A 288,358-nucleotide genomic window follows, 5' to 3' on the forward strand; every position below is an offset into this window, starting at 1 on the left:
CGAACGAGCCGTCCGGCGCGAACGAGCCGGGAATCACGTGACGCCGGCGTCACTCGACGTGCCGCCGACGTCACATGCTTCTCGCCAAGGATTGCAGAAATGACGTCCTCACTCCTCGCTCGATCACCAGGGAGTTGTGGTAAGTCTGGGGGGGGGATTAAGGAGGGTGAGGGGGTTTAAATTTTTTTTTGCACATATGTACATATACCCAACTCATTGGATTTTTTTTATGTCCATATTGGCCGCAAGTGGGACCCCCTTTCGGACATAAGAAATATGAACATAAAATTTTGCTCTGCACATCCCTGCAAACTTTTCCTAATATCTTCATTTCTGACCTTATCCCTTTAGAACATAAGAATTGCCAGACTGGGTCAGACCAATGGTTCATCAAGCCCAGTATCCTGTTTCCAACAGTATCCTGTTTCCAACTCACAAGTATCTGGCAAGATCCAAATATTCAGTGTACAACTCTCATCTCTGTCGCACCCATAGCTTTTGCCAAATAGTGAAATCTACATTAAAATTATCACAGTATGAATGCTTAATTAATAGAATGGTGTTAGTTGTGCATTAATTGTATGATACAATACAGGTTAAGGATGGGAGTATTGTGATAGATATGAAAATTGAAAAATTGTCAGAAGATGAGAACTGCCCATCAATATGCAAATTATATTCTCAAATGTTACACAGAATGAGAAACAGATTAATATCTGTGTGATATGCTTTGATATGCTGTATTCATATAGAGCCTGGAGTATTCCAGAAATGTACACAATGTGCTTCATTCCATTTAAATCTCCATTTTAATAAATGCAAATAGCCTAATTTAACCTCACTTGAGAAACATAGAAGCTTTGAGACCCCCAGAGGACCAATAGATGATCAGTTAATGATGAAAATTTACCAGCCACTGAGATTAGTAATAATTAAAATTACTGCAAATAGTTTATTAGAATTCAAGTATGTGACACAAAGATAGTTGAGATAAGTATTTCAAACCTTCATTTTGTGTGTAAAAGTAAGAGCTGCAATAGTTAGATCCTGGGAAATGAAGATTCAAACATCAGTTAAACATATTATTTGCCCACCTTTCAGTCATTGGTCTAATTTTTTAGTCTGTACATTTTCTCAGTTAGATTTAATTAGTTATGATATTGCTAGCTTCTTTTTTTAGATAAAAGGATTGCCAACATAAGAAAGATTTGTTTTCCATCAAAAAGCACTAGCAGGACAAAAGTTCAAATGTATTAAGTTTTCCTAGGAGGATTAAAAAGGGGGATCTACATTCACAGTTTAAATACACAAAATTATTTAAACCACATTTTGTGCACACTTTCCTGGAGGATTATATGGGAAAACGTATCACTTCCTCAAAATTAGGTCATAATCAGTGTTCAGCTATATAAATATATCCCATAAGTTCAGTAATATAAAAATAAATAATCAGGGAACACATTATGCTATAAGGGAAGAAAGCTACCTATTGCCTAAGCTCTGTCACCTCAAGAAATACATTGACTTACATCCATGGCAAAACTTCTAGCCCAGAATACATTTACACCTAAAAGAATAAAATACTCATCCACATAGGTATCATAAACTAAGCAAAACAATAAATTATATTAAGAAAAACACATTCAAAAAGACACACTGAAAGCAGTCAATATGGCTGATGCTGTGGAGTAAGAAATACAGACAAAACAGAAAATAAACATACAAACACAGAGACAGACTCATAACAAGAAAAATTGGAGACCTACATTGTTAAGTTTGCAATCCAAATCCATGTCCTGGAGGACAAATTGAGCTAGTCCTGGCTTTATACCATTGTATGCATGGAGATGTAGTTTTGTTTGTCTTAGGCAACACAATAGGGATATCAGAACATCCTCTCTATGCATGCATGCATGCAAAGGGGTAAAATTAGGACAGTTCAAAGATATATTAAGCATAATATAGTGAAAACAATGTCAACACATATAAAAATTATTAAAAATGAAATCAATCTGGCATTGAATTTCTAGAAATGTCTGCTTAGAGCTCTGGGTTGCTTGCTAGGATTTTGGTCTTCCCTTATCTATTTTTTGCACAATGATTAAAAGAATAGTCAAAACGAGAGTTTATCCTTCAGAATCCTTACTTATGTCACAGCTCTTGATGGAGAAATCCAGAAATACAACAAAGGAGCTGGGGCTGCACTCAGCAATTGAAGTAAATGCAACAAAAGTGCAGAATAAATGTAGTAGTCCAATAATTTTTCAAGCAAAATGTTTTAATATTCCAAAACAGCAACTCCACTGTGTTATAGCAATGGTTTAACAGGTCCTCCGGCATGGACCCCGTGTTTCACCGACAGGCTGCATCGGGAGGGACAATCATCTTTATAACAGCATTCTGTAAATACAAGTATATAAATCAGGACCAAATACAACAGGGCAAGCTGACATAGAAGCAAGAACTTATATATATATATATAAAGACATTCCGTATTTGTTGATAGGTAAGATTTACAGGGAGTGCACAGGCTTACAGCGCTACAGTGATTTAAAGAGCTACTACATGTTTTGGTGCGAAAATTCAAACCAATCAGTGAAACAGACAGAATAGCCAATCAAGTTACAGCAAATTTTTAAACCAATCAGTGAAGCAGGAAGGAAAGCCAATCAGATCACGGCAGTAACACATCAAGTAAAGAAACTTGGTTCATTCTACATATTTTTTCTGACAGTACACAATCACAGATTGCAGGTAGACACAAGCTTTGTGGCCACTGTTCCGTGTGCACTTTGACGTCTCCAATGACATTGTTTACAAATCCGACATCAAATAAGACTTTTGTGTTATATTGCTCCTTGGACTGCACAACTCCGGGGGTTGTTTATGTTATTAGCTGCCCAAGTCAGAAACTTTATATCGGCAAAACTTCCCATATGATAAAGACCCGGATTATCGAACACCGTTCTAATATTAAAAATCATCGGGAAAATACCCCTCTGGTTGATCACTGGACCCAGGCATCTCACTCCTTGCAGGATTTTCACTTCTTTGTTCTTGATGTTGTTTGTCCCCCAGTGCAGGAGGGCCTTTTCTGAATTTTTGATCAGGAAGGAACAAAAATGGATTTACACGTTGGATACTGTTGCTCCTAAAGGCTTGAATGCTGAACTGGAATAGAGTTTCTTTACTTGACGTGTCACTGCCGTGATCTGATTGGCTATCCTTCCTGTTTCACTGATTGGTTTAAATGTTTGCTGTAACATGATTGACTATTCTGTCTGTTTCACTGATTGGTTTGAATTTTCGCACCAAAACATGTAGTAGCTCTTTAAATTGCTGTAGTGCTGTAAGCCTGTGCACTCCCTGTAAATCTTACCGATCAACAAATACAGTATGTCTTTATATTTATATATATATATATATATATATATATATATATATAAGTTCTTGCTTCTATGTCGGCTTGCCCTGTTGTATTTGGTCCTGATTTATATACTTGTATTTACAGAATGCTGTTATAAAGATGATTGTCCCTCCCGATGCAGCCTGTCAGCGAAACACGGGGTCCATGTCAGGGGATCCATTAAACCATTGCTATAACACAGTGGAGTTGCCGTTTTGGAATATTAAAACATTTTGCTTGAAAAATTATTGGACTATTAAATTTATTCTGCACTTTTGTTGCATTGACATCTCTTGATGGAGCCATTTGTTACTTATGGTGGTGCTGTAGAGTCGATGGTAAGATCCACTTTCAGGATTGGTTTGTGTGCACTGTCATAGCTGGATGGTGAATTATCTTTAAGCCCTATTAATAATGGGATGTACCAGCTCAGGGTCTTTTGATGACTTCTTCAGGGATGTCAGCATTAGCTAACCTTTTCAGAGGAACACTCTCCACTCTTGCTTAGCATCAGGGAGGCCTTCCTTAATGGATGCTGGATTCATCAGAGGCTTCAGGGAATCTGTGGTTTTGGCAGTTGTGGTGAAACATAACAACATAAGAAATTGCTGTACTGGGTCAGACCAAAGGTCCATCAAGCCCAGCATCCTGTTTCCAAAGGTGGCCAATCCAAACTACAAGTACCTAGCAAGTACCCAAAAACTAAGTATATCCCATGCTATTGATGATAGTAATAGCAGTGGCTATTTTCTAAGTCAACTTAATAGCAGGTAATGGACTTCTCCTCCAAGAACTTATCCAAACCTTTTTTAAATCCAGTTGCTGTTACACTGTGGTTAGCTACACTAACACTGTGGTTAGCTACACTAACTGCACTAACCACATCCCCTGGAAACAAATTCCAGAGTTTAATTGTGCGTTGAGTGAAAAATAATTTTCTCTGATTAGTTTTAAATGTGCTACATGCTAACTTCATGGAGTGCCTCCTAGTCCTTCTATTATCCGAAAGAGTAAATAACTGATTCACATTACCCATTCTAGACCTCTCATGATTTTAAACACATCTATCATATCCCTCCTCAGCCGTCTCTTCTTCAAGATGAACAGCCCTAACCTCTTTAGTCTTTCCTCATAGGGGAACTGTTCCATCCCATTTTATCATTTTGGTCGCTCTTCTCTGTACCTTTACCACTGCAACTATATCTTTTTTGAGATGTGGCAACCAGAAATGACACAATATTCAAGGTGCGGTCTCACCATGGAGCGATACAGAGGCATTATAACATTTTCCATTTTATTCACCATTCCCTTCCTAATAATTCCTAACATTCTGTTTGCTATAAGAACATAAGAACTTGCCATACTGGGTCAGGCCAAGGGTCCATCAAACCCAGCATCCGGCCCATCAAGCCCAGCTAAGTTTAGGACTATATGTGAGGAAAGGAAGAGCCATTGGAACTGCAGATCCCTCTTGGTTTAAGGCTGTTCCTCTCTCAATCCTCTGCTTCACAACCAACCTTAAAATGGAGCAGCTGTTTGAGGAACCCTAAGTCATAAATCTAAAAGCAATTTGGCATGCCATGATTTCTCTAAAGCAATTATTGGCAAAAGCAGAACAGGGGACCCTACAACCAATCAAGTTTTCAGTATATCCACAATGAATATGTATGAGATAAATTTGCATACACTGGTCTCCAATGTAAGCAACTTTATTTTATGCATAATCCTGAAAATCTGATTGGCTGTGGAGTTACCAGAACAGTTTAGGAAAGTCCAGGCCAAAAGGGTAGATGATTCAGTTGTTTTTTCTCCAGCTTTACAAAACTTGGTCTGAGAGCTGTCTGAGCCATCTAGGAGAGTGCTTTTCCTTCTGCCTCATCTGCTGAAGGAAGATGCTTTGGCAAGGTTTGAATGCTTTTACCCATTTTGTAACTGCTGAGATACCATTCTCTCCTTTTGAAGTCATTATGTGCCACATCTAAAGATGGTCCATTGCAGGAAGGGGAAAGGAGAAAGCATTCTTGTGACCAAGAGCTGCCTGAGCTAACTGGAGAGTGCTTTGCTTTTCCATCTACCTCCCACTTGGATAGTAGGTTCTTTGACCAGATTTGGATGCTGCTCCCATTTGAGATCATCACAGGCTGCCTCTAAAAAAATTATCCATCACAGATAACAGGTCATCATTACCTGGCTGTCACTGTTTAAGGGGCAAATTGAAGTGGGTCATCCCATGGGGAGCTCCTTAGCTAGGAATTGGGTCAAATCATATTGAAAAGCAATATGGGTATTATATTGCATTTTTTTGATGGGAGGGAAGTATAATTAGTTTAAAAATTATTGTCCTATTTTAATCACATTTTTTAATAATTAATCTACATGGCTCTGTCATGTTTCTAATAAGAGTAGGGGATGCAGGTGCATCATTCATTATGCTATTGTTCTTTTTATGCATTTATATCGTTTATTTCGTTTAACCATTTTATTTATTTATATCGTTTATATATTTATATTAACCATTTTATATATTTATATCGTTTAACCATTTTATATATTTATATCGTTTAACCATTTTATTCTTTCCTATTTCTTCCTCTTCACCAAGTTTTGCTACCCTTGTTAATTGTAACTACCTTCGGTCACCTCAGTTCTAGTTTGATGTATTTAATGCACTCCCGTTTCATGTAAACCAGCAAGATATGTTCTCATGATTGCCGGTATATAAAAACCTTAAATAAAATAAATAAAATAAATAAATAAAATAAAAATTTTGATGTTGATGTATTACTTTATTTAATATTGTAAACCATTTTGGGATGTTTGTTCATTGAAAAAGGTCTATAAATATAAAAATGAAATGAAATTGGTTGAATAAGGGGGATCACTTTTTTAGATCAGCATGTTTCAAATATCCAAGCAGAAAATGTAGCTTTGGTTAAAAACAGAGTAGCAATCCATCATAAACTAGAATAGTTTGAGAGTGATGCAATTAAATTACTTTGTTCTTAATTTCTCCCAATCACCCGGTTAATTTCTCCCACCTTGCACTAGAAATGTTTAATAAATATTTGATATACATCTTAACATTTCTGGTGCAAGTTGTTCTCCAAACCAACAAGATATTTTAGCTGCCCTATAAAAAATGTAGGAATGCCAAGGAGTAAGCTATAGCAGAAAGGTAGACATCTGCTGACTGCTAAGATCTCACTTGCCTCAATTGTCTTTAAATATAACAGGAACTCTGTTATGATGTTTTTCTTTTGTTTTGGGAATGTTTAATATCTTTGTCAGAAAGTAAGAATATCTTTGAGTGTAAGTGGAAGCAATTGCTGCAGATGCATTGAGAAATTATTGTTTTTGGATGCAAACGTTCCCTATGATTTCTATGCAAAACTTTAAAAAATATATACAATTTTTTCTTGATTCACATTGTCTTCCATTCTGGAAATTGAGGTCCAGTTTGCCTAGTGAGATTTTGATTAAAGTGAAGTAATAGCTTCTGATCAGTCTCCCCTGTGGTAGCGATCCTCCCACTGTTGATATAGTTAAGTTAACATCTGATAGGGTTTCAGATGCTATATTCATGTAGGGCTAATAGATATAATTTCAATGAATGTGCAATCCACAATGCATAAGTCTCTGTTCATTTGATTCGTGGATTTGTGAAACGCATGGCGATCCCCCACAAATAAAACATATCATATTAGTTTCATTCTTTTGGTTCACAGTGATTTTTTAGTGGCCGTTTGAAATAGGAGAAGGCCATGTGGGAGTATCCATAAGAAAAACCAGCCCTTTCCTGTGAGTCATAAGTGACCTCACAGCCCTATCATAGAGTGGGTCAGACAGGTTGGCAATGAGATGAGAATGCAACCTATCAGAGCTAAGCATTTTTCTAATGCAGCCAATCGCCGCTCTCACTCAGTGCTCTGTGACACTGTTCCTGATGATGTTGTATTATTTATACCTTAAGCATGTGGCATGCCACGCTCTTTCTTTGCGGGTATTGTCCGGGGAGATGGCTTTACTCAGACTTAGTCTGAGTGTCTCAAATCTTTATTAAATTGCTAGCTACTTTGATAGAATTTTCCATGAAAAGATATTTGTTCGTTTTTGCTACAGTGCCAGCCAGGCTTTTTTTGACTGCACTTTTTTTATTGAACTCAGACGGTCTCTCTGTCTCTCCCACTGAGACAAGCTGCTAGCAGTAGCATTTTGCTGCTTATCTTACCCCCTGAGGTAGGTAGTTGCAGGCACAGGCAGGGTGTGGGTGGGAGATAGTGTGAGTTGGTATTTTCAAACAAGAAGCAGCATCACTAGGAATTGTGCTTGCTCAGGCTTCCAGTCAAGTCTTTTCTCTGCTGTTTCATTTTTTGTGCACACAGAGCAGTCTCAGTTGTAGTGTACATCAAGACTCTGCATCGTGCGTCTGTGGGCAGTTTTTTCAGACTCACATATATTGGCGACAGCAGTACTCTTTGGAAGCCAAATCCCCAGTAGGCCTCTTTTGTAGTTACAAGTTGGTGTGTGCACATATAGCGGTCTCAGTTGTAGTGTACATCAAGGCACTGCATCATGCACCTGTGGGCAGTTTTGCAGACTCACATATATTGGAACAGCAGTGCTCTTTGAAGCCAAATCCCCAGTAAGCCTCTTTTGGAAATAATTATTTTAATTGAAATCCCTAGTAGGCAATGACATTAAATCCATGATGTCAGGGGAAAGCTAGACATGGTCAAGTGATTGGGACTGGCAGAGGAGGCAACTGGCAGAGGAGGCACTGGCAGTGCCAGTTCCCCCATTAAAGTTAAAAATGGAGCTGTTTCAATCTAAAATCTCTGGAGGGGCAGGCAGTTCCATCTGGAAAAAACTGAAATTTAAAGATGATGCACCGCCACCACCTGTTTTCTGACCCTGTAGTTTTGGAGGTGAGGGAAGGGGAGGCTGAGTCATGCAAGACAAAAGGGCGAGACCCAAAAGCAGCTGTGTGACAGCAGACTAGAACTTAGCATTGAAAATGTAGTGCAGACACTGTTTGCTTCTGATTCTGATGAAGAATCATCTTGTGTGGGATTCTCATCATCAGAAATGGAAGAAGTAATAGCTGAAGAAGTGTGACTGATGCCCCTGGCATTGCTTCTCAGGGTGCACCCACTACTTCAGCTCCAGTGCCAGCATCCTCCCCAAAGGCTATAGAGAAGGGATCACGAAAGAAATCTGCGATCTGGAGCCACTTTAAAGTGAAGGAGGACCACGTTTTGCTCAATGTAATTACTGTGCAGGGCTATTAGCAGAGGCAAGCAAATGGGGCATCTAACTAATTTTGGCATGATGCATCATAGAAACATAGAAACATAGAAATGACCGGCAGAAGAAGACCAAATGGCCCATCGAGTCTGCCCAGGCAAGCTATGCACTTTATCCATTTTTTTTCCCTTTTTCTCTCTCCCACCTGTTACTATTGGCTTCCAGTACCCTCCAGCCCTAATTCCCCTCCACCCAATTTAGAGAGCAGCTTTGAATCTGCATCCAAGTGACATCCAGCTCAATTGGGGGTAGCAACCACTGCAACAAGCAGGCCACCCCCTTGCCCCATACTCTTACCCACCCCTGTTTTTATTTTTTGTTTTTTGTTTTTTTTTTTGGAAATAGCAGCCCTCCATCCTTCCGCTCCGTGAAGGTGGAACACCAACTACTGGCCACTGGCATCCACTCTGTGAACGCCTCTGTGGCTACTGCCGCTCCGTGCAGTGTTTGAATGCCGCTGTGGCTACTGCCCGGCTCCGTGCAGTGTTTGAATGTCTCCACTTTATTCACGCCCTCTAGACCTTGATGGATCCACAGTGTTTATATCCCATGCCCCTTTGAAGTCGTTCACAGTTTTAGACTTCACCACTTCCTCCGGAAGGGCATTCCAGGCATCCACCACCCTTTCCGTGAAGAAATACTTCCTGACATTGGTTCTTAGTCTTCCTCCCTGGAGCCTCAGCTCGTGACCTCTGGTTCTGCTGATTTTTTTCTGATGGAAAAGGTTTGTCGATGTCTTTGGATCATTAAAGTTTTTCAAGTATCTGAAAGTCTGAATCATATCACCCCTGCTCCTCCTTTCCTCCAGGGAGTACATATTTAGATTCTTCAATCTCTCCTCGTATGTCATCCTGTGAAGACCCTCCACCTTCCTGGTCGCCCTTCTCTGAACCACTTCCATCTTGTCCTTGTCTCTTTGTAGATACGGTCTCCAGAACTGAACACAGTACTCCAGGTGTGGCCTCACCAAGGATCTGTACAGGGGGATAATCACTTCCCTTTTCTTACTCGATATTCCTCTCTCTATGCATCCCAGCATTCTTCTGGCTTTTGCTATCGCCTTGTCGCATTCTTTCGCAGACTTCATATCATTAGACACTATCACCCCAAGGTCCCTCTCCTGCTCCGTGCACATCAGCCTTTTCCCCCCCATCGAATACAGTTCATTCGGATTTCCACTCCCCATATGCATGACTTTGCACTTCTTGGCATTGAATCTCAGCTGCCATATCTTCGACCACTCTTCCAGTTCCTTAAATCCTGTCTCATTCTCTCCACTCCTTCCGGCGTGTCCACTCTGTTGCAGATCTTAGTGTCGTCCGCAAAAAGACGAACCTTACCTTCTATCCCGTCCGCAATGTCGCTCACAAAAGCAACACCCAACAGTACTGCCATCTGGGGATGGTGGCAGTACCAGTCAGGGGACCCCTTTTTCCAGGCAGCGTAAAGTGGTTGAAAAGGAGCAGAGTCACCCCACACCCCTCAGCCCCTTCTAGCAGTCAGGTGGCAGGCCATCAGCCCCCTGCCATATGTTAGAAGCGACAACCCACCATGGAGGAAATGGCATGGTGTTCGGTAATGCTATCCCGGGGAAGGAGGCAGGCAGCCTCAAAAGCTGTAACCAGGAGCATCGTGGAAATGATTGTCCTTGATGACCAGCCCTTGCAGGTAGTGGAGAATGTTAGTTTCAAGCATTTGCTGAAGGTCTTAGTTCCAAATTATAAAGTACCCTCCAGAACCACATTTAGCAGAAAAAGTCATCCCCAGCCCTGTACAACCAGTGTCACAGTCACATCCAACGCGTGCTAATAAGGCTCAGGGAAGTGTGCATTTCACCTGTGATATCTGGACCGCCATAAATGCTGCACACACTCTTACCTCTCCCTGACAGCACACTGGTGGGACCTGGCTGAGGCAGGGGCAGGCAGCCGACTCTATTAGTGAACAAGTATCAGGGTGGAGGATTAGTGAACAAGTATCAGGGTGGAGGTGGGCTTTACTGCATGCATCAGGCAGATGCTGGCAGGCTGGCAGTTATACCAGCGAGACAGGAATCTTCAGGCAGGATTCTTTTTCACAGACAATGGTGCAAAACATGGTAAAGGCAATATGCGACGGGTGCTTTCAGAACATTGTTTATTTATTTATTTAACATTTTTCTATCCTGACCTTCATGAAAGGATTCATATAAAACCGGTTTACATGGAACTTAGGGACTAATTAAATAACCATATAACAAGAAGGCCAACACAAAGTTACATATAACAAGGAGATTGAACTTGAGGGCTAGAGTAGCCTGGAAGTAGAAAGACAGCAATAAACTAGAAGTTAAATACATATGAAAAAAAATACATCATGATGTTTTGCACACACACTGCACCTGGTAGGTAGTAAGTGAGCTCTGGGGTTGGAGTCCAATCACCACAGAATGAATACCTGCATACGTTAATACACAAGTGCAGGAACATAGCAGCCACACTTCCATAGGTTCTCCGACAAAAGCAAACTGATTTGGAGATGCCTCACAAGCATCTCATTCAAGACATTGGCATCTGCCTATATGATGCTGCAGAGGTTAGTGGAGCAGCAGACAGCCCTTTATGACCTTTCTCTGGAAATGGAGATAGGTGTGCATAGTAGGGATGTGAATCGTATTTCTGACGATTGAAAATATTGTACGATATTTTCAAAATCGTCAGAAATCTGGGGCTCCCTGAAACCGATAGGAAAACCTCATGAAATTGTTCGTGGGGTTCTCTTATCATTTTGGGGGAGGGTGGGAAAAACAGCACACAAAAATAACCCCTAAACCCACCCCAAACCTTTAAAACTAATCCCTTAGCTTCCCCCCCCCCCAAAAAAAAAAAAAAAAAACCTTTTACAGGTACCTGGTGGTCCAGTGGGGGTCCCGGGAGTGATCTCCCGCTCTCAGGCTGTCAGCTGCCACTAATCAAAATGGCGCCGATGGCCCTTTGCCCTTACCATGTGACAGGGTATCTGTGCCATTGGCCGGCTCCTGTCACATGGAGGGAGCACTGGATGGCCGGCACCATCTTTAAAAATGGCGCGGGTCATCCAGTGCTGCCATCCAGTGCTGCCTTCATCCCTATAGTTAATTTATTAATCCCTTAGCTTTAAACAGGAAGAGGGAATGACAGCAGAGGTGCTGCATTGTCTGGACTTTTTGCAGAAGCATGTGCAAGAGAGATTAAGACCTTTAACAAAAAAACACACATACATGCTCGCCACAGTCTGTGATCCCCGTGTGAAAGGGAAACTTGCCCTACAGTCCGATGCTTTGGAAATAGGAGAGAGGCAGCAGTCCAACTTCCTGGGCAAAGCTAAGAATACTTTTAATTTAAAGGTATCCTTTTTAGAAGGCTTTTATATTTTCTGTTTCTGTATAGTGCTAATCTTATCTGACTGTTTTCTCTAGATATGCTATTGTTGCTTTCATTTGTGTGTGTATTAGTCTATGCCAAAAATCATAAAATATACCAGACAAAAAAATAGGGTTTGGTTTAACAGCTACTTGGCAGCTGACTTATTGCATCGTAGAATGTGATCAACTCATAGTCAGTCTGCTTTGGAAATAGGAGACAGGCAACAGTCCAACTTCCTGGGCAAAGCTAAGAATACTTTTAATTTAAGTTATCATTTTTAGAAGGCTTTTATATTTTTCTGTTTCTGTATAGTGCTAATCTTATCTGTCTATTTCTCTAGATATGCTATTGTTCCTTTCATTTATTGTGTGTTAGTCTATGCAAAAAAAAAAATCATAAAATATACCAGACAAAAAAATAGGGTTTGGTTTAACAGCTACTTGGCAGCTGACTTATTGCATCATAGAAAGTGATCAACTTGTAGTCAGTCTGCTTTGGAAATAGAAGGAGACAGGCAGCAGTCCAACTTCCTAGGGAGAGCCAGGGAAAAGCTTAAATTTGTTAGCCAAATCTGGAGGAGGGACTATTCAAAATCAATAGCAGATACAGTGTCCAATGAACAGCCCTGGCCAAAGTGTTAGCTGTTTAACTCCCTCCCACCCTACCCCTCTACCCACCCACTCCTAGGTTTGTTTTTCTGATATAGTCTGCCTAAATACATAATTGGCAACAAGATAAATTAGTAATTTGGTTGTTCCTTAGGTGTTATCCATCAAATAAATTTAACAAATGAGGACTATCCAATGTAACCATTGTGGAGCCTTTATTCTCAGGGAAATCATCTGGAAACTTAGGGCTTGCCCTATTTGCTCAGAACTGTCTTCCTTGAAAAAAAGAGGTGGCTGAAGTTACAGTGGAATTAGCTGCAATAATGTAAGTTTTCACCCACTTTATATTATTCAGGAGTTAATTCCACATTATCACATAAAAACCAAAAGTCAAGGAAAAGGGGTTTACAGTGGGCTCAGGCAGGATAAGACCTGTGACCCACAGACACCAGTTCTTGACAGCTATGCAGCCAACAAGGTTAACCCCTCACTCACACAGGACATTAAGGAACCCAAAAAAAGCAGAATTACAGTGGGCTCTGGTAGAATCAGACCTGTGATGCCGAGACATACACTGTTTCAAGTGACACAAGTGCAAAAAGCCTTCTCTGTATTAGTTATTGAAGAAGTTCTTGCTAAAGAAATTGAAGTGATATCCGAAAAGAGAGAAGAAAATCCATGCATACAGAAATGTCACCCCTCAAATACAAATACAAATACAAATGCAAAGGAAAAGGGTGAGGTGGATAACAAAATTCAACTAAATAAGATACAAAATGAGTCCAAGAAAAGCTGTAACCTGAATGAGAAAAGCTGGAATGCTATGAGCACAAATGCTCATAGTTTAGTCAATAAAATCCCAGAGCTGCAAGCCCTAATGGTAGAGGCAGACTTGGACATTGTTGCTGTCAATGACGTTTTTCAAAGAATCTCATATTGGGATACAGCAAAACCGGGCTATAACTTGTTAAGGAAGGACAGGAAAGGGGGAGGAGTGGCTCTTTATGTCAGAAACAATATCCAAGCATCTGAACTGGAAGGAAGATGGAGCAAAGAAGAAGCACTATGGGCCGACCTAAAAAAGATGATGGGGCATCCATTTTTATTGGAGTAGTTTACAGGCCTCCAAATCATATGGAAGAACTTGACAGAGATCTGGTTGAAGACATCCAAAAGAGAGGAAAGAAGGGAGAAGTGGTGATTGTTGTAAATTTTAATCTGCCGGATTTAGACTAGAGAATCCCTTCAGCGGAATCTAACAATAGTAGAGACATAGTGGATGCCCTGTAAGGGACTCTGTTCAAACAAATGGTAATGGAACCCATGAGGGAGGGAGCTATACTTGATTTAGTGCTCACCAATGGAGATAATGTCTCTGATGTCCAGGTGGGTGCCCACCTCAGCACCAGTGATCATCAAACAGTATGGTTTCATATCACAAATAGGATACGGAGAAGTAACATGAAGACCCGATTTTTGCAGTTCAAAAACACAAACTTTGATGAAATGGGGAAGTATCTGGAAGAAGAACTAGAAGGTTGGCAGAACAACAGAGATGTGGAACAACAATGGTCCAAAATAAAAGGAGCAATTACCAAGGCAACTAATCTATATGTTAGAAATGAAAAGAAAAGCAAAAGAAAAATGAAACCTATCTGGTTATCGATGGAGGTGGCTAACAAAATAAAAGCTAAAAAACAGCATTCAAGAAATATAAAGGATCCCAAAGGGAGGAGCACAAGGAAGAATATCTGATGGAACTGAGGGAGACAAAGAAAGTAATCAAGATAGCAAAAAGTCAAGCGGAAGAAAGGATTGCCAAAGAGGTAAAGCGAGGTGACAAAACATTTTTCAGATACATCAGAGAAAGGAGAAAAGCTCCAAGTGGTATAGTGAAATTGAAAGGTGAAAAGGATCAATGTGTGGAGAAGATGAAGAAATGGCATAAATATTAAATAAATACTTCAGTTTGGTGTTCACTAAAGAGGACCCTGAAGAAGGACCGTCGCTAGTTAACAAGAAACTGGAGAGGAGTGGAGTAGATGTAACTCAGTTTACAGAAGAGAATGTATGGGAAGAGCTAGGAAAAATAAAAGTGGAAAAAGCCATGGGACCTGATGAGGTCCATCCCAGGATACTGAGGGAGCTCAGAGATGTGCTGGTGAGTCCACTGAGTGACCTGTTCAACAGATCCCTAGAAATGGGAGTGGTAACGAGTGAATAGAGAAGAGCGGTGGTGGTCCCACTTCACAAGAGTGGGAGCAGAGAGGAGGCTAGAAACTACAGGCCGGTTAGCCTCACCTCGGTAGTGGGAAAGGTAATGTAGTCTCTGCTGAAAGAAAGTATAGTGAACTATCTACAGTCGGAAGAACTCCTGGACCAGAGGCAGCATGGATTCACCAGGGGAAGGTCTTGTCAGACAAATCTGATTGCCTTTTTCGATTGGGTGACTAGGGAATTGGATAGAAGAAGAGCGCTCAATGTCATCTACTTGGATTTCAGCAAAGATTTTGATATGGTCCCGCAAAGGAGGCTTGTGAATAAAATGAGAAGCTAGGGAATGGGTGTCAAGATGGTGGCCTGGATTGCATACTGGTTGATGGACAGAAGACAATGTGTGATGGTAAATGGAACTTACTCTGAAGAGAGAGCGGTGTTATGTGGAGTGCCGCAAGGATCGGTGTTGGGGACCGGTTCTGTTCAATATCTTTGTGAGCGACATTGCAGATGGGATAGAAGGTAAGGTTTGTCTTTTTGCGGATGATGCTAAGATCTGCAACAGAGTGGACACACCAGAAGGAGTAGAGAGAATGAGACTTAACTTAATGAAGCTGGAAGAGTGGTCAAAGATATGGCAGCTGAGATTCTATGCCAAGAAGTGCAGAAGCATGCATATGGGGCATGGAAATCTGAAAGAATTGTATTTGATGGGAGGTGAAGGACCGATGTGCATGGAGGAGGAGAGAGACCTTGGGGTGATAGTGTCTAATGATCTGAAGTCGGCGAAACAATGTGATAAGGTGATAGCTAAAGCCAGAAGAATGCTGGGCTGCATAGAGAGAGGAATATCTAGTAAGAGAAAGGAAGTGATGATCCCCTTGTACAGGACCTTGGTGAGGCCCCACCTGGAGTACTGTGTTCAGTTCTGGAGACCGTATCTCCAAAGGGACAGAGACAGGATGGAGGCGGTCCAGACAAGGGCAACTAAAAAGGTAAATGGTCTTCATAAAATGACTTATGAGGAGAGATTAAAGAACCTAAATATGTACACCCTGGAGGAGAGGAGGAGCAGAGGAGATATGATACAGACTTTCAGATATCTGAAAGGTTTTAATGATTCATGGTCAACATCAAACCTTTTACAATGGAAAAAAAATCAATAGAACTAGGGGTCACGATTTGAAGTTCCAGGGAGGAAGATTCAGAACCAATGTCAGAAAATATTTCTTCATGGAGAGGTTGGTGGATGCCTGGAATGCCCTTCCAGAGGAAGTGGTGAAGACTAAAACTGTGAAAGATTTCAAAGCGGTGTGGGATAAACACTGTGGATCCATAAAGGCTAGAGGATAGGAATGAAAAGTAGAGCCATGGGGGTGGCTTGCTGGAATGTTTACTACCTGATGATTACCACCCTTACTCAAAAAAAAATCCCTTGCATGGTTATTGCAACCCCAACATTGCTCTCTGCTTCAACGGCAAAGGAAAATGTGGAAAAGAGGATTTACATTCAGATAACAACCAAAAAAGGTCTGAACTACACAATCTGGGTAAATAACTAAATGTGGGGGTAGCTTGCTTTTTACGGCGGTTACCACCCTAAACCAATTAAGCCTGATACATCACTCGAATGCATACACAGCATTGCTCTCTGCTTCTATGGCAGGGGGTAATGTGGAAAAGAGGATTAGCATTCAGACAACTACCAACAAAGACTAAACTTCATAATCTGGGTAAACAAATAAACATGGGGGTAGCTTGCTTATTACGGTGGTTACTACCCTAAACCAATTAAGCCTGATACATCACTTTGAATACATATACAGTGCTGTTCTTTGCTTCTACGGCAGGGGGAAAAAAGTAGAAACAGGATTTACATTCAGGCAACAATCAACAAGGACTGAACTTCACAATCTGGGTAAACAATCATGGGGGTAGCTGCTTATTATGGTGGTTATACCCTAAACCAATTAAGCCTGATACATCACTTTGAAAGCATATACAGCATTGCTATCTGCTTCAATGGTAGGGGGAAGTGAGGAAAACAGGATTTGCATTCAGACATCATCCAACAAGGCATCGATCTGTGCAGTCTGGGTGAACAAGCATTGGGGTAGCTTGCTTGATACGGTGGTTACAACCCTTAAACATAAGCCTTATGCTCACCTTTGATGCAGCTCCAACATTACTCTCTGCATCAATGACAGGAGATGGCAGGATATTTGAATCAACAGTTACCAACAAGAGCCCTGAAGTTGGTGGTTGGTGAAACAGATAAGTATGGGAAAATAAGAGTCGAAGCTTGCTGGGCAGACTGGATGGGCCGATTGGTCTTTTTCTGCCATCATTTCTATGTTTCTTTGTTTCTATGATTTGTGAAGGACCTGCTGTTAGTAAAGGTCCGAGAACAGGAGCACCATAGGCAGAGACAGATTAGGCATGAAGCAGAGGAGGAAACAGCGGGCACTTCAGAGAGTAGTGCTAGCCCAAGCATGAGCAGCACTCTGTCAGCGACAGCTAGTACCTCCTCCTCCTCCACTTCAGTACACCAAAGGCATGTTGCCTATAAAGAATCATCTGTTCTGCTATGAGCTAGAGAGAAAGCAGCTCGCATGAGTGACTCTCAGCCCACCCAAGCAAAGGAGACACCAGCACAAATGTCAGTGACTCGGTATCTCACAGAGCCCATAGAGGACAGGCAGACAGATCCGCTGGCATATTGGGCACAAAAGTCCACTGTCTGGCCACACCTTGCCAAAGTGGCTCAGCGATATCAGTCATGTCCACTAACCAGTGTGCCCAGTGAAGGTGTCTTTTCAATGACAGGGGATATCATGAGCCCTCACCGCTCAAGGCTGGCACCAGAGTTGATGGAAATACTAGTGTTTTTGAAAATAAACATGCCTTTCCTTGGGTTCCCTGTGAATGGCAAGATGAATAAAAGCAATGTAAAGCCTTGCAGCAGATCCAACTGCCTCATATACTCCAGATAATATCAGTACATGTACCTGACCTCAAACGCCATGCCTGCCCATCCAGTCCTTACGACACTATAAGGGCCTGACCTCAAATGCTGTTCCTGTCTGTCTAGCCCTTACATCACTACAAGGGCCTGACCTCAAATGCTGTGCCTGTCTGCAGTGTCCACTGTCCAGCCCTTACGATACTACAACAGCCTGACCTCAAACGCTGTGCCTGTCCATCCAGCCCTTATGTCACTACAAAGACCTGACCTCAAATGCTGTGCCTGTCTGAGTTTAGTTCTAGTATTTCTAATTTCAGTTTCATTTATTTGTACATCACTTCTTTACAGAATATTCTTTTTCCTGTTTTGCAACATTTGAAATGTAAGAACATAAAAAGCTGACTTAAGATGTTTGTTTACAACTTGCATATTTCATATGCTCAATAGTTTTCATGACCTTCATAATATGGCAATTTTCCCTAATTCTTTCTTAGGTGCCAACATTAATGTTTCTAGTACTATAGAAAACTGGTGGTAGTTGCACTCTAGTTCATCCTCTGTGTTCCCATAGTTTACAGAGGCACTGTGTAGGTTACAAAGTCAACATAGATTGATATTGTAGATTTGGGTGGGAGATGATGTCAGTGCTTCTTTTGGTCCTAACAGCTGAACCCTCATTGCAAAGGGAACCCTCAGTCTCTGCCAATTCAAACTACTAATCCTTCAGAGCATGGATCCTTAATTAAAACAAACAATTTTCTTTTAGTTTCAGGGCAGAGCTGAGAATTTCCTTCGTCTTGCTCAGGAAGTCATGATCTGTTTGCACATGCTTAAATCCTAACAATTTGTACCATTATACAGGCACAGTAAAAGTGAAACTTCATTACAAGGCTCCTATATAATCATAGCTAACTATACAATACAATTCACATAAATGTACACATTAAATGGATTTTCTTTATTTACCTTAATTAAAACAAATTTTGATCTCCTCCACGTCGACTTGCCACACTTTGAAGGCTCGTGCTCCATTCTAGGTGCCAACCCATTTCAGTGAGCCCTTTCCTGCGCAAAGGATAGGGAACTCTCCCCGGGTGTAGTCAGCCTATCTCTTAGTACCCGTTGACCCATGTTGAACCAGAACTGCTGTTCACATGGGAATCTCCTCCACATTGACTTGCCATGCTTTCTAGGCTCATGCTCCACTCTAGGGGCCAACTCATTCTAGGAAGCCCTTTCCTGCGCAAAGGAAAGGGAACTCTCCCTGGGTGTAGCCAGCCTATCCCTTAACGCCCGCTGACCCATGTTGAACCAGAACCTCTGTTCAGATGGAAACCTCATCCACATCGACTCACAATGCTTTGAAGGCTCAAGTGCCACTCTAGAGGCCAACCCATTCAAGGGAGCCCTTTCCTGCACAAAGGAAAGGGAACTCTCTGCTGGTGTAGCTAGCCTATCTCTTAGTACCCATTGACCCATGTTGAATCAAAACCGCTGTTCACATGGAAACCTCCTCCACGTCGACTCACAATGCTTTGAAGGCTCGTGCTCCACTCTAGGGGCCAACCCATTCTAGGGAGCCCTTTCCTGCACAAAGGAAAGGGAACTCTCCCCAGGTGTAGCCAGCCTATCTCAACACCCGCTGACCCATGTTGAACCACTGTTCACATGAAAACCTCCTCTGTCTCTGCCTTCAAAATTCTCATTTGTATATCTGCTAAGTCCACCAGATTTTAAAATACCAGTGAGAGCTCACTAGACGCCAATGGAACCACCCCACTCTAGGGGCAAACCATTCTAGGGAGCCCATTCCTGCACAAAGGAAAGGGAACTCTCCCTGGGGCCAGCCTGTCTTGCCCCTATCAAAACCACAGGGACCAGACTACCTCCGCTTTGCCATCCTGTCTTGCCCCTATCAACTTTCTGCCACTGTGCCTTGTGCCATACAGCATACGACTCACTCTATGCCTTGTGGTGTTCTTGCCACTATCATGGCTCCTCAGTGTGTTGATGCTAGTCTTTCTGCTGCTTTGTCCATTTATTGGCACCTTGTGGTTTTTTCTGTCACTCTTTCTGCTTGCTATGCTCCCCCTTCATTGTTCTGTAGGATGTTGATGCCACTTGTTTTGCCACTTTGCCTGTCGTTCTGCCTTCCAGGATTCATGCAACTGTTATCAGTGCTCTCTTTTGAAGCTGAAGTGTATTTTTGACACTCTCGCTGCTGTTTTGCACCTCTGTTAAAGCACTCTTGCCACTCCTGGTACCCCTTTTCCCGTTTACAGTTCCTTAGGCTATTCATGCCACTTTGGTGCCACTTTGCCACAGTCTAAGTACCTTGGAGCTCTTGTCTCGTTCTGATGATTGCTTCCCAGAAGTTTCATCAGAATTGATAACAAAACCCAATTCTGCAGCCAAACATAGGCTGCAAATACTTCCCCCATTGACTTTAATGGGAAAATGAAAAACAAATAAAACTAATCAACAAATTGTTTTTTTCCCCCTATGAAACTAATGCAATGAATTTGGGTCCCAGCGAAATGAAAACCGAATCAAAAACGAATTTTTTCCTTCTGCACATCCCTAGTAATTCTCACAGGAGGAGCTAATTGTTTCCCTCCTTCTTACTGAGTTTAAAATAAAGATAGGATCCAGAATCTATTCAGTTTGTCTCCCAGGGGCTGAGAGGGAAGGCAGGGTTAAAAAACAAGTAAGATGGAATCATTTTTAAAGATTTTCTGATTTAAAATGTATTATAACTAAGGGCCTCATTTTGTAAAGTATCGCAGGCCTGCGATACTTTAGGGAATGAGGGGCAGGGGCCGAAACAGGAGGCAGGCCTGTGCTAGCTGGCAGCGATCTTACCATCGCGGTGTGATTGCTGCCGGTTTCGCACCCAATAGCGCCACCATAGAAGGTGTAGCTACTGGACGCGAACTCGGACGCGAAAAGGGCCTTACCTTTTCGTCGTCCGCGGCGTCTTCGCGGAGTCAGCCCCGGTGATGCCCGACTCCTCCTCTTTCCGGGGCCGACTCCACCCCCATTTTGGTATCGCACGTGATAAGGGACTTTTCGCGTGTGAAACGTCCCTTATCGTATGCGATCCGGATGGAAAATGAGGCCCTAAGTGATTATTAACTGGTAACAAGTAGGGATGTGAATAGTGTGCGGTTCGGCTGGGGGGAGGGGGAGGGAAATCTGATCATTAGAGATGTGAATTGGGATCAGTTCCGATTCCAATTCACATCACTAATTTGTTTTTAGTGAGGCCTGCGCCGATAAAAAAAAAAAAAAAAAAACCCCACCGACCCTTTAAAATTACCCCCCTTAACCTCCCCCACTCTTCCGACCCCACCAAAAAAATTTTACACATACCTGGTGGTTCAGGGGTCCGCGGGCAGCGATCTCCCGTTCCCAGGCCATCAGCTGCGCTAAAAAAAATGGCGCCGATGGCCCTTTGCCCTTACCATGTGACAGGGCAAATGTAGCGCAGGCGCCATTTTGAATACTGGCAATATGGCTTGAGTGCAGGAGATCGCTCCCGGACCCCCGCTGGACCCCCAGGGACTTTTGGCCAGCTTGGGGGGGGCCTCCTGACCCCCACAAGACTTGCCAAAGTCCAGCTGGGGTCCGGGAGCGACCTCCTGCACTCGGGCCGTATTGCCAGTATTCAAAATGGCGCCGGCGCTACCTTTGCCCTCACTATGTCATAGAGGCCGGCGCCATTTTGAATACTGGCAATACGGCCCGAGTGCAGGAGGTCGCTCCTGGACCCCTGCTGGACTTTTGGCAAGTCTTGTGGGGATCAGGAGGCCCCACCAAGCTGGCCAAAAGTCCCTGGGGGTCCAGCAGGGGTCCGGGAGGGATCTCCTGCACTCAGGTTGTATTGCCAATATTCAAAATGGCGCTGGCGCTACCTTTGCCCTGTCATATGGTAAGGGCAAAGGGCCATCGGCACCATTTTTTTAGCGCAGCTGATAGCCTGGGAATGGGAGATCGCTGCCCGCGCGGCCCTCCGGGACCACCAGGTATGTGTAAAACGTTTTTTTGGGGGGGGTCGGGAGAGTGGGGGAGGGTAAGGGGGTAATTTTAAAGGATCGGGTGGGGTTTTTTTTATCGGGCCATCGGCGCCATTTATATTAGTGGCAGCCAAAATGGCGCCGATGGCCCGAGAGCGGGAGATCGCGCCGGGACCCCCCCCACTGGACCACCAGGTAATTTAAAACATTGGGGGGGGGTTTCAGGAGGGTGGGGGATTTGTTTTTAAAGGGTCGGGGTGGGTTTAGGGGTTGTTTTGGTGTGCCGGTTTTCCCACCCTCTCCCCTCCCCCGATAAATCGGGGGGGAATTTCTATTGTATCGCAACTCAAATGATTTTTGACGATTTAAAAAAATCTGATGATTTTTTTAAATCATCAAAAAACGATTCACATCCCTAGTAACAAGTCCAAAAGAAATTAGCATTAAAGATAGTAAACTACAGCAAATTTAAGCAAGATTCTGTTTCTCTTTCCTTATAGAACCAGTTCATTTAAAAGACTGAAAAGTGTACTATGAGATATGTATATTTTTTTTCTTATCTCTTATATATGTGTTGTTAAGCGAATCAGGTTATATTTGTAGAAATTGTGTTTTCTTCTATACAAATATTTTAATTTTTCCAGATGATGATTTGGAGTAAGTATTGCGAGAAATGTTTTTTATTCATTTACTTACAAATATTTAGATACCATCTTTCCAAAATATGATCAGGGCAGTTTACATCAATAAAAACATAAACAATAAAAAGCATCATTACAAACTAGATAATGGTTTTGACTGCTCTTATTAAATATTGTTACACTCATTTGATCTCATAGGCAGCTCTAAATAACCAGGTTTTTAACTCCCTTTTATAGACCTTGCTATCAGAAGACATATGCAGTACTTCTGGCATAATGTTCCACAAGCTGGCCCCACTACTAATATAGCATGATCTTGAACCTTGCTCAAATGTACACTTTGTAATGTAGGAATATTTAATAACCCTTTATTGACTGATCTAGGTGTTCTTTGTGGTGTGTGAAAGTGTAAAGCTGCACCAACCCAGTCTAAGTCCTTATTATAGATGATTTTGTGAATAAGGGCTAATATCTTAAATTGGTTACGGAAATTTATTGGTAGCCAATGTAATGAAATCAGTGTAGGAGTTAACATGGTTGGATCAGGATGCAGGATGGTTTATACAATAAATTTCACTATTTTTTCTTCTCTGAGGTTTTCTTTCAGAAATCACTTTATTTTCCTAATCTATGTTTATATTTTTTCCCTATATCTATCACTGGTATCAAATCAAAGAAAAATGCAGAATCCCAAAAGCATTGCCTTCTCTTCAACTGCTTTTCTTGCTTAAGGTTGAGCTAATATTTGTAATTGTTTAACTCACTTTTTTCTCATTCACTAGACGTAGTTTTACTTGAAGTACCTCAGGTCTACCAGAATTGGTTTTATTAGTATGGTCACTTTAAAAGAATATGCTGAGTCATGAATTCAGAATCTTAGGCATAACCATAGCCTATTTAATTTTAATTTTTTTTTAAATATTTGGCAATCATTTCTAGCTTTTTATTATATAAAGCTGAACAAAATACCATGTAAACAAAATTAAGAGAAATAAGAATCCAATCTGGTTCACAAAAGAGGTGGCTGATGTAATGAAAGCAAAAAAAGCAGCTTTTAAGAAATATAAAGAATCCCAAAAAGTGGAATACAGGGAGGATTATCTGGTGAAACTGAGGGAGATGAAAAAAGTAATCAAGAAAGCAAAAAGTCAGGCAGAGGAAAGGATTGCCAAGGAGATAAAGCGTGGTGACAAAACATTTTTCAGATATATCAGAGAAAGGAGACAGGTACATAGTGGTATAGTAAAACTGAAAGGGGATAAGGATCAGTGGGTAGAGAGAAATGATGAATTAGCAGAAATATTAAACAAATACTTCAGTTCAGTGTTCACTAAAGAAGACCCTGGAGAAGAAACGTCACTTCTTATCAAGACTGTAGAAGGGGGTGGAGTAGACAAAACTCCATTTACGGAAGAAAATGTATGGGAAGAGCTAAGAAAACTGAAAGTGGACAAAGCCATGGGGCCTGATGAGGTTCACCCCAAAATACTGAGGGAACTAGAGATGTGCTGGCGGGTCCACTGTGTGACCTGTTCAATAGATCTTTGGAAAAGGGTATAGTGCCTAGTGACTGGAGAAGAGTCTGGTGGTCTCGCTTCACAAGAGTGGGAGTAGAGAAGTGGCTGGAAACTACAGGCCAGTTAGCATCACCTCAGTGGTGGGAAAATTAATGGAGACTCTGCTGCAAAAAGGATAGTGAACTACCTACAATCTGGTGGGTTGTTCAATCAGAAGCAGCATGGATTCACTAGAGGAAGGTCTTGTCAGACGAATCTAATTGATTTATTTGATAGGGTGACTAGAAAACTGGATCAGAGAAGAGCGCTCAATCTAATTTACTTGGATTTTAGTAAAGCTTTTGATACGGTCCCACACAGAAGACTAATCTACAAAATGAGAAGCTTGGGAGTCAGCTCCAAGGTGTTGACGTGGATTACAAACTGGTTGACAGATAGAAGACAATGGGTGATGGTAAATGGAATCTACTCTGAAGAGAGAATGGTGTTAAGTGAAGTGCCACAGGGATCGGTGTTGGGACCTGTTCTGTTCATATCTTCGTGAGCAACATTGTGGAAGGGTTAGAAGGTAAAGTTTGTCTATTTGCAAGATGATACTAAGATCTACAACAGAGTGGACACGCCGTGGAAGGAGTACAGAGAAGATGAATGGGATTTAAGGAAGCTGGAAGAGTGGTTCAAACATATGGCAGCTGGGATTCAATGCCAATAAATGTAGAGTAATGCATCTGGGGCGTGGTAATCCAAAAGAACTATATGTATTGGGGGATGAAGGGCTGATGGGCATGGAGCAGGAGAGAGAAATTGGGGTGATAGTGTCTATCGACCTGAAGTCGATGAAGCAGTGTGACACCGTGATAGCCAAAGCCAGAAGAATGCTGAGTTGCATAGAGAGAGGAATATCTAGTAAGAAAAGGGAAGTGATAATCCTCTTGTACAGGTCCTTGGTGAGGCCTCACCTGGAGTACTGTGTTCAGTTCTGGAGACCGTATCTCAAAGGAGATAGACAGGATGGAGGCAGTTCAGAGAAGGGCTACTAGAATGGTGGGTGGTCTCCATCGAATAACTTATGAGGAGAGGGTGAAGAACCTGAATATGTATACCCTGGAGGAGAGGAGGAGCAGGGGTGATATGATACAGGCCTTCAGATACTTGAAAGGTTTTAATGATCCATGGTCATCAACAAACCTTTTCCATTGGAAACAATTTAGTAGAACTAGGGGTCATGATTTGAAACTCCAGGGAGGAAGACTTAGATCTAATGTCAGGAAATATTTCATCACTGAGAGGGTGGTGGATGCCTGGAATGCCCTTCTAGAGGAAGTGGTGAAGACTAAAACTGTGAAGGTTTCAAAGGGGCATGGGATAAACACTGTGGATCCCTAAAAGGCTATAGGATGGGAATAAATAAAAAAGATAATCTAGCATGGAGCGGCAGTTACTACCCTTAAGAGAAACATGGGGGTAACCTGCATGGAGCAGCAGTTACTACCTTGGGAAGCTTGCTGGGCAGACTAGATGGACCATTTTGGTCTTTTTCTGCCATCATTACTATGTAACTATGTCTCAGCTTTCAGTTACTTTTAACTTTTATTTTACTTGGGAGAGAGTGAGCACACTTTTGCAGCTGTCAGCATCTTGCTTCTTGCAGCATGATGCTGCCTTGATACTGCCTCCTCCTCCCAAGCATGGGCACCCTCTCAAAGCCTGGGACAACCATCCCATGCCCAAAAAAATAAAAATAAAAAAATAAAAAAATTTCCAAGCTACTTTCGCAGCTATTCTTGTGGCAGCTCTTCTATTTCAGCTATGCCAGCATCATCCCATCCAAGGGGCACCCTTATTTTACTCCCTATTACAATCTGATCACAATTTATTTGTTATGGTTTTGAGGTGTTGGAGTGGATTCTTGGGTACTGCGGTGCTGGCCATTCCTACAAGGAGGAGCCCCATGAGGAACCGCAGTACTAGGCTAGACTCTATACATGCAGACACAGAGAATTTGTATTTATTATACAGCTTGGAGCTACTGGCCAAGGGGGTGGCAGTAGTGAGATAATCCAGTGGAAGCAGTTCAGGGGTCCTCAGCAGAGGAGACCAGTCCCACACTTGAATAGATGGTAGGCAGCGCGAGGTAGTAGAGGAAGTCCCGGATGCAGACTCCCAGTGCTGAACTGTAGGTGAGACAGACTGACAAGGTTAGATTACTCACAGAAGTAGATAGCTGTATTGATGGAGATCCTGGCAGGCAGAAGTAGTTGAATTGCAGGCACCAAGGCAGGGAGAGCAGGCCCTTGAGGAGCGAGTACTCGGTATCCCAGATAGGCACCTGAAAGAAAGCATAAGGGCCCCTGAGGTGTGGGTACCCAGGTTAGAGATGAAAGACCCTGAAGGGCAGAGAGAGGTTCCAGCGGCAGCAAGGAAGTGGCAGAACAGCTTAGACCAGAGGCGTTCCAATCCATTCACGATCCTTGCTAACTCACCCCCTCATTTATCAAAATGCGCTAAGGCATTTTCGCATGCGATAGCACCATATTGTATGGTGCGATGCAAATCCAAAAAAGAGGAGGAGTTAGGGGTGGGAGTGGGCTGGGTTTACAATTTTGCGAAGTCCTATCACACGGCTTTAATGCCAATTTTAGCTACAACGCTACCTGTTATCCAGGTAGAGAGTCCATCAAGCTAGGTTGAGAGAACATTGCACAAATCTCATCTTTGAGTGAGTTTCTCCTCACTCTGAAGGGCATCAAATCTTCACAAGAGACCACTGTTCTGTTTGTACGTCTCACTTTGAATGTCAAAGTGTCCCCTAACCCCCTACACTACTACCTAAACCTCACATCGAGTTACTAGGTGGGCATCCTATAGGGATATAAATACCTATCTAGGCAGAGGATATTACAGTTAGTCTCTCTCTCTCTCTCTCTCTGATTTTTACTTCTCTTTTGGAATTCTATATTATAGGAACTTGTCAATTTGGAATATGTTTCTTAATGGGAGTTTTAAAATCTTGTTGGCAGATATTTTATTTTTGTATGCTCAATTCATTTTCTGTTGTGTGTTCTTGATAAATAATTGTAAATACCTAGAAATATATAAAATAAAATCACAAATATAAACAACCCAAATAAAAGAGCTCACATCAAGTGAAGACTGGTTGGAGAACATGTGTTTCACTCTTCTAATGTAGGAAACAAAGAGTTAAAGCTAAGTACTATTGAGACAGATAGCTTTAGATAATCAAATCTTGTACAACTCAGGTGGTCGGTGCACAATCATTTAGAAAAGTTTTTCTCTGTTTTTGGTAAATTTATTCATGGCAATATGATTTTGTTTAGGGGATATTTCATTTCATTTATTAAAATTTATTAATCGCTTAACACAACAATATTGTGGCCTAGGCGATTTACAATAGAACATTCATAAAATAGTATCAAGAAACAAACACCAAAAATATCACATACAACTGCACTGAATTCTAAAACAACACAGAAACTACCAACATTTAGAAATTCAGACCTTGCATCAAGAGCACTGAAGGAGGAAGTATTTTAGGAAAAGTCTAAATTTCTTCAGATTTTCCTGCATTCAAACCTCGAAAGATAAAGAGTAGAGGGAGCAGCTATAGAGAAAGCAGTTCCCGTGTAAAAGCAAGATGGGCATGACAGACTGAAGGCACATCTAGTAAACCACGCTGTGATGATCTTAATTGCCGAGTAGGTTGGTAAATCCTGAGAAGGGCATTTGCCCATGGAGGAGATTCCGGACTGAGTAGTTTATATACGGTCATTGCAATTTTATAATTTAACTTTATTCATTTGATCTTTATATTTCAGAACATGTAAAAACACAGAAACAAAAAATTACAGCAGATAAGTCACAAGCTACATCTAGTCTGCACACCTTTAACACAATACTGCAGAACCTACTCTGTCACAGATTATGCCCACACTGCCTCGCATCCAAGGATCTTCTGTGCTTATCCTATTCTTTCTTGAATTCTGTTATTGTTTTCACATCTACCATCTCCATCAGGAGACCATTTAGTATATCTACTAAGCTTCAGGAGACCATTTAGTATATCTACTAAGCTTTCTAAGAAGAAATATTCCATTATGCCACTCATGGTATCTGTAGTAGACTAGCTTTAGAATATGATTGCTGCATGTTTTCACTGTCTTTCACATTTGATGCTTTCTGATCTATTCATTTCTTTTATGAGGTTTTCCATTTTCACATTTAAAATCCAGCCTGCTGTAGATGGTCTTTCCCTGTGTTCTTTTACATAGTCAAGCATTATAAAATGCAATAATGCAATAATTTAAGCATTTCTAGAATGATCAAAGCATCAGAGAATGACAGGTAGATCAGTTCATTCAAAAATGTTAAACTGAAATTATATTATTACTGTAGAAAATTAAATAGGCTGCAAGTAACACTGCACTCATTCTCAGGAGTAAGCAGACAATCACAAACATTCAGAATATGTTTATTGAGTGGAGGTGGGCCTACAGATTGACATAAACAGTTCACACATACATAAACATCTCTCAGGCCACCTTCTTGCAGCACCATTATTCTGGCATTTTTAGCTATTTCTTTTTTTTTTTTTGTGATTTTAATTTTTATTAGCTAGCAAAAACTTATCTACTACAGCCACATTATTGAATATAGCTGGCTATCTTAGGCCTAGATTCATCATTTTGCTATAAATTTTGTATTAATAGTGCCTGTGATTAAAAAAGGGGTGTGGTTATTGCCCAGACAGCAAATCCATAGGTTGGGATGGCAAAAGAGAGAGACTCTTTATAAAGAGCTTATATTAGTCAACTATTTATACCACTATAGGATGATGAACTAGTAACTCGAGGTGAGGTTTTGGTGGTGGTCTAGTGTTTGGAGGGCAGTTTAACATGCATAGTCAGAGGTATGAACAGCACAGTACACATCAGTGAAGATTTGATGTGATTTGGAATGAGGATGGTATACAAAGATGAGATTTGTACATTGTACTCTCGCCCTAACTTGATGCACTCTCTACTTAGTTGCTAAATAGTTGACTAATATAGGTGCTTTATAAAGAGACTCTCTCTCTCCAGCTTGTGAAGTGAAAATATCATGCACAATGAATCTGTGCCTTAGCTGGCTAAGTCATTCGGCTAACTCTGAATATCAGCGTTAGCTGGTTAACATATCAGCTAACTCCTCCTCCCAGTTACACACCTGAATCACCTCTAATTTATCCAGTTAACTTCTAGCCACCTATCTTACTGTCCTGCTAGAAGTTAACTGGATAAAGGCTAAATATAGCCAGATAAGACATTTAGGCAGGTTTCATCATTCCTCGCGGAATGATGAATCCCGCAAAAAAAGGGGTGGGGGGCGAAGGGGGGTCGGGTCTGCAAAAGGCCTCAGCCATTCGCACCACGGTGGTACGATTTCACCGGCCGCAGTAGGGCTGGGCAGCCTTTTACAGCGAATAGCGACACCGTAAAAGGTGTAGCTATTTGCCACACTACTGCCGGCAATAATGTTCCTCACATTATCGCTGGTAGTGGTGCCGCGGCTGACTCCTCCCCCTCACCTCTCCTCCCCTAATTTGCATTATATTGCGTGCAAAAAGGCCCTTTTCATATACGATACGGCCTTATCGTGTGTGATAAGGCCCTAACGCATGCGATAAAGCTTTAGTAAATAACCCCCTTAGATGGATAACTATTATGTTATCTGTCTAAATGGCTTTTGAATATGGACCTCATACATTGTTGGCTATGTACAAACAAGAGAAGACTTCTTATGAAAAAAAACCATCAACTAATATGCAAAACAATTCATAATTGCAGCAACAAGCAAGCTATCCTTTCCCTTGTTTTATTCCCCCTTTTCTTTTCCTCTCACTCTTAAAAACACCAAAAGTTTCCAAGTTGGTATTACATGGAGGTTGATCTACACATTGATATCCTGTACCTAGTGATATAACAAATCTCATGGCAGACAGAAATTCAGTAAGTCTAGACTCCAGAACTTTCCACAGATTTTTTAGATAGCATGAAAGAATATAGCAATAGCAAAACGTGGGGCAAACAAATAGAAAAAAAAGCAGATTGCCTCCTTTTAAGGACATAGAGGAATTATTAATAAAAATACAGCATACTGTAATTCTAACAATGTAGTGAGTGAATTAAACTCTCAACAAATCATGAAATGCTGAAAGAAATAGCAGAAGAGATGCCAGAACAATAAAGCCACAAACAGAAAATGAAAATGAGAGAATAATACCATTCTTTCAAGAGATCCATAATACTATGGGGAAAAAGCTTTATAACAAGAGAAATATAATGCCAAAACAATGCCCTACAAAGAAGATAACTACATAGTTGAGACCTGATCTAAATTACAATAAGACTGCGAAGGAAACTTCTGGAAATGAAAATAAAAATCAAAGCTGTAGACAACCACAGAAATGAAATAACCACACACATAGGACAGAAAGGAATGCAAATGCACTGCTAATCAGATATTTATGAGTGAAATAAAGGCAGTAATTGCCTAGATGATGAAAATAAAAATGGTTACAGATGGACAGTGTTGCACAAAACATGCAAGTTTAATTTAAGTTTTTCTAGGTAGCCCAGGGCTGTGGGTCATCAATTGCAGACAGTATAATTCATTGCCAGAGGGTGTGGATAAGGCAGTTAGGATAGCTGGGTGTAAAAGTGATTTTAGAAGCAAGTTTTAAAACATGGGCACGTGAGGGAAATGACCAGTTAACCAGTTCTTTCTAAAATGCGCTCAGGGGTAGATTTTAAAAATTTGTGCGATTGCGTACTTTTGTTCGCGCACCAGGCGCGAATAAAAGTACGCTGGATTTTATAAGATACGCGCATAGCTGCGCGTATCTTATAAAATCTGGCGATGCGGCGTTCCACGAAACGCCGCATCGTTTCGGGAACGCCCCCTCCCCGCCCCTTTTACAAAGCCCCGGGACTTACGCGCATCCCAGGGCTCTGCGCGCGCCGACGGCCTATGCAAAATAGGCGCGCCAGCATGCGAGGGCCCTGCGCGTGTAAATCCGGCCGGATTTACGCGCGCAGGGCATTTAAAATCCGCCCCTCAGTGCGCACACGGCCTGGCCACATACATAACCCCCAGATTTTATGTGCACGGGCCTCTTAAAATTTGGGCGTCAATGCAAGATATTCACACATTGGTGGGATGATGTCTCAGTCCATAAAAGAGCAGGAGTCACTTATGAATAAGAAATATAGTTATATGCACGCCATTAAAGCCAAAGACAGGCGTCTCATCTCAGCTCTTACCCACCCAGGCAAAGTAAGAGCAATTACTTGGAATCCCCTGCTCAACTAGCTTTTATACATGGACAACCCTGCCTCACTAGGCCATGACTGGGTACAGCAACTTTCCACTCCAATGCCATGCCCATGCCACCCACAGGGTCTCCACAAATGGGTAGGATGGGAGGAAAATCGGCCAGAAGGAGAGGCTGGTAGATGGACTGGTCTGCACTTATATCTGTGGTTGGCAGTCCACCCCAGGCACCCCCCCCCCCCCCTTCAAACCACAGTCCACAACCAGAGTGTATCAGCTGCTTTGCAATAATACAAGAAAACCATTTAAAGGAAGAAGCTGAAAACTTCAAACAAGACTGGTTTAGCTAGTGTGATTATAGTTATAAGAATTATAGACAATGAAAAAATAGATAGCAAACCTGGTAAATAAGAAAATCACTAAAATAATGAAACAGGAGGAAGGTAGGTTATTGTCACAACATAAAAGCTGGAGACAAATCACTGCTAATTGGAAGCTTATATAACTCTAATATAGATTACATGCATACTTTACCCTCAATTTCCAAAGTGAACTTACATGCATAAATTTGCATTGAAAATCTACAGATAATTGGCCTCATACATGCACAGAATAACTCATCCAAGGTTTCACCTGCTCTTTGGAGGGTTAACTTGTATACTTTTTAAAATAAAAAAAAGTATGTGTACATTAGATCTCTGTTCCTACTCCACCTTCCAGAATATCTTTCCCTAGTTCAAATAAAAATATGCATGAAACCAGGTTATATTTTATCTATCTATTTATTTATTTATTTATTTGTTTATGTAGGCTTTTTATATACCATCATTCCAAAAGAAGATCACAATGGTTTACAATATCCGCATTCATATTCATGGTCAACGATCACATACTGTGTGTCAAAATTCACTTTCTAGTTCAACACCACAGCGCAGACATATTTATATATATACATACTTTTATATGACTGGAGCCCTTGGCTACTTTCTAACAGCCATGGACGTACATAAACCACAGTTTTATATGCAATACTGTATATTTCCATACAATGGAGTTAATGCATGGAAATCAGTCTTATGTATATTAATTGGGGTAAATTTTAAAAAGCTACGCGCGAGCGTCCATGTGTGCGCTACCAAGTCGCTTGCTTATGGTTTGTTCTTTTTCACTCATGATCTTGGCGACCTCTATCATGTCTCTACCCAGTCTTTTCTTTTCCAAACTAAAAAGTTCTATTTATTTATTTATTTATTTAACGTTTCTTTTATACCGATGACCGTTCGCACATCGCATCGGTTTACAGTGAACACAAAACCATTGGGCGGGGCCCTTACATAAAACAGATAATATACTGAACTAGGAAACATATAATTGAAATTAGGGGGGAGCCCTTACATCAAAACTATTTACATTAAAACTATATACAGAAATTAGTGCACAGTACCAAATCGACAAGCATAGAGGTGGTCAAATCAGGAAATCCGAGTAAGGGTAAGGGTCGGAGGGGGAGTTATGTAATAGGGGGTGTGATGGAGTAAGCTTGTTGGAAGAGCCAGGTTTTAAGTTTCTTTTTGAAAGCGGGGGTATAGGTCTCAGTGCGAATATCATGGGGCATAGAGTTCCATAACGTGGGGCCGGCCAGAGAAAAGGCTCTATTAATAGTGGAGGAAAGCTTAAAGGATTTAATAGTTTGGGCTTGGAGTGTTCCTTGGAGTGCTGGGCGTGTAGGTCTCTTGGAGGTACGGGGTATGAGGGGGGGGTTGAGCCAGTTGAGGTTGGAGTTTAACAGACTTTTGTGTATGATTGAGAGAGTTTTATAAAGAATTCGTGACTGTATAGGGAGCCAGTGTAGTTCCATAAGTGCGGGGGGTGATGTGATCTCTTTTCTTTGTGTTTGACAGGATGCGAGCGGCGGCATTTTGTAGAAGTTGGAGTGGTCTAGTGTGAATTGCGGGAATGCCAAGTAAGAGCGCATTACAGTAGTCAATCTTTGAAAAGATAATAGCTTGAAGGACTGTACGGAAATCATTGAAATGTAGCATGGGTCTGAGCTTCTTTATAGTTTGAAGTTTAAAGTAACAGTCCTTTATAATGGATTTGATGAATGGTTTGAAAGAGAGGTGATTATCAATAATAACTCCTAGGTTGCGAGTGTGAGGTGGGAAGTTAGTAGCAGAGTAGGCAGGGGGGGATGACCGGGAGTGGCTGCTTATTCGATATGACTAAAAGCTCAGTTTTGTTGGAGTTAAGCGCTAGGTGCATGTCCTTTAGGAGCTGGATGATAGAGGAAAGACAGGATTCCCAGCTGTGTAGAGCCGTTTGGATGGTGTCCGAGAAGGGGAAAATGATTTGTACATCATCAGCATATATAAAATGCTTGATGTGTAGATTAGTGAGGAGCGTAGTAAGGGGGAGCATGTAAATGTTAAATAAGGTAGATGAGAGTGAGGAACCTTGGGGAACACCTTGGGGGAGACTGATGGGGTCAGATTCATTATTGTTCATAGTGACAGTGAAAGTACGATTTTGGAGATATGATTGAATCCAATCAATGGCCTTGCCAGTGACACCAATCTTTCTGAGTATGCTGAGGAGGACATCATGATTAACTGTGTCAAACGCAGCTGAGATGTCAAGTAATGCAATAAGATAGGATGATCCTGAGTCAGTTCCTTTGATAAGGGTATCGTGTAAGGAGAGGAGCAAAGTTTCTGTACTTAAGTGCTTCCTGAAACCATATTGGGTTGGAGGGAAGATGTTATTTTGTTCCAGGTGATCAGATAGGCGTGTGTTCACGAGCTTTTCAAGCACTTTAGCTAGAAGGGGTAGGTTGGACACTGGTCTGTAATTAGAGAGGGTGGTGGGGTCAAGGTTGGCTTTTTTGAGGAGTGGTTTCACTATGGCTTGTTTCAGAGCATTGGGGACAATGCCATGTTCTAGGGAACAGTTAAGAATATTTGAGAGGGGTTTGGCGATCACATTGTGTATAGAAAGTAGGAGTTTAGAGGGGATAGTTTCAGAGGGGTGAGTGGAAGGTTTCATTTTCTTAAGTATGTTTTCTACTTCCAGGGAAGATGAGGACTCAAAAGAGTAAAGGGAGCTATGGGAGTTGATGGTGGGAAGAGAGATATTGAGGTTGTTGTGTGAAAATTGTGCTGTGATGGACGATACTTTGTTTTTGAAAAATTGCGCTAATTCATTACAGCGGTTTGTGGAGGGTGTAGCTGATTGTTGTGTGTGTATGGGAGAAGTAAGATTAGCGACCATAGAGAAAAGAGCCTTGGGGTTGTATTGCAGCCCATTTATTTTATTGGCGTAGTATTTTCGTTTTGAGTGTTGAATAGCGTTTCTATAATCATGCATACGTTGATAGTAGAGAGTTTTGGTTGCGGGGGATTGGAGTTTGCGCCATGACCTTTCCGTGGCTCTGAGTTGGATTTTGAGATTTCTAAGGAAAGGAGTGTACCAGGGTTTCCTATTCTTTCTGTAAGGGTTGATTGTTTTTGTTATCAGGGGGCAGTGCACATTGGCAATGCTGCGTGTGCAGTTCACCCATGAGGATAATGCGTTATCTGGTGAGGATAGATCAATTTGTTTGTCTAAGTCAGAGCATGCTAATGCAATGGTTTCTACATCGCATGCCTTGCGGAATCTAAGGGAAATAGGCTGTCTGGGCGTGGATAGAGGGCTTTGAGGGAGCGATAGTTTGGTCTCGATCAATGAGTGATCAGACCAGGGTACTGATGTACATAGGGGGGGACTGTTCACACTGATGGGCGAGTTTATAAAAATCAAGTCAAGGGTGTGGCCAGCCTTGTGTGTAGGGGAGTTTACTATCTGTTGGAAGCCCATAGCTTCGAGCGAGGCCAAGAAGGCTTCACAGGCCGGTGACTGTGGTGAGGTATCTACGTGTAAATTGAAATCTCCTAGGAGGACTGTTGGTAGGTCTGGCGAAAGTGAGTTTGTGAGGAATTCAATCAGAGGAGATGAATCTTTCTCTAGAAGACCAGGGGGTGTGTATATAAGACAGAGTTGGAGTAGTTTAGATTTGAAATATCCAATTTCGTATTGATGGGGGATGTCACATCTATGAGACACTAGTTGGAGGTCCTTTTTTATAGCCAGAAGTAGGCCGCCTCCTCTCTTCTTCTTCCTCGGGATTGAGAAAATATCATAAGTATCTGTGGGTAACTGGTTGATAAGGGGAGTGTCATGTTGTTTGAACCAGGTTTCAGTGATTGCGCATATTTCGGGATTAGAATCAGAGAGAATGTCATGTAGAAGATGGGTTTTCTTTTGAAGAGATTGTGCGTTAAAGAGGATGATAGAAATGAGAGATAGGCTGATGGCTTGAGTGCGAGTGATGGTGCATATAGGTATGAGTCTTCTGTTTTTGTGATTGTTGTTATGGTTTGGGGTTTGCTGCATGGATGTAGTTTGCTGCATGGATGTAGTGGGACTGTAAGGGTAGAATACTGTTTGATATGCTACAGCACAATGCTCGATGAAAGGAGGCATTGTGGCCCAAAAGTGTAAGGCTAGTAGAAGGGGTAGAGGAATACAATGATGGAGGCAGAGACAGGGTAAGAAGGGTACAGGAATGGCAGAAATACAGAATAGCATTCAGGGTCCAACAACGATACATATATAGGTATGAGTATCGTTACGTGAGCACCGGCAACAGTAAGGCACCAATAACATACAGAGTACACAATCAATCTTGTTAGAGAGACAACCAGGCTAGCGCAGGGAAATATATGCTGTTATCCTGAATACTGAAGGGGGAGGGAGGAGAGGATCAGCGGGAAATGTGGAGCGGGAATTTAGCCAAGAGGGGAGGTCTGATCTAGACAGGTATATACTTCAATACTTCTTACACTCTGATTGCTTAGAGGCGTCACCAGTATTTGGGCTGGTCATCTGGGAGATAGCTTGTGGGTTCCAGTACAGTAGAGATGCAGACACAAAGTAGTTGTAGACCGGTTGAAGCCGTTTGGGCACACTTATATATCATATGTTCTTCTGGGCTGCCTGAAGGTGCTGCTCGAAGGGGCGCTCAAAGGGGCAGGCCCCTTTGTCGCGCTCCTTAGGCGCGCGACGCACGGCGCGCGACGCCGGAGCTGGAGTGATTTTAAAGTCCCTCTGGGGCCTTCCCTATTGGCTGGAGGTAGGTGCTTGTAGGCGGGCCCTGCTTGCCGGTCTGGGCGGGCTGCTCGGCGTCGGGACGGCGCGGTGGGCCGCGTGGTCGTTCGCGGACCCAGCGGGGGGAAGGGGGAATTTAACTGGCCTTACCCCGATGGGTCTGTGGCGCCGATCGCGCAGGCCCTTCCTCGCTTCCGATGCCGTCTGTGCCGCTGAGTCCCGCCGTCGCTGGAGCTGTTCGCGGGGTCGAAGAGGCAGGATCCGGAGCTGGAGGGATTTTAAAGTCCCTCTGGGGCCTTCCCTATTGGCTGGAGGTAGGTGCTTGTAGGCGGGCCCTGCTTGCCGGTCTGGGCGGGCTGCTCGGCGTCGGGACGGCGCGGTGGGCCGCGTGGTCGTTCGCGGACCCACTTCTAACTTTGTCATCCTTTCTTTTTATGAGAGATTTCATTTCATTTCAAGTATTATTTATATATTAAGAGCAACCTGCCTAGAGCATTGTACAACATCATTAAAAACATCAAATAATGCAATTACCAACAACAAATATGCACAATAATAAATACATTAAAATAAAAAACAATGAAAACCCTCTTTTTACCAAATCTCCACAATTCCACCTTCTCAATATTACCACAATTAGCCATTATAGTCCATCATGCCCCATTAGTACCCAAAGCAAAAAAGTAAAAGGATTCAAACTTCCAAATTAAAACACATCTATCTCAATAAATTCTAGATCAAGTAGTATGGCTGCCACATTAGTTCAGCTGATTGGTTTTGGTGGTGGTCTAGGGTTTGGGGGGCAGTTTTACATGCATAATCAGAGGTACGAACAGCACAGTACACCTCAGTGAAGATTTGAAGTGATTTGGAGTGAGGAAAGGTACAGAAAGATGAGATTTGTTCCCTCTCTCCCTAGCTTGATAGCAGTTAGGTAGAGTGTATCAAACTAGGTCGAGAGTATAATTACAAATCTCATCTTTGTGTACCTTTCCTCACTCCAAATCACATCAAATCTTCACAGAAGTGTACTGTGCTATTCGTATCTCTGTTTGTACATATAAAATTGCTCCCAAAAACCTAGGACACCACCAAAATCTCACGTCGAGTTACTATTTGACCCTCTTACAGTGATATTAATAATTGACTTATATGAGAGTCTTATAAAGAGTTTCTCTTTCTCTCTCAGTGTTCCAAAACAGAGAAATGTCTGTCTGGGCACTTCTCAGCTGGCAATGTGAAAATATCATGGGTGTGATAAAGTTAACATGCATTGCAGTAAAATATCTATGCAAAGGGTAAAATAGCACACATTGTGGTATCTCAAAAATTTCTCTAACCACATTTTTATTGCGTGCACTATTCATGCATAATTTATAGCAAAATGATAAATCTAGGTCTAAGAGAATGAGTTTTTGGCAAATCACAATTCATAAGCAGTGTTCAGATAAACAAGACACAGACCTTAAGTTTAGTCTGTACCATGAGCTTGTGAGATGACAAACTGAATAAAAGAGCTAGTGTTTGCTCCCATTCGTGTTATCATGTTCTTGTAAGAGCCAATCATTTAACAGAAACTGTAAGTCAGTATTCTTATCATTTGCTCCCAACTGGGATATAACAATAATCTTCTTATAAGAATTATGTAATTATTGTTTAACAAATATCATTAATTATAACTAATTTTAAATCTATATACTAATTATATTACTACTCATTATAAAGTAATGTAATGATACAAATCTCATAAATAAAACTCATTTATTTTGTACCCAAGCAGACCCAAGTTTATAGTTACTGGAGCAAAGGAAAAGGTCCTGCAGATAGCCACATATTAAATGGGCACTTATTGGAAAATAGAGCTAACTATATATTACATAAGAACATAAGACATGCCTCACTGGGTCAGATCAAGGGTCCATCAAGTAAAATATTCGTCACTTAACCGTGGCCAATCCAAGTCACAAGTACCTGGCAAATACCCAAACATTAAATAGATGCCATGCTTCTAATGCTGTCAACAAGCAGTGGCTATTCCCTACTGATTAATAGCAGTTTATGGACTTCTCCTCCAGGAACTTATCAAAACCTTTTTTCAACTCAGCTGCACCAGCTGCCTTAACTGCATCCTCTGGCACTGAATTCCAGAGCTTAATTGTGCATTAAGTGAAAAAGATTTTTCTCTGATTTGTTTTAAATGTGCTACTTGCTAACTTCATGGAGTTAGCAAGAATCCATATATCAGGTTATTGGGGCCCCCTGCAAGTAATCCACTCCAATCCAGGATTCCATGACCCCATTCTTTATTTTAATATACATTCAAGCACAAATGTACTGGCTTGCATTTGCTAGATTATGTTTCAGGTTACAAGTCCCTTCTCTTCAATGATAAAAAGGGGATTCAGATTCAATGGCTACTTAAGCAGATTCAAAAGGCAAACTCACAAATTCATTCTGGTCCAGATCAGGTTAAACAGTTAACACAGAAATTCACTGCTTCAACTTAAAGCCCAGATAACCTTACTATAATAATACAGGACTCATGGGACTTCGGGTCCTCATCAATCAACCCTTGAATTGCCCAGGAACAGTAATGGTGATCCCAGCATCTCCTTTTAAATACTCGAGAACCAATCTATTTCCTCAGGGGGTGGGGCTGCAAGTCTGGGCTTGGGAGATCACAAGCCCTTTCTACTAGCTCAGTTTCCCTTCAATATCTCAATCAGGTGACTCAGACACAATACTCTAGCCTTTCACCTCAGCAGTCTTGCAGTTTAAGAACAACTTAAACTCTTTTGCCCAGACCCTGTAGAAGACATGTATAAGGCCTGCTGTTTGGGAATTATGACTCCATAGAAAACAGACACAGGTTCTTCTATATGGAAGAACATTTCCTAATGAGAAAATTAAGCTAAAGATAGCATGCTGACAGAAACAATATGATGTTCATATTGAAAAACACACCTAGCAGGTAGGGTAACAGGATATATTTTTTTGGTTGTCTTTATCTGGATATTCAATGGTACTTAACTGACCTAGACCACTGCTGAATATATTGCAGGTATTTGTGCAGACAGGGTTGTCCATTCATATATAGCCACTCATCACTAAATATCACGCTACCCAGCTAAGCATACAAAGCCTGCTTTGAGCCAGCCCCTTTCATACCTGGCTAAATTTGTGCAGGTAGTGATTTTTATCTGCACAAATTTAGGCCAGGATTCATCATTCTGTGCGCTACAAGGGGGTTGGGGGGGGGAAAGCAGGGGGTGGTCGGGCAATAGGCTGCAGCTGGCCGCACCACGGCCGTGAGGTTTCGCCTGCCATACTGTGGCCGGCAGTGGTGCTGCCGCCGATTACCATAATTCCCTCCCTATCTCCACCCCGACTCCTTCCCTCCCCCTAACTTACCGTATTTTTCGCACTATAAGACGCACCTGACCATAGGACGCACCTAGGATTTAGAGGAGGAAATTAAGAAAAAAAAAATTCTGTCCCCATGATGGGCTCTGTACGGAGCTCCCCCCTGGTGGCCGTCCGTGGGATTTTTTTTTTGTTTTGTTTTTTTATAGTAAGGCAGAGAACATCCACACAGGTACTCACACTCACTGGTTTTCTGTCCCTCACATACATACATAGGCTCTTTCACATTCACTAGCTCTCTTCACTTATACACATACCCACAGACAATCACACACTCAGACTCTCCCTCATACACATCTCTCTCACACCAGTTATTTTAAACTTTCATGACTGCTCCAGAGTTCAATAATAAATAGTCAGGGCTATATTACATTGATTAGGAGAGCAATTGCTCCTAATATTTCAACAGGTAGTCACTTAATCAGCACAGGCAGTAATTCTATTTGCTGGTCTGTGTCATGTGTCCTCCATCCTAGGCAGTATACCACCCCCATGACCCTCCAATACATCCAAACCACAACGAGTGAAGTTCTTACTTTGGACTGCAAGTGAGAGCCTCCGACGGCAGAGCCCGAGCTCCCTGCCGGTTCCGGGTGCATCTCACTGCAAGATCGGCGTGGCGCAGGTCAGTCATCACCTGTTTGAACCGCGTGGGCTACGGAGGCCCCTCCAGTTCAAACAGATCCCTGCCGGTCTGCTGTTCCCGCGGTGCAGCTTGCTGCGAGGGTCGCCGCGGCGCAAGTCAAATGCCAGCCGTCTGAACTGGAAGGGCCTCCGTAGCCCATGCAGGTCAAACAGGTGATGTCTGACCTGCGCCGCGGCGACCCTCGCAGCAAGCTGCACCGCGGGAACAGCAGACCGGCAGGGAGCTCAAGTTCCGCCGGCAGAATACACACGCCTACACCACCATGCTGATTGGGCGGAGTTGGGAGGAGGTGGGGGACGGCGCGCGAGAGGGAGAGCTGCTACATTCGCTCCATAAGACGCACCCACATTTTCTCCCCATTTTTGGGGGAAAAAAAGTGCGTCTTATGGAGCGAAAAATACGGTAAATCTTACCGCTGTGATAAGGGCCTATCGCAGCTTGGAAAATAATCCCCTTAGCCAGGTAAAGAGGAGAAATTTTGGAGAGTAAAGATAAACCCAGCTAAAATCATGCTTTAGCCAGGAAATTCTTTTGAAAATCAACCTCTATGATAATTGTTACTTTATTTTGTTAAGAAGTCAAGAGCTGAGGGTTAGTGACCTAAACTTGATAAAAGGGGGTCATCTTTTAATGGATTTAAGCCATCAGATTTTGAAAATGAGAGTTTGAAAATCAGACATTGATATAATTTCTGTTTTTAGCTTGCACAAGCCATCCTAGCAAGAGAATGTCAGATGAATAAAAATTCCACAGTTTGCAGTTGTTCTAGCCATGTTAATCCACTTGATGCATGAGAATACTGCAAAGTTCAACAAACAAAAATGCATAAGGTGATACCTTTTTATTGACTAACTTAATACTTTTCTTGACTGACATTCAGGCATTAACACTCCCATCCTCAGGTTCAAACTGAATAAATGACATTGCCAGAAAATACAAGTGAATCATAGATTACATTACAATGATAGTGTGAAGGTGAAAGGGGAAAGGGAGTTGATATATTGGAGTTCTAAGATGTTGACAGAGAGGCAGTAGAATTATTTCTAGTAGTGAGTTAAAAAAAAACCCAACACAATTCTCTTGTTATATGTTTTCAAGTTGGTTCTGAAGTATACTGACCACAGGATTATTGATTCAATGCTTTTGTCCCAAAAAAGTTTCCCCCTCAGAGTTGTGACTTTGCTCTTCTCTGTAACTTCTTCATACTGTTAAGAATCTACAAGGAATTATCTCCTCTTTATCCCTTACCTCGGATCTCTGAGTCACAGTGTAAAAACTAATAACTTAGTAAACATTTTCATCAAGAAGATTGTGCACATTTGAGGTCTAACTGGGTTCAGATGAGGTAAACAATGCATCCCCTGAGAACCTTGGTATACTGTTCTACAAACCTACCACTTTCTGTGCACTAAAGGAGAAAAATATTAACAATCTGACCAAAATGCCACAATATGCCTTGAGGACTTCTACCACTAGTGAGTTATCAAGCAGGCCAAGAATAGGTTTCATGATCACTTACTACGAGTTGTAAATGCTTTGTTGATAAAGGGCCACTTACCAAACTGTTTAAAAGTAGCTACCACCCAGTTTTGAATATATTATTCCTGGGTAAGATTAAAAAAAAAGCAGTAATAGTGCAGGTAACTGAGTTCCTATCAACCACAAATGACCTCAACCCATTTCAGTCTGGCTTCAGGCCCTGCTTTAGCAATGAGACCGTACTAGAGAGTGTTGTTGATGAACTGCACCTCTGCATGGATCAGAATAAGGCAGCCCTACTGGTATCCCATGATCTGTTTGAGGGAATGCACAATGTTGACTACAATATTAAAATCATATGACTAATGGCCCTGGATTTTGAGGGCCCAGATCTAACATGGTTCACATCCTTCCTACTTAACTACACTCAGGTTATCTTGCTTGGATTAACATCATCAAACCCTCCCATTTTCTCCTGTGGAGTATTGTTTATTATAATGGTCTGTTATACCGCTAATAAAAAAAAATAATCCGTTCTAAGTGGTGCACCTCTACAATTCCTCCTGAAAGGATTACCTCTACAAAAATAATTAAAATTGTAAAATACATCTCACATACATAAGATAATAATCTCAGTAATGAAACATTATAAACAAGATGCTGAAATCTAACTAAAATTAATAAAAGTTATAACTGACAAAATAATGCATTACCACAGGGTTCCATTTTATCTCCAACTCTGTTCAACTTATACATGTCCCCCTTAAGCAAAATTATCAGAGACACTCAAATCATTTATTACTCACATAGCAATGATATTCAGCTAGTTGTCCTTCTTGGTTCAAATCTAGACAAAGCAGTCGAAAACTTTAATAAATGCCTGGCAACGATTACTTGATGGCTGCCTCAAAACAAACTAAAGCTAAAGCCATAAAAAACAGAAGTACAATGGGCAGTTAAAAAGACTCCAACCTGTTAAAATCCAAGAAGACAATATTCAAAACAACTTAAAATGGCTAACTTATCTGTCTAAGGGGGTCATTTTCGTAGCGTATCGCACATGAAAAGGGACTTTTCGCATGCGAAAAGTCCCTTTTCGCGTGCGATAGCTAGATCGGGACGGAGTCGGTCCTGGAAGAGGAGGAGTCGGGGCGTCGTCGGTGCAGACGCGGCAGAAACTTTGCTGGCCTGCGAAAAGGTAAGAACCCTTTTCGCTGCCAGTAGCGCGCCCAGTAGCACCACCTTTTATGATGGCGCTATTGGGTGCGAAAGCCGGCAGCGATCGCATCGCGGAGGTGCGATTGCTGCCGGCTTTCGCAGGCCTGCCCCCCGCTTCGCCCCCCCTGTCCCCCATTACAGCCGGATTCTCTAAGGTCTGAGACCATAGAAAATCCCGGCCTAAATGTCTTACTGAACATCCCTTAATAAAGTTATGCTAATAACTTTAGCTGGATAACGTTTAACCTAACCAGCTATCTTTGAATATTGCTAATTAGGTTTAGAAATGTCTGGGTACATGTACCCGGAAAGCTTGAGGCTTACCCAGCTATATTCAAAGCAATATAGCCAGTTAAGTGGCTATAATGTAAACAAAAACAAAAAAAGTGCAGCATGAGCCTGGCAGATTTATTCCCTCTAAGCCCCCCACCCCTAATCCCCTTCTACTAAACTTTAGTACTTACAAATCCCGAGATTTGATCATTGGCCTCATCTCCCCTTTCCTCTCCATCCGCGGTTGGTGAAAATTACATTTGAAAGCCTTCTTCTCTCTCTTTCTCCTCCAAAACCTTTAACCCAGTCCTAACCTCCCACCCCCAATACCTCATAGTTCCTGCAGTACCCCCAGTACCTGCTCATTAAGCCTCATGCTATCGGGTCATTCTGCTCTGAGGCAGTCCTAACTTTGCCAGATACAGCTGAAAATGGACTAAGTTAGCCAGATAACTTTCCTTTCCCTGGAACACTCCCAAAATGCCTTTTTTTTTTATTCAGCTAAATTTGAGACACTTACGGCCCTATTTTGAAAGTAACCCGCATATAAAAACGGGAGGTTATGCGCGTGGCCAGGCCTTGTGCACATTTTCGGAAGAACCCAGCCATGCGCGTAAACCCCGTTATGCGCCAAAGTGCCGGGCCTCTCCAAAGAGGTGGGCTGGGTGGCATGGTCTGGGCGGGGGGCAGGCTGAGACAGCACCATTTGACACTGTCCCGAAGATGCGCGTGCCGGAGATTACGTCTGCTCCCAAGGAGCAGTAAGTAATTGATTAAAAAAAAAAGTAAGTAGCCAGGAAAGGGGTTAGGGGTTGAGGAGAAGAGGGGAAAGGGTAGGAAGGTTAGGTAGGGGTATAGGGAATTGGGGAATCCCTACTCCCGTCGCTCCACAAATTTTAAAATGTCCCCCCTGTGCGTGTGAGTCGCGGGCCACACTGGGAATCACAAGCACATGGATGCACAGGTTCTCCTTTTAAAATCAACCCCATAATGAATTATTCAGCTAAATTTAGCCAAACACATACCCAAATATTCAGAAGTTGGCATTTAGACAGATAACTTTGAATAGTAGCCCCAAAGTAACCACTGAATGGGCAACACACCTCTTTAGTGATGAGTTTAGAGTCAAATATGAATCCCAGGTTGTTGATTTATAAATGACACTAACTTACCATTGAAACTAAAGTTTTGGCATCACCTAAGTGACTGATATTTGAAAGACTTAAGAGGTCAATATTCAAAGCCATTTAGTTGGATAACTTGCAAGTTATACATCTAACACCAATTTATTCATTTAAATGTTTAGTTTTGAATATTGACCTCCCAGGTGCTTAACTTTAAAAGTAAAGAACCTATAGGTCCATATTAGAGTATTTGCCTGGCTAGGGTTGGCAAATTACTTTCTATGCAAGAGAATAGAACAAAACTTTTTTTTATCTTACTCTATTTAAAAGATCTTTTATATCACTAATAATCTGATGGATGAACCACCATCCCACAAACACTCATAGCAAAGATACAATCTAAACACCGATTAATCAACATTTTTACAAAATCAGTTTAAAAACAAGACATGAACAAACTGTTGCTTATCTAAAAAAGAATGTGAAATTTAAGATATTTACTTATCTCAAAGGAATATAGATCTCATGAGTTTTAGATTTTCATGTAAAAAAAAAAAGAAAGGGTGAGAATGTCCTTGAACAGGTCCTTGATGAGGCCTCACCTGGAGTACTGTGTTGAGTTCTGGAGACCGATATCTGAAAAAGGATAGAGACAGAAAAGAGGCAGTTCAAAAAAGGGCGACCAAAATGGTGTGGGGTTGGTACTGGAAGACTTATGAGGAAAGGCTGAAGGATCTGAATATGTATACCCTGGAAGAGAGGAAGTGCAGGGGAAATATGATACAGGCTATCAGGTACCTGAAGGGTTTTAATGTTGTATGTTCCTCTAACCTTTTCCAAAGGAAAGCAAACAGTAAAACTAATGGTCATGATATAAAACTTCAGGAGAGACAACTTAGAACCAACATCAGGAAATATTTCTTCACATAGAGGGTGCATGCCTGGGTTGCCCTTTCAGAAGAAGTGGTGAACACAAAAACAGTAAACAAATTCAAAAATGCATGGGATAAACACTGTAGATCCCTGCATGCTAGAGTTGGAAATTAGGAAAAGGGTGCATGGGGTGTAACCAGCATGGAGTGGCAGCTTCTACCCTAACAGAAGGCATGGGAATTATTATCCTTAACCAATTAGCTTACATGATTTTGACACAACTGCAAAAAGGGGAAACCAATAGTGAAAGAATCAAAATCATACAGAACAATAAAGGATCTCACTCAAAATATGTATGTCTTGGATATATGAAAAGCTCACTTATTTAAATATTGCACTTGTCACACACTAGAAATCTTGAATTCTTGACAACCCAAATGTGCAAAGATATAATCATCAGTCAATGTGAAAAATTCCAGTGTTCATATTGTGAGTCAACAATTCTTTTTTAAGTAGATTTTCTTTTCTTTGCAAATAAAAACTTAGTCACAAGCTGAACTTATCTTAAGCTTGTTCAATCCAGAAGCCGAGACAGCTACTCGGAGTGCAGGTGGACATAGATGAAACCAGTCTTCTTTAATGCAAACCTCAACTTCCACCCAACATTGCAGTGTTTCGGAACAAACGTCCTTCTTCAGGAATAAACGCTATCCTTGCTTCTCCTGCATTAAATTGCCCGGTATTCTAAAGAAACATTCAGGAACAAGATTGTAACTTATAAATCATATGACTTCACTGCAAAACCGAGATAAGTAATACTACTCCTGGAAATATAAATCATTTATGTTGAGCATTGAAAATTACCTGTCCGAGTTTTACCATCAGGTGAGTCAGTCGGGGAAACCGCCATCTCACTGTTGGCCATTTTTAAAGGGCCACAAGGCATGAAAATGATCTGTCAACTAACTACGGCAAAATGCAAATGTATAGACCAAAACATGTTTAAAAAATGTTACCAAGAATGCCATGGTATCCTGACATTAAGACCCTCTGGTTAAGTTCAATTTAATTTAAAAATGCAATAACTTTTCTGTCTGTTCAGCAGCACTAAATGGTCGCCTCCCTGTGGTGGAGCAGGGACATATTCCAATATAGTCCAAAAGAACTCTTGAAACATGTGTCCAGTTTGAATACAATGGGAGACAATAGGTGCACATTTGTCTCATATATTAAGTTTGCTACGATGTTCAATGAGGTGCTTCCTGACAGGGTGTTCTGTAAGGCCAACTTATAATTTATTGCAGGGACAAACCAAGACATAAACAACATGGCTCATCAAGCAGTTTATACTGCATCAGCGCTTAATCACAAATTCTGTGTTAGGCACTAAAGAGAATGTTCCTTCGATAGCAGAGTCACAGAAATCCCACTGCCAGCATGGGTCATGTCTGGGGGGATTGACACTGATGTGTGCTGTGTGCGGTAATGTTGTTTAATATTTTGTCCTCGTGAATAGGCCCGCACAGGTAATTGAGAAAATACTTGATGTTTATTCAGTATGTGCTAATGTTGTTGGATGATCTTTTTTATTTTGTTCACCATATTTGTACATCTAAGAGCGCATACTATCCTTTTATTTTCATGCTTTGTATTGTAGCAGCAACTCACAGTCTGAAAATCATGATTGAGTGCGGGCTACCTTGATAGATTTTTTGGGGTACCCTCGAGATCAAAACCTGTGTGCTAGTTCCATTGATTGATGTTGAAACTCTCCAATATCTGAACAAATCCTCCACAGTCAAAAAAATTGCCCAACAGGGAGGCCACACTTGAAAGGTTGTGGATGATAGCTCTTAAATCATAGCAAATTATTTCTGTCCATAGACTTCTGGTACAAAGTGGTATGAATTCCCCCATCACATTTGCTAATCAAAATGTCCAAAAATGGTAGTTGTTGATTATTTTAAGTAATGGAAAATTTCAAGTTTTGATCAATCTCATTGAGGCATGAAATAAAATGCAACAATTCAGGCTCTGAGTTGGTCCAGATGAAGAAAATATAATCTATGTATCTCAACCAAAGTAATACATGTCGAAAGGAAACAGAGGTATAAATAGATGACTCCTCAATTTGGTCAAACACAAAGTAGCAACATCGGGGGCCATGGGCAAACCCATGGCTACCCCATGTTTTTGATGGAAAAATTCCAAGTTGAATTGAAAAAAAAATTATTGTAAAGCACAAATTTAGTTAGATCAATAAGAAAACGTGATGGAATATGTTGCGGGCACTTGCGCTTAAAGGCACCTCTTTTACTGTCTGAAAGGGCACCTGTTGTGGGATATTTGTATACAAAGATTGTACATCTAGAGTCATGAAGAAGTATTTGGAAGGTACATGTCTCACTTTAGAAAGTTTACGCAACATATGCGAAGTATCTTGAACACAGGACTGGGCACATTGCACATACGGCTGTAAAAATAAATCCACATAGTATTCCAATGGTTCCAATAGTGAGCCATTCACAGACACAATGGGCCGGATTTTAAAAGGGTTACGCGCATAAGGTATGTGCGTAACCATTTTAAAACCCCCCTGCGCACGCCGAGCCTATTTTGTATAGGCTCGGCGGCGCGCACAATCCCTGGGACGCGTGTAAGTCTCCGGGCTTGCCTGGGGGGGGGGGGCGTGTCGGGAGTGACGTGGCGTTTTTGGGGTGTGTCTGGGGGCATGTTTCTGGCTCAGGGGCATTTCGGGGGCATGGCTGAGTGCCCCAACACAGCGGCCTGTGTCAGGGCCTGCTGCGCCGGCACGTGTAAGTTACTACTGCCCGGAGGCAGTAGTAACTTTTAAGATAATTTTAAGATAAAGGTAGGGAGGGGGTTTAGATAGGGCCGGGGGGGGTGGGAAAGGGAGGGGAAGGTGTGGGGGGGGGGTGAATGCAAAGTTCCCTCCGGGGCCACTCCGATTTCAGAGAGGCCTCGGAGGGAACGGGCAGTGCGCGCAGGGCTCGGCGCGCGCAAGGTGCACAAATGTGCATCCCCTTGCGCGCGCCGACCCCAGATTTTATAAGATACGCGCGGCTACGCGTGTATCTTATAAAATCCCGCGAACTTTTGTTCGTGCCTGGTGCGCGAAGAAAAGTACGCGCGTGCGTAGATTTGCAAAATCTACCCCAATAGGTCTGCAAGGTGGTTTAATTAGGGTTTATGTATCTTAGGAACCCCATAAATCACTGGGACTCATGGTAATTCTACTTGTAAGAAAGAATACTCTTTGTGAGTCAAAAAACCACTTTGACATGCTTCATCCAACTTGATCTACACCAGGTTAGTGTTGGATCAGAAACTAACCTGGAGTATAATCATGAATCATCCAACTGGGTATGCATTTCTTGCTCATAATCTACCAAATTCATAATGACCACAGCTTCTCCCTTGTCAGCAGGCTTAATTACAATCTCTGTATTAGCAGCCAATGTCTGTAATGCCTTCTGTTTATATGAGGATAAGTTGTAAAATGTATAACAAGGGGATGGTTCTAAACATGCCAAGTCCTGCATAACCAAATTCTGAAATGTTAAAATATGCAGATCAATCGGCCTCAGAAAGTCGGTCTAGGTTTAACTACTGACATATCAGTGTTGTATTCTTGAATGGTGGAAAAAGCCCATCTTATTTATAAATTCCTAAAAAAAACTGTGCAAGAATATCCTATTCTCAAATGGATTTTGTAGTATAGTAGGGACAAATGACAATCCTCTATTCAGCACCTGTTCTTCTGCTGGGGAAAGTGTGAAAGATGAAAGATTGATTTTTTTATTTATTTATTTAAAAACTTTTCTATACCGTCGCTAAGTTATATACCATCGCAACGGTTTATAAATAAGCACATAGACTAAGGTATGTAATGTAGGTTATCGTACATTCTAACAGGTGCCAATAAAGTTCAGTTACAATTTCATAAATAAAATCAATATTTGAGCAAGGTTGGTCTAGTCCAGGTATATTATTGAGTTACTATCTCTTTGAGATATTACTTCTTAAATATAGGATTGAATAAAATCATTCTCATCTGCGTTTTCGTGTACTTTCATTCTCTACCCTCCAGACTCTTTAGTGAAAGCTTTTTTAAAGAGCCATGTTTTTAAATTTTTATTAAGTTTTGAGATTATTCTGAAATCTGAGTTCAGGGGGCATCGTGTTCCATAGTATGGGCCCAGCCAATGATAAAGCCCTTTCTCTCACTTGGGTTAGTTTTGCTGACTTTACTGAAGGGATTGTTTGTAGTGCTTTGTTTGCTGAGCAGAGGTTTTTGTGGGACATGTACTCGTAAGGTTGTGTTTAGCCAGTCTGCTTCTTTATCATATATTAGTTTGTGTATGGTACATAAAGCCTTGTATTTTATCCTGTATTTGATGGGCAACCAATGTAAGTCTGCTAGAGTTTCAGTTATATGGTCTCTCCTCTTTTTTCCCGTCAGTATTCTGGCTGCAGTATTTTGAAGTATCTGGAGTGATCTTATTGATGTGCTTGGGAGTCCTAGTAAGAGTGCATTGCAGTAGTCAGTGCTGGAAAAGATAAGTGTTTGTAATACTGTTCTGAAGTGGGTAGGTGTGAGTAATGGTTTCAATCTTCTGAGGATCATAAGTTTTGCATAGCCTACTCTTACTTTTATAGATATGTGTTGCTTCAGGTTGATTTCTGGGTCCATTTTTACTCCCAGATTCCTTACTTTTTCGGCTAGTTCAGTTGTCTGGTTATTTCTTAGCATTATCGGTGTTTGAATGATTTCTGTATGTTTTCTCTCAAGGTGAAGGAATTCAGTTTTGTCAATGTTGATAACCAGTTCCCTTTGGTTTAGTAGTTGTTTAATTATGTCTAGGTACATGTTAGCTAGACTTAATGTTTATTCAATTGTGTCGCCTATTGGTAGAATTAATTGAATGTCATCTGCATAAATGTAATGTATTATCCCTAGGCCTGCCAGCAGATGACATAAGGGTAGCATATACATGTTAAACAGGGTAGCAGACAGCGCTGTACCCTGGGGTACTCCTGTTTCAAGTTTAAATTTTTTTGATAATGTGTTTTTTATCTGGACTTGAAAGAACCTATTGTTTAGGTAGGATCTGAATCAGTTTATTGTTTTGTCACGTAATCCAATTTCTTCAAGTCTTTTTAGTAGTATTTTGTGGTTTACTGTATCTAAGGCTGCAGATAAGTCGAGCATTATAAGGATGTAATGTTTACTGTTATCAAAAACTCTTAGTATGTTGTCTGTTAGTGAGAGAAGTAATGTCTCGGTGCTGTTGTGTTTTCGGAAGCCGTGTTGTGAGGGGTACAGTATGCTATTATTGTCTAGGTGTTCGACTAGCTGTTTCTGTACTGTTTTCTCAATTAATTTAGCTAATAAAGGGAGGTTTGAGACTGGGCGGTAGTTATTGAGGATTAGTGGGTCACTGTTTTTCTTTTTAATGATTGGTTTTATGATTGCCCCTTTCAGTGTATCTGGCATTAATCCTTCAGTTAGGGATAGGTTTATGATATTAGATAGGGTTGGGGTTACTACATTGGTAATATTTTTTATCTCAGTTGTTGGTATTGTATCAATTTTGAGTGGAGCAGGGTTTATATTTTTTTATCATTGATTCAACTTCTTGTTCTGATATTTCTATAAATGAGGACCATAGGTTAACAACTCTTTTTTATATTACGATTGCTTGTTTGCTGTTTTTTGGGAGTTTGTTTCTTAGGTTTAATATTTTGTCACTAAAAAATTTGTCTAATTCATTGCATTTTGATTCAGGAAGACTTTGAGGTGATTCTTGTTTGTCATTTGTGAGATTTGTTACTATGGAGAATAAGGTTCTTGGGTTATTGGCAAACTTTTCTATTTTATTGGAATAGTATTCTTTTTTAGTATTAAGGATCAGTTGTTTGTAGAAAGCTAGATGTTTCCTGAATTTGGTTAGGTTTTCGGTTGTCTTGTGTTTTCTCCAGTTTTTTTCAAATTTTCTGAGCTTTCTTTTTGCATCTTTTATTTTTGCATTATGCCAGTGGTTATTTTGTTTTGTTTCTTTGATAGTTATTGTTTTGGTGGGGTTTATTTCATCGGCTATCTTTTTAACTGAGTCTAACCAAAGTTACGTAGCTGAGTTACAATCATTGAGTGTTATGTCTTTTAGTTCTTCTTCTAATTTGTCCTTTAGTTCATCGTTGTTATAGGGTGGTCGATATTTAAATTCTATGGGATTATGAGTTTGTATGGTCTGAAGATTGAGAATATTAATATTGGACTGAATGAGGAGGTGGTCAGACCAAGGAATTTGTGTGTAGCTTGTAGCTAAGTGTTCTAAATAGTTGCTATTTATGAATGTTAGATCAAGTGAGTGTCCGGCTCTGTATGTTGGTTTTTTGGTTATTAGTGAAAACCCTAGTGCTGTCATGGTGTCCATTAGTGTCTGGCATGTGTTAGAAAGGGGTTGGATGTCCATGTGTAGATTAAAGTCACCTAACACTATGGTAGGTTTAGAGGTGTTTAGATGTGTTGTCAGAAACTTGATTAGTGGTGACATATTTAGCTCTAGTAAACTAGGTGGGCAGTATATAAGGCATATTTGTATATTGTTGGTGTTGAAGATGGCAATTTCATGGTTAGGTGGAGGTTTTATTGGGATTAGTTTACATTTAAAAGCTTTTTTGATAATTAGTAGTAGGCTGCCTCCACGTTTATTTATTCTTGGGACTGAGAAAACCTCATAATTTTTGTGTGCAATTTGGTTTTTTAAGACTACATCAGATTTTTTTAACCATGGTTCTGTAATCAATTACTGCTGATTCTGATTTGTTTGTAAGCGGGTGAATGGTTTGTGCCATGATACATCGTCTATTTGCCATAAGTTATATGTTCTCCCATAGGGTCGGTTTGATCTTGGAGGACGGTGGCTTTTTGATAAAAAAAAAAACAGCACATACAAATTGCTGTTCTTATCTTGTATCTGAATCATCAGAACCACTCGAGAATCTTCAGAAGAAGTAAATGTAACTTTTTTATGTTTGGAACCCGATTCACTTTTAAGACTAAACCATGGATACTCACACAATGTTTTGTAGTCTTCTTGATCCTGATGAAATTTAACAATTTTATTGTTCTTAATGTCTTATTTGAAATTATTTATGGTCTGTTGTAACTCATCCAATGATGACATAAAGGATTCTAATGAAGTCTTCTGTTTATATTCTTCTTCCACTACTACTATTTCTTCTTTGATCTCTTCCATAGTGATTTTAGTGAACTCATTAATAAGGAGTATTAAATCTAGCGAGCATTTATTCAAAATAGCTGCCCACTTGTACAGAAAATCAGAATTCTCAGTGAAAATTAATGGCTCCTTATTAATGTGAAGACCCTTTGGTGCCAGCTGCTTCTTGATATATTCTACTAATGTCACCCCATGTAATTCAGCCCACACCGCTCTCTTATGAAGTCACATAAGGTCACCAAATAAATCTGTATGGGTGGCCACTATGGATGCAGGATACGAAAATAGTGAAGACTCTTGGACAACTGAAGCTACATGCTCAGTCGAATAAATAAAAATATGCTTCCAGTCTGTAGATGTCATTATGGTATAAATGTGAAAATACTGAAAAAGAGGAACCCAAGAGTGAAAGAAATTGCCAGAGAGTCTTAATGACAGGATACCATGGCATTCTTTGTAATATTTATTAAAACATGTTTTGGTCTACACATTTGCATCCAGCCGTAGTTGATTGACAGATCATTTTCATGCCTTGTGGCCCTTTAAAAATGGCTGTCAGTAAGATGGCAGTTTCCTCGACTATCTCACCTGTTGGTGAAACTCTGACAGGTTGTTTTCAGTGCTCAACATGAATGATTTATATGTCCAGGTGTAGTATTACTTACCTTGGTTTTGCAGTGAATTTTTATGATTTATAATTTACAATCTTGCTCCTGTATATTTCTTTAGAATGCCGGGCAGTTTAATGCAGGAGATGCAAGGATAACATTTATATCTGAAGGACATTTGTTCGAAACACTGCAATGTCGGATGGAAGTTGAGGTTTGCACTAATGAAGACTGGTTTCATCTATGTGCACCTGTGCTCTGAGTAGCTGTTTCGGCTTCTGGATTGAACAAGCTTAAGATAAGTTCAGCTTGTGACTATCTAAGTTTTTATTTGCAAAGAAAAGAAAATCTACTTTAAAAAGAATTCTTGATTCACGATATGAACGCTGGAATTTTTCACATTGACCAATGATTATTTATTTTATTTATTTATTTAGATTTTTTTATATACCGGCATTCATGACCAGGTCACATCATGCTGATTTACATAGAAACAAGGGGTGCATCGAACAGTAGAACTAAACTGGTGCAAGGGGAAAGCAGTTACAAAAAACAGGGGTATAAAAACTGGGAGAGGAAGAAAAGATGAACGGGGAGGAGTAAAAGAACTGTATGGGGATAAAATAAATAACTTAGTGATTATTTACAGTACCAAATGGTAACATTGTTATAGGAATTGGAGGAGGTTATGAGTTGTCCGGGAAGGCTTGTTTGAAAAGCCAGGTCTTCAATCTTTTGCGGAAAGTTGGTAGGCAGGGTTCTAAGCTCAGATTTGTGGGGATGGAGTTCCAAAGTGAGGGTCCGGCTGTCGAGAATGCCCGATCTCTTGCCGTTGTGTGTCGGGTGGATTTTGTGTTCGGTACCTGGAGGGCTCCTCGGTAGACTTCTCTGATTGGTCTTTGCGAGGTATGAAGGCTGATCAGATATTGAAGGTCCAGGGATGTAAGGTGATGGATTGCCTTGTAAATGATGGTGATGGATTTGTAGATGATTCTGGCTTGGATGGGGAGCCAGTGAAGATTTTTTAAGATGGGTGATATGTGGTCTCTTCTTTTGGAATTTATGAGGATTCTAGCCGCGGTGTTTTGTAGGGATGTGAATCGTTTTAGGACGATTAAAATTATCGTCCGATAATTTTAATATCGTCTTAAACCGTTATGGAACACAATACAATAGAGATTCTAACGATTTATCGTTATAAATCGTTAGAATCGTGAGCCGGCACACTAAAACCCCCTAAAACCCACCCCCGACCCTTTAAATTAAATCCCCCACCCTCCCGAACCCCCCCAAATGAGTTAAATAACCTGCGGGTCCAGCGGCGGTCCGGAACGGCAGCGGTCCGGAACGGGCTCCTGCTCCTGAATCTTGTTGTCTTCAGCCGGCGCCATTTTCCAAAATGGCGCCGAAAAATGGCGGCGGCCATAGACGAACACGAATGGACGGCAGGAGGTCCTTCCGACCCCCGCTGGACTTTTGGCAAGTCTCATGGGGGTCAGGAGGCCCCCCACAAGCTGGCCAAAAGTTCCTGGAGGTCCAGCGGGGGTCAGGGAGCGATTTCCCGCCACGAATCGTTTTCGTACGGAAAATGGCGCCGGCAGGAGATCGACTGCAGGAGGTTGTCCTCGCTGAACGACCTCCTGCAGTCGATCTCCTGCCGGCGCCATTTTCCGTACGAAAACGATTCGCGGCGGGAAATCGCTCCCTGACCCCCGCTGGACCTCCAGGAACTTTTGGCCAGCTTGTGGGGGGCCTCCTGACCCCCATGAGACTTGCCAAAAGTCCAGCGGGGGTCGGAAGGACCTCCTGCCGTCCAATCGTGTTCGTCTATGGCCGCCGCCATTTTTCGGCGCCATTTTGGAAAATGGCGCCGGCTGAAGACAACAAGATTCAGGAGCAGGAGCCCGTTCCGGACCGCTGCCGTTCCGGACCGCCGCTGGACCCGCAGGTTATTTAACTCATTTGGGGGGGGTTCGGGAGGGTGGGGGATTTAATTTAAAGGGTCGGGGGTGGGTTTTAGGGGGTTTTAATGTGCCGGTTTTGCGATTTTTAGATTTTTAGATTTTTCACGATTTTTCACGATTTTTCACGATATTTTACCCACCCAAACGGCAACAATACGATTCCCTCCCCCTCCCAGCCGAAATCGATCGTTAAGACGATCGAGGACACGATTCACATCCCTAGTGTTTTGTACCATCTGTAGAGGTTTGGTGTATGAGGATGGAAGGCCCAGAAGTATGGCGTTACAATAATCTAATTTTGCGAAGATTATTGCTTGAAGTATGGTTCTGAAGTCTTGAAAGTGGAAAAGAGGCTTAATTCTTTTCAATACTTGTAGTTTATAAAAGCAGTCCTTGGTGGTGCGGTTTATAAAAGCTTTCAAGTTCAAATTGTTGTCAATAATGGCTCCTAGGTCTCTTACTTGAGAAGAGAGGGAGATGTTTGATGTGTGAGTGTGGTGATTGCTGTTTTCCGGAGTAATGAGAATTAGTTCGGTTTTGGAGGTGTTTAGGATGAGATTTAGGCTGGAGAGGAGGTCATTAATTTTTAATTGGCTAGATTCCCAGTATTCAAGTGTTTTGACTAGTGATTCTTTAAGTGGAATCACTATCTGCACATCGTCTGCATATATAAGTTGTTTGAGATTGAGATCCGTTAGAAGGTGGCATAGAGGGTGTAAGTATATGTTGAACAAGGTAGGTGATAAGGAGGATCCCTGTGGTACTCCTATGGGGGCATTGAAATGGGAGGATTCCTTATTGTGTATTTTTACTTTGTAACCTCTATTGTTAAGGAAAGTTGAGAACCAGGCTAGGGCTGTGCCTGCAATTCCAATGGATGAAAGTTGTTTTATGAGGCTGGCGTGGTTGACCGTGTCGAAGGCTGCAGAGAGGTCCAACAGGATCAGCAGGAATGAATGGCCTTTGTCAAGGCCCAGGATCAGGTGGTCCATTAGGGATACCAGGAGAGATTTTGTGCTGGATGCTTTGCGAAACCCATATTGTGAGGGGTAGAGGAGTTTGTTTTCTTCGAGGTAGTCTGAAATTTGCGAGTTGACTAGTTTTTCCATTATCTTGGCTAAGAATGGTAGATTGGCGATTGGTCTGAAGTTGTTCAAGTCATTGGGATCCGCGTTTGGCTTCTTTAGAAGCGGTTTAATGGCTGCCATCTTGAGGTCATCTGGGTAGATGCCCTGTGATAAAGAGCAATTAATGATGTCTGCTAGCTTTTGTGATATGATTTCTGGGAAGGACAAGAGAGATTTGGTGGGAATATGGTCAGCAGGTTGAGAGGAGGGTCTCATTTTGTTCAGGATAGATTGGATCTCTTTGGCTGATGTGAGTTCGAATTGATCAAGATGCGAGGCTTTATTATTTGCAATTGGTGAGGAGGTCAATTCAGGCGATAAGGTATAGGGTAGTTGTGTTACGAGCTTGCAGACTTTGTCATGGAAATACTGGGCCAGTTCTTCTGCTTTTGATTGCGCTTGAATAAATGGGATGGCTAGAGTAGTGGGTTTTGTGAGGTTTGAAACAAAGGAGAATAGGGCTTTAGCGTCGTAGACTAGATCATGGATCTTATTTGCATAGTAGTCCTTTTTGGACTTAGAAGTAGCGGTTTTGTACTGGTGGAGAGCCTGTTTGTAGGCGCCCAGGGTGCTCGTGGAGGGAGCTTTACGCCAATTACTTTCTTTCTTAAAGTAAGTTTCAGTTTTCTTAGCTCATCAGTGAACCAGGGTTGTTTTTTTTGCGAATTGGAGTTGGATTTTTTTGTTGTAATGGGGCAGAGCTTGTTGGCTATGATTTCTGTAATTTTATTCCATGACCGGAGGTCTGTGTTAGGGTTGGTGAGATCTATGTTGGAGAGTTGAGGGATTAGATGTGCGCTGAGGTCTTCTGTGGAGCAGGTTTTTCTATATTGGAAAGAAGGTTGTGGTTCGTGAGTCAGACTGGTTTTATTTGTGGAGAAATTAGTCGTGATAAGAGAATGATCCGACCAGGGAATCTTCTTGCACTTCGGGGGAGAAGGATGCTTGATGCCTGAGTTGACGAATATTAGATCAAGCGTGTGGCCTGCTTTGTGGGTGGGTTTTTTGACTATCTGGTTAAATCCTAAGGCAGATAAAGCCATAAGGAAGGATTTGCAGCTGTGAGAGGGAGTCGGATCATCAACGTGTAAGTTGAAGTCTCCCAGAATGATTGCTGGAGCGTCCAAGTTGATAGTGGTAGTGATTAATTTGATGATCGGAGAGGTATCTGTTTCCAGGAGCCCAGGGGGGGCGTAAACTAAGAGGATTTGGAGATGTTCTGAGGAGAAGAAGCCGATTTCCAGCTTGGGTTCAGATGTCACCGGGTGTTGTTTAAAGCCAAGGCCTTTTTTTGTAGCTAGTAGGATGCCTCCCTCTCTTTTTTTTTGTCTGGGGAGGGAGAAGATGTTGTAATCCTGTATGGGGAGTTGGTTTATTATTGCAGTGTCTGTGGGTTTTAGCCATGTCTCAGTTATGGCGCATATGTCGGGTTTGGCCTCTTGGAGGTAGTCATTGAGTAAAAGGGATTTTTTTGTGAGGGATTGGGCATTGAAAAGACTGAGGGTAAATAAAGTAAGTCCTAAGAGTTGGGTAATTGGAGCAGTTAAAATAAGAGTCAGGGTTATTAGTGAGCATTGTCTAGCTTGCCTGAAGAGTTTCCCTGTAATATGGGTAGGGTGTTGAAGGATGGGAATATAGGCGGCTGTGTGCATTTTCATATTCATGGAGTGTAGGGCGTATGCTAGCTGCGTAGTTTGGATTGGTGTAGAATTGGGATAAGGGAGTGTCTCTAAGATGTCGGAAGAGGGCTAGGGGAGAACTTAAGGGGCAGATGATCTTAAGGTCTGCCTCGCGGTTAGAAGGGCGGAGGGTGTCACTGTGGTGATGCGTTAAGGTGCGCACCAAATTAAAGTCTCCTTGTTCCCTCTCTATTGGCTGCCCCTTGGCGGTCTGTGATTTGCTGCTAGCCCGGAGGGCTGAAGAATGGTGTCGGGTCTGAGGTGGGTGGAGTCTCGCTGTCGGTGTGGTGAGCGGCCGAGGCAAGTGTGCCTTACCTCGGCTGGTCTCGGCGCCGGCTGCGCAAGCCTCGCACAGTCTCATCTCTGGCCGGGCGGCTGGGAGGAGGGAAGATGGCAGCGGTAGTGGTTCGGAGGTCAAGCTTGCTTGAGATTGCTGGTCGGCGAGGGTCTCCTGTGCTGGGTTCCTGCTTTTATTTCTTCCTTGTGGCTGCTGCGAGGCCGGTGCCGGGATGGATTGTAGAAGTTGAAGCAGCGTGAGGGGGAGCTCTGGCAGCACTTCGGGGCTGCCCCTTTGTGCGCCCCTACGGTGCGTGACGCTCGGTGCGCGGCGCCTAGTGGGGGCCTTAAATTTAAAGTCCAGCCTGGGCCTCGTCTGATTGGCTGTCCCGCCGCTGCCTCTACGGGATTGGCCCGATCGGAGGAGGAAGGCGGGACAGGGAAGAAGGATCGGGTCCAGTCGGGTGGCTAGGGCTGCCTCGCGGTCAGCGGGCAGATCTGCCTGGGTAAGAGGTGAGTGAAAAGGAGGCCTTACCCTGGTGGGTCGCCGGCGCCGATTACGCAGGCCTCTTCCTCTTACGCCCGTCTCTGTCGTCCGGGTTTTCAGGAATTCATGATTTCTCATGCCTGGCAGGTGAAATATGATGGTCACCAATAATATTTAAATAAGTATTTCATGTATTCAAGATTTTTTTGAGTGAGATCCTTTATTGTTCCGTTTGACGCAACTGCAACATCGCTCTCTGCTTTGATGGCAGGATGGGGAGGAGAAAATGTAAATTGGATTCAGATGACAGCCAATGCTGGGCCCTCATGTTTACGGTCTAGGGTACTGATATGAAGACATTAGGGAAACATCTCAGGACTGCTTATATGGCCAAGTCCTAAAGCAAAGCATGTTCAAGCAGCAGCATTGTATGAATTATTAGGAAAGCTACTCACTCTGTAAAAATGTTCCTAGCAGTAATTTTGTTATGGGTTTGACAGTTAATTGTTTTTGATTTTTAATATTACTTACCTTAACATAAGGTTTGGGGGTAACCTGCATGGAGCAGCAGTTACTACCCTTAACAGAAATATGTGGGTAACTTGCACAGAGTGGCAGCTGCTACCATCAGAATCTTGCTGGACAGACTGGATGATTTTGTCTATTCATGTCGTCATTACTATGTTACTGTATTTCCTTCAAAAGATTACTGGTTGTGTGTTCTTTGGATTTTCTGTGATTTTCATCATTCCTTTTAAAACTTTTACAAACCTAAACATTATCCTTATATATTCCAAACAATCTTCAAAAAGGAATATAAATCACACAGCATTCCTAATGTTTATGAGAGCCTGTCTTCAGTCATTCTCTATTTTCATTCTAATGTCAATGACACTGCAGTGTTTTGGCATATTATTATGCCTTTGTCAGGGGCAAACCTTTTTCGTCCTCTAAAAGAGCAAATTGTCTACTAACATATCACATAAACACTGTTAATTAGCTTATCATTACAAACTTTAGAAAGTTACTTAAAGCAGATAGCTTTCCCCTTTTTTTGTTGCAAACAATGGCGGCTCTGGAATGTCATCCTATGTATTTCTAATTTAAATTCTTCCTAACCAATCATGTTATACATTTACTCATGCACACCTAACAGCCACATCCCCTATTTTTTAATAAAAGATAGACCATTTTACCTCTTTATTGAGACTGTTGGACATAACAGTACCCTATTTGTTAATATAAGATTGTTCTTGCTGTACAATTCAGAAATAGTAATGTGTCCCCTCTATAAGATATCAGGTAGATGTTACATCATCTGCCTGGAAAGTGACATCGCTGAGTAACTTTCTCTTCATGATCCTTACATTGGCAAAAAGTGGAACACACTAACCCATCTCTAAGATTCCTTGCTCTAGTCAAGGCAAAAGTTGGTAATTCCTGAAAGACTGAGTGCAACCTTAAGATATCCCAGTCTTCCCAGATACTGAGCTGAACTTTCCAAGCATCAGGAATAAAGGGTAAAACACAAATGAATCTTGTATCTTCCTGACGTCTATGGGTTTGAAGTAACAAAGCATGAATAGCCCAATGGTTCCTCTTATAAGATTGATGTATTACTCACATTGGGTATCCCCGTTCTTTAAATCTCTCTTATCTTTTATGTTTGTAGTTAATTTCGGTCAATGTTGAGCATAATTTTCTTAATCTTAAAAATTGTCCTATCATTAAGTTCTGGGATAATTTAATAGGATATCAGCTTGAATAATAGAGCACTGTTTTGCGATCTGTCTCCTTCCAGAGTATCAAAAATTGAAAACCTATGCTGAATAGCTAATCAAAATGTCAAAAAAACTAACTTGCTGAGGACTTGCATAGTTTGTGAACTGTAAATATCCTTCCTGTGTGTTCAACCATGTAAAAAAAACTGCTGTAAATCTTGTAACTGGCTCTACCATAACATACTGTCATCAATATAGCATTTCCAAAGTTTGTGTTTTTACATGGTTGAACACACAGGATTATTTTTGGGTTTGCATAAGTTTTAAAGGGAATGGGAATGTTGAAAGACACAGAAAATCCAAAGAACACACAACCAGTAGTGTTTTGAAGGAAAGACACAAAAATCTAAAATGCATGAGACCTATATTCCTTGGAGATAAGTTAAAACTTCACATTCTTTTGAGATAAGCAACAGTTTATTCATGTTTTTAAATTGATTCTGTAAAAAAGTTGATAAATGGATATTTAGATATGTTTATCTGGCTAACTTTCCTTGCCAACCAACAGCTGAATATGGGCCTTCAGTTTATAACATTTCTAAGGCTAAGGGTGTAAATTTATGTGCTTTAAATTACAAGGCACCTAAATTTACTTTCCTAAAATGGGGGTATGAAAGGCTGAGAACAGGCGTGTATCAAACTTAGGTGCTCAGTGCTGATTTCCAGTGCTGGGCCCTAAATTAATTGTCCGAAGTTAGATTGTCCTGGCCTTATTTAGGTTTTTCCAAGTTAAGGCACCTAAAGTTAAAGTTAGATGCCTATATTTGAAGAATTATTTAGGCATCTATACTCTGAAAATAGGTGCTTAAGATATCTAACTTATACACATATATTTGAGCACACAGCTCTTTGAATATCCACTTCTAAGACAGCATTATTTCAACTGTGCCAATTACGTCATCTGCATCCATCTTTTGACTATTCCAACAGTTATTCAATCCTGTGTTATTTCCCTACTCAACTATTGCAACTTCCTATATGCCTTGAGGTCAATATTCAAAAGCCATTTAGATGGATAAATTAAAATCTAGCTGGATATAAAAGAAGCATTCTGGGAGTGTTTCAGGAAGGAATCAAGTTATCCAACTAACTTAGCCAAATATCAGTTGTATATGGCTAAGTTAGCCAGATAAATTTAGAACTGCTTCAGGGCAGGGATTTTAACTAGCTACTTAACCTTCAAAAATAGCCAATTAAGTATCACTCCTTTTAAAAAAATTACAATAATGCCTCCATGACCCCCCCAGACAGCACCTTCATACCACCCCCTTCCCCCCAAAAACCCTCCCAACCACCAGATACCTCAATTGCTGGACCCTTTCTCTATCTGAGATCACAACATAATGCAATCCCAGGACCTTCCATTGTTGCTCTAGTAATTTTGCTGGAAGCATAAGCTATTAATCGCAAGCTTACACTTCCAGCATTATTACTGTAGGGATGTGCATCATTTTTTTGACAAATTAAAATATTGTACGATATTTCTTAATTCATCATGTATCGGCACAACCGATAAACGATCACATTTTCCACGAATTTTTGGGAAACATCGTTTTTCTGTTTAGTGTGTGCTAATGGGAGTTAGCTTGCACTAACTCCCGTTAATGCGCGTTAGCTCCCGTTAGTGCGCACTAACAGGTTCATGTTAGCGCACATTAATGGGAGTATGCGCTAAACCCAAAACGATTAGATACGAACAAAAATGCTAATCTGCGGGAATATGAACTTTTCCCGCGGCTACATGAAAACGAAAGTGGAAACGATCGGGCAACCAATGCACATTAGTATGAAACAATGCTGGAAGTGCCAGAATCACCCTGTACTACAATCCAAGATATAGAAAGGATCCAGTGATTGAAGTATCAACTCAAATGGAGGGCTTGGGGTCTGAATTTTCTGGTGGGGGTAGGAATTGGGCTGGGAGGCCTGCAAACCTATTTTTTTTTTTTTTAATGCATGCTACTTAACTGGATATCTTTCACATACTTGGTTAAATAGCTGGTTATCTGGTCACACAAGGCTGGATAACTTTAGGCCTAACTAGCCAGATTTAAACACTGGCTGGTTGGCATTAAAGTTAGCTGGCTACATGTAGCCAAATAACCTTTGATTAGTATATTCAGCAGGACATTTAGCTCTAGGCCCAGAGCCCAGGCCTTGGAGCTCTAATAAAAAGGTCCTCTTCTGGCTTCTTTCTTTGTAAAATAATGCCATCTGTTTGGTTGAATTCACTGGAGTTAACTGTAGGCCATGGCGTCTGGTCTGGATGGATCTAAGTCAAGGCTGCAGTGTTGGGTATGGGCCTGAACCGAGGCCCTGGCATCAGGACCCAGATCATGGCATCAGGTTGGGGCCGGGCTCCAGCATAGGTCGAGGCCCAGACATCAGGACCTGTTCTCCAGGCCAGGCTCCGGCATTGAATCTCGGTTTGGGTCAAGTTCCCAGTGTTGAGAATTGGCCTCCAGTTTGGGCTGTGGAGTCAGGCCTGAGCCAGGGACATAATGGATTAAATGTCATTTTAATATGCAAAGTAAATTATTTAGGGACTGTATATTAATAAATATGTTTGTGCAGGTTTCTTTGAGAAATAACACTATGCTAAATACATTTTTAGCCCCTTTTTATTGATCTCACAGACTCACTCAACTCCTTTTTTAAACAAATATCTCACAGACTCTAATTTTAAAAAGGCTATGGACTAAATAACTTGGACTCACCAGAATTGTTTGAAGAATGGCACAATTTTTTGCCACGTATACTAGATTAATTTTATAATTTTATCATAACTTCAAAGCTGATCTGATTCACTTAATTAAAAAAAAATTGCCTTCTCTTTGTGACCAATTTCTTTTTCTTCTTTACTAAATGCAGGTATTGACACTACTGATAACTCTTCTCTCTTCAGCCATTTGCAGTACTATGCTAGCATCTCAGAAATATTTTCTGTTTTTTTTTTGTTCTGTCTCTCACCTTATTTCTTCTCTCTCTAAAGGTGAATACTCCTCTGTAACAGCATCTCTTCTAGTATTCTCTTTTGTTTCCTCCTACAGGTTTCATTACAAACCACCATTGCTCCATTATGTGATAATGTTCACCTGGATATATTCATGGTTTATTTTTTTCAGTAACATTTTGTGTTTCATGCTCAAACTCACTTTCTGCAACTGAACATATTCAAGTCAATAGTCCTTCTCCTTGGGCAAGTGAGACCTCATTAAATGCAGTGCCATCTGTTCAATCTCTTTCCTCGATTCTATTAGATTTTCCTTCTTTGTCTGTAGCCTTCCTTGACCTTAAAATAACCTCTCTCATTTATATCTCACATACTTGCAAATCTATCCACTACCACCTCAGTAAGACTTTTCTACACAGTCACATCCTCTGACCCTTTTTTTGCCAAAATGCTGAAATATACTGTCCATCTTATCTCTCCTAATCCCCTTTAATGTTATAGAATGTTTATTTCCATTACAAAATAATTCTGATATATTCAGTAGTGATATTTTGGAAGCAAGATTTTTATTACAAAAGTGAAATTTAATTAGGTATAGCCGTTGAGAGAAAGTACTTTGCTGGCAGATCACTTATTTGAGTCAAATTTATTTAAAATTTATTTTTAAAAGCTTTTATATACCGCTATTAGAAAAGAAACCATCATAACGGTTCACAAATATTTAACATAATGTACAGATCGCAAACGACATAAAAAGTCTAAAACCTCATTCTGAATTCTATACAAATTAAAAAAATTACAATTTGAACCAATATATCCTCATTCATCTAGGCATTCATATCATTAGTGGCCTCAATACAAATACTGCATGCTACTTTCATATTGTTCCTGAAAAGAAATGTGTTCTATTTCAGTTTATCAGTGCCCACGGCTTGCTTGTATCACATTGTTACTGACCACATTTATTCAGATTCAATTGTGTTGTACCAAACGCTTGCTTGTAAAGCCAAGATTTTATCTTTTCTTTAAACTGACTCGTGTTAACTTCTAATCTTAATTCTGTTGGTAAGTTATTCCAGATTATTGGCCCTGCCAATAATAGAGCTCTCTCTCTTTCTGATGTTAGCTTTGCAGACACCAAAGTGGAAGTCATTTTTTAAAAGAGTTACACGCTTGACAATGGTAGATACACATATATGTGAGGAATTCACATGAAGCCCTGTTTTCCAAATGGTCACCTATGTGCATATATCGGCCTTTGAGAGTAATTTACTTGCGAGGAGTAAGTGTGTTTGGGGCCAGTCAGGGCATAACCTGAACTTATGGGCATATCTGAAAATCATCAGGAATGTGTAAATAGGAAAGGAAAACACTGATACAGAGAAATGTTCAATGGGGAAGGTACATTTATTTCCAAAATGTGATACTAGTGAAAAGATAAGTTAATTCTTCCTTGGACATCCTCTCTTGTGGGGTGGGGTTGGGGGAGCTCCAGTGCCTTCAACTGTCCTCAGTCTGGTGCTCCTCCTCAGCAATGTCTGCTTACTACTCACTGTGCCTTCAGAGGGCATGTAATCTGGGGGGCAGTGGCAGGGGGGTGGATGGTCTGAAGAAAGGGCATGGAGGGGTTGTACTGCTGCAGAGAGGGGGTGGTAGGCAGGTGATAAGAAGGCCTAGCAGAGGTGGTGGGCCTCTCCTCTTCAGCAGCTGCTGCACTAGGTGTTGCCATCCCGTTGCAGCAAAGGAGGAGGATCTTACCTGTGCCCTTAGAGATGGGTGGGGGAGCCTTTCTCTGCAGTAGTGATGGTGTTTGCTGGGGACTGCATCAGTGCATGTAGCAGTGGCATGCAAGGAAGTGGATCCTACCATGGCCAGTGGTGGAGCAAGAAGGGGTGGTGCTATTAATGAAGCAGATGGAACAAACACATGGGGATGCAGTATGCAGGGTAGTGTCACAGCAAATGCTAATGGGGCTGCATTCAGAGGACCCATTGGATGCCAGGTAGTAATCCATGGTAGCATCTGCTGCAGCATCTCCCTTCAGACAACAGTCTGGGACTGCATTTCTTCAGGCATTCCCTGCAGCTCTTGATGCACATCCTGTATCTCTTCCCAGACCACATTCTTCAAACCCTGGATATCTTATCTTTGGCCTACTATTTGGTCCTCCATTCTTTGATTTATTTGCAGCATGCCCCTTTCGGAGTGGACAGCATCTCTTCTCTACCACAGAATATGTCTTCCTTGGGTTACCTGTTATCCCCCTTTTCAACAGCATACCAGATGTCTAGAGTGGATGACAGGGTATCTACAAGTCAGGTATCCTCCTTCATGAAAGATTAGTGACACTCTGCTGGTGTATGAATATCTGATGGCCCCTCCTCCTCCTCACTTTCCTCTTCAGGGCTTTCTGGCAGTACCCGTGAATGCCACTTTGCCTGTCCAAGGTCAATGGGTCTGGTAGCTTCAGCGTCATAGCTTGTTTCCTCTCCTACAAAAAAGAAGTGTGATAACTTTCACTATCCTATGTGGGCTTTTCTCTTCTCACTCACTGGACCTTCCTGTTTGCAAGAACATATCCATGGGCCCTATTCTACTACCACCTGCTACTCAACAAACTTTTTATCAAGCATTCTCGTTGGTGAGAAAGCTACCATGAAGCATTTTTAATGCACCAACAGCATGGATAGAGAGAGGACTGACATTTTGGTGTGGTTCTTGATTGCTGGCCCTATCAGCTTTGTGCACCATTTAATATCTCCTAAAAGGTACATATTGATATATACGTAAGGTATTAGATATTATTATTGCTATTACATACAAGCACCTTATATGCCTTTCCTTTAAAAACAGCTCACCTTGATGGCCTACAGAATAAGATGTTTCCAGCTCTCCCACACCTCTCATAGCTGCCTCCAAAATGATGTTGATGACCATCCATTCTGCCTGTGAGAAGGAAATCTGCCTTGCAGTCACCTCTGCCCTCATCCTGGCCTTATTCTGCGTTACCTGATATCAGAGGTCTCACCACTAATGACTCGGTTCTTGCATACTACTATTACTGTGAAAGAAAGCATTGAGTGGTGACAGATCTTCTATCAGATCTCTGCTTTTTCTGGTAGGAATGCACTCTCCGTGACTCGTTCCCATACAAAATATGCTGACTATCATCACTTCCTTCTCCAGAAGAACTATCTCCCTTGGCTAGAAGTTTTGCTTCCCTAAGCCGGGCTCCCCTCCTTCCAGACATGGTACAATTAAGAAGATAGGTACTGGGAATCAAGGCAGAGACAGGGTCTTAACTGAGTGGCAGGGCAATAATGTTGCCAGTGATGCACACTGCAAATTGACTGAGCATGTAAACTTCTGTGATGGCTATTTATAGCCCTTACCTCTGGCCTCTTTCAGCCTTGTATGCAGCTGGTCCAGCCACTCCCCATCTTTGTGGTGCCTTCTTCATAAGGTCTTCAATCTATATAAGTAGAAAAAGGGTTGTAGTTGACTGTGGTAAGTCGTGTGACCTTCCAATGGCTAGGAAGTCTATTTTCTCAAAATTCTTCAGCTTGTTGTTAAGGGCTGTATGAAGTAAGGTTCTGGTAGCAACTATTTCTAGCCCCCTACCGACCTCCCCAACATCCCTGCCCCACCCTAACTCCCCACCGCTACTCCCCCACCCAAAACCCTTCCCTCCACATCCCCCCACCCTCCCACCCCACCTTACCTCCTTTCAGTCAAATTTTCCTCCATAGTTCCCACTTTGTACTTCCCTATGGGGCTACGGGCTTGGTGATTAAAAGAGCACTGGAGGTTGTGCCAGGCCAGTGCAGCACAGCATTATTTCACCACAACACCAGGATGGCGAAGATCTCTCCTTCATTCTCCATCACCAAGGACCCCAGCCTAACCATGTGCCTGGTGGTGAAATATGGCTGCTTTTCTGGAGGGAGAGGCTATCTTGGAATGAGCTTATCCTGGAAGAACTGGAAGTTTGACCAGAAGGGCGATCCGGGAAACTACAGACCGGTTAGCCTGACTTCAGTGCCAGGAAAAATAGTGGAAAGTGTTCTAAACATCAAAATCACAGAACATATAGAAAAACATGGTTTAATGGAACAAAATCAGCATGGCTTTACCCAGGGCAAGTCTTGCCTCACAAATCTGCTTCACTTTTTTGAAGGAGTTAATAAACATGTGGATAAAGGTGAACCGGTAGATATAGTATACTTGGATTTTCAGAAGGCGTTTGACAAAGTTCCTCATGAGAGGCTTCTAGGAAAAGTAAAAAGTCATGGGATAGGTGGCGATGTCCTTTCGTGGATTGCAAACTGGCTAAAAGACAGGAAACAGAGAGTAGGATTAAATGGGCAATTTTCTCAGTGGAAGGGAGTGGACAGTGGAGTGCCTCAGGGATCTGTATTGGGACCCTTACTTTTCAATATATTTATAAATGATCTGGAAAGAAATACGAAGAGTGAGATAATCAAATTTGCAGATGACACAAAATTGTTCAGAGTAGTTAAATCACAAGCAGATTGTGATAAATTGCAGGAAGACCTTGTGAGACTGGAAAATTGGGCATCCAAATGGCAGATGAAATTTAATGTGATAAGTGCAAGGTGATGCATATAGGGAAAAATAACCCATGCTATAATTACTAGGGATGTGAATCGTTTTTTGACAATTTAAATGGTGCCGGCCGTATGGCCGTACGGCTGGCGCCATTTTGCAATACGGCAATACGGCCATACGGCCGGCGCCATTTTGCAATACGGCCCGAGTGCAGGGAGGTCGCTCACGGACCCCCGCTGGACTTTTGGCAAGTATTGTGGGGGTCAGGAGGCCCCCCCAAACTGGCCAAAAGTCCTTGGGGGTCCAGCGGGGGTCCGGGAGCGATCTCCTGCGCTCGTGACGTCGGGGGACAGGAACCAAAATGGCGCCGGCGCTACCTTTGCCCTGTCATATGACAGGGCAAAGGTAGTGCCGACGCCATTTCTATTAACGCAGCCGTGGCCCGAGAGTGGAAGATCACACCGGGACCCCCCCACTGGACCCCAGGTAATTTAAAACATTTTGGGGGGGGTTTGGGAGGGTGGGGGATTTATTTTAAAGGGTCGGGATGGGTTTTAGGGTTGTTTTAGTGTGCCGGTTTTCCCTCCCTCCCCCGATTTATGATTTAAACTATTTAAAAAAAAAACAAAACCGCGACGATCAGATTCCCTCCCCCCCAGCCAAAATCGATCATTAAGATGATCGATCACACGATTCACATCTCTAATAATTACACAATGTTGGGTTCCATATTAGGTGCTACAACCCAAGAAAGAGATCTAGGTGTCTTAGTGGATAACACATTGAAATCGTCAGTTCACTGTGCTGCGGCAGTCAAAAAACCAAACAGAATGTTGGGAATTATTAGAAAGGGAATGGTGAATAAAACGGAAAATGTCATAATGCCTCTGTATCGCTCCATGGTGAGACCGCACCTTAATTACTGTGTACAATTCTGGTCGCCGCATCTCAAAAAAGATATAATTGTGATGGAGAAGGTACAGCGAAGGGCTACCAAAATGATAAGGGGAATGGAACAGCTCCCCTATGAGGAAAGACTAAAGAGGTTAGGACTTTTCAGCTTGGAGAAGAGAAGACTGATGGGGGATATGATAGAGATGTTTAAAATCATGAGAGGTCTAGAACGGGTAGATATGAATCGGTTATTTACTCTTTCAGATAGTAGAAAGACTACGGGGCACTCCATGAAGTTAGCATGGGGCACATTTAAAACTAATCGGAGAAAGTTCTTTTTTACTCAACGCACAATTAAACTCTGGAATTTGTTGCCAGAGGATGTGGTTAGTGCAGTTAGTATAGCTGTGTTTAAAAAAGGATTGGATAAGTTCTTGGAGGAGAAGTCCATTACCTGCTATTAAGTTCACTTAGAGAATAGCCACTGCCATTAGCAATGGTAACATGGAATAGACTTAGTTTTGGGTACTTGCCAGGTTCTTATGGCCTGGATTTGCCACTGTTGGAAACAGGATGCTGGGCTTGATGGACCCTTGGTCTGACCCAGTATGGCATTTTCTTATGTTCTTACAAATTGTACGTGCATATGTTAGGGGCATGGATACCTGTGTTTTATAATCTGCTCAGATGAATCCATGCAGATTATACAATACTATAATAGATCTCTGCAGTTCCCTATCCATTGTGTATATGGGGTCACACAGAGATCTTTAAAAGTGGTCCTCCCTATTTTCTTCTCACCTGCCTATCTAGAATAGAAGAGATGGACCGAGGTTATGCAGGCTTAGATTTGTCACCCAAAAAGATTTGGGGTTTTGGTTAAGGTTTTGTAAGATCCAAATGATTTTGGTTTTAGCTTTGCATTTAGTTGAAACTAAAGAAAATATGGAGAAGTTTCCTTGTGATTTTCCATAATACCTTAAACTTACTGATGACCATGTTCAAAAGCATTTATCTGGCTAACTCAGACATTATCCAGATAAATTCTAGCTGGCTAGTAAGTTATGAGGGTAGAATTTAGCTAGATAAGGGGGTCATTTATCAAAGTGCTATATGGCATTTTTGCATGCGTTAAGGCGTTTTTGCATGAAAAAACGCCTTTAATGCATGCAAAAACACCTTTAATGCATGCAAAAATGCCATGCAAATTAGAAAAAGGGGAGGTGTTTGGGATTTGTGGCCTGGCTTCATAATTTGCAAATTCCAAAACACAGAATGGGCTGATGCTGCACTTTGAACAGTTAATGTAAATGACGAGAAGTGCGGACCAAATTTTATCGATCCAAAAGAACATTTAATGTGTAATCATATGGCAACTCCACTGTTCTATTTCATGTATTATTCCAATACAAAGTGGGGGTCCCCCAACACAGGACCCCATGTTTCACACACTGGCTGTGTCGGGAGGGACACCATTGAATCAAGTGTTTTTATCGCTGTGTAGATACAAAGTTACAGGGAGTTGCCATATGATTACACATTAAATGTTCTTTTGGTCTGCACTTTTGTCATTTACATTCATAATTTGCAAAGCCATGTCATATGGCTTTAATTATGCCTTTTTCATTTGTGTAAAGCTGTGCAATAGGGCTTTATTGTGCAAATGCCATTTTTAGTAGTTTGAAGTTCCTGCCTAGCTATGAGAGGAGAGAGAGAGAGAGAGAGAGAGAGAGAGAGAGAGAGAGAGAGAGAGAGAGAGAGAGAGAGAGAACCCAACTGTAATGTGCTCATGCTAGGTAAGTATTTAGGCCTCTATATGAGGCCTACCTAATCACTCAAGGTGAGGTTTAGGTATTAGTGAAGGGGTTAGGGGCCACTTTGACATTCAAAGTGACACGTACAAACAGAACAGTGCTCTCTTGTGAAGATTTGATGACCTTCGGAGTGAGGAAACTCACACAAAGATGGGATTTGCGCAATGTTCTCTCAACCTAGCTTGATGTTAGTTAGGTAGAGAGTCCATCAAGCTAGGTTGAGAGAACAATGCGCAAATCTCATCTTTGTGTGAGTTTCCTCACTCCGAAGGTCATCAAATCTTCACAAGAGAGCACTGTTCTGTTCGTACGTGTCACTTTGAATGTCAAAGTGGCCTCTAACCCCTACACTATAGAGATGTGAATCGTGTGATTGATCGTCTTCACGATCGATTTCGGCTGGGAGGGGGAGAGAATCGGATCATCGCAGTTTGGGTTTTTTAAATATCATGTAAATCGTGTAAATCGTGTAAATCGAAAACCGGCACACTAAAACATCCCTAAAACCCACCCCGACCCTTTAAAATAAATCCCCCACCCTCCCGAACCACCCCAAAATTCCTTAAATTGCCTGGGGTCCAGTGGGGGGGGGGAAGGCGGGAAAACCGGCACACTAAAACAACCCTAAAACCCACCCCGACCCTTTAAAATAAATCCCCCACCCTCCCGAACCCCCCCAAAATGCCTTAAATTACCTGGGGTCCAGAGGAAGGGTCCCGGTGTGATCTTTTACTCTCGGACCTCCGTGCGTTGTAGAAATGGCGCCAGTGCTACCTTTGACCTGTCAGGCAAAGGTAGCGCCGGCGCCATTTTGTTTTTTTTGTCCCCCGACGGCAGGAGCGTAGGAGATCTCTCCCAGACCCCCGCTGGACCCCCAGGGACTTTTGGCCAGCTTGGGGGGGCTCCTGACCCCCACAAGACTTGCCAAAAGTCCAGCGGGTGTCCGGGAATGACTTCCTGCACTCAAATCGTTTTTCCATACGGAAAAACGATTCGCTGCAGGAGCGTAGGAGATCGCTCCCGGACCCCCGCTGGACCCCCAAGGACTTTTGGCCAGCTTGGGATGGCCTCCTGACCCCCACAAGACTTGCCAAAAGTCCAGGGGGTCCGGGAACGACTTCCTGCACGCAAATCGTTTTTCCGTATGGAAAATGGCGCCGGCCATACGGTGTATGGCCGGCGCCATTTTCCGTAGGGAAAAACGATTAACGGTAGGAGATCGCTCCCGGACCCCCGCTGGACCCCCGGGACTTTTGGCCAGCTTGGGGGGCCTCCTGACCCCCACAAGACTTGTCAAAAGTCCAGGGGGTCCGGAATGACCTCCTGCAGTCGAATCGTGTTGCCGTACGGCCGGCACCATTTTGCGCCGGCCGTACGGCAACACGCAAAATGGCTCCGGCCGTACGGCAACACAATTCGACTGCAGGAGGTCGTTCCGGACCCCCGCTGGACTTTTGGCAAGTCTTGTGGGGGTCAGGAGGCCCCCCCAAGCTGGCCAAAAGTCCCTGCGGGTCCAGTGGGGGTCCAGGAGCGATCTCCTACCGCGAATCGTTTTTCCGTACGGAAAAATGATTCGCGTGCAGGAAGTCATTCCCAGACCCCCGCTGGACTTTTGGCAAGTCTTGTGGGGGTCAGGAGGCCCCCCCAAGCTGGCCAAAAGTCCCTGGGAGGTCCAGCGGGGGTCCGGGAGTGATCTCCTACGCTCCTGACGTCAGGGGACAAAAAAACAAAATGGCGCCGGCGCTACCTTTGACCTGTCAGGTCAAAGGTAGTGCCGGTGCCATTTCTACAACGCACGGAGGTCCGAGAGTAAAAGATCACACCGGGACCCTTCCTCTGGACCCCAGGTAATTTAAGGCATTTTGGGGGGGTTTGGGAGGGTGGGGATTTATTTTAAAGGGTTTGGGTGAGTTTTAGGGTTGTTTTAGAGATGTGAATCGTGTCCTCGATCGTCTTAACGATCGATTTCATCTGGGAGGGGGGGAATCGTATTGTTGCCGTTTGGGTGGGTAAAGTATCGTAAAATCGTTAAAATCGTGAGCCGGCACACTAAAACCCACTAAAACCCACCCCGACCCTTTAAATTAAATCCCCCACCCTCCCGAACCCCCCCAAATGCTTTAAATTACCTGGGGATCCAGCGGCGGTCCGGAACGGCGGGGGTCCGAAACGGCCTCCTGCTATTGAATCGTGTTGTCCTCAGCCGGCGCCATTTTGCAAAATGGCCGCTGCAAAATGGCGGCGGCCATAGACCAACACGATTCGACTGCAGGAGGTCGTTCCAGACCCCCGCTGGACTTTTGGCAAGTCTTGTGGGGGTCAGGAGGCCCCCCCAAGCTGGCCAAAAGTTCCTGGGGGTCCAGCGGAGGTCTGGGAGCGATTTCCTGCCGCGAATCGTTTTCCGTACGGAAAATGGCGCCGGCAGGAGATCGACTGCAGGAGGTCGTTCAGCGAGGGTTCCGGACCCCCGCTGAACGACCTCCTGCAGTCGATCTCCTGCCGGCGCCATTTTCCGTACGGAAAACGATTCGCAGCAGGAAATCGCTCCCAGACCTCTGCTGGACCCCCAGGAACTTTTGGCCAGCTTGGGGGGGCCTCCTGACCCCCACAAGACTTGCCAAAAGTCCAGCGGGGGTCTGGAACGACCTCCTGCAGTCGAATCGTGTTGGTCTATGGCCGCCGCCATTTTGCGGCGGCCATTTTGCAAAATGGCGCCGGCTGAAGACAACACGATTCAATAGCAGGAGGCCGTTTCGGACTGCCGCTCTACCCAGGGTAATTTAAGGCATTTGGGGGGGGGGGTTTCGGGGGGGTGGGGGATTAATTTAAAGGGTCGGGGGGGGGTTTTAGGGGGTTTTAGTGTGCCGGTTTTCCTGCCCTCCCCCTTCCCCCGATTTAGCTACGGACCGCCGCTGGACCCCAGGGTAATTTAAGGCATTTGGGGGGGGGGTTCGGGAGGGTGGGGGATTTAATTTAAAGGGTCGGGGTGGGTTTTAGGGGGTTTTAGTGTGCCGGTTTTCCTGCCCTCCCCCTTCCCCCGATTTATGATTTTTTGACGATAAATCGGGGAAATTGGTATTGTATCGTGGCCCTAACGGTTTTTGACGATTTAAAATATATCGGACAATATTTTAAATCGTCAAAAAATGATTCACATCCCTAGTTGTTTTAGTGTGCCGGTTTTCCCGCCGTCCCCCTTCCCCTCCCCCTTCCCCCGATTTACGATTTTTTGACGATAAATCGGGGGAATTGTTATTGTATCGTGGCTCTAACGATTTTTGACGTTTAAAATATATCGGACGATATTTTAAATTGTCAAAAAACGATTCACATCCGTACTACACTAATACCTAAACCTCATTTCAAGTGACTAGGTAGGCCTCATACAGAGGTATAAATACTTACCTAGAATGAGCACATTATGGTTAGTCTCTCTCTCTCTCTCTCTCTCTCTCAACTAGGCAGGAGCTTCAAACTACTAAAAATGGCATGTACACAAATGTTAAAGCCATGTGATATGGCTTTGCAAATTATGAAGCCAGGCCACAAATCCTCCCCTTTTTCTAATTTGCGTGCGTTAAAGGCGTTTTTTCATGCCAAAACGCCTTAACGCATGCGAAAATGCCATATAGCACTTTGATAAATGACCCCCTTATCTAGCTAAATTCTACCCTCATAACTTACTAGCCAGCTAGAATTTTCTGGATAATGTCTGAGTTAGCCAGATAAATGCCTTTGAACATGGTCATCAGTAAATTTAAGGTATTATGGAAAATCAGAAGGAAAGTTCCCTATATTTTCTTTAGTTTTAACTAAATGCAAAGCTAAAACCAAAACCATTTGGATCTTACAAAACCTTAACCAAAACCCCAAATCTTTTTGGGTGACAAATCTAAGCCTGCATAACCTTGGTCTATCTCTACTATTCTAGATAGACAGGTGAGAAGAAAATAGGGAGGAACACTTTAAAATCTCTGTGCGACCCCATATACAAAATGGATAGGGGGCTGCAGAGATCTACTATAGTATTTTATAATCTGCATGGATTCACCTGAGCAGATTATAAAACACAGGTATCCATACCCCTAACATATACACGTACAATTTGGTACCAGTAGCCCCTGTGACAGCAGGTCAAAGGCTATCAGCACCATTTTGAATACCGGCAGCCGAGGGTGTGAGTGCAGGAGATGGCTCCCTGACCCCCCGCTTGACCACCAGGGAGTTTTGGTAAGTTTTGGGGGGGTCAGGAGGGTGGGGTGGTTATAGTTAATTTAATTTTAGCCAGGAAACGAATAAGAATTAACGGATAAACGTATCGGGGGCCCACTTGCCGAATGCAACGTATCTGCCCCCCAACGAATACGAATCCCGAATGCAACGTATGGCGTCCCTCTGCACATCCCTACCCACAGTGGCCTACCAGGACTCGTTTTCAGATGCCTACAGGATGGACTCCACTGGTGGCTGCTGGATTTCGTGGTCTCTTGTAATTTTTGTCAGCTATAGGATGGACTCTGCGGCGGCGGCCTTCGAAATCATAGGTACTTTGTGGCATGGTCTGTAACAGTGTGTTGGTGCAAAGTTAACTCCTGCTGCCATGGGGTTGATCTTGCAATAAGCTGTGAGGTTGGCCCCATAACTGCAGGAAATGATGTTCACTTCACGTATCTCCTGCTGCCGATTGCCGGGGTTAGGAAGTGGCGGGTAAGTGCAGCATTGGCTCGGGCAGGGATTTGGTTTATCCATGCTCGACTTGAAAAAAAAAATGCAAAGAAAAAAATTAAATAAAGGAAATCGTTCAGGGCTGGGGATTCATGAAATCACTTGAAGGCCCTGACTGCATGCCACTCGTTGGCCTACATGTAACACCCCCTTCTTTCGGTGGCTGCAAAGGTGGGTAAAGAACCTTTGTGCAGCCCCAGGACCAGGATTCAGTCTTGTGGGGGACAGCAGTAAAGCTCTGCTCTGGGGGGGGGCGGAGTCAAGATGGCGTCTCGACCGGTCGCATAGTGAGTCTGCTCCGGCATTTCTTTCTGCTAGTAAAGTTTTTCTTAAAGAACAATGCCTCCAAAACGAAAAGAGAAGCAGAGGTCTTAGCCCTCGATGTCCTTGCTACCTGCTGGGCAGAAAACCATCCCACAATGTGCCGTCAAACCAACAGAGGAGGGCTTGAGTGGTCCAGCTATCGGGCTGTCGGAAGGAGATCTCGACCCAAACTCGGAAGTGTTTTCCCTCAGCCCATTGGATCAGAGGCTACCTCCATCTGAATGGGGCTCTTCGACACCATGCCTGACAGGAAGCCCCGATGTGGACTTTCGACTTGGTCGAGCAGATGGGCTGAGCTGGAGAGCATCACCACACAGACGCCTGGAGAGACCGGAGAGAATACCGCCAAAGGCCTTGTGCTAGAAAATGTAGGAGGTCAAGCTAGTGGATGTGGTGAGAACCTAGATTTCATTACCCCTATTAAGCCTGGTGAATCTATAAGTCTGATAAAACCGGAGGTAGTGACTTTAGAATCCCTGTGGTCTTTAACATCTACCCTTGCTAAGTCTTTATCGGACTGTTCTGCAAATATAAGTGTACTTTCCTCGCAGATGTGCCTGCTAAATGAGAATTTTGAAAAATCTACAGGAAAAGCCTACAGGAGTGGGAAAATTTCAACAAATAGAAGAAATATAGAAACATAGAAATGACAGCAGAAGAAGACCAAATGGCCCATCCAGTCTGCCCAGCAAACTTTCACAGTTATTTTTCTAATACTTATCTGTTACTTTGACCGCTGAGGTCAGGGTCCTTATTGGTAACTTTTTTGGTTCTAATTTCCTTCCACCCCTGCCATTGATGGGATGCTGGAGCTGCATAAAAGTGAAGTATCAAGCCTAATTGGTTAGGGGTAGTAACCGCCGCAATAAGCAAGTTACTCCCATGCTTATTTGTTTACCCAGACTATGCAATTCAATCCTTGTTGGTAGTTGTCTGAATGTACATCCTATAAAACAATAAAACAAGATGGTTCAGTCAACTATGGTGCAGAACTGTGGAGCTATAGATAGAAAATTAGAATATCTGGAGAATGCGATGAGACATCTAAATTTGAGGATTTTAAACTTTCCCAGAGTAGTAGGAGAATTACCTCATTTAACAAAGATACTTCGTTGAAGTACTTGAAATTTCTTCCGAAAAAACTCCGCCTCTGAATAAAGTATACTTCCTCCCGATACGAAAAGCTCAGAAAAAGCAGATAACTCCTAATGTTCTTGAGAATTTGACCGAATTCTTAGAATCGTCAGCATATGAATTTGTGGAGAGAACAACGCTACTTGCATGTACTCGTGTACATGGTATTTTATAAACATCTAAAATATACACATATTTTCGATTTTATGTGCACATTTACTTCTGGAAGAAAAGGTTGGTCTAGGGGTGTTCTGGGTCAAGGCCAAGAGATACATGCATAAGTTGCTATTTTACAAGAGATCTATGTGGCTACATTAGGAAACTTATTTGCACAATTTTACACTTGCTAATAATCTAGTGCAAATGATATCAGACTTACTTGTTGTCAGCTATTTCTGGGTGTGAGGTCTGGTTGAACTTTGGGGAGGTTCAGGGTGAAGTACTAGGAGGGTCTAAATAAATTGGAGATAGACTGGGTGAAATGATGGAGGTATCAGCAAATTAGTGATTTCTATTATGCATGCATAATTGGGGGCATATAACTCATTGAGAAGGATAACTTGTGTGTTATCTGTCCAAATGGCTTTTGAATATTGACCTCATTACTTACATATATGTGTGTCATATATGTAAGTAAGCCTGCGATAGCTAGTGAAGGTAGCGCACGCCTGCGCTACCTACATCGGGGCGGAGTCGGCCCTGGAAGAGGAGGAGCCGGGGCGTTGCCGGGGCCGACTCTGTGAGGACGGTGCAGACAGCGAAAAGGTAAGGAGCCTTTTTGCTGCCTATTTTGTGCCAAATAACTACACCGTGGTGGTGTGATCGCTGCCGGCTAGTGCAGGACCGCCCATCCCCCGTTTCGCCCTCCCGCCCCCTGTGACCACCGGATTTTCTAAGTTCTGCGAACTTAGAAAATCCAGCCCAGTGAAAGAGAATCTGGTGACTCCTCCAGCAAACAGTAACTAGGCAATGTATTACACAGTAATATGATTCTTTTTCAATAACTCATTCTTTCTCTGTTTCTATGCAAAAAAAATATATAAATCCTTCAGAGGCATTGAAGACAAATATTCCATTTGGTATAATACATTTTTTTGCATTTGCATCTACACGAGACATTTGTAAACTTTTGTTAGTATATAAGGAAATGGAATGCAGTAAAAGGATTTTGAATGTTTATTAAATTGGCTTATTATCTGAAGAAGCATTAGCCTGCACATTGCTTAGACGTATAGGAGATTGGGACTTTGGGAGAGTAGTTTCACCCAGCCCACATAGTGATAAATTCTACATGCATATTATACAAGTATATTTTACCATGTATTTTCAAAGCAAACAGGCATATAAGTTTACTTTGAAAATATTCAGGTAATTGTCCAAGTATGTGCACACATTCACTTGTATAAAGTTACTCCTTCCCTTGGAATGTCTCTGTACAATTTGCATAAACATATGTGTGTAACCAGCTTACCCGCATACTTTTACATGAACTCAACTCTGGGCTACTTTAGTATACACAAATGGCTTTGAAAATTACCCCCTGCAAACTTCTCTGCATTTCATTTTGTACCTTCTTCTCTAGATGACTTGAAACACTCTGAACATCTGGAGAGGAGAGGGATCCAATTGGGCCTTATATTAGTGACTTTGCCACTTAAAAACAATTGGTGCTAAATTCCCTGTCCTAACATAGGGCCTTATTTTCTAAGGCTATTGCAGGCTTGTGATAACAGCGCAAGCCTGCGATAGCTAGCGAAGATAGTGCATGCCTGCGCTACCTACATCGGGGCGGAGTCGGCCCCGGAAGAGGAGGAGTCGGGGTGTCACCGGGGCCGGCTCTGCGAGGACGGCGCGGACAGCGAATCGGTAAGGAGCCTTTTTGCTGCCTATTTCGGACCCAATAACTACACCTTTTATTGTGTAGTTATTTGGCGCAATGCCGGCAGCGATCGTACTGCGGCGGTGCGATCGCTGCCGGCTAGCGCAGCACCGCCCCCCCCCCCCCACCCCCTGTGACCATCGGATTTTCTAAGTTCTGCGAATGTAGAAAATCCAGCCCATAGGGATGATGTTATAAAGCACACTAATGTTAGCTCAGGTTTTACTCCTGTTTCAGCGTGCATTTTTCTGCAGGAAGTTAGCTTTGGTATTTAACAGGTGTTGTATCCCCTAAAAATATGGCGCTAAAACAGGAGTTAATAGCACTGGTTCATACAAATCCCATGTAAATGAAGGCATTTACTTTTTCCCAGCAATGCAGAGAGGTGTGTTATATGGCAGACAGCTTAAAGTACATTTTCTTATCATTGGAAATTTAACTTCTGCTTCAGAGCAGGAGTAAAACTATTATTATACTATAGCTGTGCCCAGTGTGGTAGTGTCTAGCTGTTTCTTTCAGACTGGACACAGCAATAAAATAACCTTGGTCACCAGAAATGTGAGTTTACTCTACCTCAGACCTAGGAGTTTAATTTCCAGTGTAAGTTCTTAAGGTGAGCACCTATAGCTGAACAGTACACCAGTGTTGTGCTTCCCAGCTTTTTCATTCTGTTTAACTGTAGATGCCCATCCCAGCAAACTTACACTTTGCTCACTCCAGATATCAAATTCTTGCACCCAAGGCTATTTTGGCAAGGAATGAAAAGTAAAATCAAAGCATAAACTCTCTAGTGGGGTGAGGCACCTTCATCTGAACAGGACACCAAAGATAGATGCACAGGGCCTAATCTAATACTGTTTAGCTGAAGGTGCTCAACCTAGAGAGCTTATGCTTTGATGTTTCTTGCCATGCCTTACCAAAATAGCATTGCATGTGAATAATCTCTCTGCGAAGGCACCTACAGCTAATGAACAAAGCATAGGCTGTTTGGGTGTACACAAACAGCCAACAATACACTTTAGCACTGTGTGCATTCTGTCCAGCTGTTCAGGGAAACAAACCACCCTGTGACAGAGAGCTACATTGGAAATTTAACTCCTAGGTCTGAGGTGGACTAAATTCATATTTCTGGTGGGCAATGTTGTCTATGGTTGAGAATAATGTGGTATTCTACTTCAGACCCAGAAAGTACTTAAATTTATGATGTAAGTTTTCCTGAGCTGGAACCTACAACAGAACAGTATGCCAAAGTCAGGATGTACAACACTAAAATGCAAACTATTCAGCTGATAGTGTCTGCCAAATAAATCCTAAATTTTGATCAGCTGTAGGTGCAGGCCACAAAGAGCATACAGTTGAAAATATAATTTCTTCTTTGGTCTGAGGTGAAGTAAACTCACATTCCTGATGGCCAGAGTTATTCTATTGCTATGCTCAGTGTGATAGAAACAACTAGACACTACCTCAAGGGCACAGCAATAGAATATCATGACTATTAGAAATGTGGTCATGATATTCTATAACTATTACTGTAACTCAAGCCAAGGAGTTAACAAAACACAGGCATAAGCAGGTAAGTACTTGAAGTTGGAAGAAGTGTGACCAAACTGACCTTTTATTCAAGACTGGCACTGGATTTCCCAACTTGGTGTTGCAAGCGCAGGAGAGTACGGTCGCTTGCTTGAGAGAGTGCCCTTGGACCACAGCATAATGCCAGGGCGGAGCTCCAATGCAGTGGGAGGCGAACATATCCAGGCACGGGCTAGGCCATAACTTAGAGACTCTTGGACACTTGGAGACATGAAGCACTTAAGCACTTAACCTACATACACATGAGTGAGACCCAGCAATGAAATGCTGATCTCAGGGGTAGCCCTTCAGCCACTTGATAGCCCTTTCAGACTTGGATTGAGGAACAAGGAGATCTGCTGGCTGGTCAAGCTCCATGAGACCAGAACTATGAATATGACTAGGAACTTGGAACTCAGAACTTGAAACATGGAACTTGGAACTTCAAAACAAGGAAGGACTTTAAGGACTTGATCCAGTGAAGATGGACTTGGAAATAGGCCTTGTGCCAGGAGGGCCCTACACAACCCTCCATGGGCTGGTCACAGGCCATGTTGCTGGCATGCCTGAAAGAAGGACAAGAGAGGATCTGGAAGGCAGACTTTGGGATGAAGACAGGAACATCAGGAACTTGATTGAAGATTCAGAAGAAAGAAAATAAGGATCAAGTGAAGATATAGAAGACTTGGACAAGGCCGAGATTCCAAAGACTTGGACAAAGACCCAATGAAAGACCATGAAAATGGAACAGGAGCAAAAAGGACAGAAACATGGAAAAGGAACAAGAAGACCATGAAGACAGAAACATGACCACAGAAGAACTTGAAGGACAAAGAGCCATGGATGTCCATGAGGAACCTTGTGAAGGTGAAACTGGACTGACAGGGAAACCTTTTTATAGGGCTGCAGGAGTGATGAGGTGATGATGTTATCAAAAAGGGTCACGTGGCTTTTCCCACCGTAGGCCCTTTAAATAGACAACAGTGACGCGCATGCGTGCCTAGGGAAGGCACCGCGCAGGAGATGCATTGGCGGTGGCAATCCAGGCAGCAAGGATGATGGCAGAAACAGGAATATCTCAATGGCTCCCAGTCGTGAAGATGGACAGCATCGGGGTTCCTTCCAGACTGCACTGAGGAAGGAGAGGCTGCACAGCAACAGGAATCGGCGGCACCCAGGCCATGGCTTCACAAACGGCATCAGGAGAGGTGAGTGAGCTGCTTGTGGGCTTCCACGGGTGGCAGCACAACATATAGCATCTTGGAATACTGGTCCAATTTCTTAGGTTCCCATGTAGACATTACCAGAAGGAGGCTTAAATTAAATTTACTGTCCACAAACTACTCAAACAGTGATGGAGTTGAATTTTGTTGAGGACTCAATTCTTCACCCTCCTGTGACTCAAGTTACTGTTGGACAAATAGATGGATAAATTGGACTGCAACTGGATTGGCAGACTGAATAACAGATGGCACTAGAAACCTCTCTGAACAGAAGAAATGCTTTCCAGGGAGTACTGAATTCCAAACTATGATTCACATAAATGGATGGCACAAGATAAAATAACTTGGAACATGTGATGAAACAGACAACGGCACAAGGTTCTGTTGATAGAAGGAAAAAAAATTAGCTGCAAGGCATGAACCAGAATTGAAAGGCAACAGGGTCAGCTGGCTGAAGTATGGCTAAGGAAGAGGATTTGTTCCCAGATTTTGATGTCCGTGGTCAAGTAGACACACTGTCAACGGTGGAATCTGGTCTTTAGTTTTGTAGCAATGAAAGGAAGATGGAAGAAGAACTGATGATGGCTTCCTTTTCACTTTCTATTGCCCCCATTGAAGTTGACCAGATCAGGACTAATTGTTCACCAATTGTGGAAGAGGGGTAATTCAACCCCAAATGTATCAACTTAAACATCTCTTCATTAGGTTTCCTCCACTCCCTATGAGATGACATTAAGTCTTGCAGAAACTTTAGTAAGAAGAAACAAGTTTCCTTTCCAGGAATCACTGGAAGGCTATTGATACTTGTTTCTTTAACAGAGGTAACTCTTGAGCTGATCTCATGTACACCTGATGGAATTAAATGGTACTTGCAAGGACAGAGTTTGTAATTAAATGTGAAATAACTCTAGAGACCAGTCACACTCTTGGTTTTCTTTACCAGGAGTGTCTCATTCTCTTGCAATTCAATATTCACGTTTCAAAACTTCAAAATCAATAGTCACCTCCAAGAAGTACGTGGCAGAAGTGGCAATGCCGAAGCTTTAATTAGAAGGCAGCCTCATAACTGGATTTAGGGACTATTTGGTTAGAGATACGATAGATCTGGAGAAAATTGTAGGATTTTAGCAGATATCTATAGATGTCCATGGTAGAACTGGCTGCACTTTAGAAGAGGCTTCGAGGGTCTTGAGTATAAAGGCCACTACCAAGCAGGAGCAGCAAAGCGAAACTCAAGATGAAAATGCCAGGCACATCCCTCGGTTTGATTATGGGTAAAGATGCTGTAATGCAAAAACACTTCTGTAGAAAAAACAGCTGTTGATGATGAGGTCCCAAATTGGTACTGATGGATACAACTTGAGGGATAGGTAGAGAAAAGGACAGTGTTAGCCTTTCAAGACAAGATGGAAATGCTGGTTTTTAAGTCCATTGGCTGTCAATGGAGAGAGCACTAGCTGCTATGATAGAGAAACTGGGAAATAAATCAGAATTCACCAACCAGGTTTCAAAGTCACACTGACTCAGGGAGAGCTCCAGAAGGATGGCGCTGGAGGGAGGTGGCTTGAAAGTAGCAGTAGTGGAAGTTCTTTCAGACCTAGAGATGACTCTCCATATTGGCATCATGGAAAAAGGTGATTAGTACTCTGCTGTATTCTTGAAAGAGATGGAATCACAATTCTAGGACTTTCTGAGGCTGAAGTCCAATAAGTCGAGTAATAGGCAACTAGTAATATCCAAAGGAACCACTGATTTTAATTCCTCCCAAACCAGGAACTGAAGTCTGGGCCAGGGCTGACTGATGGCTGAGATAAGGCTAATGGCTTGTATACTGTGAGAAGAATCACTGGAGCAAGTAAAAAACTTGAAACAAGTTGTAGGCTTAGGCGATGACATAGATAAGGGCTTAAAACACTACCACCAGCTTGAACAAAGACTGTGTTAAGCAGAAGCTGGAACATAATTAAAGAACTTGAACAAGATCTTGGATGCAGGCACCTTCTGTGGGTCTTAGGCAGCAAAGGTGAAGAGAAATCACCAAAGGACCTGGAACAACTGCAGAAGTCGAAAAACCTGAGTGCAGGCACCTCCTGCAGGTCGAAAAAAACCCAGGGACTCAAGCAGGCACTTCCTGTAGGTCATAAAAAAGAATTCAAAACAGATGCAGGTGCCTTCTGTAGATTGTAGAGAAAATATTCCAGGAATAGGTGCAAGTGCCTCCTGCGGGTCATAGGGAAAACAATTCCACAGGTTTTACAACCTGTGGGTTGTAAAAAAAATTCCAGAATAGATGCAGGCACCTCCTGTGGATCATGTTGCATGTGCCATCCAAGGCAGACCATCAGCGTGGCCCCCTCACCTTCTCACGCGGACTCCAGCTACTGGTTCCTTCTCGCTGGCGGCAGTGGGCCACCAGCTCTGACCTCAGGTCGCCCCCGGTGCCTCCCGCTCTTCCTTGGTCCCCAGTACTGCAGGAATCCATTGCTCGGTAGGCCTCTCCGCATGGCCCATGGTGAGATGTCACTACCCATGCCTTGCCCCTCCCTAGGTGCGCATGCACCTTTGATCCTTATGAAGGGCCCGCAGTGGGAACATGGCCGCGGTCCTGGATGATGACGTCAAACTCTTCAGTGTATTTAAGCTCAGGCCTCGCTCCATAACATTGCTTTTGCAACAGGTCTCCTCGCTACTCAAGTACACGTTGCTGCTAAAGAATCCTCTTCATTCCTGAACTCCGTTGTTCTCGGTTCCTGTCTTCATTGTCCCTGTCTTGTCTATATGTTGGCTGACTCTACGGATATCAACTTCACTTTGCTTGACCCAGCACCTCTGCTATACCTGACTACCGCTATTGACTTCTCCGTGATCAAACCATTGCCTTGATTGACTAACGCTATTGACTTTCTTCGAGATCTGAACTTGCCAGCCCTTATCCAAGCCTGTCATTGATGCCTCCTTTAGCCTATTCCCTGGACGTGGACTTACTAGGCTTCGGCATACCTTTGCTCGAGTGCCCCCAGCTAATCTCCGTTCCTTTGGCACCCGAGTTCCAGTACCGAACCCAGTCCAGAATAGGACTACACCATCAATCATCTGCTGTCTCTGGGCTGAACCAACCTTTCTCGTTAATCAACCTCAAGGCCCACCTAAGTCCTGCCGGCACCTGGCACCCAAAGGCTTAACCCCACAGGGAATGAGGGCTGGAATATGTGAAGCTCCAGCTGCCTCTACCTTAAGCCCACTCCACCTGCTGACAGTGGGGACCAAAGGTCCTCACCTATGGGTTGCGTTAACCTCACCTCAGCCCAACGGTCCACCTACAATGCAACAGATCATAGGAAAAAAATTCAAAACTAAATGCAGATGCCTTCTAAAAGTCATAGAGAAAGAGTTCAGAAACATCAAGACTTGGACAAAGTTCAGGACTGATGCAGTGAATCCAGAAAACATGGGTCTGTTGCAGGAACATGCTCATCCAGCTCATAGCCTTCACAACCCATTGTGAGCACAGGAGAGTTTGGGTCACTTGTTGAGACTGTGAGCTCTTGGACCATGGCGCAACCCCAGGGGAACTCCAAGGTATTCACTGTGGGGAGGCAAACTTATCCGCACATGGACTGGGCCAAAACTTAGAGACTCTTGGACACTTAGAGATGTGAAGCACGTGGAGCCGTGAAGCACAAAAGCTTCCACAGAGCCTGCTCACATAGGAGTGAGACCCAGAAACGCAGTGCAGATCTCAGGGGGTAGCCTCTGGCCACTCGATAGCTTTTTGGACTGCTGCTTGGAATGGTGTGTGCATCAGGACAGACGAAGGCTGAGATCAAGGCATGGCATTGTTGTGCCTGTCGGTCGCAGGCGGCTGCGACCTATGCTTCTCACCTCCTTTCTCTATTCAGCTCCAAGTCTGGGCAGAATGGTGGCCTCCGCTTCCACACGCCGACCCTCATGGCATGCCTGGGACGGAATGGGAGCTCCCAGCAGCCATCTTTCATCCGGGGTTACTTAGGAACACGCGCACGTGCCTGCCCATTCCTTTAACTTCGTATGGCGGGAACCTCAGGAGACGTCCCCACCGCATGATGTCACCTGCTCAGAAGATACCTTAAACGCAGCTGACCATCTGAGCTACGAGTTAGCAAGGAATCACGTCCTGCTAGTTCTGCTTCTCTGGGGCTTCCATAATGACTACTGAGTGACCTAGGTACCCGCTCCTCAGGGGCTTTACCACAATCAGGGCTATCCGCTCCTCAGAGAGCCATCTCTCACTCTTCTCATTTCAGTGAGTTCCTGCATCATCTCATCTACTCCGGCTAATCCTTCTCTGGCTAATCCTAATCCGGCTAATCTACTCCGGCTAATCCAGCTTTACCACCTCTGCCTCTACCTTCCGGTGTGAGTACACAACCTTTGTTGCACAGATTCCCGGGTTACCCTGCTTGCGGACCACTACTGGATCCATCGTGACTTGTGCATTCTACCAGCGGCTTCTGGCCTACCCCACGTTGCAAACAACTATCGGGATAGCCAGCACAAGCAAACCTAGATAAGCTGTTCCGCATTTCAGAGTTCTACTGGACTGATCAGCTAATTCCAGACTCGTCTGTTCTGCTCTACATGATTTTGCTGTAGAATAAAGTTGTTCCTCTATTGTATCTCTGCTGAGACCTTGCCTGTCAGGGTAAGGGCTCACAGGGCTCTTTTCTGTGGGCGGAGTCTTTGCTCGCCTCGACCCAAGTGTCTACTATTAAGTTCAAGACACACCGAACATAACAGATTGCTAACTCCATGGACCCAGTCAGCTCTCAGCCTTGCAGGCCATTCCTGGTAGAGATGTGCTTCGTTTTTTTCTACCGGGTCGTTTTTTGACTCGGATACTTCGTGGTAAAATTCGGGTTTTCTCGTTTAGTTTTTTTGAAAAACGAAACGAGGAAACCCGAAACCGGGCCAAAAAACGAAGCGGGAAATGAAGCTTAAAAACCCCCCCACCCCAAGCATTTAAAATCATTTTCGTACATACATACAAACTCCCCCCACCATCCCGATCCCTCCCAAGACTTACGAACATCCCTGGTGGTCCAGCGGGGTCCCGGGTGCCATTTGTTCCTCCGTGCCTATGTACGCCATTGCCAGCCTTGCTCAAAATGGTGCCGAATAGCCTCTGAACTACCATGTCACAGGGGCTACTGGTGCCATTGGTCAGCCCCTGTCACATGGCATTCGGCGCCATCTTGTGCTCCTATCATGTGACAGGAGCTGACCAATGACGCCAAAAGCCCCTGTGACATGGTAGTTCAGAGGCTATTCGGCACCATTTTGAGCAAGGCTGGCAATGGCGCACATGGGCACGGAGGAACAAATGGCACCCGGGACCCCGCTGGACCACCAGGATTATTGGCAAGCTCCAGCGGGGGTCCGGGAGCGATTTCGTTGTCGGCTGCCAGTAATCAAATGGCGCCGATAGCCTTTGCCCATACTATGTCACAGGGGCTTTCGGCGCCATTGGTCGGTTCTCCTACCATGTGACATGGCACCCGGGACCCCGCTGGACCACCAGGTAGGGATGTGAATCGTTTTAGGACGATTAAAATTATCGTCCGATAATTTTATATCGTCTTAAACCGTTATGGAACACAATACAATACAGATTCTAACGATTTATCGTTATAGAAATCGTTAGAATCGTGAGCTGGCACACTAAAACCCCCTAAAACCCACCCCGACCCTTTAAATTAAATCCCCCACCCTCCCGAACCCCCCCCCAAATAACTTAAATAACCTGCGGGTCCAGCGGCGGTCCGGAACGGGCTCCTGCTCTGAATCTTGTCGTCTTCAGCCGGCGCCATTTTCCAAAATGGCGCCGAAAAATGGCGGCGGCCATAGACGAAAAAGATTGAACGGCAGGAGGTCCTTCCGGACCCCCGCTGGACTTTTGGCAAGTCTCGTGGGGGTCAGGAGGCCCCCCACAGCTGGCCAAAAGTTCCTGGAGGTCCAGCGGGGGTCAGGGAGCGATTTCCCGCCGCGAATCGTTTTCGTACGGAAAATGGCGCCGGCAGGAGATCGACTGCAGGAGGTCGTTCAGCGAGGGTTCCGGCGCCTCGCTGAACGACCTCCTGCAGTCGATCTCCTGCCGGCGCCATTTTCCGTACGAAAACGATTCGCGGCGGGAAATCGCTCCCTGACCCCGCTGGACCTCCAGGAACTTTTGGCCAGCTTGTGGGGGGCCTCCTGACCCCCACGAGACTTGCCAAAAGTCCAGCGGGGGTCCGGAAGGACCTCCTGCCGTCCAATCTTTTTCGTCTATGGCCGCCGCCATTTTTCGGCGCCATTTTGGAAAATGGCGCCGGCTGAAGACGACAAGATTCAGAGCAGGAGCCCGTTCCGGACCGCTGCCGTTCCGGACCGCCGCTGGACCCGCAGGTTATTTAAGTTATTTGGGGGGGGTTTCGGGAGGGTGGGGGATTTAATTTAAAGGGTCGGGGGTGGGTTTTAGGGGGTTTTAATGTGCCGGTTTTTCGATTTTTCGATTTTTAACGATTTTTCACGATATTTTACCCCCCCAAACGGCAACAATACGATTCCCTCCCCCTCCCAGCCGAAATCGATCGTAAGACGATCGAGGACACGATTCACATCCCTACCACCAGGGATGTTCGTAAGTCTTGGGGAGGGATCAGGATGGGGGGGGGGTGGTTTGTATTATAGTAAATCTAAATGTTTGGGGCGGTTTTTAATTTAAAAAAAAAATGTGCCCCTCTCCCCATGCAAACCCGAAAAATGAAATTTCCCTGAAGTTTGGGGAAAATCCTTTTCGGGTTTCGGGGCCCCCGAACCACTATGAATTAGGCAATTTCGTTGTAATTGCCTATTTCTTGATAAATGACTGCACATCTCTAATTCCTGGCCTGGCCCAATGGATCACCGAGCAACAGAGGTCTCTCGACACTTTGACTACAGCCTTCAACCAGATGAATTCCAGACTGATGGACACTTCTAATTCCAGCTTGACTGCATCACCCCCAGTGGTCATACTACAGTTCTTCTTCCAGCCCCCACACGTTTCACTGGAGACTCTCTGTTGTGTAGGGACTTCCTCAATCAATGCTGTATGCATTTTTCTTTGCAACCAGCTTATTTTCCTACAGCTGCTACCAAGACTACCTACATTTTATCCCTGTTGGATGGGAAAGCCCTGGCAAGGGCATCACACCACAATGACCCTATATTAAATGACTTTCCTGGGTTTCTGGCTCTCTTTAAGTCAGTTTTTTATGATCCCACTTGCCAGTCTATTGCAGGCAAGTGGGATGTACAACAGGGAACCAGACCACACCCAGACTATGTGATTGTCTTCTGAATTCCTATGGGACTCAGGTTGGCTAAGAGCTATTTTTCTATGAGGACTTAACTCCTGCATTAAGGATGAACTTGCTGCCTGTGAGTTACCAGACACTCTAAGCTCATTGATGGACCTGGCTGGGTGAATTGGTCACCGTGTACGGGAACGATCTACTGAGGTTAAACCTCCGAAGAAACATGTATCCAGTGGTGTCCGTTCCCAGAATTTACTGCCCATTCCAGTCCAGGCTACACCTAGCCCAGAAGAAGATGAAGATGAACCTATGCAATTAGGCCATAGTCATCTTACAGCCAAACAGAGGTGCTTTCGTAAGAAGATGGGCCTGTGCATATATTGTGGGAAGACTGGCCATGCGGTTCAAACCTGCCCTATCTGTCTGGGAAACATGCAGACCTAGGATCCGCTTGAGGACTCTTCCTAGGTCTAACTGCTCCTTCTCCTCCACTGACTCTTCCTGTTTCCATCATCTCTAGGCCTCTCGAATTCGCCACCCAAGCCCTGATCAATTTAGGTGCTGGTGGGAACTTCAATCTCAAGAGGTTAGTTGAATATTTATGACTGCCAACTGAACTGGTTCCCACTCCACTTCTTCTCTCATCCATTCATGGCAAACCTTTGCCCGGAGAAGTCTGCCTTCGCATGGGATCCTTACGAACTAAAAACATCACCTTCCTGGTTCTCAAAAAAGCCATCCACTCAAATTGAGGAGAGTGGCTACAAGAACACTCTCCTCAATTTGATTGGTCTACTATGGAGCTTTCTCAATGGGGCCCTGACTGCCATAACAGATATTTAAAAAAAATAACACAACTGCCTTGTATGGCCACTACATCTGCTCCTCCTGGTCTACCACCACAGTACGCTTCCTTTCAAGATGTATTTTCTAAGCAGGCTGCTGACGTACTTTCACCACACAGATCCTATGACTGTGCAATCAATGTAAAGCCTAATTCTGAGCCACCTAGGGGAAGAGTATATCCACTCTCTCTAGTCGAAATGGAAGCTATGTCAGCTTACATCCAGGAGAACTTTCAGAAGGGATATATTAGACCCTCCAAATCTCTGGCAGGAACCTGATTCTTTTTCGTTGGCAAGAACGATGGATCCCTTCGCCCTTGCATTGACTACAGAGGCCTGAATGAGATCACCATCAAGGACCGGTATCCCTTATCTTTAATTTCAGAATTATTTGATCGGCTTTAGGGGGGCGAAGATTTTCACAAAACTGGATCAAAAGGGTGCCTACAATCTTGTTTGTATCCGCCATGGAGAAGAGTGGAAAACAACCTTTAATACTCGCGATGGCCGAATATTTGGTAATGCCTTTTGGTCTCTGCAATGCCCCAGCCGTATTTCAAAATATGATGAACGACATTCTACGGGACCTTCTGTATCAATGTGTGGTCATTTATCTTGATGCATCCTCATTTTTTCCTGTGACGTGCAAACCCACCAAGCAGATGTTGTTACTGTTTTACAGGAGCTCCGGGATAACCATTTGTATGCCAAGCTTGAGAAGTGTGCCTTTCACCAAGAGTCTGTTCCCTTCCTGGGGTACATTGTGTTGAGCAAAGGATTTCAGATGGATACCCAGAAAATGAGAAGCATACAAGACTGTCCTCAACCTTCTGGTATCAAGGAACTACACTGCTTTTTGGCTTCATTAATTATTATCGTTCTTTTATCATGGACTACTCTACCTTGACAGCTCCTCTGACAGCCATGACAAAGAAAGGAGCTAACCCCTTTGAATGGTCTCCAGAGGCCATTTCTACATTCCAACTACTAAAGAAGGCCTTCCTTCAGAAACCATGCTTATACCACCCTGATCCTCAGAAGCCATTCATCGTTGAGGTAGATGCCTCAGATGTCAGCATAGGGGCTGTACTTAGCCAGCACAGTGATTCATTCGTTTTACACCCCTGCTCCTTTTTCTCAAGATGCTTCACACCAGCGGAGAGGAACTACGGCATCGGTGATAAGGAACTGCTGGCTATCAAACTAGCATTTGAAGAGTGGCATCCCTGGTTAGAAGATGCCCAACACCAGATAACAGTGTTCACTGACCACAAGAATTTGGAGTATCTTAATCATGCTCAAAGGCTCAATCATCGCCAAGCTAGATGGTCTCTGTTTTTCAACAGATTCAACTTCCTGCTCAAATATCATCCTGCTGAAAAAAATGTTCGGGCAGATGCCCTCTTCTGGTCCTTCACTCCGGATGATGTCCCCGATGAATCACATCACATCATTGACCCTGAGAAGTTAATGCTGGCCGATACCCATTTGATTCCAGCAGGGAAGACATTGGTGACCCTGTCTTTAAGGAGGAAGCTTTTAAATTGGGCTCATGACTCTAAGTTAACAGGCCACCCTGGACAAGCCTGTACCCTTGCTACCCTACGGCGATACTATTGGTGGCCGCCTATGAGGAAAGACTTGCAAGCCTACGTAGAGTCCTGCACCTCTTGTGCCAGGCAAAAACCTCCTGCCGGTCATCCTTGGGGCCTGCTCCAACCTTTGCCCATTCCTGATGAGCCATGGACACATATTGCAACCGATTTTGTAGTTGACCTGCCCCTTTCTAATGGTAACAATACAATATGGGTTACCGTGGACCGGTTCTCGAATATGGCACACTTTGTTTCTCTTCTGGGACTGCCATCTGCTCCAGAGTTAGCCAAGCTCTTCATTCGACACATTTTTCATTTACATGGGATGCCGAAACATATAGTATCAGACAGAGGAGACCAATTTACCGCCAAGTTCTGGAGGGCACTGTATCAAAAATTTGATATCTCTCTGGATTTGATGTCCGCATACCACCCTCAATCCAATGGACAAACAGAAAGAATGAACAGGACTCTTAAGCAATTCATCCATGCCTATGTCAACTCAAGGCAAAATGATTGGGCAGTTACTACCCTGGGCTGAATTCGCCTTGAATTTGCATCCGGCATCTGCCACAGAATGCTCACCATTACAAATTGTGTATGGTCGTCAACCACTTCCACCACTCCCATTACTATTGACTGGTACACCTCCAGCTGCACAAGCTATGGCTGATGAAATTCATCAACTCTGGATCCAGACCAAGGAGCTTCTTCATAAAGCTGGACAACTAGCAAAGAAATTATATGATCTCCATCATCAAGCAGCTCCCCAATTTAAGCCAGGAAATAAGGTATGACTCAGTACCATATATATTCGACTCAAGCTACCCTCAGTTCATTTCGCTCTGCGATATATTGGACCCTTCACCATCCTCTGATGTTTGGGACCTTTGACTTACAGCTTGAGGTTACCACTCTCAATGAAAATGCATAATGCCTTTTACATTTCACTTCTGAAACCACTTAACCTATCCAGGTTTCTCAGAAAACTCCTGATCCACAACCCCTCGATGCTGAAGATGACATTGCCTACAAGGTAGATGTTATCCTGGATGTGTGTAAAAAAGAGAAGCACTGGGAGTACCTCATCTCCTGGGAGGGGTACAGACCAGAGGAGAACAGCTGCAACATACTGGACAAAGAGATGCTACACCACTTCCACCTTGCTCAAACCAGGAAGCTGAAACCCCCTGGGAGGGGCCCTAAGAAGGGGCGTACTGTTGCACTCATTGGTTGCAGGCAGCTGCGACCTATGCTGCTCACCTCCTTTCTCTATACAGCTCTATGTCTGGGCAGAATGGCGGCTTCTGCTTCCACATGCCGACCCTCATGGCATGCCCGGGATGGCGTGGATGCTACTGGCAGCCATCTTGAATCTGGGGTTACTTAGGCATGCACGCACGCGCGCGCCTGCCATTCCTTTAACTACATCATGGCGGGAACCTCAGGGGGCGTCCCCACCGCATAACATCACCCGCTTATGATACTTAAACCCAGCTGACCATTTGAGCTATGAGTTAGCAAGGAATCTCCTCCTGCTAGTTCTGCTTCTCTGGGATTTCCTCACTGACTACTGAGTGACCTAGGTACCCCCTCCTTGGGGGCCTTACCACACTCAGGGCTATCCGCTCCTCAGAGAGCCATCTCTCTCTCTTCTCATTTCAGTGAGTTCCTGCATCATCTCATCTACTCCGGCTAATCCTGCTCAAGTCATCTTCGGGGCTTTACCACCTCTGTCTCTACCTTCCATTGTGAGTACACTACCTTTGTGGCATGGATTCCTGGGTTACCCTGCTTGTGGACCACTACTGGATCCATCGTGTCTTGTGCATTCTACCAGCTGCTTCTGGCCTACCCCGTGCTGCGGACCACTACCGGGATAGCCAGCACAAGCAAGCCTAGATAAGGTGTTCACTGAAACTCTCCACGTTTCAGAGTTCTACTGGACTGATCAGCTAATTCCAGACTCATCTGTTCTGCTCTACAGGATTTTGCTGTAGAATAAAGTTGATCCTCTGTTGTATCTCTACTGAGACCTTGCCTGTTGGGGTAAGAGCCCACAGGGCTCTTCCCTGTGGGTGGAGACTTTGCTTGCCTCGACCCAAGGGTCCACTATTAAGTTCAAGATACACTGAGCATAACAAGCATCATGGGAACTTGGATGAAGACTTGGAACTTGAACGAAGACCAGCCCGAGGGCTGGTCATGGAACACAATGTCCCGCTGCATGCCCTTCACCACCCTCCATGGACTGGTCACAGACCATGCCAGAGGCAAGGCAGGCTATGGACTGAGCCTTGGACATGGAAGGAAGCCAGACATCACTTGGAATATGATTTGCATGCAAATCTACCTCATGCATAGTTATGGTAGATATCCTGAAAACCTGACTGGCTTGGTGTGTCCCAAGGAGTAGATTGAGATGCACTATGGAGGACTTCAGCCTTCAGTGCTGTTAATCCAGCACATTTTGGGAATGACAATATATTTTTTCCCTAGTGAATTTATTTCAGGAAAAACTAAATAAAAAGAAGAAAAATTAAGACCATAGTTTATAGAATGCTATGGAATGAGGAGTGAGAAAATCAGGATTGGATTAAACCGTCAAGGCTGGCCTGGGTCAAGCAGTGATGATAACAGCATGCTAATCTATGCTTGACCTGGCTGTCTTCTTTCATCAGTGCTTTGTACCTGCACCTCCCAAGAGACACCTTGGTTTTTACAATCTTCTCTCCTCACTCTGAGCAGGAATTAATCTTCATTTCTACATGTGCTCGCTTTGCATGTCAGACAAGAAAAAAAAATCCTCATCCGTACATCTGTATCATGCTTTAGTACTTTGCTACAGTTGGAAAAAATGCACCATCTTTTTAAATGCTTGTCTTGACTACAGATCCGGAAGACAATTGTTTAAAAATGTTATTTATGAAATTTCAATTAATAGCAATTCAAGAATTCATCGCAAGTCAGAAAATCTGATTTTGACAACAGAAAATCATAAGAAAAAATCCAGGGACAGATTTTCCCAAACCCTTATAAATGAAAAATAAAGAAAATTGACAAAATCAATGTGACCTGACAAAGGGGAGGGGGGCTGGGATGCAAAATTAGCAATATGAGATTTCAGATTTCCTGAACTACACGAGAAGCTAAACTATAGGAAACAACCATTAGAAACATTTTAAATATTAACACAAACTACAGATTGTTAATAGCATAGAAGGCAAAATAAAATCCAAGAGGCCAATTATAAAAAAAATGTAGAATGGATAATTTATCAGGCTAACTGGATAAGTTATTTGGCATATTCAGTAGGATAAACATCTTGTTGCATATCCCTGATTAAAGGTATCCGGCTATCTTTAGCTGGATAACTTTAAGCATAACCAGATATTTTTTGAAAATTGCCAGTTAGCTGTTATTCAGCAATACAGAAAATGAAAGGTCAGCCCGGCAGGGCAGATGTGTGACATATTCTGTGGATTGTGTGCTTCAGATTGCTAGGCCCATGAGATAATTTTTTTTGTTTATTTGTTTAACAGTTTGGACCCTTAACTGGCTATATATATTCTTTGGAACATAGCTAGTTAAGTCTAAAGTTATTTGACCACAGAAGACCAATTGACTTTAGACCTGCTGCAGGGCATGGTTAGTTTGCTGAAAAAAACATATTTAGCTTTCTCCTAATATCGGAGTTAGTTGGATAAGTTATTCAGCTAACTCATCCCCACTTCAGAATGTCCCCCAAATGCTCATTACTTATCCGGCTAAATGTTAGCTAAATGTTAGCTAGATAAGCAGAGGGGATAGCCCTGCCATTGAGTTGGATAATATGTGAGTAATCTAGCTACCTAGCTTTGAATATTGGCCTCCAGTTGTTTATCCTAACCCATTGACATTCCCAGGAATGAACTTAGAATCCAGAATATCTTTTAACTGGCTTGGTTCATGGAATACACTCAGGTTGTATCAAACATTCCAAAGGAAAAAAAATAATGGAGGAAAATTTTAAAAAACATTTGTATAGGTAGAGGGGGATTTATACATGTAAATTGCCTGTCCAAGAGCTGCCCTCCCTAAATGCATGATTCACAAGGAATGTAATTTTTATCCACGGACTTTATATCAGATTTCAAGAGAAGCACATGGGTGCTTTCCCGTTTTGCAACTTGCTGTTGATACCAAGTACTTTGTGGACCACTTGTCTATGCTTTTTCCACCCGTATAATTTGTAGGTACAACAATGTGCATAGCATTGAAATCCCAATTTGCATGCTCTATTTTCTGATTCTGTGCAAGACACGTCCTTCAGAATGTCATGACATCACTTTTAGCCATAAAGAGGGAGAAAAATTTCAGACAGCAATTTACAAATCACTAATTTACATGCATATGTGAACTTATAAATTGGTCTTCTTTAATTGTATTTATTTTGTGATGATAAAGGGTAAGAGTGCAAGCCCCCTAAAATCATCTATATTCAAAATACCCTTTTTTGGAGAATCTACATATCTTTTAATTTCATCTGTTTATAAATGACTTAATCCCTGTGTAAACGAATGTATGCTAAACCCTCCTTAAAAGCTCAGGACCACACATTTAGCCTGATCTAACGTAAGCCATAGACAGGAAAGGATTTCAACACTGAGAGCATTCTCTTTAGAAGGGGATAAGAAAAATAGGCCCAGGGAGAACAGGGAAGCCCACAGAGAAGAGAAGGAAGCCTAGGGAAGTCCAAATACTGCTGAACTGTGAGTATATTGTTGTTCTTTATTTGTGAACTGCGAAGTTAAGCAGAACAGTTTTTTGTTGCCTTAGTGGACAAGATGGGGTTGAGACAGATTGGCTCTACCTGCAGGAGGAGCCCTGCAGGTTCTCACCATAGGCAGGAAGGCTGGGCAGTGCAGAGACCCATCTGGACCTTCACCTATACCAGCCCTTGTTCCCTTTGGGTTGAGCCTTTGGGTGCCGGGGCTGGCAGAAGTTATGTGGGGTCTCTCTTGATGGCAGGAGAGGTCCATAGTAGGCTGTGTCATAAGCAGACAGCAGTCAGATGTGTCCAGGGTACAGGCAATTGTCAGAGGCAGGTAGCGGTCAGTCATATCCGAGATCCAAGTCAAGATCAAACTGGGAGTTTATCCAAGAGAAGGGAGGAGGGATGGATAGGCAGGAAAGGCAGGCAAGGAGAAAAACAAGTGGACCATGTGGATGAAGAAAAGCAGGACTAGAACTCGATCAAAGACAAGAAATTCACTGGGAAGCAAAGTGCATTACGAAGTATAACTGGACCTGTTGTTGAGGCAATTTGCTTCTCAGGATCTGCCTTTAAGTAGGACTGTGTTGGTGATGTCATCACTAGGGGCTGCAGGAATTTTTCCGTCATGGTGTGTGCCTAGGGGGAGGTGTGGTGCTTGCTGGTGGTGGTGTCCTGCTGTGAGCTCAAGCAGCAATGAAGATCAACATCCCGCCACAGGATTGATCGATAGCATTCACCAGGCTGAAGGGAGAGAGCGCCAGTTCAGCCAGGGGAGATGATAGCCCATGGACCACCAATGCAACATTTCTGTTTTGTTTTCTTGTCATTAATAAAGAAGTTTATGAGAGGACAGCCAGAGCTCAGGTAGTTCTCTGGTTAGCCCAGGACCGCACACAGTGCCAATCTTTATTTATTATTATGCCATTCATGTATTACAATAATCCTAAAAGTGGTATATTTCCAGATTTTAACCTTCCAGGTATCAAACACAGCTATGTGGGATGCAGATGAGCTAGGTCTCTGCTGTTGACATCAACATAGCACTGTGCCCAGTGCTTCCTACGCTCTCACAAAAAGGTTTGTGCCGGTACGCGGACTTACACACTTCGAAAATTATGGCTGAAGTCCGCATTATAAAATTGGTCTGTGATTGTTTAATTTGTGATTGATGGAATCATATTTTTTTTTCCTTTTTTTTATTTCTTTCATTCTAATGCTGTTCTTCTTGAATATGAGGGCTTGACTGGGAATTGCATGGGGTATTCAAATTTATATTTCATCATGTATTCTTTTATTACATCTTAGTTTAACAGTATTGAAAATATTCTGTGCTTATTTCTTTTGATTTTTCTATATGGATGTATTTGAATTTATTATTAAAATAAAAATTAATTTAAAAAGTGATATGTTCAATTAACCACATGTTTAGTGGTTAATTGAACATATCAGCTTTCAGCATCAAGCATTAAGCTTGGAGGATTATACTCAATTCAGCTAAAACTTAAGTAATAATTTTAATTTCTGATCCTGATTTAAAATTTCTTGAAACCATTGTATTTGTGTTCAGAAGTTGAAAGGCTTAATAGTAATATGCTAGTCCAGTTTTTCACTAATCAGTTTTAATTTAAGGAAATATAATTGCATCCATTTGAAAATGGAGCTATTGCACAATTCTGAAAAGTTGATTTTGGGCACTTGTTTAAAACCATTTTGCATTATATATCTTTTCAGCCCTGGATTTGTCAATAGGCTGCCCTCAATTCATGATCTCTAGCTTGTGTTCCTAGACAGAGAGTTAAACCTTTTCCTTAGCTTCATATACCAGATAAACTCAGTTCTTGATTATCAAAACTTTTATTAGAATGTTTGAAGAATTCCACATTCATTGTGAATGAGAACATAATGAGGAGCCACACAGATAGGAGAGACTTTTACAGCTCTAATAAGTTCTGTATGTAAGCCTGGTAGTCTGAAGGAAATGACTGCAGCTGTGGTAGAGTATGAATGGTAAAAAGCAATGCTTCTGCAGAGCGTGAGGCAGGATTCAGCAAGAGCACTTAGCTTGAAGGGATTTTTTCCTTAACGTAAAAACTCTTCAGGGAAGTAAACTGTCTCAGGCAGCTTTTGGTTATAGGTCCAATAGGACAAAGAGAGAAAGAGAGAGTGGGTAAGGCAGGAATAGGTCCAATTAAGAAGTTTAAAACATTCAAACAGGAACTAACAAACAATAACTAAACAGGCGCGCGCTGGGGTTAAAAGGGGGGTCCTGTCCTCGTCGCGGCCCTTTAAAGGGCCGTTGACGTCATCTGCCCGCGCCACCTCTTCTTCTCCTGTGCGCCGGCCGTGGTAGGCGTGGCCTGGCCCCATTCCTTTGCGCGCATGGGAGGCGCGGGCGGTGGCCCAATCGCGCGCCGGGGCTGCCGGCCCGGCGCACCCTCTCCTTCCCCTTCAAGGGGACGCCGTCCCCCGTGGGGGAAGGGCGGCGCATCTGTTATTGATGGGCTCTGACCATTCGGTCCGGGCCCACTTATTAACTCTAGCAGCCGCCACTTTTCCCCGTGTCCATCGTCCCTACCTTTGTTACTTTACTCTCCTTAATCCTGTAAACATTCACTTTATACTCATTAACCACACCGAGAACTGTCGTTGGTATAATAAGGCCGCAGCTTTTATTTAACAGATCAATAAAACTTCCCTGGGTACCCGAGCCAGTATGATGTCTCCACCGCTGCCCGCCGTAGGTACCAAGCCAGGCAGTCTTCCTCCCTGGGCCCCCCGCCTTGTCCGCCAGCAAGGGGGCCCTGACCATCGGCACGTTCCGCGCCACAACCGTTTTTCGCCACCCAAGGCGCTGACCGGCTACCACGCCATCCTGTGATGTCACCGGCATCACTTGCAATATGCCCTACCGGCCCGGGTAACCGCCAAAACACGAGGTAGGGTGAACCCTTGCCTCGTGTCCCCCACTTCCTAAATAAGCTGCGGCCTGGAATCCTGTAGAGCATTGTAAAATGCCCTGCCCCCAATGGCATCCCATAGAACATGATTAACTGTTTCCATTCTCAAAAGTTCCAGTCCCTCGTTGTTATCTCCCATTGGTAAACTTTGACCAGTCCATGAATATTGCCTCCCCCTGACAACTCTCGAACCCTCCTTCACATAGCTGTGAGTTCCTCACGTTTTGCAGTGACGGTCCAGGTTGGGGACCGTGGAGTCATATGTCTTTATTATAATTACCTGTGTAGTCGAAGTATACTTATTATTATTACCATGTTGCACATCCTGATCCCCGACATATCATTGTTGCTATTACCTGTGCAGCCACCCCCAAGTCTCTGGGGTGCCGTAGTCATGGTATGAACCGTTTTCAAGGACCACTCTAAACAATGCATGGTGTGTCTGGAAGAAATAATTAGTCTTTGTTAGTTATGTAACTTTATCAAGTGCCAACCCTGGTATCCGGCAATACCAATTAACAATACAACCATGTCTACCCACCATCAGCCTATTGGGTCCATCGTAATAAGGCCGCAAATGCGTTAAATCCTGGCGGGAACTTCTTAGTGGCCCCGTCAGCTACTGTCGCCCAACTCGGCTCTCACGATCAGCGCTACGGGGTAGCCAGGATTAGGTCTCATTCCCTCTTACCACTTCTAAGTCTCCCACTTGGAAGACCTCCTCCAGCCTGCCGTTGTACCTCGCTGGTATCAGAACGCCAGGGCACTCGCTCTCCACCTGCTTGGAAGACCTACTCAAGCCTTACCTGGTACTTCGCGGATATCAGAACGCCCAGGTACCCGCTCCTCAGGTCCCTTCTGCGTCTACCAACTCTCCGGGGTTTTTCTCGCTTTAACCACTCAGTATGCCCACTCCTTGGGGGGTGCCCGCTGCCGCTAAAGGTGCTCCTCACGGGTCTACCCTCTTGGGTATGGGTCTTCGGGTTCCTCCACTCGGGTTGCTTTCTACAGTGGGAGTAATGCCGTCAACTACTGCTACTATGCCGCCTCCGCCGTCCGGCCTCTCCCTTTCCCTCTGTGGGAACGTCCCACTCTCCATCATCTCTCCCAGCATCACCCTAACATATTATCATGTAAACTGCTCTGTGGACTACTGTCAGATCTATCTAGATGTGGACCACTGTCGGATCTATCTAGATCCGTCTTGCTGGTGTCGGGCTCTGGAGTGGCCCCGCTCGCTGGCCGGCGTCATCTCACTCTCCGTCGTAGCAATCCGTCACCTGCGCTCCCTCGGTCGTCTGATGTGCACTGTCAGTGACAGCCGGGAAAAACATCTGTATAGCTTTTCGTCGTATACCCTTGGGCATCTGCCTGTGCGTGCCCACTCAGTTATTGCGTTCGTGCCTGCTTATCTGCCTCGCTCCACCCTCTTGAATTTCTGATTCGGCTGGGACCGGTCTGATATTCAATGGTTTTGGTTTTACCCCTAATTATTCATGCTTCGTAACTTCATAACTATCTAGATTTTCCTTATACCATTATGGCCCCAGCGTTAATCTGCCTCCCTAATCTTAAATGGAGTATCGCTCCTCGGAGACTCCGTTCTTTCTCCTCTTGCTTCCAGCCTGCTGAACGGGATCCGGTACTCGCTCCTCGAGGGCCCTACATTCTTGCCTGGTGGCGAGCGCAGACATTGACCCCATGAGTTCTATTGCAGATAGTGATTGGATAATCGCTCCACACGTGCCCTTGTTCCTCGTCCCTAAGACTCCTTACAATGTAAGACGGGGTGACGGCAGGCTTAGGTTTAAACTTCCACATCAATGCTGATGATATTCAGCTTCTTATCCCCATAGTGGACACAATTGAGCAAACCTTTAAATTAATAGGCGTTTTTCTTAGAGGCATTAATCAATCGCCGTGCCCCATGAAGTTTGCCCTAAATATGGAGAAAACAGAAATTATTCTTCTTGATAGAAAATTCAGAAGGTATATTACCCGTACTGAACAAACCCTTTTGTATTATCAAACAATACCAGATTAGTACTTTCGGACTCATTGCAAGATCTGGGGATTACTATTGATTGCCAGGAAACTTTAAAACATATCTGTTAAGTTCAGAGAAGGAGAGTATCCCCAGGTGGTATTGCGAACAATGAAGCCCTTATTGGATTAGTGATTTCCGGTTGGTTACGGGTATTGATCTTTTGTTGTCTTATTGTAATTCTCTCCTCTTTTGGCCACCCACGATCTAGTTTGCGTGCCCTTCGGGTGCTTCGGAACTCTGGATCCAGAGTGTTGACGACTTGTAAGAAAGATGATCACATTACTCTGTTTTAATTAACCCCGCATTGGCTGCCACGAACACCAAGAATACCGTATAAAGCGTGTTGTATGTTACATAAGCAACTCAAAGATTGAACTTCCAATACCTGAAGGACTGCAGCCCCTGCCGGCACATCAACTCACTACTTCCATATCTGTCGATTCTGCTTCCAGTCTAATATAAGACTGTCTGTGTGTATCTCAATACTACAGCCTATGCAGGTGGTCCCTCTCAGGATCTCCTCTTGAGGGCGCTGTCATCTGCCGTCGGCCTAAGAGTTCCGCAAAATTGCGAGCTCCTCCCCTTGGGGAGCAGCATCGAACAAAATTACAGCGCATGTGAGGCTCAGTTCCTATAATTAATAACCTATATTGCCATGCTGGGTCATAGCAAGGATCCATGAAACCCAGCCTCCTGTTTCCGACAGCGGCCAAAACAGGTCACAAGCACCCGGCCACCATCCCAACACCAAGAAAATTCCATGACACTGAAACGCTTACTAGCAGTGGCAATTCCAAAAGGAACCCGATTAATAGCTATTCTATGAACTGCTCCTCGAAGAACTCATCCAAACCCCCTTGGTACCCATCAACAGTACCGCACCAACCACGGTCCTCTGGCCAAAGATTCCAGAGCACCATTGAACATCGAGTGCCAAGCACTCATCTGGTTTTAAATGTGCCACTTAACATAAAAGAATATCTTCCATTATCTGAACGAGTAAATAACCGACTCACGTCTGCCCGTTCTAGCCTTCCCATGACTTCAAACAACTCCATCATATAGCCCCTTCAAGCAGAACAGCCTTAACCTCTTATAAAGGTGTTAATGATCCAAAGACAAGACAAACCTTTTCCATAGGAAAGAAAAAAAAAAATTAGCAGAACCAGGGGTCACGATTTGAAGCTCCAGGGAGGAAGATTCAGAACCAATGTCAGGAAGTATTTCTTCACGGAGAGGGTGGTGGATGCCTGGAATGCCCTTCCGGAGGATGTGGTGAAGACCAGAACTGTGAAGGACTTCAAAGGGGCGTGGGATAAACACTGTGGATCCATAAAGTCAAGAGGCCGCCAATGAAGAGTGGGTGACTCGCCAGAATGATGGCTACTGCCTGGAGACAATACCCTTATTAAATAAACATACACATGCTTACTGTGACTCCAACATCGCTCTAAGCTTCAACAGCAAGAGGAAATGTGGAAAAAAGGATTCACACTCACAAAGAGGGGAGTAGCTGGCTTGTTACGGTGGGTACTACCCCAAATCAAATAAGCCTGATACTTCACTTTCAATGCATATACAGCATAGTTCTCTGCTTCAACGGCAGGGGAGAAGAAAAACTGATACTTCACACATCCAGCAGAGCTCTCTGTTTCAACGGCAGGGGAGAAGAAAAGAGGGTTCGCACTCACAAAGCGGGGAGTAGCTGGCTTGTTACGGCGGTTACTACCCCAAACCAAATGTGCCTGATATTTCACTTTCGATGCATATTCCAGCATGGCTCTCTGCTTCAACAGCATGGGAGAAGAAAAACAAACAATAAGGGCTGTATAACATAGTCTGGCAGCTACTACCCCTAACTAATCAGGCTAGATATTTCACTTGGATGCAGCTCCATCACTGCTCTCTACATTAAAGGTGGGGGTGGAAGGGAAATAGAACCAAGAGCTAAGAGAAACAGATAAGCTCCCCACCATGAGGCCCAAGTCATGTAGCTGTAGCCAGGGCCATCCCTCCCCACGTGCATCACCCATTTGCCACACGGATGCCCAATCTTGCAGTCTACTGTAACTGCTTTCCTACCGGGAGAGGGGGGGGGAATAGTTCCCCCTTAAGAATATAACTCTGCAAGCGGGCGGTGGAGTTCTACTACTCCCGGGCGATCAGGCAGTTCTAGAGAGTAAATACACAGCCTCAAGTCGAGCATAAGAACATAAGAAACTGCCATAATGGGTCAGACCAAGGGTCCATCAAACCCAGCATCCTGTTTCCAACAGTGGCCAATCCAGGCCATAAGAACCTGGCAAGTACCCAAAACTAAGTCTATTCCGTGTTACCATTGCTAATGGCAGTGGTTATTCTCTAAGTGAACTTAATAGCATTTAATGGACTTCTCCAAGAACTTATCCTATCCTTTTTTAAACACAGCTATACTAACTGCACTCACCACGTCCTCTGGCAACAAATTCCAGGGTTTAATTGTGCGTTGAGTAGAAGAACTTTCTCCAATTAGTTTTAAATGTGCCCCATGCTAACTTCATGGAGTGCCCCCTAGTCTTTCTATTATCCGCTGCCCAAGCCGAAAAGGGGCAGTGCATTCCGGAGCCAGCATGCTTTCCCTCCCCTCTCCTTTGTTTGCCTTTAATTTTGTTATGAGGGGAAGAAAAAACAACAGGCCCCACTCGGGCCCCGCCGACCACGAAAAATCAGGAGAAACTACCCTCCCCCCCGAAAAACCCCAACGCAAGGAACCGGGGTGGGCCGTCCCGCGCTGTCCCATCCGCAGATCAAAATGCCCCTGAAGCAACCGCACGACTCTCCCACGACAACAACGACAACTCGGCCCAGCAGTCCCCTCCAACGCAAACCACCGCTGCCTGCAGCAGCGCCACTCTACCCAGCCGCTGTCCCCGCCATGAGGGTCCTAACGCTCCGCCCTCCTCCCGGCCGCACAATGGCCCACACCGACCACGAAAACATGTGGCACCTCCGATGCTGGACTCTGAGGGATTCCACTGCGTGCCCCCAACCTGGCCGCGCCGCCCGGACTCTCGGGGCATGCGCTGGAACCGGCGGGCCACCGAGTTCTGCCGTCCCAACCGTCCCCGATGGACGCAAACCTCCGCTGCTTGCAGCAGGGGCCGAACAACAAAGCTGTAGGCGAGGATGGAGAGGGGAAGCCTCTCTCCTGCCGGCCCTGGCGGCTGGCGCATGCAATGACTGTGACCGATGGTGCACCTCGCTGCAGGCTGCACCGATCGAGGCCGCTGAGAACAATCTACTCACTGGCACCGCGGGCCTCCACAGGCCACAAAACCCTGTGCTGCTCTTCGAAGGATCCATTTCTGGGCGCGCGCTGGGGTTAAAATGGGGGGTCCTGTCCTCGTCGCGGCCCTTTAAAGGGCCATTGACGTCATCTGCCCGCGCCACCTCTTCTTCTCCTGTGCGCCGGCCGTGGTAGGCGTGGTCTGGCCCCATTCCTTTGCGCGCATGGGAGGCGCGGGCGGTGGCCCAATCGCGCGCCGGGGCTGGCCGGCCCGGCGCACCCTCTCCTTCCCCCTTCAAGGGGACGCCGTCCCCCGTGGGGGAAGGGCGGCACATCTGTTATTGATGGGCTCTGACCATTCGGTCCGGGCCCACTTATGACTTTTACAGCTCTAATAAGTTCTGTATGTAAGCCTGGTAGTCTGAAGGAAATGACTGCAGCTGTGGTAGAGTATGAATGGTAAAAAGCAATGCTTCTGCAGAGCGTGCGGCAGGATTCAGCAAGAGCACTTAGCTTGAAGGGATTTTTTCCTTAACGTAAAAACTCTTCAGGGAAGTAAACTGTCTCAGGCAGCTTTTGGTTATAGGTCCAATAGGACAAAGAGAGAAAGAGAGAGTGGGTAAGGCAGGAATAGGTCCAATTAAGAAGTTTAAAACATTCAAACAGGAACTAACAAACAATAACTAAACAGGAAAAATAACTTTGTACCCTGCAGAAATCTAAGCCAAGCAATTTCAAATGGAGATACAGGGTGGCAGAGTAATAAAGAAACATATGCATACAGTGTGGAGACAGAACATTCCTTGCCATATACCACAGATACCACTTTTATGAAACATTACATAACATGAAAGAAATATCAAAAACATGCAATGGCCCATAATGTTCAAAATTTTCATGAGACATAAGGAACACTGTCTCTGTGACATATTGCACTGCGATGGGAGGGAGCGCTAGAGGGCACTCCCCAGTGCGGGACGAGATGTATACCCCTGTGGTGAGATGAGCCCCTTCTGGGTAGACAGGAGGAATCTGGAGGCCCTGACCCTCCACCGGACCTGCACACCCTGGTGAGACCATCAACACAATGGTGGTCTCTGAGTGGTCCTCTGTCCACTCCAAGCCCTTTCGGACCTGCCGCTGGGTAACGGCAAGGGCAGCAGGCCGGACGGAGGTCAAGGGCAGATGGAGACATCTGGCATAGGATGAAGACTCAGGCATTGAGGAAGAAAAAGACTCAGGCATTGAGGAAAACGAAAACTCAGGCATTGTAGAAGATGAAAACTCAGGTGTTGAGGAAGACGAAGACTCAGGCGAGGCATGGCAAGGCAAGGAATGGCATGTCAAGGCAATGCATGACACGACAAGGCATGGCATGGCAAGTTAAAATCAGGAAGTTAAAAGTCCAGAGCTCTCAAGAGAGTGCAAGGCCTCTGCCATTCACGGACACTTGGTGAAGAGCAGCATGGAGAGGAGGATAAGCAACAGCCCCTCAGGAGGTCCAGGAGCAGGAAAAAGAACAGCTAGCAAGGTCCCTCAGGTGCCATACACAGCCCAGCCGGGCTGGTCTCAGACCACACTGAAGCACAGGGCCTGCCCAGGGAAGGACAGACATCAGGCTTATGGACATCAGGAAAAAGGTAGAGGTCTGACGAGGGACGAGAAGACTCCTTGGCGCTGACAGATGGAAAGACCCACCAGCACCCTACACACCCCAGCGGGGGTGGTCGCGGACCACTGGGCCTCTACGCGCCCTACTCAACCCAGCTGGGCTGGTCACGAACCACGACAGATGGGCAGAGCAGAGCTGAGGACAACTGAAATGTGGATGAAGACATCAGGGCTGGAACAGAACATCAGGATACTGAAGACATCAGGACGTGAAGACATCGGCAGATGAAGATCAGGATGTGAAGACAACTGGATGAGAAGACATTGGAAGGTTGGAACATCTGGAACACAGAGGCTTGATGAGACGAGAGACCAAGGAAAGACGAAGACGAGGGATCCCACATGGAACGTAATGCCTTGGAGAAGCTGGAAGATGTGAAGTCCTAAGGAGGACTTGCTCCTTGCGAAGGCAAGTTAGAATGACGGCGGAGCCCTTTTGTAGGGCAGAAGAGGCGTATCCAGTATGATATCATCAGGTGGGGCCAGGAGGGCCTCTCCCTCACTGGCCCTTTAAAGCCAGAGAGGAGCTGCGGCCCCACACCTAAGGAAGCAGGAAGAGGAGGACTGCAGGACCCTGGACAGCGGCCCTTCAGATGCTGAAGAGAGGAGGAGCCGAAGCAGGCCTCGATCAGGTCCAACATGGGAGGCATCGTTCTGCCGTGTAAAGGAGATCCGGGGGTGGTTTCAGCCCCCAGGAAATATCAGTGGCGGCCTCCGGGCCATGAAGAGGAGCTCCAGAGTGGCCTCCCGGCTGCAGAAGAGGACGATGTCATCAGCGGCTCTCCAGTAGCATGGAAATAGTGATGGTGGCATCCTGCTACTGAAGAGCAGGCCTCCAGGCCTGTGAGAAGATGGCGGCCACCGGGCCGCGGATGAGAAGACTGGCACAGCTCAGTGCCACAAGAGAGCCCCAGCGCGGCTCCTGTCGCGCCGGCATGACAGCAGCAGCTTCCGGCCAAACATGGTGTCAGTCGGGCAGGTAAGAGGCCTCCCATGACTCCAGCCATGGGAGGAATCGCAATATGACAGGTCTGATGAATGTCTTCACTGTTCCTTCTTTTGCTGTTTTGATTTAACATAAGCCTCTTGCTGAACACAATGCATGATTACATTATCTGAATGCGAGAATTCATCAACCGTATGTGGCTTCTTGTAGAGATGTCAGTGGTAACAAACTTTTGATGCATTTACCGGGGTCTGATAAAAATTGAACACAATGTGGATGAGGTATGACATTGCTCATCTCAGTGCTGACCACTTTGAAAAATGGTTGAATAATATGCTCTCAGTTTTACATTCAGGAATGATGTTAGTGGAAAGTATGATTACCTGTGGGTGGATTTCTGTGTCCAGTCCAGGATTTATGAGTCAAATGAGTCTCTTTTAGCTGGGAATCCATTGTTGTTCTTTGTAAGGAACTCAGGACCAGTTAATCATGTTGTCTGCATTAGGTGAACTACTGAGACAGGTCTTTTGGCATGGTTTGCTGCGTTCTGATCATTGGTCACATAATGCCACTGATCTGGTCATGTTGACTTCCTGATACGCTTGACTCTGTTGCTTACATATACATAGAGTCTTCTGGTTTGATTGTATATAGTATGTGGCCCAGAACTACTTTGCTTTCAATGTACAACTTGACAATGTCTGGTTGAATGTCTGTTTCACTTAGTATTAGGTCTGTTTTCTCTACAACCTCTGTTATCTCTACTTCACATAATTCAAGAAGTGGCATGGTATGGTTAGGTAATTTAGACTTGCCAAAAACAAATTCTATGTAGGATCTGCCCTCTGCATCTGACACCTTCACATAGGCCACTGCACAGCATCTGAAAAAAACATAAAGTTCTCCTGTTTATTATGGACAGAATGCCACAGTGGGAACATGGTTTCTCCTCGCTTGTGTTCTGGGTTCAGACCACACACACAGCATGTACTGAGGGGTTTTACCTTAAGGCTAAAGCACTGTAAGCACATACAGACTGAAATCAGAGAAAGGATATACCAAGGGGCTTTCACCTCGGGACTAATCTCAACAACACAAATACTGCAGTTCAGGTAGTTAATGGTAGGTTTATTTGAGCAATTTCTAAGCAACAAAATAATAATTCAACAGAGGAATAAACACTGGAGAGTTGATTGCAAATAACAATGATAATCACTACTAGAAAAGCACTTAAATATACAATAGAAATAACAAAGCTTACGTTCCTGATAGATGATGGGCCCAATCCATCTATTCTGCACTTCCAGAAGCTGAAGTGTGTAATGTTCTAATCATTTTCAGATTTGTCTGCTTTTATACTATTTATAAGAAATCCTATCAGAAGATGTCTAACAATAGTAGATGCATAGAGTAGAAATGAGCAAACTACTTTTATCTTTTCTAATTGGGACATTCCTAATCAACATAATTTGTATATGTGAGACATATCTCCCTTAAGCTGCAATCATTAGCAAAGAGGTTTATGGGAGATATGCAAACAGAAAGTAATTATGCAAGTGGTTGGTTATATGCAAGCAGTAATTAGGTGGGGGATCAGATGTCTGGAAGAGTTCTGTGTACCTGCACATGTGTAAATAAAGTTAACAGGACCAGAATCAGTTTTCTGTATATATATGTACATTCTGTCTGTGTGTGGCTCTGAGTTCATCAAAAGTCAGAAATAATCCCATAACTGCTTGAGACTTTGAATATGAATGTGTCTCCTTTCGGAACTCAATCTAGATCAAGACTATGCTGGAATGATGGCAGGTCAACTCCCAAATCCAAGTTCTTCAGGTCTTCTGCATGACCTTCTGGAGAGAATACTGTTATAGGCTATTTTATAGAGCCTCAGATTGACTTCCACTATCATTAACTACATTATCTTTAACAAGTCAATAGCAGCTTCTTCATAAGTATGGACTTCAATCCATTATCCACATAAAAGTCTCTTTTTATGAATTTTCTGGCATCTTTGCCATACTTCTTCTCTCCTTTTGTATTGCCCACCTGATTCCAGAGGTATCCACTGCAGGTGACGGACTGCTGCTGAAGGCATATACAAGCATCCTATACTCAACAATCTTTTTGTTGATGTTGTTGTCTTTGTACCACAGGAATCTTAGATAGTTTAGCCAGTCTTTGTGAGCTGTGAAACAGAAGATCATCTGTTATAGTGAACAACTGTAGAATATCAGCCTTGATGGCAATGGGATCTATTCTGAAGTGAATCAATACTCCCAATAAATGTTGGTTAAGTTGGGCCCAGTGAGGAACACATTGTTCAAAGACTCCTTTAAACTGAGCACTTGAATCAAATATAACTCTAATTTGTCCTGGTTTCTGAGGATGGTAAATACCAAAGGTAGGATGACCAGAATTCTTCACCTTCCTTAATAGGCAGAGCTATCTCCCCATGACCATTATTGAATATGTCCTTCATAAAGGTCACAAAGTGGCCCTTGTCTCTGTCTTCCTTTCTAGGCTCTGATGCAGTGAGGGATGCCTTGAAAGGGTCTGCTTTTTGTTGTTGGGAAGATGATGTCTGGGTGCTCTGAATGGGAGTGGATCTACCCATCTATTTGACTCATCTTTGAAAAATTATTTGACCTTTATCTCAAATCTTATTCCTCCTTGGCAGAGATGTTTAAGGTTATATAATGTTTGTTAGATGCACAATGGTCCATGTAATACCCTCTATGCTCATCACCTTGACCTAGAATGTGGCTAAAGGTGAACCGGTAGATGTAGTGTACTTGGATTTTCAGAAGGCGTTTAACAAAGTTCCTCATGAGAGGCTTCTAGGAAAAGTAAAAAGTCATGGGATAGGTGGCGATGTCCTTTCATGGATTACAAACTGGCTAAAAGACAGGAAACAGAGAGTAGGATTAAATGGACAATTTTCTCAGTGGAAGGGAGTGGGCAGTGGAGTGCCTCAGGGATCTGTATTGGGACCCTTACTTTTCAATATATTTATAAATGATCTGGAAAGAAATACGACGCGTGAGATAATCAAATTTGCAGATGATACAAAATTGTTCAGAGTAGTTAAATCACAAGCAGATTGTGATAAATTGCAGGAAGACCTTGTGAGACTGGAAAATTGGGCATCAAAATGGCAGATAAAATTTAATGTGGATAAGTGCAAGGTGATGCATATAGGGAAAAATACCCATGCTATAGTTACACAATGTTAGGTTACATTTTAGGTGCTACAACCCAAGAAAGAGATCTAGGCATCATAGTGGATAACACGTTGAAATTGTCAGTTCAGTGTGCTGCGGCAGTCAAAAAAGCAAACAGAATGTTGGGAATTATTAGGAAGGGAATGGTGAATAAAACGGAAAATGTCATAATGCCTCTGTGTCGCTCCATGGTGAGACCGCACCTTGAATACTGTATTCAATTCTGGTCGCCGAATCTCAAAAGAGATATAATTGCAATGGAGAAGGTACAGAGAAGGGCTACCAAAATGATAAAGGGAATGGAACAGCTCCCCTATGAGGAAAGACTAAAGAGGTTAGGATTTTTCAGCTTGGAGAAGAGACGGCTGAGGGGGGATATGATAGAGGTGTTTAAAATCATGAGAGGTCTAGAACAGGTAGATGTGAATCGGTTATTTACTCTTTCGGATAATAGAAAGACTAGGGGCACTCCATGAAGTTAGTGTATGGCACATTTAAAACTAATCAGAGAAAGTTCTTTTTCACTCAATGCACAATTAAACTCTGGAATTTGTTGCCAGAGGATGTAGATAGTGCAGTTAGTATAGCTGTGTTTAAAAAAGGATTGGATAAGTTCTTGGAGGAGAAGTCCATTACCCGCTATTAATTGCGCTGACTTAGAAAATAGCCACTACTATTACTTGCCAGGTTCTTATGGGCTGGATTTGCCACTGTTGGAAACAGGATGCTGGGCTTGATGGACCCTTTGTCTGACCCCGTATGGCATGTTCTTATGTTCGTATGATAGTAGGTGACATATGTAATAACAAAATGCATAAACTAGACAGTGTCACCTAGTATCATCCATTCTAGGTCCAGATGATGAGCATAGAGGGTATTACATGGACCATTGTGCATCTGATAAACATATAACCTTAAACATCGCTGCCAAGGAGGAATAAGATTTGAGAATCAGAAACCAGAGGCTGTAGACCTCAGATGGGGATGATGCCATGCCACGTCTGTTGTAGGAATTTCTCTCCTATTGTTCCATATCTGGCTATATTCTAAAGCCCGGATTGTAAAAAGGCTAGGTGCGTAAATTTCAGGGTTTACGCGTGTGGCCGGCCTTGCGCGCACCGCACACATTTTACAACAGGCATGGCCACATGCGTAAACCCCAGTACATGCAGAACTGCCAGGCCTCTCCAAAGGGGCAGGCCACGGACATGGTCTGGGAGGGGAGGGGGCAGGCTGGGACAGTGCCATTAGCCACTGTCTCGAAGAAGAGCACGCCAGCAGCCAAATGGCATGCAGAGGTAATTTGAACTCCAAAGTTGAAGTAAGTAATAAAACAAAAAAACCCCTAATAGTTATATAGGAGATAGGGATCAGGGAGGAGAGGAGAGGGAAAAAGGTAGGAAGGTTGGATAGGGGTATTGTTAGGTGCAGAGTCTATTTCATGGACAGGCTGCATTGTCTCAACATCTTTTATCTCTACTGGCTGCAGGTGTGAAAGTAGGCCATCATGCTCAGAGGCAAATCTAAGATATAGTTTCTGGTGTGCTGAATAGGATCCTCTGAAAAATCCTGATCAATCTGGATCTCCCCACTTTCTTGTCTTGCAGCTGCTTCAAGATTTTTAGCTTGGGCTTCTGCAGCCAAGGCTTTCCTCTCTTGATGTAGCATTTCTAGCTTAGCATTTAATTTGGCTTTCCTGCATTCAACTGCAACAATGTGGCAACAATTGTGGCAACAATGATAGCTTTTTCTTATTTATTTATTTGTTTGTTTATGAACTTTTAATATACTGACATTCGTAGAACATATCACGCCAGTTTACAATTAACTCAAAGAAAGGAAAATTACATTTAACGAAGGGAGCAGGCAAGAAGGGGAGAAGAGAGGGACTAAGAGTAGAGAACTGAAACGAAGTAAAGAGGAGAGAGTGGACAGGAACCAAAATAGCTATAGAAACTTACTATATTTACATCATTGGGAGAGTACATAAATTAACTGGGCTAGCTATATACATAAATATATTGTAGGGCAAGTTCTGCGAGGGAGGTTGGGTCTTGTCTAGGTTTGGTTAGTATCTGGGTAGGCCTGTTTGAAAAGCCATGTCTTGATGCCTTTTTTAAGATTACGTAAGGATGGTTCTAGATGGAGATCAGTGGGAAGGGAGTTCCAGAGGGAGGGGCCAGCAATGGAGAAGGCTCTTTCTCTAGTGAGGGTAAGGTATGCAGTTTTGAGGAATGGGGTGTGAAGGGTGCCTGCAAGGGAGGTTCTGGTGGGGCGGTTAGAGGATCGGAAACGTGGCAGTTCTTCAAGCCAGGGAGGGTTGTCTTTGTAAATCATGTTGTGTAGGATGGTAAGAGTTTTGTATTGAAAGCAGAAAGGGATGGGAAGCCAGTGCAGATCCTTTAGAATGGGGGTGATGTGGTCCCTTTTGCTGTACATGAGTTGGCTTATGTTTTGATGAATTTATTCTGTACCTGTGGTTATGATTCTCGCCATTGAGTTCTTCAGTATTTGCAAGGGTTTAATAGTTGATGATGGGAGGCCTAAAAGAAGGGAATTGCAGTAGTCCAGTTTAGATAGAATGGTCATTTGCAGAACTAGGCAGTCCTGGGTGTGGAGGGGAGGGGCTTAAGTTTTTTAAGGACATGGAGTTTGTAGAAGCCCTCCTTTATTAGAGACTTAATGTGGGGTTTGAAGTTTAGGCATTGATCTAGTGAGACGCGTAGGTCTCTTACGGAGTGCAGTGGGGTAAGGGCTGAGGCAGAGTTATGAGGGGTGGATATAGATGTGTGTTCCGGTTGCTTAGAGATGATGAGGATTTCGGTATTAGATGCGTTTAGTGCAAGGTGGAGGTAAGATAGTAGGGAATTGATAGAAACAAGGCAAGATTCCCAGAATTGCAGGGATTCCAAGAGGGATTTTTGAATAGGGATAAGGATTTGCACATCATCAGCATACAGGAAAAACTTCAGGCCTAGGTCAGAGAGTAGGTGGCAGAGTGGTAAAAGGTAAATATTGAATAGGGTGGAGGATAGTGAGGAACCTTGGGGAACACCTTGTGTAAGTGGAATGTGCGATGATTCAGACTTATCCATTTTTACTAAGTATTCTCTGTGGGAGAGATAGGATGAAAACCATGATAGTGCTGAGTCGGCGATGCCTATTTCTGCCAGGTGGGAAATGAGGATTTGGTGGTTGACAGTATCAAAGGCTGCTGATATATCTAGGAAGACAAGTAAATACAATTTGTCTTGGTCCATGCCTATGAGGATACTGTCTGTTATTGCTAGTAAGAGATTTTCAGTATTGCGACCTTTGCAGAAACCAAATTGTGATGGGTGTAGGATACTGTAGTCTTCAAGGAAGTCAGTGAGTTGCTTGTTGACAACCTATTCAAGGATTTTGGAGATGAAAGGAAGGTTGGATATAGGCCGGTAGTTTGCTGGGTCAGTGGGGATAGAGAGGAGGGTTTTCGAGGAGATTGGTCTGAAATGTGTGTAGCAGGTTTCATCTTTTTCAGGATGGATTCAATCTCCAAGGATGATGTAAGGTCGAGAGAGTCAAAATTGACTCTGTTGTTATTTGAGTGCGGAGAGGTGGGAGAAGGATTGGTAGGGAAGCGAAGGAGAATATTGGTGATTTTGTTCTGGAAATACTTAGCTAGTACTTTGCATTTATCTTTGGCGTTTTCTTCATGGGAGGTGGGAGGGGTGGTCTTTATGAGATCCGCAACATACGAGAAAAGGGCATTTGAGTTGAATTGATAATCATGTCTCCTACTCAGTTTTCTTGTGTGCAGCAGCTTAGATGGTGGCAGCAGCAACTGTAAATTCTTCTTAAGAACATAAGAACATAAGAAAATGCCATACTGGGTCAGACCAAGGGTCCATCAAGCCCAGCATCCTGTTTCCAACAGTGGCCAATCCAGGCCATAAGAACCTGGCAAGTACCCAAAAACTAAGTCTATTCCATGTAACCATTGCTAATGGCAGTGGCTATTCTCTAAGTGAACCTAATAGCAGGTAATGGACTTCTCCTCCAAGAACTTATCCAATCCTTTTTTAAACACAGCTATACTACCTGCACGAACCACATTCTCTGGCAACAAATTCCAGAGTTTAATTGTGCGTTGAGTAAAAAAGAACTTTCTCCGATTAGTTTTAAATGTGCCCCATGCTAACTTCATGGAGTGTCCCCTAGTCCTTCTACTATCTGAAAGAGTAAATAACCGATTCACATCTACCCGTTCTAGACCTCTCATGATTTTAAACACCTCTATCATATCCCCCCTCAGTCGTCTCTTCTCCAAGCTGAAAAGTCCTAATCTCTTTAGTCTTTCCTCATAGGGGAGTTGTTCCATTCCCCTTATCATTTTGGTAGCCCTTCTCTGTACCTTCTCCATCGCAATTATATCTTTTTTGAGATGCGGCGACCAGAATTGTACACAGTATTCAAGGTGCGGTCTCACCATGGAGCGATACAGAGGCATTATGACATTTTCCGTTTTATTCATCATTCCTTTTCTAATAATTCCCAACATTCTGTTTGCTTTTTTGACTGCCGCAGCACACTGAACCGACGATTTCAATGTGTTATCCACTATGACACCTAGATCTCTTTCTTGGGTTGTAGCACCTAATATGGAACCCAACATCGTGTAATTATAGCATGGGTTATTTTTCCCTATATGCATCACCTTGCACTTTTCCACATTAAATTTCATCTGCCATTTGGATGCCCAATTTTCCAGTCTCACAAGGTCTTCCTGCAATTTATCACAATCTGCTTGTGATTTAACTACTCTGCACAATTTTGTGTCATCTGCAAATTTGATTATCTCACTCGTCGTATTTCTTTCCAGATCATTTATAAATATATTGAACAGTAAGGGTCCCAATACAGATCCCTGAGGCACTCCACTGTCCACTCCCTTCCACTGAGAAAATTGCCCATTTAATCCTACTCTCTGTTTCCTGTCTTTTAGCCAGTTTGCAATCCACGAAAGGACATCGCCACCTATCCCATGACTTTTTACTTTTCCTAGAAGCCTCTCATGAGGAACTTTGTCAAACGCCTTCTGAAAATCCAAGTATACTATATCTACCGGTTCACCTTTATCCACATGTTTATTAACTCCTTCAAAAAAGTGAAGCAGATTTGTGAGGCAAGACTTGCCCTGGGTAAAGCCATGCTGACTTTGTTCCATTAAACCATGTCTTTCTATATGTTCTGTGATTTTGATGTTTAGAACACTTTCCACTATTTTTCCTGGCACTGAAGTCAGGCTAACCGGTCTGTAGTTTCCCGGATCGCCCCTGGAGCCCTTTTTAAATATTGGGGTTACATTTGCTATCCTCCAGTCTTCAGGTACAATGGATGATTTTAATGATAAGTTACAAATTTTTACTAATAGGTCTGAAATTTCATTTTTTAGTTCCTTCAGAACTCTGGGGTGTATACCATCCGGTCCAGGTGATTTACTACTCTTCAGTTTGTCAATCAGGCCTAGCACATCTTCTAGGTTCACCGTGATTTGATTCAGTCCATCTGAATCATTACCCATGAAAACCTTCTCCATTACGGGTACCTCCCCAACATCCTCTTCAGTAAACACCGAAGCAAAGAAATCATTTAATCTTTCCGCGATGGCCTTATCTTCTCTAAGTGCCCCTTTAACCCCTCGATCATCTAAAGGTCCAACTGACTCCCTCACAGGCTTTCTGCTTCGGATATATTTAAAAAAGTTTTTACTGTGAGTTTTTGCCTCTACAGCCAACTTCTTTTCAAATTCTCTCTTAGCCTGTCTTATCAATGTCTTACATTTAACTTGCCAATGTTTATGCTTTATCCTATTTTCTTCTGTTGGATCCTTCTTCCAATTTTTGAATGAAGATCTTTTGGCTAAAATAGCTTCTTTCACCTCCCCTTTTAACCATGCCGGTAATCGTTTTGCCTTCTTTCCACCTTTCTTAATGTGTGGAATACATCTGGACTGTGCTTCTAGAATGGTATTTTTTAACAATGACCACGCCTCTTGGACATTTTTTACTTTTGTAGCTGCTCCTTTCAGTTTTTTTCTAACAATTTTTCTCATTTTATCAAAGTTTCCCTTTTGAAAGTTTAGCACGAGAGCTTTGGATTTGCACACTGTTCCTTTTCCAGTCATTAAATCAAATCTGATCATATTATGATCACTATTGCCAAGCGGCCCCACCACCGTTACCTCTCTCACCAAGTCCTGTGCTCCACTGAGAATTAGATCTAAAATTGCTCCCTCTCTCGTCGGTTCCTGAACCATTTGCTCCATAAAGCTATCATTTATTCCATCCAGGAACGTTATCTCTCTAGCGTGACCCGATGATACATTTACCCAGTCTATATTGGGGTAATTGAAGTCTCCCATTATTACTGCACTACCAATTTGGTTGGCTTCCCTAATTTCTCTTAGCATTTCACTGTCCATCTCACCATCTTGACCAGGTGGACGGTAGTATACCCCTATCACTGTAGTCTTCCCTGATACACAAGGGATTTCTACCCATAAAGATTCAATTTTGTATTTAGTCTCATGCAGGATGTTTATCCTGTTGGACTCTATGCCATCCCGGACATAAAGCGCCACACCTCCTCCCGACTGCTCCTCTCTGTCATTGCGATATAATTTGTACCCCGGTATAGCACTGTCCCATTGGTTATCCTCTTTCCACCATGTCTCTGAGATGCCAATTAAGTCTATGTCATCATTTACTGCTATACATTCTAATTCTCCCATCTTACTTCTTAGACTTCTGGCATTAGCATACAAACATTTCAAAGTTTGTTTTTTGATTGTATTTTTATTCTGCTTTTTAATTGATAGGGATAAGTTAGAATTTTTTAGCTCAGGTGAGTTTTTAGTTACAGGCATTTGGACTACTTTTCTAATTATTGGAACCTCACTGTCGGGATGCCCTAATTCTAGTGCATCATTAGTATCCTTTAAAGATACATCTCTCCGAACCATGCGCTGCTGAGCGACTGTCGGCTTTCCCCTTTGTTCTAGTTTAAAAGCTGCTCTATCTCCTTTTTAAGGGTTAGCGCCAGCAGTCTGGTTCCATCCTGGTTAAGGTGGAGCCCATCCCTTCGGAAGAGACTCCCCCTTCCCCAAAAGGTTCCCCAGTTCCTAACAAAACTGAATCCCTCTTCCTTGCACCATCGTCTCATCCACGCATTGAGACTCCGGAGCTCTGCCTGCCTCTGGTGACCTGCGCGTGGAACAGGGAGCATTTCAGAGAATGCTACCCTGGAGGTTCTGGATTTAATCTTTCTACCTAAGAGCCTAAATTTGGCTTCCAGAACCTCCCTCCCACATTTTCCTATGTCGTTGGTGCCCACGTGTACCACGACAGCCGGCTCTTCCCCAGCACTGTCTAAAATCCTATCTAGGTGACGCGTGAGGTCCGCCACCTTCGCACCAGGTAGGCATGTTACCAGGCGATCCTCACGCCCACCAGCCACCCAGCTATCTACATTCCTAATAATCGAATCACCAACTATGACGGCCGACCTAACCCTTCCCTCCTGGGCAGTAGGCCTTGGGGAGATATCCTCAGTGCGAAAGGACAATGCATCACCTAGAGAGCAGGTCCTTGCTACAGGATCCTTTCCTGCTACATCTGGTTGGTGCTCTCCCATTATGAGACCTTCTTCCTCCAAGGCAGCACCAGGGCTGCCAGTCTGAAGTTGGGACTGGACTACTATGTCCCTGAAGGTCTCATCTATATACCTCTCTGTCTCCCTCAGCTCCTCCAGGTCTGCCACTCTAGCCTCCAGAGATCGGACTCGTTCTCTGAGAGCCAGGAGCTCTTTGCATCGCGTGCACATGTACAAGTTCTCACCGGTGGGTAAAAAATCATACATGTGACACTCGATGCAAAAGACTGGGAAGCCCCCCTCTTGCTGCTGGACTGCTGCCTTCATCTCAATTTTGATCAGTTCCTAGTTAAGTTTTAGGTTGCTATGGGATTAGGAATGTGTCTAAGTTCCTTTAAATGTATTAGTGAATTCACTATATGTCTGGTAGTGGCCTACTGGGGTCTGATCGAATTCTCAATAAAGTTTTTGTTGATGGGGTTTTTTTTTTTTTTTTTTTTTTGGGTTTTTTTTTGTGCAAGTGGCACCTGCCTATAAATTAAGGGATGAGCTTGGGGTGGGTGGGCGAGGGGTGGGAGGGTTGGGAATTACAAACAGTCTAACTTTAGTTAGTCAGCCTGAGTGACTCACAGCTCCCTTGATTAACAAATGTTGTTCCCTATTCAAACCTAATCACACTACCTCAACACCTTTCCAAGGTGAGTAACTGAGCTGAAATATTCAACTTTTTTACTTTGGTATATACTGCTCCTAGCTTATTTCTAGCTTCTGGCTACTTTTTTGTTGGGTTTTTTTTTTTTTTTTTGTGGATTTTTTTGTTTTTCAATACAATGCACTCAGTTATTTATTAAATAAAACACTTAGCTCTTTAAAAGTCTGGAGGACACTTTAATAGTCAGGCAGACTTTTTAAAAAATAAACACACTACCTACTGCTACCTTATTGACTGACTATTTAAAAATGCAAACAGTCTAACTTGTTTTATTTACTGACTGACTATTAAAGGCACAAACACACAAACACACTAAATAATATTCCCAAATAGTTAACTTTGCCCCAATACTTTTAAAAAAGTCAATGTCAATGTCCCAAGCAAAAACTTACTGATTCCTTTCAGCCACCAGCAAGGTGATCCTCTCCTCTCAGTGTTTCCACTTCTTCAGTTCTAGCTCTAGCTAGCCTAATAACAGCCTCTTATTTACTAAAGGAAGCTTGTGCCCATGCTGATTCTTCTTCTGCATGTACCTGGTAATAGCTGTGCTTTCTGTGGACAGGTCTGACCAAACTAATTTCAGTTAGCCTTAGATACCCTGAGAAGTGTTTGGAAAACACTTCTCAGGGTATCTAGGATGCAATTTCTTTTAAGCTCTTAATTTGTTGCTGTGCTTATGTAATTGTGCCTTGTAACAAATTATCATGTTGTAGATCAATGGCCTTATGTAGGTCTTCTTTTCTCAAAGCTTTCCCCTGTATTGATTGTCTTTAGGAATGAGAGGTATCTCTCTCTGAGCGGAATTGATAACATTTGTAGCTGTACATGAGTTGGCTTATGTTTTGATGAATTTATTCTGTACCTGTGGTACTAGAAAGCTTATGTCTATAAGATACTGATTCTTCCCATGCCTTATTAAACCTCTTTAGGCAATTCACTTTCTCAGAATCATAATTCTCTAAAGCTTTGAATGTCAAAACATGTTTTCTTTAAGAAGCAGTGGTGACTGGGAAAGCAGTCTTATTTGAATTTTGATAGAGCACAACATTTTCTGAAAAAGTACTTTCTGCCATCTTTAGAAAAAATAGTGAAATGTTGGCAAATACTAGTTAAAGAGCTTTCTCTGCAGCTGTATAGCTTAAGAAGTGGCAACAATGTTGCAAGCTCCTTCAGGTTACTAAGCAATCACAGTTGGGGGTAGAGAGCCAGGAGGATTTGACTTGTGTCATTAGTTGACTGGCTGACTTGTAGTGCTGAATGAATTTGGAGAGATATAAGTAGAAAACCACAGTCTATGCCTAAATTGACAGAGAGAATATTCTAAATCCTTGAAAAGTCCATATAACTAGATCTTCACTGAATTTTCTGATTAATAACTACTTTAGCTTTCATGCTTTTCATTATGCTACCCTCAGTTCACGAATTCTAGTTTGTGTACCTAGACAGCCAGTTAAACCTTTCCCTTAGATTCAGATACCAAATGAATTCAGTTTTTGATTACCAAAACATTTATGAGAATGTTTCAACAATTCAACACTCAGGGGTAGATTTTCAAAAAACGCGAATAGGCGTACTTTTGCTGGCGCATCAGGCGCAAGCAAAAGTACGCTGGATTTTAGTAGATACGCGCGGAGCCGCGCGTATCCACTAAAATCCTGGATCGGCGCGTGCAAGGCTATGAATTCTGTATAGCCGGCGCGCAGCCTACCCCCATTCCCTCCAAGGCCCTCCCCTCACCGTCCCCTCCCTTCCTCTACCTAACCCACCCGCCCGGCCCTGTCTACACCCCCCCTTACCTTTCTTCGGGGATTTACGCCTCCCGGAGGGAGAAGTAAATCCCCGCGCGCCAGCGGGCCTGTTGCGCGCCGGGACGCGACCTGGGGGCAGGTACGGAGGGCGTGGCCACGCCCCGGACCGCCCCGGGCCATAGCCACGCCCCGTACCCGCCCCCAAAACACTGCCGACACGCCCCCTAAACGCCGCGACGACCGGGCCCGCCCCCGACACGCCCCCCTCGGAGAACCCCGGGACTTACGCGAGTCCCGGGGCTCTGCGCGCGCCAGTAGGCCTATGTAAAATAGGCTCACCGGCGCGCAGGGCCCTGCTCACCTAAATCCGCCCGGTTTTGGGCGGATTTAGGCGAGCGGGGCTCTGAAAATCCGCCCCTCATTGCGAATGAGAACATAGCAATAGTAGCCAGGCAAATTGGAAAGACTGTTACAGATCTGATAAGCTCTGTCTGGAAGCCCGGAAATTTGAAGGAAATTACTTCAGCTGTAGTAGAAGCTGTGGAGAATGAATGGTAAAAAGCTATGATTCTGCAGAGCTTGAGGAAGGATTGTTTTACCCAACTAAAAAACTCTCCAGGAAGTAAACTGTCCCAAGTTGCTTTTAGTGAAAGGATCAGTAGGAAGGAGAAAGAACACAGATAGAGAAAGAAGGTAAGGCAGGAAAAGGTCCAATTAGAAATTTTAAAACATTCAAACAGTAACTAACAATAACCAAACAGGAAAAAGAGCTTTATACCCTGCAGAAATCTAAGCCAAGCAATATCAAAGAAAGACACAGGGTGGCAGTGTAGAAAGAAACATAAACAAATAGGGGCAGATTTTAAAACATGCTCGCATGTTATAAAATCAGAGGTCAGCGCGCACAAGGGGGTGCACACCAGTGCAAATTGCGCCGAGCCCTCGGGGAGCCCCACTGGATTTCCCCATTCCCTCCAAGGCCGCTCTGAAATCGGAGTGGCCTCGGAGGTAACTTTACTTCCCCCTCCCACCTTCCCCTCCCCTCCCCTCCCTATCCCACCCCCAGCCTAGGCTGGGGGTGGGATAGGGAGGGGAGGGCAGACAAAGCTTGTGCATGTGGCTGACTGTCGGTGTGCAATCCCCCTGTGCTGGAGTCCTCATCCACACCTCCCGGACCATCCTCAGACCGCCCATCTACGCCCCAGACCACCCCACCACACCCCTAGGTCCCACACCATGCCCCCGGACCATCTGCCCCACCCCTGTCCCGCTCTGTCCTGCCCCCTGCCAGCCTATTCAGAAAAGCCCTGGGACATACGCACATCCCAGGGTTTTAAGTGCTCCACTGGGCCTTTTGAAAATAGGCACGGTACGTGTTACCCCCCTACGCGCGTAAATCCTCCTGGATTTACATGCGTAGGTCTTTGAAAATCTGCCTCAAACTGTGGAGACAGAATGATGCCTGTACCTAAGGCGGGAAACATTTAGGGGCAACAAACTGGCTAAGATTTGCTGCCTTCCAGCAGTGCTATGTTTCATTCAACAGAGAACAGCTCTTTGCTATCCTATAACAGATCCTTATGGGGTGTGGAAGTGTGTGAAAGAACCAAAAAATGCTTAGGCACAGAAAGAATAGTAGAAATATGATTTACATAAAAATTTACAGAAACTAGCAAAGCCTGACAAATGAGGATTTAAAACAAGATGATTAGAAATGTGCATTCATTTGCAATGAAATATGAAATAGTGACGATATTTCCTATTTTGTTGCATTTCTGACAGCTGAAGAAAAGATAAGAAAACCCACAAAATTTCATGTGGTTTTCTTATTGTTTTTTTGAGGGGGAGAAAGGGCATATAAACCCCCCCCAAATCCACCCCAACCCTTCAAATTTAATTAATTGCAACCCCTACCCTCCCGATCCCCCAAGACTTGCCCAACCCCCCCAAGACTTACCGAAAGTCCCTGGTGGTCCAGCGGGGTCCCGGGAGCAATATCCCCCTTTTGGGCCGTCGGTTGCCACTAATCAAAATGGTGCCAATGGCCCTTTGCCCTTACCATGTGACAGAGGCTATCAATGCCATTGGTAGGCCTCTGTCTCATGGTAGGAGCAATGGATGGCCCGTGCCATTTTTTAGATGGTGCCCACTGTACATTGCTCCTACCATGTGACAGAGGCCAGCCAATGGCACCGATAGGCCCTGTCACATGGTAAGGGCAAAGGGCCATCGGCGCCATTTTGATTACTGGCAGCTGATGGCCCGAGAGCGGGAGATCTCTTCCGTAACCCCCGCTGGACCACCAGAGACTTTTGGCAAGTTTTGGTGGGGTTAGGAGGGTGGGGGGTTGTAATTAATTAAATTTGAAGGGTTGGGGTGGGTTTCAGATATTTGTTTCGGGGCAGCCGAAATAAAATCGGCCACGACCGCGGAAAAACAAAATTTCCCATGGCGGGCTGATAATGAAGGCCGAACTGAAAAGTTCAGCTGAATCACATCTCTATTAGAAATAGCTGCAAATATTCAAATAGAGAAAAGTGGTAGCATGGGAATTTTAAGTAATGTCATTATTGTAAATTCTCTCAAAAGGCAGAAAAGCAACAGGGTATTTATTTTCTACACTATACTAAATCTGTCAATACACAATGAGTTACATACTTTCTGTTATTCTAATTGTCATTTGAGCAAAACAAATTATATATCTAGGGACAGGCATTTTAAATAGGAAACTGCTCATGGTGTTAAAACAATAAAAAGAAAATAAGAGGCTAAATGGCATAAGAACATAAGACATTCTATGCTGGGTGAGATCAGTAGCATCAAACTCAGAATCCTGTCTCTTTCAGTTAGGGATGTAAGGAGGAAACATTTTAATTTCAGTTCTTTTGTTCATTTTGTAGGGGACATCCATTCATTTCATTAGTTTCAAACTATTTTTTTTCAATTGTTCATTTTATGTGTTCATCTGTTTACCATTATAATTAAAGGGGGAAGCAATGCAGCCTATTTTGGGCTCCAATATTGGGGTTTTCTAATCATTTCTAATGAAACTGGTAGGTAGTCAATATCATAAGGCTAAAGGCATTCCAAAGCATGAAGACAATGTCAATGTGGCATTTAGAGACAAAGGACCTACAATGGGGGAAAATGGTATCAGCAGTGTCAGGAGTTTTCCAAAGGGAACAATCATAGGAGCAAAAGAGCAGCACGATTAACCAGATTACTCCAAAGCTCTAAAAGTGGGACAAAGAGCACCAACCACAGTGACATGACATGCCCCCCCCCCCTCCCCAGACTGTATGAGAGGGGCAAAGAAGCACAAAGTGTGGCATGAATATCTCAAGGCACCATGAAAGAGGCACAAAGCAACAATAGTAGCAGACCCACTCTCCCAGGGTGATGATAGAGGATAAAAATAAATTAAAGAGTGGAATAAAGACCTCTAAAGCATCATGAGAGGTACAAAGTAGCCACCGAGAGTGGCCAGAACACCCTGGTACTACAAATGATGGGGAAAGGGTATCAAATATATTGGCAAAAAGCCAGAGGAAATCTCTGGTGGAGGCCAGATGTTGTTTCTATATGGCATCATTAGGTGAAGTAACTGGCTGTTTGGGCTTCAAGCTGGTCTTCACTGAGGCTAAGATGCTATTGACTAGAGGCACCAAATGCTCTTTAGCCACCAGCTTTTAATATCCTGTGATTCAGAGAATCCAGGACATGATTCTTCTTCTGATTCAGTATTTGCAAATACTGCCTTCATTACTTCAGAAACATTAATCAGTACTGGTTTTGGTTATTTTATTTCTGCAGCCCTTGTCTTTTGCTGTGGTATTATGTCCTGAAGACTAAATACTGTATGAAACCAATAATCATAAGCACCTTAAAGGAACAGAGTTTGAAAAAAAATGTCTAAGAGGCTATAAAACTATTAAAGATAACTGTGTGGGTAAGGTCTATGTAAAGCATCAGATGTCCAGGGAAAGACCTAGCATCAGCAAGTACCATAGGGCAAGGAGATTTGGAAGAAACCTCATAGATATCCAAGGCAGAGGAGGTAGGACCCTAAAGTATCAAGACTGGCTTGGAGCAGCAGCAGCAGCAGTGGCAGCAGTGGAGGTAGTGATTATTAAATACCAAAATAGTAGGAGCAGAGCAACACAACAAGAAGAGGTGATGGAAAAAACTCCAAGGTTTACCCAAAGGGAAAAGGATTTCAACAGAACCTCAACAGGGAGGCTTGTCTCAGTAGGAGGAATGTAGTTGATTCTAACAGTAGCATATACTTCTGTTATACTGTAAAGATCAAACAGTACCTGCAATGGCAAGAAGGGAGGAGTGGTACAGCAAGTGCGGAAAGCAGTGGATGGCCAAGGAAAGTTCAAGAGTGATTATTAAAAATGAAACAGTAGGAGCAGAGCACACAGCACAAAGAGTAGCCATAAAATCCCCTAAATGTAGCCAGTGCTGGATTTAGGAATAAACAAAGTAGGCAAATGCCTAGGGTGCCAGATTCTGAAGACATCCAAAAACTGGGACTGCCCCACTGCTCTTTAATTTCTGGGGTGAAATCCCCTACCCCCAGTATTCTGCCTATGGGTACAATAATCTTAAATTTGGTCCTAGGTGTACCTCATGGTTTGAGATGGAGGAAGAATGTATTTATTTATGTATTTATTTATTTATTTATTTATTTATTTATTTAAAGGCTTTTATATACCGAAGATCATGTACTAGTACATATCGCTTCGGTTTACAGAGAACCAAGAACTGGAAATTACAGCAAACACAAATGAGTGAATACATTGAACATGGGATACATAATAAGGATTAAAGAGAACCTCGAGAAAGTAAAAACATCCAAACATAAGAATGATACTATGGTATTAGGTAATAAAGACTTTAAGTAAAAGCTCTTGTGAAGAGCCAAGTCTTCAGTTTTTTCTTGAACGTCCGCAGGCAGGGTTCTAGGTGAAGTTCCGGGGGAAGATTATTCCATTGCATGGGACCAGCTATCAAGAAGGCTCGTTTTTTAAGTGCCGACTTAGCAGGGAGTACATAAAGGGTACCTAGGTACATTGTTCTAATTGGTCTGGAAGTTGAGTGATGTTGAAGAGGGCAAGTTAATTCGAGTGAGGTTTAGGAGTGAATAGTTTTGTGGATCATAGATAGCACTTTATACAGAATTCTAAATTTAATGGGGAGCCAATGTAAGTTCTTAAGAATGGGAGTGATGTGTTCTCCTCTGCTGGTATTGGTTAAGATCCTGGCTGCAGAATTCTGAAGCATTTGAAGTGGTTTGGTAGTGATAGCTGGAAGGCCGACTAGGAGGGAGTTGCAGTAATCTATTTTTGAGAATAAAATAGCTTGGAGAACTGTTCGGAAGTCCTGAAGATGAAGGAGAGGCTTCAAATTTTTTAAAATAAGTAATTTATGAAAACATTCCTTTGTTGTGTTATTGACGAATCTTTTTAAATTCAGCCGGTTGTCAATAGTTACTCCGAGGTCTCTTACATGTGTGGTGGAGGTCATTTGGGGTGAGGGGAGGTTGTGGATCACCTGAGCGTAATTGTTGTCCTCTTGAGTGATGAGCAGAAGTTCTGTTTTTGAAGTGTTGAGTACTAAATTAAGGCTGGTGAGGAGGGTGTTTATAGACTGTAGGCAGCTATTCCATAAGTTGAGTGTTTTAGCGATTGATTCTTTGACTGGTATCAGGATCTGGACATCGTCCGCATAAATGAAATGAGTAAGGTTTAGATTTGTGAGAAGTTGACAGAGGGGAAGGAGGTAGATGTTAAATAAGGTGGGGGAGAGAGAGGATCCTTGAGGGACTCCGAATGTGGCTTTGACGGGGTGCGAGTCTTTGTTGCTAATTCTAACCTTGAATTTCCTATTGTTGAGGAATGACTTGAACCAATCCAGGGCTGTTCCTGATATACCGATGTCTGAGAGGCGGTTAATGAGGATGGAGTGCTTCACCGTGTCGAAAGCTGCAGATATATCGAGTAGTGCCAACAGGTAAGAGGTAAGAATGGCATCAAAAGCCTGAAGAGAGGTGCAGCTGGTGTGCAAAACAATGGATAGCCAGGGCAAGACCAAGAGAAAGCAAGTACCATAAGAGAAGGGGATTTGAATAGAACCTCAAAGAAGCCAGAGTGGGTGATTCCTGTCTCAGTAGGAGGACTATGGTTGCTCCTACCAGTAGACTAGCATATGCTTCTATCAAACTCTAAAGAATGATCCATACACATGTTATGTTCACATGGCCGGTACAATGAAACTGTGAATGGTTAATTAAATCAGTTATGGCTTCATCTGTTACTTGATTAACTGTGGTGACTGTAGAGTTAATTCGTGATGAGCACTTACCCTAAGACAAAGTGCATGGAATTGCAAACAGTATAAAGCTCTCAAGGTGTATAGTGCATGGAATCAAAAAAAGTCCAGAGATGTCTATACCCCTAAAGTGTATAGTGCAGGGAATCGCAAACAGTACAAAGATGTCAAAACCTCCAAGGCATACAGTGTAGGGAATTACAAAGAGCACAGATGTGTCCATACCCCCAAGGCATATGATTATGCTCTAGGATGCCTCCTTCCTCCTTCCCTTCTTTGCCCTCAGCTGAAACCTGAGTCTTGTGATCATGGTCTGTGGCTTGTCTTGGTCATTACCGGAGCGCTGCCATACTCCGGGATTTCAAAGGATGGGGCAGAAGGCCTGCCCTTCTGTAATAACTCACAACTTCTTATCTTAATGAATAATATTTATTAGTAAAATGCAAGAAATGAATATATAATTAATTTGTCTTAGAAGCTTAGTGCATCTCCACCTTCTCTGTTTTCAAGTTACACATTACATTGTTATATACAGATTTTGCTAACAGTGTACGTTTTTTGTTTTGGGATGACTTCCTTACTTGGACTAAACCTTTTACCTAAACTAATGATGTAAAAGTACCGTTATCTTGGTACACTAGGCCTTGAGCTGGCTCCACACAAACTGCTTGCGTCTCTCATGCAAAGCCTGTTAAAAACAAATACACATTCCTTCTCTTGTGGAAAACTGTTCCACTAATTTCATTATTTAGTTATTTAATCCAGGTTATCTTCAGTCTGCATTGGTCCATCCCCTCTAAAGTGGGAGGGAATGGAACTAGAGCACAGGACATAGCAGAACAGAAAATGTATTGCTCTGCTCACTTGTCCATCCCCTCTTTCCATGGGGCTTGCAGTGTCTCTCCAGTTTTACCCCCTCCCCTTCTTTTCAGACAGGAGGGGGAAGAGGTGAGTCTGAAGCAGACACCGCAGAGAAGAAAACAATTGCTCTGCTGTTCCCTGCAAGCTGCCTGGAAGGGAGGGGTTGGAGTCATAAACAGAACAGTTTTTTGAGATTCAGGATATTGGCTAATAAATTTGGGGAATGAGCCCTGTGTTTCCATGGCTAGCAAGGCTCCTGGGATTGATGAAGTGTTAAGCCATGATAGTAATGGTAGAATTATGTTTTGACTGGGGTTTGAAAATTAAAGTATGCTTGTCCAAGGTACTTCTGATGCTGGATATTTATGGGCAAGGCAGATACATTCAGTGAAGGAGAACAAAGATTGTTCTAATGTGAAAAGAGTTTCTCATAATTTGGACACAGGCTGCTTTCATGGCCTAGTCCTATCAGGCAGCAGATTAAAACTTAAGCCTTTTTGTACTATAGTGCTCAATTTTATAGTTTGAGCCTTAGAGCTGGGACTAAATAGGATTAATTTGTATATAATTGTAAAAACATTTACATGAGATAGTAGACCCATATGTAAGCATTTGAACATTTTAAAATTCTTGTTCTGAAATGATGTTCAAATGACAAGAGTTCCTTTATCTATCAACAGTTGAAAACCTTCTAAATTATATAGATCTACAAACTGAACATTGCACCAAATTGAAGTCCTCGAGGTCAGTTTATTGTAGAAACCAATTTCCTTATTGACTGTCTGAAAAATACGTGTTATTTTGTTCACTTTATAGAACTTGTTCCATCCTTTTGTTTTCTGTTCAGAAAATAAGGTTGATTTGCCATCTGAACTACCTTTGAGGTTTCATCTCCAATTTTTGTATGTACTACCATATATTTTTCTAGCTGCCAGCATTTTAACAACTAAAAATCATGCTGCCCAGTAGAACAATTTTAGATTGGCAAACCCATACCTCCCTGAGAGAGTTTTTTTTATATCAGTTCAAATTTAACTCTCAGGTTTAACTCTCCTGACATAAAAGTTCTATTTTGCCCATTCATTTTCTAGCTATTTGATTCTACAAAAAGATTGGAATATTTTGGAAGACATAAATTATATTGAGGGGAACAATCTTTTTTTTCTTTTTTTGGTCTGACCCCTGGTTTTATTTTCAGTGATATCTGTTACTTCATCTTTCCTCCAATGATCATGCCAAGCACTCCAGGTTCCCCTTGTCAGCCCCAGAGCTGAGGACACATCTCCTCTAACCCACACCCTCAGTGTTGCTGGTAGGATAGTAGGAGCTGTCTTCCCTCCCTCCCTGGGACTGAGCTCATCAACTACACAGTGTTTCTAGACTCTACTATCCTGGTCACATAGGGGATTCTACTTTAGATCTACCTTGACATAGAATGGAGAACAGCAAACTGAACAGGGCCAATTATGAGTACAATCATTTTACTTAGATTTCTACAAGTCATGAAGTTCAGACCCAAGAGTTTCAAAAATTGAAAATTTATGACATTTCTTCAATTTCTTTGCACAGCTTCAGTTGCTAAAATTACTCGGGCAGATTTTAAAATCTACGCCCGATTTTATAACATGCGCTTGCAGCCGCACATGTTATAAAATCCAGGGTCGGCGCGCGCAAGGGGGTACACAATTGTGCAACTTGAGTGCACCGAGCTGTGCAGCCTGCCTCGGAGCGGCCTCGGAGGGAACTTTCCTTCCACCCCCCGCACCTTCCCCTCTCTTCCCCTACCTAACCCGCCCCCCAGCCCTACCTAGAACCTCCCTTACCTTTGTTGAAGAAGTTACGCGTGCTGGCCGACGGCCAGCCCGCGATCTCAGGCACAGCGGCAAATGGCCACTGAGCCTGGAGGTTCAGGCGATGCCGCGCCCCTCTCCCTGGACTGCCCCGGATCGCCCATGCCCCATCCCTTTTTACAAGCTCCAGAACATACGCGCATCCCGGGGCTTGCGCGCACCGCCGAGCCTATGCAAGATAGGCTTGGCGCGCACAGGGGCAGCTTTTCGGGGGTTACACGCATATCTTACACGCGTAACCCTTTGAAAGTCTGCCCCTCTATGAGGAAGATATTAAAAAATTATCTGGCTATGAAAGTTAGGCAGGTAAACATATCCAGCTAACTTAGCTGGGTTATTCAGCGGTGCAGCCATGCAGCTGTATATACCTGGAAAACTTTGATTTAGCGGGATAAGTTTATCCAGCTAACTTATCCAACTTAGCCAGATAAGTGTGAATATTGCCACTTATCTGGCTCAGGGGGGTGATTCAACAGGCTGTGCTAGTGCTTTAATGCACATTATATTGCGGATATCACACAATATATGCGATATTTTGCATCTTTCCACCAAGATGCCCTTCCCTATTACAATGATCTTCTTTGTATGCAATTTGCATCCATGAATATTGCAAACTCATGTAAAGAAGGTTATTACTAGTCAATTTAATATAAATATTTTGTCAAGGACGACCGAGAAGGTGGCCAGCCATGATAAAAGCATTAAACATGTGGTGGGAGGCCCAGGACCCTAACACAGGTTCCGAGGCTCTCACTGCACATTTAAAATGGCAGGGAAAAAAATATTGCAGCAAATAGAGAGGTTCAGCTGGGATCACTGTTGATCCCCATCTCAACCCAGGGCCGCTATTTAAGGCAGCCCCGACTCCCCAAAAAATGTAAATAAAAAAAATAACTGCATGGTGATGGCCCCAGCCCCCCTTCTTCCCTCCCCAAAGCTAAAACATAAAATGTCACCCCAGCCCACTGCTGCCATCCACTAGGTGACGGAGAATCTCCCAAAAGTCCATATTCCCCACTCTCCAAGTGACAGTGATGGCCCCTGCTGCCATACACCTATCCCCCTTCCCCAAATGACAGAGATCCCTCGAAAGTCCATAACCCCCACCCCACCATCAAGTGACAGAGATCCCCCATTACCATACCCATCACACCTACCCCTTGAAGTGACAGATTCCTCCTGCTGCCATATACCTACCCCCAAGTGACATAGATTCACCTTGAAAGTCCATACCCCCACCCCACCCCCCAAGTGACAGTGAATGTCCCTAATGCCATACTCCTCTCCTCCCACCCCAAGTGACAGTGACAGCCCCCTCCCCACAAGTCCTTAGCAGCAAAAGGGTAGGCGATCTACGAAAGTCATTAGGAAAACACAAAGGATAAATGCCTGTGTCTTTTTCTGAATCTTTATTGGAGTAGAGACATAGTAAAATGTACTGCCCGACTCAGGCCGAGTTTCGCAGCTTTCACAGTTGCTGCCTCAGTGGCTTGAACGCTTGTGGACTCAAATTCATTTAGGTGGATTGACCTCATGAACAACCATTGTATGCATGTAATCTGCTCTGAGAGTAGAGACGAACCTCTGACGGTACAACATAAGATTTTTTACCATTGCAGATTACATGCATACAATGGTTGTTCATGAGGTCAATCCACCTAAATGAATTTGAGTCCACAAGCGTTCAAGCCACTGAGGCAGCAACTGTGAAAGCTGCAAAACTCTGGCTGAGTCGGGCAGTACATTTTACTACGTCTCTACTCCAATAAAGATTCAGAAAAAGACACAAACATCTATCTTTTGTGTTTCCTTCCCCACAAGTGATAGTGATAACTCTTTGATTGTAAAAGAAAATAATGGCCCTGGTTCCCACCGAACCCCCATTCCCACCCTTCCCCTCTGAATGGAAAAAAAAAGTAATTTCCCAGCCCTACCCCCCTTTCCCACCTTCTCCCCTCCCTGACCCCCTCCTGCACCTCCCAGTGCCTAAAAACAGATCCTGTGTCGGGGCCAGCGGCATTCTTGCACCCGGCCCGGTCAGCGCCGTTTTCAAAAATGGTGCCACCCTGATCTTACTCCAGCCATGTAACTGGAGGTTGGGGCCATCATTGCATTAAAGGGCCACTTGCCATGCTCTTTTGTCCTGAAGTGTTTGGCCACAAGACAAAAGAACAAGTTTTCCCTTCTTTGTGGCTTGAGTACCATATATGTATTGATTCCAGTTATTATTTTCTTTAGGATTGAGTCATAAAAATTCATGTTAGCAAAATTTCTGGGGCAAAGATACTCATTAACATCCTACCTTGAAAAATCTTGAGGTTAGGGATACATGCCTAAACACTTAAAAATACATGGGGTTTATTCCGTATTTTAGGGTAAACCTGCCTTTGAGGCATCAAATACATAATCAGACTCATTGCAATATCTCCTCCCTTTTAAAAATACGGTTTTCCCAATGATATTATGCTTTTTTTAGAATAGCGCTGCAACAACCTCACTAAATATTCTGAGACTGTTATCAACACAGAGGAAGGTCATAAAGACTAAAGCAGATGCCATGTTTCAAATCAAATCCTACATCCTAGGCCAAAGCAAATGGACTAAACTGGTAATCTAAGCATCTCATAGCAACACAGAAATATCAAGGGATATAGCACATATGTAAACATGATCTAGTGGTTACAATTTGCTATTCTTTCTTACTGCGGTCGCTCAGGATGACTCCTAGCCTGTGTTTTTAACCATCATGGAACTGCAGAATCTTTCAGATTGGTAAGAGCCAAGAGTGCCTCTAAATTTCAAGGGTATATTCCTGGGAATTTGCTTGTAACTAGTAAACATAACTTTGTGATAAAATGAATAAACTGTATAAAAGTATTTTGCTGGAATTTCATTCCCCCTCCTGCCCAAGAGGATATTTCAGAACAGTCCTATTGACACTCTGGTAGCCCGAGTGCAGCCAGAAAGGAGTAAGATCATGAGGTAACAGAGAGCATCAGTCTTGTACTGCAGGAAGTGATCTAGCAGCGAGGATGGGCTGTGCAAGCCATGTATTATCCTCTTACACCAATCACGTCTCCCATGGGAGAGTCCAGGAGGGCAAGATTCAGACTACAGAGGTTATTGGTGGTTCAATTATAAGAATAAAGATAATAGAGTGGCTGGTGGTTATGAAGTTTGCATGGTGACTCACCTACCTGGTATGAGGGTAAAAAAGCCTAGAGAGAATGTTAGAAAGTGCCGTGGAAGAGTATGCTATCATGGTTCATATTGGTACCAATGGCAACGAGAAGAACAACAAAACATTTCTGGAAGACAAATTTAGGCTCTTAGGAAGAACATAAGAACATAAGAAATGCCATACTGGGTCAGATCAAGAGTCCATCAAGCCCAGTATCTTGTCACTAACAGAGTCCAATCCAAGTCACAAGTACCTGGAAGATTCCCAAACATTAAACAGATCCCATGCTACGAATGCCAGCAATAAGCAGTTGCTATTCCCTATTGATTACTAGCAGTTTATGGACTTCTTCAGGAGCTTATCCATTTGTTAAATCCAGCTACACTAACTGCCTTAGCCACATCCTCTGGCAATGAATTCCAGAGCTTAATTGTGCTTTGAGTGAAAAATAATTTTCTCTGATTTGTTTTGCATGTGCTACTTGTTAACTTCATTGAATGCCCCCTTGTCAAAAGAGTAAATAACAGTTTCACATTTACCCCTTCAAGTCCTTTCATGATTTTGTAGACCTCTATCATATCCCCCTCCCACAGCCATCTCTTCTCCAAGCTGAACAACCCTAACCTCTTTAGCCTTTCCTCATAGGGAAGCCAATGCATTCCCTTTATCATTTTGGTCACTTTTCTCTGTACTTTCTCCAGTACAACTAATTCTTGAAATCTAAACCCGCAAGGGTAGTTTTCTCCAAAGTACTACATATTCAATATGCAGGGCAACAGAGACAGGCAAAACTTCAGCATCTTCATGCATGGATGAGAAACTGATGCATAGAAGGGGGATTTGGATTTATAGGAAACTGGGAAAAGTGGAGCCAATACCTCTGTACAGTACCTTTAGCTATTCATACCACTTTTGGTGCCACTTTGTCACTGTTTTTGTGCACTGGAGTTCAGCTCACTGTTTTGGCGTTATCTAGCCACAAATTTCATTATAACTGATTAGAAAGCTCCAATTTTGAAGCTCAAAATAGGCTGCATTGCTTCCTCTATGGATTTAATGGGAAACAAATGGAATGAATAAACATTTTTTTTCATTTGAAACTAATGAAACAAATGGAAGTGACCTACAAAACAAGTTATGATAGCCGCGTTGCCCATCACTAATATTTTTCCCTAGAAGCTTTTCATAAGCCAGAGGTTGTGGGTGGACTTAGAGATGCTTGGAATTATTCCCATTGCTTTGTCCCCACCTTTTTCATGGAGAGGTAAGTTATGGGGTAGTGGGAGCATGCCTAGTAGAGGAGAAGGGAGAGAGAAGGAGTTGGAGAGTGGAGATTCATCCAGAGTCTCAACTGAGGAGAGCTGTTTTGGAGATTCATCCAGTGTCTCTACTAAGGAGCAGTGTTTTGACTCTGGAGATTTTTTTCATTGGACCAGTGTGAGGGGAAGGGTCTCCCCTGTCTCACCAAGGATTTGGGATCAAAGATCTGTTTGCCCAAGCATCTACATAAATGAAGAAAAAAAAGTGATATAACAAACTATATATAAATCAATATTTTATTAAAAACATACAAAACAAAAAAACAAAATATACAATTTTCAAGGTTCATATACAAGTGCTATAGCCACCCAATGTCCATAAAATCACAAAATATCAAACACACACACACTTACACATTATAAAAATCCAAAGGACAAAATGCCTCCAAAATGTTTCGCTATACAAAGGTTCTTCAATCAAAAATCAAGCTGGTGCACTTGTATATTCTCCAATCTTGAAGCATAAGCCACTTCTATTATCAGCTGAAAAGATGCTGAATCAATTGCACAGGATAAAAATAATCATTCATCTATATATGACTATCTCTTCCAAATCTATACAAAAATGTATAAGAAAAAACATTACAAAAAAATATTACAAACAAATTCAATAAATTTCAAAAAATGAAAAAACAAAGATTTAAATAACAAACCTTCTAATGCAAATGTATTACATGCATCCATATAGAAAATGAATACAGTATTCTTGACGTTTCCTAAATATCATACATCTATGTAAAAGAAAACATATAAAATAGAGAAAAAAATCAATACTATACAAAAAAATAAATAATATTGTATAAGGAAAATTGAAACCTTCCAAAAAACTCAGGAACTTCAATATGAAACAAATTCACTACTACAAAGCCACCATTTTCTTAGTCCCATCAGGTGGCCCAAAACATCTAATCAGAATATACATAATATAAGAATGCCAATCAGAAAACAACAATTCAAAAACATGCTACTCAATTGATCCTATCATTTAGATCCTTTGTATAGCCCAGGGCAATAGTTTTTAAATAGAAAATCCAACGTTACTTGGTTCTTAATAGCATCTTGTTGATGTCTCCGCCTTGTCTATTAGTCAATTGTTGAAGCACAAAAAAGAGGAGATCATCAACAGAATGCTGATACCACTGCCAATGTTCCACGAGTGGATCATTGGCAACAGAATTGTGAATCCTACTACAATGTTCCATAATCCATACTTTGATCTTCCCAATCATCTCACCTACATATAGTAAGTTACATGGACGACAAATGATGTATATAACCAAAGATGTTTTCCATGTTGTCACAGTTTTCAAAGAAAATATTTTTTCATATACAAGATGAATAAAAGAGATCAATGATAAAGATAACTTACAAACACCACAATTATTACAAGGATAGTGTCCAACCGATGACCTATCAAAATCAATCAATGGCAACATCTCAGAATGTGCCAACATGTCACATAGATTTCTAGATTTCTGAAAAGAAAACCACAGAAGATCTTCCAATCCAGTGAATCCCTGCACTAGATACCAATGTTTCTTGATAATACCAATTAATTCACCTACATGATTAGAAAAAGGTAATACACATACCAATGATGGAGGGATGCGAGTCTTACGTGAAGTCAACAGAAGGTCACGATTAATAAATCAAGCCCTCTTATATGCTTGATGAACCACATGCTGAGAATAACTTCTCACCAAAAATCTCTCACAGAAGTCCCCAGCATGTTTTTTGAAGTCCTCTTTCCTAGAGCAAGTTCTCCATATTCGAAAAAACTGACTGATCGGAATATTTTCCCATATAAATCTAGAGTGAAAGCTAGTGAAATGTAGAAGACTATTCTTATCAATCACTTTTCTGTAAAGTTCTGTAGTGAGAATACCCTCATTAAGATGTATTATCATATCTAGAAAAGAGACATGAAGCACATGGATGTTATATGTAAATTTGAGATTAACATCAAACTGAATTAATTGATGAAAATAAAGGTCAAAATCGGAATGTGTTCCTGACCAGATAATAAATATGTCATCTATATAATGATACCAAACTTAACAAACTTAAAAAAAGGGGAGGTGTACATATAGCGTTCCTCAAAAGTCATAACATACAGGCACATGAGATCGGGGCCTAGTGGCCCCCATTGCAGTCCCATGTATTTGCTGAAAAAAATGTGTTTTTAAACAAAAAATAATTCTGAGTCAATGCAATTGATGCCAATTGAACAAGAAAATGAGTAGGAACCCTTTTAACAACCCGTGTTTCCAAAATTTCTTCTACCAAATGGATAGTAACATCCTGTGGAATGCTAGAATATAACAATCCAATATCCATTGATACATAAGCAATGGTCAAGAGAACATTGAGATTTTTGAAAGAAAGAAAAGCAAAGGGGATCATCTGGTGAAGATCTGGATTAGAGGGAAATTTGGGGATTTTGGAAACCCTTTTTGATACCTATTTTAGAATGGGGACTAATTTTTCCTCTGGAATTTTGTTAGGTTTTGGAGTTACTCTCTAGTTATCCCATCCTCACTGGTGAGGATATCTTTTCTCAGGATGAAGGTGCATGGGAGCAGGAAAGGAAGTGATTAGACGAATGATGAACAGAGAAACCGTCTGCTTTTTGGTAATTATTGGATACATGCTGCTTCTAATTTTTGTGATTTTGGCTTGGATCCTCTTCTTTAAATTACAGTAAAGACTATCTTTGAACTCCAATCTGAGACTACAGAGTTTTCTTTTAACCCTTTCACCACCCTGGTCTGAACGTGAATGGATGGTCCTTGGCTTGATTCATTCTTTCTTCCTGTAGTGTTGACTTTTGCTTCTTTGCTCTTATTTTTTTACTATATGGCACCTTCTGGAGTTAGTCAACCTTGAATGTGATATGGCTACTAGGGATGTGCATTCGTTTCATACGGTCCATACGTTTCCTATACAAGCATGTTATATGAAAGGTATGAAACATATGAAACAAATGCACATCTAATTGACATGTAATGGGAAACATATGAATCGAATTAAACAAATGAAACAAATGCACATCCCTAGTAGCTACAGAGATTGTGATTAACCACGCCAGGAGCTCTGGAAGATAAGTCTTTCTCCTCATCCATACTTGAACCAGGACCCACCTCATCCCTGGTTGAGAATAAAACACCAAAACAAGGGACCCACTACAAAATGAAAACTTTGCCTCTGCATATCCCTACTTAAAGTTGCAAGTATTTATTGATGCTTTTATATTTGTTTATTCTGAAGAAAGTACCTCTGAGAACTGAGATGCTAGTGGTAATAATAAGATTTTTTTTTTTTATTATTAAATATAGTCATTAGTCTATTTACTTTAGATTCCCTGATTTGTTTGAATGTAAATTATATTTGGCCTTCAGAAACCTGCTGCTTTTTCTATAAGCACTTTTGATTTTGGAATAAATGGACTGGTTTGAAGGTTGTTTGTGTAACTTTGACTTTAACCTTGGATTTGTACACACCAAGCAAACCCATGTGTTTTAGACCCTTTAAAAATCATCTTGCTCCATAGGAAACCAAAGGAAAAGGAGTTTTTGGATTTAGAAAACTTATAGACTATATTATTTTTATCTGAAAAATGTATAGGGTGTTAAATAGATTTTCACACTTTTCCTCATTCAGGTTTTGCTGGCAAACTATATTTTATAGAAATAGACACAGTTAAAAGATTAGAACTGCAATATCTCCATCCTAGATAGATATTTGTGACAACCTGAATAACACCCATCCCCGCACGACCACATATGCACACACCTTACATTTGAGCTTCTTTAGAATCCTGAGGAGTCCATTTTCATCTACTGTCCAGTCAGCAAATCTAGCTGAATAAACTTATCTGGCTAACTTTGTTTAAATTATTTATTTAAAAATTGTTATATTCTGCCCTTTCCTAGACAAGTAGTCCAAGGCAGATCAAAGAACATGAGCAATTCATACAAGACATGGATAAAAACACTGAGGTCAATATTCAAAAACCATTTAGACGGATAACTGAAAAGTTATCTGTCTAAATGGAAAAAAACCACCATATTTAGAGACTTATCCAGGTAATTCTAGCCAAATAACTATCTATCCTGTTTGAATTTGATGGATAAGTCGGGAGTGTTCTTGGGGTGGGCAGGAGGTATTTCGGGGAGGATCAGAGTTAGTACCTGCTCTCTATGTGATGCTTTATCCCAGTGGTGGCCAACTCTGGTCCTTGAGAGCTTCAAAAGGTCCAGATTTTCAGGTTATCCACAATGAACAGGCATGAGATAGATTTTCATACAATAGAGTCGGTACATGTAAATATATCTCATGCCTGTTCATTGTGGATATCCTGAAAACCTGGCTCATTTGTGGCTCTTGAGTACCAGAGTTGGCTACCTCTCCTTTATCCTCTCACACCAGGAATGTGTCTCCAGGGATCATTGTTTAGGAGGGAAGGGTTAGGATGGCCATAATAGTTGGTTGTTCTGTAAATGTTCCAGGACAGCCTCAAACCCACCCATGTCCAAATTGCCATGTTTCTGAGAGATGCCCCTCAACACAGATAGAGGACAGCAGAACCTAAGACTCAGAGGTCTCAACTGACAGCAGCGCACGTCCAGCCAGACTTTTCACCTCACCTGTAACCATCAATCGGACCACCATCTGTCAGTTGTGAAGAAAAGGGTCATCTTCATCATACTAGACTATGCCACAAGATATCTGGAGGCAGCCCCTCTCCACAACATGAAGACTGCAATGGTGGTGACCACCTTAAAAGAGGTTTTTTTCATGGCTTGAGCTGCCCAAGGAAATCCTTACAGATCAGGGTAATATAAGGAAATACAAGGTAAAAACTTTGCTGACCTCGGTTATCACCCATGGACCGATGGCCTGGATAAGCACTTCAATAAGATGCTCAAAAAATGTTGAGTACATTTGTGGATGAAAACAGCAAGAACTGTGATGCATTACTACCCTATGTGCTGTTCACAATCCGCGAAGTACCACAGAGCTTGATCGGGTTTTCCCCATTTCACTTGCTATATGGGAGGAGACTGAAAGGAATCTTGGACATAGCCTGTAAGTCTTGGGAAGACAAAGCAAACCCTGAGCAGAACCTCGTTGTCTACATCCTCCAAGTACAGGATAGCCTAAAAAAGTCTGAGAGGCAGTGCACCTATGTCTAGAAAAGGCTCAGAGTTCTTAAGCTCAAGCTTACAATCATTCTACAGTCCAACAAGTATTCTAGCCAGGGGACCACAACCTTGTCCTCCTTCATTCATCAGAAAACAAGCTGTTAGCTCATCAGCAAGGACCCTATGAAGTTTTGGAGAAAACAGGGCCCATGGATTACAAAATAACTCAGCCAGATAAACAAAAGAACCCTCAAATCTACCACATAAACCTCCTGAAGAAATGGATGCACAGGAGTGTGGTGTGGTACAGGAAGCAGAATTTGGCCCAGTGGCTGGGCCTTAAGTGGACTGAGCCCAAGTTCCCTTCAGAGATCAGCTATCCATTACACAGACAACTGACTTAAAGCAGATGGTAAAGAAAAACATGGAGATCTTTTCGAAAGTGTCTGGTCATGCCCACTTGGTGGAACATGACATCATTCCACCTCCTGGAGTTGTGGTATATTTTAAAAAGTTTTTATTATGAGTTTTTGGCTCTATGGCCATCTTCATTTCAAATTCTCTCTTCTCCTGTCTTATCAATGTTTTACACTTAACTTGACAATGCTTATGTTTTATCCTATTTTCTTCAGATGGATCCTTCTTCCAATTTTTGAAGGATATTTTTTTTGGCTAAAATATCCTCTTTCACATCACCTTTTAACCATGACGGTAATCGTTTTGCCTTCCTTCCACCTTTCTTAATGTGTGGAATACATATGGACTGTGCCTCCAAGATTGTATTTTTAAACAATGTTCATGCCTGTTGAACACTTTTAATCTTTGCAGCTGCACATTTCAGTTTGTTTCTATTTTCCTCATGTTTCCTCATGTATCTTTGTTGATGACTATTATCAGTACTCTCCAGTTATATCAGTTTGAAATCTGTCCTGTCTTCCTAAGCCCATGGTTTTTTTTGCTCCCTGTTTAATGTAACTTTTATCTTCTACTTTTATCTTCTACACAGTTGTTAAATGGTTTCCCCTTGTTTCATTGTAAACCGGTACGATAAGACTTGGTCTTGAGCATCGGTATAGTAAAATAACTTAAATAAATAATAAATAAATGTTATCAGTTTCCCTTTTGAAAGTTTAGTATTAGAGCTGCAGATTTACTTATTGTCCCCCTTCCAGTTATTAGTTTAAATTTGACAGTCTAAATAAACATGCGGATAAAGGTGAGTATTTAGACTGTCAAATTTAAACTAATAACTGGAAGGGGTTCAATAAGTAAATCTGCAGCTCTAATACTAAACTTTCAAAAGGGAAACTGATAACATGAGGAAAATAGAAAAAAACTGAAATGTGCAGCTGCAAAGATTAAAAGTGTTCAACAGGCATGGACATTGTTTAAAAATACAATCTTGGAGGCGCAGTCCATATGCATTCCACACATTAAGAAAGTGTTTGGCTTTTCAGAAGGCATTTGACAAAGTCCATCATGAGAGACTGCTCAGTAAATTGGGAGGTAATGGGATAGGGGGCAGGGTCTTTGGATTGATAACTAGATAAAAGACCGAAAACAGAGGTGACGGCTAAATGGTCAGTTTTCCAAATGGAAAAAGGTTGTTAGTGAAGTGCTACATGTGTCTGTACTGGGATCTGTGCTATTTAGCATATTCATAAATGATCTTGGGAAAGGAACATAGCGTAATATAATTATATTTGCAGATGACACAAAATTGTTTTGAGTCATTACAACAGCAACAAATTGTGAGGAAATGCAGAAGGACCTTGTGAGACAAGAATTTTGGGCATGAAAATGGCAGATTAAATTTAATGGGGAAAATGCAAGGTAATTCACATAGGAAAAAATAATCCCAACTACAGGTGCATGATGCTGGGTTCCATATTAGCAGACCCAACCAGAAAAAGACCTCAGCATCCTCATGGATCATACCTTGAAATCTTCAATTCAGTGTGTGTTGCTGGTCAAAAAGGCAAATAGAATTTTAGGAATTATTTGAAATGGAATAAAGAACAAAAATAAAAATAGCATACTTTGTGCAAAGTTCTGGTTGCCCCATCTGGATAAAGGCTTGGCAGAACTAGAAAAGGTACAGAGAAGGCTTGCAAAAAATGATAAGTATGGAAACATAGAAACATGATGGCAGAAAAAGACCATATGACCCATCTAGTCTGCCCATTCATCCAATTAATTTAGCTTCATAATTGTCATCACTTCCTTAGAGGTCCCCTTATTTAGCCCATGCTTTCTTGAATTCAGATACTGATTTTGTTTAAACCACCTCCAATGGGAGGCCATTTCATGCATCTACCACTCTCTCTGTAAAGAAATATTTTCTAAGATTATTCCTTAGTCTATTCCCTTTCACCCTCATCCCATGACCTTTCTGTTGAAAGAGACTTGTCTCTTATGCATGAAACATTTCCAATATTTAAATATCTCTGTCATTTCATTCCTATCTCACCTTTCTTCCAGGATGTACATGTTTAGATCTTTGTCTATACCCATATGCTTTAGAACAATTACTACTGATCATTTTAGTAGCCACCCTCTGGACCTATTCCTTTCTGTTTATATCCTTTAGAAGGTACGGTCTTCAAATTGTATACAGTATTCCAAATGAGGTCTTACCAGGGACCTATAAAGGTGCAATATCATCTCTCTTTTTCTACTCACCATTTTTCTCCCTATGCAACCAAGAATCATTCTTGCTTTTGCCATCAATTAATCCATCTGTTTGACCATCTTAAACCATCAGATATAATCACGCCCAGATCCCACTCTTCTTTCATGCTTAGAAGAATTTCATCTCCAATACTGTAACTCTCATTTGGGTTTTTGCACCCTAAATGTATTACTCTGCATTTTTTTTACATTAAATATTAGCTGCCAGACCCTATACCATTCCATGAGCTTCCCTAGATTCCTCCTCATATTTTCTACACCTTCCTGGCTGTCTACCCTGTTCCAGATTTTGGTATCATCAGCAAAAAGAGTAACCTTTCCCAACTTTTTGCTGTCACTAATAAACATGTTGAAAAGAACTGGTCCAAGGGTCAGTCCCTGAAGCACGCTTCTAGGAACACCCTCCTCTTCAGAGAAAACTCCATTTATCACTACCTTTATTGCTTCTAGGGATGTGAATCGTTTTTTGACGATTTAAAATATCGTCCGATATATTTTAAATCGTCAAAAATCGTTAGGGCCACGATACAATACCAATTCCCCCGATTTATCGTTAAAAAATCGTAAATCGGGGGAAGGGGGAGGGCAGGAAAACCGGCACACTAAAACCCCCTAAAACCCACCCCCGACCCTTTAAATTAAATCCCCCACCCTCCCGAACCCCCCCCAAATGCTTTAAATTACCTGGGGATCCAGCGGTGGTCCAGAACGGCGGCGGTCCGGAACGGCTCCCTCAATTGAATCCTTTTGTCTTCAGCCGGCGCCATTTTGCAAAATGGCCGCCGCAAAATGGCGGCGGCCATAGACAAAAACGATTCGACGCAGGAGGTCGTTCCGGACCCCCACTGGACTTTTGGCAAGTCTTGTGGGGGTCAGGAGGCCCCCCCAAGCTGGACTCCCAGAAACTTTTGGCCAGCTTGGGGGTCCGGAACCCCCGCTGAACGACCTCCTGCAGTCGATCTCCTGCCGGCGCCATTTTCCGTACGGAAAACGATTTGCGGCAAGAAATCGCTTCCTGAACCCCGCTGGACTCCCAGAAACTTTTGGCCAGCTTGGGGGGGCCTCCTGACCCCCACAAGACTTGCCAAAAGTCCAGCGGGGGTCCGGAACGACCTTCTGCGTCGAATCGTTTTTGTCTATGGCCGCCGCCATTTTGCAGCGGCCATTTTGCAAAATGGCGCCGGCTGAAGACAAAAGGATTCAATTGAGGGGGCCGTTCCGGACCGCCGCCGTTCTGGACCACCAGGTAATTTAAAGCATTTGGGGGGGTTCGGGAGGGTGGGGGATTTAATTTAAAGGGTCGGGGTGGGTTTTAGGGGGTTGGCTCACGATTTTAACGATTTTTCACGATATTTTTAAAACCCAAACGGCAACAATACGATTCCCTCCCCCTCCCAGCCGAAATTGATCGTTAAGACAATCGAGGACACGATTCACATCTCTAATTGCTTCCCACTCAGACAGTTACTAATCCAGTCACTCTAGGCCTAATACCAAGGATGTTCAGTTTATTTATGTCTCCTATGAGGGACCACGTAAAAGACCTTACAGAAATCCTAATGCTCTCCCTTGATCCAACTCTGGTCACCCAATCAAAAAAAATTGATCAGATTCATTAGACAAGATTTACCTCTTATAAAACCATGCTGCCTTGGATCTTGCAATCCATTGAATTCCAAAAACTGCAATATCCTTTGTTTTAGCAGTGATTCCATTAATTTTCTCACCACAGAGGTCATACTAACTGGTCTGTAGTTCCAAGCCTCTTCCACTTTTATGAATAAGAATCACATCCACCCATCTCTAGTCTTCCAGAACTACTCCTGACTCTAAAGTAGCAAAGAAAAGAGGAGCTGCCAGATCATCCAATCTGGCCCCATTGCCTTATCAACTGTTCTGAAAATTGATTGAGGTTTACATCACTTCTAATCTTATTTGTGTTTATTTTATGTGGTCCTGCTCCAGGCCTTTCCACAATGAACACCAAACAGAAATATTTGAAAAGCAATTTTGCTTTTTCCTCATCAGCCTATACATAGTCCTCCCCTTCAAGTCTGAGTCTCATAATGCCAATTTTGCATTTCCTTCTGTCACTGACATATCTTAAAAAAGACTTGTCCCCTGTTTTACCATGTTTGCTATTTTTATTCAATTTGAATTTTTGCATTCCTGTCTTCTTTCCCAGCATCTCTAAATTTTTTCTAGATATTGTTGCCTATCTTTCTCTTGCTGTGATCTCTTATAGGTTATGAATGATAACCTTTTCTCACATACCTTTAAAACCATAGTGGACTCTTTTTCTTCTTTCCTTTATTTACTTTGCTAACAAAAAGGTTAATCACCTTTATTATATCTCCTTTTAGTTTTCCCTACTGCTCCTCTACTTCCCCTAGGTTTTCCCATTCAGCTAATAACTCCTTGAGATGCTCCCCCATTTTAAGAAAGTTAGTTTTCCTGAAATCTAAGACCCTCCGCTTTGAATGAACCTTCATCTTTTGCACCCTAACCACATCCTCCAGTGATCACTGGATCCTAGATGACCATCCTCCTCAACATCAGAGATACTGTCCCAAATATTATGCACCAGGTCCAGTATCACCTCCTTCTGCTTGGATTCTGACACAGTTGACACCACAATTATATTTACAGTTTTCCCTTATGGTGAAAGGCTAAACAAATTAGTGCTCTTTAGGTTGGAGAAGACATGACTGAGAGAGTATATGATTGATATTAATAAATTCATGAGTGGAGTAGAATGTGTTAATAGAAAATGTTTATTTACCCTTTAAAATAACACTTGGTCTAATAGAAACTCCATGAAACTAGCAAATGGCAGATTTAAAGCAAATCGTAAGAAGTATTATTTCATTCAATGCACAATCAAGCTATGGAATCTATTTCCAGAGGATGTAGTCAAGGCAGTTGTCATAGTGGGGTTCAAAAGAGGATTGGACAAGTTCTGGAAGGAAAAAATCCATGACCTGTTATTAGCCAAGTAGATTTGAAAAAAACAGTGCTTATATTTTGGAAGTGAGGAAAAAGAAATAGATCAGCTTTTGGGGGATCTGCTGGGAACCTATGACCTGGACTGAACTCTGTTGGGGACAGGATTCTTGGCTCAATGAACTTTAGTCTGACTCAGCATGGCAATTCTCATGTTCATATTTTCTTATGTTCACAGTAGGAATCACCAAAAAAGATTTGGTGTCATTTGCAGTTTTTTGGAAAGAAATGCTGTTTTGAATAATGTGAATCAAAGGTGATTAATATAATACCTCAGAAATCATTCCTGGGCTTAGTGCTGTTTAATAACTTTGTAAACAATATTACAGATGAGTTAATTTGAAAAGTTTATCTTTTGCGGTTGACACTAGGTTCTGTAACAGAGAGGACACCTCTGAGGGAGTAGACAGAATAAGGAAAGATCTAAGAAAGCCTGAGGAGTGAGTGAGGGCTTAGCAGGTAAATTTTAATGCAAAACATTCAGTCATGTATATGGGATATAGAAATCTGAGGTAGCAGTATATGATGAGGGAAGAAATACTGTTATAAACATCAGGAGAGACCTTGACATAATAACTTTTGATGACTTCAAAGTAACAAAAGTGTGAGACAAAGCAGTGTCCTGAACAACAGAAATGCTAGGGTGCAAAGAAAAAAATATATAAGCAGTAAAAAAAACAAACAAACAACTAATGACAATGCCTCTGTACAGGACATTGGTGAAACTTCACCTGGAGTATTGTGTCCAATTCTGAAGGCCATAAAGAGTGGCAGTTCTTCAGATGGTCTATCATAATGGTGCAGGTTCTGCACCAAGGGTGTTATCAGATGAGAACCAAGGAGCTAAATATGTATATCCTAGAGGAGAGGGGAGATGGTGCAATATAAAAGGGACATTCATATGGGGATGTGCATTTGTTTAAAATGAATGCATAAAATACCAACAATGAGGCAATTTCTAATTTGATCCACATGAAAGAAACAAAAAATAACCTCCTACGAAAACACTCCAAATTTTTATAGTACTTTTGCATTCAATCATTCAAAAAAAAATGTGCCTCTGATGGGGACTAGCCTGGTCCCATCACCAAGGCCTAGGCCTAGCCTGAGGTATGGTCCTTTCATCAAGGCCTATGCATAGACACAATGCCAGGACCCAGCCTGCTGTCTGGTTCCAGCATCAAAGACAAGGCCCCACAATGGGGCTCAGCCTGAGGCTGGGTCTTGTTGCTGAGGCCCAACACTGGAGCCCGGTCTGAGGCCTGCTCCTGTCACCAAGGTCTAGGCATAATGCTAGGGCCCAGTCCAAGGTCTGGTCCCATTATCAAGACCTAGGCTTAGGCCTGACACCAGGCCCGACATAAGGCTTGGCACCAGAGCCAAGCTCTGACCCAGTACTGGGGTCCTGCCCAAAGCTTGGTCCCATTGCCAAAGCATAGGCCCAATTGGAAAGGCTAGGACCAGGCCTCCTAACATCTTCTTTCTTCTTCTATCGCTAAAAAATGATGCTGTCCACTTAATGGATGCAACACTGTGATGTCACTGTGGAACCATTCACCCGAGTGGGCAGTATCTTTTTGTTGTACAGTTGTAGATTTCAACAACCATACATCAAAGTAACATTATCCACTTGGGAGGAGGCTGCCACATTTATGTCACTATACTGTGCCCTTCAAGTGGATGGCGCCATTTTTTGGTGATAGAAGAAGAAAAAAGACATTAGGAGGCCTGGTCCTAGGCCTCCAGGCCAGGCCTAAGCCTTGTTGCCGGGATAAGTTTATTTATTTATTTATTTATTTATTTATCTAAAAGATTTTGTATACCGTCGTTCGTAGTTACATCACAACGGTTCACAATATCGTATCTAAAACAGAGCAATATCATATCTAAAACACAGCAATATCGTATCTAAAACACAGCAATTTCAAACATCATAAACTAAAATACAATCATAATAAATACTCTAAGAAACCAATAAAAATAATTAAAACCTACAGTTATGTGTTGGATACATAGGCTTGCTCAAAGAGCCATGTCTTTAGACCTTTCTTAAATCTCTTACAGTCACTGGGCCAGTTATCTGGCTGGGCCTGGCACCAGAGCCAGACCTAGGGTTGGGCCCCTGGTCTAGGCCTCAGTGCCAGGATCAGAACTCAAGCTAGGCTGTGATGTCAGGACCAAGCCTCAGGGTAAGCCCTAGAATATGGCCCAGGCCTCTATGCCAGACCAGGGTTTGGGCCAGGCCCTGGTGCCGGGCCTATGCCTCAGCACTGGGTCCAGACCTTGGAACAGACTCTAGACCAGGTCTAGGCCTCACTTCTGAGACTTGGCCTCAGGGCTAAGCCGCAGTCTGGGTCCCTAGTCTGGTTCCCAGCTTTGGCCCAATTTTTGTTTTCCATTTAAGTTAATGGGACCTAGGGATTGACTCCTCCATTGACTTCAATGGAAATGAAAAATAAATGATACTGATAAACAATTTTTTAAAATGTTTATTACAAATTAAATGAAGGGAGAAGAGCTATGAAATGAATGGGTGAACTGAAACAAAACTTTTGCCACTGCACATTCCTCCATTCAAATACTTTTTATTGCATTCAAACTTGGCTGCATAAACAAAGATGCATTCTGGGAGGGCGATTAGCATGTGTGTATTTGATTTACATGCGTACCTAATGGTGTACCTCCATTTTGGATTACTTATGTAAATGCATGTCTATTTTGCCACATATCTTCTTTTCATATTGAATATAAGCCGGTACCTACTGTTTGAAGATCAGCTTATTGTTTGCAGGCATAAAAGTATGTGTGAAACTTTGTGGTTAGGTGCGCTTTGAAAATGTATCATACTCAGGAAGGTAATTGTAAAACAAGCACACAGGAGCACTTATATACATGTATGTGCACATGAGTGATACACGCTGGAATTTTAAATTATGTGTACAATTATGTACAAATGATTTAAAATACGCACACATTCACGTATATGTGCACCTAATTTTAAGCCATTACTTGGGCTAACTTACTTCGCATATCTTCCTTAGGACTTTGTTGGCAGGTAAACAGATTTTAGAACATGCTCACGTGAAGGGCATTCTCAGTTTTGCCAATTAGTCTATCAATTTGCCTAGTTTACCTCAAGGACATCCAGACTCCATGCCCTGTCATCTTAGGCTTCATAAGATATTTCTTCAGACTTACATCTCATCAGGAGCAGCAGTAAATATATGTGGCTAACAAGCTGCCGTGTGCTGCAGCTGCCGGAATTAACATATGGATTTGCACACATAACTCTTGAGCTCGCCCCAGAATGCCCCGTCATGCCTTAACCCCATCCATTTTTCTTTTATGGCTTTTAAAATACATGTTGTTTGTGTGCAGCCCAGATACTTGCATATATGGGCCTTTTAACATAAGCAACGGTTTTAAAATTCACCTCATAGTGTTTTAGCAATTGAGGATTGAAACTGAAATATGTTTGACTGAGTTGGTACCAACCAGAGGTTGAGAAGTTGCAGGGCAAATCATGTTTATAACAACAAGTGCTCTGTATTGAAAATTGATGGAAGTGGAGTGGAGGAGTCACTTAGTGGTTTGAGAAGAGGGATGCAAACTAGGGAAGCCAGGATAAAAATCCCACTGCTGCTCCTTGTCACCATGGGCAAGGTCCTTTTCCCTCCATTGCCTTAAATACAAACTTAAACTATGAGCCCTCTGGAGACAGGGAAATACTTGTATGCAATCTGCTTTGAAGTGCCAAAAGATGGAATATAAATAAAGTGTTGGTTGAATTGGAATTGGCCAAGTTATATGAAGCTTCTGAACAGAGCATGGTTTTGTTGTTTGGACCTAAACTATTCAAAGTCTGAGACGATGTAAAATTGCTTAGAGACTCAAATGAAAGAAGAACCTCTGGAGTTAAGGGGAGAAAGCAGGTTTTGCCTGACTATAATTGACAATTGTGTCAATGTGAAATTGTTTCTGAGGAGCCACTTAGCCTGATTCAATGAGTAGTTAGGGACAATTCACATATGTTTCATTAGAGCTTAAAGACAGCTGGACATTTCTTTATTTTGCACTTATCTATATAAAGTCTTTTAAGCTCTTGAAATCTCCATTACTTGTAAAAAGCACATATTCTTTTTTTTTTTAATTAACTTCTCTTTATTAGAATGTTCAGCTACAGTACATGAATAAGAACTTATTGTACAGCAGATAACTCCTTGCTGGAAAATCTTTAACCAGCATACTTACATAGTATTCAAAACTATAGAACAGTATTTATCATAGGATTATATCTACTATATAATTACATTATTCCAGATGACCTTAATCAATTGTATATGTGTCATGCCTCTTTATCGGACAGCAGATGACTTACATAGGACTTGTTGATCCACAGCACAAAAATCAATTAAAGTATACACCCGTTGGCAACCGCGAATCTAAGAGAAAATTTAAGAAAACATGCTTGTCCCCCAACAGCTTTTAGAAAGGGTGTCCAAACTCTCTGTTCATTCTGATATTTGTCTCGCACACAGAATGTGATTAGTGCATAGTAAACACCTTTCAGACAAGCTTAAGACAGCTGTTCAATTGATCATTTAAATATGACACTTCTAGAAATGAGCAAAGTATTGTTCCTACTAGTAGATGGGTATCTAAGGAGGCCCCTCTTCCCTAATAAAAGTGACTGAGGGTCTAAAGATAAATTAATCCCCATAAATGTTTGAATCTTTATCTTTATTAAAATGTATGAATTGCTTAATCCAGGAAAGGATTTCTTGCCAATAGGTCTTAATTACTGGAATATATCCACTCAATATGAATAAAGGAACCAATTTTCATATACCATCTCCAGCACTGGTTAGATGGGGCTAAATTCATTTTATGTAGCTTAACTGATGTATATTATTAGTACATTATCTTATATCCATTTCCCTAATTGATATACATATAGGGGTAGATTTTCAAATAGCGCGATTTGGCGTACTTTTGTTGGCGCATCAGGCGCAAACAAAAGTACGCTGGATTTTAGTAGATACGCGCGTAGCCGCTAAAATCCGGGATCGGCGCGCGCAAGGCTATCGATTCCGTATAGCCGGCGCGCGCCGAGCCGCACAGCCTACCTCCGTTCCCTCCGAGGCCGCTCCGAAATCGGAGCGGCCTCAGAGGGAACTTTCTTTTGCCCTCCCCTCACCTTCCCCTCCCTTCCCCTACCTAACCCACCCGCCCGGCCCTGTCTAAACCCCCCTCTTACCTTTGTCGGGGGATTTACGCCTCCCGGAGGGAGACGTAAATCCCTGCGTGCCAGCGGGCCGCTAGTGCGCCGGGACGCGACCTGGGGGCGGGTCCGGAGGGTGCGGCCACGCCCCCAGACCGCCCCGGGCCGTAACCACGCCCCCGGACCCGCCCCAAAAACGCCGCGCGGATCGGGCCCGCCCCCTCGACACGCCCCCGGCACGCCCCCCTCGGAAAACCCCGGGACTTACGCGAGTCCCGGGGTCTGCACGCGCCGGTAGGCCTATTGAACATAGGCGCACCGGCGCACCGGCGCGCAGGGCCCTGCTCGCCTAAATCCGCCCGGATTTAGGCGAGCAGGGCTCTGAAAATCCGCCCCATAGAATAGGAATGTGCAGTCTCCAAAATTTTGTTTTATTTTGTTTTTGCACGGTTTAAAATCTAAAAATCATTTTATTTAACGTTCATTTCATTTTGGTATTTTTACTGAGATGAAATAAACATTTTAAACCCTCCAAAAACTGGAAAAAATAAAGCTGAAATGTTGGGAAGCTTACAGGACTGTGGCCTAACCTGCGGCTCGTCCTGCTGACACATGGCACCGCTTTGCTGACCTGCGGTCTGCTTACTAGCCAAAAGTGTGCACCAGGGTCTGCCCCTCCCTCCTTCCTGAAATGATGCCAAAGTCAGAAATCACCCTGGCCCCTACTTACCCCTCCTGTGGGCAGGAGAGATGCCCACTTGCCTCCTGCCCCAACCATGCCCTCTTCAGCATGGCTGTTCAAGAAAATGATTGTTCAAGAAAATGGTACCTGCTAGTCCTGAGGCCAGCGCCATTTTTAAAGTTGCTTTGGTGCTAAGTTCAGGGTTCACCGGCACCATTCTGAAGAGGCCATGAATGGGGCAGGAGGAGAGTGGGCATTCCTCCTGCCCCTTTACAACTTTGTTGACCCCACAGGAGGGGTAAGTGGTGGCTGGCAGGGCCGGTGCAAGGGGATTTGGCGCCCTAGGCGAGCCTTCTTCCTTGCGCCCCCCCCCCCCCCCCCTCTCGGCCCCGACTCCTACCTCATTCTCAATCACGCCCGCTGACTGGGGTTTTCTGGGTCGCGAGCAGATTGGGCACTGCTTGCGGCCCGCCAAATCTCCACTCCTCTTTGCCACCACTTGCAGCCCCATATGGCTTGCACCCAGTGGCGCACCAAGGGTCTCCGGCGCCCAGGGGCCAATGCATTTGTGTGCCACAGAAAATCAGTGGCATCTCTAGACAGAAGAATTTGTTTTGGGTGGGGGGGGAGCCAAAATGACATTTCTTCATCACACCCACCTCTATAGCATGGATCCTGCTTTAAAATTGTTTATAAAAAAAAGTGTTGTTAAAAAAAGTCCAAAGGGTCCTCTGCATTATTTTAAAAAGCTGGCCAGTTTCACACTTCTAGTAAAGCTACTATAAAATTATTTGATAGCCTCATTCAACTAATTCTATATGGATTATGAGAGTGAAGTCTGGAATATATAGGAAGGGACAGAATGTCAATACAAATCCTGCACCTCCAGTTCTGTATCTCTGTGCATCCACTGAAATTCCCCCAAACAATGGAGCTTGGATGTTTCCCTTACAGCTCATCATACTAAAAGATATTTTCAAATTCTGGTGTCACCTCACAGTAACAGCAGCACAAACACCTTCCACTGCCAGACACATTGTGAACTAACATAAAGCACCGCAAAAGAGACACCCAAAATCTATACTGCAATCCCATCATAACATAACAGTAATAACACCAAGGACTCAAACAACAATAACCCTACCTGTGAATAAGCAAGGGTAAATATTACACTGGGTCCTAGAATACCAATACACCACCTACTGAGGAAACAAAACAAACCCAATTGCTATAGATCTCTATACAGACACTATATGATAGCAGAATCTCTCATCATGGTCACACACACAGAGCAGAGACAGACCCTCACCAAATACAGAATACAAAATAAAGGAGCACAAATTAGAAAAAACTGAAATGGAAACCCCAAGAAGCCAGACTCTGTGTATTAGCAATGGAAAAACAGAACAACCATTCCTCATAAAACAAATAAAATCAAGAAACAAAGCATCAGTTATAATAGTAAAACCATACTAATAAAATATTTTAAAACTACTGATAAATAGAATTTCTATTAATTAAAATCATATACATTTTTTACAATTTCCCAAACACCAATAAAATATTTCAAAACAGTACATATAACAAATAACACACAATAATTAAAACTAATAAGGATTTTAAAAAGCCCCTGCTGTCCATACATGGGAGCTCTTGATTTCCAGTCACCCTGATATTGTCGAGGATTAGGAGGTTATCCTCTCTCTCTCACACATACTCACATGTCCATTCTCTCTCACACATACACTGTCACATACATACACATTCATGCTCTTATACCCAACCATAACCTCTCGCTCTCACAGACACTGACACACTCAGGCTCTAAGGCACTCTCTCCCCCTCCACACACACCCCCACACAAACTCTTACTCCCCTGGATTTTCTCATACACACTCATGCTCTCACTCTCACTGGCTCCCTCACATACACACAAACACACACTCCCAGGCAAGCTCCCACTCGTTCTCACACAGACACACACACACAGGCAAGCTCCTAGTCATTCTCACACTGAACCCCAGGCAGGCTCCCATTCATTTTCACACCACTCCCTCCCCATCCCCCAGGCATGCACACATTCATTCTCACACACACAGACCCCCAGGCAGGCACCAATTTATTCTCACACACACACATACACCACAAACAGGCAGGCACCTATTCTCACACATACAAACCCCAGGAAGACACCCATACATTCTCATTCACAGACACACCCTCAGGCAGGCACCCATGCATTCACACACATACACCGCCAGGCAGACTCCCATTCATACACATGCACACACTAAAGGCAGAGACCCCCTCTCTTTCTTTTGCCAGCAACCTCAGAGCCTCTCTCATCCCTCTGCTGCCACTGTCACTGCTGCTGTATGGCTATTGCGGAGGTGCTGATTGCTGCTATTGGCACTGAAGCCCATTCTGCTGCCTCCTCTGTGCAGGCCCCATGGGCTTCCAGTTCCTCTATGCTGATCTCGTACATTGTGAGATCCGCATAGAGAAAGTGCTACTCTTGCACATTCCCAAAGATTACATGTTCCAATCAGTAAAAAGTAATTTATTTCTTTTTACATTTGCTGTCTGATCTTAGTTTTCTAATCGGTTGGTCACAGGCTTTTTTTTTCCACCTTCCCTTTCTTATTTTTTTGCCAATTCCTTTTATAACATATTTCTTTTCTCTCCATCTGTCTGCTTCCCTCAAACACACAGTCAGGTTCTCATTCTCACATGCTTTCTCTCTCTCACATACACAGGCACTCATTCTCACATGCGGTCCCTCATACAATCATTTATACACAGTCTCTCTCTTGCACATCCTGTCTAACTCTCACTCCCACATGCTGTCTTGCTCAAGCACAGGTTCTCACTGTCACATGCTCTCTCTCATACAATCATTCCTACACAGGCTCTCATTGTCACATGCTGACTCACACACACAGGCTCTCTCTCACTCCCACATGCTGTCCTGCTCAAGCACAGGCTCTCACTGTCACATGCTCTCTCTCATACAATCATTCCTACACACAGGCTCTCACTGTCACATGCTGACTCACACACACAGGCTCTCTCTCACTCCTACATGCTGTCTTGCTCAAGCACAGGCTCTCACTATCACATGCTGTCTCTCACACACACAGAGGCTCTCCCATGCTGTCTCTGCAAACATTCAGGTCTTCACACACACACACATACACACACACAGTCTCTCAACTCATCTCATACACTCACACATACACACTGTACAAACCCTCAGTCTCTCTCTCACCTCTGGGCCTCCTCTTCACAGGCCACTGCAGGATGGGCTCTGCAGCGGCCCCGGTCTTCTCGAGCCGCGCTGATCCTCTTCTGCACGCGGCTGATGCTCCTCCTCTTTCCTGCCCGCGCGGCTCCGGCAACATTTTTCTTCCGGGGCCGCGCGGGCAGGAAGGAGGAGAAGTTCCTGCATTGGCTGATGCTCCTCCTCCTTCCTGCCCGCGCGGCTCCGGCAACATTTTTCTTCCGGGGCCGCGTGGGCAGGAAGGAGGAGAAGTTCCTGCATTGGCTGATGCTCCTCCTCCTTCCTGCCCGCGCGGCTCCGGCAACATTTTTCTTCCGGGGCCGCGCGGGCAGGAAGGAGGAGGAGCACCAGCATGTTTAGACGCGACTGTACCACGGTCCTGCCGATCTTCTTGCTGTGTGTATCCGGCACACAGCATAGCAGTAGTTCACTGCTCAGCCGCCATTGGGATGACGTCCAACGGCGGCCATTGGCCATCAGCGGCTTGGCGCCCCCTAATGCTCAGCGCCCTAGGCGATCGCCTAGTTTGCCTAGTGCTTCCGCCGGCCCTGGTGGCTGGGGTAGTTCCCAGCCGCAGAATAATTTTGGGAAGGATGGAGGGAGGGGTCAGATAGACTCTGGGTCAGATTCCCAGAAAGACCACAGGTCAGCAGGTAGGTTCAGATCAGGCCACAGGTCAGTGGGGCAGGCTGTGGGTCAGCAGGGAAGTCTATAATTTTTTTCAAAATGAAATAAAGAAAACCAATGAAATTTTCATTGTTTTTTTCTTCATCTCTTTTTGAACACATAATAAAACAAAATAGGAAATGCCTACTATATTGGATTTCGTCATGAATCGAGTTCACAATCCCTTTGAATTATAAATAATTGAATATAGGAAGCTCCTAAGTAGTAGGTTTTGCTGCTAGAGCCACCAGAAATAAGAAATCCCCCTCCTTGAACAATTGACAGACTTGATTAATTTCTATTTGTTTAGTCATTTCAAAGATCTTGGATTTAGAAGACTCAACGATATTGGATTATTCCATAATGGAATTAAAGGCAATGACTGGGATGAAATCTTTTCCTTAGCTTTTAGATTTTGACATGCTTTTAAATTCTTTTGAAAAAAGAATGTTCCCAACAAGTGTTTTTGTACTTGGTAGGAAAGTCTAAGAAGGACCTGTAAAGAACATTTGGGGCTAAGGCCTGCTTTTCCACATCTACCTAGGGCTCCTCTGAGAACTCTTTCTGCCACATTACGAGACTCTTGTTACTTAGCTCTTTGATGATTCATAAAATCTGTCAATTCATGTGCTCCTCTATCTTTAAGCCCTGTTAAGACTTTGCTTTTCACAAATGCTTTTTTTTCACCCCTGTACAAACTTTTCAATTTATTTACTAAGCTCATTAGAAAACATTACTGGGACCTGTATACGAAGCATATCAAACATAAGCAGCATTCTTAGAAAAACATTCATTTTCATAGCAGTTATTCTATGTAACCAAGACAGCTATAGAGGTGCTCAAGCATTTAAGTCCTTAATGTTTTCAAAAAAGGCAATAAATTCAATTCAAAGACTCTATTAACTTACTCAGGATTGGACAACCCAGGTATTTTATGTGTCCTTGTGCCCACTTAGATGGGAACTTTATTCTAATATCTTTTCTTATTGTCAGAGCAATACCCAGGTCCAGGAATTAGGTTTTATTCATATTAATATTGTACTCTGAGAGATTATCAAATTTTTTATCATGCCATACAAAATCTTTAATGACCTATCTGGTTTATGGAAAAATAGTAATACATAATTAGTAAAGGTGGTCAATGGCTTTAGAGACAATCCAAATAAAAGGGGGTATAGAACGCACCACTGCTTATCCCTTGATCCAGTGTGAACAAACCCAAATTAACCCCATTAATTCTAACTTGGACTTTAGGATCACCATAGAATCCCTCAATCCATTTAATTAGGTTGTTTCCTAATTTCATCCGTCTAAAGGTAATGAAGAGGAATAGCCATTCAAACCGACTGAATGCCTTTTCTGCATCAAAGGAAAGAAGAATGGCTTTTTGATTGCCCTTACTAACCAGGTTAACTATTAATTGTTCTTGTAATATTGTCTGAACCTTGTCAGCCCTTAATGAAACCCGTCTGACCCCTGTGGTCTAATTTAGGGAAAATAAGTTCCAGCCTGTCTGCTAAGTCCTTTGCAAATATTTAAATATTAACATTCAAAAGGGCTATAGGCCTATGTGATTCATAGTTCTTTGCATGCTTTCTCTTGCTTTGAAGCAACAGATCATTGATTTGGAGAAGGGTTTCCCCTTTAACATCCCTTTGTATAATTCAATTAATTTGGGAATCAAGAGATAAGCAAAAATGTTTGTGATAATTTAACATCAAGCCACCTTTGCCTAGACATTTCTCTGAGCTGAGTGACTTAATTTCCTTATCCACCTTGAATTCAATGATTTTCCTCTTAAGCATGTCTGCTTCATCATTAGACAAAATATTGATATTCAAATTATTGATAATATGGGCATCCAGGACCACACTCGCTCCCTTCCACACCCTTTCACATGCCAAATAACCATCATCACAACTGTTTGGGTAAAATAAGGCCTCAGCTTTATTAACAAAGAGGCCCGAGCCCGCACACATTAACACTTACAACATTCCCCTGTTTCAGCTTCCACCCCTGACCATCCGCCACTCCTCCGGCAGGATAGCCGCCGCCAGCCACCCGGCTCAATGTCCCCGCCTCTCACGCCGGGTGTATACTCCCGCCACCTGCCTGCAAGGAGCAAACCCGGGTGGACTCCCGCCGCCAACCTGCAAGGAGTCAGGGCCCCGGGTCTCCCGCCACTTTCCGGCAAGGAGCCCCCATCGCCGACAACAGCCCCAGTTGTCACCGCCGTCCACTTCCAGCTGAAACCCCCCATTAACTAACAAACATCAACTATTCTGGCTCGGGCCAACCGCCACCCCTGCTGTGACAACACCCCCAAAACCAACAAGAACCAGGCCGAAGGGTGGGTGGGAGGGAAACCGCGAGACCGCCGCTCGCAGTCCACACGCGCCCGCCTGCACACGCACGTGTGCCTGATCACTTGCTCCCTATGCGCGCGCTGCCTCGTCGGCACTGCCCGAGGGGAGGGGGGAGCCGGGCGTCGCCCGGCAACACCTTTCGGCAGCCAATCCCTGCCCACAGCCCGGCGTCCCTGCTCCCCCCCCCCCCCCCCCCGCTGCCCTCTCGCCGACCTCCCTAGGGCCCGCCCTATCCCACGGTGGGCCTGGGCCCACATTATCCTACCCGCCCCGAAACGGGCTCGGGGCGAGCTTCCAAAAATGTTTCCACTTTATATATATTTCTATCAAAACCTGAGGTATATAACTTTTGGTAATAGGTTTCACAGGCATCACTGATTTCTTTAGAGTCTCTCAAAGAAACACCATCCTTAGGGGAAATTTCCTCTATATATCTATTCATTAGCGTTATCCTGTATGCAAGTATTTTTTCTGCCTTGTTACTATATTCATAGTGCAGTAAATATTCAAAGATTAATGTCTAACAGGGTCATTGATCAAAATGTGTTATGGCGTTATCATGGACATTAAGGGGTAGATCTTTAAAAAATACACGATCGCGTACTTTTGTTTGCGCACTAGGCGCAAACAAAATTACGCTCGATTTTATAAGATACGCGCGTAGCCGTGCGTATCTTATAAAATCCGGGGTCGGCGCGCGCAAGGGGGTGCACATTTGTGCAACCTGCGCGCGCCGAGCCCAGCGCGCGCTGCCTGTTCCCTCCGAGGCCGCTCCGATTTCGGAGCGGCCTCGGAGGGAACTTTCCTTCGCCCTCCCCCCACCTTCCCCTCCCTTCCCCTACCTAACCCACCCCCCCCCCCCCGGTCCTATCTAACCCCCCCTACCTTTGTCGGTAACTTTGCGCGCGCCGGCCGGCAGCCCCGCTCCGTCCTCCGGTCACGGGGGATGGTCCGGAGGCCTTGACCACACCCCCGGGCTGGCACCACGCCCCCGGGTCTGCCCCGAAATGCCGCGGCACGACCCCGAAACGCCGCGTCGTTCGGGAACGCCCCCGGACATGCCCCCTCCCGCCCCTTTTTGAAAGCCCCGGGAATTACGCACCTCCCGGGGCCTTACGTGCGCCGGCGGCCTATGCAAAATAGGTGCACCGGCACGCGAGGGCCCTGTGCGTGTAAATCCAGAAGGATTTACGTGCGCAGGCCTTTTAAAATCCACCCCTAAGGCCGTAACGCCTACGATATTTATCGTAATGCATGGCACAATTGCAAATTTTTGGAATTTATTGAAAGGGGATGAATTGGGGAGGGGTTTGGGTGGGATCTATGAAAATGAGGGGCATTATTGCAGTATGTGATAGCATAATGCATGTTTTTAATGCCGGAAATAACTATACCTTTTTCCTGGCGTTAAGCTGTATGATATGCCCAAAATAGAAATTGTGATAAATATCACAAGTTCCATTTTGGGCATTGTTGGGCAGGGAGAGGGGAGTGGAAAAGGGAGAGGAGTGGAGTGGAGAGAGAGAGCCGCTGGGGTGGTATACATAGTAGTCAACTATTTATATCACTATAGGAGGGCCAGCTGTCCATCAAGCTAGGGTGAGAGAACATTGTAGAAATCTCATCTTTGTGTGACTTTCCTCACTCCAAATCATGTCAAATTTTCACTGATGTGAACTGTGCTATTTGTATGTCTCCCTGTGAATGTAAAACAGGCCACAAAACCTAGACAACCACCAAACCTCACCTCAAGTGATAGTGATATAAATACCCACCTTACCCTCTGTTGCCTCATCTACAAAATTAAGAGCTGGATTTTCTAAGGTCGCAGACCTTAGAAAATCTGGCGGTAACAGGGGGTGGGGGAGCGAAGCTGGGGGGGGGGGGGGGTCTGAGCTGCCAGCTTTCGCACTGAATAACTATACCATAAAAGGTGTAGTTATTCGGGGCGAAACTGGCGGCGATAAAGGTCTTTACCTTTCGTCGCCAGCGATGTCTGTGCAGCATCGGCCCTGGTGCCTCCCCGACTCCTCCTATTCCGGAGCTGACTCCGCCCTGACACCACCCCCATTTAGTGATCGCACGCGAAAAGGGACTTTTCGCGTGCGATCGCTTTTGAAAATGACCCCCTTAGATTGCAAGACCTCTGGGGATAGGGAAGTTCTAAAGAGCGGAGTATTATGTCTGTATCACCATCTTGTTTAGTTTCACGGTAAAATTCCATTAGGCCTTGCCCTTTACCATGAGATAGCAGCCTCCTACACATGGAGCTACCATCCCCTTAAAGAGCCCAGCACCACAAAAAAATGTACCAAATGCAGTAAGTGTCTTGGGGACAAACATGACCTTCATTCCTTACCCTGGGACTGCTACCCAAAGCAGCCCTGACAACAAAAGTTTATTAATACCAGCAGATGATTGTATGATGATGGCCTCCCTCAGACCAGTCAACATAGATTCAATAAATGGGACAGATTTCTCCTCCATCTCATTTCCATATAAAAATACCCATGAGTCTAGGGCAAGGTCAGGTCGGCATCATTTTGGAAAATGGTGCCGAATGGGCCCGGGGCTAGTAGGCACCCCAGGCCCTTCCTCTGGCAGATTTTTGAAATTTGGGGGTGGAAGGGATTTTTATTGGGTGGGGGACTCCAGATGCTGCCTCACTAGACCCCAAATATTCTTTTATGAACTTGTTGGGTCTAGGTGTGAGGGGGTGCCACTATCCCCAACCATTTTTTTTTTTTTTTTGTAATAATTCGAAGGTGGGTAGCAGAAGGGGTATGGGGGGGGGGGGGGGTGAAATGGCTGGCCATTTTTTTTATGGAAATTGAGGGAAAACCTGACCCATTTATTGAATGTGTGTTGACTAGGTTTTGGGGTTCCTTTGTGAGATTATCTGCTGGCATGTTGATTTAATAATGTTTTAGCAAGTTTGAGTCTATTCATTACACTGATATGACATGATAGTGTTTGAGTGAACGTGTCCTCTGTATTGCAAAATTAATTAGATTGATACATTTTACTCCATTTATTAAATATGTAGTTAGTTTATAAGCTTATGTTGGTGATCAAGAATATCATGTTGCTCTTAGGATTAGATATTAAAATGCAGTAAAGTGTTAAAAAACATTCTTTGTATGTTTGTTTAAAAGATGTATGATTATATGGATATATTCTTTAAGTGTCTTGTCTCCCATATTATACTAATTTAGCTCCACAGGACCACACATTTTTCACAATAATTTTCTATATATTGTTTCTATGCCCCATTTTATTGTTTATAAATTGAGTGTACTTTGGTGGTAGTTTTTTTGTATTGTCATATAATGCTAGGCCAATCATAAAACATTATTTTGATTCATATTCCAGTGACATTAGAAAACAGTTTGAGATTAACTTGTTTCTATGATGCAAGTGGAATTCTGTGGTAGAACCCCATTCATGATAGTTTTCCTCATCTAAAATTAGGTATAAATTGAGCATAACTGTATTTCTTCATATGTCACTTTGAACATGTTATCTTTTTAGGCTGATGAGATATTCTCTTTCTATTCCTGTCTTTTAGGTGCTATATATTTGATGGGATCAATTTATTCTGTTATCTTATTGCAAGACAAGTCAGAGAAGCTCATCTATTTCGGAATAAATTTAGTCAATCATACTAGAGCACAATCTTACCTTTATAACGCCTCTAATAAGGATTCCTCACAGTTCATCACAGTTCTCAGTGCTTCACTTTTATTGAATTATTTTGACATCAAGATTACTGTACATATGTTGTAGAGTATAATCAAAAGATCTTTTTTATTCTATTGCTACACTGTGGGCTTAGAAAATTATACACTGTATATTCAGTATTAAAATCCTCATCCTTTGTGGATATTTTGATTACATATTTGAATGGATGATAATACTTATCATAAATAAAACACATCAGGTACCATTGGAAGTGCCAGCACAAACTTGATGTTGATCCAAAATTTATACGGACCAGAACTTTTAAGAAACATTGAGGAAGCACTGAATATTACCATCATATTTATCAAAGGTCTGTACTGGCATGAAACAACAAATATCTGGACCTGGAAAATGGACCTTAATGCCAATATACAGCTATAAATGCTCAGTTGTCTCTGAGGATTTTTCAAGATTTCCTCCAATGACGAATCAGGGAACATTGCTTTAAAAGTATGGCAGCAGGGAAAAGGCTTAGAACTGTAGTGGCTGAGACTGAGACTACCAGCATGAGAGAGAGAAAAAAAAGAAAGGAGAATCCACAGAGAAAGAGAGAGAGAGATGCTTTCCATATTCTCTTTACACCAATAACTTTCAGATCTCTTTCTCTTCACCAGAACTTTCACTTGGAATCCAGGCACAGATCTCAGCTTTAATATCTGACTTAGCTGCCTGAATATCAAACTGTCATACTCAGGCTAATATAAATGTGCTCCCCCCACGCACACCTCTTCTGTTTTGATTTTTTTTTTCACTATATCTTTCCTGCTACTTTAGTCACAGCTAGACTGTGAATAGGCCCATCCAAATGCTTCATAAGCAGAAGGAGATCACATGCGCTCTTCCCTACCAGGTAATGGTAATGAATGGGATAAAGCCATCTGGCCAATGTTGATCCTGGAGGTTGGAAGAGAAAGCAGGGAGTAAAATAAATCAAAGGATGATGTTGTAGAATTAGTATAATTCTTTATTATATTTTACAATTTTTATTTCAACAAAAAATTAAAAATAAGATGGCAGGTTTAATAAAATTTGAAAAAAAAAACATTTAAAACCAATGAAACAGTGTTTGAGGTACACTTAAGCTAAAACATTAAAAATCACTTTACAAACTTTTAAATACAAATTTCTCACTACTAACTTTTTACACCTCTAATAACTTTTTCTTTTTCCTCAATAGGAACAAAAACAGTAGTTCTGCAGTTCAGATAAGTGCTGTCCTTTGTTTTTTTCTTTTTAAATTCTATTTGCTCTTCCTAGAGTGTCTTCTTGGACAATGATGCTTTGTGTCTCCTTAAATTTTACATAAATTTGGCAAAAGATAACAGTGCTTGAGTAAATATATTTATCACTTATCTTTATGTTATTCTTTCCTGTATCTATTTCCTTTTTATCCCACTTTATCTTTTCTTACCCTGCGTTTGTTTTCTTATAGTGTCTATATTCTGGCCATAACTATTGTGTGCTATTGGTGTACTCTTTCATTTAAAAGTTTTGGGTACACTGTCTTCTCATCTGGTTCTCTTCTTCATCCTCTCTGGTCAGAAACACAAGAATTTACAATACTATCTTTAAAAAGATTTTAACAGAGACTAACTCCCTGGCACATGACTCTTCCTTCATCAGAGACCATCTTGTACTAGATATGTATTTATAAAGAGAGGGAAATTATTTTTTCCCTAAATTTATTTGCTTTAGTGGGAACAAATTTAATTCACCAAGCATTCACTCTTCCACTACTGAAATTGTGTCTGTATATCTAGTGTAATATCTAGTATAAATGTAATATCTGTATATCTAGTGTAATATTAGCAGAATCAGAATTGGTATTTACCACTGTATTGACCTAAAAATGTATGAATATGAACTAGATTATATAGTTCCTATTGAGATGTCCTAGAATATGTATTAATATGAACTAGATTATGTATTTGTTATGGTGTTAACCTAGAACAGTGGTTCTCAACCCTGTCCTGGGGACCCCCCCCAGCCAGTCGGATTTTCATGACCCCGCCTACAAAGTATTACAGATTGTTAGCTCCTCCCCTTGAGGAAGCAGCATTGATCAGATTACTCACGACTCCCCTCTGGAGGAGGTGATCTATAACAGATTGCTAACTCCTTAGCAGATTCACAACAAATTGCTAACTCCACCCTCCTGGTGGCATGATTACTAATACAGAGCGTAGACTCTATCATTGAAAGCGACCCTAGTATTGTATCGGCATAGCTGAGCATGTAACCATACTGCGATGGATCATCATGTCCCATCACACTCGTCATCTGCAGGAAGGCCCTCATCCAATTTACTATATTTATTGTAATAGGTTTATCCACACCTAGTGCGTGATCTCGCTGTTTGTCTTTCTTCTTATCTCTGGTTCTCCACCGACCCTTCATGATTCTAAAGGTATCAATGTATGTTTGCTTCTTGATTTTTCTCCTTAATTCATTTGGTACACTCTCCCATAACTGTGATAAGGTCGTCAATGTAGGGGTCCCCTGTCAGCATCCGTCACCTTATCTTGATTGTATTCCGATGATGATTCAGAACTGGTAGAATCAGAGGAATTATTAGAGCTTGAATCGGATCTGTCTTTAGCTTTGGCTTTAACTTTTTTCTTCCCTTTGACTAATCTCCCGGTTTTTCCACTCTCCTCTATACCTTGATTTATCACTGAGGTCCCAGGCACTTCTCCCTTACCAGCATCTCCTGGACAAACTCCCAGTTCCATGGATGATCCCTCTTTGGACTTCTCACTCTCTTATCTTATTTCTTGGTGTCTTCTCTGTGATTCCCTCATTTAGTGATGGCATATGTGACATGACCTGGGATATGGTTGCTTGCGCCTCTGGTATAATATCTTCTCTTGTTGCTGTTTCTGTCATGCCTCGGCTTGGGAATTATTCCCTTCGGACAGCGCCACTCACAGTCTCGCCGCACCTCCCCCCCCACGCGTGCTGCCGGTCGCACACACGTGCGAAGTGAGTACACGTGTCACATGTGCTTTCCCGTGCTGCCGTGCACTATTCACCCTTGATTTAGCCTCCATGCCATGTTGTGCTGCTTATGGAGGCTGAAGTGCGTATGCAGGGCTGTTCTTTGCTTCCCGGATGCTGGGAGCCATTTCCCCTTTTTATTTTTATTTTTTTATAGTATTTGCGATTATCTGGTGTGGTTTCCTTGTCTCAGGTGGAATTAATTTTCTTCTATGCGGTCCCAGCCAGGCTCCCTCTTGTTTCATTTTCCAGATGGCCCCAACCAGGCTCTCTGCTTGCTTCACAGGAGAAACCTTTTTTTTAGTTTGTTTTTAGGGTGCCGATCGCGGCATGGGGATCTGTGCTGCCAGCCCGGAAATGCTGATCGCAGCACGAGGGTCTCTGCATGGCACAAGGGTCTTGGCGCAATGGCGCCAATCATGGCACAGGGGCCTCCTCATTGGAGACGTGATGTAAAAGGTCGGTGTGAGGCCAGATTGGGGCTTTTAAATGCACAGCGACATCATTGGTCTGCGACCTCACGTGGTGTCGTAATCTGATGACGTCGCCGTCGACATTGTGACGTACGCACTGCCGTCTGGGAGTGGCAGCGCGTCATGGGGTCAGGCCTGTGTCTTCTTTCAGGCATCCCCATTATGCGGGGCTTTCGCTCATTAAGCGCAAGCTCATTCTAACCCAGCATATAAAATATCACCATGTTCTAGGGATGTGCAGGCAAAAAGTTTTCCTTGCGTACGTGATACGTATTCGTGGGGGGTCAATTCTGTTTCATGCGGAAGCATGGAGAATTTAATAAGTTGTCGATCTGTAAATATGTTACTACTAAATTAACTACAACCCCCCACCCTCCTGACCCCCCCAAGACTTACCAAAACTCCCTTTGCCCTCACTATGACAGCGATCGGTGCCATTTTGAGACTCAAAATCGCCGTCCGATGCCAATACTCAAAATGGCACCGATCGCCGTCATAGTGAGGGCAAAGGCGATCGGCGCCATTTGAGTATTGGGATCGGATGGCCGGCGTGAAAGGAGGTTGCTCCCGGACCCCCGCTGGACTTTTGGCAAGTCTTGTGGGGGTCAGGAGGCCCCCCCAAGCTAGCCAAAAGTCCCTGTGGGTCCAACGGGGGTGCCGGAGCGACCTGCCGTCCGACGCCAGGACTCAAAATGGTGCCGATAGCCTTTGCCCATACTATGTCACAGGGGCTACCGGTGCCATTGGTCAGTCCCTGTCACATGGTAGGAGCACAAGATGGCGCCGATGGCCATGTGACAGGGGCTGACCAATGGCACCGGTAGCCCCTGTGACAAAGGCTATCGGCGCCATGATGAAACTAGCACCGAGGGTGTGAGTGAGTTCCCGGACCCCACCGCTGGACCACCAGGGAGGTTTGGTAAGTCTTGGGGGGGTCAGGAGGGTGGGGGGGGTTTAAATTTTTATTTAGGCCGAATAAAACAGAAATCTGTTTAATATGTGGGGAGTTGTGATGCATTTCGCCTCCCCACGTATTTAGCAAAAAATAAGTTGAGGATTACAAATACATGGAAAACGGATGCACACCTCTACCATGTACTCAATGTTTATACAAAAATATAAAAACTCTTCTTGACATATATCTTCTAATGGTGCTTCTATTTCTTCTTTCAGGTACATACTTCACAATCACCCCAATACTTCTACTTCTTCTCCCTGAAGTATATGCCTCAATCACCCCAACAAGGGTTGCTTGTTTTACCCCACAGGCTTCTTCAGGGGAAGTAATTACAACTGGAACACAATTACTGTCTGTATCAAATATAAACTCTAGTTACATGATGAATATAATAGGCTATATATTTAAAGATGAAATCTAATTTATAAAAAAATGCTGCAAACTACTTACATATTCCAGAATTCTCACAAACTAAATAAAAATACACATGCTTGCAAAAGAGGTATATGTATAGATTGAATCAGCTATCATCAAAACTAGTCATCTCGACATTTTAAATAAATAACACTAGTACATCTGAAAAATATAATCCAAAACAAAAAAAAAAACCTATTCAAAATAATGTAACTAATTTCAATGATACAAAAATATACCATAAATCAAATTGTGATGGCAGCTGACCAAGCAGCCGATCTACTTGAAACCAAATCGACATAATGTATGGTACGTACACAACATGCCCTATGTCAACTGTGCAGATGAACAAATCATCCCAAAGATTTAAATAACCAGCAGTTAAATGCACATAATGTGCCGCAACCAATACAGCAAAAGTGCAGTCAAATTGGTAAATTTAATATCATTAATGATTTTTAAAGCACATTGTAGCTTTTTCTTCTGAGGACTTTTCTAATTCAATTCAGATTCAGTATCAGACAGACTAAATTATCCACAGTTCTATACTTTAGTTTCTACTTTTGATTATCCTTCTGTTTCTCTTTAGCTTTAAAAGCACACATGGCTTTAAATCAAAAGGACTGTTTCCCAGTGTTTTCAGTCTGTTTTAGAGGGTTTCTTTTACTTTTCCCTTTACACAAGGGCAGAGCACCCCCACTGTGCTTCTGCAATTTCTTTCCAACCATTATCTCTCAACTGATTATCTTCTTCTTTACTGTAACATCACTGTTTTACATATCACTTCAAAAATAGTCCCTTTTAAGCCCCTTTTATAGTTCTATATGGAAATTCCCATTAAGCTTCCCAGGTAGTCTGAATTGGTAAATTAATTACAATAAATGTAATTAATCCTATATAGCTTTTACAATTGTAGGGAAGCTGGTTATATCATCACTACCTTTATATCCTTCCTCTAAGCTATTTCCAGTAACAGGTTTTTTTTCTGTCAGCACAAGGTTTCTAACCATGGCAAAAGCTGGTTACAGTTAACATGCAACTTAGCTTATCCAAGGGACCAAAATGCATGTGGAACCCATGTTCTTTCTCTCCTTGTTTCCCTATTTGCTATAGATTTGTATGGGGAGGAACATTTCCAAACTGTGACACCTCCTCTTTTTACATTTTTGTTGCCTTTTTTTAAATTAAAATTGTTGTTGAGAACTTGACCAAAGGCTTCCTGCATCTGTTCTGGCTTTCATTTAATTTAATTTAGCTTGGGCGCTGCCTCCCGCCATGCTCCAGTGGTACCTTAGGGTGCACGCGCCGCGCGGCCCTCACTCTTATTTCCTACTTGGCGCGAACCTCAGGGGTGTCCCCCTGTGATGATGTCACGCTGCCCAGATATTTAAAGCCTACGATGTTTGCTAGCCTTTGAGTTAGCAAGGGGGAATCTTACGGATGGGATTCGCTCTCCGTACCCAGCTACTCTGCCTCCAATCTTCTATTGGACTCTTAACACTAACGGGGTACCTGCTCCTCGGGGGCCTCACTTGCTTTTCAGGTCGCTATCAGGAAACAGGTACTCGCTCCTCGAGGGCCCATGTTCCCTGACTCGCTGCCTGCTCCTACCTTCTCTTCTGCCTGGAAGGATTCGCTATCTTCAACACCAGTGAGTACTACCATCTTCACCTCAGAGCTGTTCCCTGGAACCAGGTACTCGCTCCTCGAGGGCCTGCCTCCGTTCTAGCCCTAGTGCCATCTCCTACATGGAACTGCTGTGTGAGTACATTACCTTCAAGCCTCTCAGCTCTCAGGGATCAGGTACTCGCTCCTCGAGGGCCTGCTCTCCCTATCCTGGGGTTCTGCACACTGGGGCTTTGTGCATATTCCACTGTACTCATTATTCTCAGTTCTTTCCATTACAGCACTGCTACAGGAGGAGTTGCTGTTCCAGTGCCAGAGGGATACTAGCCCAGCTGGGCTACTTCTGCTGCTCACCACTGCCACCTCTGGTGGCTTCATCACATTGTCTAATAAAAGATCAATCTCTGTGTTTGTGTGTCCTAGCTGAGCCTGACCTGTGGCCCCTCATGGGACTTCCCCCCGTGGGCATGGTCAGCTGCCACAGTGTCCAAGGGTCTACCCAAACCTCACTAATTAATTATAACATGATGAGCTTGCTGAAACATCTAGTGTACCAAAACTAGTAAAGTGACACCGAACATTGTGGCTCATGGAAGGAAGGCTTGGGAGTAAAGTGAAGAGAAGTCTTTCTTTTTATAGGTTCAGCAGGTCTCAGTAAGTGTTTCAAGGTAGAATACTAAAACTATCGTGCGATAACTGTTATCGTGTGATATATAAAAAAAAAAGATAACTCAAATTAAAAAGCTGTAGTTATTCCCCACATTATCTGCTTCCAGATATTTTAGTGTGCCCTTAATTTACATACATTTGCCTTCTTTGCATTCTCATTTGCAAAATTTGATGTTTCCGCGCACTGCGCTATTTAATGTGTGACACTCCCTATAAGTTAGCCGAATAACTTTAGATCTGCTTTGTATGGCCAGATAGCTTTCCACTTAACCGGATATCTTCAAAGATATCCAGATAAGTGGCACTGTTAAATAACTAAATATATAAAAAGTGCCTTGCCCAAATATGTCTTAACTGTCCCTGTCAGACCAAGCAGCCCCACCCCCATCTAAAAAATATTGAAGGGGTCTGGGATTGGCCTTCCACCCCCCCCCCCTTCCCCATTTTTTAAAAGGCTCCCTCCTGTGCTCCCTTCCACCCTTTACCCACCTGCAGCCTCAGGAACATGAAGCCCCTGTCCTCCCTGCTGGGAGCGAGGTATTTCATATCCCATCCTGGTGTCTCCAGTGCTGCTCTGACAGGAAACTTGCTGGAAGTGTAAGCTTCCACTAGTTTACACTTCCAGCAACAGCAGGGGAAGCACGAGCTGCAGGATAGCTTGATGCTTCCATCAATTTTCTTATCACAGCTGCGCAGGAATCACTGCACAAAGGTAAGAGATTCCTCACTCCTGAAAGGGATTTTCAGAATCTGGGAGCATGGGGGTACGTATTCCTGAGGTTACAGATGGGTAGGACATGGGGGGGGGGGGTATGGGGGGGAGGGAAATCCTTTGGAAAAAATGGAAGCAGGGGTGGGGGTCAATATGCAATACTGCAATGTATTTTTTAAAGTCTTCGGTGAGGGTTTGGGGGGATAGGGGCCTGTTCGGTCCAGCAGGGCCAGTTGTGACATATGGGGGAGGCATGGTGGGAATTGGGCCGCAGACCTGCAAGGCACTTTTTAAATTTTATTGCACACTGCCACTTAACTGGATACATTTGAAGATATACTTATCCAATTAAGTGGAAAGTAATCTGGCCGCACAAGACCTGAAAACTTTAAACCTAACTGGCCATATTCAAAAGCTAGCCAGTTAGGTTTAAAGTTATCCTGTTAAAGGTAGGAACATCCACTGAATATCTATGACATGTTATCTGGGAAACTTTAGCGGATTACTGAATGTGGGCCACCATATTCTGAAGTTCTTGGAATACAAAAGGAATAAGGTTAAAAAATGCGTAAAGGAATATATATATTCGGGGTGTTAGAGTGAATATATATTTAATTACTTACTTGAGTGAAGTGGGAATCTTAAAAGAAATAGAGAATGAAACTTGACTTATCTACTATCTACTATTTACTGTTACCTGTAAAAAGGAAAATAGAGTGTTAATAGTATTGCTGTAAAGTGGTACACAGTGAGAAGCTAATCATTTTCCTGTTATTTGTTTGCGTTATTTCTTCTTTCATTCTACCAGCTTCAGATAAAGTAAAATAAAATTTATTTATTCTAGTGTCTGGTTCTGGAGACAGGTACATGCATAGTATAATCCTCCTATCTAACCAAGATCATTGGGAATGGGTGAAAAAAGCCATCAGGTAAGTAAAAGGCCTTATGTAAATAAAATATTAACATTTCTATAGAAATTGGAAAAAAGGGCAAAATCTGGAAAGCTATGCATAGTAATGCCCACAGTTTAGGAAATAAAGTCGCAGATCTAGAGGTAATCATGAAAGAGTCTGACTTAGATATAGTGGCTCACATGGAGATGTGGTACATGAAAAACCACACTTCGTTATTTCAGGATACAACTTATTCAGGAAGGACAGGGAAGGAAGAAAGGAGCAGAAGTAGTGCTATATATATAAAAACCACTTTGGCCTCTGAGCTAGTCTGGAATGAGGACAGTCAAACAGCCATCATCTGGCAAGGCTTAGATGTTAGAATAAAAGACAAGCTAGCCGGCCGAGATTTCCAACCTTCTCTAGAAGAAGACTTTACCTTGGCCATCTGAATAGATTTAAGATTTCAAGAACAAGCTCGGGAGAAAAAGGGCTCTCACCAGCCTATCCACCTGACTTCTAAGTTTCAGCAAACCCTGGAGTCTACTTCAAACTCCTTGAGGGTTGTCGCCTCTGAAGAACCCATGCAGCTGGGTAAGGACCCGGCTTTTAAATGAGGAAAAACAGAGGCAAAGACAACATAACATTTGCCTTTGCTGTGCAGCACAGGGGAATTTTGCTAGCAACTGCCCTGACAAGTCGTGAACATCTCTGAATGGGGAGCTTGATTAGGGAAGGCAGTTCTGAGCCCGCCAGTCCAATCTCTGCAGCTGGCAGTACCTGTAGGTCACCTTCAGGTAGATCATTATTCAGACTGAAGCATTACGAGACTCGGGAGCAGTGGGAAATTTTATCCAGGAGTCATTGCTGCACCAGTATGGCTGGTCCACTATCACACTGACCATAACTCGCTCCATCTCTTCATTTTACAGTGAGCCCCTGCCCGGCACCTTGACTATAGTCACCTTGCCTATCATGATGCAGATTGGTCTTCGTCTGGAAATTATTGCATTCTATGTAATTCCCAGAGTGGTCAACCCTGTTATTCTCAGAATGCCTTGACTCTGACTCCATCAACCTGCTATAGATTGGGGCACCTTAAAAATAACCCACTGGGATCTCTTCTGTCAGGAACACTATTCTGTTAAATCTTTGCCTCCAATCTTGCTGGCTTGGACAATCTTGCCTAGTCTGTAGGACCTGTCACTCCAGTACATCACTGTTACCAACATACACAACACAGCCTCTTAGCTATGGTGACAGTCTAGATTCCTCGAAGTCCATCACCATTGAGGTAGAAGCCACTGCCAGTAGGGTAGGGCTATCCTTGTTCAATGTGATGACTCATGGACTCATGTGCCATGCCTTCATCTTTTCTAACAATTTCCTCCCTCAGAAAAGGATCAATTGTGTCTTTCATGTTTCTCCAAAACTGAAGAATTCTCGGAACCCTCTCTAGAACTCATGTCTAAACTCCCAGTTTCCCAGATGGGAAAAGTATTCCATCAATATTCTTCCCAAAAGCTGAAGACAAGAGGCCTAGCGAGGGGGTTAGTAGAGGGGCATACTGTTACATTGGCCAGCTGCAGCAGGCTACTGCGACCGGCAGCACTCACCACCGCCAAGGCCCCAGCTTCTCCAATGCCACCATTGTGGTCCTGAGCCTAATGTGCCATACTTAAGGCATGTGCACGCACTCCAGCCCTAGTATTAAAGGTCCCATGGAGGGAAAAGAAGCAGTGCTCCCCAATTAAGTCGGTGCGATGGGGTATTTAAAGCCTTGCCGTGCCTCCATCCGATGCCAGGCCTATCTGCTGCAATACGTGCTGCATTGTGTTCCTATTCCTGACTTCAGCCATGTCAGTCTTGTCTTGTCCAGCCTTGCCTCATCTAGCCTTGTCCAGCTTTGCCTCATCCATCCTCGACCTGCCTTGCCCTCTCCTGCCTTTGCTTGGCCTCTGTTGTGTTGTACTTGTCTTCAGAATCTGGTTTTGCTTTGTCTTATTCTGTCTCTTGGTATCTCATCTTGCCTTATTTTGTCTGACTTGTCTTGTTCCTCTGTGTCTTCCCTGTCTTGGCCTGATTCTTTGGTTCTGACCTCTGCTTTTGACTTTGATCAATCCCTTATTTGCCAGCTAAACCTGACCTTGCCTAGCCCCGTGTATTAGTATGTGATTTTTGTTTTTGAGAAAAAAATCCTGTCCCATAGTTATAATGTTTGCATACTAAAAGACAACTCTTGCTCCATGCCCTATAGTTCTCTTTCTTTCCCTACAACTGCTAGAAATAGTCCACAGTCTTCCCCCCCCCCCACCTCTTCACAGATTCTTATAGTAGCCCTTCCTTTCTCTGGCTTGGTCAAGATCACATCTGGAAACTGCCCAAACTAGAATGTGTTAGGTAGTGATTGCAATATGGTGATCAGAGCAGTGCAAAAAAAAAAAAAGACAAGAAATATGCCATCTTAGAGAACTCACACAGCAAAGTTCTCTTATTAGTAGTTTTGGCAATATTTCAGAAAAACGAGACAAAGAAATCCTTTTCGCGCATCTCTGATTCCAGAGGTTTGAAACCCTAGCCTTTCATACCTGATTCAAATTCCCTGATAAAGAGCTAACAGACAGTAAGACTAGTCTCTGCAATGACCCATGATCTCCAGTACTGACCTGTCTCCAACGAGAACTTGCTTGGCCAAAACCATCTGGGGGGGGGGGGAGCAGGGGCAAAAGGAGACACTCCCTCCTCTTCAGGAAAGGTGGCAGTTTCTTTAAGGCCTTTATAAATAATTATCCCCTATTAGTTGTGGAAATTACCTTTACATAAGGTGTTCTCATAAGTACCTGTTGTGCACAGATATTATATAGGGAAAATATTGCTTTCATTATTTCACTAAAAAGACATAGTGGGCGCTATTATTATAAGAGGGAAGGGTAAAGTAATTTTCACAGGTGTATTCTTCTGACTTCTCCAACTCATAACCCCCACTCAGCTTCACCCTTGACATTCTATCTGCTCTCTGCTCTAATGCTTGGCCTGTCTCTGGACTCTCTTGTGGATCATCCTTGGGACTCACCTATGTCCTGCTGGCCCCTGGAACCCAAGGGCTCAAACTATGGGGAACAGGGCAGGTTTAGGCAAAGCTCCAGTCCAATGCACATCCGCCAGCTGTTGGCATGGGCCTAGTGAGCTCACTCACTAGGCAGTGTCAACCTTGCCACAGCACAAGGGCTCACAATCCATACATTATTAGTGGACTAAATGATAAAATGCTTAATGCAAGTATGTTTTCAAATCCACTTACCTGCATATGTTAAAGCAGACAATGTCATAAGGAAGATACACAAAATATGCTTGCTGGAGTAACCGTTTAAAATTAGGAGCACACATGCGTGCAGTTGGCGTATTTTAAATTATACGCATTAAACTGCTTGCACGATTTAAAATTCCACCATATGGGTGCTAGCGCGTTTGTTTTAAAGTTACCATTATTTAGTACATTTGGTGTATTTACAAAAACTCTAGCAGTTACTTTTTCCATTCCAAGTTAATTTGTATACTTCATTCAGTGATCAAAATATTTGGGCACTAGTTATTTCTGTGCACTATCCTTTAAATAATATCTTACCATGCCAGTAATATTTTCTTCTAAAACTCTTCTGTTTTACTTTCGTTATTTCTCTCATATGAGTCTTATCTCTTTAGAAGGAAAATTGTTGATGTAATTGTGGGGAGTCCAGGCAATAACTGAAGGGACCAACCTCATCAATGTGTTTTTTAGTTCTGTCTCATGCCTTTAAATTGTTATTAGCAACATTATAATTTTGTTCTGTGTCAAGAAATCAATGTCTTAAAAAAAGCTACTTACAAGCCACCTTTCATAAAAAAGGTCTTCCATTTTTTTTAAATGACATCCACTGACTTTGACAACCTCCTTTTATGTTAATTTTAAACTATTTAAGATGTGGAAATAAATATTTCTCAAGAGTAATCAAGAACATTTCTCATTAATTCCTGCGACTTTCAGTTTAGGTGGTTTCAGAATAGTTGGAATATATTATAAGATTGGTTTAGTAACTATAATAGTTCTTCAGAAAATAGAAATGAATATATTGAGACAAAATTAAATTAATACTTGTTTTGACTGATTGACCTCTTCAAAGTCATTGAATTTTAAACCTAAGAGGGCCTTGCTTTTGTCTAATTTTTATGGCATTTATGGTTGGAGAGAAAAATTGGAGCATAGGTGATCACAAATGAGATAGTAAGAAATCCTTTGAGGCAAACTGTATTTGCTTGGTGGTTTTATCTCTCTATGACCCTTGACAGTCCCATCATTACAGTGATGCTGTTCCACTGGAGACACATGGACCACACCATAGCTCTTTTCAGAATTTGGTAGAAGTGCTAGAAGTTGTTGCTCCATTCAATGTGTGTTACAGTTCACTAATCAAATACAAACAAATATCCCTCCCAACTGAACCCAATTACCCAGGTAAATCCAATTTCCCATTAAAACCTTATTGGCCTATATAAAGACTTATCACAAATGCATTATACTAGAGGTGTGAATCGTGTGATCGATCGTCTTAACGATCGATTTTGGCTGGGGGGGAGGGAAATCTTATCGTCGTGGGTTTTTTTTTTTTTTTTTTTAAATCGTTAAAAATTGTAAATCGGGGAGGGCGGGAAAACCGGCACACCAAAAAAACCCTAAAACCCACCCCAACCTTTAAAAGAAATCCCCCACCCTCCCAAACCCCCCCCCAAAATGCTTTAAATTACCTGGGGTCCAGTGGGGGGGGGTCCCGACACGATCTCCCTCTCTCTCTCTGGCCATGGCTGCGTTGAGAGGGTGGCGCGGGTGGCCCTTTGCCCTTATCATGTGACAGGGCAAAGGTAGCGCCGGCGCCATTTTGTTTCCTGGCTCCCGACGTCACGCCTGCTGGAGATCACCCCCGGAACCCCGCTGGACCCCAGGGACTTTTGGCCAGCTTGGGGGGGGCCTCCTGACCCCCACAAGACTTGCCAAAAGTCCAGCGGGGGTCCGGGAGCGACCTCCTGCACGCGGGCCGTATTGCCAATCTTCAAAATGGCACCGGCGCTACCTTTGCCCTCACTATGTCATACGGGCGACCGTATGACATACAGACTAGTTAGCCTCACTTCGGTGGTGGGAAAAGTAATGGAGTCACTGTTGAAAGAGAGAATAGTGAACTATCTACAGTCGGGAGAATTGCTGGGCCAGAGGCAGCATGGATTCACCAGGGGAAGATCCTGTCAGTCAAATCTGATTAACTTTTTTGACTGGGTAACCAAAGAATTGGATCAAGGAAGAGCACTCGATGTCATCTACTTGGATTTCAGCAAAGCTTTTGATACAGTCCCACACAAGAGACTGGTGAATAAAATGAGAAGCTTAGGAGTGAGTGCCGAGGTGGTGGACTGGATTGCAAACTGGTTGACGGACAGAAGACAATGTGTGATGGTAAATGGAACTCTCTCTGAAGAGAGAGCGGTTTTAAGCGGTTTACCACAAGGATCGGTGTTGGGAGCTGTCCTGTTCAATATCTTTGTGAGCGACATTGCGGATGGGATAGAAGGTAAGGTTTGTCTTTTTGCGGATGACACTAAGATCTGCAACAGAGTGGACATGCCGGAAGGAGTGGAGAGAATGAGATGGGATTTAAGAAAGCTGGAAGAGTGGTCAAAGATATGGCAGCTGAGATTCACTGCCAAGAAGTGAAGTCATGCATATGAGGAGTGGAAATCTGAATGAACTGTATTCGATGGGGGGAGAAAGGCTGATGTGCACAGAGCAGGAGAGAGACCTTGGGGTGATAGTGTCTAATGATCAGAAGTCGGTTTAACAATGTGACAAGGCGATAGCTAAAGCCAGAAGAATGCTGGGCTGCATAGAGAGAGGAGTATTGAGTAAGAAAAGGGAAGTGATTATCCCCTTGTACAGGTCCTTGGTAAGGCCTCACCTGGAATACTGTGTTCAGTTCTGGAGACCGTATCTCCAAAGAGACAGAGACAAGATGGAGGTGGTCCAGAGAAGGGTGACCGAAAAGGTGGATAGTCTTCATCAAATGACTTATGAGGAGAGATTGAAGAATCTAAATATGTATACCCTGGAGGAAAGGAGGAGCAGAGGTGATATGATATAGACTTTCAGATACTTGAAAGGTTTTAATGATCCAAAGACAACGACAAACCTTTTCCGTCGGAATAAAATCAGCAGAACCAGGGGTCATGATTTGAAGCTCCAGAGAGGAAGACTCAGAACCAATGTCAGGAAGTATTTCTTCACGGAGAGGGTGGTGGATGCCTGGAATGCCCTTCCGGAAGAAGTGGTGAAGACCAGAGCTGTGAAGGACTTCAAAGGGGCGTGGGATAAACACTGTGGATCCATAAAGTCTAGAGGACATGAATGAAGAGTGGGTGGCTCGCGGGAATGATGGCTACTACCTAGAGATAATACCCTTATTCAATGAACATACACATGGTTAATGCGACTCCAACATTGCTCTAAGCTTCAACGGCAAGAGGAAATGTGGAAAAAGGATTTGCATTCACAAAAAGCAGGGAGTAGCTTGCTTGTTACTGCAGTTACTACCCCAAACCTAATAAGCCTGATACTTCACTTTCAATGCATATCCAACATAGCTCTCTGCTTCAGCGGCAAGGGAGAAAGACTGATACTTCACTTTCAATGCATTTCTAGCATTGCTCTCTGCTTCAACAGCAGGGGAGAAAGACTGATACTTCATGCATATCCAGCATAACTCTCTGCTTCAACGGCAGGGGAGAAAGACTAATACTTCACTTTCAATGAATATCCAGCATAACTCTCTGCTTCAACAGCAGGGGGAATGAAGAAAAGTGGATCTATATACAGACAACAACCAACAAGGACTGTATTACATAGTCTGGGTAAACAAATAAGCATGGGTGTAGCTTGCTTATTGCGGCAGTTACTACCCTTAATTAAACTAGATAATTCACTTAGATGCAGTTTCAACACTGCTCTTTACATTAATGGTGGGGATGGAAGGGAAATAGAACCAAAACATTACTAAGAGCCAAGATTAACAGATAAGTATGAAAAAAAAAAGTGCAAAACTTGCTGGGCAGACTGGATGGGTCGTTTGGTCTTCTTCTGCTGTCATTTCTATGTTTCTATGTTTCTAAGTGCATCACTTTGCACTTGGCCATATTAAATTTTATTTTCCATTTGCATGCCCAGTATCCATGTTTTGCAATGTCTTCTTGCAATTTCTCACAATCCTCTTAGGATAATGGGGAAGCATGTTGGGAATTGGGCTGCAGGCCTGCAAGGCACTTTTTAAATTTTATTGCACACTGCCACTTAACTGGATATCTTTGAAGATATACTTATCCAATTAAGTGGAAAGTAATCTGGCCACACAAGACTTGAAAACTTTAAACCTAACTGGCCATATTCAAAAGCTACAAAACAAATGCAGGAGCAAGAAACTGCACTTCAGTGACAACAAATCTGGAAATGCAGTAAAGTTCAATGAGTCCCCAAACGAAATGAAGTTAGTTTTAGAATATACTTTTTATTGGCGGCAACTCCATTGCTTAAAGGGGCACAGTTTTAGGCAGGGTCCCGTGTTTCGCCAAACGCGGCTCCATCGAGAAGGACGTGTTTAAAGTGGAGTTCATAAACTTGTCAGCACTGTGCTGACAAGCGTTTGGTGAAACAAGGGTCCGTGTCGGGGTACCCTGCCTAAAACTATGCCCCTTTAAGCAATGGAGTTGCACCCAATAAAAAGTATATTCTAAAACTAACTTCATTTCGTTTGGGGACTCATTGAACTTTACTGCATTTCCCGATTTGTTGTCATATTCAAAAGCTAGCCAGTTAGGTTTAAACTTATCCTGTTAAAGGTAGGAACGTCCACTGAATGGGGGGAGCACCGACAGTGGGATAAGTCTCATGGGTGGCAGAGGGATAGCATATGATTTCCTTAATGCTGCTCACCCCCGCATTGCTGCCAAGATCCCCCTCTCACCCTCCCAAAGAATGGAAGGATTGCAGCCTTTCAGCATGGGCTGCTTCTTCTTCCTTGGCTGTTGGCACCTGATGACTTCATTCAGTCACTGGCAGCCAGGAGGTAGGAAGCAGCACACACTGCAAGGCTGCTATCCTTTGATTCTTCAGGGATCATGGCAGCACTTTTGGGATGAGCAGCATTAAGGAAATCATGCACTGGCCACCTGTGGTGAGGAGATTAGGGGTGAGCAAGTGTGTGTTTATGTGTGTGTGGGGGGGGGGGGGGTGGGGGGGACAAGACTGCTAGGGACTGGGAGGGGAGAAGGGACTGGGAAACAATATTTCTGAAGAGTAGGTGGGCTGGGAGGGGAAAAATACTAGGGAGCAAGACTGCTGGAAAGAGGAGTCTGGGAAGGGGCTATTGAGCAAGACTGCTGGAAAGTGGGGTTTCTGGGATGGGAGAGGCATCTGGAAAGCAAGACTGCTGGGGATTGTGGGATCTGGAAGGGTAGAGGGGGCTAGGGAGTAAAACTCCTGGAGAGAGAGTTATCTGGGAGGAGAGTGGAGAGGGAAGCAAAACTGCTGGGGAGTTGAGGGTTTGAGAGGGCAGAGGGTTTGGAGCCAAGAGTGCTGGGGAATGGAGAAAGGAGAGCAAGACTACTGGGGAGAGGGGGTTTGGGAGCAAGAGTAATGGGGAGTTGTGGGTCTGAGAGGGGAGATGGGCTTGGGAGCAAGAGTGCTGGGGAGTGAGAGGCTGGAGAATAAAACTGCTGGGGAGTGAGAAACTGAGAGGTGAGAGGGAGCTGGGGACCAAGTCTGCTGGGAGCTGCTGGAGATGAGTATATGAGAGCCTGTGCTGAGTGTGCATGTGTATCAGAGCCAGAGAGCTTGTGCTTATGTGTATGCATATGAGAGCAAGATAGTCTGTATATGTGTGTGTGTATGAGAGCCAGAAACCTGTGAGGGAGGAAGAGAGAGGTTATGTGTGTGAGACAGAGCCTGTGTGTGTATGTGTGATAGAGAGAGAGAGGGAGTATGAATGAGAATCTTTGTGTGAGAAAGGGGTTGTGGAATTTCCACTTACTAAGCCCCGCCAAATATGCTATCAATTTCGGCAGGGCCATGCTGCTTTGGAAGAGGAGGAGGTTCGTGCCCTGCTAGAAGGATCCCAAAGTCAGAGCTAGGTTGGCCCCCGATACTGGAGGTTGTTCCCTTTTCCATGGGAGCTGAAGAACGAAACTCCTGCTGCCGCCTGTTGTTTCAATGGGGGAGGGGAGAGAGAGAGAGCATGTGTGTGGGAGAGTGAGAGAAAGAGCATGTATTTGGGAGACACAGAGAGCATGTGTGTATATATGTGGGAGAGAAATATGGGAGACAGCGAGAGCATATGTGTATATGTTTGGGAGAGAGTGAACTTGTGTATGGAGGAGAGAGAGAGCATGTCTGTAAGAGACAGAGAGAGAGAGCTCCCACTGCCCACCCTCTGACACCATCTAAATGCGACAGCAATGCCGAAGGCAGCAGGGAGCATGGCTTACCTGGCCTGATTGAGTGGTCCATTCACGGAACCGAGGGTAGAGCTGGAGATGCACTGAGGGCACTCTCCCCCATCCCCAGAATGAGAAAGGAGAAGAAAGAATCACCAGTGTCGTTTTGGCCGACCTGCTCACAGCCTACCCATTGCTTGCCCACTGACACCATTTAAACATAGCAGCGATGCCGAAGGTGCTTGCACCATGGGGTGTGTGCCCTTGACGAGCGCACGAAGGAGCACAACATAGGAGCCTGCCCCTTTGTGTGCCCCTTCATGTGGACCCGAAGTTCATTATTCCACTGCACCGTGGCATGGACATAATTGCTACAAACATGGATCAGATGTACTTCATTGAGCATATGTTAGGATGAGGACTGTATGGAGATCTAAGGAGTGCCCCAAGAAAGAAACAAAGAAGGATCACAACTTCGTCTTCCCTACAATAAGTACTAACTCTTCCACTAACTCTTCCTGCCTACTGTTTACTCTGCTACCATTAAATATCCAGTCTCTGTCAAAAAATCCCTTTGATTAATTACCTGCTAGAGGATTTATATCCCACTATTTTTTGCATCTCTGAAACCTGGCTGAATGACAAAGGTAATGTTCTATTAAACCAAATTCCCCTCCCTCATTATGAGGTATTTCATTTTCCTAGACCTAAATGAAAAGGTGGAGGTTTATTAATAATTAGTAAAAAAGAAATTAAGCTAGTAACTTACAAAGTAGATATCAACCCTCCCTATGAAGTACTAATTCTAAAATCTCCACAACTAAACATAGTTCTGGTCTATTGTCCTCCAGGTACACTACAAAAAGATTGCTCACCAGTGATTGAATTATTTGCTAAAGTGTTCCCATCATCAGAATCTACTTTCAGTGTAGAAGACTTTAACCTTCATGTAGATAAACCACCAAGACCACTGCCTGTGAAACATTTCTAGAGACAATGGAAGCTTTCGGATGTCCCAATTTGTTTCCAAATCTATTCATAAAGCGGGACATATACTAGTCCTCATAGTAGCTAATTCTGGTAACTGTCTAACCAATACTTCTCACATAAGTTTACCCTGGTCTAATCACCAATTAATAAAGGCAGAAATAACCTTTCTTAACCCAACTCATAAAAGTATAGATAATAATCATACTTTTACTTTTAGGAAAAGGATAGTCACATAGGTACTTGCAGAAGCAATAGAAAAGAGACTCCTTGAACTACATCAAACCAATGCTCACTCAGCATTTGATTCCAATGACATAGCTGAAAACCTTAGTCCTACCCAGACAAAATTAATGAAGATAGGAATACCTTAAAACATAAGAAATCCTGCTACAATGATGATTTAAGACACAGTAAACAGAACCTTAGAAAAGTAGAGAAACAATGGCAGTAATTCCCATCGTGTGAATCCCTAGGAAAATATAAATCTTAACAAAATACCACACCCTAACCAATAAAGCAAAAAAATATTACTATGCTAAACAGATTAACAGGGTAATATTTAATTCTAAATTGCTCTTTGATATTGTTGAACATTTAATTAAGGATCCGTCATCCTCCATCTCGAGAAACTATAACTTCTCAAAGACTGCTTGCAATGAATATGCAACATCCTTTTTAGATAAAATCAATGGTTTAAAAATCAATTCCCTATCAGTTCTCCCAAAAAAGTGCCTGATAATTCACGTGGTCTGGTTAAGTGGTCCATGTTTGACAGAGTAACTAATCTTGAAATCAGTCAAATCATTGCTAAAATTAAGCCTGCTACTCAGCCACAAGACCCAATACCAACCAATTAATTGAAACAAGTACAAAGTATTATTACTCTGACAATCACAACCTTAATTAAACTTAATTAATATTTCTCTCTTAGAAGGAATTGTACTACATGGGTTAAAACAAGCTGTGATAAAGCCAATTCCTAAGAATAAAATTGGAAGAATTGATGATTGGGATGACTATTGACCAATATCTGTCTTTTCTATCTAAAATACTTGAAAAATTAGTATTTTCCCAACTTGTAAATCACTTAGATGACCAAGATATTCTCTTCTCAAATCAATTTGGATTTAGGAAACATCATCCAACTGAGATATTACTCCTTTCTTTAATGGACGAGGGTTTGATGCTGATGAATCCTATCTTTTTGTGCTAATTGACTTAACAGCCACCACACTGTGGACCATACCCTGCTGTGCCAGCAATTGAACAACATTGGAATTGAAGGCAGTATTCTCAAATGGTTCTCTTCCTTATCTAATAGAACATTCCAAGTCAAATTAGGTAATCATATATCTGATACTTTCCCTACAGAATCAGATGTCCCTCAAGGCTCAGCACTCTCCGCAACACTATTCAATATTTATATGATCCTACTGTACAAACTACTAGTGGATTGAGGAATTATATTCTTCCTGCATGCTGATGACATACAGTTTTACATTCCATTCTCCAAATCTATAGAAAAAACAGTATTGACACATTCAACCTATATGAAAGCAATGCAGCAGGAACTATCGCAACTTAACCTAAAATTAAACCCTAAAAAGATCAAAATCATCTGGTTAATTAGAAACACATCGATAAATAAACCACTGCCTCTAAACCTATGTAATTTTCAAATTACTCCCTCAAATCAAGTACAGGATTTAAGTATTCAGCTAGATGAGAACCTTACCATGAAAAAACACATCAACAAATTAATTAATAAAGGTTACGCAAAGTTGGGTATATTACATCAGTTGAAACATTTACTAACTCTTGAAGACTTCAGAATTGTGTTACAAACTCTAATTTTCTCAAACCTAGACTGTTACAGTTTCGGCTGCAGTGCAACCACCTCACCACCAGGGGTCCCTCTAGTGCTGGCTCTCCTCACAGGCCCAGTCCATCACCCCTCTCCACTCTATGCTCTGGGCTGTCCCTTATAACCCTGCCTGACAGTTCCCTCGGTGCTTCGGCATCGAGCTCACCTGGGCTCCCTGCTCTAGCCTGCCTTGCGCAGCCTTCGGGCCTTTCCTTTCCTTGCGCGGCCTTCGGGCCTTTCCTTTCCTTGCGCGGCCTTCGGGCCTTCTCTCTGGCTTTCCTTACCTGGCCTACGGGCCTTCTGACCTGCCTTGCCCTACTTACGGTGTGTGGTCTACGGCCTTCAGTGTGTGTGTGGCCTACGGGCCTTCTGACCTGCCTTGCCCTACTTACGGTGTGTGGCCTACGGGCCTTCAGTGTGTGTGTGGCCTACGGGCCTTCTGACCTGCCTTGCCCTACTTACGGTGTGTGGCCTACGGGCCTTCAGTGTGTGTGTGGTCTACGGGCCTTCTGACCTGCCTTGTTCTGCCTCCTGCCCTGACCCAGCCTGAACCTAGACTCTGCTTTCTGCCTCCTGCCCTGACCCAGCCTGAACGTAGACACTGCTATCTGCCGCCTGTCCTGACCCAGCCTGGACCCAGACCCTGCTACTTGCCGCCTGCCCTGACCCAGCCTGGACCTAGACACTGCTACTTGCCGCCTGCCCTGACCCAGCCTGGACCCAGACACTGCTAGCTGCCGCCTGCCCTGACCCAGCCTGGACCCAGACACTGCTACTTGCCGCCCGCCCTGACCCAGCCTGGACCCAGACTCTGTTCTAGCCATTCTTGTCTCTCTCAACCTGGAGCCACCCTTCTGGGTGGTGTTCACGACTCCTAACCGGAGCCCAGTCGACACCCTTCTGGGTGGTGTTCACGACTCCTAACCGGAGCCCAGTCGTAACATAGACTACTGTAATTCCTTATTCCTCGGTCTTCCCTCATGCCCCTTAAAACCATTGCAAATTCTACAAAATGTCTCAGCAAGGCTCTTGTTAGGATCTAGGAAATTCAATCACATTACACTCTCGCTAATTTCTCTACACTGGCTGCCAGTACAATCCTGAATCTATATTAAAGTACTAACACTAATATTCAAAATAATTCACTCCAGTGACACTGATAGGTGTGACTCTACAACCATACACACTGCAGATAACACTGAGATCCCAAAATAAAGGACTACTAACTGTTCCAACAATATAGAACACACACCTAATGTATTTAAGAGATCGTGTGTTTTCCACAGCAGGCCCAAAACTTTGGAATTCTTTACCTGAAATAATACATTTGATATCAGATAGAAAGAGATTTAAATTTGAACTAAAAACATAGCTATTAAAAAAAACTTAAAACATCAGATTGTAGAGATCTACCATAAAAAGGACAAGAGATACTAATTGATGCATGAGAAACAAATTGATGAGATTGTAAGAATCTCTTTACAAAATATAGAATAATATGTGAAATTTGATATTTTATTTTATTTTGTACTTCACATCTTATGTCCTTGATCTTTAATTAATATGTATTTGAACAATTAATTTGATAGATGTTAATGCCTGGTAATGAATTCTTCCTTTGTAATCATCATTATTTGCTGATTTATACTGATGAATGTCATTATTGTAAACTGTTGTGATCTTTACATGGAACGCGGTATATAAAATGTCTAAATAAATAAATAAACAAATGTGTATATGTGTGGGAGAGAAAGAAAGCATGTGTGTGTGGGAGATTGACCCTACTTCCTCTTTGCCTGCTAATCTATGACAAATTTAGGGTATCAGGAAATGAAACATTTCCAGGCATATATAATGGGAGAATTTCTAAATTCCTTATTAGTTTTAATTATTGGTTGTTATTTGATGTGTATTTGAAATATTTTAATGGTGTTTGGAAAACTTTTATGTGAGCTTTTAAATATTGAATGTTGTTCTTTTCATTAGTTTTGAATTATTCTCTTTATTGGTATGATCTAACTACTTTTGCTGTTTTATAAGGAATGTTAATGCTTTTGTTTTTTCCATTGTTGCAGTGCATACAAAATTTGGCTTGTGGTGGTTTTTAGTTCATTTTTTGCCTATACATTCTACCTTTATTTATGGTCTTTTTATTCTGCATTTGAAGGTCATCTGTGTTTTACATGTGTGACTAAAGTGAGGTAATCCAATAGTGTGTAGTTTGTATGGAGGTATCTATAGCAGCTTGGCTTGTTCTGTTTTCCCTAATAGGGGATGCATTGGTGTTTTAAGCTTGATTATATTTACAGTACTAACTTTCGTAGGTAGACTTGTTGCTGTTTGAGTGCTGGCAGTTAGTGTTATTTTGATATAGAAAGTTTATTGAATTATAATTCTGTTTTCTTGTGGCTCTCTGAGGATCATGCCCGTGCCCAAGATGCATTACATTAGGCCTAATACCATATGAGTTCCAAGTGTCTTTTGCTTTTTTACAGGGTTTTCTGGTTAGCATAATAGCAGAACAATGTAACAAAGAACTGCGGCACTCGTCTTATCAATCAAAACCAAATATCAAAAAAAGACGAGATAGAATAGTCACCACTGCTGTGCAAACTTATAATAGATCACAAATTTTCATAAATTGAAAGGTAACCGCATCAGCAAGCCTGACGGCGGCAGTGCAAATCACTTGCCGCCGGACTACTCGTCACTTGCGGTGTATAAGAATTGAAAGTTATGTACGAAAAACAATCTTGAAAGTTGTATTTAGAAACTGTCTTAGGATATCAGCTAGTCCCTCGAGGTATGCTTCAGAAAAGCCCCGACAGCGGCCGGTGTTTCGCGATACTGCGATCGCTTCTTCAGGAGAACTCTTATAATTAATTAAAGCGGGTGCTTCTATGCGGACGAAAGCGTCTCAAGCATAATAGTAAACCGTCTTTTTTTGATATTTAGCATAATAGCAGTACATGTAAATAATATAATATATATATTGCAAGTGATATTTTTACCTCAGAAGATTGTTCTTTAAATGTCCTTTTTCATGTAAAATCTGTTTTCATAAATGCATACTTTTTAATTGTGTGAGGAGAGTGTGATGGGTTGGGTGTTGAAGGCTGTAAGGTTTTCCTAGGGCAGCTAATACCTTTGCACTGGCTGTGGGCATTGCTGAACAAACATTTAACAGAGTCTCCCAGCTTGTAGTGTCATGGTTTATGTAATGGGTGAGGGTGTATTTTTCACTTGGCCATAGGTGACATATTGCCTGACTATGGCTCTGCTGTTGGTAACACCATAACTGCTTGATTTTCCAGAGATGTGCATGCACTGCCTCCATTGTATGAACATCTATCTTATATATTCATTGTGAATATCATGAAAATCTTAATGGTCATGTGGACCTTGAGAACTAGGTTGAGAACTACTGCTCTAGAGGAAAGGCTATAATTTTCTGCATCTTTGTAGTTGAATGATGAATCTGGAATGAATACAGTTTTTGCTGTTTTCACATTGGGCTATAGGTAGATAGTTTATTTTAAGCTTTACCTGTCCTGGTGACTACACAATAGGGATATGCATTTGTTTTAACAAACGCAATGACTGAGGCCATTTTCAGCAGGAGACTTTCTGGATGGGGGAGAATAATTTACTATTGAATGTCTCAGACTGAGATTCTATGGATCTCACATTCTCTGCCTCCTGCTTCTACTTTAAAAATTGTTCATGATGGTGCCGTGATGCCTTTCTCAGATTTAGTTAAAAATCTGGGGTTTCAATTTGAGTCGACATTTTCTTTTTGCCCCCAGGTAACAAAAGGAGTTAAAATAGGATTCTTTAAGCTGAGATGGTTGCAGAAATTAAAGTATATTTTGGATAAATGTCACGTTTGGTCTGTTATTCAATCATTTGATTTAACAACATTGGATTACTGTAATGCTTTGTGTATTGGGCTACAGGGATGCCTGTTAAGAGCTTTGCAACAACTATAAAATGCAGCAGCCAGATTGGTTTTGGGCTGCCTTGTAAGGGAAGATATTTCCCCAGTGCTGCAAGCTCTTCACTGGCTGCCAGAAGAACAATGGATACATTTTAAGATTATAACACTGGTGAATGATCAGTTGTTTGATGAAGGCCCTATTTATTTGAAATATGTAAGTAACAGGTATTGTCCATCTTGTAACCTAAGGACCTGATTCACTAAGAGGTAGATCTTTAAAAAGTACGCCGGATTTTATAAGATATGCGCGTAGCCACGCATATCTTATAAAATCCGGGGTCAGCGTGTGCAAGGCTGCGCAAAATCAGCAGCCTGCACACACCGAGCCGAGCAGCCTGCCTCCGTTCCCTCTGAGGCTGCTCCGAAATCGGAACGGACTCGGAGGGAACTTTCCTTCCGCATCTCCCCACCTTTCCCCTCCCTTCCCTTACCTAACCCACCCCCCGGCCCTACCTAAATCCCCCCCCTACCTTTATTCGGCAAGTTACGCCTGCTTGAAGCTGGCGTGACTTGCGCGTGCCGCCTTGCATCCCCCCGGCACAGGCAGCAGTGCTGGGGGACTCGGGACCCGCCCTCCCAGCCCGCCCCCGAACCGTCACCACGCCCCTGAACCCGCCCCGTACCACCCCGTGACTCCTGGACACGCCCCCTTCCGCCCCTTTTATGAAGCCCCGGGACTTACGTGCGTCCCGTGGCTTTGCGCGCGCCGGTGGCCTATGCAAAATGAGTGCCCTGTACGCGTAAATCCTCCCGGATTTACGCGCGCAGGGCTTTTAAAATCTAGCCCTAAGGGTTTTTCCCATAGACCCAAAATGGGAGAAAAGCCTTAATGAATCTGGCCCTAAATAAAATCTGTAAATTCTCAATTGTTATTTCCATCCCTCCCCCTGTAATCCCCCCCCCCCAGTTTCCTTTCATCGTAATTATTTCCCTCTACTCAAACCATAAACTGTAACCAGATCACAATCTGTGACCATACATACTTCGAATCCATACATTAGTTAAATGTTATCTGTTATTGTCCTGTTAAACGTTACAAGTATTACTGTTTTCTTCTGCATAACGTTATATGTACTGTAGCTAACTTGTAAGCCAGCAGAAACAATACAGACTGTGCAGCAGAAACAATACAGACTCTGCACAGCCCAGGAGAGGAGCCAACTGTTCCAGTGCAGATAAGATACTAGTTTTTGGAAATACTGCTCTGTGTTTCATAATCCCTTTTTATTCTAGTATTATAATCTGTGGTTCCTTGATATTGGTTTGATTCTGTATAGAAAACTGCTCTGTGATTTCAAATCCCTTTCTATTCCAGTGTTGTATACTAATCAGTTTGGTTTCTTGATTATATTGTATACTAATCTGTTTGGTTTCTTGATATTAGATTGTTGTAAGATTCAAAAAAGCCACAAAAAAAAAGAAAAAAATTTCCAGGTATCCCTCTAATTGTATAGCTGTCATATAATCTGTTCCAAATTGGGATATAAGTGCTGTGGGATCTTTTACTAGTTAAAGGACAAGAAAGTGTCTTGCCCTACCCAGCTTGACCTAGGTATAAACTGTTTCATTTTGGGATTATAAGTGCTGTGGAATCCTATACATTTACTAGCTAGACTAGAGGACCAGTTCTAGGATCTTTACATTTACTACCTAGAGGACCAGATCCAGAAGAGTCCAGGTATAGCCAGTTTGGGTGTGGCTCACTCAGTGGCTAGAGGTAGCTAACTTGTGAGCCAGCAGAAACAATACAGACTGTGCACAGCCCAGGAGAGGAGCCAACTGTTCCAGTGCAGATAAGATACTAGTTTTTGGAAATATTGCTCTGTGTTTCATAATCCCTTTTTATTCTAGTATTATAATCTGTGGTTCCTTGATATTGGTTTGATTCTGTATAGAAAACTGCTCTGTGATTTCAAATCCCTTTCTATTCCAGTGTTGTATACTAATCAGTTTGGTTTCTTGATTATATTGTATACTAATCTGTTTGGTTTCTTGATATTAGATTGTTTGTAAGATTCAAAAAAGCCACAAAAAAAAGAAAAAAATTCCCAGTATCCCTCTAATTGTATAGCTGTCATATAATCTGTTCCAAATTGGGATATAAGTGCTGTGGGATCTTTTACTAGCTAAAGGACAAGAAAGTGTCTTGCCCTACCCAGCTTGACCTGGGTATAAACTGTTTAACTCCCACCCACCCCTAGGTTTGTATTTCTAATGTAGTCATCCTAACTTCATAATAGGCAACCAGATAAATTAGTAAATTGATTATTCCTTAGGTGCACCAATCAAATAACTTACCTAAATGAGTACTATTCAATGCAACTGCTGTGGAGCCTTTATATTGAGGGTAATCATATGGAAACTTAAGGCTTGCACCTTTTGTTCAAAACTCTCTACCTTGGAAAAGGAGCTGGATGACTTTAAAGCTGAATTAGCTTCAATAAAGAGAGTCTCAGCCACGGTACATTATTCAGGAAATAATTCCCACTTACTACTGAATAACCAAAACTCAAGAAAAAAGAGATTTACCGTGGGCTCAGGTAGGATAAGACCTGTAACCCACAGACACCCATTATTGAAAGCTGTGCAACCCACAACTCTATCCCACCACTCACACAGAGCCATTAAGGAACTTAAAAGTATTACAGTGGGGCTCTGGAAGAATAAGACCTGTGTTCCGTAGACACACACTGTATCAAGTGCAACAAGTACAAATGCCTTCTCTGTATTAAATTCTGAAGAAGTCCTTGAGAAAAAGATTGAAATGTTATCGGAAAAGAGAGAAAAAACCCAATGCATACAGAAATTCCAAATCAGAAACCAAAGGAAAAAGCTCACAGTGATGGATGACTCTGTCATCAGAGGCATTAATATCTTTCCCTTGCACAAATGCAAAGAGAAAAGTGGATAACAAAACTCAACTAAATAGGTCACAAAAGGAGTCCAGGAACAGCAGTAACCTGAGCAAAGAAAGCTGGAAAGCTATGAGCACAAATGCTCGTAGTTTGGGTAATAAAATCCCAGAGCTGCAAGCCCTAATGGTGGAGGCGGACTTGGACGTTGTTGCTGTCACGGAAACATGGTTTACGGAATATCATGACTGGGATACGGCAATACCAGGCTATAACTTGTTAAGGAAGGACAGAGAGGATAGGAAAGGGGGAGGAGTGGCTCTATATGTCAGAAACAATATCCAAAGCATCTGAGCTGCAAGGAAGATGGGGCAAAGAAGAAGCACTATGGGCCGACTTAAAAAAAGATGGGGCATCCATTTTTATTGGAGTGGTTTACAGGCCTCCAAACCAAAAGGAAGAGCTGGACAGAGATCTGATTGAAGACATCCACAGGATAGCAAAGAAAGGAGAAGTGGTGATCGTTGGAGACTTTAATATGCCAGATGTAGACTGGAGAATCCCATCTGCAGAATCTAATAATAGTAGAGAAATAGTAGATGCCCTGCAATTAGCTTTGTTCAAACAAATGGTAATGGAACCCACGAGAGAAGGAGCTATACTCGACTTCGTGCTCACTAATGGAGATAATGTCTCAGACGTCCAGGTGGGTGCCCACCTCAGCACCAGTGACCATCAAACGGTATGGTTTATTATCACAAAAAGGACACGGAAAAGAAGCACAAAAACCCAAGTTTTGATGTTCAAAAACACAGACTTTGATGAAATGGGGAAGTACCTGGAGGAAGAACTAAAGGCTGGGAAAACGAGAGAGATGTGGATCAACAGTGGACCAATCTAAAAGGAGCAATCACCAAGGCAAATAATCTATATGTTAGAAAAGTAAAGAAAAGCAAAAGAAAAATGAAACCTATCTGGTTCTCAAAGGAGGTGGCTGACAAAATAAAGGCTAAAAGAACAGCGTTCAAGAAATATAAAAGATCCCAAAAGCAGGAACACAAAGAAGAATATCTGGTAGAACTGAGGGAGACAAAGAAATTAATCAAGATGGCAAAAAGTCAAGCAGAAGAGAGGATTGCCAAAGAGGTAAAGAGTGGTAACAAAACATTTTCAGATACATCAATGAAAAGAGAAAAGTTCAAAGTGGTATAGTGAAATTGAAAGGTGGAAAGGATCAATGTGTGGAGAGAGGACGAAGAAATGGCAGAAATATTAATGAATACTTCAGTTCTGTGTTCACTAAAGAGGACCCTGGAGAAGGACCGACACTAGTTAACAAGAAACTGGAGGGGAATGAGTAGATGTAACTCCATTTACAGTAGAAAATGTATGGGAAGAAGCTGGTGAAACTGAAAAGTGGACAAAGCCATGGGGCCTGATGAAGTCATCCCAGAATACTGAGGGAGCTCAGAGATGTGCTGGCGGGGTCCGCTGTGTGACCTATTCAATAGATCCCTAGAAACGGGAGTGGTGCCGAATGATTGGAGGAGAGCGGTGGTGGTCCCGCTTCACAAGAGTGGGAACAGAGAAGAGGCTGGTAACTACAGACCGGTTAGCCTCACTTCGGTGGTGGGAAAAGTAATGGAGTCACTGTTGAAAGAGAGAATAGTGAACTATCTACAGTCGGGAGAATTGCTGGACCAGAGGCAGCATGGATTCACCATTGGAAGATCCTGTCAGACAAATCTGATTGACTTTTTTGACTGGGTAACCAAGGAATTGGATCGAGGAAGAGCACTCGATGTCATCTACTTGGATTTCAGCAAAGCTTTTGACACTGTCCCGCACAGGGAGACTGGTGAATAAATGAGAAGCTTAGGAGTGAGTGCCGAGGTGGTGGCCTGGATTGCAAACTGGTTGACGGACAGAAGACAATGTGTGATGGTAAATTGGAACTCTCTCTGAAGAGAGAGCGGTTTTAAGCGGTGTACCGCAGGGATCGGTGTTGGGACCGGTCCTTTTCAATATCTTTGTGAGTGACATTGCGGAAGGGATAGAAGGTAAGGTATGTCTTTTTGCGGATGACACTAAGATCTGCAACAGAGTGGACACGCCGGAAGGAGTGGAGAGAATGAGACGGGATTTAAGGAAGATGGAAGAGTGGTCGAAGACATGGCAGCTGACATTCAATGCCAAGAAGTGCAAAGTCATGCATATGGGGAGTGGAAATCCGAATGAACTGTATTCGATGGGGGGAGAAAGGCTGATGTGCACGGAGCAGGAGAGAGACCTTGGGGTGATGGTGTCTAATGATCTGAAGTCGGCGAAACAATGTGACAAGGCGATAGCTAAAGCCAGAAGAATGCTGGGCTGCATAGAGAGGAATATCGAGTAAGAAAAGGGAAGTGATTATCCCCTTGTACAGGTCCTTGGTGAGACCTCACCTGGAGTATTGTGTTCAGTTCTGGAGACCGTTATCTCCGAAGAGACAGAGACAAGATGGAGGCGGTCCAGAGAAGGGTGACCAAAAAGGTGGAAGGTCTTCATCAAATGACTTATGAGGAGAGATTGAAGAATCTAAATATGTACACCCTGGAGGAAAGGAGGAGCAGAGGTGATATGATACAGACTTTCAGATACTTGAAAGGTTTTAATGATCCAAAGACAATGACAAACCTTTTCCATAGGAAAAAAATCAGCAGAACCAGGGGTCACGATTTGAAGCTCCAGGGAGGAAGATTCGGAACCAATGTCAGGAAGTATTTCTTCACGGAGAGGGTGGTGGATGCCTGGAATGCCCTTCCGAAGGAAGTGGTGAAGACCAGAACTGTGAAGGACTTCAAAGGGGCGTGGGATAAACACTGTGGATCCATAAAATCAAGAGGCCGTCAATAAAGAGTGGGTGGCTAGCCAGAATGACGTCTACTGCCTGGAGACAATACCCTTATTCAATAAACATACACATGGTTACTGTGACTCCAACATCACTCTAAGCTACAACAGCAAGAGGAAATGTGGAAAAAAAGGATTCGCACTTACAAAGCGGGGAGTAGCTGGCTTGTTACGGCGGTTACTACCCCAAACCAAATAAGCCTGATACTTCACTTTCAATGCATATCCAGCATAGCTCTCTGCTTCAACGGCAGGGGAGAAGAAAAACCGATACTTCACGCATATCCAGCATAGCTCTCTGCTTCAACGGCAGGGGAGAAGAAAAACCGATACTTCACGCATATCCAGCATAGCTCCCTGCTTCAACAGCAGGGGAGAAGAAAAACTGATACTTCACGCATATCCAGCATGGCTCTCTGCTTCAACGGCAGGGGAGAAGAAAAACTGATACTTCACGCATATCCAGCATAGCTCTCTGCTTCAACGGCAGGGGAGAAGAAAAACTGATACTTCACGCATATCCAGCATAGCTCTCTGCTTCAACAGCAGGGGAGAAGAAAAAAGGATTCGCACTCACAAAGCGGGGAGTAGCTGGCTTGTTACGGCGGTTACTACCCCAAACCAAATAAGCCTGATACTTCACTTTCAATGCATATCCTGCTTCAACGGCAGGGGAGAAGAAAAACTGATACTTCACGCATATCCAGCATGGCTCTCTGCTTCAACGGCAGGGGAGATGAAAAACTGATACTACAAGCATATCCAGCATAGCTCCCTGCTTCAACGGCAGGGGAGAAGAAAAACAACCAATAAGGGCTGAATGGCACGGTCTGGGTAAAGCAGATGGGCATGGGTGTAGCTTGCTTATTGCGGCGGTTACTTCCCCTACTACCCATAACTAATCAAGCTTGATATTTCACTTGGTTGCAGCTCCATCACTGCTCTCTACATTAATGGTGGGGGTGGAAGGGAAATAGAACCAAAGAGCTAAGAGAAACAGATAAGTATGAGAAAAAAATGTGAAGCTTGCTGGGCAGACTGGATGGGCCGTTGGTCTTCTTCTGCCGTCATTTCTATGTTTCTATGTTTCTATGTTTCTATTGTTTCAGATGTAAACTGTTGTGAAGGCCAGTTCCAAACAATGGTATATAAAAACACATACATAAATAAATAAATAAAACTGTTCAAAGTGTTAGATTTGCAAAGTTGAAAAAGACCTGCGCTTCTGCTTTTTCAAGAATAGCTCCTGTATTATGGAACCAGCTCCCATTGTTTCTGTGTCAGATCCAGGATAATAGAAAGTTCACTTGTTTTGTGAAGCTTTTTCAGTTTTATGAGTTATCATATTGTCAGATTTGTTTTTTATTTGTTTTATTGTTTGATTTGTTTATTTTTTCCTATATGCATCACTTTGTACTTGTCCATGTTAAAATTCATCTAGCATTTGGAAGCCTAATCTTCTAGTCTCGCAAGATCCTCCTGCAATTCATCACAATCTGCTTGAGATTTAACTACTCTGCATAATTTTGTGTCATCTGCAAATCTGATCACCTCACTCATTGTACTTCTTTCCAGATTATTTATAAATATATTAAATTGCACAGTTCCAAGTACATATCCCTGAGGCACCCCACTGTTTACCTTTTTCCACTGTGAAAACAGACCATTTATTCCTACTCTCTGTTTCCTATCTTTTAACCAATTTGTAATCCACAAAAGGACATCAACTCCTATCCCATGACTTTTTAGCTTTCTTAGAAGCCTCTAATCAGGATTTTGTTGAATGCCTTCTGAAAATCCAAATACACCACAGCTACCGGTTTACATTTGTCCACATGTTTATTCAACCCTTCCAAAAAATGTAGGAAATTTGTGAGGGAAGTCCCTTGGGTAAATCCATGCTAGTTGTGTCCCACCAAACAATGTCTATCAACATTTTTTGTGATTTTATTTTATTTTTTTAAATTTTCATATTTATTGTACTTAAAAAAAACACCCCAAAAAGGGGCCTAAGATGGGGTCAGACACTGGCACTGAGCCCAGCACCAAAGTATGAGGTCACTACTGAAGCTTGCACAATGTGCTAGGGTTCCGTCCAAAGGTCTGGTACTGGTGCTGGTTCTAGGCCTGGTCCTTATTGTGGAACTGAGGCCTGGTCCCATCAATGTACCTAGGCTCTGAGGCCTGGTCCTGCTGCTGAAGCCCTTGCCCATTGCTGATGCCTGGGTGGTCTGTTCCTGGTGCCAAGGTCAAGGCCTGGTACTGATTCCAGGGCCTGGCCCTGAGGTCTGGTTCTGTTGCTAAAGGCTAGGCCTGAGCCAAGGCCTGCCAAGAAGCCTAGTCCTAGCATTGAAGCACAGCCTGACGGCCTGGTCTTGGTGCCAAGCCTTGTCCCAGAGGTCTGGTCAAGGCCTGGTCCCATTGACAAGGGCTAAACCCAGCCCAGAGGCCTAGGACTAGGCCTTCTGCCATCTTCTTATTTCTGGGATCTTTAAAACATGATGCCATCTGCTTGGAGGACAGTGCCGGAGTGACTTCACTGCAACACCATACTTCAAGCAGAAGGTATCATTCTTTTAAGATCATTGAAAGAAGAACATTTTGGGAGATAAGATTGTAGGCCTCAGGGCAGGCCTAGATTCTGGCAATGGGACCAGGACTCAGGGCTTACCCCTGTCATTGGTCCTAGGCCTAACCCTAGGAGAGAAGATCAGGCATCACATCGAGGATCTGGTGCCAAGCCCAGGACTCAATGATGGGCCCAAGCCTCAGGGCAGGGCTTTGGTGATGGGACCAGGTCTCAGGGCTGGGCCTCAGCATTGGGATCAGGCTTCATGGCCATGCCTTGGTACAGGGACTAAGGGGTAGATTTTCAGACGAGCGCGAACAGCCTACTTTTGTTTGCGCTCCAGGCGCAAACAAAAGTACGCTGGATTTTAGTAGATACGCGCGGAGCCGCGCGTATCCACTAAAATCCTGGATCGGCGCGCGCAAGGCTATCGATTTTGTATAGCCTGCGCGCGCCGAGCCGCGCTGCCTCCCCCCGTTCCCTCCAAGGCCGCTCCGAAATCGGAGCGGCCTCGGAGGGAACTTTCCTTTGCCCTCCCCTCACCTTACCCTCCCTTCCCCTACCTAACCCACCCACCCGGCCCTGTCTACACCCCCCCCTTACCTTTGTCGGGGGATTTACGCCTCCCGGAGGGAGACGTAAATCCCCGCGCGCCAGCGGGCCTGCTGCGTGCCGGGCCGCGACCTGGGGGCGGGTACGGAGGGCGCGGCCACGCCCCCGGGCCGTAGCCACGCCCCGTACCCGCCCCCAAAACGCTGCCGACACGCCCCCGCAACGCCGCGCGCTCCGGCCCCGCCCCCCGACACGCCCCCCTCCGAGAACCCCGGGACGTACGCGAGTCCCGGGGCTCTGCGCGCGCCGGGAGGCCTATGTAAAATAGGCTTCCCGGCGCGCAGGCCCTGCTCGCGTAAATCCGCCCGGTTTTGGGCGGATTTACGCGAGCAGGGCTCTGAAAATCCGCCCCTAAGCCTTTGGGCCAGGCTCTGCAACCTAGACAAGGCTCATAGGCCAGGACCGGTACTGGGACTAAGCATCTGAGTCAGGCCCTGGTACCAAATCTAGATCTCAGTCTCAGCACCAAACCAGGTCCTTTTTTTGGCCCAGGACAGCTCAGCCATGGCCACAGGGGGAGTTTTTGTTTTTTAGATGTCAGGGGTTTTTTTTGTTTTCCTAGTTTACTATTTTTCAGTTTGGCAAATGAATTGAACTGAAAAAAATTAAACAAACTGAATTTCAATGAAACACCCGAAATGAAAACTCAAACCAAAACAAAACTTTAGGGACTGCATATCCCTACTAAACAACCATTCATGTTTTCGGGATACACACAATGAATATGTAGATAGATACTAGGTCTTCAATGTATGCAAATTTATTTCATGCCTTTTCATTGTGGCTTTCCTGAAATCCTGACTGTGGAATGAAGTCACATGCAAACAAAATATCAAAAGGTGTCACCTATTGCAGAAATGAGTTGATTTCACCCTCCAGCTTTATGTTGTCATATTACTTCTCTGTGCCTGCATAATAATAATCAAATATAACTCTCTGAGTACTGCATGTGTATATGTAAATACAGTGTTCTTATAGTTGGATTGTCCTTATGAAAATGAGATTCTTTGTATATTATTATACCTTTTTGGAGCCAAGTTAAAAGTTTTCCAAAGATAATGTTGTTTATGAGAATACTATACACTCCTCCTTCACATGTAAGTGCATTTGTCTCCTTCCTGAGCTAGAGAATATCTGTCCTTAAACATTCCATATCCATAGTATAAATACCTACCTTGGCTTATGGAGGCAATAATCAAACTGCTCACACTCTGTAAACCCCGCAGGTATGTTTTACCTGTGGGATATGCCACAAAAATCAAAGCAAAATTACACAGGTATATCTGTCTTCATAATTGTCTTCTCATAAATACTTGCACAAATGTGTTCGTGCTTTCTGTGTGGGTACTTTATTTTTAGGCAAAAAAAGAAAAAAACATGCAATTTTGAAAATCCAAAACTATGGGGGTCATTTTCAAAGGAGTTACGCATGTAAATGTGACATACTATCGTAGCAATTTTCAAAAGCTATTTACTCGAGTAAAGTGCACTTACTTGAGTAAATCCTATGGACAATTCAATGGCATATATTGTAGCAATTTTGAAAAGCCCACTTACTTGAGTAAAGTGTATTTACTCGAGCAAAAACCAGTTTTGCTCGAGTAAATGCTTTTTAAAATCTACCCCTATGTGAATAGTTGCCTCTCCTGACCTAACCCCACCCCAGGAATGCCTGTAGAAAAATGTGGGCAAAAGTATGCACATTGTTGACATTGTTGACATTGTTTGAAGGTGAGCAATAACCAAACAGCTCATTTCCACGGGTAAAATAACATTTTACCCATGGAAATGGCTTTCATTATTGCCCTCTTTATTCTTAAGCTTTGAAACAATAATAAGGCATGGACATATGCAATTCTGAAGTCTGCAAGAATTCTGTTTGTGATGTCTGATTTAATGTTGCATCAAAAAGTTATAGAGTGTGAGAGCCGGATTATGTGGTATGCAGGAGTTCTGCCAAAGGAGGGACTCAGAAGAAGGAATGCCGTGAGCGCAATCTATACTGGAGCAAGTTGAAGCTGCTGCTGGTAAAAGGGGAAAAGAGAGGAGGAGGAGGATCAATGCTCTTCCTGAATTAGAGAATATCAATCTTTAAAGTCTCCTATCAATTTTCCCTAGTATAAATACCTTCCTTGGATCATTGTAATCTTGAGTTTTGCATCATAATTAAAGCACATGTATACAATTCTAAAGTCTGCAAATATGCGGCTTATGAGGTCTGATTTCATGTTGCAACAAAAAGCTGCAGGGAAGCATGAAAAACAGTCATAAATCCTGAAGAAAGTAATTACCAAAACATTGATTTACTTTCATTTAACTGATCTGCTGCCTTCCCTTTTCCACAGACTATTTCTATTTAATGTCTCAACATACCTAGGGAAAGATAAGGAACTTAAGTTCATTTCTGTTATGTTCAACTTCATAACTAATGCAATATATGGACTGAAAATATGATTACTCATTGGTACAAATGTATCAATAATTTGAGGTTGAACTCAAAACAGGTGAATTTCAGCCTGTAAGTTTGACAGAATTTGCTGATTTTCCCCAGATTTGTGTGAAAATTCATTGCATTTTTCTCAGTAGATCTTGGAAAAGTCTGAGTGGATGTGTCAATTTTCAGAAATATGCATCAAATTTCTGCAAAATAATAATAATAAAAAAAAGTAACCTTTCTTGGCAGATGGCACATATCCTGAAGGGCCATAGAGGAGTTTATAGCTGGGGCTGTCCTCACACTTCTCATTCCCCTGTCCTGAGTCCCAAAGTGTGAGTCCTTTCTATGGGGGGAAAAGCTAACCTTCTGGGCCCAGGCAGTAGTGTTCTTCCATGTGTGTGTGTTACCATAATTCTTTGAGAAAGGTACACTTACAAACCAGGCCGGACACTCTGCATGGGTGTTCAAATTAAAGTTTACTTTGAGTTCAAACTAATCAAGAGGTGCAACAAGTGAAATGTCCAGTTATATCCAGGGTCCTTAGAGTTACATTCGCCAGGATTTATTTGATCTCTAACTCTGTGGATATGTCCCTCCAGGCAGGGGCTTGAAACTGGTTTATCCTCCATAACTGGGAATGATAAGTATCCCAAGTGCACTGGGGGATTCTAACCATGATAGATTCCCTACTCAGTAATTGAAGTCCACAAAGAATCCCATACTCCAATCTGGCAGAGTCCTGTGATCCAGGGGTGGTGGAAACTCTGTTGGAGTTTCCAGATGTCCTTCTCCTCTTTTCTCCTTCTGATTCCTCTTCAAAAGAAAGATACACCTTCTAGGAGGAAAGGCCTGCTACTGAAAGCAGTCCTTAGAGCTCCCAGTTCAGGGCAAGAAAGGGTGGCAAAACACAGCTTCCTTCCCTCTTGATGGTAAAAACTCAGTCTATTATCAAAACACTTCTCTCTTGTCTGCACGGTCACAGCAACCTCCTCTTGTACTGGATGAAGAGGTACACAGCTCCCTCCTTACCCACTGAGCAGGGCCAAAACAGCAAACTTCAGAAAAACAACAAAAATCCTTCTGCTTCTCTCTCTCTTTCCTCCAGTCCACTTCTGGGGGACCTAGCAGGGCAATGTCTCTCCCTCTCTGTGCTAAGCTGTGGGCCTAACATTTTGACAGCACAGTGAAAATGCTTCTTCTCCATCCAAATGAATCTACACTGCCACACCCTCACTAGAGCTCCCCCCCACTTGTGACCTGGGAGATCATCATTCATAGGCAGCCTCTGAGGGAGGGCCTATGCAGGAATGCAATCTCCTTTTAAGCTGATATAAAACCTAAGGGCTATGTGCTAGGGCCAGTTAGTGGCTGACTAGTAGGTATGTGCATTCCTTTTAGACAAAATAGGAAATATAGATGATATTCCTATTTTGCGCGGTTCGGGGGGGGGGGGGGCCTTGAAACGATAGGAAAACCCATGAAATTTTGTGTGGTTTTCTTAACATTTTTTTTGGGGGGGGGGAGATAAAGGGCACACAGAAAAAAAAAACCCCCAAACCCACCCCAACTCTTCAGATCTAATTATTTACAATCCTCCTCCCTCCCTTCCTCCCCAAACTTGCCTAAAGTCCCTGGTGGTCCAGCAGTGGTCCCGGGAGCGATGTGCCCCTCTCAGGCTGTCGGCTGCCACTAATCAAATGGCATCGATGCCCCTTTGCCCTTACCATGTGACAGGGACTATCAGTGCCATTGGCCAGTCCCTGTCACATGGTAGGAGCAATGGATGGCCTGCGCCATTTTTTAAGATGGCTTGCGGTGACTTCTGGACTCCTCTCCCGGGAGATGCTGGGAGCAGTATACAAATGAGCCTTCCAGTCCTCCTCTACTGCAAAGGGTGCGGGGACTCTGGAAGCTGGGGCTGTGGAAGTCAATCCCTGGATCACTTGCGGTGACTTCTAGACTCCTCAGCCGGGGGATTCTGGGAGCAGTATGCAGATGAGCCTTCCGGTCCTCCTCTACTGCAAAGGGTACGGGGCCTCTGGAAGCTGGGGTTGTGGAAATTAATCCCTGGATCGCTTGCAGTGACTTCTGGACTCCTCTCCCAGGGGATGCTGGGAGCAGTATGCAGATGAGCCTTCCGGTCCTCCTCTATTGCAAACCTGCCAAGGGTGCGGGCCTCTGGAAGCTGGGGCTGTGGACATCAATCCCTGGATCGCTTGTGGTGACTTCTGGACTCCTCTCCTGGGGGATGCTGGGAGCAGTATGCAGATGAGCCTTCCGGTCCTCCTCTACTGCAAAGGGTGCGGGGCCTCTGGAAGCTGGGGCTGTGGAAGTCAATCCCTGGATCGCTTGCGGTGACTTCTGGACTCCTCTCCCGGGAGATGCTGGGAACAGTATGCAGATGAGCCTTCCGGTCCTCTTCTACTGCAAAGGGTGCGGGGCCTCTGGAAGCTGGGACTGTGGACCTCAATCCCTGGATCGCTTGCGGTGACTTCTGGACTCCTCTCCTGGGGGATGCTGGGAGCAGTATGCAGATGAGCCTTCCGGTCCTCCTTTACTGCATTCACACATTCCTCCTATAAGACTCACCCTAATGTTAATTAACCTTTTTCATAGTGTTTAGTAATCTCTTGTTTATTAAATATGTTCAATGTATTCGACTTAGGAAACCTATTTTCCTGCATACTCTGTTTTTAATGTAAACCGGTATGATTTGTATCTGATACAAGAATGTCGGTATATAAAAATTCTTAATAAATAAATAAAAATAAATAATCTCCCCTCTCATCCCATTACTAGTTTATACCATCTGAGGGAGTGTGTGGTGATGCCCCAGGCCAGAAGACATAGGATAGAGTCAGACTAGTTTTTCTGACCCCCACCTACCTTGCAGGATCACGCCCATAAAGCATACTCTCCTTAAGGAATTTAAGATGGACCAGGTGTCTAGCCTGTTCCTGTACAAGTAAATAGGTGAACACTAGGGCACTATATCATATACTCCTCCTTTCAACTTGGACCCATCAGGCCAAGCATCCCTATTCCCTCATGGATCCTATCCAGGAGAGTCCAAGACATCCCATTCCCCTTTCTCTGGCTTCTCACCAGCCACGCTTGGGATCAGGCCTCAGGGGAATGCTCTCCCTCATCTCTTAGGGTTACCCTCGACAGTATCATGATGACCACTACCACCCAGTGTTCTGCTCATGCCGTGCACATCCCCAGTAGTTTACCTGAGACCTTTGCTGGCTCCGGGTTCACATTTTAACCCAATGGAGCTTTATGGACCAACTTGGGAACCACAAGTGCTGGTTCCTCTATAACCAGTTGCACCCATTTTCTGGCAACTAGTATCTCTGATTAGAGTCCTCCTTGGCTCCTCTGTATCCTCAGGTGCTTTAGTCTCCACATGTCACATACTCTGGGCTCTCTATGGACTTTTCCTCCAGGTTCTCCACAGCATCTCACTCTGGGCTCTCTTCAGTTTTCTCATCTGTAAACTCTGCAGAACCTCCCTCTGAGCTCTCCATAGTTTCCACATCTATGCACTCTGGCCACTTGCCTGTGCCAGTCGCTGGCTTCTTCACAGCCTCACTCACTGGAGTCTCTGCAGTACCACCCTCCATGGTGTCTCTCGCTTGCCTTTCCATGTCCTTCCTCTCTGGGCTTCTCATGGGAGTTGGCTCTTGGCTCCCATCAGTGTTTGGGCACCCTCAGGGTCTTCCTCTGTACCTCCTGTTTCGCATACTTCTGGCCAATTGGTGCTGCACTTCACTGGCCACTCAGTAGTGCCTCATCATGGGCAGTCTGTGTTGCCCTCCCTAGGGTTCTCTGTGACCCCTCTTTTAGGGTCCTTCACCACATCCTTTCTTGGGGCTCTTCATGGGAGGTTTTTCAGGACTCCTGGTAGTGTTTGAGCACCCTACAGGGTCTTCATCAGGACCACCTGTAGCGCCATCCTCTGGCTTTTAATTCAGCCCCCTTCTGGGCTCACCACAGCATTTCCTCCTAGGGCACATTGCCAGAGTTCACTAAGCACCTGGTTAATCTCTGCTGCAATCACCTTTATCTCTTCCATCACCTGCACCCATCCATCTCCCTGCTCAGCCAGGGCACCTGGGAATGGATTTTCTGGCTTCCAAGCTTTGGCTTGCCACTTAAGCACCCATAACTCCAGACTCATGTTCTCTCTTCCCTCTGGTTCTGGAGAGCTGGAACTCCTACCAGCCAGATGTATATGGCTGCACTCCTTCCCTGCAGAGTAGCTTTCTTACTGGAAGTGGAACCCACCCTGTTTCTATTCACCCCACTCACAGCCCACTCTGGCAGCTTTTCCAGGGCCACACCCTGTTCAGCACAGCCTTGCTGCACAAGTGTTCCTTCCTCTTTTCGTTTTTTTTTCAAGGCAAAACCAAGGTTAAAAAAAGCTTGCATAACCAGCAATAACTTTTAATTTCCTATCTATCTCCAGCCTAGCTTCTCTCGTTAGCCAGTACAAACCTACCACTTTCTGGCTGTCCTTGCAAGCAGGCCCTCTCACAGTTTCCTCTCTATCAGAAACTTTTAAACTTTGGATTTTTTTCTTCAGTGCAGCTTCTGAGCCACACCCTTTCACAAGCTATGGTGCTCTGTGCAGCCCTGCTCTCTTGTACTTTGTTTTATAGCCACAGGCCTCTTGTATTCTGTACTATGTTTAGAACCACATGTCCTCTTCATAATTTTCTGTACTTCCAAACAAACACTTCCTTGGAAGCTGTTTTTTTTTCTGTGCAAAGCTTTAGAAAAAATCCCAAGCATGACACTATATGTGGGTATGAGCGGTGATTCCAACAGGTCTGAAGACATAAACTAGTCTGACTCCAGCCTTTCTGTAAACCTTATATCTTTATTTACAGCTCTAATCATATACACAACAGTGTTTGGACAGTGTTATATTATAGAAACTGTCTTCTTCCTGGAGACTTGGGTTTGGCCTAGTTATCTCCTCCTGGATCCCAGCTCTTATTCCCCCAGTCTATGGTTATGTCCTCTGAGCTCCACTTGTCCCACAGAATCCTGCTCTCCTTAAGGAATTTAAGGTGGACCAGCCTGGTCCTGCACAAGTAAATAGGGGAATACTAGGGGAACTATCTCACAACATCCTCCACCTCCCTTCCCTTCTACCCCAAAAAGTGCCTATGCTGAGCCAGCCAGCAGGTGGACAATTTCTTAACTCCCACTAACCTGGCATTCAGTAGTCATCTGGTACAACCTAGTGGCACCTCAATCTTTGAACCAGATGGTAATATTGGGCAGGGGTGTGCAAATCATCTTCGCCCCCCCCCCCAGACAGTCCTGTTTTCAGGATATCCTCTTATGAATGTTGTGTTTGGACGGTCACAGGTCCGTCCTATGACTGGCCACTCTTACCTCCAGCTCCGGGTCAAAGGGGGCCCACCGACACCATAACTGGCCCCAGGTGAGGACATGACCAGCTGCTGTGCAGGTCCAACGTGCCATACTAGGAACGCCACTCAGCTCAGTGGGGCGTCCCTAAGCTCGCACGTGGCTAAGACACTTTTAAAGAGCCCATGGTTGGAAATCCACATCACCGCCCCTGGATGACATCACAGGCCTTCCCCTATATAAGACCTGCTCTGCCTTGCCTCAAATGCCTCGGCAATAGGTTGAACTCTTTATTTCTGGTTCCATTTCCTGCTCCTGTTCCAGTGCCTTGTCTTTGTGTTTCTGGTTCCTTCCTGTGAATTTGGAGTTCCTGCATTCCTGTCTTGTGGTTCCTCATTCGTCTTCAGTATCTTCCTGCTGTTCTGTATTGCCTTATTCCCTCTGGATTGACTTCTCGGCTTGACCTTGGTTTGAATCCCTGGCTTTGTCTTCTTTGGATTCCTGGCTTGACTTGGACTGTTCCTCGACTACGTTTGACTTCTAACTGCTGGGTGACCACTGTTTGCTCCTTGTCTTGTTGAACTCTGCCTGCCCCGACCTCTGCCTGCTCTTGTCTCTGCTGTCTGCTGCTTATCCCAACCACTGCTTGGAGTGACCATTCTATTCCTGCTGGACAACAATACCTTTTTGAGAAGGATTCATCTCTTCACAGTAGCCCATGCCAAAGTCCAGTCAGCTCTGGCACCAGAGGGCTTAACCTAAGAGAACAAGAGCTGGTATTGGCAAAGTTCCTGTTGGACCTCTACTCCAGCCAGCTCCACCTGTCTATGGTGAGATCCTGCAGAGCCCCTCCCTGTGGGTAGTGCCAATCTCACCTCAGTCTAAGGGTCCACATTTGCAACAATGATTATGCATAAGAAATATTTGCATACATAGGAGGTAGAATATGCAAATAAATTTCATGCGTATTCATTAGAGATATCCTGAAAACCTGACTAGCTGGGGGGGGGGGGGGGGGTCCTGAAAACCTTTTTTTGATGGATAAGTTGTATCCTAGGGTCCATAAACTATTTTGTATTTTGGGGCTAACTCACAGTCTTCCTCCCCCCCCCCCCTTCTTTCTGTTGGGAAAAAAGAAATCTTCTAAGTTCAGGGCTGTTGTGACTTCCCTTGTGTTGTATTACCATGGCTCTTTGGGGCAGGTAACATGACAAAACAGGCTGGACTCACTGGATGTATTCAAAATAAGTTTTACTGTGATTGATCTCAAAAGAATTAATAGGAGCAAATAATAAAGTGTCTACTTACCTCCATGACCTTCAGCTTTACAGGAGTATTGCTTTTTAGTGTCTCTGCCTCTGTGGATGTTTCCCTCACAGCAGGAGCTTGAAACTTGCTTATCCTCCATGTTTTAGAATGAATGAGTCCCAAAGGGGCCAGGTTGTCCTAGGTGTGGCAATCTCTGTTTTCCCTTATGTATACTTCAGAGCTTCACTCTGTCAGTGTCCTGCTTCCCAAGGGTGGAAACTTTGATGGGGTCTCCAAATATCCTTTTCCTCTGTCTCCCTTGAAATTCTCTTTGAATGATAACAGATGCAGCCCTCCAGAAGGAATGGCCAAATACTGAAAAGCAGTAAAAAACTACATTCCCTCTAGGTGGAAAAACACAACTTGGAAGAGCCTTCCCTTTGATTGGGCACTGTAACCTCCTCTTCATGTAGGTCCTTCCTGATCACCCTAAGCAGGGGATATAGCCTGCCAGGAATAGTGCAAGCCAAAATGAAAAACTCAGAAATAACAGAAAAATCCATCTTTCAACCTTCCCCCAACCAGCTCTGTCACAGTAGCTAAACAGGCAGAGTCTCTCCCTATCTTGATCTAGGCTGGGGACCTAAACTAGGAGAGTGCGTTGAAAAAGCTCCTGCTGCCTCCAAACCAAACTTATTCTGCCACACTCTAATCTAGGCTAGCCCCCCTTGTGCTTCAGGGGGTCTTATCCCAGTCATCCTCTGGGGGTGGTGCTATATTGAATGGTATGCCCCTTTGCAGCTGTCTACCCAAGGGCTGGGAAGTAGGACCATCTAGTGAAGACCCCAACATCTTTACACCTGTTGCGTCCGTTGCTGCTCGATTCCCTCACTCCGCCCTCCTTACCACTGTGGCGACTCCCTATGGGCCTGATGGACAGCTTGCTGCCGCGGCGTCTTCTTGCCATCTTCGTCCGGCATCCCCGGAGCAGCATGACGCTGTGGATCCGCCATGTTCCTGATGACGTAGGACACGCGCGCGCTCCGAATGATGTACCAGCAAGGGCGCAAACCTCAGGGGCGTTCCCCTGAACTGACGTCATCCGCTTCCAATATAAAAGGTTTCAGAAATTGCTAACAGATTGAGTTAGCAAAGGGTTTCGCTACCTATGCTACTCTATGTCCTCGGACTTACCAGGGGTACCCGCTCCTCGGGGGCCTCACTCTCTTTTCTCTATTTCAGATTGCCAATAGGAACCGGTACTCGCTCCTCGAGGGCCCATGTTCCTGAACACTCTGAAGATTCTCTACTGCCTGGAAGCTATCACAGGTACAGACAATTGTGAGTTACCATCGCTCTCTCTGAGCTTTCCCTGGAACCAGGTACTTGCTCCTCGAGGGCCTGATCCTTTCCAGCTACTGAGCCTTCTAAAGACCTTATGTGAGAGATGTCATCTAGTTCTAGCTATGAACCCAGTATACATGTCTACTCACTATCTATAGTTTCTCTACAGCTCAGCTACCCTGGGATAGTGGTTCCAGTACCTGAGGGATTTCAGCCCTGCTGGGAGTAGCAGCTCACTACTGCCACCTCTGGTGGTTCTACTACCTGCTAATAAAAGAATTCTGTGTCTGTCGCCATACTCAAGCTTAGCTGGTGGTCCTTCTCAGGATATCCTCCTGGGGGCGCAGTCATCTGCCATCGGCCCAAGGATTCACCTATCTACATTCCTCTACAGCTGAGTGTCCTCTCCTATCACTACGCTGGTAACAGATGGCTACTCCTTTCCTACCAGGAGTCTTCAGCAACAGATTCATAACAGCTTACTAACTCAACCTCCTTCTGGAGCTAGTACACAACAGATTGCTACTCCTAGCTCTAACACAGAGCTTTCCTACAAAATTGCTAACTTCTCCCCTTCATAGGAGTTTAACCATAACAGAGTGCTAGCTCCTCCTTTCAGAGGAGCTCGCTCATAACAAGTATGCTAACTCTTATCTGATGTCTCCACCCATCCGGCATCAGATCCATAACAGATTGCTAACTCCTCCCTCTTGAAGTATCATTCACAACCAGCTTGCTAGCTCCTCCCTCCAGAGGAGCTCACTCATAACAACACCTACTATGGGGAGGAAGTAATTTGGATGTTGAGGAATTGAATCAGAGAGGAGGTGTTCTGCAAACAAGTGGCCTATGTAGTAAAGCTAGTACTATGCATAGCATACAGTTATTTTGGGGGAGGAGGGAGGTGTGGAGGTCATTTTTTGAAGGATTTGTATTCAAAAACCCTTTTTGAAAATTATCCATGGTGTTATGTGGGAAAAAGTAAGCATGTAGCTTAAAAACAAAGTAAACCGCATATACACATAGGGGCAGCATACATCTAAACATGCACATATCTTATACACCAAATTTAAAACACAATATTTTTATTCATATTGGGATAGATTTTATAATTTAGCACGAACGTGTACTTTTGTTCGCGTACCAGGTGCGAACAAGAGTACGCCAGATTTCAATAGATACGCGCATAGCCGCGGGTATCCATTAAAATCCGGGATCAGCGCACACAAGGCTGCCAATTTTGGGCAGCCTGCACGCGCCAAGCCGCGCAGCCTGCCTCCGTTCCCTCCGAGGCCGCTCCGAAAATGGAGCGGCCTCGGAGGGAACTTTCTTTTGCCCTCCACTCACCTTCCCCTCCCTTCCCCTCCCTAACCCATCCCCCCAGCCCTATCTAAACCCCACCTACCTTTATCGCCGGATTTACGCCTGCCAGAGGCAGACGTAAATCTGCGCGCGCCAGCGGGTTGCTGGTGCGCCATCACCTGACCCAGGGGCTGTTCCGGAGGGCACTTCCACGCCCCCAGGAACACCCCCGGGCCAAAACCACGCCCGCGGCGCCACCCCCGAAACGTCGCGTCACCCGCGCCATGCCCCCTAAATGCCGGGTCACGGCCGCCATGCCCCCCGACACACCCCCCGGCACGCCTCTCCATGCAAGCTCCGGGACTTACGCGCATCCTGGGGCTTGCGCGTAAGATTAATAGGGGAATTCTGGTAACAGAAGATCACTATGGTCTTGAAGAGGTTGTGAGGAGGATAATTAGTAAGTGGAATTAATGGTTCAGGATAATCATATTATATATGTTACTAGGGAAGGGTATTATTAATGTTTTTTTTTATCTATTATAGGTATAGAGGGTGATATTCGGATGATATGTGAACATATTGCAGTTTTTAAATTTGCCTGTATAGAAGAGACTGATCCAGGGAATTGAAGGGAATGCTGCAGGAAGATATCCCCTGATGAAGCCTGAGTGGGGCGAAACAAGGGTTCTTGTTGGGAAGTGGGATAGTATATTGGTATTTTAGAAGAAGGTTTTAGATATACATATAGTGTGTATGGTATGATAACAGTAAGATTTGTTCACATATTCATTTGGGAATATGACTATAATAATGTAAGCTGTGGAATGTCCCTTTGAGATGTTTATAGGTATTAGCCATGAATGTATATGGGAAATTGAAAAAATATGTTTATATAGTATATTATTTAAACAATTTGTAAAATGATATTTAGGGGTAGATTTTCAAAGGGGTACGTGCGTAGGATACGCGCATACCCCCTGAAAACCTACCCCAAACCCCCCCTGTGTGCGATATAATATGATTATCCTGAACCATTAATTCCACTTACTAATTATCCTCCTCACAACCTCTTCAAGACCATAGTGATCTTCTGTTACCAGAATTCCCCTATTAATCTTAAAATACGCGCTCACTATAAAAACTAAAAACAAACCTCATTATATAAACCACTACTAGCACATAACCCCTCCCCTTTTTTTCCTTTTATTCTTTTTTTCTTTATTTCAAACTAGCTGTACCCGGCCACGCATTGCTGTGGCTCAGTCTGGTTAAATGGAAAAGAAGGAAAAGAGAAAGTGCATGTTTCGAATATGGTGAATTTCACAATGCTTGTGGGTATACAATATTTTTTGTTGTTCCATTGACTGTGCAGATATAGAGATTGCCGACTCTAGAACACGTAACATATAATTGTCCATGTGAGAAGCAATCCATGTCTAGATGTAAACCGCATAATTCTAGAAATGAAAAACAATGAAAAAAGAAAAAACGTAAACTATACTCATTAAATGAATGGTATGGTAAACAAAACAGCTCAATTCCAACGCAATGTCACACGAAATAAATCAAAATGAAAATACATTGAAATCTATGAAAATTCAATTTAACAATGCAATCGGAAACATTGAAATGGAATCGTAAAATATTTAGTCCAAGCCGTTAAGCCCGTTAAAACGGGTGAGATTTTTGTTCCCTCTCCTTCTACATCTTTGCTCTGCTCCGCTCCCCCCCTCCCCCCAGCACCACGAAGGGCCAGAGCTGGCGGTGGTGGTAGGAGCTGCAGCGGTGGCTGAGGGGGATCTCGCGAGGCATAATGGTCCTGCCATCCCCACTCCCTCCCCCCTTCCCCGGTGGCGGAGGGACAGGCTTAGACCCCTTTCACTCTATCCTTACAGGCCCCAACTCCTTTGCTCTCCCATTCCCCTCTACACTGAACCCCTTCCACTGTAACCTATAAGTGGAGAGCTGGGGGGATAGAGAATCTCTCTCTCATATAGCCCCCTACATAGGCTTCCTCTCTCTCTCTCTCTTGCACATACACTCTCCCTCTGTCCCTCACATATGCATGCCCAATCCCTCTCACACACATACACAATCCCTCAAGTAGTCTCCCTCTCTCTCTGGCTCTCACACTCGCCTTCAGCGCACATTACCACACTTCTCTCTCACACAGTTAAAATGGGAGGGATTTTTTCCCCTCCCCACCAAAGTCTTTGCTCTGTACTCACAAGAGCTTGCAAATTTCCCACGCCAGTTGTGTCTGGGAGAGAGAGGAAAACACTCCATCCCCCCCCCCCCCTTGCAAAGGGCAGGTGGCAGGCACTGCAACAGATTTGGGACACATTGCCTAGCTTACTTTGCGCTTTCTGGCAGACCTGTGCCTTTAAGAAATCTGATCGTGAGCTTGAGAGGGAGGAGGGAGCAGGGCTCTGGCTTTCACTTTCGTCACGGTGCTTTGCTGGGAGTGGGGGTGGAGCGATGCCCATGTAAACTCTTCCCGTGGTGGCTGAGACCCACAGGGGGCTGACAGCACTGCTTTCCCCCTCCCCCCTGCAGTTGCGGGATATTTACTTGGCTTCTCCTTATCTGCGGGACTCAGGGGTGAGGGAGGAGGGCGAGCTGTTCTCTGTTCAGCTCTTTGTGCTTTGGCTGCTGCAGGCTGTAGCTGCTTGTGATCTCTTCACAGCCGCTTTCTACTGCATTTGCTCTGCTCCGGCCATCCCAACTCCCTCTCCCCCTTGCCCGGTGGTGGACAGACTGGCTCAGCGACTCTTCTACCCTTTCCTTCTCCTGTGTGTAGCAGTCCGGCAGTCCCTACTCCCTCCCCCCTTCTCCAGTGGGGGAGGAATGGGCTCAGAGCGGCGACTCGTCTGCCCTTTCCTCCTCCCCTCTGTGACACCCAGCACGTAGCGCAGAGCTCAATGGTCCGCACATTCATGGTAGAGCTGCTCTCTACTGTGCATTTGCGGGCCGTGGGTCAGAGCCCATTTATATTGTAGATAGCGTGTATTGCTTGTACGTCCAACAGATGGCACTGTTTTTCAAAAAAAGCATGTTTTTACCTGTCACAGGTGTGACATCTATATAATATAGGTATATAAAAACACGCGTGTATTCGAATGCAACGTTGACTATGCTTGACCGCCGCCTGGAACTGACCTTTGCTCATCTTGACCACGTACGGACTGATCTTGGAACAAACCCTTACTTTGGCTGAGCACCCTCGGATGGATACCCTGGCTCTGACCCTTGCGCTACATTCAGACACTCTGTTTGCTTCCGTGACCACCAGACCGGCCTGCTCTGATACTACCCGCGGCCTCTCCTTGATCAGACCAATAGGTGCTGCTTATCTCGCCCGGAGGACCTTTACTTCCTGTCTCATCCAAGAGGTCTCTGGTGACTATCTTCATCAGCCGCGCACCTTTGCTCATGGTGTGCACACCTCTTTGCTACCTCTCTGGGAGACCCTCGAAGGCCCACCTAAGTCCAGGCGGTCCGGGTACCCAAGGGCTCAACCTGAAGAAACCCCAAATTGCTATTGGCGAAGCTCCAGCTAGCCTCTGTCTCCTGTGTGCTCCACCTCCTGGTGACAGGCGCTTTCTCGGTCCAACCAGAGGGCCGTACCAATCCTGCACCAGGCCAAGGGTCCACCTCCTGTGCAACATGCATATGGTGCAGTCAGAAACAAAAAATATCTATCACTTGTACTGTCTTTTGACCTACTTTAGTGAACATACAAAATGCAAAAGAATCTATGTCTGTTAACAAAGAGCCCTTTGCCAATGTCAAAATTCCTCTCTTTTCTTCTGTTAAGAACCTTATCTTTTAATTTAAGAGACTTAGAAAAGGACAAACATATGTTCAGAACTTTTGTTCCCATCACTTGATTCAGATGCCAGCTATAGAATAGTTACAAAAATTCTTCACCTTGATTAGCTCTCCAACCTATTTACTTACCTACTTCTCCCACCTTGGCTCCAGTGTGGCTGATACTTCATACAGGAATTGGTTGCTATAATTATTAGACTCCCAACAGCATTTTTCAATGGTCCATAGACTTGAATGGAAAACATTAAGGGCTAATTTTAAAAGCCCTGCTGGCATCAGTTATGGGAGATATGCACGTGATTGGGCTGGGTGGATCTTCAGAGGCCCGCAGCAAAGTGTGTATCTCCCGGTATGCGAATAAAGTTGGTAAGCCAAAAAAGGGGTGGGCCGGGAGCGTGGTCTGGGCAGGGCATGGGCAGGGCATGGGCAGGCCGGACAGTGCCATTAAGCCACTATCCTGCTGAAGGGTTCCCCCGGCAACAACAGACCCGTGCAACTTGCTGCTGCTCCAGAATGCGGGTAAGTATGAAAACAAAAAAAATCTAGGGTAGTTACTAGGGTTTTAGAAGTTAGAGCTAGTTGGGTAAAAGGGAGGCAGGTTAGGTAGGGGGTTAGGAAGTCCGTTTCAGTAAAGGAGCGGACTTCCTAAACCACTACCTAACCTTTACTGGAGCGAACTGGGAGGGAACTGGCATTTGGGCCTATTGCGTCACTGCTCGCATCTACCAAAATCTCCCCACTTATGCATGCGCCAATATAAAATCATGCGTGCATGTGTGCATGGGTAGTGGATTTTATAACATGTGCACGTTGACGCGTGCATGTTATAAAATTGGCGTGTCCAAAAGTGCGCCCCGGCAACTACATGCACATGGACACCTGTGCAGAAGTTTGAAAATCTACCTTTTAATGAATAAGACAAAAATTATAATTTAAATTCATGAACACCTTCTGTTCATTTTAAGGACCACAAATGAAACAAAAATGGTCTCATTCATTTCAAACAAATGCACACCCCTAACAAGATAGAGAGTTAAAACAGAGTCAGTCAAGTACAATGGATCATGTAAAAGACAGGAGTCAGTATAGTTCAATAGCTTTTAAATGCAAGATCCCTCAGGAGGTATTCAGCAGGTGTATAAATGATTGGTAAATGGTAACTGTGTATAGGCATTAATGGGATTTTGGAGTTAGTGAGTAGGATAGTTGCCTCACAAAACCAGGTTTTTACCAGTTTTCTGAAAGTCAGGAGGTCAGGGGCAAACCTGATGGCGAGAGAGCTCCACTGAAGTGGGGCTGAGCTTTCAAAAGTTCTCTTTCTGGTGTTCATAAGACAAATAGTTCTTGGTGATGGGATCACATGGTGGGCATCTCTCAGTAATCAGAGTGAGCATAAAAGTATATCAGGTGTGAGAGAATTGCTGAGGTATGTGTGAGTCAAATCTTTGAGTGATTTATAGGTCAGGTTAAGGATCTTAAATTTGTTACAGTATAGCATTGGTAGCCTATGCTAGACTAGGTTATTCTGTTAAATTTATATACCCTTATTATCATGTGGCCTACAGCATTTTGTATGAGCTGCAAAAGGTGGTCCAGAGTTTTGGGGATTCCTGCATATATATCTACCTCCTCCCTCTCTGCCAGCTATTAACCAACTTGAACCTTAAACACTACCTTTATGCCGACGATGTCCAGATAGTGATACCAATCAAAGAATCCATTAAAAAAAACCCTCGATCTTTGGGAATATTGTCTGCAAGAAATCAACTCCCTCCTCTCCAGTATGACCTTAATCCTAAATTCTTCAAAAACGGAACTCCTTCTCATATCCTCTGAGAACTGCCACACCCCCACAATTCCTCCAGCTAATTTACAAACAACAAAAGTAAGAGATTTGGGCGCAATCATTGATAATAGGCTTAACTTGAAAGCTTTCATAAACCAAACCACTAAAGACTGCTTTCATAAACTGCATGTTCTAAAAAGAATAAGACCACTGTTCCACAACCATGACTACAGGACTATCCTACAAGCAATAATCTTCTCCAAGTTAGACTATTGCAATTCTTTATTATTAGGTATCCCATCAGCACATACTAAACCGCTACAAATGGTTCAAAATACGGCAGCCAGAATTCTAACAAACACAAGGAGAAGAGAGCACATCTCCCCAATCCTTAAAGATTTACACTGGCTGCCAATCCATTTCAGAATTCTTTATAAGTCAATCACAATAATCTACAAAACTATCCAACAAATCGCTCCTCTCAACCTACAAATCCCTTTCATAAAGCATACATCCTCCAGACCCATAAGAGAGTACTACAAAGAGTCTCTGCAGGTACCGCCTTCCAAAACTTCCCTCCACATAACTTACAGAGATAGGGCTTTCTCCACAGCAGGACCCACTCTTTGGAACTCCATACCAACGGAACTAAGACAGGAACCCTGCTTACTGACATTCAGAAAAAGACTCAAAACATGGCTTTTCAAACAAGCCTTCCCAGACTCAGGTTAAACCCAATTCTCTCCAACATTCAACCTCCAAGCAACAATTTTCTTTTTACAACCATCCTGGCAACCTAGCCTAAGCATTATCAACATCCAGAATTTTCATTATTTCTGATCTCTTCCTTATTGTTAAAAACTACATTTATTTGAATTGATCAATTCATTGTAAATCACACACTTCCCTTTTTGGAAAGTCTACCATTTTATGGGTTAATATACTATGTTAAAGTTACTATCTTTTCTTCTTCTTGCTCCTAGTTGTACAACTCCTTGTTTTATTGTAACTGCATCTATACTATGTTTAATACATATTATCTCGTTCTCTGTTACGGTTATCACCCCATTGTTTATTGTAAACCGGCTTGATGTGACATTTTCACGAATGCCGGTATAGAAAAAAATCTAAATAAATAAATAAATAAATATAGTAAATTATAGAGATATGAATCGGAACTCCGGGTTTGGGGACTATTGGGAAAGTTTTTGCGTGCGGTCAGATCGTTTTTTTTTTTTATCGGCTGCGCCCGAGCCAATAAACAAAAAACCCACCCCGACCCTTTAAAACACATCCTTTAGCTTCCCCCACCCTCCCGACCCCCCCAAAAAAACTTTTTTAAAGTACCTGGTCGTCCAGTGGGGGTCCCGGGAGTGATCTCCCGCTCTCGGGCCGTCGGCTGCCACTAATCAAAATGGTGCCGATGGCACTTTGCCTTTAGCATGTGACAGGGTATCCATGGCATTGGCCGACCCCTGTCACATTGCTCCTACCATGTGACAGGGGCCGGCCAATGGCACGGATACCCTGTCACATGCTAAGGGCAAAGGGCCATCGGCATCATTTTGATTAGTGGCAGCTGACGGCCCGAGAGCGGGAGATCACTCCCGGGACCCCCACTGGACCACCAGGTACTTTTAAAAAGTTTTTTTTTGGGGGGGGTCGGGAGGGTGGGGGAAGCTAAATGATGTGTTTTAAAGGGTCGGGGCGGGTTTAGGGGTTGTTTTTGTGTGCCATTTTTCCCGCCCTCCCCCAAAACAATAAGAGAACCCCACGAACAATTTTGTAGGGTTTTCCTATCGGTTTCGGGGAGCCCCCGATTTCTGACGAGTTTGAAAATATCGTACGATATTTTCAATCGTCAGAAAAACGATTCACATCCCTAGTAAATTACAGTAATCCAGATGAGAGATAACTATAATGAAAAGCTGTAATGAAAGTACAGTTGTCAAGTAGAAGGTGGAGGTGCTGGTACTGGCAGAGATGGTAAAATGCCATTTTGGTTATTGCACATAGCTAGGCTTTGCTAGTAAATTAGGCATTTAATATGAAGCCTAGACTCCGAACCTGTGAGCTGAGGGTGAGTATAGTTCCCCAAGGGTCACTTTTGGGAATGGGTGATTAGGATTAGGAAAAACATTTCCATAATTTTTGAAAGTATGCATATAAAGGTACATGCAGAAAGCTATACCTGACAGGGTGTGGTTATAACTTCCTGCATATATGTGTATGTATGTACTGGCACAACCAGGAATTTTCAAAGAGGATTTATGAGCATAAAACCACTTTGACAATTCAGGCCTAAGTTTGCAGGTACTTTGTACTTTCAGGCTCTAACTAAAAGCAGGCTGCTGAAAATAACCCTTTGTATGCATATCATTACTACATTTTTAGTATAGGAGTGTTTGCTAAAAAATACATTACTTTTTACCACACATTTTTAAACATAAACTTTATACATGGGCATCCTTGAATGCAAAATCACAGGAGTATTATTTTACATATATACAATACTACAATCTTCAAAGATTTTAGGACTATCTGGGATTCCAATTTACTTGCAGCCATGGGTGATAGCATTCAGTTTCAAAATCCTTAGTTTTATTGGATTACCTTATTAGAAGTTTTTAGTTATAGATTAGCTAACTTCTTCTTTTTAGGATAAGACAGTTTAGTTTATTCATTCTTTCTTTGAGTAGTAAGGAAGCAGCAGTAAACAGATAAATTTAATACATGTATTTATTTTACTCTGTTTAATATCTTGCATTTCCTTCAACAGCAAAGTGTCTCACAAAAATTAAAAAAAAATATCACTACAACAATCAAAACATACAAACAACCCCACCCCATCTCATAATTACAATAGGACTCTAATCAATCATAAAATACAATGCAATATCCATAATACATCCCCCCCCCCATTCCAATAATATAATCATAATTCTTAGAGCCATAACATAATGGACAATATTTTCAAAAGGCTTGCCACAGAAGCAGAGTGGGGCAAAAATAGAATGCAGAAAGCCTTTAACATGTAGTAATTAAATTAGAATATAAGTTAATGCTCTCTTCAGCTTGTAAAAGAAATATTAGATCAACTGTAATCTTTATCAGATCTTTTGAGATGTTGTTTAGTGAAAAGCTATAAGTTCATGAACTCTCTTGGGCTTGGAATAGATGCAGATTGAACATTACCTCCGGCCAGAGATAGTATCTAATACAGCTTGTGGCTTCCACTGAGGACTTACTGGAACACTGATTAACTAAAATATCTTTGTGTTGGTCTTTAGTGTAAACTATGTAAAGATAACTAATTTTGTACCAGGTAGTTCACAAATCTGACCTTACCAGATGTAGCCTTCATTCAATTTCCTTGATGATTTTTACTTAGTGAGCCATATCCTTAGATAGATCCATTTTTATGGTCTACACTTATCTCATTATCTAGAATTTATGTCCTCTAGATCCTAAGTGTTGTCAGCAACTATCAGAGAATGTACATTAGACGGGCAGGTTCTCTGGTTGAGGTCTTCATACAGAGTGTCCTCTGAATGACCCCTTTCAATCTATATATACTAGTGTTTGCAAACTTCTAGGGCATTCTTTAAACTTTTTCTTACTGGGTATGTGTTCTACAGACCTATAAAAATATTTCTTGACACAAATTTCTTATACTCTGAAAAACTATTAAGGTGAATTTGTATTTTTCAGACAAAATATGAAATGCTATGGCTTTAAAAATTTAATTTTCAGAAGACCATGGAGGGCAAAAGTTTACATGTATAAAGTACATGCAGATCTTATCTCAAAATTTTAAAACAGATTTATATTGGTAGCCAAAAAACAATTTTCCTGCATGGGCCTTAAGGACTGAGATTCTACACCCTATCCCCATCCCAAATTTCCGTGCTCCCCAAAATGAGAAATTATAAAATTGTGGGTCCCAGTGTCTGAAAAGCCTTCTGCCCCTGCTGCCAAATTCCTAAAATGTTTAGAGGCCATGGCAATAGGAAACTACCCTACTCTCTTCCCACCCCCACTAAATGCACCCTTACCCCTCTCACACCTTCCTAACCTTTAATGTGAATCAGGAGCTCAGACTTTGCATCTGGCTCTTGTCACATAGAAACATAGATACATGGAAATGTGACCTTGCTAGGACAAAAAAGAAGCTGATAAATAGGCTACTTGAACATAAGAGTTGTTTCAGGAGAAATGTAGAGGAAGCTCCAATGTTTTAACACTGTAGGATAAAACTTCACTGATTTGACGATCTAACATTTGGTCACTTGATCTCACCCCAAGTTATAAGTGCCCTCTCTTACAGTGGTATAAATACTAAACATACAGATTGGTCCCTATATAGGTGTGATATCTCTTTCTCTCTCTCTCTCTCTCTCATTAAAACCTGTATTGCTGCACTATTTATTGTGTTAAGGCCCTAATGAAATCACCCCCTTTGTTTTTGGAGGGAAAACCTTTTCAAATAGGGTAGTTTGGGACTGCATCTGTAACATCTGTAACATTTGTTGAATCTATGATGCATTGCTGCAGACTCTGTGTGTAAAGAGATTTTAATCCTGTGTTTGCAAATAAGATAATTATACGTTTCACTTGTTCTCCAGAGTACCTTACATCTTCTAGGAAATTTTTTTAAACATTTTGTAGTAATATGAATTTTTCTATAATGCTATTTTTCTTTCTTTCTTTTTTTGTGTCCTGTTTTTCAGATGGAAATGTAGAAGGCTCTTAGAAGGCAGTTTGCCTCTTTTTTTAGACAATTTATGTATTCTTATTCTTTTATGAATTTTGATAACTTTATAACTTCTCCATAGAATATCTATGTGGTTTTATATGTTTTATTGTTTACTAGACCTCTAGCAAGTGAATTTTCAAAGGCTTACATGACCAAAAAAGCACATTATACATGTGTGTATGTGATACATTCTTGTGTAATTCATATTTTATTAAGTGTAACATACACACATATATGAGCCTTTGCATGTAAAACTGCAATCAAATAAAAGAGGACATTTTGGGGCATGCTGGTGTGAATTGGGGAGTGCTTTGTAAGCACATTAATAATGAGGTATTTTAAAAGCAATTTACATGTGAACTTCATCAAAACTACATGAGTACATTTATTACTGTTCATTTATGCACACAACTTCAAACATTCATGCTATTTTACCACTTGGTATTTGGTAGACTGGCTTCTCTGGGTTAGTAGACATGACAGGCTACAGATGGAAGTGAATTTCCCTGCGATAGGCTGGTCCATACTAGGGGTTAACAGTCATAATAGGCTTTGTTGGGATGGAAGAAAGTATGAGTGTTTGACAGGTTTATACTAGTGGATGGAATTTCGTGGTGTTGAAACTATATCTAAAATAACTGTCATGGGCTTATGGGTACTTATATCCAATGGTTGAGGAGTGAGAGAGTAGAAGGAGGAGAAAGAGGAGAAAGAGGCATCCTTTAGAAAGAATATTCAGGACTAGGGCACCATATTTAATTCTGTCAGAAGAGCAAGGCTTGTTCTGTTTTTCAGGTTCAGATTTAACAAAGAAACCATACTGTACCTATGCCAGTACCTAGAGCAGGCCTGCAACCTTCCACCTGCGGGGGCCACACCTTGCCTGTACTTGTCAAGGTCACTGCCACCCTGGCAAGTTTGGCCACTGGCATCTTGCAGACACCTCTAGGGGTCATTGCTGGAATGAGTCAGTCTGCTGCTTCATGTGTATAGATCAGTTCCTGGCTGAGATTCTCAGGAAAACACTCCAACACATCTCTTTACCTTGGAGCAGAGACAGCAACAATAGCAAATAATGACTTATTTCTACCAGTCTGCATACTTCCCTTCTGTCTAGGGGGCAATCAATTGCACTCACATCCTTATAAGGGTACAGGGGATGAAAAGGCCACCTACCACTAGTGCAAGGGCTTCTACTCTCTCATCTCCTCTTCCCTATGAGAGCTGAGGTTCTACTTAGCTGAGCTACCCTCCTCCAGCGCTACTGCATGCTGCCAGAGCTCTGGCATGCGTGACTGAGTCAGGGTGCACTGGTTCTCCATCTCCCCTTCCTTCTGTCCCCACTGTTATTACTAGGTGCTCCTCTTTTGCTTCCTCCTCTTCCAAGCGAGGCGACAACACCTGAGAGCAGTGAGCCACTGGGTTCCTGGGCAAGGGAGTTATTACCTGACTGTTCCCCTGCAAAAAGGAAGAGTGGACATATTGTAAATATAGAGGTTGTGCAGCTTTTTTTTTTTCACATTCACTGGATCATTCTTTCTACCTAACCCAACAGCTCATTGATGCCAATACAAGCCCCTTCAGCTGCATCACTGCTTTCCCTTGGAACCTAAATCTATTCTTGATACACTTGTAATGCACCAGCAGACAATAACACAGAGATGACTCATCGTTGCCAAATGACTACCTATTTTCAGTACAGGCAGATGTAGTTCTTGATGTATCCGTTAGCATTCTGGGAGTAGTGGTTCTGTCTTCCTGACTGCATTCCCTCCCAAAAATATTAATAGTATCTAATATTATGTGGTAAAACCAGGACTGCATCCAACTGTCCTGAAATTATACAACCACTTGGCTTCCCCTTTTTCAGTGCTTGGCCTATCTGACTTGTGCACCATTCCCTTTTTTTAACCAGTAATATATCTCTATGTAAGGAGGAGGGTCATTTAGTACCCATAGAAATGTGATGTATCCCCTTACTTACAAGCTGTCTGTGGCTTTTGCTACCTTAGTATGTCAAAGGTAGAAGTAGACCTTGCCTGTCAGATGTCAGCTTAGTGACAGTATGTAATGGAGGTGCACCATTCCCTCATTTATTTATTTATGTTATTTATTTTATAATTTTTCTATACCGATTTATCATGCGAGCATATCAAATCGGTTTATAGTAGTTAACAAATATTCATTTAAAAATATTTGTATTTCCAAAGGAAGTTTCATAATGTAAATAAATAAAAATAGTAAACTAAAAATAGTAAGCTAAATAATCATAACATTTAACCAATTAGAGGGGCAGTATAGTAAGAGAAAATAAAATTAAAATATATACATTACCTTGGTATAAAATCAGTAGTTTGAAGTCATTGTGTTAACTGCTCTTGGAAGACTTGTTTGAATAGCCATGTTTTAATGCCCTTTTTAAATAATTTAATGTCTGCTTCCAATTGTAATTCCTGTGATATAGAGTTCCATAGTTGGGGTCCGGCAATAGAGATAGTTCTTTCTCTTACATTATTTAGATGCACAATTTTAGGGGAAGGAATTGGCAACATCCCTGTTCCGGTTGATCTAGTCATTTTTGAAGGGATGTGGAAATGAAGTGAAGAAGTTAACCATTCAATTTTTTTGTTGTAGAGCATTTTATGAATAAGGGACAAGATTTTATGTTGGGCCCTGTATTTGACTGGCAACCAGTGAAGTTCTTTCAATATAGGGGTGATATGCTCAGATCTTCTAATTCCTGTCAAAAGTCTAGCTGCTGAGTTCTGCAGAAGTTGCAGTGGTCTTGTGACATTTGCTGGTAGACCTAAAAATAGTGAATTGCAGTAATCTAATCTTGATAAGACAAGTGCCTGTAAAACTGTTCTGAAATCTTTTGGGAATAGAGGGGGTTTTAATCTTTTAAGGATATTTAATTTAAAATAACCATCGCTTATGATTTTTTAATGCAAAATTTCATTGAGAATTCACAATCTATGAGGATCCCTAGATCTCGTACTTCCAGGGAGAGGGGGTAATTTTTAGCTGCTTTTTGAATTTCAAGTTCTTTTGTCTTCCTTAATTTAGGTGAGATGTATAGAATTTCAGTTTTATTTATATTTAGTGAAAGATTCATTTGGGTTAGTACTTTTTCAATGGCAGATTGATATATATCCCAGAGCTTAAGAGTTTGGTCTATAGATTTTTGGATCGGTATTAAAATCTGAATGTCGTCAGCAAAGACAAAATGTGTTAGACCGAGGCCTGATAGAATTCTGCACAATGGAAGCATATAAATATTAAAAAGGGTTGAGGATAGAGAGGATCCCTGTGGTACTCCATAGTGGAGATCAATTGATTTTGATTCGTTATCAAGAAATTCTGCACAATGGAAGCATATAAATATTAAAAAGGGTTGAGGATAGAGAGGATCCCTGTGGTACTCCATAGTGGAGATCAATTGGTTGTGATTCGTTATCAAGAAATTTTACTTTGAAGGTTCTATTTTTTAAGTAAGAATTAAACCATTTCACCTCCAATAGGAAAGAACCCATCTCCTGGCTCAGGTATGCCTGGAAAAGGGCACAGGTAGCAAAGGCTTACCTGGGACCCTCCCCATACAGCTGTGGCCTCTATTCAAGTTGCAGATAACACTCTATAAATGCCCAATTTAAAGGTGTTCATAAAGAGATCCTGGGCTATAGTGGGATGTCTTCATGGAGTGCCTGCACAGTACTCTGAGGAAAGCTGAATAGAAGATTTCTACTAAAGGACTTCTGGGAAGTGTAGAAGATAGAAGAGAGAAAGAGGGTGCCACATGCTGAAGACTGGTATACAGAGAGCTGCTACAAGTAGGGCATCCTGCCAGGGAACATTCACCAGAGTCTAAATTTCATAAACTAAAAGCTGCCCTAGACTGTAATGAGAGTGAACATAGCTTAAATCTGTACTTCCTAGCTAACAATCATCTACTGAGGAGCTTACAGTGAAAGTGGTTCCTATTCCAAAAATCTGGCCAGAGTTGTGAGTATGGAGGTGAAAAGAAAGAGTGATCTAGTTGTTTCTGTTGCATACCGATAGTGCAGCTACAGTATACAGAAAACATTCCACATTAGAAAATCATTTCCCAGCTACAATTCAGTAAATCTTTGCATGTTCTGCTATTCCACAGGTGTGTCCAGTAGGGATGTGCAGACAAAAAGTTTTCGTTGATAAGTTGATAAGTTGAAGTTGAGGGTCAATTTCGTTCAATATGGACATATGGAGAATTCCATAAGTTGAGGGTCTGTCCATATGTTCACCGGTTCCATAAATAAAAATTTAAACCCCTCACCCTCCTTAATCCCCCCCCCCAAGGCTTACCAAAACTCCCTGGTGGTCCAGCGGGGAGTTAGGAAGCCATCCCTGCACTCATCTGCGATTTCCTCATGGCGCCGATAGCCTGTGTCACAGGGGCTGCCGTGCCATTGGTCAGCCCCTGTTACATGGTCACCGGTGCCATCTTGTACTCCTACAACGTGACAGGTAGGTCATGTGGCAGGAGGTCGCTCCGGGACCTGCACAGGGGGAGCCAGATGAATGTATTTACCATGAAGCAACTGTAATCACAGAGACTTTTCTTGGTCATTAGTCAATCTCTCCATTAAAACACTGGACACTAGGGGTGTGCATTCGTTTTGAACGCATATGAAAAACGCAACTTATATTTTTAAAAGAGAAAAAAAAGGTTTGAGCAGAAACGCATCGCGAGTTCCAACATATTCAACATAGCTATGTTGAATACGTTGAACCTAAATAAACACTTAGACCCCCCACCCTCCTGCCCCCCCCAAGACTTACCAAACCTCCCTGGTGGTCCAGCGGGGAGTCAAGAAGCCATCCCTGTATTCCTTTGTGAGGAGCACGTGACGTCGGCGTCACGTCGGAGTGACGCGGACGTCACGTGCTCCTCCGCGCCTCCGCTCCCGGACCCCCGTTGGACCCAACCGGAACTTTTGGCCAGCTTGGGGGGGCCTCCTCGCAAAGGAATACAGGGATGGCTTCTTGACTCCCTGCTGGACCACCAGGGAGTTTTGGTAAGTCTTGGGGGGGTCAGGAGGGTGGGGGGTTTAAGTGTTTATTTAGGTTCAACGTATTCAACATAGCTATGTTGAATACGTTGGAACTCGCGATGCGTTTCTGCTCAAACCTTTTTTTTCTCTTTTAAAAATATAAGTTGCGTTTTACATATGCGTTCAAAACGAATGCACACCCCTAGTGTCCAGTGTTTTAATGGAGAGATTGACTAATGACCAAGAAAAGTCTCTGTGATTACAGTTGCTTCATGGTAAATACATTCATCTGGCTCCCCCTGTGCAGGAACCCAGACAGGTTATGTGGTCTTGGCTGGTCCAATGGCATTTCATGTGTGGCCATATTCCCAGGACCTTCACTCCAAAATTGGAGCGGCCTCGGAGGGAACTCTCCTTCCACCCCCCACCTTCCCCTCCCTTCCCCTACCTAACCTGCCCATCAGCCCTACCTAAAACCCCCATAACTTTGTTTTGTAAGTTGCGACTGCCTCTGGGCAGGCGAAGGTTGCACGTGCCAGCCAAGTGCCGGTGTGCGAACCCCCGGCTTAGAGGCCCTACGGAGGCCTCTGGCCACGCCCCCGCCCCCGCCCCGGACCACCCCCGTCCCACTCCTTTTTTCAAGCCCCGGGACATACGTGCGGCCTGGGGCTTGCGCGTCGCCTGGCCTATGCAAAATAGGCTCGGCGCGCGTAAGCCCCCTAAACGCATAAATCTAGCTGGATTTACGCGCGTAGGGCTTTTAAAATCTGCCCCAATAGGTTTTAGGTTCACTCCTGCATGACATTTCTATAAACATTTACCTCAAAAACCCCTAACAAAATCTATATTATTCAAACATTTTGTATAATGTGTAAAGATAAACATCAAACTTATCTGGAAAAAATCTTTTAACTTTAAACAACCACCATCAGCAGCAGCAGTGGGGAGCCAAACACTTCAGAACCATGATGTTTTGCCATTAAAAATATTGGCTGCATCAGGAAGAATCAAAAGAAAAATATATAATTTAAATAATCCACGTATTGCTAATACACATGCTCATATTATCTACAACATTTCAAGGGTATCCTGATTACCTCTTACAAAGATGCTCTCTTAGCTTTGTGAAAAAATGACAGAACAACTACCCAAACATATAAAACAATTTTTTTATTTATTTTATTTATTTATTAATTTCTATACCGGCTTTCACGACCAAAGGTTGCATCAAGTCGGTTTACATTTAACAAGTCGTGTAATAAACATAGAACTAGGGTAATTGAACTGGTGCAGAAAATAATAGTTACAATGAACAAGGAAATTACCAACTGGGATAGGAGGAGAAAAGAGAAAAGGGACAGGAATATTTACATAGTAAAACGCATTTACAGTGAATATTTACATAGTATGCAATAAAGGATCTGTGTCAAGAGGATGTCAAGAGCTAAATGTAGTCAAGGACGGGGAGGGGTATGGGCTGGTGGGGTTTACACTAGGATAGAGGGAAGAGGGAGGTTAGGGGTGACAGATGGTGGTTGAAAGGGAACCTGGATCAATCTGAACTCTGGTAGGCTTTTTTGAAAAGCCAGGTTTTTAGTCTTTTCCTAAAAGTAGGTAGGCATGGTTCCTGGCGAAGCTCTGAAGGGATGGAGTTCCATAGGCGCGGTCCTGCTGTGGATAGAGCTCTGTCTTCGAGAGATTTGTGTTGGAATGTTTTGGCTTTTGGAACATGAAGTGATTCTTTGTAGTATTCTCTAGTTGGTCTGACAGAGGTGTGTTTCTTGAGTGGTATTTGTAGATTTAATGGTGCGAGTTGATGTATGACTTTGAAAATGATGGTTATAGATTTGTACATGATTCTGTAGTGAATGGGAAGCCAATGAAGGGTTTTCAAGATGGGGGTGATGTGGTCGAATTTTCTAGAGTTGGTCAGAATTCTGGCGGCTGTATTCTGCACCATCTGAAGGGGTTTTGTATGAGCGGCAGGGAGACCTAGTAGAATAGAATTACAATAATCCAGCTTTGAGAAGATTATTGCTTGTAGAATTGTTCTAAAGTCTTGTGAGTGGAACAGTGGTCTGATTCTTTTGAGGATGTATAACTTGTGAAAACAGTCCTTGGTTGTTTGGTTTATGAATGATTTAAGGTTTAGGCGGTTATCGATGATTGCTCCTAGGTCTCTTACGTGCGAGGTTTGCAGGTTGGCTGGTAGGTTTGTGGTGATGTTGTTGTTTTCGGGTGCTATAATGAGGAATTCTGTTTTTGAGGCATTTAGAATAAGGTTAAGACTGTTGAGGAGGAGTTTGATTTCATTCAGGCATTTGTTCCAGAATTCTAATGTGTTTATAATGCATTTTTTTATGGGGATTACGATCTGTACGTCGTCTGCGAATAGGAAGTGTTTCAAGTTTAGTTTAGTGAGGAGGTGGCAGAGTGGGAGCAAGTATATATTGAAAAGGGTGGGGGAAAGAGAGGAGCCCTGTGGAACCCCTAGTGAAGATGGATGGTACTGAGATTCTTTGTTGTGGATTTTAACCTTATATCCTCTGTTTTCCAGCAATCTGAAATCCCATCTACCTAAACCTCTTTAATCACATAAGAGCACTGTTAAACAAACTTTTCTTAAAGCTATAATCTATATATGTATGTATTTATAATCTAAATATGTATATATGTATGCCAGTAAATGCATTGTAGATGATAAACAATAAAAACAAATATTTACAAAAAAACAAATCATTCAACCTCCTTATTTAATCCCGAAGGCCTCCATTAAAGATTCCCTCTACACACCCTTATCAGTCCTCGCCCACATACCCAAACTCCTAGTGTCCCCCAGTGGCCCCATATGCATTTTTATAAGTCCCCCCATCCCAAAACCCTAGTGCCTCTAGTGATCCCCCTACATACCCTTATCAGTCCCCACCCCCATTCCTAAACCCTTAGTGCCCCCAAATACATCCTTAGTCTCCACTCTATCCCCAAACCCCATAGTGTTCCCCAGTGACCCCATCCATACCATTATCAGTCCCTACCCCATCCCCAAATCCCTAGTGCTGCCTAGTGACTCCACTAAACTTCCTTATCAGTCCCTATCCCATCCCCAAATCCCTAGTGATTCAATAGTGATACCTCTACACACCTTCCCACCCGCGCGCGCATATTATAAAATCAGATTTTATAGATTTGTTTGCGCCGGGTTGCGCGAACAAATCTACTCCCGTGCACACCTTTAAAAAATCTACCCCTATGTGTGTGTGCCCATATGTGCATGAATATGGGCACAAGTGCTTTTCTTTTAAAGCTGTTTATTATCAGTTTTTTATTGTTATATACTAATTCCCTTATGGATCATGAGTTACCCAGTCCTTTTTGAAAAATGTTTTCTATAGTCTTAGATTTTGTAGGGATGTGCAATCGTTTAGGACGAATTAGGAAATTTTAACGACATTTCCTAATTCATCCTTTTTGGGGAAAACAAACCAAAAAACAAACCGAAAAACAAAGCAAATTTTCCTGAAATTTCGGGAAAATTCTGTTTTTGGGTTAGTGCACGCTAACTCCCATTAGTGCATGCTAACGTTAAAATGTTAGCGCGCACTAACGGGAGAAGCATGCACTAACCCAAAATTTGGGTCCCCCAAATTTCAAAGGCCCGAACTGCAGGAAATACGAAATTTCCTGCAGTGGGCCGAAAACGAAGCCCAAACTGAAACGTTCAGGCTTTGCACATCTCTAATGTTTTGTAGGAATTTAACTTAACCACCCATTTTATAAATATTCTTCAAAAGTACCTAATAGTGGTGCTCTTTTGACATTTACTTTTGATTTTAGATCAACACCAATGATTTAGATATATGATCTTTCTGCCTATAGAGGCAAGTTTGCCCTATGATTGAACACATGAGCAAAGGCTTAACTGAAGAATCATATCGACAAAGACCTATAAATTGAATTGTATGTTGATAGCTACTAGTATTAGTGTTCTATTAATTAATATTTTTCAGTATTAGTTATATATATTTTAATATTGCTTTTTATTAAATTATTTACCAAAGACTACTTTGGGTACATGTTAGGACAAGAGTGGCCAACTCCGTCACTGAGAGCCACAAACAGGCCAGGTTTTCAGGATATCCACAATGAATATGCATGAGAAAAGAGATTTTCTTGCTCTGTACATACCTTCCCTTCTCAGTGGCTTAACAGCAACCCATCCCACTGGTTGCTGCTCATCTGAAAAACTATACATTTCTCTTTCTCTGAAGAATTAGGGAGCCATTACTCCAACAACACAATGCTCTGACAACTCACAAAGGTGTTATATAGGCAATGTAACCAAGCACAGGAAGGACAGAAGCCTAAATATGTTGACGTTTTTCAGACTAGTTTAGGGGGTCATTTTCATAGCGTATCGCATGTGAAAAGGGACTTTTCACATGCGATACGCTATGAAAAGGGACATGCGATACGCTATGAAAAGGGACTTTTCACATGCGATAGCTAGATTGGGGTGGAGTCGAGGCGTTGTCGGGGCAGATGCGGAGGAAAGTTCACTGGTGGCGAAAAGGTAAGAACCCTTTTCGCTGCCAGTAGCTCGCCCAATAGCACCACCTTTTATGATGGTGCTATTAGGTGCAAAAGCCAGCAGTGATAGCACCGCGGAGGTGCGATCACTGTCGGCTTTCGCAGGCCAATCCCCTGCTTCGCCCCCCTGCCCCCCGTTACCGCCGGATTCTCTAAGGTCTGTGAACTTAGAAAATCCAGGCCTTAGTTTGCATGCTGGGGCAATTGTACATAACACACTGTATTTTGTATATGCTAATCGGTCTTAGTATACAGGCTATAAGGTGAATTTTAAGAACTGTACGCTGGAGCACATATACATGTGTTTGCTGGATTATGCACATAGGTGTTTTGATTTTATAACATTCTTGTGTATATGCATGCTGGTTATAAAATTGGCTATATGCACGTACATGTGCGCATGAGTTTACAATGATGTGTGCATGTGTGCTCAAATGTCACCTCGGTCGCGTAAGTGGGGGGGTGGGATTTTAGTAGATACACGTGTTTTTCAGATGACAGCAAGCAGTGGGATGGGTTGCTGTTAAGCCACTGAGGAGAAGGGAAGGTATGTATAGAGCAAGAAGATCTCTATTCTCATTTACATTTATATGTCAGTATAGATTATTCAAAAGAAAAAAATTTCTTCTGATGAAAGCTACCCATTAGATGGGAGATCTCACTTTTGTTTCAATTTTTCCTACCCTGGACAAAATCTACAATGAATGAATATTTTCTTGGCATTTCCAACAGTTTACTACTTTCTTTTAGTCTGTTTTAGTTTTCTCCTAAATTGTATTTGACTCCTTTTCAGGTAGTACTCCTGTTGTCCCTCAGGGTATTGATAGTACAATAAATTAGTCTTTTTATGATGGAGAAGGAGTTTTGTTTGAGGAAAGATGGAACCAGTTATTTCTGTCATTGGCAGTAGCAGAGAGGAATCTTGTATAGATTCACAGCTTCTCTATTTGGCAGATTGTTTCTGATTGCTGAGAAAGGAAATAGACATTTTTCAAGATATTCATTTTTTTCAATATCAACTAAGGTTGTATAATAATAATGTCACTATTGTACTCTGCTCTTGGAATAAATACATAGAGAGAGATGTATCCTGCAATATGAGTGTGATGCTTTTGGAATTGAGATAATCATGCCATTGTATTGCTCTTTAAGGCCTAGATTTGCTAAGCTGTAATATGGCTATAATGCTCAATAAACAGCATTTAATGCTCGATATCGCCATATCGCAGTGACCCTGGCCTAGATTCATCATTCTGCTATAAATATAGCAGAATGATGAACTGCACTAAAAAAGGGGCGGGTGAGAAATCGTGTAACCGGCCACATCGTGGTGGTGCATTTTCGCCCACCACAGTTGTGGCTATGCCGCACATGTTTGCACTCATAGCACCATGGGAAAAGGTGTAGTTATTTCCCGTGGTGCTGCTGGAGATAATGTATAAAACATTATCGCCCACATCGCTGCGAGGACATAACTCCGCCAAGCCCCACCCACATTCTCCCCTTCCCCTAATTTGAATTGTACTGCTGTGATGTGGCCAATATCGTGTGTGGTAGGGCATTATCACATGCAATAAGGCCCTAATGCATGTGATAAGGCCACATCGCTGTTTGATGAATGACCCCTCACTATGTAATATTTTCAAAGATTCCTCTCCCTATGGAAATCAGCTGTTTTGCATGCATTTGCATGTATAAAGTTCCCTAATGCATGCAAAGCAGATAGGGGTAGATTTTCAAAGGGTTACGGATGTAACTTATGCGCGTAACCCCGAAATCCTGCTCCTGCGCGCGCCGAGCCTATTTTACATAGGCACGGCGGCGCGCACAAGACCTGGGGCGTACATATGTCCCGGGGCTTTGAAAAAAGGGTGGGAAGGGGCGGGGGCATGGGCGTAGGGGGTGGTCCGGGGTGGGACTGAGGCCTCTGGCACAGTGGCTGTGCCGGGGATGGAGCGCCGGCAGGTGGCCGGCGCGCGCAAAATACGCCTGCCAAAGGCAGGTGTAAATACTTGAAACAAGGTAGGGGGGATTTAGGTAGGGCTGGGGGGTGGGTTAGATAGAGGAAGGGAGGGGAAGGTGGGGGGGAGTGGAAGAAAAGTTCCCTCCGAGGCCACTTCGATTTCGGAGTGGCTTTGGAAGGAACGGGGAAAGCCATCGGGGCTCCCCTAGGGCTCGTGTGCACCCCCTTGTGTGCGCCGACCTCGGATTTTATAACATGCGTGCGGCAGCACACGCATGTTATAAAATCGGGTGTACATTTGTGAGCGCCGGGTAGCGCACACAAATGTACCCTGCGCGCACTTCTTTTAAAATCTACCCCATAATGCATAGGCACTTCAATGAAAATTAAATAATGCAGCTGACTTAGAAAAAATGTCAGCCCTGTTGTTTTTGTGCAATTCAGTAAGGTGTTGTTATTTTTTCCTGGGGACTTTGGGATACTAAAGCTCATTCCAATGTCCTCAGGAGAACTGTTAAAGGTACAGGCCTCAAAATAACTACACCCCCTTAGTGTCTGAATGTTATCCGATGGTCTTGGTAGAATTAGCCCACTCCAGAGTCATCTGTTGAGGAAGCCCCACGATAAAAATGTTAAAAAAGATTTTAAGATCATGTGGTGATACCCCCTCCCTCCCACACACATGTAGGGGCAACGGCTGATCTGTGCCATTTTGGAAAATGGTGTTGACCTGGTCCAGGGCATGAGGGTGCTCTGCGACCACTAATGACTCTTTGAAAGGTATGAGGGGAGTCTGGGGGATGGGAGAGGGGGTCTGGGGTGGCACTAGACAACCAGGGAATTATTTTGAGGGGGAATGTTTTTTTATGAATAAGTTAATATTTATTATGAAATATTTTTTATAATGCTTTATTTCCTGCATCTGCTTGTTTAATTTGCCTTATTTATTTATTTATTTTTATATACCGTGTTTGATTTTACATATCACAATGGTTTACATTCCAACAATGTAATTATGTATATTATATGTTTTTATGAACTGCTTTTATTTATGTTTTACTTTGTACATCTAATTGGCTAACTTGCTTTACAAGCAGTATATTAAATTTAAATAAATAAAATAAAATAAACAAATGGAGTGGGACTGGGGCTACCTTAGACCACCAGGAAGTTATTTTTTTTGAAAGGATGGTCCAGGAGAGGCATAATAGCTTAGGGGTCTTTGGTAGGGGCAAGGGTAGATAGTAATTCAATAGGGAGAAGTTTGGGTAGGGGGCAGGGTGGGATATCATCATGGAATTTTATTTATTTATTTATTTTTGTTTTGTATTGCAGATCCGCCTCGACAGTTGGCTCCAGGTGGGCAGCGGCCTACCAAGACCCCCAGGGAGGACATAGTTACTTTGTGGAGGGAGCAGAGAATTTTAGGCCTTAGGCCCTTTAACATAATGGTAGCCCCAGCATGGGGCCGGATTTTAAAAGGGTTATGCGCATAAGGTACGCGCGTAACCCTTTTAAAACCCCCCTGTGCACGCCGAGCCTATTTTGCATAGGCTCGGCGGCGCGCGCAAGCCATGGGACGCTCGTAAGTCCCGGGGCTTGCAAAAAGGGGCGGTAGGGGGGCACGGCCAGGGAGCACAGTTTTGGATTGGGGGCATGTTCGGGGGCATGAGGGCGGTCCGGGGGCTTGTCCGAGTGCCCCGACACAGCGGCCTGTGTTGTTGCCTGCCGCGCCGGTACGCGTAAGTTACTACTGCCGGAGGCAGTAGTATCTTTTCTGATAAAGGTGGGGAGGGGTGTCTATAGGGCCAGGAGGGTGGGTTAGGTAGGGGAAGGGAGGAGAAGGTGCAGGGGGGTGGAGGGAACGGGCAGCGCCCGCAGGGCTCGTCGCACGCAGGTTGCACAAATGTGCACCCACTTGCGTTTGCCGACCCCGGATTTTATAAGATACACGTGGCTACGCGTGTATCTTAGAAAATCCAGTGTACTTTTGTTCGCGCCTGATGCGCAAACAAAAGTACGCGTGCGCGCTCTCTTTTAAAATGTACCCCAGCGTGTTTCATGGTGCAAGTTTTTGTCACATATTTCTCCAGTGGAAAATAAAAATCAGATGGTGAGATCACTTTGATATTTTGTTGAGAAGTGGCAAAATATCATGGGAAAATCCTCCCCATGATATTTTACTCCTCCGGTAAAAAATATTGTGGTTTAGGAAATGAACCCCTAATTTTTTATTAATCTGTTCAACAAAGCATCAACAAAATATGCAAAAATTCAGAATTAGCTAAAATAGAGTATAATCATTTTTATTATATGATTGATTCTTAGGCATCTGGAGAAATGGCAATGAGAATATTGAAAGATGATGTCCAAAGTCTGTCTAAAATACACTGAACTGGTTCTGAATTACCCTTAATGGACACTCCCATTCAAAAGACAGGTATTCGCAAGTTCTCAGGTTGGATAATGATGGAAAAGAATCAGAGGGAAAGGGAGAATGAAAACATTTTCAGAAATAATCTACATGAAAATGTGAGGTTATGGCTCTATTGATTTTAAATTAGTACCTAAGTTCATAGTAGAGGAAAAGAGGAAGGCAAGCCAGACGTGATGTGCGAGCCTCAAGGCTTCTTGTCCTCATCAGGAGAAAAATGATGGGAAAGAAGAAAATGTGAACCGAAAGCAGTTTCTTGTGGCATTTAACTATTTTGATTTCTAGAGGAAAATATACTATTTGCATTTTCATGATAACACCACAGTGCTCTTTCTCATGAAATTCCAGCAAATTAATGAAGCCAAAACACCAAGTTCAAATCACCCTTTACTTAAAACATTTGGGTCTCTGCCCAGGCATTTTGCTTACCTCTAAATACAGCACAATGATTTTTTTCCTTTTAATTTTCTTCTATCATGCTCAGGCAGACAGCACAGGTTGATCAGACACTACAGTAAAACCTTTGCTCATATATGGTACCATTAACAAAGTAACTATAAATGCTAAATACTCTTAGGGGTAGATTTTAAAAAATGCGCGTTCGCGTACTTTTGTTGGCGCACCAGTCGCAAACAAAAGTACGCTGATCCTGGATTTTAGAAGATACGCGCGGCTACGCGCGTATCTTCTAAAATCCAGGATCGGCGCGAGCAAGGCTGCCGATTTTGGGCAGCCGGTGCATGCCGAGCCGCTCAGCCTGCCTCTGTTCCCTCCAAGGCCGCTCTGGCCCTATCTAAAAAAAACCCCGGCCCTATCTAAACCCCCCTCCTACCTTTGTCCACGGATTTACGCCTCCCGGAGGGAGAAGTAAACCCACGCGCGCCAGCGGGCCGCTGGCGCGCCGAGACACGACCCAGGGGCAGTTCCGGAGGGCGCGGCCATGCCCCCGGACTGCCCCGGGCAGAAACCACGCCCCCGGGCCCGCCCCCAAAACGCTGCGTCGATCGGCCCCGCCCCCAACACGCCTCCGACAAAAAACCCCGGGACGTACGCGAGTCCCGGGGCTCTGCGCGCGCCGGCAGGCCTATGGAAAATAGGCGCGCCGGCGCGCAAGGCCCTGCTCGCGTAAATCCACCCGGATTTACGCGAGCAGGGCTTTTAAAATCCGCCCCTTAATGTCCCCTATTTAATTTCTTTTTCAAATTTCAGTTGACTATGTTATGCAAGGATTCCAGAAATTAATTCATTGTTTGATCCATATCTGTATTCTAGAAACAGTAGAAATTGAAAGGCTATAGATTCCTTTTGAGGTTAAGGGTCAACCACAGAAAGATTGAGGAAACTTGTGGATGAATCTATTTAAAGTAATGCAGTGATTTTACCACAGTTGTTTAATGGCTGGTACCAATCATTTTATTTTCAAATAATGAGAGCCCAAGGATTATACATTCACTGTTATCTATATTGCCAAAAGGGCTCAATATACAATGCTAGTGTTTACTTGCAACATGTATTCTTTGAAATGATATGTATTTATAAAAGTATATTATATACAGTAATTCTATATTTGTTTCATTTTCCAATTATTCTCTATCAACTGACCAATACTGTTTTTTCTTATTTTGTTATCCTGTGATATTTGAACAGCACACCAAGACCAGAGGTTCTGAACCCAGCTCTTGGGACAAACCCAGACAATAGAGTTTTCAGGATATTCACAGTGAATATGCATGAGATAGATTTGTATGATCTGCCTCCATTGTATGCAAATCTATCTCATGCATATTTATTATGGATATTCTGAAAACATGACTGGCTGTATCCTGAACACTGGGTTGAGAAGTTTGGCTTAGCGGTTTAATTTTTGGTTGCATACTGCTTTCGGTCAGTTTCTAGCTTGGAGAGGCAGACTATAAATATTCAAATTTAAATAAAATTAATTTAAATTACTGTAAAAATGATCACTATAACATTTAAGTACTCCTCATGAAGGCAAAATGTTGTGACAAAACAGGAACATATACATACACACATATATTTATATCAATCTATACCAAAACAATATGATGGACCAGCTACACAGAAAGGAAAGACCCTATGGACCAAAATAGCTACAATTAAGATTACTACATTATAACATTCAAAATGACAGCAGATAAAACTCAGTTGGTTCATCTAATCTGCCCAGATGAGATTCTACTGCTGGGTTTCCTTCCACTTTGATCAGATGAATACCAGCTCCCCCTCCCTTGTTATTTTCTATTTGATCTCTCATTTTTTGGCCACCATCAACCTGACACACTGACCCAGTTGATTTCTGAGGAGTTGTAGTCCACTGGCACATTTCCAGCTACCCCATGACCTGCAATACACTGGGTTGCACTTCCATTCTCTGCCCTTTTGTTTGCAATACCCATTTTCCTAGTTGACTGAAAACCGTCTCCTGGCAAGAAGGCTAGTTCTCGAGCTCTCTGATGGTAAACCACTAATCTTCGGACCTTAGATAGCAAAGTCCAAAACCTCAAAAATACAAATGCCTCTCAAAACACGTGTCCTCTCAAGGGCAACTTTAAACCCCACATCAGCTGGTAGTAGGGCAGAGCAGCACCCTATCCCAGATCCTCTCAGGTGTGTGTGTGTGCGGGGTCCTTCCATCTTAAAAGGACATCGATCCAAAAACAAAGCCTCTCTTCATAAACTCTAACTCTCTCTATTCACTTCTCCTGTCATTTCCCCCCAAATGACTAAGCTGGGGGTCTAGAAAAGAGTCCTCTCCGACTTTTACCTCAACTTTCTTCTAACACTCAGCTTCTTATTCCTTTCTACTGCATATGATCAACCACAAGATATAGGGCAGAGCTGACTAATCCCAAAAAGGGTACATTCAGTCAAAAAGGGTAAATGCATTGGTAAGTGATCAGAGCATCCCTTACAGCAAGGTGGCCTACTCTGGTCCTTGAGAGCCGCAAAAAGATAATATTTTCAGGATATCCACAATGAATATACATGAGATAGATTTGCATGCACTGTCTCCATTGTATGCAAATCTCTCTCATGCATATTCATCGTGGACAGCCTGAAAACCTGACCTGTTTGTGGCTCTCGAGGACCAGAGTTGGCCATCCTTGCCTTACAGTTGGTCTTCATTTTCTCTTATTTAGGTTAGGTTTAAGGATGGGGTTATGTGCATAGTGGTCCATATTCAGTAGACTGGCAAACATCCAAGTTATCAGACCAAAGGTACCTGGATAACTTTAACCAAATATGTAGAGGGATGACTTTACTTGGATAATTCAGAATTTAACTGGCTATATCAGTGGTAGGCAACTCCAGTCCTGGAGTACCACAGACTGAAGTTGGTTTCCAGGACATCCACAATGAGAAAGCATGAGGTATATTTGCATGCACTATATGCAGATATACCTCATACATATTCATTGTGGAGTCCTGAAAACCAGACCTGTTTGTGGCACTTCAGTTCCGGAGTTGCCTACACCTGGGCTATATTCTGAATATAAATGGTTAAGTAAACATTTAAAAAATGGAAAGCACCTATTGCCCGCCCCATCCCACCCCTCTAAATAATGTATAGAAATATTGGTGCTTAGCACCTGATACCCCCACACTCAAATATTCAAATTTATTTTTAAAAAGTCTCACACAGTAGGGGTCTGAGGATCCCCTCGCCCAAGATATTTAATTGAATACCTGCTTGCATCCCCACCTACTACTATTATTACAGTATCTACTACTACTTATCATTTCTAAAGCACTGCTGTACATACATAGCACTATACTTGAGCTTACAATGTAGTCAGGACAAAACTACATGACAGAGACTAAGGGACATGTATTTATTGTCGAGAAGTACTTATAATTTAAAAGCAGCTTAAAAAAGTTGAGTTTTTAAATTGAATTTGAATATGGCCAGAGAAGGAGTATGACACATGGAATGAGGAAGTCTATCCCAAAGGAAATATAAATCACAAAAATTACAATAAAAGATCTTTATTTTTGTCTTCAAAAATCAAATATTACCTCGATAATCACACTTTTTGTTACGCTCGGGCTGTGTTCAGGTGTAGTGAACACCACCCAAAAGGGTGGCTCCAGGTGGAGAGAGACAGGGATGGATGGAAACAGTGTCTGGGTCCAGGCTGGGTCAGGGCAGGCGGCAAGTAGCAGTGTAAAAGTCCAGGCTGGGTCAGGGCAGGCAGCAGGTAGCAGTGTCTGAGTCCAGGCTGGGTCAGGGCAGGCGGCAGGTAGCAGTGTCTGAGTCCAGGCTGGGTCAGGGCAGGCGGCAGGTAACAGTGTCTGGGTCCAGGCTGGGTCAGGGCAGCTAGTAGAAAGACAAAGAGCCCGAAGGCCACACACACACGTATGGCAGAGCAGAGAGCCCGAAGGCCACACACACACATGCCCGGCAGGGCAGAGGGCCCGTAGGCCACACACGGACACAGGGCAGAGAGCCCGAAGGCCTCACACACACACACACACACACACACACACACACGGCAGGGCAGAGGACACGTAGGCCACACACGGACACACAGCAGAGCAGAGGGCCCGTAGGCCACACACGGACACAGGGCAGAGAGCCCGAAGGCCTCCCACACACACACAGCAGGGCAGAGGACCCGTAGACCACACACGGACACACAGCAGAGCAGAGGGCCCGTAGGCCACACACGGACACAGGGCAGAGGGCCCGTAGGCCACACACGGACACACAGTAGAGCAGAGGGCCCGTAGGCCACACACGGACACAGGGCAGAGAGCCCGAAGGCCTCACACACACACACAGCAGGGCAGAGGGCCCGTAGGCCACACACACAGCAGGGCAGAGGGCCCGTAGGCCACACACACACACACACACACAGCGCAAGGCAAGGTAAAGCAAGGTAGAAGGCCCGAAGGCCGCGCAAGGCAAGGCAAGGCAAGGCAAAGAAGACAAGGAAGAAGGCCCGAAGGCCACGCAAGGCAAGGCTAGGCTAGGCAAGGCAAAGAAGACAAGGAAGAAGGCCCGAAGGCCGCGCAAGGCAAGGCTAGGCAAAGCAAGGTCCAAGGACCACATGCACAGCAAGCAAGGAAGGCTAGAGCAGGGAGCCCAGGCGAGCTCGATGCCGAAGCACTGAGGGAACTGTCAGGCAGGGTTATAAAGGAAAGCCCAGAACATAGAGTGGACAAGGGAGATGGACTGGGCCTGTCAGGAGAGCCAGCTCTAGAGGGACCCCTGGTGGTGAGGCGGTTGCACAGCAGCCATAGCCGTAACACTTTTTATGTTTCATTTTTTCAACAACCCAACAAACTGTGCATGTAAAAAGCTAACATTTCTGGAGTAAAAAACCCAAATCAGTCCAAAAGTTTGTTCTGGTTGTAAGTGACAATTTACAACATGTAATCATCCTGAGTAATAAAACACACCATTCAAACAGCCATTTGAACTATAGAAAAAATATTTAGATTCAAAGCCAGATGAATATCTTGAGGAGCCACACCCGACAATGGGCCTTTGTTTCGTCTATCAATTAGCTTCTTCAAGAGCATGAGTTCAAACTCAAACCAACAAAAATATTTTCAGATATTTCACAAAAGCTTTTAACTTATCTGGCTATAGTGCAGCGGTTTTGCAGTCACTGTTTTGCATAGTCCATCCAAACGTATTTAACAAAGTGTCATTATTCAGAGTACTGAATTCAAGCAGCTTCAAACAATATCTAAAAAAGAAAAATAGCAAAAATAAAGATCACAACACTCAATTCCTTCTGACATCGATAGTAACCATCTATTGTGGCCTCTTTCCAGGCACTCCTGGTACATCATTTCCTTCGTTGCCTTACAATCAATCATAGGCCAGGGTCCATTTTTTTACATTTTTTTCTTAACAATTTATCCTATTGTTGTGTGAAACAATCCATTCCCCAACACCCGTGTAGTGTGATACCGGGAGTGCCTAGTATGAGGCCACAATAGATGGTTACTATCGATGCAAGAAGAAATTGAGGGTTTGGATATATAGCAGTTTTCCTTCAGTCTTTGCTCCATTCGTTGTGTTATTAGACAAAATAAAGGTGTCATAGGCTTCCTAAAAATTGAGCAGCTAGAAATCTTAAAAAACCCAGAGCACTTACATCACCATCCTGGAATTTACAGATTGATAAAATGGCCATCTACTGGATACCACTGGAAATACTAAAATTTATAGAAAATATCACCACAGTAAATTCCGCCTCTTTATTTGAAAATCCCATCACAAAAAAGAAAATATATAGAATGCAGAGGAAAATCACAAAAATACCTGCCCCTGAATATCCTGGTTTAGCCCAACAGGAGCCAATGTGTGCCACTGAAAAACAAAGCATTAATCTTGGTTGAAATCTAGATATTTTTTTCTATAGTGCAAAGGGGTGGTTGAATGGAGTGTGTGTTTTTTTATTCAGGAGGATTATATGATATAGGTTGTCACTTACAATCAGAGCTAATTTTTGGACTGACTGGGGTTTTTACTCCAAAAAAGGTTTAGTTTTTTTATATGCACAGTTTGTTGGGTTATTGGAAAAATGAAGTTAAAAAGTATCAGCCAAATTTTAAATCCCCCGCGCACGTAAAAAACGGGGGTTATGTGCGTGGCCAGGCCTTGTGTGCACTGCGTGCATCTTCAAAGGGGCCTGGCCAAGTGTGTAACCCCCGTCACGTATCGAAGTGCCAGGCCCAGATAAAGGGGCGGCCCGGGATGTGGGGAGGGGCAGGGCTGGAGGTGTGCGGACTGGGAGGGAACTTACCTACCCCTACCCTAACCTCCCTTCCCCTTCCCCTCTCTTCCCCACCCCCTATCCCTATCCTATCTACCCCCGGTTTTTTTTTACCTTTTGCTCCTCAACAGGAGCAGTAGTAAGTTGCACACACCGGCATCCTGCCGGCACGCGCATCCCTGGTACAACGGCAAATGGCTACTGTACCGGCTCCTTAATTGGAGCAGACTGGAAGGAAACTGGGGAAGGCCGGGATGCATCGCAATGCAAATTTTGCATAATTGTACCCCCCCTTGCGTGCAGCGAGCACACATGTGCACGTGGATTACACAATCTGGTGTGCATGTGCGCACAGCCTGCCAATTTTATAATGTGTGCGTGCCAGTGCGTGCACGTTATAAAATCAGCTCATCCATGTGTGCGCGCCGGGTAGTGCATGCACATGGACGCGTGGGTGCACCTTTCAAAATTTACCCTTATGATTATTGGGTTAACATTGTTTTTTGAAGTCCAATAATAGAGATCTTTTATTGTATTTTTTGTGACTTTTTTTCTGAGGAAGTCTATTCCAGGCATACGATGCAGCCCTGGTGGAAAGCACAGTCAGGATTTGACAGTGGAGGAGAAGGGCACAGATAGAGTAATTGCCAGATGTATGGAGGGGAAGGATTTAGGGAGAGAGAAGAGAAGATAGGTAATGAGGAGCTACAGAGTAAATGTATTCATAGGTGAGTAGGAGAAGCTTGAACTGTATGTGAAAGCAGTCAGGGAGCCAATGTAGTGATGAGAAGAGAAGTTGCATGGTCATAGCGAACGTACGAACAGAACAGTGGTCTCTTGTGAAGATGTGATGGCCTTCGGAGTGAGGAAACTCACTCCAAGATGAGATTTGGCCAATGTTCTCTCAACCTAGCTTGATGGACACTCTACCTGGGCAACAACAAGCTAGGTTGAGAGAACATTGGCCAAATCTCATCTTGGAGTGAGTTTCCTTACTCCGAAGGCCATCAAATCTTCACAAGAGACCACTGTTCTGTTCGTATGTCTCATGTTGAATGTGAAAGTGGCCCCAACCCCCTACACTAATACCTAATCCACAAATCGTCAGCTCAGTGTGCTACAGCAGCCAAAAAAGCAAACAGAATGTTAGGAATTATTAGGAAGAGAATGGTTAATAAAACTGAAAATGTCATAATGCCTCTATATCACTCCATGGTGAGACCTTGAATACTGTGTACAATTCTGGTAGCCTCATCGCAAAAAAGATATAGTTGTGATGGAGAAGGTACAGAGAAGGGCAACCAAAATGATAAAGGGGATGGAACAGCTCCCCTCTGAGGAAAGGCTGAAGAGGTTAGGGCTGTTCAGTTTGGAGAAGAGACAGCTGAGGGGGGATATGATAGAGGTATTTAAGATCATGAGAGGTCTTTAACGACTAGATATGAATCGGTTGTTTACACTTTTGAATAATAGAAGGACTAGGAGACATTCCATGAAGTTACCAAGTAGCACATTTAAGACTAATTGGAGAAAATTATTTTTCACTCAACGCACAATAAAGCTCTGTAATTTGTTGCCAGAGGATGTGGTTAGTGCAGTTAGTGTAGCTGGGTTCAAAAAAGGTTTGGATAAATTCTTGGAGGAGAAGTCCCTTAACGGCTATTAATCAAGTTTACTTGGGGAATAGCCACTACTATTAATTGCATCAGTAGTATGGGATCTTCTTAGTGTTTGGATAATTGCCAGTTCTTATGGCCTGGTTTGGCCTCTGTCGGAAACAGGATGCTGGGCTTAATGGACCCTTGGTTTGACCCAGCATGGCAATTTCTTATGTTCTTATGTTCTTATGTTGTGTCTTACAGATTGTAATCTTCTTATGTTTTATAAACACACTTTATAAAATAAAGGTTTACAAGTATGCTTGTAAACCGTTGTGAAGGCTAGTACCAAACAAAGGTATATAAAAGTTTACAAATAAATAAAAATAAATAAGTAAAACTGAAATAGGACTGGAAGGACTGGTGAAGGTATCAGTGAACTGGTGACTCCAAGTACTCCCATATGCTTTAAAATATCCTTGCCTCTGAGTTGTATTCTCTCTGTTTATTCATTTGCTTTTACAATTATTTTGTGCATATCATATATATATGTTAATAAAATGGGTAGAGAGAGTATGCATTTTCTTGCATTAGAAATAATCATGTGTGTGGGGAACCTCAGTAGAGGAGAGGGAGAGAGGTCCCCAGTGTGCTGAGACTGTGAGCCGGTCTTTTTGCCATCTTTGCGCCTTGGAAACAGCTGAGCCCCGTTTTGGAGGGGCGGAGCTCGTGACGTCATCGACGAGAGCCGGCCATAAAATCGCCGGGCCTGCGGCATTTTAACTGGGGAACCTCAGTAGAGGAGAGGGAGAGAGGTCCCCAGTGTGCTGAGACTGTGAGCCGGTCTTTTTGCCATCTTTGCGCCTTGGAAACAGCTGAGCCCTGTTTTGGAGGGGCGGAGCTCGTGACGTCATCGACGAGAGCCGGCCATAAAATCGCCGGGCCTGCGGCGTTTTAACTGGGGAACCTCAGTAGAGGAGAGGGAGAGAGGTCCCCAGTGTGCTGAGACTGTGAGCCGGTCTTTTTGCCATCTTTGCGCCTTGGAAACAGCTGAGCCCCGTTTTGGAGGGGCGGAGCTCGTGACGTCATCGACGAGAGCCGGCCATAAAATCGCCGGGCCTGCGGCGTTTTAACTGGGGAACCTCAGTAGAGGAGAGGGAGAGAGGTCCCCAGTGTGCTGAGACTGTGAGCCGGTCTTTTTGCCATCTTTGCGCCTTGGAAACAGCTGAGCCCCGTTTTGGAGGGGCGGAGCTCGTGACGTCATCGACGAGAGCCGGCCATAAAATCGCCGGGCCTGCGGCGTTTTAACTGGGGAACCTCAGTAGAGGAGAGGGAGAGAGGTCCCCAGTGTGCTGAGACTGTGAGCCGGTCTTTTTGCCATCTTTGCGCCTTGGAAACAGCTGAGCCCCGTTTTGGAGGGGCGGAGCTCGTGACGTCATCGACGAGAGCCGGCCATAAAATCGCCGGGACTGCGGCGCATCACCGCCGCCGGCGCACTCCTAAGCCGCGCGCTCCGAAGGGGCGCTCTTGGCTTTGCCCGGCTTAGCCCGGTGAAGACCGGAAGCCCGGAAGATCTATAGGTGAGTCCCAACACTGAAGATTGGATATTGGAAACTTTTTACATCTTATTCGATCCATGTAATGGGGAGGAAAAGAAAAGTCAAAAGCTTCCCCATATCCCCTATAACACCTAAGGGCCCAATGGACAATCACGTCTTTCGACGTGTAGAATCGCCAATAGGGGATATCTCAGGAGGTCAGTATTCAGCCTCCTTGAGCCCTGGCGCGGGACCATCACCCCCCCTCCAACCTTTGCCTTCATTACCAGAAGGGTTTCTTCATTTAGAGACTGCTAGTCAACCTAAGGGAAAGGACTGTGCAGTACCTAGTGATGCAGAAACTTTACAGAACCCAGAAGGAGAGTCAAGAGTGCCATATCGATGGCCTATTGACCCCCCTGAAGATGTTACATTAAAGGATATTTGGACAATGATGGCAAAAATGAATGAAAATGTTAACCAAATGAATATGTCTTTATCGGTCATAGTGAATTCAAATAAGTTGCAAATTGGTGAACAAAAACAGGATATTACCTGTTTAAAGGAAGATCTAGGAAAGGTAAATTCTAAAATTAGATTGTTGGAGGAAACAGAAACAGCACATATAAAAGATTGTCTATCTGTACATAGGGAGATGGAGAGATTGGAAAATATGATGAGGTATAAAAACCTACGCATAAACAACTTCCCACAGACTAGGCTATTATCCCCAATGGAAATGTTTAAAAAGTATATGAGAGACATATTACAGTATGAGGATAAAGATCTACCCTTGGTATCTAAGATTTTTTATTTTATAGATAAAGCTGAGGTACAAAGAGGGCAGAAAATAGAGACATCATCTATAGGTGTCTCAACATTTCTAGAAGAATCCATAGACCTTATTCAGAAAAGGGAAACTTTATTTGTATCTTTGCAGTTAGAGTCTGATAAAGACAGATTGTTTAAGGATTTTCTTAAACATAAAGATCTTAGTTTCTGTGGTCAGAAAATATATATATTTCCTGATGTCTCTAGAGCCACTCAGGCTAAGAGGAGACATTTCCTCTCCCTGAAAAATAAATTGCTAGCAATTGGGGCTAGTTTTTTCCTTAAATATCCAAGTACATGTTATGTAACTTTTCAGGGAAATAGATTTAGTTTTTCTGACCCGTCACATTTGGAGATGTTTTTACAGGATAAAAATACAGAAGGTGGAAATGTAGATGGTCAACAAGTAAGAGTATTCTCCCTCTCCTCTTGAATCTTTTTTTATGTTATGAATTAAATATTTGGTTTTTTCCCCCAATTATGAGGCGTAATTAGTGAAACTAAACTTACTTATGTTGATGTAAAAGAATTATTTTAATTTTATTGTATTCACTATTACATATGGTATATTTTTGTTTGAAATTGTTTTGAATGAAAATTGAATAAAGAATAAATTTAAGAAATAATCATGTGTGCTGAAACATATGCACATACTTTCAAAGCAGAAATTCACAGTATTTTATAAAGTGTGTTTATAAAATGCTATCATTGATCATCACACATCCATTTATGCATGCAAGTGCTATACTGTGGATAGGTTTCAAAGTTAGCTCAATGAAATCAGTTTCAAAATTGCCTCCCTTTTGAGAGTAATTTTTAAAAGCATTTCTACAGGTAAAACTATGTTTTACCTGAAGAAATGGATTTTACCAAAATTTCCAGCTTGATATGTAGGAAACATTTATGTGTTCTGTTTCGGGGTTTTTTGCACATATGTTTACCTGGACTGAGCAGAGGTGTTTCTGAGGTCAGATTTGGGGAAGGGTTTTCGACTTATGCAAATACTTTTGGATTTTCAAAAATATGCATGTAAATTTGCACATGCATTTTCTGTGCACAGAAAAGCAGTTATAGTTTTGTGAGGGTAAATTGGTGGAATCATCTTTGAAGTGGATTTCTGCACATAAGACTGCTTTGAAAATTGATGCATATTTGCTGCCTTATATACGTGAACTGTTATAAAGTTACCCCGGAAATGTTAACACTATGTTCCAGTTTAAAAAAAAATGAGGGACATGCTTACTATAAGTTGCTCCAGAGACTTGAAGCCCACTGAGCCTAAAACACATGAGCTCTGTGAGCCTTACAAAAGCTGTATATCCTTTTTCTGAATACAATAAGAGTCCTCAAAAGAATTTGTAACAGACCTTAAAAGTTAAAAACCAGTCATGCAATTTTGCAGGGTTAGCTGACTCTCTAATTAGAAACAGAATAGTGATCAGGATCAGAGATAAAATACTTAGAGAATGAATGCTATGTGAAATGGAAATCACACTAGATCCAAATTTGCAGACAGCTGAAAAAACTCAGACATAGAGAGACTACATGAAATCAGATGAAAGGCCAGGGTCAATATTACATATTATTCTTTCTAAATAAGAGGATTGTATATAAAGTGAAAAAGATATGCATGCTGATACACAGGGTGCAGAGAGAATCATAAGCCAAAACTCTGTTCAGAACTATCAAAGAATGCAAGAAACACAGGTGTCAATCATTCTGAGCAGATGAATGCAAAGTTAAAGCATGTGATATCTTAAAATACAGCAGCACAAGTGTAGCCCCCTTCTCGGTTTTGGGCCACCTAATCGAAGGGTTACAGCAGAGTCCCAGTGTCGTGTCTTCTCTCCCGGATCTCAAACAGCTGTCATACATCAGATTTATAACCCTGGGGAGGCAGGGTTCACCGGCGGGGAGGGGAAGAACCAGAGGCCTAGCGAGGGTCTGATGCACCCGGGGGCCAATTTATTTATTAATTAAAATCTTATATTCCTTTTGCAAAGCGTTCAGTGTTGCCTCTCCTGCAGGACCCTCCTCTTTCTCTCCCCCTTCTCCCCCCCCCCCAATCAGCCACTAGCACAACATCACACGGCACCACCACATGAGGTCTCTTCACTAGGGAGGGGTGGAAACCCTGCCAACGTATCACCACATACGTTGGCAGGGTTTCCACCCCTCCCTGCCATGCAGCCCTGTGCAAAAAATTACTGGACTGGCCCCTCCTCATTCTGGGTTTTATTTTTTTAACATTTAATTTGTTTTCTTTTATTAATCAGGGAGAGTATAAGGGTATTAGGCACCCCAAGTGAATCTTACAGCTTTATGCCCAGCCTTCCCCCCACCATGGCATTCTCCACACACAATATCAAATCATGCATTTATAATAAAAGATTTTACATGGCTTCTTGGGATTTCCATTTCAGTTTTTGCCTGCATATTGCATATTGTGATCCTTTATTCTGTATTTGTGAGGGTATGTCTGTGTTCTGCATGTGCAAATGTGGTTAAATATTCTGCTAATATGTTATTTCTATGTAGAGATCTATAGAAGCTTGGTTTATTCATTATTCCTAATAGGAGGTATATTGGTGTTTTAGGGCCTAGTGTAATGCTCGCAGGGACACCTTTTCATAGGGTTATAACTGAGTGCTGGTGGTTAGTGCTGTTTTGGACTGGGAGGTTTATTATATTGTAATTGTAATTTAGTTTGCTCATGGCTTTCTGAAGACCAGGCCCACACCCAGCATGCGTTACAATAGTCCTAATACCATATGTGTTACAAGGGTCTTTTGGCTTTTATGTAGGGTTTTCTGGTTGACACTACAGCTGTGCATGTAAATATAATATAAATGCTGTTGTGATATTTTTACTTCAAAGACTGTAGTTTGAGATTGTCGAGGATTAGGGGGCTAGGAGGATACACATTTTAATGTACTTTATATAGACCGCTAAGGTGGATGCCTAAATCCTTTAAAAAGTGTCCCCATAGTAATATGGAGGCCAATAGTCAGTGGGCTAGTGAGTAGGAAAGTTAACTGGATATTTTTACTGAGGTAACCTACCCAGATATTCAGTGGCACTTAGCTGGATAAGGCTGCATCTGAATATACCCTGCAGTTAGCTGACTAAAATTATGAGGGCAACTTTAGGACAGCAATTTTTCCAAACAGAATTACTCAGTGTGATTGCTTGGGAGTGGCCGGAGGTTGGAAAACAGCCAGGAGTACAAAAGTAAGGCCAAATACTGGCTGGTTACACACAAACAAAAATGCTTCATTTATAGGCAAAACAAAACACAGTTTAAAGGCTGCTTATCTCAGCAGTCCCTTGTGTTAACAAATGGTCATATTTAAGTAGTTCAGGCATAGGCTGGCTTCTTATCTTCTCCCTGGGGCCTCTTCTACTCTTCTGGACCCTGCATTCTTATCCTAGGCTTCCAGGATCCTCTTTTGGCCTAGAATCCCTTGCTGGCTTGGGTCTTAAGGAAGACCAGACCAGATAGATGGAGCTGGTCCTTTAAGGTGTTTTAAGGGAGTTTCTTATATACTCCCTTACACTCAGCTAGATTTATCCAACTAGCATTGAATATTGGTGCCTGCTAAATATATTTTAGCTATGCTCCTTGAATTCTCCCCAAAATAAAATTTCCCTGGTGAGAGGAGTAGGGAATTCAAAGCTTGGAGTTTATCTGGCTAATTTAAAAATTTGCTGGACAAACCCTTTTGAATATCTTCATATAAGATGAAGGCAGAAAAAAAATAATTCACCCATTCGGATTGTTCAGTTATTTCCACCCATACTGTAAGAGTATTTTCCAGCTGCCAGCTGTACAAGCTTGACCACTTATAGGATACTGCACCTTATCCAAGTCAGTTTTGGTTTGATTGGTTTTCTATTGTCCTGGATAGATGGCAGAACAAGATTCATGCTTAATCCAACACACAGATACCTCCAAGTTTTACCACCATGCTGTATTAATAATCTAGACAATTACTAAAACTAGTGAGACTGTTTTCCAAACATTAGGTCTCCTAGGGTCTCCAAAGCCCTGCTGGATAGAATGTGATTACAGCCAACCTGCCAGCACTCGCTAAGCAGTCTCTGCTACTAACCCAGTCACCCTATGGCCTGCAGCATTTATAGGTCATGCCCCCTTTATCTGCTTTTTGTTTTGTCCTTATCTCCTTTTTTTTTTTTGCCTCTGTTCTTAAGGTTGAGTTGTTCGCTATGCCCTCAGCCTCCCAATCATTTTCATAATACTGTCATAATCACCATTAGGCCCATCTATTCCATTCAGCTTCTCTCCTGGTGCAGTACCACAGATCCCAGCTGATCCCTTCCCCCTCTCTTCTTTGCCTGGCATCCTCTGTGCTTAGTCCCATGATTTTTCCAATTCTATTATCATTTTGTCTCCCCATCACTTCCACTGGCAGTCCATGCCACGTATATACAACCCTGAACTGCATCACAGAGGGATTATGCATATTTCACAGAGAAAAGAGGAATGCATGACGCTTGTTATTAATGGTACTGCAATCACCTTGAAGCTCAATGCAAGAGTATACAGTTCAGTATCTGACATGAAATTAACAAAAGTAAAGAATAAACTCCACCTGCTATTTGCGCAGACTGAAAAGGGAGGGGGCAAAGTAGTGCATGTACATTAGAAATTGATAGTACCCATGCTGTTTTCGTCCCCCAACCTAAACACACCAGGAGGAACATTGTTTAATACATTTAAAATGCATTATGTAAGTCATGGGTACTTTTAGCCACATTTGAGAAGAACATTTTTCAGTTAGGCCATTTTTCCTGGGCAATTACATATTTACCGGCTACATGCTTTTGAAAAATGCCTAATTTTTATTTTCAGAAAAACAATTTATGCAGATGTTCTTATTGTTCAGACATTCCCCTAGATTTATCAAAATGCTATATTTATTGCTACACACCTTGTGTTATTTAATGCATCACTTTGGAGAGAGAGAGAGAAAGAGCCTGTTGAGGCAACAATATGTCACTCTCGTTTTATACCACTGTAAGAGGGGGGACTTTTAACTCAGTGTGGGGTTGCTGGGAGGTAGATTTGAGGGTGGTTTATATACACAGTAGGAGGTATGAGTTGACATCACTGAAGTTTGAATCAAAGAAAATTACAAGAGGAGTTGATTTGTACAATGCACCCCACATCAAGTTAAAAGTGCCCCCTCTTACAGTGGTATAAATAGAGAATAACATAGTAATTTCTCTAAAGTCTCTCTCTCTCTGTCTCTCTCTCTCTCACACACACACACACACACAAAAGAAAAACTCATCAATTAATCTTTTTGTCTATAACTAACTTTTATCTGGACTATTACTGCATATTGTACAAAATAGTCATTTGCTGCAATTCAAGGGGTGCTATATATAGGAGGACCATACCGCTTCATATCCAAGAGAAAAGTTGAGTTACCTTATTGACTGCATGGGGGTATAGAATCCTCTAGCAAAATCAGTTGGGAAGTGAAAAGTACATCATATGTTTGCAAAGGGGCAAAAACAGGATTGACTCAACTCGCATGCCCCCTCCCCCCCCCAAACACCTTGAAATGGAGCTATATAGCAATCCTAGTAACAGGTAACAAAAGTTCAAGAAAGATGTGTATTATTTGCTTGTATATGCCTTGTAGTCTAGCTTTATTAAGTACAATTTGTGGCATGGTTCCTTATTGATCTGGTTCTGTTCTCACAGGGAAAAAAGAATGTGGGCTCCAGTCAGTAATCATTATATTGCAGACTGCCTTGAAATGACCTAAACCCATACCACCTCTTTTCCCAGTGGGATCAGAATAAGATCAATAAGAAATCTTGCCACAAATTATATTTCCTGAAAGATAAATTGGTATTTACAGGGATTTATGGTACAACTTCCTTATATGGTTGGCATACTTAACTTCCCTTGAATGGGGGATACCTTAAAAAAGTAGTGAAGAGGGCTTTGAGTGACAAGACATATTTTGAAAAAATAGTGCCAAATATTTAGGAACTCCGTTTTAGCAAATATAAGTTTTGTAGACAACGGTTTCAGTCAGCCATTAAACTTGCCTTAGTCTACTTTCTCTTTTCTCTGAAATAACAGTGACTGAGCATTTAAGCATCCTGTCACCTTAACCAAGCAAACTGAAATTCTTATTTTTAGATTTATTTATATATTTTACAAGTACATTCAAAGAAAACTTGGAATATAGGAATGACAAAAATCAGTCACGTTATGTAAAAGGGGAAAAACCCATCATGTACAATGAATCATAATACAGTATATCAACATCTGATTACCTGCGATATTACTTCCAAGTGGGTGATCTCACTAGGAATTGTCCTGTGCTGCCTGGGAAAGAATCATGGGAGATTGATCATTTCTTTAATCAACAATGAAGGGACCCTTTAGATAATAGTTAGAATGTGAGTACCTTATCTGTTTTATCATTCAATATTTTTAATGAGGGGATGGTACTTTTGTAGGATAGCTATCATTGATGTAGGTTATTACTGTGAAGACTTTTGAGCGGTATATGTCTTTAGCACTAATGTTTTAAAAGGAAATAGAGCAGATTTTAAACTTGAACATAGGGGAAAGTTGACAGTCATTCAGCAGCGCATGGTTCAGAGGGAGGTATCTTTGAAGGATACTAACAAACCTATGTTGGATGTCATCCATGAATTGCCCCAAAAATGAGGAGCCAAAGTGCCAGGAGAGTTTTATCCAGGCCGCTAATTATAGAGGGACTCCTGCCTAGGGTAGCCACCTTCCTTTCAGGTTGAGCTCTCTGGTGCAGGTGACCAGTGAGTCATGAAAAGCAGAGTTAGACCTTAGCTTAGACAGGAAGCAAGATTGTTGGAGCAGAGCAGAAGAAGGACCAAACCAGGAAACAAAGAACCCAAGATGCAGAATAAGCTGGAGTGCAGAAAGTGGAATCTGAAAGTGAAGTAGTCAGGAACAAAGCCAGAATGGAAGGACTGGAAGGTAGAACCAATCTCTGGCAATTGATTGATGAGGATGTCTTAATATAAATCCAAATCTCTACAGGAAACAAGATAGCAGCCAGGAGGAAGCAGGGAGCAAAGAGCTAGGAGACTAGGCCAGATAGTCCAAGCAGCCCACAGGTTGGAGGTCTGAGGAGCACTTGGCATGAATTCTTACAAAACAGGGAAGTTAGAGGATCTGAAAGCAGGGTTCCAATAAAGACAAATATAGCTCATATGCCTTTAAGTAAAGAGCAAACTGAGTTAAAAGATTTCAAATTATGACTAGGATGGTTATAAATACAAGCATAAAACATTCTTTGAAATGTCCATATAAAAATGCCAGAAGTTTACCAAGTAGATGGCAGTGAGAATGTACAGTACTGATTCTGAATGAAGAGGTAGACAATTTGCATTAATGTGTTCACCAATATTAGAGTGGTACTGCTGAATGCACTACAGTATGTTAATAAATTATACTGTGACATCAAAAACCCAGTAAGCAGAATTTTAAATTCCATCATGCCACTGCAAGGAAAGGGAATGGCAGTGAGCAGAAAAATGGCAGGGGCAGAGGAATGGGTGTTCCTTCCTTGCTGCTATACCACTGATGCTAAACCTTGGTGGTATTGCTGCCACTCTGCTTTGCTGCCATGCCTTAGACTCTATACTTTGAGGATCTTGCTGCCATACCCCTGATGCTACATATTAGGGGTTTTGCTGCCTTGCTGCCATATTCCAGGCTATATCTGTCATGGTGATTTGAGATCTTCATGCCACTCTTAGTGCTGCTTGGCACCTCTTTTACTGCATGGGATGGGGGTCTTTATGCCACTGTTATTGGTGCCCTTTGCCCCTCATTTGGAGCCTTGGGGTATTATTGCCAGTGTGAGTGGCTGATTTTCACCTTTCATAGGTGCTTGAGGTATTCATGACACTCTTCTGCTGCTTTGACCTTTTATTGATGCCTTGGAGTTTTTCCTACACCTTTATTGCTTTGTTCCCCCTTCAATCTTTCTTGGGCTCTTCATGCCACTCTTGGTGTCACTTTGCCCCCTCATAATGCCTTGGAGGGCGAGAGAGATTTCTTGCCCCTGTTGTTGGTGCTTTTTTCTCCCTCTTTTGGAGATTTGGGATGTTTTTGCAACATTTGCTGCTGCCTTGCTACTTTCGTGGTACCTTGGAAAATGTTTGCCATTGCTGGCACTGATTTCCTCCTTTTTGCTGCCTTGGGCTATTTGTCCCACTTTTGGTGTCACTTTGACATAGTCTTGGTACATTGGAGTGTGCTTCCCCTTTCAAATGATGTCTACCCACAAACTTCATTAGAATTGATTAGAAAATTCCAATTTTGTAGCTCAAAACAGGTTGTACTCCTTCCCCCATTGACATTAATGAAAACAAATGAACAGAACATTTCTTGGTCTGAAACAAACCAAATAAATATTAGTGACCTATGAAATGAATAAATGAACCAAAACACAATTTTTACCTTTTCGCATCCCTAATAATAATATATTTGTATCACTCTATGGTGCAACCACACCATGGGGTAGATTTTCAGACGAGTGCGAACAGCCTACTTTTGTTTGCGCTCCAGGCGCAAACAAAAGTACGCTGGATTTTAGTAGATACGCGCGTAGTCGCGCGTATCGGCTAAAATCCTGGATTGGCGCGCGCAAGGCTATCGATTTCGTATAGCCTGCGCGCGCCGAGCCGCGCAGCCTACCCCCGTTCCCTCCTAGGCCGCTCCGAAATCGGAGCGGCCTAGAAAGGAACTTTCCTTTGCCCTCCCCTCACCTTCCCCTCCCTTCCCCTACCTAACCCACCCGCCCGGCCCTGTCTAAACCCCCATCCTACCTTTGTCGGGGGATTTACGCCTCCCGGAGGGAGGCGTAAATCCCCGCGCGCCAGCGGACCTCCTGCGCGCCGGGCCGCGACCTGGGGGCGGGTACGGAGGGCACGGCCACGCCCCCGGGCCGTAGCCACGCCCCCGTATCCGCCCCCAAAACGCTGCCGACACGCCCCCGCAACGCCGCACGCTCCGGCCCCCGCCCCCTGACACGCCTCCCGACACGCCCACTCCGAAAACCCCGGGACTTACGCGAGTCCCGGGGTTCTGCGCGCGCCGGTGAGCCTATGTAAAATAGGCTCACCGGCGCGCAGGGCCCTGCTCGCGTAAATCCGCCCGGTTTTGGGCGGATTTACGCGAGCAGGGCTCTGAAAATCTGCCCCCATGAGTATTGTATGCAATTCTGGTTGCTGCATCTCAGAAAAGATATAGCAGGACTAGAAAAGATACAGAGAAGTGTGACCAAAATAATAAAGAGAATGGAAAGGTTCCCCTATGAGGAAAGATTAAAGAAGTCTAGGCCCCTTATGTTTGGAGAAGAGAAGGCTGAGGGGAGATAAAATCATTAGAGTGGAAAAGATAAAAGCAAACTGGTTGTTCACTCTTTCCAAAAATCAAAAGACAAGGGGACACTCCATAAATTTACTAAGTAGCACATTTAAAAAAAAATCTGAGGAAATATTTTTTTCACTCAATGCACAATCAAACTCTGGAATTCATTGCAGGAGGATGTGGTAAAAGCAGCATAGCTGGGTTTAAAAAGTCTTGAATACATTCCTGAAGTACAACTTCATAATCCATTATTAACAAGGTAGACTTGGGGAAAACCATTGTTTATCCTTAGGCATAAGCAGCATGGACTCTATCTACTATATGGGATCCTGTCAGGTACTTTTGGCCACTGTGGAAACAAGATACTGGGCTTGATGGACCCTTAGTCTGACCCAGCATGGCAGTTCTTATATTCTCATGTTCCTCCAGTTTTAAGTGAGGTAATCAAGAAGATTATTTATCATCAAGTCCTGGACTTTCTAGGAGAGAAAAATGTTTCCTATCCTTTTCAGTCTGGGTTGCAAGTGGGACACTGAATGGAAACTGTGCTACTAGCTTTTGTGAATAAGATCAAAATACAGGTGGTCAGGGGAAGGTACACACTTTTAATTCTACTTGAGTAATCTTCTGCATTTGATACCCTTGATTACGTACTGTTTTAAAGCATCTGATGGAGATTGCTTCTGATGAACCATTTTTGATGGGTTTACCTCATTTTTTGATAAGAAGAACATAGAATATTTACTTGTGTGGAAAAAACTAAAAGCCTGACTGATAATTTGTGGGGTGCCACAGAGCTCAATACTATCATCAGATCATTGAATGCCCTATTCTTGCTGATGACATCTAGCTGATTGCCTATATAGATAACAATCTTACAGCTGTGATGACAAACAAATCTATGCCTGGAAGCTGTCTCAAAATGATTGAATGATCATAGGCTTAGACTTAATCCAGGAAAATTGGAGGCTTTGTGGATTAGTATGAGAAATAGGACCCTTTTTATAAAGCCCCATGTGTCAGGTACAGTAATCAGCTTAACGGATAGCTACTAGCCCTGTGAAATTGGATTCCAAGTTGACTATGTCTGTGTAAATATCATCAGTTTTATGAACACTATTCAGGAGTTTATAACATATTCAATAGCTTCACTCCTACTTACACAAGAATTATTTGGCTATAATACATTCTTTAGTTACCAATCAAATTGATTACTGCAATTGTTTTTTATAACCCCTGGGCTAAAAGACCTGGATAAAGGCCCCGAAAGTCCACAGCTCACACCAGTTCTCTCAGTCAAATCTTCCCATGATGGTACATAATCTGAGTGGCCATTATTCACTGAGTAAGGGAAGAAACATTTCTAGACCCTGTGGATTGCATTGCTTTATCTCCCAGATAACAGCTCTGGTAAACAGCACTAATAATATCTTTGAAAAGTACATGATAGTAATAATCATGCTGAAAACTAGACTGGTTTCCAACAGAATCTTTACTGAAACATCTGTGAAATGGTTGAATGCTCTTTACATCTGTATTTTCCCATCAAATGCTACACTTTTAAGGGTGAATTTCCAAAACTTGTACACATAAAAATCAGTAAATATGCCTGTAAATAGAATATACTTGTATATATGCTATTTTATAAACCTCACAATACAGGGTCTGTGAGTAAATTTGTTTGTATTAAAAAAGGGGTGAGCCAGGGGTGTTCTGGGGTACGTTTAAGTTGCTATTTTATAAGCAATTTATGCATGTAGATTTGGCAGCTTACTCACATATATTTACACCTGCTCTATTTCTGGAGTAAATTATTGTAAACGTCTTAAAAGTAAAATACTGACTGGGTGAAATAGGGGGAGTTGAGGCTGAAGAGCCAGGAAGGTCTCAATGACCTGCAGATGGATTGGGTGAACTGGCAGACTAATTAGTAAAACTGGTAATTTCATAGCTGCAAACATGCTAGAAAATCTCCCAACTTGCATGCATAAAACCAGACTTATGGGTGATAAATGCAAATAAGTTATGCAGGTAAAAACTCCATGCGTATATTTTTTAAACTAGACATAGAAATATGTAGGGATATTCGGCGGCGAGGCCACACCACTGAATATACCCAGCTATCTTAAAGTTAGCCAGATAAGTATATCCAAGAAATATAAACAATCCATCCTGCTCAATGATTAAGATGGATATTCAAAGCATACTTCTTATGTTTCCTTATAGCCATCATATAGAGACGCCAATAGTAGGGATGTGCAGACCAAAAGTTTAAGTTCATAAGTCCATAAGTCGAAAGGGGGTCCCATTTGCGGTCAATATGGACATATGGAGAATTCCATAAGTTGAGTCTATGTCCATATGTGCAAATAAAAATTTAAACCCCTCACCCGCCTTAATCCCCCCCCCCCCCCCCAAGACTTACCAAAACTCCCTGGTGGTCCAGCAGGGTCAGGACGCCATTCCTGAACTCCTTTGCAAGGAGCACGTGATGTCGGCGCCACGTCAGAGTGACGCGGCGTCACGTGATTCCCCTCGGGTTCGCTCCCGGACCCCTCGTTTTGGCCAGCTTGGGGGGGCCTCCTGACCCCCCTAAGCTGGCCAAAAGTGCCTTTTGGGCCCAACGAGGGGTCCGGGAGCGAACCCGAGGGGAATCACGTGACGTCGGCACCACGTCAGAGTGACGCGGTGTCACGTGATTCCCCTCGGGTTCACTCCCGGAATCCTCGTTGGGCCCAAAAGGAACTTTTGGCCAGCTTGGGGGGGCCTCCTTACCCCCCCAAGCTGGCCAAAAGTGCCTTTTGGGCCCAACGAGGGTTCCGGGAGTGAACCCGAGGGGAATCACGTGACGCCGCGTCACTCCGACGTGACGCGGACGTCACGTGATTCCCCACGCGTCCGCTCCCGGACCCTCACGGAACTTTTGGCCAGCTTTGGTAAGTCTTGGGGGGGGGGATTAAGGAGGGTGAGGGGTTTAAATTTTTATTTAGATCAACAATCGCGATTTCCAACGTATTCAACATAGCTATGTTGAATAAGTTGGAAATCCGATCGTTTAAGCCTCATCTTTTTTTTAAGTTAAAAAAAAAAAAAAGTTGCGTTTTCCATTTAAGTTCAAAACGAATGCACACCCCTAGCCAATAGTACTCATTACCAGAGTCTGTAAAGTCTTCGGAAAGACTGTGTCTTTGTTATAATCATCGGTCGTATGATACTTTGCTTTGTTAGAAAAAATATTTTTGAATGCAATTATAAACACTTTGGGGCAGATTTTAAAAAAGTATGCCGGATTATAAAAGATACACGCATATATTTAAAAATCCGGGGTCGGCGCCGAGCCGCGCAGCCTGCCTCCATTCCCTCCGAGGCCGCTCCGAAATCGGAGCGGTCTCGGAGGGAACCTTTTTTTGTCCCCTCCCCACCTTTCCCTCCCTTCCCCTATCTAACCTATCCCCCTGCCCTACCTAAATCCCCCCTACCTTGTTCGATGGAGTTACGCCTGCCGCTGGCAGGCGTAATTTGCACGTGCCAGCTGGCCAGGCCCTGACACAGGCTGCTATGTCGGGGCACTCGGCCAGGTCCCCGGACCACCCAGGACCACAGACACGCCCCCGGACCGCAGACATTTTAGCAAGCCCCGGGACTTACGCGCGTCCTGGGGCTTTACGCGTGCCGGTGGCCTATGCAAAATAGGCACGCCGGCGCGCAGGGCTTTTAAAATCTACCCCTTAGCTTTCACATTGGTTATGCGCATCTTTAAAAGAATTACCTCCCGACACTCAGACTTATTGTGTCCTCCATGCATGTCAGCATCTCTATCTGTTAAGAATATCAGTCTAACTTTAGCACAGGCCTACAGAGCGACCAGTGTTAGCCATATAAGTTCTGCAGCTAACTCCAAATAGAACTTTTAAGCTTTGCTACTACTTAGACAGATAAATCAGAACTTCTCCGTAGAAGTGCCACTGCTTAGCCAAATAAGTTGAAATTTATCTGGATAAGTTGCATACAACTGCAATACTCAAATGAGGTCAGTATTAAATGCCTCATATGGCTAGAATTTAGGTGCATAAATCAGGTGCGTTCTGGGGTGGGCAGAAGACATTTTAGGGAAGAGTAGAGTAAGCTGCATAAGTTATAAGGATAACTTCAATATTTATCAGGCTAAGGCCTGGATTCACCATTCTATCACAGAATGGTGAATCCAGTGAAAATGCGGGGCAGGCCTGTGAAAGCCGGCAGCCTTCGCACCACCATGGTATTTTCTCTGCCAGCTTTCGCACCTAATAGCGCCACCGTGAAAGATGGTGCTATTGGGCGCGCTACTGGCGATGATAAGGTTACTAACCTTATCGCCGCCAGTGAAGACATCCTCCGAATCCGCCCCCTCGCCGCCCCGACTCCGCCCGCAGCATGCTATCAGGCCCCTAGCATGCTATCATGCGATAAGCCTTTGAAAATGACCCCCCAAATCAGATAGCCAAATAAAATATAAAAGAGCTACTATCTGGGTAAGTACAATAGACAGATAAGTTTCAAATATAGCTACTTATCTGGATATGTAGCAGACGTATCTGCTTTATTTTTGCTGCTAAATAGATGGATACTTTGAAATTTATCTAGATAAGTACAATCTGTATTTGTGCATTTTTTAAAATGTGTGTGAATGTTTCAAGGGACATGTATGTGTATTTTGGAAACTGCGTATATCATATACTATATGAACAGTTTATAAAATATAGGAGTAGATTTATGCACTCCCATATATTCACTTATATGGGAACACATGCAGCTGCTTGAAAGTTATCCTCTTAGACCATAATACATTTGTGGCTTCTCTTCTGTTGTCAAATTATTCAATCATTTTAGCCAATTATCCAGTCCTGAATGAAATCCCTCTCCTGTCTTATGAGATGTAAGGCAAGATTTAAACTTCCCTCCAATAAGGATGGGAATTTGAGTGTATAATTCAATATGATTGTAGCCAAACTTATTTATGCTATGTTTTTATCTTATGGTACGTTTTATGTCACTTTTTAATTATTTATATTAACAAATGTAAACCGTTTTGACCAACTTTTATTGTAAAAGCGGTATATAAACCTTTTTAAATAAATAAATACAATGAAACCGTCTCTTGACTCCTATATCTCCAGTAGAACTTTTCGTATCTTTTCTCCTTGAATAGTACATGGATAGTACTGGTTGTACTCCTCTTCTCCAATTACTTTTAGTAGGTGTATGTGAACCCTGTTGCAAGTGCAGCCTTCGGGAGCTGATGGTGTGGGCTCGGCGCGTGTCACTTGACTCATATGAGAGTGGAGCCCTTGGGCCACAGAGCGGCTCAGGTCGGGACATGAGTCGCACCTGTGGTGAGGTGTGTGTGCAGGAATGGGTGACACAGGAGCAGAGCTGGATGGAACTTGGAAGGCTGGATGTAGACGTGGAGACTTGGGAGTAGACTAGGAAACATAGACTTGGATATAGACTTGGAAACTTGGATGTAGACTTGGGAGTAGACTTGGACGTAGACTTGGACGTAGACTTGGAGACTTGGGAGTAGACTTGGAAACGTAGACTTGGATGTAGACTTGGAGATTTGGATGTTGACTTGGACATAGACTTGGAGACTGGGGAGTAGACTTGGAAATGTAGACTTGGAACTGAGGAGATGAGGAGACAAAGATTTGGAACTGAGGAGACAAGGAGATGAAGACTCAGAACTGAGGAGACGAGGAGAAGAAGATGAATGGACAGGCTCAGGAAATCTCTTAGCCAAGGATTGCAGTGACCCCCTCGGATCCTCTGGAGTCAGGACTAGGAAGATAAGCTAAAACTTTGAAGCTTGACAACTCAGATTAAAAACAGGGAATCTCCGAAGACATGGGTCCTACAGGACCTGGAGCATTAGGAGCAGAAACATGACAGAGCTTGGAACACAAGGAGACTTGGAACATCAAGGGGACTTGGAACATCAAGGAACTTGGACATAACTAGAATGGAGTCACAGACCTCTCTCTGGAATGGAGTCATGGACGTCTCTCTGGATTGGAGTCATGGACGTCTCTCCAGATTGGAGTCACGGACGTCTCTCTGGAATGGAGTCACGGACATCTTGGAATGGACTCAGAACATGAAACAGGTATCAGACTGAAGAGACGTCTTCAGGAGCATCTGGATAGATGTGAAGACAATGAAGGAATGAAGCAAAGCCTTCTTATAGTGCTGAGAGGGCAACTCTCTGGGAGGAGCTGCCTAGAGAAGCACACCTCTCTGTCCCTTTAAGAAGGGAAGAGAGCCGCGGGCCTGCCCCCTAGGAGGGGCAGGAAACAGGAAGTCCAGGACCTGGACAGTGGCATCCCCGCCGCAGATGAGCAGGGGAAAGCCGGGCCTCAGGGCAGACCCTGACGGATGGCAGTGCACTGCCGCCGAAGAAAGAGGCTCCAGGACGGCCTCCCAGCCACAGGAAAGGACCCAGTTGTGGCAGCCTCTGGGCCCAGCCATGGGGGAGTGGTGGCAGCAGCATGATGGTGGCCTCCGGGCCGCGATCGGAAGGCCCGGCACGACTCCTGCCGTGCTGGCAAGATGGTGGTCGGACTGCGGGATGGCGGAGGTAAGGTCCTGTCTGCGGCACCACAGGCAGGGGCACAACAAATCCTAGTTGGGGTTCACAATAATTCCTCTCTCCTCCTCTCTCCTCTCTCTCTTTCTTCCTTTTAGACAACAGCAGGTCCTCTCTCCTCAAGCATATTGATAATCCCAAATTCCTTCCCAGTGAAGTAACTCTTCCTTTAGATAGTAACTTAAAGATAATACTGAGGCCCTAGAGTAGAAAAAAACCCAGCAAAACTCAGATTACAAAAAAGGAAAAAGAACAAATCCACTGAAACATGGGGTGGAATAAACTCCCATATCAGCAAAAAGGAAAAAGAGTCTATAAACAGGGTTTTTGAATAAAAGAAAGCTCTCTGCCTCCTCTAGCCAATTCTCATTCCCTGAGACCACTGAGGCTCTATCCCTTAAACAAGATAAACCAGGAACAACCACAACATGCTGGGTCTGTAAGGATGACACAAAACTGCCATAAGGTAAAATAGTGGCAATGATTCGTATAGCATAGGAACTTACCACATACTCATTTCCAAATGAGGGAGATAAACACCCACTCTACAATCCTGTTCCTTCCAAGGCAAAAAATGGACTAGATCATTCTGGTAGACAGCCTTTAAGACATTACGTTTATACCAATGGTTTCCAGCTTATAGCCTTCAACACATCTACCGTAATTAATTCAGAATATGACAGAGAGGCTGTTGGTGGGGAGAAATATGAGAGACCATGTTAGTTCAATTTTCCATGGCTTACACTGGCTTCCAGTCAAAGCCAGCATAGAATATGAAGTACTTACCCATGTTTTTAAGGGCTTGTGTAACACCCCTCACCTCTAATCTGAAAACACCTGGGAACTGGCCTCCAATGTTCAAGCCCCTTGCCTCACCAAGGAGTTCCACCGTCTCTTTCCCCATAAGCCTAAGCCAAAGGACTTGGGGAGAGGGCTTAGAGAGGGGTACTGCAATGCTTCTCACCTCTAATCTGAAACAGCTCTAGTGTAGCCTTCAGCATTATGCTGCATCCAGAGAACATGGCTGAATTCCTGTAGCCCTGGACTTCCTGTATAGGTCCTCTAGCCAGGTCCTCCTGTGATGCTGGCTGATGGCATCATATTCTGCACGAGTATATAAGAAATTCCCTTGCAACCAGGCAGTGCCTCAGCAACAGGTCCTCCCTCTCTGCAGTGCATGTTGCTGCTCCTTTGTTCCTGATTCCATTTGTGCTTCATTCCTGATCCTGTGTGTGCCTCCTGTGTTCCTGTTTCTGTCTGTGTATGCTGCTCCTGCACCTGCCTTGCTCTTGCCTTCCTCTTCTCCTTGCCTTGACCCTTGCTTCTCCTTGGACTGATCTTTTGTGCTTTGACTCTTGTGCTTTGACCCTAGCCTGGACCTTGAGTGTGCCAGCCTACCACGTGCCACGACCATTGCCTGGATCGACACTGCTGACTGCCATCTGCCCTGGCCAAGGCCTGCTCCTTGGCTTCAGTCTGTTCTCTATGGGACCTTCACCTAAGTCCTCCTAGCCCCTGGAAACCCAAGGGCTCTATCTGTGGAGATCGGAACTGGTATAGGTGAAGCCTAGACCTCGTCCCAATCATGCATGTCCACCTGCTGTCAGCGTGGGCTTAGCAGGTTTGCCTGCCAGGCTGCATCAACGATGCCATAGCCAAGAGCATTATTGACATTCCCTGACAGCTTGGATGTCAAAGTGCTTTACGCATATAAAACCCTGTTTTATGCTCTTAAATTGTGCTTTGAAAATCAGACTGGTTTCTACAGGTAAAATTATATACACAATATATGATTTCACATTTACTTTATTCACAGTTGAAGTAGGTATTCCGGTGGCAGAACTGGGGTAGGGAAAGATTTTATGAGCATACTTTCAAATTTTAAAACTATTTGCTTAAATCTACATGCACACCATTTCTGAAAATAATTGTGCATGTACTTTCAATCAGCAGTTTGCAGACACCTCCACCAATTCATTCAGAATCTTCAATACATCTCCCAAGCAGGTGCAATTTTGTGCTTGTATGTCCAAGCACATACCTAGCAAAACCCACAGATTTTCAAAGTAGACTTATGTGAATAAGTGCACTTTGAAAATTCAGGCTAAAGTCTATGGGTAAAAAGTATCCACAGACTTTAGCCCTACAAGGACTGTTATAAATTACCTTCTAAGGGGGCAACTTTCAAAGAGTTAAGAGACATATACAGTATGGGGTAGATATTCAGACCAATGCATGCACGTCCATGTGCGCGTGCTACCCGGCATGCACACATGCATGCACACTTTTATAACATGCGTGTGCTGATGCACGCATGTTATAAAATCAGGGGACAGTGCGTGCAAGGGGGTGCACATTAATGCAACTTGCACGCACCGACGCCCGCAGCCTTTCCCCATTCCCAACCCCCTAAACTAACCTCCCTTCCCCTTCCCCCTAACCTCCCACCCCTAGCCCTAACCTAAACCCCCCAAAATGTTTATTATACCTGTTGCACCTGCCTTGGGGCAGGTGCAGGTTGTGCGCGCTGGCAGCCTGCTGGCATGCGATGCCCCTGCACAGCGGCAAATGGCTGGGCCTTTACACGCGTGGCTGGGCCTTTTTAAAATAGGCCCAGCAGTGTAAGGCCTCCTACACACGTAGGCTTTTTAAAATCTGGGCCTAAGCGTATTGGTAGCGTGTACATGCATATATGCTATTTTGGGAACATTACACGAATGTGTGCACTTGCAGCATCACATATAAATATTGATAGGGAGAAAAAGGAGCAGTTTAGGGGTGTTCCAGGGAGGGGCTGGGAAGTACGTGCACACGTCGCTGTTTGGAAGTGGTATGCACACATGCATTACTGAACTTGTCGGTATGCTTTCACATCAACCAATTATGTCACCGATGTGAAATTATTCTTGTCTTTTGTCTGCAGGTTTTTGTGGGAGGACTGGTTAAGCGATAGGGAGCTCAGAGTGAAGTACTGGAGGGTTTGGATGAACTGGTGGAGGTGTCTGCAAACTGCTAATTGCAAATACATGCACTAGTAAACATTTTTAGAAGTGGTGTATGCACATTCTTTATAAAACACATGCCTTTTGTGAATAATCCAATTAGAACACAGTATTATTACCTGTATGCAATTTTATAAAATGGGAAGAGAAAGTATGTCTTTTTCTGCTTTACAAATATACATGCATACTAAAACATGCGTGCATACTTTGGGGGCTGAAATGCACAGTATTCGATAAACTGTGTGACTCCCACTGCATAGGTTTCTGCAGGCCCACTTCATGTGTATTTGGTGACTTATGAAGACTATTGAAAGTTGGGCTCCCTATGTTCACACAAGGATGAGCCAAGTGTTTAGCCAACCTACTCACTTATTATGTGCCAAGAAGGGTGTCAAGATTGTCACAACAGTTAATACACTTCACTCCATTCCTGTCTGTTTTTAGTTGAGAAATTTTTGTTATGCACCGTCAATTTCAAATGCCATTCCTTGTGATGTGTTGGTTGAGAACAGCTACTTAAGATTCAGAAAAATGCAAAAGCATGGCTTTATGACCAAGCATTCTTGGGTATTTAATTTTTGTTTAACTCTATGCTTTTTTAGATTGCAGGTCCTAGTGGTACTGTAGGGTCTTTAGGTGTGATCTAGCTGGATGCAGTTTTTAAATGTAAGTTGAAAATTTATGGTTATTCCTGGATGTGTTATGTTTTATGATCTGATATGGGGGATTATTGGTTTTTTTTTTAATTTCTGTTGTTCCCCCTCTTTTATGTATGTGGGAAAGCAAATAATCAAATTTTAACAATAAATAAATGCAAACATCATGAAGCAAGCATTCAATAAACCAAGATCCAAGCCATAACTCTGAAAGGAAATAGAAATAAAAACATTAAATTTAGACAATTCTAACCTTCATGATTAATTTGTATGTTGTGAGGGTAGGTTAGTTGACTGATCTCTAACCTGTGTTGCTCGTCCTGGCCGCGCTGGTGCCACGGTCGGGCCTGCTCACCTCGGGCTCCACTCCGCGAGGCCCGGGCTGTCCTCCCTCGCAGCTGCAGCCAGCCCCCAACACCCACAGTGTCACACAGCATCTCTAGGCCCCTTGAGGCCTTTGACCTCACACTGCTCCTCACAGCGGGGCTCGGTGTTCTCATCGGCGTCGGGTCTGTCCCTAGGCCCGCACGCGTGGATCACTCGGCCCTTTAAAGGGCCAAGGGCAGGAAACTCCTCTGCGTCGCGCAGCAATGACGTCACCTGAGCCCTGCATAAAAGGCAGGGCTCAGTCTCTAGTTCCTTGCCTTGGCAAATGGGTCGTCACATTCATGTGAAGCTAGTTGCCACCCTGGGTTCCTGCTTCCTTGATCCTGTGCTTATTTCAGTGTTCCTGCGTTCCTGTCCTTGTTCCAGTGTTCCTGCGTTCCTGTGTTCCAGTGCTTGTTCCAGTGTTCCTGAGTCTGCGTTCCCATGTCCTCCCTGTGTGCCAACGTCTGTTCCTGATTCCTGTTCCACGTTCCGCTACCCAGGTTGTACCTTCTCGGCCTGATTCATGGTACTGACCTCGGCTTGCCTCTGATCACGTTTGGACTGATACCCAGTATTGATCTTTGCTTGGCTCTGATCACGTTTGGACCGCTTCTTGGAACTTACCTCTGCTCGCCACTGACTACATTTGGAACGCTGCCTGGAGCTGACCTCTGCTCGCCACTGACCACGTTTGGACCGCTGCCTGGAACTGACCTCTGCTTGCCACTGACCTCACTCGGACTGATACCTGTAACTGACCTCAGCTTGCCACTGACCATGCTCGGACTGATACCTGGAACTGAACCTTGTTTTGGCTGACCATCCTCGGATGGATACACTGGCTTTGACCCTTGCGCTTCACTCGGACACTCTCTTCGCTTTCTCCTGTGACCACCAGGCCTGTGTCCTCTGATGCTGCCCGTGGCCTTCTACAAGCTAGACCACTAGGCGTTGCCTATCCTGCCCGGAGGACCTTCAGTTCCTGTTCCCTTCCAGTGATCTCCGGTACACTCTGTTCCGGTCTAGCTCATTTGTTCTCCACTAGCCATGCACCTTTGTTCTTGGTGGGGCACACCTCTCTGCTACCTCTCTGGGAGACCCTCAGAGGGCCACCTAAGCCCAGGTAGTCTGGGTATTGAAAGGTTCAACCTACAGAACCCCCGGACTGTTATTGGTGAAGCTCCAGCTAGCCTCTGTCTCCTCGTGTGCTCCGCCTCCTGGTGGCAGGCACCCTCTGGGACCTCCCTGAGGGTCGTACCAATCCTGCACCAGGCCAAGGGTCCGCTTCTGTGCAAACAACCTGACTTACACATAATGCGGTTTATCAAATAGATGTTATAGGAGGTAAAATGGTAGAGACTTGTTACTCAGGAAACAATGTTAATTGCAAGAGATAAACAAAATAGAGCTTTCTGATAATTAATCTGAACTTAAAGGAACCTTGAGAAAAAATTGACCCCTACTTGATTAATCTGATCTCCTATATTCAAAGAAAGTTTCCTCCTTTTCTGTGTGCTCCTGGCCACATCAGAAAAAAAATTGTACTTTAAGTCTAAGAATAAATATCTCTATTATGGAAAAAATTGTTTTAGGATTCAGTCATGATCTGGCTACAGGACAAATTTCACTATTAACGTATAATGCATCACCAGCTCTCAATCAGAAGATTTTTCAAGCAAAGCTGATATATCCAGACCTTCAAAAGACAGTTTCCCTGCTGTTCACTGTCATCCCCTGTCTTCTTTCTGGCTGGTGGCAGATAATAAACATTAGCTGTTGGGGGCACTGCCTCAGCGGGTATTTTGAGGAACTCAATGAAATACCTTTCAAGCATCTCTGAGCCTTGGAACATAGAGTAATTTAGGGAAATTTGCAAACTTGAGATTTTGTCTACTAACTACATTCTCCAAGTTCTGAATTTTTGCATGGAAGACCTCATTATCTTTAACAAAAACATCCATATCCTGAGTGCTTTCCCTCCTTCTCCTCCAGACATATAATACATACAGTGTGATCATACAATTTTTGTTCATTTGTCAAATACTGAGACATGGAATCTTTCATGTACATTGTTTAATTCTATTGTCAGTCACCATTGCCTCCTATATCCCAACCAAGGTTACTGCAGCAGGTTTGGTGAGGCATGACCTGAACCTCCCTTGAGATGACTAGAAAAGGGTCCACATGGAATTCCAAATTAAATCTTCCACTTCATGTGGCATTTCCTCAATTTCAGATCTTCACCTGCCAGCACTCAACCCACTTGCTCCTATGAGTTCACCCATGGCTTCTTCAGCATAATTGTTGAATACAAATTCAGGAGCTGACCTGGTGGATTTTCATTCTCAGCATCTCCTCTAAAACTGGTCCAGCATGCAGCTCCTCAGTTGCAGAATCCAACATGACTGGAGAATTGGATGATGACATCACCACCAGCTAGGCAGGCCATTTATGATTCCCAGGACTCAGCAAAACTTTGTCCAAAAAGACTGCCGATATAGCCTGTAAGGCCTTCAATGACATCAGCAGAGTATCTGGATTTGACATCTGTACCACAAATTGATCTATCAGGCCAGCAGCTAGTGAACTCCCAGGCTCCAAAAGAAACTCCTGTACTCAGTCCCTTTCTCTTTCTTACCATAACAGGCAGAAGCAACATAATTAAGGAAAATTAGTAGACCCATTGCAGACTGGTATGAAGTGAGGCTAGCTTACTCTGCTATCTTGGATTTCTTGGCTGTCTCACAAATTGCATTTTCAAGAAAGGTAGCCAATTTTTTTCCTCTCAAGGATTATTAACCAGAATCCACATTGAACTTCAGCACAGCTTGATCAATATTTCATTGGTGATAATGTACAAACTTAATAATTTTTTATGAGAAAACTTACAGGCCGATACAGTAAGGGCGCGTAAGAAAAAGTGCGGCAGTGCCAGGCGCCCGCTTGTTTGCCGCGTGCATAGTTCAGATCACATACCGCTTCGATACAGTATTTTAATGGCATTCAAATGCAAGCCGCGTCCAAAGCACGTCCATGAAGCGTTTATGAAGCGCAATCCATTTTACTGTATAGAGCGCTATACAGCGCCTATACAGTATCCTGGGTGCGCTGGTACCTGTCATTTCAAATGACATTTGAAATGACAGGTACCAGGAAGTGGATGGTTCTCCTACGCTCAGGCATCGGGGATTGCCAGTCCTCTCTCCCCCTCTCCCGAAGCAAGGCGCAGGGCGAAAATCGACTCGACATGTTATTAAAGCAAATAGAAATTGTAACAAAAGTAAACTTACTGCATGCTTCCAGCAGCCCCAGTCCTCTTTCCCCTCCTCCCGAGGCGCCCACCATGGCTCCCCTGCCTCCCGGGAGCAGCTGGCGGTGAAAGCAGCTTCCAGCAGCCCCACCGGTGAAGGTGCATGAACGCACGTGCAATTTGGGCGCTAAAGCAGCGAAGGCGCATGAGTGCACGCCGTGACCTCGGACATCCATCCGGGTGCTCAGGTCATGGCGTGCGCTCATGCGCCTTCGCTGCTTGAGCGCCCAAATTGGACGTGCGTTCATGCACCTTTGCCGGCGGGGCTGCTGGAAGCCGCTTTCGCCGCCGGCTGCCCCCGGGAGGCAGGGGAGCCGCGGTGGGCACCTCAGGAGGAGGGGAGAGAGGACTGGGGCTGCTGGAAGCATGCAGTAAGTTTACTTTTGTTACAATTTCTATTTGCTTTAATAACATGTTGAGTCGATTTTCACCCTGCGCCTTGCTTCGGGAGGGGGGGAGAGAGGATTGGCAATCCCCGATGCCCTAGCGTAGGAGAACCAGGCCACACCATGTTACTCGCTTGCTCCAACCCACGCACTTATTTGACTGGAGCCTGCCTATTGCTGTCACATCCCTCTAATGCCAGGGTCAGGGTAAGCGGTAAATTAGCGGGTTAAAGACGCGGTAAAACAGTTGGTTAAAAAGGCGATAATCGGGCCGCACGTTACTGTATGGGAGGGAATAGCTAATCCGATCGTTTACATATCATATACATGCCGCAGGCGGAAAGGGATACACGTCGATTTAAAGAAGCGGTAAAGATTGGTAAAAACAGATAGTGAATCGCAGGTTAGACTTACGCGGCCAAATTGTGGGTAGAAAGCGGGATAGAAACAGGGTAACCGCGGCCGCGCTTTACTGTATCGGCCTGTTAGAAACAATTTTATCAGTTGCCTCTTAGACATAGCACATAGATTAGTTACTGAAAATACAGGTAGAAATTAGAAAGGCAGCAGTTTGGAAATTTCTTTAGAAGGGTCCCTAACATTGTACTTGAGGAATAGACTACATCCAATATAACAACAATTTTTATAAAGGGTTCCAAGTCTGATACAGGAATTACAGACCAATGAGCTCAAAGTCTGAACTGGGTAAAATAGTGGAAGTTATTGTTAAGAACAACATTACAGGCCACATAAATAAGCGTGGCTTAATTGGAAACCAGAATGGACTTAGCAAAGAAAAGTCATCCCTTACTAATCTATAGAGATGAGCATTTGTGTGAAACTGTTGCGACCATCACTTCCCGACGGCTTCACTCCGCCTACCTTTCCTTTTTTGCGGCTCCTCCTGCTCTTCACGGACGTCTGGCTTCCACGGCGTCCACCTGCCATCTTCTCTGGCGTCCCCGGATCAGCTTGGGCACTGCCTCCCTCCATGTCCTACAGGTACCTTAGGGCGCACGCGCCGCGCGGCCCTCATTCTTATTTCCTCATTGGCGCGTTCCTCAGGGGCGTCCCCCTGTGATGACACTACGCTGCCTGGATATTTAAGCGTAAAGTTTATTGCTAGTCATTAACAAGGGGTTTCTTACAGATGGGATTCGCTCTCCGTACCCGGCTACTCTGCCTCTCCAACTTCTATTGGACTCTTTATGCTAACGGGGTACCCGCTCCTTGGGGGCCTCTTTGTTTCTTTCAGGTCACTGTCAGGGTAACCGGTACTCGCCTCCTCGAGGGCCCATTTCCATGACCCGCTGCCTGCATCTACCTCCTCTTCTACTTGAAAGAATTTGCTACAGACACCATCAGTGAGTACTACTATCATCCACTCCTCAGAGCTGTCTCCCTGGCACCAGGTACTCGCTCCTCGAGGGCCTGCCTCCCTTCCAGCACCAGTGCCATCTCCTACGTGGAAACCGCTGTGTGTGAGTACTTTGCCAACAAGTTCTCTCTGCTTCCAGCGATCTGGATCTTGCTCCTCAAGGGCCAGCTCTCCCTACCTTGGGGCTCCTTCATATTTGGGACTCTGTGAATGTTTTATTGTATTCATTTTCTCAGTTCTCTCCACTATAGCACTGCTACTGGCTGAACCACTGTTTCAGCGCCCTGGGGAATACTAGCCCAGCCGGGCTACATCTTCTACTCACTACTGCCACATCTGGTGGCTTCATAAACTGTCTAAATAAAGATATAATCTGTGTTTGTATGTCCAGAGCTGAGCCTGACGTGTGGCCCCTCACGGGACTTCCCCCCGTGGGCATGGTCAGCTGCCACAGTGTCCAAGGGTCCACCCAAACTTCACTAATTATAACAGAAACAAATGGGTAAAACATAACAAATGAGGCCTATTTTGTTTCATTCATGGACTCCAAAATTTATAAAAATGTCTTCATCCCTAGCTCCACCCCCATGTGCACGTGCGCTGGTTAGAAAGTTACCTTCCCTGATTGTGAGCCCTCCTGGACAGAGAAATACCTTCAGTACCTGAATGTAATCCGCTTTGATGTACCGTATTTTTCGCTCCATAAGACGCACTTTTTTTCCCTCAAAAGTGTGTGTGGGGGGGGGGGGGGGGGGGGGGAGAATGTCTGTGCGTCTTATGGAGCGAATATAAAAAAAACCTAAAAATCTAACAACTCCCCCCACCCTCCTGATCCACCCCCCAGACCTGCCAAATTAATTTACTACAACCTCCCACCCTCCTGACCCCCCCAAGACCTGCCAAAAGTCCCTGGTGGTCCAGCGGGGGTCCAGGAGCGGTCCGGGAGCAATCTCCTGGACTTGGGCTGTCGACTGCCAGTAATCAAAATGGCGCCGACGGCCCTTTGCCCTTACTATGTCACTTGGGTCGACCAATGGCAGCAGTAGCCCCTGTGACATAGAAAGGGCAAAGGGCTGTTGGCGCCATTTTGATTACTGGCAGCCAACTGCCCTTACTATGTCACAGGGGCTACCGCTGCCATTGGTCAACCCCAGTGACAAAGTAAGGGCAAGGGCCATCGGCGCCATTTTGATTACTGGCAGCCAACGGCCCAAGTCCAGGAGATCACTCCCGGACCACTCCTGGACCCCGGCTGGACCACCAGGACTTTTGGCAGGTCTTGGGGGGGTCAGGAGGGTGGGGGGGTTGTATTTAATTTGGCAGATCTCGGGGGGTTTAGGAGGGTGGGGGGTTGTTAATTAATTTAAAGGGTTGGGATGGTTATTTTTTTTTTGGGGGGGGTTCCTACAGAAATAGAAAGACAAAAGTTTTCTGATCTGGGGAATGGACCGAAATGGCCTTCCCCAGACCTAAAAACAAAATGGGGAGAAAAAAAATGTTATGCACTCCCCTAATTTGCTCCATAAGACGCACAGACGCCCGGGGACAGAGCCGGTTTAACACAATTTTTTTTTTTTTAATTTTCCCCCTCTGAATCCTAGGTGCATCTTATGGTTAGGTACGTCTATGGAGCGAAAAATACGGTATCTGAAAGAGTGGAATATAAATCAAATAAATAAAAAATAAATATCCCAATGACATGGCTTATCCCTTTCCTTCATCTTCATCCTGTAACCCTGTATTCATCCCACTCTCCAATCTTCAGAAAAAGATGATTCCGGTAAGAGTAATAAAGGGACCCATCAGTGGGAGCTCAGTGAGAAACTGGAAAGGAGCAAGGTGTGAGCAGAAGGACACAGAGTGGATGTTTTCTTCTGTTCTGACTGGGTAAAAAAGTGCAAGAATAAATGTGACATCGTTCCTTGAAAACTTCTGACCCTGAAGTAATTGAGTGAGGTATACTTTTGGTTTCCTTTGTTTCTGAACAAGATCTCAGTACTGTTATGAAGCTGTACTTTAAAAATAGGAATATTTACATTTTAGGTCAATTTATTAGGATGTATCCAGATTTACCTAAAGTAACACAGGAATAGAGGAAGGGAATTATAGTTTTAAGGCAAACGGTAATTAGTATTGGAGGTGCTTTTCTTCTGAGATATCCTTGCAGATGTATTGTTAAACATAAGAATGATACATTTGTGTTCTTTGCAACGGGAGCACCTGGAATCCTTCCTGGACTTCCGAAGAATTGCAACATCTCCTCTGGCTCTTACTTATATGTGAGCCTTATATAATGTATGTTTAGCCATGTTATGTTGTATTGCATATGTAGATTGTCTCCCCCACCCCCCCCCCCCCCACACACACACCCCCCTTTTTTGCTAATGTTGCTGTTTGGTTGATAGCTGGGGAGTTTGCTTTTTGTATTGTCTTTTTGAATATTAATCCAATTTGTTTCTGAATACAAAGTGTTATGCTTTGTTATATATACAAATGTAAAAATTAAAAAAAAATTCTTTTTAAATGTTTAATGTATAGGCTTCTAAATGAAGCTTACTTTTCTCCAGATATCATTTAGATAGAAGCATTAGATGAGGTGGAGGTAAATGAAGAATTTTTGTATGGATGTTTTCAGTGTAAAACATTTTTTATGCCATTCTGTGTCCATGAGAATAGACCTTGATGAATCGGTCCTAAATGTCTTGGAATTTATGGCAACTCAAGATCTCTTACAACATTGCACAGCTCCCATTTCAGATTAAAATTGCAGTAATAGCAAAATGTGTAAAGTTACCATGCAAAATATTCCATATGTTAAACTTAAATAATGATCATTGGAAACCATTGCATGAGCAGTGATGCTTTGCCATATTTGAATGACAATGCTTAATATTCAATTAAGGAGCTTGTTCTTGGGCTCAGATGTTTGATACAAATCTAAATGAAAGCTTAATTTGTTTGACCTGTGTAACCCTCTAACTTTTTTGTATTTTAAAATTGGACACAATACATTGTATGCAACTAAGAAAAACATTTCTTCATTATAAGAAGGAAATGCCCAGTAGTTGCTTTAAAAAGCTATTTAAGTTTTCCTGGCATATTGATTTTTGTTGAAGAGGAAACTGGCTTGAAGAACCTTTAACCTACACTAAATCCATTTTCTTGCTAACCTAAACAGGAACTAATCACTGGTATAAAGGATTAACAGACTCAGGAGACCTGATTATACATTTTAAGTTTTACTTTACAGTCCTCAGGGAATTCTACAGTGTGGAATTGAATTAACCTTTCTGACACTTTCCTCTAATAAACCGCAAACTGTAAGGCTTATTCTTATGGCACACAGGTTGAATACTCCATGTACAATAGTGATGCTGCATACGTGAAGGGAAAAATAGATATTTTATATATATTTATATAGTGGAGCTGCAAGCTTAACATTTCACTGTCAATATTTTCATGACAAGTTCATGGACAAAAGCTAGCTGGCAACTGCTGCCTTAGTTTCAAAGTTTGCATATTGGGTACTGTAATTAATTACTATATTACTGTATTGTTTGCTGTAATTAAATGATTACTGTTATATTAGTGGAATAGCATCTTGATTACTTGAAACTCCTAGCATGTAGCATGAATATTTCTACTCAGGGCTCCATTTATTCAGATAATATACATTCTTCATCATATTATGTTCATAGGCATCCAACAAAACAGGCTGTGAAGGGTTGGGGTGATGCGTCTCCATAATAGGTTTACTTTTCACATCAAATAACATGGAGAAACTAAAATTTGATAGAAATGCTCATTGCTGAATATTCATTTTGTATTAATACACACAACCGTGACCATCTGTTGTCCCCCCTCCCCCTCCTCCAGCACGGAAAGCTTCACAGAAGTTAAATAGAAAAAGTAAGGCAGGCAACTTTTTACATTGGCTGCCAGTGCACTATAGAATCTTATATAAATCCATTAACTACCATCTACAAAGCATTCCATCAACTCTCTCCGCTTAACCTCCAAATCCCATTTAAAAAACATACCTCCATCAGACCTATCAGAGAGTCCTACAGAGACTCATTACAGGTGCCTCCTGCAAAAACCTTTAACCATAGGACTCTCAGAGACAGGGCTTTCTCTACAGCAGGACCTACCTTGTGGAATTCTATCCCACCAGAACTGAGACAGGAACCTTGCCTCCCCACTTTCAGAAAAAGACTTAAACCTGGCTATTCTTGAAAGCCTTTCCAGACACCAACTGAACCCACTCTCAACTCAAGCAACTAAGAACTCCCGTCAGGGTAATCAACAACCTTTGACAACTCAATAATGTTCTCCTCTTTTTTTTTTTTTTTTTTTTTTAATGAGGCAGGTTTATTTACCTTGGTTTTATTACCTTGGTCATTCTTTTGTTATCTCAGTGTTAATCTCTCTTTTGCCTTCTCTTCATTCACAAGTTGCATTTTATCCCTGTTTTATTGTAACTGCTACCTTATTCTTCTATCACATGTTAATGTTTTTTAAGTTATTAAGTATTATTCTGTTGTCACACCTTGTTATTTGTAAACCGCATGATGCGACTCCCATCGCGAATGCCGGTATATAAGAAATTTAAATAAAATAAATAAATAAATAAATAAATTTTAAAAAAATGAAACAAACTCTGCACCTGAGCCACCAACATTAACTGATCTCACTTTCATTCAGCCATGGTCTTGCTACTCTGTTAAATAACCTTGCTCCTATCATTCTTCCATGGATAAACTAAGCCATGTTTCTGGAAAATACACCCAGAATTCTAGCTAGGGGCTAATCCCATCAGTTGCAGTTAAATCTAGTTTTGTGCCAGTGCGGCTTACTTACACTACCCTGGGTGCAGCATCGAGACATATATCAGAAGGTCTGATGAGGCACCATCTTGAATGCAATTCCATGCAAACCCAAGTGCCCCACTGGGAGAAGGCCCCTTGACCTTATGGAAATGGGATCTCCTACAAGGGTGTGGCTTTGTTCACCACCAACTCTACCCTATCTCAACCCCCTTGGCTCAGGGACACCACACGTTGTGACAAGAACAAATTGACACATAACTTCATAAAATTGTTACCATGTAGCTTATTACCAGATTTTTGGGTTAGGGTGGGTCAGGTGCTGACAGCAAAGCATTGGCTTTTATGCCTCATGCAGTCCATCATTCACCATTCCCATTAGTCCCAGCTGCTGCAGATTTGGCATAAGAAACTTTGCACTGCTGCTGCAGGAACAGTGGGGGAAAAAGAGGAAGGAGAAAGCCACTGTGCATGGACTCCATGTAAATGACTGGCTCTGTGCACAGATTTCGGGGTCTTTTGGAAATAAATTACTGAATAGACAGGTGTCGAGAAATTCTGAAACAGATCTAGCTGGTTAACTAAAGAGTTAAGTATTTTGAGAATTTTGAGAGGTGGGTAGGGTCAGGGAATTAAACGCTTGTATGAGTGTGTGTGTGTGTGTGTGTGTGAGAGAGAGAGTGTGGTGGGAGTGTGTGTGTGTAGAATTTTCAAATATACATGTTTTGTTTCCTCTATGTAACTTCAGCCTCAGATATAGGAAGATCGAAATGATAGTTCCCTATGATAATTTGTTGAAGATAGCTGAATATTGTCATCCATTATAAATAAAAAGTAACAAATTTCCCCAATAAAGTATGGTACAACGGTTCCATACTGTTTTCTCTTTTTGGACTAGTATATTAAAGAGGTATGTCTTGTACAACCAATAGGCATCTCTTACTTTCTTATAAGCAGCCATTACCAGATACTAAACTGATTTATGTGCTTAGTCATTCAAATAAGTTATCCAAGGTAGCTGCGATGATCTTCAAGCATTGGTATGTTTTATCATTACACAATGTTTTTACCCATCAACCAAGTACTGGCATTTAAGAGAAGAGGAAATATTAGGATCGTTGTACTATGTATGCTATCATGTGAATGTAGTTCTGAGGATCTTCCATACTTGGACATTTTGTCTGTGGTGATTTTTCATTTTGCCCATCAATCTTTGGTAGGGTATTCCTTGGACTTATCCTGTTTTCACAAGGGAGATCCAATAACATATGTGTGTCTAGTTATGTTGTATATCTTATCATATGCCCATATCAGCTTATTTACGTGGGAAAGAACTAAATGTCTAGTTAAGACGAGATTGGAAGAATATTGGAGCTGCTTAAAAACAATACAATTAAACAACAAGCATCTTTAGTGTCACATTGTTGTTTTCTCATGGGTACAAGTTTACTGATCTCAAATGGACAGTTGTAGAGGAAGTATCTCCCATTCTTGGCATGATGGGCATATGAATTTTATTATTAATCATGAACAATTTTGAATATTTACTTGTGATTAATCCAACCATTTGGTTTGAATGAAGAATTTGGAATGGAATTCTGTCATTTAATTTTTAAATGTTTACATTAATTCTGATATCAGAACACGGTGATTGGCAAGTTGCAGTTTAAAAAGATTCCACTGAACATATTCATTATTTTTCGCAGAAAGTAACCTGGTAAATAAGACCTAAGAAGCCTGCATGCAACTGTGGATTGGATTATTGAGCGAGGGCTCCCCTAACGCAGATGATCTGAAACTCGGCCAGTGCCGAGTGCTTGATTATGTTCTCCTAAACATTACTTAATATATGTATTTTATTTTACATAAAAATATTATAAATTTGATTTTGTATGATTAAGGATGGACCCGATGACTGAAAGACAAGGCCTGCACACACAAATTTGAGAAGTGGATTATGTCTCTGATAGTTCCCTTGTCATAGTGTGGCTGGTTTAAATTTAGGAAAGGAGGAGTTCTAAAATGACTTTGTTTTACAACTTCATACTCCTATCCTTCAGGATCTGTTGATTCATTTTTTCTTTTACCTTATCTTAGGGTCCTTCATTTTCAGTTTAATCCAATTTCAACCCGTAAATTCCTGTATTTTTCACCTTACTTTTAGGCTGATTTAAGAGCAGCTCCACAGCTGCTCATGCCTTTGCCACTGCTGGAAGCCAAAGTGGTGTGCTGTGTTTCAGGTTTTTGCTTCCCATCAGTGAAAGTGTGCTTGCCCTTCAGTGCCGTCTATGTGAAATTTCAAGCCTCCCCTCAAGCAGGCAAATGCCCGCTGTTGGTGCTGCCAGTGTGGTGTTTGAAGTGGACCCCGTTCTCTGGGAACGCTCCCTGGGCAGGCTCGTTGGTCCCCACGCAAAAGCAGAAGTGCAGTGCTGCAGAGTGCAGGAGCCACAGCAAGCCTGCTGCTGGAGAAGGAAGAAGCCTAAAGCCACCACCCATAAGAATGAATGCTGTTGTGATGGCTGAAGAAAGGGAGATGCTCGATGGAGGGCAGGAATAGAGAAGGATATGCAAGGCAAAGGATAAGGTAGAAAGAGGGATGCTGCTGAGCGCATGGATGGAAGACTCTTTTTAATATTGTTTTACTGGCTTTGACTTCTGTACACTAAAATAAACTCTGATATTACTCAGAAAAGTAACAAGTTATTTTTTTCCACTGATTTTCTCCTATTTTTGTTTTTTGTCATAATAAACCCTTGTAAATTTCCAGGAAAATAAAAAGAATAAAAATTGAATATGAAATCCCTAGACATCTTCTACCACACTGGAGGTCAACATTTCAGCAATCTCCTTTATCATTTGTTCTGAGTTTGACCAAAAGGATAATTTTAAACAGCCTGTGTAGATTTGAAGTTTGTGTGTAGAAAGTACACACACACACACACACACAGACTTCAGCTTGAATTTTCAAAGTGAATTTACTCTCATAAGTCCACTTTGAAAATTTGCAAGTGGTACGTGGTATGATGCACACATTTATACTTACTTGGGCGAAAATCGACAGTATGAGCTTAAATGATTTCCCCACCCAAACTCCACCCACGGAAAACATCTCTTTCAAGTACCTGCAAAAGTACATGTGAAATTGCTTCTGTGTGTATTTTTAAATACACAAACCCTAGGGCACTTTTCAAAAAGCTTATTATATATGTCTATAAAACTGTATTTCACGTGCATGCTTTTGAAAATCAGGCCCCTAATGGTCTTCAGAACATTTTCAGTATTAAATTGCAATGTTTGCTTAATCCTTCAATGGTCACTAGTCAGTCTTTCTAAGGGAAAAATCAGGTAAAGCAGGCAGTGCAATCAGCAGGCGTTAGCAGCAACATCAGCTACTTAGTAACACAGCAGATATATTTAAAACAACATTTTCCTAGTTGCTCTTGTTTTCCTTGAGCTGTAAAGAATATTTCCCAGCTATCATCCTCATGCAGTTATTGCCCATTATCCTTTTTTTTCTCTGAGCTGGGAAGTATAGCCACATCCGCCTATTGTCTACACTAGAAAACATGCCACCTCCACCCTGATTATCCATGACATTGTATCAAAGCCATGCCATAAATGTTGCTTGGCCTTGTCTGTTTGATGCAGGTGTACTACCACTCTGTGCAATCAAGTTTGACATTTTCTCCACTGTTCCATATTGATGAGCATATACATTTCCATATCTAGTCAGATACCAAGGCCCCAAACTTTGTTTACCCTACTGCTCTCCCATCTTTGGTCTTAACACTGCCTTCTATGTCTACACCTAGCGTGCTTAAATTCTGTAATGGATTTTGTTACTACTACCTCCGCTGGTAGGCTATTCCAGGAATCTACCACTATATCATAATGAAATATTTCCTCTGAGCCTCCCATTCTCCAACTTCATATCATTGGTGCCAAGTCCAAGCGTAAAATGTATGTGCAAGTAGGGATGTGTAAAGTCCAAACCTTTCGGTTCGGGCTTCGTGTTTGGCCCGCCACAGGAAATATCGTATTTCCCGTGGTTTGGGCCTTTGTAATTCGGGGGGACCCGAATTTCGGGTTAGAGTGCACTAACGTTGAAATTGCCTAATTCATCCTGAACGATAGCACATCCCTAATGTGCATTCTGTGTCCCGATGAAGACAGATTGAAAACTGCCCCCTACGCTTCTGGAGTGTGTTTTATGGGAGCTAGAACAGATTAATCATTTTGGTCAGCAGGCTGTAAACTATGGGTGTAATGTAAGGGTCCAATTGACTCCTCCTCCTTCATTAAGCATTGGCGAACTGGAGATTATTTGGTAGTCTTTCCTTTGCATTTAGATTGTCTATCTAGAATTAAATTTTGATAGAAATCCGGAGATCACTTATGGGAGTATAAAAGCTAATTAGCATGAACCTTTATATTCCTGTTTCCCTGCTCCCCTCATTCTCAAGTATGTGTGATACCAGCTTGAGAGCAGAGTATTTCCTAATAAGCATGGCTGCTCCATTCTTTTGAGCAGCTGCTGGAGTAAAAAATCCTGCCTCAATGGATTCTTGATATGACAAATTTGTTTCCTGTCTTTCTTAATATAATTCAATATATATTTTTTTGTTTTTAATGGGATTATTTAAAGGAGTAATATTCAAGGGGAAAATGTGTAATTTAGAACCTGGTATTACTGATATCATAGACAGCAATCAGAAAACATTCTATACGAGTGTGCTCTAATTATAATGACTTCAGGTTACCAGCATGGGAAAAGGATCTGTTATTATACCAGAACCCACCCATAATTTGCACAGTATTCTCTCTAAAGGATAGTTCAATAATCTTTTATTTACATATTTTAATAAAAATCACAACAAAAGTAAAATAAATTGCCCAGCTGTTTTGAATGTTATGCAGTTTACCCAAAATCAACATTTCACCTAATTAGCTTTCAAAGCATTCATGCTTCAAAAATTGTTATGATTTTCCAATTATTTTCTGTAGGATCAAATTAAAACATTTTTACAGTAAAATTTTCAGGATAGTTTTTTTTTTAAATTGTAATTGCAATTGTAATCTAACTGGGTATGAAGCCATGTAAGTCAAAATAATAAAATAACTTACAATATACAATAGTCTCCCCCTATTCTAAGTATAGACCTCCTTACATTGATATTTTTACTCTACCTATCCCATATATTCAGGTACAACTCAGACACACTCACCTGCACTCTATATATTTTCTAAAACCATACAAATCCATTTACATATAGTGCATCATCTTAAATACACAGGACATAGAGAAACAGAAACATGATGACAGAAAAAGATTATATGGCCCATCCAGTCTGCCCATCCGTCCAATTAATATAGCATTAGAATTCCTATCACTTCCTTAGAGATCCCCTGTATTTATCCCATGCTTTCTTGAATTCAGATGCTGTTTTTGTCTGCACCACTTCCACTTTGAGGCTGATCCATGTATCTACCATACACATAGCTGTTATCCCTAGGATTGTAGGGATATTACGACACATACAATACTGCCATATTTCTCAGTCACATAATGAAACATTACTCACCCATGCCTATGACACATAGTAATAAGTAGAATTAATATATGCAGTTATTTTCTCTGTTACCTATTGCACATATATTTCATTCACCCCTGCTTTTTACACCATAAGTGTGAACATCTTCATTATAAATCTTTACTCAGCTCTTACAGTACCTACATATCACAAGACGAAACAAAAACTTACACCCCCACATGAGAAATATAACGTGAATAAAAGTGAATAATAAACTGAAAAACAAATTAAACTATGCTTTCCTCTACTTTCTGTCAGATTAAGTGGATGATAAACAGAAAGCATAACCTTGACCATAGCTGTTTCTGGAGAAGGGGGGTGCTCTGGCTCTCAGTCTGCCTTTGTGGTGTGTTTGCAAAATAACAAAAAAAAAAAATGTAATAATAAGTGTTTGCAACCTTCCTTGGTCAACTGCAATCTTAAACACAACACATACAGATAAGAAGAGAAAGCTGAGACAGGAACCAGCAACAAAAAAAAGAACAGAGGTATAACAGGAATAGTATTAGTCAAAGTCAAATCAGTTTCAACATTTAGCAAAGATTGAAAGAAAAGCTTATAACAATGTTAAGAGAATGTTAAGAACATGTTCATAGAACCATTACAAAATGGCAGAATGTAACTCCCACTTTCTACCAAAGTAACATGACAAATGTAGCGTGACCTAAACTTACCACTTCATGAAAAATCAATGTTATCATGCAATGATTCCACCACTCCTATGCAAAAACAAACACAACAACCATTGTGAAATGAAGCATTAAATATTAGCAACATATCTGAGGGATTTTAAAGAAAGGTCAAGTATTTTATGCTTTGCTGTTTCCATATATTTATTCACATCTTTGCTTTGTATGATTTCAGTTCTTTGCTTCTAGATTATTACCTTTCCTGTGCAGTTTTGATCCCTTCATACTTTGTCATTTATGCTAATGCTTGGCCAGCTTTTTTATTTCTTTCAACCTATAAAGGGTTATTTCAGTCACTGATATTACAACTGAAGTCATCCCTCAGAAGATTTTCAGATATTATAGTGGTATATCATTAAGGATTTTCATGTGGACATTTGCCTTTTTTGAAGTATAATGTAGATGAAATTTTACATTTACTAAACAGAGGCTTTCACTTAAATTGTTCTGGGATGTTTGAACAAATACTGCTCTAAATTTGTTACAAACTGCTAATTATCTCATTTACCATAAATGTAAATGCAAAGTATAGATTTCTTCTACACAATTATTTTTTATAGCAATATACTTGGATACAATAAAGTCTAAGTTACTGTATGCATTGCTTGGTTAAGTTAGAAAAAAAAATCTTGCCACCTGAAGTGCAAATTGTATCATTTATAAAAACCTGCACATGAGAGGACAACACCTTCTGCTAACATAGAGTCTGTAATTATGTTCTGACTGAAGCAGCAGAGTTAAGGGGAAGAAACCAAGAGAATAAGAAGGGAAAAAGATAAAGATAGAAGGAATGGAGTCTAGAAGCAAAGTGAGTTAGAAGGAAAGCTCTCAACAAACACAAGGGGTCACTTACTATGCTGCAGTATTTTTCTGTGGAGGGGAAAAACACTGCAGGGGTTTCACAAGCTCTGGTACTGGGTACCACAGTTCTGGAAACCGTGCAGAATTTTCCCCATGGAAAAATATCATGCCTAGTAACAACCCTACCTATGAAAGAAAAGACAACACTGCAAATATTACACTAGACCCTGAAACATCAATACACCTCCTATTAGAAAAACAGAACAAACCAAGTTGCTATAGATCCCTACACAGAAGCTACTCGCTACTAGAATATCTCACCTCACCTCACAAAGAGGGACCCTCACCAAATACAGAATGAAAGGGCCATAAAGTAACATAGAATGCGAAAACATAAACTGAATTGGAAACTTCAACAAGCCAAATTCTGTATGCATTACAAGGGAAAACAGAAATATTAATATTCCACAAAAATATTTTAAAACAGGTAAAGAGTAGAATAAAGTTGAACAATGTTAAAACTCATAAAACATCTTAAAAAGTTCCAAACACCAAAAACATATTTAAAAACAGTAATCACATCATACAACACCCAATGATTAAACCTAAAAAGGATTTAAAAAAATCACCTATGCTTAATATTTGAGAACTTTGGATTTCTGGATGTTCTGAAATTGAGGTGGAATAGCAGATGGGGAGGGGAGATGGGATTGTTGTGCACATACTTTCACATCTCTCTTTCATATATATAAATACACACACACTCTCTTTCACTTACACATTTAATCTCTGTTGCTACACTCTCACTTACTCAGGCACACACACATATATACACACAAACACACACACATAAGAACATAAGAAATTGCCATGCTGGGTCAGACCAAGGGTCCATGAAGCCCAGCATCCTGTTTCCAACAGAAGCCAAACCAGGCCACAAGAACCTGGCAATTATCCAAACACTAAGAAGATCCCATGCTACTGATGCAATTAATAGCAGTGGCTATTCCCTAAGGGGGTAATTTTCAAAAGGAGTTACACATGTAAATGTACTACTATTGTAGCAATTTTCAAAAGCCATTTACTGGAGTAAAGTGCACTTACACAAGTAAATCCTATGGACAATTCAATAAAATATATTGTAGCAATTTTCGAAAGCCCACTTACTCAAGTAAAGTGCATTTACTCGAGTAAAACGCTGGTTTACTCGAGTAAATGCTTTTTAAAATCAGGCCCATTGTAAACTTGATTGATAGCAGTTAATGGACTTCTCCTCCAAGAACTTATCCAAACCTTTTTTGAACCCAGCTACACTAAGGGGTACATTTTCAAAAACAGCGCGTGCGCGTACCACGCGCAAACAAAAGTACGCTGGATTTTATAAGATACGCGTGTAGCCGCGCGTATCTTATAAAATCCGGGTCGGCGCGTGCAAGGGGCTGCCATTTGTGCAACCTGCGCGCGCCGAGCCCAGCGCGCGCTGCCAGTTCCCTCCAAGGGCTCCGAAATCAGAGCGGCCTCGGAGGGAACTTTCCTTCTGCCTTATGCGTGTAACCCTTTTAAAATCTGGCCCTAGGCACTAACACATCCTCTGGCAACAATTCCAGACCTTTATTGTGTGTTGAGTGAAAACAAATTTTCTCTGATTAGTCTTAAATGTGCTACTTGCTAACTTCATGGAATGCCCCCTAGTCCTTCTATTATTCGAAAGTGTAAATATCCAATTCACATCTACTCGTTCAAGACCTCTCATGATCTTAAAGACCTCTATCATATCCTCCCTCAGCCGTCTCTTCTCCAAGCTGAACAGCCCTAACCTCTTCAGCCTTTCCTTATAGGGGAGCTGTTCCATCCCCTTTATCATTTTGGTTGCCCTTCTCTGTACCTTCTCCATCGCAACTATATCTTTTTGAGATGTGGCAACCAGAATTGTACACAGTATTCAAGGTATGGTCTCACTATGGAGCGATATAGAGGCATTATGACATTTTCCGTTTTATTAACCATTCCCTTCCTAAGAATTCCTAACATTCTGATTGCTTTTTTGACTGCTGCAGCACACTGAGCAGATGATTTTAAAGTATTATCCACTATGATGCCTAGATCTTTTTCCTAATATAGAACCTAACATCGTATAACTACAGCAAGGGTTTTTTTCCCTATATGCAACACTATGGGGGGATTTTCAGAGCCCTGCTCGCCTAAATCCACCTAAATCCAGGCGGATTTAGGCGAGCAGGGCCCTGCGCGCCGGTAGGCCTATGTTCAATAGGCCTACCGGCGCGCGCAGACCCTGGGACTCGCATAAGTCCCGGGTTTGGCGAGGGGGCGTGTCGGGGGTGTGTCGGGGGCGGGCCTGGTCGGCGAGGCGTTTTGGGGGCGTGTCGGCAGCATTTTGGGGGCGGGCCCGAGGGCGTGGTTACAGCCCGGGGCGGTCCGGGGGCCCCGGGCCCAGGGTTACGGCCCGGGGGATTTATGTCTCCCTCCGGGAGGCGTAAATCCCCCACAAAGGTAAGGGGGGGTTTAGACAGGGCCGGGCGGGTGGGTTAGGTAGGGGAAAGGAGGGGAAGGTGAGGGGAGGGCAAAAGAAAGTTCTCTCCGAGGCCGCTCCGATTTCGGAGCGGCCTCGGAGGGAACGGGGGTAGGCTGCGCGGCTCATCGTGCGCCGGCTATACAGAATCGATAGCCTTGCGCGCGCCAATCCAGGATTTTAGCGGATACGCGCGGCTACGCGCGTATCTACTAAAATCCCGCGTACTTTTGCTTGCGCCTGATGCGCCAGCAAAAGTACGCCTATTCGCGCGGTCTGAAAATCTACCCCTTAATGCAGCACCTTGCACTTGTCCACATAAATTTCATCTGCCATTTGGATTCCAAATCTTCCAGTCTTGCAAGGTCCTCCTGTAATGTATCACAGTCTGCTTGTGATTTAACTACTCTGAATAATTTTGTATCATCCGCAAATTTGATAACCTCTCTCGTTATATTCCTTTCCAGATCATTTACATATATATTGAAAAGCACTGGTCCAAGTATAGATCCCTGAGGCACTCCACTGTTCTCCCTTTTCCACTGAGAAAATTGACCATTTAATCCTACTCTCTGTTTCCTGTTTTTTAACCAGTTTGTAATCCACAAAAGGACATCACCTCCTATCCCATGACTTTTTAGTTTTCGTAGAAGCCTGTCATGAGGGACTTTGTCAAATGCCTTCTGAAAATCCAAATACACTATATCTACCGGTTCACCTTTCCACATGTTTATTAACCCCTTCAAAAAAATGAAGCAGATTTGTCTGGCAAGATTTCCCTTGGGTAAATCCGTGTTGATTGTGTTCCATTTAATCATGTCTTTCTATATGCTCTACGATTTTGATCTTGAGAATCGTTTCCACTATTTTTCCTGGCACTGTTAGGCTCACTGGTCTATAGTTACCCGGATCTCTCCTGGAGCCTTTTTTAAATATTGGGGTTACATTGGCCACCCTCCAGTCTTCAGGTACAATGGATGATTTTAATGATAGGTTACAAAATTTAACTAATAGATCAGAAATTTGATTTTTGAGTTCCTTCAGTACCCTAGGATGCATACCATCCGGTCCAGGTGATTTGCTACTCTTTAGTTTGCCAATCTGGCCTACTACATCTTCCAGGTTCACAGTGATTTTGTTCAGTTCGTCTGACTCATCACCCCTGAAAACCATCTCTGGAACTGGTATCTCTCCAACTCCTCAGTAAACATGGAAGCAAAGAATTCATTAAGTTTTTTTGCAATGGCCTTATCTTCCCTAAGAGCCCCTTTAACCCCTCGGTCATCTAATGGTCCAACCGACTCCCTCACAGGTTTTTTGCTGTGGATATATTTAAAAAAGTTTTTTTTGAGTTTTTGCCTCTATGGCCAACTTCATTTCAAATTCTTTCTTTGCCTGTCTTATCAATGTTTTACACTTAACTTGACAATGCTTATGTTTTATCCTATTTTCTTCAGATGGATCCTTCTTCCAATTTTTAAAGGATTTTTTTTGGCTAAAATAGCCTCTTTCACCTCACCTTTTAACCATGATGGTAATCATTTTGCCTTCCTTCCACCTTTCTTAAGGCATGTAATACATATGGAATGCGCCTCTAGGATTGTATTTTTAAACAATGTCCAAGCCTGTTGAACACTTTTAACCTTTGCAGCTGCACCTTTCAGTTTTTTTTACTATTTTCCTCATTTTATCAAAGTTTCCCTTTTGAAAGTTTAGTGTTAGAGCTGCTGATTTACTTATTGCCCCCCTTCCAGTTATTAGTTTAAATTTGATCATGTTATGATCACTGTTGCCAAGTGGCCCCACCACCGTTACCTCTCTCACCAAATCCTGCATTCCACTAAGAATTAAATCTAAAAATCTCCCTCTCTTGTTGGTTCCTGAACCAATTGCTCCATGAAGCAATCATTTATTACATCCAGGAACTTTATGTCTCTAGCAAGTCCTGATGTTACATTTACCCAGTCAATATTGGGGTAATTGAAATCTCCCATTATTATTGCACTGCCAAATTGGTTTGCTTCCCTGATTTCTCTTAGCATTTCATCATCTGTCTGACCATTTTGTCCAGGTGGACGGTAGTATACTCCTATCACTATACTCTTACCCAACACACATGGGATTTCTACCCATATAGATTCTACTGAGCATTTAGTCTCTTGTATGATCTTTATCCTGTTGGACTCTATACCCTCCCGGACATAAAGTGTCACACACCCCCCAAGTTGATCCTCCCTATCATTGCGATATAATTTGTACCCTTATATAGCACTGTCCCAATGGTTATCCTCCTCTCTAATATACACACCCAGAGGTTCTCTCTCTTACTCAAAAACATAGGATCCCTTTTTCTCAAACTCACTTTCTTTATCATTTACTCACATTGGCTCCCTCTCTCTTTCATCTTCTTACACACACCCTTAATATCTCTCTTTCACACACACATACTCATATACATCCTTAATCCCTCGCACACACAGGCTTCCTCTCTCTGCACACACACACACACAACACACCACATACACACACACCAGGCTTCCTCTCTTCCTTATTTCCTTATTCACCCTGCCCCCCCCCCCCCCCCGGTTTACTCGCACATACACACAGGCACCCAGGTTTCATCTCTCCCTCACATACACACACATCCCCCAGGGTTCCTTTTTCTCAATCTCTCACACACACACACACACACATACATTTACACCCGTGTTTTCTCTCTGTCTCACTCACACACATACACTTCCAGGCTTCCTCTCTCTCACAAAGTCAGCCACATATATGCACATACTCTCTTGCTCTCTCATTGTAGCCCTTTGGCTATGGATGTGATGTATTCTGCCTGCAGATCTTGTGATCCTCTCTTTTCTGTCTTCACTGCAGGTGGGATGGGCTCTGCCTGTGGTCCTTCTAAGGCCTCTCCATGTCTCTTCTGTGGGAGGGATAGTACCATCTGTGGTCCTCCCAGCTCTATATTCTTGGGCGGGATGGGTTCCTCCTGAAGCCCTTCCAAGACTTCTGTCTTGTCTGTGCCATGGGCAGGATGGGCTCTGTCCACAGCCCTCCCAGATCTTCTGTTGCAAATGGGATGGGCTCTGCCCATAGCCCTTCCAGAGTCTCACTTTTTTACTTCTTTGGCTGTGGGCAGGATGGGCTCCACCCGTTGCCCTTCTTAGCCTTTGTGTCTTCAGCCAAGGGCAGGATGAGCTCTGTCCATGGCCTTCCCAGGTTTCTTTATTTTTTTTTTGGCTCCAGCTTTGCCTGGTTGGTATCTCTCCTTTGGCTGCCATATTACGGGGCCTTTTTCCATATCTTTTGCTGTCTTCCATGGCCTTTTTCTCTATCTTTGGCTGGGGGGGGGGGGGCTGGTACTGGCGATTTGGTGCCTCCTAAAGGTTAGTGCTTTAGGCAACCACCTAGTTTGCTTAGTGGAAGCACCAGCTCTGATAGGATATTGATTAATTGCAAGGTCCCATACTCCCCAGCTCCCTCCCTTAAAACTGGAGAGCATGTGATCTTCTACAATAGTCAGTTCATTTATTTATTTATTTTATTTATTTGCTTTTATATACCGACATTCGATCGAGATATCACATCGGTTTACATATAACTGAACAAATAAGGCAAGATCTGCTTATTTTACATTGTAACATGGTAACTAGTATAAAAGAAAAAGAGAAACATTTAAATTATAATGTTATAACATTGCAATTTGGGAATATAAGTTAATGATTACCATCTAAATAGAGTCTTAGACTGGTTAACGGGGCACAAGATGGTGCCAGCCATCCATTGCTCCTACCATGTGACAGGGGCCGACCAATGGCACCGTAGCCCCTGTGACATAGTAAGGGCAAAGGCTATCAGTGCCATTTTGAATACTGGCAGCTGACGGCCTGAGTGCAGGAGATCGCTCAAGGACCTCTGCTGGACCACCAGGGACTTTTGGCAAGTCTTGGGGGGGGGGGAGGTCAGAGGGTGGGGGTTTTATTCGTTAATTATACGTTGCATTCGTGGGGGTTCGCCATACGTTTCAGAATCCCATGAATGCAACCGAAAGGGACCTATACGTTGCGGATTGCACATACATTCAAAATGAATGCACATCCCTACAGCAGACTGGCTAAGATTTTCTGCCTTCCAGCTCTGTTGAATCTTATTCAGTAGAGAACAGCCCTCCACTACTCTGTAACAAACTCTTATAGGAGGTGTGGGAGGGGTGAAAACACCAAAGACACCCAGGGGCAGGAAAATCCCAACTCTGTTCCTGGAGTGGAGTTCTCCTTAAAATTTGTTGAGCAGGGTGGTGGTGGTGGTGATGGTGGGAGGGGGGTGGGCGGTGAAGGGAAAGATCCTTCAGAGTGTTTGCTGAGAAGGATTTGAGGGGAAGACCATGTCTGGCCCTTTTGGTGATTACAATTTTGGGGATAGGGGGAGGAAGGGAATGTAGACATGTGGCAGACCGTCAGCAATGATATTTCTAGATTTCTCGAAAGTTATCAACCCTGCTATACCCCCAGCAAAATTTCCTTCTGCCTCTACCGTTTTCCTAATATTGTCCACCTGAAGAAGGATGGGGTAAGAGTGTGCATGGATGGATAGTGGAATGGGGTGTTTGTGTGCAAGTGCTGCACTCTCATTTACAAACCTCATGAGCTTTTGCTCCCTCTCTATTTCCTTCCACTTTCTCATCCCTTTCTCCCACCCCTCCTCTTTTTCCCTTCCTCTCAGTCCCTATCTTGCAACAAGCCAGATTCATGGTATGAGTAAATCAACTCCCTAATCCAGGGAGAGACACTCAAGACTTGGTATCTGGTTTATAGCAATACAGATTTCTGCACTTTGCACCTTTAAAGCCTACATTCTTAGGGGATGATGTTCACCTCCTCCTTACTAGAGTGTATAGGCCAAAAAATGTGTACTGATTTGTTTCATTTCATTGCAGTCCAAACTCCATGTCATTCAGGGAGTTTTTTTTTGTGGTGGTAAGATAAGTAGGTGTGAATGGGGGTGGGGGGGGTGGAGGATTCTTATTGCCTTGGCCCTTTGAAATTTTTGGAAATTTGGGGGGAGGCATGAGAGCCTTTAGAAGCCTGGAGACCTGCACCCTCCTCACATCCTCCTAAACCTTGAATGTGAGCCAGGAGCTTGGACCTTGCATCCAGCTCTCGGCACATCCCATGTTGCACTAATGGCTATGTCGGACATTTACACAAACAGCATGGTAGCTGGATTATTTGCTTTGTCTACCATACTAGTAGCTTAGGCAACCAGTATAGCTGTCAGCGCAATGTGATGTGCTGAGAGCTGGATGTCAGTTCCAGCTCCTGGCTCGCATTCAAGATTTGAGAAGATGAGAAAGGGAAGATGGGAAGAATGGGGAGAAGAGGGGAAGGATTTCTATTGCCATGGCCCTTTCAAATTTTTTTGAACTTTGGGAGAGAGGGAGGTGGGGAAGCCTTTTCGGGCCTGAGGCCTGCATCTTTATTTCTTATTTGGAGGTCTCAGTCGGCTTTGTGGATCTTTGAGGTGTGGGGGCAGAGGATAGAGCAACAAAGCCCTCAAAGGAACTGGGTTTTGTTTTTTTTTTGCCTCTACCCACTGCTTACTGATGATATTCTTTGAATATCACCAGTTAAATTAAAGTTATTGGATAAACTGACTTGGATGACTTTACACCTAACCAATGATATTCAAACTTAATTGGTTTTGTTGCAAAGTTATCCAGGTAGGTTTACCCAAATAACTTTATTTGGGGATATTCAGTAGGACATTTATGCCACTTACTATCCGGTTTAACTTAGCCAGCTAACTTTACCTGTTTAAGTTAGCTGTTGAAGGCTTTTTTGAATATTAACCTGTTTCTTCTGTTAAATCACTACAATTTTCTGAAATATAGGTTAGAGCACTTTCTGTTGCAGTAGCTATGCTCTGGAACATTCTATCCCTTGAACTCCAGCTGGAATTGGACTAAAGTGTTTTTTTAGAAATGTGGAAATCTTTTTTGTATCAGTGATGAAAATCAGGGATTAACTAGTTGACAATTGAAACCAAGAAAATTCACTAGTTAATATTTATGTTATTGGCACTTAAATCAATCTTACAGTTTGAAGTTGCATCATACCATTAAAATATTTTTATTATCATGTATTTAAAATTATCTACTCATGTGTTACAATATTAAATGCCACTACATCCAATCCTTGAAAAAATCCTTTCCAAATATTGAAAAATATTTTTTATGCGGAAGATAAGACCTAAGCACCGGCATAGAATTCTGATATTAAACAGAAACTTTTTGCACCGGTCGGTACAATCACTGGTCTAATGTCTTCCTTTTTATTTTTTCTTTTCTTTAAAAAATTTTTTTGCTGAAACCTGCAATATGGTTCTGCAACTTCAAGATGTTAAACTTGAGCTTGAAATCTCAAGTCTGAAGTTGTCGATTTGAAAATCAAACTGAAACAGTTGTGCCGCAAGCAGAATTTGTTATTTTTCCTATACTCCCACAAAGTGGAGTTATAGTCCCGACAAACTTTACTTATCTTATTAAGCAGCTGGTGCAGTCATTTGTGGCCCAAGAATATTCTTTTGGCTGACTGAACCGCTAGATTTTTCTTATTAGAAAGCCGCCAAACTGCAGACGTTGTCAACGTTTTGTAACCTGCAACAGGGCGGGCTTTATTTACTGTGCACTTGCCGTCTCAATAGTCGGGTTCATCTTTTATTGTATGCCAACTTTTAGTTCTGAGTTTTCTTGACTGCTTTTCATCTCCTTTCCTGCCTGAATATTCTTTGTATGAGTATAGCAGTCAATGCATTTTGTTTGATTGTCTTATTTCTGAAATATAGGTCTGAAATGATATAGTATGTTGATTTGTGGCATGACAATGCATTTTTGATGTTCAATGATATTGGTTTGGAATTTTTATCTATAGAAATGATGATATGTTTCCTTTGTAATCCACTGAGAGCAAGGCATTTGGATTAGTGGAATATAAAGATCTTAAATATATAAATGTGATGTTACTCTTTCTGAAGGCCTGACTGTCTGA

Source organism: Rhinatrema bivittatum, chromosome 1 (assembly GCF_901001135.1).
Source record: "Rhinatrema bivittatum chromosome 1, aRhiBiv1.1, whole genome shotgun sequence".
NCBI classification, from domain to species: Eukaryota; Metazoa; Chordata; class Amphibia; order Gymnophiona; family Rhinatrematidae; genus Rhinatrema; species Rhinatrema bivittatum.